This window comes from Numida meleagris, chromosome 7, assembly GCF_002078875.1.
Source record: "Numida meleagris isolate 19003 breed g44 Domestic line chromosome 7, NumMel1.0, whole genome shotgun sequence".
Classification (NCBI taxonomy): Eukaryota; Metazoa; Chordata; class Aves; order Galliformes; family Numididae; genus Numida; species Numida meleagris.
The window spans coordinates 8776638-8993458 of NC_034415.1; the positions used below are offsets into that span (position 1 = coordinate 8776638).

At 37.7% G+C, this 216821-nt stretch overlaps 1 protein-coding gene and 2 long non-coding RNA genes across 3 annotated transcripts; 1 reads left to right on the forward strand and 2 right to left on the reverse strand.

Moving 5' to 3' along the window:
- On the forward strand, positions 16016-204499 carry BRINP3 (BMP/retinoic acid inducible neural specific 3). Its single transcript, XM_021405499.1, has 7 exons — positions 16016-16296; positions 116480-116670; positions 126408-126598; positions 146298-146403; positions 150720-150956; positions 167776-167998; positions 203088-204499. Exons 1-7 carry the CDS (start codon positions 16061-16063, stop codon positions 204202-204204), a joined length of 2301 nt encoding a protein of 766 aa, XP_021261174.1. The 5' UTR covers positions 16016-16060; the 3' UTR covers positions 204205-204499.
- Positions 21887-37118, reverse strand: LOC110402899. Its single transcript, XR_002441385.1, has 3 exons — positions 36623-37118; positions 34695-34880; positions 21887-22059 (listed from the first exon to the last, which is right to left on the reverse strand). It is a non-coding gene; the product is annotated as an uncharacterized LOC110402899 (long non-coding RNA).
- On the reverse strand, positions 116235-118335 carry LOC110402900. The gene is made up of 3 exons (XR_002441386.1): positions 118285-118335; positions 116928-117021; positions 116235-116621 (listed from the first exon to the last, which is right to left on the reverse strand). It is a non-coding gene; the product is annotated as an uncharacterized LOC110402900 (long non-coding RNA).

The following is a 216821-nucleotide window of genomic DNA, read 5'->3' on the forward strand; positions in this document are numbered from 1 at the left end:
GGCGGGCGGAAGGGCTCGGAGGAAAAGTTCGTTGCCCTCACTGATCCCCGAAGGCGCTCGGGTTGGATTGGGGGTGGGGAAGCGTGCTCCTGAAGGGATCGGAAGGGCACGGAAGGAATCCCCAGACCCCAGGACCCGCAGGCTCCGTCCTGTCGCTTGCGCTGGAGGGTGCCAGCGGCCGGGCGGGCTGCGGCTGCCGGCACCACCGGGTTCGGTACCGCCGGGCTGGGGGATGCTGTGCACCGCAGCACCGCCAGGTTCGGTACAGCCGGGTTGGGGATGCTGTGTTTGGGCTTGCTTGGGGGTAGGGAAGAGGAGTCGTCTGCACCAAACGTAAATATATACATATATATATATATATATATATATATATACACATCTACCTGCCGCTTTCCGAAGTGAAGGCTGTCTTTTGGATCAAGTAGGGACTTTACTTCGAAATAAAAATACAGAATAGGACCAAGGGGAATAAATAGTTGTTGTTAAAAAAAGGATGAGTGCCGTTATAGTGCTATTTGCGGCTGATGCTTCCAACGTTTCTGTGTCTCTAATTAAAGGCAGAGATCCACCCACATTCAATAACAGAAGGTAGGGAGGGAACATGTTAGTTCTCACGAGGAGGTATTGACCGAGCTCCATTTAACTCTGTCATTTAGCGTGCGCGATGAGCGTGTGTGTGTGTGTGTGTGTGTGTGTGTGTGTGTGTGTGTGTGTGTGAGTGTGTGTGTGTGCAGTCATGTCTCTACAGCAGTACGTGCACAGATCGCAAGGACGGTGCTCAGGGCTTGCAAGCAGGTGGAGGTGCCAGTGAGAAAGACACGAGATCTGAATTTATTGCCTGGTGGCAAGCAGAGAACCGAAAAGATCAATGCCCTCTTCAATACCGTGCTCCCGAGACTGCTTCCCTCCCCTCCTCCCCCCGCCTCCAAATTGCTGGCTGATGTCGGGAAAGGGGAAAGGGGAGTAGAAGAAAGCCCTTCAGGCGTGGGATCCAAAATCCATCCTTCTTCCAGTTCCTCTCTTCTCCCGGCAGCTGGACGGCCCCCCCGCCCCGGCTCCATCCCTCCCCGTAGCCCGTTCCCCCGCCGGGTTTCCCATTGCCGTCGGTGCCGCCCTTGCCCCCTCCCGCCCCCGCTGCCCCCCCGCCCCGGCCCCTCGCACCGGGCTGGGGCCATTAACCAAACCCTGGGCGCTTCTCCTGAATCTGCTGCTGCGGGGATCCTCCCGCACCATGCTCCTCAAGGAAAGTTTCTGTGCGTTCAGACCTCCTTCCCTCCCTAGGTATAAAGGATTACCTAGGTAAGTGCATTTCCAAAGCTCTGCCTAATTTGTCACCCCTCTTTTTGTTCTTTTTTTTTTTTTCCTCCCCGCATTAAGAACAAGCAGGAAGCCCTGGGGGTTAACTCGCTGTGGGAATAACCCGCCCGGCGAGCAGCACCTCGGCACGCCAGTTAAATGGTAGCGCGCTGCAGAAGAGATTGATGCGCCCATCAGCAGAACGCTGCCCGCGGTTCGGAGCACTCCGCACTCCCTCTGTGCCGGCAGCGGTGGGAGATGGCAGGGCAGAGAGTGCGGGCAGCGGAGTAGTTCAGATCGCGGTCACGGCGATGGATGGCAGCGGTGCCTGGGCAGTTCACGGGCAGGGTGGTGGTTCGGCAGACGGGGAGGGGGGCAACGAACCCTTGGCGTACAAACATCGAATAAATCAATGCAATTAATGTAGTCTTAATGGGCGATTGTACGCAGCGAGCGTGAGGCAGGCTTAATAGGGAAGATTCCCATTAGCCTCGGTGGTTCATTTCCAGCGTTCAGCGCTCCCAGACCAGTGGATCCCCATTGCTCACGCAGGGCTGGATGACTCGGAGAAAATGGGAATGCCAGGGAGCAGCCCGGCGGTTTTTGGCTTCGGCTCGGTTGATTCTTTTGCTTTTTGTGCAAAGGAGGGGCACCGGGTAAATACCTCCCGAGCCTCACACCCCACTCCTGTGGGAATGGTCAGAAATAGCCTTCTTCCCTTCTTTCTCTCTGCTTGTTTGTGACCGGCCTCACTGTCAGGGATTGTTGTCACCTCCTCTGTCACCTTCAGACTCTCTGAAGCTGTGTGGCTTCGGGACTCCTGCTCGGTCAGGAGCTAATTTTCCAATTCCAAATATTGGCAGTGGCAGGCGGACACCTGGGAGGGGGCTCGGAGGGAGGAAACTCCTTTAAAGAATCATGTAGGCAGCCAGCCTGCCCGCTCCTCTGCCTGGACGTAACCGTGTTCCGTTCCTCCGGATTGCTCTTGCCCCTCTCGGGGGAGGAGGCAACGAAGGGGGGGGGGGGGGGGGGAGTGCACGCCACCGCCCGCAGCTGCAGGAGGAGCTCCGGACAGAACGAGCTCCAGCAGCCGAGTGTCGGACTCAGGCTCCCGGGACCCCCCCTCGCCACATCCTCCGCGGGAGAAGGAAGTTCCCTGCGCCCACCGCCCGCCCCTTCGGGGGGGAAGAGAAAAGCGAACCCCCCGAGGACGAGGTGTGTGCCCCGCCCGGCTGGGCGGACTTGGCAAGGGAGCAGGAGAGCTCGGGCGGAAAGAGTTAATCGGGGCTGCAGGGCGCTCCAGGCGTGAGTCCTGAGCGCACCTCATAGGCGCACCAGCCAATCCCAGGCACCAGGAGCATGAACCGTATGTAGCACAGTGTAAAAAGCGAGGTAAAGAAAATAGGGTGTAAACTGTCACCATATATCGGAAAGCGGGAGACCTGATTTTTGGGGGCTACGATTCCTGTGCTACTTAGAGCTCGGCATGCATTTACAAAGGTAAGGGCTTTGTTACCAGCAATCTGTATTGTGGCTCACTCCTGGATTCAAGTGCATTTTCTGCATGGGTTTCATTAAGTGTTAAATCGTACAGTGCAGAGTGGGAAGAAGTGAAATATGCTGTGGTTTACTGTTTGAGATATTTTCTTTTTTTTTAAAGACTACATTCATTTCAAGTGGTAATAATTTCTGTTAGAGGTTAAGGAAGTGTGTGCATGTGAAGCAAAGTAAATTCGTGAGTGGCAAAGAAATGTAATGCATGTGATAAGTGAAGAATGTTCTGTGATAGCTGCATCAAAATCAGGGATGGATCCATATCAAATGAAGGCCAATGTGAGATAGACCTGATTTGGGAAAAAAAACCAGAAGGAATAATTTGGAGACATGTATCTGACAAACAAGTCTGACCAAAGAAACTAAAATAACTTATTTGCTCACATCTGACAATATTTAAATATGGCATCACAAAAGAATGCTATAAAAAGTGAAATCAAAACCTTACGGTGTGTGTTTTCAGAGACAGGTGGCTCTGACACGTTAAGTGTACGGGGATAAAGCTGGAGTGGCCCTACTTGCATTTACAAGGTGAAAGGAATAACTTCAGAGGAGCAATCCATTTAGATCTCAGTTTACAGACTGCTGTCAGTGCCCAACACGAGTAGAGCTTGCGGTTACTCGTTTTACATGTGCTCTATCAGCTTTACCATCAGACCTGGCTTTGAGAACAGAGATGTCTGATGTGTATGTCTTCTCTGCATCTAAGCATGGCAAAGAGCTGTAGTCTCAGACACTGTTGCTGTGCTAATTATCAGTTACGTAAAGAAACTACCTACAGTGTCTTGCCTTCAACCATTTTTTCTAAGTCATGTACATAATCTAAGTGAAGAAAAAAAGAAAACCAAAGAAAAAGATATGTTCTATTTTCAGTAAGCCGATCCACCTCCAGTGAGAGCTCACCTCCCCAGCAGATGCCGAGTTCACTGGAGTTGCTGTGTTTGGGGTGTTTGCTCATGAAATAATGAAACATTAACTAGGAAACGTGAAAACAAGCAGCTGAATGTTTTACAGATCTTACTGCAGAAGGCAGCATTTGTTCAACAAGCCAACAAAACAACTTGAGGATCTTCAAGTGATGTAATCGCCCTGTCTCATCTGTTCCCGTTTTTTCTACTACTGTCTGCACACTGTTGTGAAGAATTAATTACAGGAGCCTACTCATTGTTTACATCAGTGTGTGTCTGAAAAGTTCTCTAGTCGTACAGATTACTGCGATTTCGCTCCTCTCGGTCTCAGGCGGAGACTGATTTATGGGACTGAAAGAGTTGTATTTCATTTGGATTAATTTGGAATTGAGTTATCACATCTGAATGTGAGCAGTCTTGAAAATGTCCTCCTGGAGATTTTGACAAAAAAATGCAACACCTACTTAAAACTGAAGAACACTCTTTTTACCGGCAAGCTTGACTTGTGGGTGGTTTGTGAAAGTCTACATAGAAATCTGGGAGATCAGTTAATTTACCTAAGATTTCGCTTAGGAGAAAAAGGGAGTGGTGCAAGACATTAAATGATACTTTCTGGAAACATTAAGTCTTTTCTAGAGGTCATGTGCAGCTCCTTATTCCTCCCAAGGGTTTGCCTCTCTCAGAATCAGAAGTGAAGATTGATTTTTGTTGTCTTCCCTCCTGAAATATTAGCAGTCTCATTTGGGAGTGAAATCACTAGAAGTATTCTTCGACACATGGAACCAAAATACACTTTCAGATAGGCTGCATTAAAAACAAACTTGTCCTGATAGACTGCTGCAGGCTGTAACTTAGGATAGTCACTTCACGAGAATTGGCTTACTCTTCTTCTTAATCTCATCCTCTGTCCTCATAAGAGCGAGCAAGCATTTATTTATTTAATTTATTTTTAAATTGCAACCCCATTCTTGTTGTGGTATTGCTTTCCTACTGTTCAATATGTCTCCTGTTCATTGAGGGCCTGATCTCGCTCTATTAAAGGAGATCAGAGCATTGCTATTAACTTCACTGAAAGCAAGATCAATTTCCAAGATAATAATTTGGAACTAAAATGAACTTCACTTTTAGAGAAAAAAAAAAGGCAAGCTTCATGAAGCTACTTGCTGCACACAGAGTTGTACAAGGTATTGCATATCTTGACTCAGATATCATTGAAATAGTAAAGAATTGAAGCTTTTAAAATCTGATCTCATGTTTCTTTACATCTTAGTATTCTGCTGTCATTAGTAAATCAACATTTTTCTATGTAAAGCCAAAGAACATTAAGAGTTCCATTTTCTGAAGGGTTCCACTGAGCTGCAGGCATTCAGTGCATCACGACTTAAGTCATCCGACTGCTGAAACTGTAATGTGGTTACTTTGGCTTCCTAGCTCTGACACTATTAACTTACACGTAGTATAGTAACTGTGAATATTTACAGGTAGTTTTTATATACATATACACAAATGTATATAAATAAGTATAATACACCATACTTATCCATCCGTCCATCTCTCCACACATATGATATGTGTAATTGCTCTTTTGCCCTGGGTCATCCATGTGATTGATTATTAGCACAGTTGTTTTCCCATCTCCCATTGAAAGTCTCCATTTACTCTGTGTGCCACAAAATAACGAGCTGGCAAGAGGAAACAGGGACACTCTCTGTCATGTCAAAGCTTTACATATTTAGTGAGCCTTTCACAAAAGCCACAGATTTTGTTCCACCTTCAAAAGAAGATTGACCAGGCAACATCTACTGTTAGCTAAATTAATGCTATTAAACTGTAGTGGTTTCTCTAATAACGAAGTGAGATCTCAAGGCTCATCAGTCAGGTACCTTTGCTGTAGCACTCACATTAATGGCGATTAAAAAATTCTACTCATTTGCAGTAACACTTTCACTTCCACATTTACCAGCACATGATTAACGAGAAACGTGGCTTTTAGGATATTTATCATACATTACAAGTAAAGGACTTAAATCTGGGGAATCAGAGCACTAGTCTGTACCTTTAATCCCATATCGTTCATGACTGCTGAGAACTCGGCAGAGCTAATTTAGCTCTTTCAGTACTTATAAAACTATTGGAAATAACAAAAATATCTGGTTAACTGATCATGGATGACTCTAAAGTTAAATGGGATTATTAAAATCCATTATACATTCTTTCCTCTCTCTCTCCCTCCCTCTCTCCCTCTCTTCCTTCCTTCCTTCCTTCCTCACTTCCTTCCTCCCTTCCTCCCTCCCTCCCATCTTTCCTTCTTTCCACCATTACCTCTCTCTCTTTCATTTTTTTCCTATTTGAAACTCTAGTTCTAAGGAGTCTTACCTTCACAGGTGAAAAACATACTGTAAAATGGTACTGTGGGTTAAGGTGGCAGCCTAGGAATACACTTTTAATTAGCTGGCTTTCACCTAAAATGTTAATGATCCCTATTCATTAGAAGTTTGGAGGTCACGCAGAGCAAACATTTATTACAGCAAATTTTATATATATAATTTTTAGCTTAATATATAACCCTAAGGGCTAGAATTGTCATATTTTGAACATGACATTGTACATAAGAGTACTGTATAGATAGATATATGTGTACTTTGGCATCTTAACAGAGATCATGTCAGCACTATCTTACAGGAAATTCTTAGCACAGTGCAAGCAGAATGTTAGCTTTCCTCCTTTCATCCCTCCATCTTGAAATGTGTGCAGGTATACAGGACAGAGATGATACTCACCTCTGTTCTTTAAGAACATGTGGCTGCTCAGCATTTATTGGATTAATTACCTTATTCCTCAGTTTTGTAACAACATTTCTCATGAAGATGCTTCTTAATGTAAAGCAGTAATGTTTATGCAAGTTGAGACTCATCCTGCTGTCAGCCTCTGGAAATGAAGAATTTATTTCACGTAGAGCCATTAGCTGGTGATGGCCATTAGTTGATGATGTTCTCTTTGTTTAATTACTGCTCCTGTGGGAGATGAATCTGACTCATTGGCTTAAAAAAGTAAAAGCTTTAGTAACCTACTAAGAACCATTTAAGCTACATGTTAACATATGTTTATCAGGTTGATTTGCATTAGTTGGAGAAACAGTAGTGGCTTTCTTTGAAAGATATCCATAAAACAGATTAATATTTTCATGCAGGTCTATCTTGGCTAGGTAAAATCTAGAACATTTTCTCAGTCTTTCTGGAGGAAAAAAAAAGGTGAGGATGTAGTAAAGAAATCTTATATTCCTCATATCTAGAGAGATTGCACTGGTCTGTAATCTCTAATAAGAAATGTAGACAGTGTGCCCCTGTTCCGCACTGAAAAGATACTACAAGAAAGTTTAAAGCTTTTCAACATTTGCTTAACATCTTTCTATTAAATCAGAATGTGCTTTTCTATCAACTGCAACAAGAAATGGTGATAATTTCGCACCACCATGGTTTCAGACTATCACTTAGCTAAATTAAAACAGTTGGGAGATTGTAATTGGTGATGAGACTCTATAGCTCAGACTTTCTCTCCTTGTAACATAATGTTCACAAGAAAGGTATCTTTTAACAGACAGATTTTTCTTTTTTTTTTCTTTCTAATTTTGTAATTTCTTCTAAATTTGCCCCAAAAGTAACAAACAATTTTATTTTCATAATCATAATCATATTTAGGAAGAAGATTTATGAGGAAGCTTCAGTGCTGTATTTATATGAGATTGCAGGCTGCCCACTACACATGACATAATTATTACTTTTACAACCAAGCCTTGTATATTATCCATCCTGAGATGCAATTAGGTCCAGACTGACTTGCTGAAGCTCGAATCTTTGTTCAGTCAGCCATAAAGTCCCTCTCTTACTATAAAAAATTAATAGCTTTAACATGAACATTTAAGAGGATCTGGCTATTGCCCATATACTAGTTATAGGCTTAAAACATTCAGGCAAAGGGACTTAACAAAGTCATGCAACAGTTTACAGAGGGATCAGACACAGAGCTCTGGGCTCTTGAATCCTCTGAGTTCCATCTAGGTGGCACGCACAACAGGTTACACCTTTTTTTTCCAGCAAGGCTGTGGTGGCATAAATCTATTTTTTTTCCTGCTAGCGTAATGAGCTGAAGCCTGGGAATCTGAAAGGAATTTTAACCGTCCATTTACAACGGCTGAAAATCAGCTCCACCATCTGTGAAATCAGCTGTAAAATACATTACGAGCTCTGGAGCACCTTTGTCTGAAAGATCTAATAGAAAAGCAAAACAAAAACATTACTATATTATTAGATATCAACACTAAGAAACAAAATACATAAAATCATCCATTCTTATTGAAATGAATCCAGAAATGTTGTGCAAGACAAATGACATTCTATTAGATTTTTTAATGGAGATTATTTCTAACTACTGGTCTAAACTAATTTTCACATGGAAAATAAAATCAGGAAGAGTGCAAATTCTCAATCAGATGTTACTTAGCTAACATTACAGAGCAGTCTCCCATACTTGAACTAAGGCACCTACACTTACAAATTGATTTTTAGAAACCCCAAACCCATGATTTTTGTTGCAAAATCTGAAACAAGAGCAGGATTATGGATTTGGTTGGATATCTGAAGGGCTGCAAGTACATGAAACCAGGCTGTCAGCTGGATTTTTTCTGTATGTCTTCACTTCATTCAGTTGCTTCTTTGTCCCTCTTTGTCCCATATTAAGAACAGAGGGTAGCTGCAGCTCATTATTTTTTGTCTTTATCATTTTACAAACAATATTAGAGCTTCAGTAACTTCAGGGAAACTTCTGTTTTGTCCAAGACTGCCATTTTCTTTCTGGAACATTTGTTACAGAATCTTCAGAAACTTACATTTTAAGTGGGTACAAAAATAGTTGGTGACTCCATTAGTAGACTGAATGTTTTCTTTTTTACCTTATACCATTTTTGTCATCGAATTATTTGAAAGCACTCTATAGATACTAATTTGCCAGACTTCACAATACCCTCATTTCCTGATCTTACCAGGAAAAGAGATACCAGTATGGAAACTGTAATAGTAGAATGTTAAGGGACTTGTTGATGTTTTTACAGTAAAATCCGAATTACAGTTCAATACAACTTTGCTCCAAGAAGTCTCCCTTCTCTCTAAAATGCACTTTCTTCAGCTCAACAAATTGTTGGTGAGCAAAATTTCCATCTCCTTTTAGCCTTATATGAGTCCTTTTGCAGTCATCAGTGATTATTTACATTGAACCTGGTCCTCAGACTTCAAAATCTGTAATTAAAGCCCTAGTGCAGCCTGCATATAGCTGCCTCCTCCCATTTTAGAAGGCATTTAAAGATGTACTTAAGCACCAGCAGTACACATCCAACAACATCATTGCACTAGAGGACATTGAACATTTTAGGTTAAGCATCGAGTTTTAAAAATTTCTGTTAGCTGGAATACAAGTTTCTAAATATCTGTTTCCCATTAGGATTTTCTGTGAAATTCCATTAGAACAAATTCCATTTTTTTTTTTTCTGAGACCTTGTACTATTTCCATTCTTTTCATTCTATCAGGTGTTTTCATTTAAAATTTGTGGGCATTTAGGAGAATACTTAGAGGAACATGTGATGGAAGAGTGGCAAGACTGAAATGTCATGTACTATACTACACGCAAATATTTTTTGTACATGGAATAGCCTGTATACACTCGTGGAAACATAAAGGCCTAAGAAATTTTATGAATACAGTCATTCAGCCTGGAGCAGCTTTACAGCTCTGAAAGCAGCAGATTTTACTGTGGCTTCATGGCATCCTGGGTGTCTGATACTCAGGGATCAGGCGGAGTCCTGCTGAGATATTCCAGAATTTAGTATCGTTTTAGCTCCTTGTGACTGATGAATTTTATCTCCCAAGGACATCGAGAGGAACCTTCACCTAAAGATGAGGAGCTGAGATGCCATGAAGAGTGGGTGAATTTCTCTCTCTTTTTTGTGTACCTACACAATTCATTTGTTCAAGGCGCTCTCACATTCTTTCATAAGTCACGCACTGTGCAGTGCCTTTATGTGGTAGAGAAGAGCTGCCACGCTTGGTTTTTGAGAGCAGAAAGGGGGCTAAAAAGCGAGAGTATGCAGCCAGGAGCCAAGCCGTAGTCCAGGTGGGTGCAGGCCTCAGTGGAGCGTGGCCCCAAGATGTTGATGCGGGTGCACAGTGTGGGGCTGGTAGCCACACAGGGGCCCGCCAGTGGCCCAGTCAGGCATGGACAGGTGCAGCCAGGCCCAAGGTCCAGCCAGCAAGCCCAAGTGATGACACAGTGGCTGGGAACGAGGCAGGCAAACCGGCAGCCTTAGCTTGGTGGAGGGAAATCAGTAGGGGCCACTGAGGCCCACTTGTGGCCCCAGCAGCTCACTTCTTTCCCACAGAGTGCTCTCCAGTGGAGCAGCCTAACCCTTTAAGGTAGAAAACCTGAAATTGTAATTTGGGGATGCTGCCCTATTTTGTCAGCTGAAGCAGAAGGATTGGTTTGTGAAGGAGGATGAACTTAAGATTAACAGATTGAAGATGTACCTAAGGGCTTTTTACAACATTATCTGAGCAGCAAAGGAAAAAAAAAAAGGTATTTTACAAGTATCAGGCATGAAAACAATTACCTCAGCGTACCTGACAGCTGCGGTGTACTTCAAGGACTAAGGAAACTGGCACTATCTGTACAGAGATACAATAAAAATCATGTGGGTACATCCGGTTACATGCTCACACACGTTGCAAGGGTGAATTGCTGCTCATACAGAGCAAACACCAAGTCACTTTCCATTGGTAACCTTGCAACCCATGACAATCAAAACTCACATTCCAAACAGAGCTAAAATCAGATATCCCATTTGTTCTTTGTTTTGGCTTTTGGGGACATAATTACTGCAGTCTTATCCTTGTCTCAGATAGAGAGTAGAGAAGAAAGCTGAAATTCAGCAGTGGGTGAAGCTCTGTTTGAACAAAGAAAATGTGTTTTTAATAGGGTGCATGTAGTCAAAGCAAACATCAGGACCTGATATGAAGGTCCCATGTATTTTTAAGTCCAGAATTCATTTAAGGATGTTAAGTGTAGAATTATTTTCTCCTTTCAGATTTGCCAACATATCTGCTTTTGAGTCTACATTTGATGACAGTTCCTAGGCCTGGACTGAGCAACAGAAAACAAGCTGATTCAAACCCCCTCACAGAAAATCATCTGTTGACATATACGTTCTACCTAGGTGCTTTCTACTTTTGTGTCCTGGCAGCAGCTGTATCTTGAACCTCATGTGTATCAGATCTCGTGGCAGACAGAGCTATTCATCCTTTAATTCCCCAAACCCTATTCTGTTTTTTGTTCTCCAAATGTACATCCTGCCTTTCTTGTCACTGCACTGTCCTTTTGGTGGTTGAAAGCTAACATGTGAAAGCTAACCACTGTCAAATGGCTGCTTACAAGAGCAAGACAAAACTTCATTTCACGTGTCTTTTCACTATCCTTCAGAAAATTTAGCCTGGGAGAGTTTTATTCTATGGATTTGGATATATCTGTTTGAAGAAGAAGATCCATGTGATGGCTGAGAGCAGGGCGTAGCACATCCCCTGCTTTTTCCTCCTCCTGTATAGCCCATACACATTCCAGCACTTTGCTCTTTTCTTCCATGGCACATCATCAGCTTCTTGGCTGTTTTATTTACACTGGACTGTGTGAAAATTTCAAGAACAAGCACATCCCCAGATCTCATTCATTAACACTGTTAGTGTGCCAAAAGTTGAGGACAAGATCATCTCCACAATTCAGATGAAGAAGTGAAAATGCAGGGTCATCAACTGATCAGCTTGTGGTCTTCTAATAATAAGAGACTCAGAGAGTTGTTGTTTTTGCTATTGTTTTTAAAGGGAAATGTATTTGTCAATTATTATGTTGCTTAATTCAAAGAAAACTAGGTTTCTGATTTGCATTTGAAAACACTGTCTTGGAGACATTAAGCTTTCTAATGCTTGTGGAGAGATGACCATCTTTTTCATGATAAGCTATTGGTTTACTTTAAAAGGACATATCTGAGAATAACAAACCTGAACATTTTACCATTAAGTAATTTTTTATCCAGGAGAGTCCTTCCAGCATAGAGGGACATCATCCTTCCATGGGAGAACTGGGTTGTTTCACTGTTTTCATGGAATTCTAAATTCTAATTCTAAACCAAAGGGTTTTAGAGATACCCTGGTCTTTGGCCTTTCCACTGTCAGAGGGACGCTTCAGTAAGAAGCAAAGAGAATGATGGAGACAACACTGCATTCATTTTTCTGATGCTGACAGAGGTTGGCCAAGCATTGTTCCATGTGCAACAGGGGAAAGGATATCTCAGGCTATGTCCATAGCACTTGGTCCATATTACTGTGTGTAGTTTAGTGTACATGATTTATCAGTTCAGGGCCTTTATACAAGAGAGCTCAACTCAGAAATAAAGCAAACACTTAAATTTTGAACTGTTTTAGGTGCAGTAGTTTAGTGGGTTTATACACCACTCCTATGCACTTATATACCATTTCTAATGTTAGAAGAATTTTCCTGAAAGAAAAAGAAGATAAATTTGCTGCATTTTACCATAGAATAGAGAACAAAAAGATTACAGATTTCCTGTGGTCTTGCTGCCAGGTGAAGCCTGGTGACGTTAGGCCCAGTGGTCACATTTGCTTTGCACTTGCCAGGACGACATTCTTAGCTGGAATTAATGCATAGATTCTGCCAGTCCTCAGCACCCTTTACATGAAACCTAAGGTGTAGCTTTCCCAGAAGTGTTTCCAGAAGTGACCCAGTCAAATTCATTTTGCATTAATGCCAGTGAGGATAATAGATTTCTAATAGATTTCTAAAAAATTATTCTTCTTGAGTTTAATATAACTGCAGAATTTAGAAGAGGAAAGGATGAAGACTTATAAGCATTTACAAGTAGTAGTTGGGTGAAACCCTGGGGATAGCAGAAAGTAATTTGGCTGTGTACCTATGCTTGATAATTGTCCTCTAAGCTAGCGCTTTAAAGTGGCAGCATGTTGATATGCCAGTTTTATTTGAAGCGTCTTCTTTACAGAGTGTCTCTTCCACTCTGAAATCCACCACCTCAGTTACTTAACAGGCGCTCGTTTAGTTTTCAGTTCTCACAGCCCACCCTGAAAACAGCAGGTGCTCTCCTGCAAATTTAATTCAGATCGTTCCTCCCTGGAGCTCTGCGGTGGCTGTTCTAACTACAACCTTTGTATGTTCCACATGCCTATATTTGAAAATTGTTTTCGAGGCATTTGAATTTGTTGGCGAATTCGAGTATTTAAAATCTTGAGAGATCTTGCACAATGTAACCTAAGGAAAATACCTTACGCTGAGATTTTCAAAGTTGGCTTTTAATACAGAGTACATATTTAAATCCCTTTGGCAGCTTACAAAATCTTAGCCTCGGTATTTTCATGCTTCAGTTTCCTGTTAGTTAAACTGAGGTAAAAATTTATCTCTCAAGGGTGTTCTGAGAATTCATGATATGCAGACAGTTTCTACAATGACTGGGCAATATGCACAAGTGGATAAGTATCAGTTAGAAACACACGCATTGTTTTACTCTCCCCAGTGACTAGCTGTATATTTAAGCTCTTTTGGAAAAGGTCCACATATATTTTTTTATACAAGGAGATAATTTTTTTCTGTCACTACGCAGGTTCTCTAAAGGTGTTTTGCTGGTGGTAAATTTATGACACAGCATGAAGTGTAGCGTTCAGGCTAATATAGAGCAGAGCTCTTCACTATTCCTTTGGATGTAGGAAGATGCTACATATACAAAGCAATTCATTTTTCAGTCTCAGTATTATCATTTTAAATTCAAAAGGAGCTCAATTAGTCATCATAACAATTTAATGCCCTGTAACACTTCAGCGTTAATAAGGACCCAAAAGAGTAAACTCTTATCTCTTGTACATTAAACATTATAGGATTGTTTTTTTTTCAATTGAAAAGTTAATTTAGAAAACATGGAACATTGTCTTAGCTCTCAATCTGATTACAACGTTAGGTGTAAAAAATTACAATTCTCATTATGCCCTTTAGAACTGCAGATAATGTACAGAAATTATGCCCAGAGTCTTTCTAGTCTGTTAAGAGGTTGAAAGAGGGGGATGGGTTTGCTGTGCAATATATTTTTTCCTGTTTATAGGAATATGTTGGCAGGAGGGAGAAGGTGCATGTTAACTCTTTTGTGATGCTAAAGCGTGTCTGGCCTGTCTGGAACTGACTAGCTTGGCTTCTTCATTCATTATGAGCTAATTCTTATCAGGAAATGGCAATCAAATAATCACAATGGCTTTTATGTCCCTGGAGAGCCAACTATTGCTTTTCTGTTTTGCTTCAGATTTGTGCACGCTTGTTCATACAATGTCATGAAGTTTGCACAGCAGTGTAACCTCACATAAATAAACACCAGTCTGTGAGAGAAAAAAACACCAGTCTAGAGAGAAGACGTTGGAACTTCGCAAAGCATTCACAGATCTGCGGGGTTTTTTGCATGTAAATGATTGCTTGAGAGTACAAATAAAAGTTAAGAGAGTTCTTCGCTGCAGAAGCTCATTTCAAAAGGATTTATAAAATTAATGCAGTCTGTGTTTTATGATCATAAACTACCACGATTACAACTCGGTGCTCTGACATATGTTCAGTGTGAAATATGTGAATAGTCTTTTCTCAGTGAGATTACTTACGCATTTAATGTTTTCAGGATTAGGTCAAAATCACATTTTACAAACATTTACATTTGTGCTAAGAAAACAATAAACTTTCTCTGGTTGAATAGATAATTATGACATTCTAAGACTGTAAATTCCTGTTGGTCCAAATGAACTTCTCTTTTGGAAGCAGTTTGCATCCTGCAGCAGATATGTTTATAATCTATACTAAAGACTCTTTAGAATATTAATGTTTAGAAAATATGGAAAGAGCGTGTTTATTCAGCTACCACATTTTCATTATAGTGGATGGGTGTTAAAGAGTGTGTATTTGCAGTACGGTTCTTCAGAACCAGCCTTTATTTGGGATACACTTGAAAATTAAATTACTGATGGAGACAAAAAAGTTCCTTCTGAATAAAAAAAACTCATAGCAGGGGGCACAGTAAAAACGTCATAATGAATGCTGTTTTATTTGACTGTGAATTAAAAATTGTTTTTCATGAGCACATATTCACATTATTTCATCAGCTAGAAAAATGAAAGCCTTCACATTAGCATATTCTGCTTAATTCTGTGTTGCTTTATCTTACACTGAAAATCAAAATGGATTGTTTCTATATATTTCAGTATTTCTGTGAGTTCATGCTCTTGAATAGATATTTTCACAAAATCTGAGCAAGATGAAGAATCATTATTCCATTTCATAGCTATGGGGCTGAGGTATAGGAAGAAACTGTGGCTTGTCTTCACTGAATTCTTAAATGACGCTATGATTGATTATTGATTTTTAATTGGACACCCAAACAATTCTTTAGGCTCAACCTTAATAGCATTTCTAGATTGATCCATTCAATTGGAGTGAATTGGACTGCAGGTCAAGTGCTGCTGTTAGGGATACTTAAAATTGCAACATCTGAAGTCTGTATAGCTCATTGAACTCATCCCTCTGGGTTGCTCCAGTACAGTTGAATACTGTTACTCTTTGTCCGGCTATGTTGGTTGGAACAGGACAACTTGGTTCTGTTAACTAAGTATGTAGTGAAGGCAAGCCATTAAGTGACTTTTCCAAGGACAAAAAAAGAAAGCAGGCTGGCTCTTCTGAATCTCACCTGTTTTCTCTCCAGTAGGTGAACTGATATCTTAATGCACAGACATTGCTGAACGCTTTTGAACTGATGCTAAAAGGCAATAATTCTTCTGTTGTGTATTTTTCATTAATGACCAGCGTTACGGGGGAGGGAAAAAAAAAGAAAAAAAGAAAAAACAACAATCCCTCCCATGACAATTTGTGAAGGTTTCCCTTCAACAGTAAATATTATCGCTGATGATGTTAATGAAGACATTAGTTTCACAGCATTTGAAGTACTGAAACACTCCAATGTTAACTAGCCTAGTGGGGTTTATGCTAATGTAAAATGTAATAAAGTAGAGGCCACTATCTCTTTAAGCTGAAAGAAAGGAAACTTGTTTCTGCTTCCAAGGGATGCCTAGTGTGTGCTTATCTAATTGACTGTGTATTTTGTCTAGGTGTTGAGGGAAAGCTAAGAGAATGAAGGCTCTAAGTCCCCAGTGGAAGCATGATATGGCGATGCAGTGCTGGTGCTGAATTGTTCTCTCTGATGGCTCTATGGGAGTGGATAGCACTGAGTCTTCATTGCTGGGTTTTAGCAGTTGCTGCTGTTTCGGATCAGCATGCCACAAGCCCCTTCGACTGGCTCCTCTCTGATAAGGGACCCTTCCATCGTTCACAGGAATACACAGATTTTGTGGACAGAAGTCGACAGGGATTTAGCACAAGATACAAGATTTACAGGTATGAAGCAAAGGGAAAGCAATTGCAGAGAAACCATCCTTAGAAGTTGTAAATTACCAACAGCTCTTTCCTTAAGGGAAAGTTTCACATGTGGGAACAAATCCATAGACAAAACTCATTGCTGAAATATATGCAAGGCCATATATGCACTGTGCACTATGGAAATGCCTGCTTGTGTTGTTTCTGTTTTGTATAAAGAAATGTTGGTAACTGATTGTGTTGCTTTGGAGAATGCTGGTGTTTACTATCTACCTCTAGTCTGCCCTGGTGGCATACTGAAAAATGTCCTTAGGTATTCTGAGGTATTCAGACACTTTCTCTGGGGTTACTGTGGGACACTCTTGTTTCTGCAGAAAGATCCAGTTCAATTGCTTTTCAGTGCTGCTCATCAAGATGGAAGCTGAGACTTTAAGAATGAAATTGTGGCTTCACAGATACTACTGGCAAAGCATTGGCTTCACTGTGCAAATAAGGGCATTTCAAATGTTACTCAAATGTTTTTTATGGTAGTTTATACCAGTGTTTTGAGAAGTAGCTTTCTCATCCATGATGGACTGAGCTCTACCAGCCTGTTTATTTTAATGGCAGCCGAAGGTATTTGTTCCATCAGGAACCTCATCATTAGCCTGGCCCAAGTCAGACAGAGTGAGGAAAGAGGAAACAACAGGGGAAGACTTCAAAAGTATAGGCCTACTTTACAATTTATACCTGGGTATAGAATTGCTTTCATGGTACATTTGGAAGCTGTTGGTTTCCAGTCTTTTGAGACAGCACTGATGAAATATCTTGTTAATCATTTGAGAGGCATTGAAGAGGCATAACTCGGGAAAACCTCATAGGTTTACCAAGGACACCAGAATGAAAAAGGGAATTCAGTTTAATGGTAGTGAGCGAATGGCAAATAGACAGGAGGAGAAAATAAGATCTGAGAGAATGAGTCTACAAGCAGAGATCTTTTTTGCCTCTTGTTGTCATAGATCCTTCCTGGAAGCAAAGAGAAAAAGGCCATAGTGATGCAATACAGGACAGATGGTTACCATCTCTAATAACTCTCCAGCCTATCAACACAGACCATTTTGGGTGGAACAATACCTGCTGATTTCATTTGAAACAATGAAACAGTGTGCAGTTTTTATGCCTACTTTAAACTGTTATTCCATAGAGGTATGCAGTTCTTTAGAAGAAGGAAAGAGTGATATATGCTTTCATGTTCATGCTGTTTTTTAGTTCAGTGGCCAGTGCCCTGTGACAAATCTGCTGGTCTCAATACATTAAGCTTTTATTGTTAAGGAACTTGCTTTGTGTTTCTTTGCTGAATGCATGCAGTAGAGGGCACTCTGTTGCAGGTCAATTTTGCAATGGGCTCCTTTGCCACATGCAGAGAAATTAAACACATTTTGAAAAGAACATGTGATTTGGAAATATGCTTGATGAAGTGGCTTGTCTTAACAGAACAGCATTGCCCAATATTTACTGCATTTTAAAAGCCAGCTGTCAGGACCGATAATGTAAAGCCAATAATGCAGAGACTGAGATAGCATATTTTATTCCTATAATTCTGTATTAGTCAACACCGAACCCAAATTATCTCGCTAAAAACAAGAAAGATGGAATAGTATTTCATTTCAGTTCTTTCAATCACATATTTGAGATTTTTTTCTCTTCTGAGTCATCATTACAGAAACATTGTTAGGTTTCACAGATCTGCAGTCATATCTCTGATATTCGTTTGGGTTTGTGCATGGGTTTTAATTGACTGTAATTTACACAAATCCACAAAAAGAGTGTTGCTTGTGTTTATTTCTATCCTCTGCCCATTCCCTTCAAGAAATGAGACGGAAAGAGGCCATAAGCTACCTGAATCAACAGAAAAACTGCATTTTTGTTTTATTTAGTCCTCCAAATATGAACCTTACTGATAAGTTGCCCTATAAAATACAGTCCCGTTAGCAAGGAATGCAGAACATGGTGACCTTGTTATGAACCACACGCTGTAAATTTAATCCCTGTTGCTTGTCTGTGAGCTTTCTCGGGCCAAAGAATCTGGAGTCTAATTGGTTTGTTCATTTCCTCACCTATCTTTTACCTAATGAAAACGATCCCTCAGGGACACAATCCTGATTAAAATGGAGAAGTAAGGAAGGAGAAGAAAGAGGGGAAAACACAGGCCTGCATTGACTCAGCTGAATTATATGGCCAAGAAAAAAAGATGTCCCCCCAACCAGTGCTGACAGGACAGCCTCCTTTCCCTTTGTTCTTCTCTCCATCCCTGCAAGCCTGCTTCTGCTTTACCAGTGCTGTCATTTGTATGGCAGGAGACCGACTATGCATGTATGCTTCTTTCTTTCCAAAATGTTCAGCAGCCTTAATTATTTTCACTTCCTACATTGTATAATAAGCTTGCCTTTTAAACTGATAAAACCCAACTTTAAGACCAAAAAACTTATGAATACATATCATTATATATACTCCATGCCTAGCATTTCTGTTCTCGTTGAAGTCCAAAAGCCATTGCTTTGTAACCACACTATAAGCAGCTGCACATGTGCAGGTTGGTACTGAGAGAATGTACTTATTAATTGAGCACAATTTCTTTTGTGAGGCCTTAATTTAAGCATTTGCAGTTCTCTCAAGATAAAATTACACTTCACCTTATCTTCCTATAGGGCTTTCGGACCATAAAACAAGAATTTGAGAAAAACAACTGATGTATAAGTTTTGGGAGAGAAGCAGTAAAAAAAATCTACTCTCACTGCATTAAAAGTCAGTTACGACCATGGGTAAACAAGCTGGTCTTGTAGAGTTCTGTGCTCCTCAAGGAGAGGAAGTTTCAGTGCTACAGGATACAGGTGAAAGAGACAAAAATATATGTAATAACATTTCAACCAGGTTTTGCAGAACACTAAATAATTGCAGCTGATGTCTCCAACATTGGTACAAGTTGGGAGAGGTAAGTTGATTATGTTGATTCGGTGGCAGAGTAATATTCCTATAATTTTTCATAGGAAATATCCTTCTGCAGGCAATTTAATAATTGTCACAGTTTATGGTGACATTCATTGCCAGTGTTATATGAAATGTCAGAGAAACACCTGGATAGTTGTTCAAAACCTCTAAATTAGTGGAAGTGCTGCTGTGTCTGTGGAAGGTGTTTATTTCATAGAAGCTGGTTTGTGTAGTTAATAACAGCAAATATGAGGCCTGCTCCAAAAGTAATGCCTTCTATTTTTATGATGCTGGCCCATGTCATCAGAGGGGGATGTTGGTGGTGCGGCAGTAGAAGTTGAACCTTCCCACCAGTATCCCGTTACATTTTGTTGCCATATGACAGAAAGCAGCAGAGGGGCAGTCTGATAGAATGGTGTCTGATGTGACTGTGTGTATGAAGGAAAGGTATGGTATGGAATTGAATCCCCTCTTCCAAAAAAAGGGCACCCATTGATGTTCATTGATGCATGCTGAACGTGGATGGAGACCAAATGGTGGATGTGAGCACAGTGAGGCAATGGGTGGTGCGTTTCAGCACTGGTGACAGTGGGTCACCTCTGCTGGTGCAGATTTTGATGGGCGCAGCATGCAGGCTCTTGTTCATTGCTGGCAAAAATGCATAACTAACAGTGGTGGCTGTGTCGAAAAACTATGTTTTGTAGCTGAGAATTTGCTCTACTGAACAGTGTTATTGTGCTCTTTGTCCCTGTTGTAATTTCCACAGAAATAAATAGGAGGCATTACTTTCAGAGCAACCTGTGTATTTTGGCAAGGAAACTTGAGTTGGTAATTTGTTATTTAATACACAATAGGAATACCGTGCTGCTTATGTAAATCAGCTACATGGACAAAGGAGTTTAAATCCAGACAGAACAAGACAAGAGGTTACCAGGATGGAAAGAGTGATTGTGAAATTATGCAAAGAATCTACATTGTGTCAGAAGAAGTAATTTCTACAGGGATATGGAAGTATTTATGCTATCAGATAGGGTCCTGAGGAAATTTTCTCAGTAATATTGTGTGGTTTTGTTAAAGAAAAATGATTTAAAATCTGAAATAGATGTGAAAAGTCAGGGAAAAGAATCTGAAAAAATTTTGTGTATATGGGGGCTGGGGAAGAGGAGAGATACAGAGAGAGGGAGAGACGGGGAGAGATGAAAGAGATTACAATTCCTATTAGTGTACATATCATAGAGTGATAAGAACTATTTCAACCGAAAGCTGTTAGAAAACCAGATAGGTATAAACTTGCTACAGATAAATGTAGGCTGACAACTTAGAATATGTTTCTAATCATCAGAATAAAACAGTTTTGGGAAAAATTGCATTACAAAGCCTAATGGAAAAGGGGAAAATATAAGACATGGGGCTTTTGATGGTGGACTAGATTTTTGTAACCACTGAAATCCATTTCAGTTAAGTATTCCTAAGAAGTGTAGAGTATCAGCATGCAGAGGGAGAAAAATTGTGCCTTAAAGAATGGAGTAACTCAATATATATGTAAATACATAAAGAATTGTGGAGCACAGTGTTTGTGTGGCTCCAGATGAGTTTATTCAGAGGTTGTTTTAAAAGACATTATGTTTGTTCATGAGCAACTCAAAATAAAGGACTAGAAAGTAATGCTATCAAATTAAAGTTTATTTTTTATTAAGACATATTGGTTTTCTCTCATGTGCTCCAAGTAGTACTTCAGTAATTGAACCTTTATGGTAAAGTGAGCAAGACTGAAGCCTAACTGAATACTCATTAATATGTTTTAACACTTGTATGAGAGGTTAAGTAGGATCAACATTAAAATCAGTTTTATTTTACTTCCCTATCAGCATATTTTAGCCCACATTTATCACTGGATTCCTTCACATCCACCCTTCTGACAGAAGATGTTAATAAAAATTGCCCAGTTCAGTTGTGTATGTGCACATTGTATGGCCTGATACGCACTTTTCTCCCTCGTCGACATTCTGGAATGAAATTTCCTTGTACTCTGCCCAAGATAGCTTCAAGCTGAAAATTTAGGAATTGTATGTTGTTGAGAGAATTAGCATTTGTCTTCAATAATATCTCCCAAGACAAATGTTCAGTAAAATGGAGGACTGAAAAGAAATGGCTGCTGTCATCCATTTAAAAAGCCGAAGAAAGCAATGGTTTGGCACTTCTTGGTGCTGTTACTTCCTGTACACTTGATCACACTCTGGAAACCATTATCACTGACAATTTTTTGAAAGGGCCCATTTGGTACCAGCAGCGTCAGAGGTGTTATCTTCTTTAGATAAGTCAGTTTCTTTGGAACCCATATGAGAGCTCAGCCATGCATCTCAGTTTCCTTAACACAAACCATAACATACAAAACAGACAAAAGATGAGGGGGGTAGTAACAGATGAATAGAACAGGATGTATCAAAAAAAGAAATGGGGCAAATGTGTACAGCAGAAATTGAGGAAAGAACTGGCTGCAGTCAGTGACCTGTGACTCTAGCAAATGACAGTGTGAGGTAGCTTAGCAAACTGGGCAGCTGTTGCCTTCAACTCTTCAGAGCCTTTGCTTCCCTGGGCATAGAAATGTATGCACAGTGTCACTGCTGGGCAACTGAGAGCCAGGATTATAAATGTACCAAAGAGAAAACAAGTTTATCTTTCACAATTGCCTTATCGGTTGGAAATAAATAGAAGGAACCGTTCTTTTTGCCTTTTCCTGAAGTTCACTGTATCAGTAAATTGCTTCTGGCCTTCATCGTAATTGGTCAGCTTGCTTTGGGGGATTTTCCATTCAACCTGGTGGATGAAAGGTACAGTAATGAGATGTATCATCGTTCTCAGAAGGTTTGAAAGCCCTAGTCTGTGGAATGTACAAAGTCCTCTTTTTATATACCGTGGTTCATAGACTGGGAATAGAGAAGAGCAGCTCAAAGAGAGTTTCTGTGATTGTGAGGATTTCTACTGTAATAATAGTGCTTGTAGTCCAATACTGAGGCCTCATTACTGAAGCACCGTAGCCAGAACAAAAAGACATAAATTCCATTTCTGAGGAATCAAACATTTGTAGTCTCTTACAGTGAAAAAATAATTACAAAAAAAATGAAATAAAATGATAGGTGATAAAGTGTAGGATATTTCTTAAGAATATCTATATCTGAAAAATATCAATTTCATTTCTGATTGCAATGATCTTGAATAGCCTCTATTAGTCTAGGTAGCTGGGGACAATAAAGACATGACAGGGACAGTAAAGACATGACAAAATTGACTTTGGTGAAGCTACTTTCATAAGTACATACTTGAGCAAAATAAAAGCTTTAAATGACTGCATTTCAAGGTCTAGAGATACCTAGACAGTGTTCTGCAAAAACATTTAATTTGCCGGGCTTTGTTTCAAATGCAACTCTCCCTTTCATAGGAAGGCATTTCTGTTTTACCTCTAGATCCTAAACATCTGTTAGCTAGTGCTGCTTTACAACTAGCAATTGCTATTATCAAAATTATCTTAGTTCCTTGAACCATATATCCAAAGGATTCTCTGGAAGGTACATACTTGTAATGAGGTGAGAAAAACAAACCAACAGCAACAAAAAAAAACGACAGATAACTTAAACCGAGAAGCTACATATACCTGACAGGAAACCCTTAAAAATCTTCCAGAGTAATTAAATCTTAAGGCCGATTGAGTTCACCAGTAGTTTCAAGGGGTTGCTGATTACATCAAATAGATACTCACAAACTCAGTCTTTCACTGATGCTTCTATGGCTACAATATATAGACTACCTCCAATAGCTCTTTGAGCCTAAGGAAACCCTTGGAGGTGCAGGAGATAAGGAATGGACACATTTAGCTATGGCCCCAGCTACAAAAGAGGCCTTCTTCAGCTATGGATGACTTCAAGAGCAACAGTAAATGAATCTGAGTTCCTGTGGAGTCTTGTGGAGAGGGTGAGGGAGACGAGGATTAGGGAGTTGGAGGCAGGGAGGAAGAACCAAGAGGAGGTAATGAGTTCTGATTTCCAGAATGTCCCTCCCTTTCCAGTTCTTTTGTACATGTGAGGCAGTACAGTGGAGAAGTCATCTGTTCTAGGCAAGAGCAAGCAAGCACCTCAAGAACACAGGAGACATCAGTCAAATTCACTTCTCACACCAATCCCCAACGTTTGCCCTAAGTCAGTCTTTGAAGGTCTGTAGAAGAGCATGACCAAATCTTGATGAAAAAACATATTTTTAAGAGATACTGTTCTCCTATGGAATCTTACAGAAATCTCAGAAAATAACAAGACATTTTACAGTAAGCCTAATCCTGCAGCATTCAAAGGCATTTTCATTGTTTTGCCAATGACCAGAGCAAGGGATGCTCCCTAAACCTTCACTCCATTTTCTTAGCTAAGTATTGAACAACTGAGTTTCAGAACAAGGGTAGAGTTTCTCTCAGTGAGGTAAACAAGTGCCAGCACTGGATAGGATGCTGGGGAATAGTGCTGGCTGAGCCAGCAGGATTAGGAGGGTTCTCAGGAGTCAGTTTGTTTGACAAGAATACAAGAGTGTTTTAGCTTGGCAACAAAAGAGAATATTGATGCCAAGATTGCCTTCTGTACTTTTTTTAATAATACACTGCAGGAGTCTGTGTTTTGACAATCTCTGTGCATTTCTTCTTATTTGTTTGGTGCATTTAATCAAAGATCCTAAGGAAACTCAAATGGCAAGGAGGGGAGTGAATCTTTTTTTTTTTGTGAACATTATCATAATCAATTTCCAGAATATACCTACTTTCAAAATCTAATGTTTTAAAAATGATTACTATACTAAGCCCCCACTGACATTTTTCCCTAGAACAATGAACATTTATTTAGACAATATGGTTTATCATTATTTCATTTAGTAAGTTCATAAATCATTTAAGTCACCCTGAAAAAAACTAAGATAATAGCGTCTGTAACTTAATGGTTTCAAGCAATCATTGAGGTAGTATAAAAGCTGTTTAACACTAATAATAGATTAATTCTCCAGTCAGCAGGATGATCTGCCAAGATCTTGGTCATGAAATCAGGTCATTATCATTAATTCTTTGAAGATTTTTAGTTAGTTGAGACTTTGTTCTTCCATTTGCCTTTCATTTTCATTTTTGTTTGCATATCCTTGCCAGTCCTTCCACCTATATTCAAGGTACAGAAGATGACTTTTATAAAAAAGAAAAAACAATTACTAATATTTCTTTTACTTAATCAAATAAAAGGCTTACATGAATCAATTTCGCTATACTTTCATTTCAAACTCTTTACTAGTATTTTTTATTATTGCTGCTAGGTCAGCAGTCCTTTCCAAATAGAATGACTGAAGTTTTCAGGGAGGTTTGTTTGCTTGTTTTTTATTAGCATTTATCCACATTCTAAACGTGTATGGGTGGCATGTGTCTCACACAGAGAAAAGAACAGAATAACACAGAAGCCTTTTTTGTATTGACAGTAGTATAGATTGGAAAGTATGGCTCTTTGTTTAGGAGAGAGGTTGCATGTTTTCCACACAGACCAGAACAAATGGCAACAAATACACTCACTTCGGAATTTTTGTCATTTTCTTCTTATATCATTGACTTAAGGTCATGGTCAATAACTCAGAATTTAAATCTTAGTTGTCTTCTTGCTCTGAGTGATTCGATGGGTTTTACTAGTCATTCTGTTGGTTGTGAATTTTTATTGTGGAGCTCCAGATTCATTCCAATAGAGACACTTGTGAAGAAAAGCAGTACTTCAAAATAATGTCTTGTTGTTTGATTCTCACCAGAATCCCAATATGATTGTTAGGGAAAACAGTGTTAAGGTTGTTAATGGCTCCATATCTCAATTCATCTTCTGACACACTCACTTTCTACTTTAATTATACAGTTTGAGAAAAGAAGGTGTTTTTACTGACCAGACTATTTAATGTAGATAGAGAGAGCTCTGCAAAGTGCACATACAAAGCCCACTAGCAATTTAGAAGTTGTGTATGCAGGTCTCACATGCATTGAAGAGATACCATCTGGCTTTAAGCAATGAATATTAATTTCTCAAGGGAAAAACACATTTGCCGGTTTTGACTTATATGAGCAATGTAATGCAAAATCAAAAGCATATGCAATATTTTACCAAATATTCTGAAAGATCAGCAGAATCTGAAGCATTACTGATGCATTTAAAATAAATATTGGTATTTGAACTAAGTCTAAACTATACTCTTACAGTTCTTGAAGTTTAACAAATAGGGTTTTTTAACCTAAACCTTGACTGATAGCAGTAGAATTGGCTCTTCTACTAGAAACTTAAATGCAGTGTCATCTTTGCCTACTGATATATATGATATATTTAAGTTTTAAAAAGAGGCCACACGATTTTGTCCAGTTACATCTGCATTTTATTTTAACCATGTCTTTATCTATGTGTGTAAAACACTGGCTATAGGTTATAAAAGTAAAAGCAAATTCTAAACATTACACGGCACTACCAATCTGATAAACTGCATTAACAAACAACATTAAGTCTTCTGTTTACATTTCACATATTTAAAAATGCAAAATAATAAAAAGAACACATTAATTTAAAATGATTAAAATTGAGTACCTGTAGTGAGGTCTCTCATTGTAAAGAATTGTTTGTTGCCATTTTTCTTTTATGAAATATCGGTGATGTCTTTGGTAGCATACTATGAAGCTCAAATTATATAAGTAGAAAACATGCAGTCTGTGGTGCTTTTTTATTTAATAATTTCTAGAACCCCAATATTTTATGATGAATAAATTGTTATAAGAGTGACTGCATGTATATATGCATGTATATACGTATACATACACATGCATACATATGTATGTGCATGTATATACAGTTAGTGAAAATGCGTGAGTTTTTTCTTTCTCTTATTTCTCTTGCATGAGTTCTTTCTTTCTCTTATTTCCATCAAATAGTGAGAAGAATCCAGTTTATTATAAAGAAAAACATATGTCTCCTACAGCCAAGTGTTTGAATAAGAGCTTTTGAATGTATGTTATCTTACCATGGACACTTTCTGATGAATCAGAAGCCAAGGCATTTTCCTTAATACTGGCCTATCCTCATTAGATCCTTGGATGAAAATGCCTTTGTCAGAAGCATTCTATCAAATCTTACTGCATTTTCCCAGTGGTCAAGTCTATATTATGACACACAATAAACTTTAGCTATGGCTACAATAAAAGACATCTGAGAATCTCTAAGAGAAATAGATCAACGTGAGCCTTGCATTTAGTACAGGGGCTATTATGACTACTCTTTTTTTTTTGTTTTTTTTTTCAGTGTAATTCTGGGTATGGTTAATGAAATTAGACTTGAGAGGATATAGCTTCTTTTTGTGTGTGCAGAAAAATATGTATGTATGTATGTACATATGTGGTGATAAAGGCTCCTAATTTATCTCCCCATTTTCCATAGATTCCTTCTGTAATGCTGTTTATGTGAAATCCACATGCCACAGATTTTCCACCTGTACCTTCACTTGTAGCTCCAAATATGTGCTGATGATTGGAGAGTGAATTCCCCAGTATGATGTATCAGTATTTCAGTGCTTGAGAAACATTTCAAGTTATGTATAACTCTGAATTTTAAAGGAATCTGGAACTTTGGGCTGAGCTCAGTGCCTAAGCTATATGCCCAAGTTATGACTAATAGCATGTGAGTAACAAGCAGAAGCTGGATCCTGATCATTTCTTTCATATGTCTCCTAAAAGGTTCAGTAACCTCTCTTTCATTGCTGATTTCCTCAAGAGCTGCTTTCTTTCTTAGACTCACTGAATAGTAACTGAAAGATATTTTACTCTGATTATGAAATTATATACCATTATATTACATTATTCTACTATGCTGTATCATTCTGAAATTTGCTTTTACGTTCAGTAAAAATATTTCTCATGTGGTTGACTGCAAAGATCCATCTGTTTATTTAGAATTTTCCTGGAAGAAGCAATGGTTATGTCTATTTTTACTGTCATCTCCTTAGCCTGGATGAGTACAAGCAAATGCGTACTTGTTTCCCGGAGCTGGCATGAAGGTTCTGTGTGACTTGAGTATGAGTGACCTTGGTACCAAAAACATCAAGTTTTGTAGCAGTGCAGTTTATTAAGTCCCTTGATATTCATACTTTCTGTTACAACAGAACAGAACAGCTCTCTTCTGGTCTTCTCCCCTTTTCCAAGACAATGAGATCATCAGTTGAAAAAGGAATTATAACTGTAGGGATTTATTGGGATTTAAAGACAATATTAACAATTAAGCTTAAAACATTTGTTAACTATTATGCTTCTACTTTTAAAACTTGCTTCTGTTTATGCATCCTGTTTTTACTGGGAGACAACATTTTGTATATGACAGTCACATAGATTTTACTCTGTTCCCTTCTCAGTTAAAACATAAGATGAGATTTCAAAACCAAGTGTGACTATGCAAGACTATATATCATTGTTGACATCAGTAAAACAGTTTTAATTTATGGTTTATGCTAGTATGAAGTGAGATTTTACAAGCTGCTATACAGAAAAAAAATGAGGTCACTACGCAGAAAAAAATTGAATCATAGAATCAAAGAATCACCAAGGTTGGAAAAGACCTCCAAGATCATCCAGTGCACCAGTCCACCTAGCACCAGTATCTCCCACTAAACCATGTCCCTCAGTACAACATCTAAATGTTCCTTGAACACCCGCAGGGACGGTGACTCCACCTCCTCCCCAGGCAGCCCATTCCAGTGCCTGACCACTCCTTCAGCAAAAATTCTATTCAAAATTTCAAAAAATTTCTAAAAAAAATTTTAAAATTCAAAATTTCTATTTTTCCTAGTATCCAACCTTGAAGTCACATGAGTTCTGTTTACATTTCCGTTTGAGTCTTTGGGAAGTCCCATATGCAGTAGTCAATATTAACATTTCTTGGCAAAGTACTGGTTCTGTCATGATGACTGGAATAAAAAGCAAATCAGCTGTGTCTATGAATTTAATCAGGGACGAGAACTTTTCAGAGAGCACAGGGAAATAGGGAGAGGTGGGAGGTGGAATAGCGCAGTCAATTTACACATCATCAAATGAATTTATGGTCAGTATCTGTGTCTGAAAGCAGCATGTACTGGACCCGAGGTGGTTTTATCCTTGAGAGATCTGTGTTTCTGATCTGTGGTGAAAAAAAGGCTTGTGCTTTTGTTCTCTGCTTTGATGTGACATCATCCTGAAATGCGCTAACAAAAACTGTAATTTCAGAAGTTGCTAATTTGGTGAGTAACATCTCTTACAGACAGAAAACAAAGGAAAATGATGTTAACAACACAAGGTGTGGAAAGGCCACTCCAGTGACTGCCTTCTAAAACTACTGATAAGTGCTGAGCAAGAGGAATGTAGTCTGCTTTGAGCTTTACACCCACAGGGTAATTAGAGGAAATCGGCTGTTTTCTGAGTGCCATGCTGAGTATAGGTTGTTTTCCTTTGGCTTTTTATCTTCTGATGGCTGGCTGGTTCTCACTGGATCTTGTCTTGTCATCAGGGCATTTATAAGAGAGTCACTCCTTTGTACTCACTTTCAGCTCCGTGGGGTCATCCATAGTCATGTTATTTTACGTGCTTATGTTCATAAAATGTGAAAATAGTCTTGAAGTGATTTGTAGTTGAACATTGCTAGAAATCAGTGAAATTTCATTAAGTTGGATTTGGGTGAGATACAGCTATGTGTGCAAATGACTAAGATCAACCTACATCTACTGTTACTGTGGACCCCATTTCTTAAGATACCAGGCTAAATCAAATGTAGAATCAGACTAAATGAAAAAGGCTGCATTCTCATGCTTCTGCATTGAAAGTACTCCAGCTCATGCAGGTGGGTTTTGATCTAGTAGGACAGGAGCTTAGGCTTCAACTGACACCTTGGAGGTGACACAGGGTGGCTCTCCATGGCCAGATTCATAACAGGAAACTCAGGACCATGTCCTATCTCCATAGTCCCATTGTACTCTCTTTTCTTGTGAAGGGAACTTGAACAACTAGAGGTAAGCAGGGCAGGGCACATTTCAAATTGTATTTGATCCACAAGTTATGAGTGGACATGTTTTGGAGTAAGGAAGAATGATCTCAATGACTGCTACTTAGTGCTTTGCCTTTCATGAGCTGGGACATTTATATTCTTGGCAAGTAATGTCTTATCAACATAGTCTGAACTGAAATTGTTTGAATATACACTTCTCACTTTTCTTTTTCTTCCCCCCCTCCAACCCCCGTTTATATTTGTTTCTAATTAGAGTAATTGTACATGGATTTAATGCTTGCTCATGATTTTTGCTCAGAGGATTATCTAATGACCTACGGTACACTGAGATTTCTAACAGCATTAGAAACGCTTCAGAAAATCAGACCACATAATACATAGGACAGTGGTAACTGAGACAATGACTGAGTGAGAATGGAGTTATGTACATTTTTGGTTTTATTTTTTTAAGTAAGTCTTTTTTGGGGGTATTGGACAGCACATCTGAAATCCATATTATATTTTACAGATTTCTTATGGAAGGATGTCACTAGAAGACCAGGTGTTGCTACTGGGACATATTGCATTCACTGAATGTAATCAGTCAGTGGAGGAATGAATGTGAGAATCTGTGTGGTTTTCACCATCCAGGCAATCAGGCAACACAAACGATTTTCCTTCTGTACAATGCTATGAATCATAGAATCATAGCATGGTTTGGGTTGGAAGGGACTTTTAAGATCACCTGGTTCCAACCTCCCTGCTTTAGGCAGGGACACCTCCCCCCAGACCAGGTTGCTCACAGCCCTATCCAGTCTTGCCCTGAATACCTCCAGGGAAGGGGCATAAACATACCCCCTCATAATCAACATACTTCTTGCTGGTTTATAATTTCATGTGATATGTCACTGAGCATCTCACCTAACTTGATTCTGATTCCTAGCAAAGTGTTCAGTGGAAGGTGGCTCGCATCATAAAACCCAGAATTAAACCCAGTTGCTAGTATTTTTTTTTCTATTTTGCTGGAAAATAAATAAGTAAGAAAATAAATTACTTTTTTTCCTGTCACTGCGGTAGATAATACCTTTTAATCAGTACTGACATACAATACCGGAGCAACATGAAAGACTTTACATTCCAGATCCCCTAGGCAAATCCCTTCTAGTTATTTACCCTTTGGAAGTAACTAGGTCCTGAAAATCAGGGACCACATTAGCTCTGTAACAATGTTATGCAAAAATTGCAGTGAGCTGCCTGTCAGTTAACCTTCTGGGACAGGAATCTCTCTATCTCAGATGAAGAAAATTGATTTGTAGCTAAAGGATCTGAACTGACTGACTACAGAAATTTCTGGATTTAGACTACCATGAAATGCTGTGCTGATCCTAATTGTAAGCAGACAGCTATACACAGAAGAAAATACGTAAAAGTATAAGCATGTCCACTGTGGACTTGATGCTGAGACTAATCCAGCAAAGGGATTAGGATTTTAGGTTCCTTTAACTCCTTTCTCACATAAAGAAATGTGGTTTCATCGCTGATAACAAATGCTGGAATTTGTAACAGAGGTATTCAGATTTAATTCTCATGCTCTGAAATGAGCACTGGTCACAGTCCTCACAGGCAGAAGCAAGAGGTTGTCTTCACAGCTAAGGTGTTCAAGGATTACATGTTACTTTTCATGTACTAATGAATGCAGTACGTGAATTTGAGACCCATCCCTCTAGTTTCAGAGCGGTCGATACTTTTCCACCAAAATACTGTCTTAAAGACAAGCAGTGCCCAATTAAATGAAATTTAATATTTTAAAAGGCTTTCTGAAAGCTTAAATGCAGACTTTACAGCAAGAATTTGTTTCTTCAGCCAAGAAAACAGAGACTTTCAAGAACTGGTTTCTCACCTTCCTTTGTAACCTCTACAAATGTCTCCGATATCCAGTTTTATTACACGTTTTTTTTCTTTTTCCAAGTTTAGACAATAAATAAAATTCCTAATGCCACTCCTAAAGTAAACCTGAATATAGAGGAAAAATGCCCAGTGATTTTTGATTTTGGTTACAGGATCTTCTGATTCTGCTGGTCAGAGTATTAGCCACAGAGCGGTGTGTTGCAGAATGGGAAGCTAAAATACTGGAAGGTGATTTGGTTATCAGAGGGGAAGTTTAATCTCAACTACATTGGGCCAAAAATAGTATGAAATGAAATAAAGGCTCTCTGGGTAGTTTGACCAACTTTTTCATACCAAATAATATTCCAAATAATCAGTTTCACTGAAATCAATGATATAATTTACACTTTAATCAAAAGAAATATGTGTGTGCATGCAGATTTTGGAAGCCATTTTGATGCAAATAGATTGTTAGACACATACACTGTGTCTCTTCCTGAACAGTTTGTATTAATTTCTGTTTCTAACCGGTTCTGTTATGCTGATAAGTTAAAATTGCCATTGTTGAGAAAGAACATTACTGCCTATCATAAACATTCCTGATTTCCTGGTCTCCTGTAATGTGCTTATGTCAATTCTGCTGTGCAAATCTTGTCAAGTAGCTGGTATTTGTTAAAGGATTATATTAATTCTGTATGTCTCTCCACTCTATTGCCAGAGATATTTGATGGTACAAAATGATTTTTTTGTTATTGAAAATCTGACCAAGGATGGAATAACACAGTTCTTGCTATCCAGCAATACCCTGAAAAGCAAATAGAGCTCACCTTCACCATTTTACTTCAACACTTTGTTCTGCATATATTTTAGTTTAGTTTAGTTTAGTTTAGTTTAGTTTAGTTTAGTTTAGTTTTTCCAGAGCTATAGACATCATATAGCAGTAGCATGCAGTGAGCTTCAGAATTAGTGTCCTGGTTTTATCAGCATTCCATGTCATGACATCTTGCAGTTCATGATATGGAATACTGATAAAACCAGGACAATTAGGTTCCCTCCACCAGCTATATTGGTATTGCTTTTTCTGTTTAAAGATACGTGGTCTGGAGGCCATGATGCTGCCAGAGCTGCAGTGTTTTTTGGTTGGTGAGAGAGCTTGTATTCATGCATTGATTCACTGGGAAAAGTGATTCATTACCATTTAACTGTAACTATCCTTTTCTGGTTTTACCAAACAGAAAAAGTTAACCAGATATGCCAAATGTATGGAGAGAAATTTGTAAGCATACATTCTAATTCTCCAGTTATACATTTAACTGATTTTGTAGAGTAGCTGTTACTGGACTGTGAAAACTTCTTGTGTCTCCCTTAAATGGTAAGGTATTTCACATTTTCACACCTTTTGCTCTGGTTTGTTTTCGTGACGAAACACCGATGAAGGCAGGAGAACAAAGCTGACTCTGAATTTCATATTTCTGCTATTAAGAAGTGGTCAATTTTTCCAAATACTAAACGATCTCTTGCTGTCAATATAGATGCAACTCACTGATCAGCAGCTGTAAAGCTCTTTAATTGCATCCTTTTGAAACACATATGTCTAAGTAAGCATCTTCAAAGTATAAAAAGCACAATTAAAATATATAATTCAACTATCTAGGCTCATTGATAAAAATATAGCCACATTTTAAATGAGCTTTAACAGCTCTGTGCTTCAAAGAAAAGTAGATTAATACACATAGCCTGCAGGGAAAGATAAAGGTTCAGATCTCGGGAATCTGAAAAACTTTGCATTTCTATGGAATCTAATTTCAGGCTGCACAAATAAAGTTAAGAGGATGAGTAAACTTGCTGCACAGAATATTTTGTTATCTTAACCATTGTTGCACACTGAATTAAATTTGGTCATTCTGCTGAAGTTCCAATTTTATTTCATTCCTCACGGTACAGTTATGTTGTCTTTGATGTTCTCTAAATATCATCGAAACTAATGCCATATCAATTAAATATGCTGTTAAAGTACCATTTTTTTCTCACCAGTCTATCTTCGTTTAGATTTTCTATAAAGCTGAACATTAACATTCAGAACCAGTTTCTCAAGAGCCTCATATTTTCTAAAGGCTTTAGTCTTTAGTGCATTATTTGTTTATTTAGGTACCTAGCAAGGGTAAGAGCTATACTGAGGAAGATGGTCCATCAGTATTTGAGTTAATTGGTAGGATGTTTCCACTGCCATTAGTGATCTAATGCTCACATTAAACTGCTGTTAACAATTGATATGTTCAACAAGATTATGCCTGGTAGTTAGAAGCAGTGGGTTCAGGTCCTTGTTGCAAAGGTTTGGGATACAGAATGATGGAGATATAAAATAAACACCCTCTCTGCTCTGATCTTCCCCCTCCACTTTGCTGTTGTGAGACCTCACCTGCAGTACTGTGTTCAGCTCTGGGATGCTCAGTGTAAGAAGGATGTGGAGCTGTAGGAGCGGGTCCAGAGGATGGCTATGAAAACACTCAGAGGGCTGAAGCATCCCTCCTATGAAGAGAGGCTGAGGGAGCTGGGCTTGTTCAGCCTGGAGGAATCTCTGGGAAGACCTTACAACAGCTTTCCAGTACCTAAAGGGGGCCTACAGGAATGGTGAGAAGGGACACTTTATCAGGGAGTATAGTAATAGAACAAGGGGGAACAGCTTTAAAGTTAAAAAGGGTAGATTTAGGTTAGATGTTAGGAAGACATTTTTTACTCAGAGGGTGACGAGGCCCTGGCACAGGCTGCCCAGAGAAGCTGTGGATGCCCCATCCCTGGAGGTGCTCAAGGCCACGGATGGGACTTTGGGTAACCTGGTCTGGTGAGAGGTGTCTTTGCCCACGGCAGGGATGGGAACTAGGTGATCTTTAAGGTCCCTTCCAACCCAGCCTCGCAGTATGTGCTGGTCTACCTGCTAATTTCAAAACAAAAATAAACAAAAAATTAGACAACAACTGGGAAAAAAAACCAAAACAACTGAAAATTGCATTTACCAAGTCAGTGTTATGTAACTGTGTGAATTTTCTGTTCATTGCCTGTCTGCTTTTCCTCTTGGCCTTTTGTGAAGAAGTTAATACTACTGCAAGGCCGCAGGTGAGCAGGACTCTGTCAGTAGGACACAGAGTGATCTGCTAAAAATTTACCTTGGGTGCTGAGTGGTTGCCAGTACTTAACTTATGGATTGCCTCATACAGGGGCATAAATAGATGTAAGGAAACTTGCACTCCTCTACACAGTCTATATCGGTGAAGTACAAAGTAGGCAATAGGAAAAGTTCTCTACCAACTTGCTAAGTTTCATTAACAGACAAATCAGTGGAGAAACCTTAGCTCACTGGGAGTGAGCGACACTTTGACCTTCTGCTCTTTGCACATCCTAACCCTCTCTTCCTCTGCTCTACCCACGAACATAACACTGGGAATCCTCAGCTGGTGTAGAACAGGGCAATAGCCTGTGCCAAGAGATGAGTGGTTGCATAAGAAGGAAAATCACAAAAAATATGCTACTTACTCATCAGTGTGGAATTTCTTTTTGTTTCCAGCTTTGCTGTTTTATAGGTGTGAGGTGGGTGCTGTGTCAGGGAGTAATCAAATCAAATAAAAATGCTGGTTGGTTCCATCAAACTTCAGAAATGTAATCTAGTTTTTTTGAGATACTGTTACTTCACTGTGCATTGACAGCTTTCTGTGATTTTCCCTGCAAGAAGAATATGGACAGTGTGCCAGTTAGAATATCTTATCTATGTTTTGAAATTCATTTGCTGTTTGAATTTGAGTGTGTGTGTGTACGTAGCTACATCACGCAATTTTTCATTATTCTGCCATGTTAGGATGCTTTATGTGGGCTTTCAGAGCATCCTGACAGTAGGGAAGCAACGTTATTATGTAGATGTTACAGTTCTTTTTACAGACTTTTCTGAAATTAGCTATAAGTGTGTAAACAAATGCTCACATCACGTATTTGTGTGTGCAGATGAGTATGCAGGATACCTTGCATGAACTTAGACTAGTACGTTCATGGAAATCATTAGGATCACATGGAGAATTCTTAGGCACAGTAAGGATAAACAGCAGAAATGGGAACTTCCCGAGGGAAGCTACTGCTCTGGAAGTATTGTGGAAAATAGTGTTGACTCACACATTTTTTTTTTTGAACAGACTTGTAGAAGGACATGTCAGTAGACAGGAGTCTAGATGTCTCTCTTATTTAAAGAGTAAACTCAAACTGCAGATTTTCTTGTTCTGGGCTAGCGTCAAACTCCAAAGCTGTTTTGCAAGGCAGAGTCAGTCATTGGCCAGGCTAAGGAGCTCTTCAATTTTAATTCATAAATATCTTTGGCTACCACAAAGCATTTCCTCCAACAGCTGAAGACATGTATTCTGTGCCCATGTTGCAGCTTTGTTCGGCTGCTTTAGGTGCTGTCAAGACTGACATTTGCTTTGGAAGTCTGAAGAGTGTAATCAGCTGCCTGCCATCTCTTTCTTTATGGAACAGACTCTGATGTTGGAAATGATCTAATTCAGAATGTTGAATGCTCAGTGCTGATAATTCCAGCAGTTAAAGATCTTTCTTCCAGCATCCTTCTCTGATTTAAAAATAAAGATTTATTGACAAAAATCTTACATAAATAGATTAACATTTCTTTTTGGTTAATGAGGGTAACTTCAAATAAGATACTCAGACAGATAATGTGCAGGCAGAAATAATTTCAGAAAACACCAAAGAAACCAAGATTATAAAAAATTGATTTGTACCAAACTCCTCAAGATGATCTAGGCCGAACTCTGCATTATGCAATATTTTTGGTTCTACCTTGAAGGAAAGGGAGTGTCTACCAGGTATCTCCAAATTCAGAAGGGGTACTGCTATAGCCCCTTATTTTCCTCCAAATCCCTAGATATGGATTCCTTCTGTAACCGTCTGCATACAGCTTCCTGGAGATTTATAAAACACACTTTCACATAACAGTTGAATTTAAATATAGCATCTCCATGTCAGACTTGTGGGATAAGTGTCATTTCATGATAGCCCTCAGCATATGGTGCTTGGCTGCGGGAGGAGGAAAACTGAAGTTGAAGCCAAATTGTCAGGAAGATACCAGCATATCTGTAACACACACTGTGCAGGAGTTCTCCAGTACTTTGGAGCTCCTTTCTCACCTGCTAATATTCTGGTATTTGTATCTATATTTGACATTTTTGGAGCGGTCACACGGTATCCTTGAAGAAAAAAACAATCCTTCAACAACTCTAGTGTACTGGCACATGTGATTTAAAAGCTGTTCAGAATATGACTCCATTTAGTGAGTCCTTCTTTCAGACTGCAAAGATTGGATGCAAGTAGAGACCACAGAGCAGAGGGACCCATTGGAACAGAGCTCGTAGTTTTCCTTGCACAGCTGGTCTTTCCCAGTCGCAGCTGCTGCAGATCTCACAAACCTTTTAGCAGCAACAGGCGAAAGGTCAGGTTAGGCTCCAGACAGCCTTTGTTTTTTCATCTGTCTCCTCTGGTAAAACAGTCTTGTTTTCTGACTGCTTCTCTATCGCTTCAGTTTCCTTATGAAAACTTTTAGCAGAGAAAGCTAATGCAACAGTCTTCCTCAGAGCGTGGCTACTCTAGTGAGGAGCTCACCGGGAATTACTGTGCTAAATCATTATATTTATCAGCATTTGTTAAGCAGTGACATTTGAATGTAGCCTCTCACACCTCATGCAGAAAGCTGCACTAATGAATGAGATTGAAGCTTCTCCTACATTTGGTCTGAGGGTGCATGCCACTTCCTCACACCATGAGCTGTCCTATCCACAGCTGCATAGTCATTACCCATCTTTTTATTCCATTATGTTCACCTCTCCTGAAGATTAGGTTAGTACATGTGAGATGAACGGCCTGTAGAAATACTGGGTTTTGAATATACCTCAGAAGAGGTTACAGTTCTGGCAGTGTGAGATTGGCTGGTCTCATGCTATGTCACAAAGCAGCAGTTCTGATTCAGCAGTAACCATGAACAAAGATGACATACTGCAGTTTTTAGTCACTCTTCTTAATGATTCAGATTAGACAGCTAAATAACAGTTCATCCTCTGCAATGCAGAAGCTCAGTTCCCTTTTGTGAGTTTCAATACTGAAGACACTTATTCTTAAATTTGTTTGGCATTTAGGTACACATTTAAATCAATAGGTTGTAGAGGACTAAATACTTTTGCATGATTTAAACATAAAACTGTCCTAAATATTCTTCCGTAGCTCTTCTTTGTAGTTTTTGGAATTATCTACTTCATTAGGAAAACTTCTAAATATAAGGGTTGCTCTGAATGTAATGCCTCCTGTGTTATTTTGTTGGCCGACAATGTCAGAGGCGGAAGTTGGTGGTACACGGCAGTAGAGACTGAACTTTCCTGCCAGTGTCCCATTATGTCCCATTACATGTTGCTGCAGTGTGACAGATGGCAGCAGAGGGGCAATCTGACAGAATGGTGTCTGACATGGAAGTGTGGATGGAGCAAAGTGTGCCACTGAATTCCTCCGTGTGGAAAAAATGGCACCCACTGACGTTCATCAATACTTACAAGACCAAACAGTGGGTGTGAGCACAGTGAGGGGTGGGTGGTGCATTTCTGCAGTGTGACAGTGACAGTGGGTCACCTCTGCAGGTGTGGATTTTGACAGTGGGGGCATGCAAGCTCTTGTTTGTTGGTGCTGAAATTGCATGGCAAATGGTGGTGGCTATGTTGAAAAAGAGTGTTTTATAGCTGAGAATTTGCTCTATCAATTAGTGTTATTGTGCTCTTTGTTGTAGTTTCCATGGAAATAAATAGGAGGCATTACTTTCAGAGATACCAACGTACATGAGGTTTATATGGTGCGATGACTTCTGGAAGTGAATAGATATCTAAAGCATATTTTGTGACTCTGTAGAGATTGAGACTGAGGGATGTAGCCACAATTACGATCAAAAAGTAATTAAAATCATAATGCTCCAGAGAGAACAATCATCACCCTGTTTGTTTTAGTACAGATTTTCATTTTGTAAAACTCCTACAGCTTGATTTATGGTAGAACTAATTATCACACGCCACTCAAATTTTAATATCTAGACAGAAAAGGGGAAAATAACATCAAAGCCCCTCCCGTTTCTTTCTAAAATTTGATGTCAACACAATCTGAAAGTGATCTTGAATCTTAAATGCTGAAAGTTTTCTTTATTTTAAGAAAGCATTTTGCAATTTATTCTTTGTAACGTTAAAATATTAATACGTTTTCACTGGCTGTCATTGCATGAGTCAATATTAACACTATTCAATGCTATAATCTTGCCTGCTGTTTCTGGAAATGAGCTAATTATAATGATATATGGGAAGAAACAGAAAAAACAAATACTGAGAAAATGATGATTTTATATGAGCTGCACACTCATTTTTCTCTTATTTTGTATTCAATAGAACACTAATATGATATGTTGGAATTAGTGTTTTGTGACTGCCTGTCAACTGGGTGTCTGATCAAATCTTTGGTTTTAGCCAGTTTTTGAGGTACAGGCATTCTCTGCAAAACAATTCGGTGCAAATTCTTAGTTCCTGGGAAAAGAAGTAAGTGTAATGATGCTGAACATCTCATTTTCATATCAGTGCAGTTGTGCCGAAGTAAAGTAAATCATTGTATGTATTTGGCAAATAGTTTCAGACCATAAAATTGGAAAAATTTCTGGAGCCCACCTCTTTCAAAATGAAAAAAATGTATTACAGTGTATTTGTGATGTTTATACGTATTTCAAAATAATCTCTTTTCTTTTTTCTTTGTACAAAAAGAAAAAGTCTAAGAAAGGATAATACGTCCTAGAACCGTGCAAAGCTTTTTATACGGTGAACAGATCCATGATACCACTTTTTAAAGCTACTGTTTCATAATGCCTTTCTCCTCTCGTGTTCTTTCTTTTCCAGTCTGGGCATAAACAAAGAAAGAAGATGGACAGGTGAAAGAAGGGAGACAGTAGTTAATAGTAGAACCAAGGTCATTTGTCACTTTAATATTAACAATAAAACAAGTAAAAAACAGAAAATGAAGCACTGGTATATGTATTTCAAACCAAAAGAAAAGCTCTTTCAGATGGCAAACCATTGTTCATTGTAGAGTCAGACTAGATGGCTTTCAGAGGTTTCTTCCAACACTAGGGATTCTATGATTCTATGAAATCTTGCTGTTTTAGGGTTTTCCATCTCTACGAGAATGCAAAATAAGGAAGATTTTTGCCTTTCAGTAAAGTCACAAATCAATGAAATTTGTGCCCAGAACTCACAGTCTGGGAAATGATTCTTAACTAGTGCAGTTCCTTAAGGTCATAGGAAGGTTTCTGTTCATAAATAGTGTCAAATGACTGTCCACATTTTTGAGCATGTTCTTAGGCCAGCAGTCTTACATGTTCTTCTGTTTCTTTATCCTGTGCAATAGCTACTAGGACACACACTTTATTATAACACTAAATTTTAGATATTCTTGGAACCAACTGAGTCTTAAAGAAATTTAAAGAAATGTGGTCTTACCTAAAATAAGCTTCCATGCTATCACTTTGGCTAACATATGCAATCAAAGGCTTGGCAAAAGCATATATATTTCTGATTATTTTGTCTCCTGCTGGAGTCTGAGTAGTATGCTGAACAATCTGGAAAAGGGAAATGTTAATCTCAGTGTTAAGAAGGTCTTTGGCATTTTTTGCTCATTAGAAGAAACGAAGCATGCAGAGATACTGCGTAGGTTCCAAATTGTTGCTAAGGAATACGTTGGACCAAAACATCTTTGCTTATATTCTCATCAATTAACAAATTGTGCAAATAGTGTATGTCAATGTGGCTTCCCCTATGGCATTACCTCCGCTATTTGTTTTGTGCTACTTTTCCATAATATGCTGCTGTAACTTCCATAATTTATTTGTCTTTAACCCTAATGTTTATAGTATTTTGTATTTCCATTTCCATTTTCCTAGCATTTGTCTTCTTGGGGATTGTTGATCTGACTTTCTCTCTAGGGAGTTTTTCTGCTTGTCAGGGTCTCAAATGTGGATTTTGTGGAGAGAGGCTACTGCTTCTGTGGCCCTCAGGCTTACTGCTCATCCACATAGACATCAATGTTACTGCCAGAGGACATTTTAGGTGTATCAACAGTAACAAGAGCTCTGCAAATGAGCCTTTAGAGTCCTTCAGATGATGGACAATTGCCCCATTGAAAGGGAAAGGCTGGGGAATTAGTTGAGGGGTTCTATAGGTCAACACCTGATCAACAGCAGGTGTTTATTAATGACTGTGGGACATTCCTCTTGACAAAATAGGCTGAGACCTCCACTGCCAACAGACTGGTCAAAGTATTGATGACAGCTTGAAATTATGAGTAGCGAAGGAGGTGTATAACGAAAGTCAAATGTGGAGGTGGAGCATCTGGTTGGTACAAGCAGGTTGCAATGTGATGGGCACAAGAGACAGCAGCAATAACAAAAAAAAAAAAAAAAGAAAAAAAGGCAAACACCTGAAGTATGTGTACAGAAAAATATATCTTGGGAAAAAAACAAACAAACATGGAGTGAACTGGAGCTCTAAGACCAGCCACAGAGCTACAACATTGTTGGAGTAACAGAGACAGGGTGGGGAGTTCATACAGCTGCAGTGTTGCAATGGATGGAGAAAAGCTGTGGTACATTAACCTTGGCCAGGAGCCATACACCCACCCATCTGCTCTATCAGTCTCCCTCCTCTACATGACAAGGGGAGACAACAGAATGATAAATGTTTGCGGGTCACAATAAAGACAGGGAGACTGCTTACCAATTACCATCACAGGCCAAACAGACGTGACTTGGGGAAAATTAATTCAGTTTTTTTACCTCTCTGTGAAGAAGCAGTTTGGATGCATGGAGCTCTACTGTGGGATGGACAACAGGAGTGAGAGCCGCTGGGTCAGAGTGTGGGGCAAGGCCGGAGATGCCGACATTGTAGTGGGAGTGTTATGGGCATCCTGGTCAGAGCAAGGAAGTGGGTAAATCCCTCCTTAAGCAACACAGGGATATCTCTAGATCACAGACCCTGGTTCTTATGGGGGACTTACTTTAACCCTCCCAGGGTGGGCCCCATTGTTCACAATCTTTCCAGCTGCAAGTTTCATTCTTCCTGGGAGCGGTGCCTGTTGCTGTTAGCTCACTAATTAGTGTGAATGGGAGGTTTGATGCTCGTCACTGTCTCCCAGCTTATAAATCCTCCATCAGATAACCCTGCTGGGATAAGCATCACCACAGTCTCACTTGCTCTCTTAAGTCAGTGGCTGACCAACTTGGTTCCTATCATTCATCACTGATGGAAATAACATATAATGCATAATACTTTTTGAGGTGAATGGATTGAAACCTTCTTGAAATTTGCACAGTCCTGTTTTTTGTGTAAAAGCACTTAATGTTCTGGCTAAACATGATGGGAAAAGTGTACTCTACGTCCAAAAATAAAACAAAAGGATAATCCACTAAAAGAAAACAAAAGAACGGCAACAAAAATAATAACAGCAAAACTCCCAGTCCTCAGTTTTTGCAGACAGCTTTTCAAGAAAAAAAGGAAAAATGTGAAAAAGACAGATTCTCTTTCTGTCCTTCTAACTGATCAAAAGTATTTTCCCATTGAAAAGTGTTTATATGCAGAAAAAATCCAAAACTTGACAAGCTTCATTGTTCATTTCTTGCGGAGAAAGGAAATTCAGTTGTATTTTCCTTCCTGATGGCTCAAAGGGGTCTGCTTTATGAGCTGAAAAAAATGGACAATGATATGTGCATGTATCCTGGCAGATTTAGCCCCGTGGGTTTAATAGAGTATGCTCTGGGCTTTCCTTCTTACGTTCTAGAAGAGTTCTGATTTATATATCTTATTAAGGGAATCAGGACTGACTGCTACCTGAGAAAGTATGGGTGACTAATATTGCATGCTTCTAAGTGAAACAAAATAAGGGTTTAGGGTGCTTTATGCAACTTGGAAAACTTATTCCCACATCCCTTCTTCCTTAAAGGCTCTCTGTGTGACCATGCCAAATCTTTTTCTTTGCTCTTGCAATGTATAAGAGCATTTTCCTGCCTCACAGGAATCTGTCAGGATGAATTCATGTAAATGTGTCTAGGTATGATGGCAAGGGTAGGGGACAAAGGGATTAACTGAATGCTGCCTTTGCTGAATCTAAATTGGCTTTACCTTTCCCATTTAGACCATGCGTCTTTCTAAGATGAGCTCTCTGAGTAATAAAACATCATCAAAACCAAAATAATTTTCTTGCTATTAATTATCTGTGTAATGATAATGTTTTCTAAAATCGTGAGCATGTGATCATTAGCTAACTATGAACTCTAATCTTTATAGGAGCATGGGGATTGTTTCGTGTATGTATTTATGTGCATCTCCTCAACTGAGTCCTCAAGAAATGAAAAACTTGGTAGGAAGCAATGATAGTGATTATAAATTCAATTTATTATTAATAGGCTTCACTTCTGTTAGCAGAGAGGGAGGAACTATTACTTTTTCAATCATAACAAATTGCATGATTTCATATTTTAGGATCAATTCCTACTTCAAGCATAGAAGGGGAAAAAAAAGATATGGGTGGAAGATATCAGGGCAAATTTTGCAATCCTTTCAGCCATGCTGAAGTAGGTTCTGGTTTCTATTTCATGGTGCTGTGAAGCAGTGATGGTGAGAGGTGAGCAGTTGGTTGGTAGTTCAGACTTACTGCAGCTGCAGATGGTAAAGCATCCGGTACAGAAGAAATGCAAATATCGGAGGTCTGATCACAGAGTTTTCCCTGGACTAATCTGGGGAAGGAGGAACATTTACTGCAGAAGATGGAATCTGAAATAAACTAACAATTACTACAGATTGTTCAATAAGCATTAGTTTCTAGTGTAACCTGGTAAAATAATACCTTTACAGATTAGTAGATACTTAAAGGACTCTGTCACTGTCTTCCATAGTTGCTAGAACTATGAGTAAAAATTAGATCCAAAGTGCTTAATTCGTGATTGGATGTACTTTAGAGAGAGACTGCTGTTCAGCCACAGCTCCTGGGGCAGTATCGTTCAGTTATGGGGGAAGGAGGAATCATTCTCTCTGACGGACAAATTACGAGGCAGAATTCACTGCCCTGCACTGCAGTAAGTCAGATCAGATAAACTCAGCGTTCCCTTCTGGCCTTAAAGTGCAGGAATATATGTCTTCAAGACAAGGCTGCATCTTGCCCACAGCTCACTGCCATGCAGAAGTGGTCTGCATAATGAGAGCATCTGCTACACTGTCCATGCTTTGTTTTACAGCACTTTGTGCTCACATTCTCTGTACTACCTGCATGCATCACTAGAAGAACTAGAGCACCGTGCAGGGATTATCTGATGTCTATTACTTTTTTTGCTCTGTGAATGGGAGCTGTCCTCATAGAATTTTATTTTAGTGTGTTAAAATATGGGAAGCAACAAATATGTATAAAGTATTTCAGGTGTTAGCCAATATAAGTTTTAACATTTCACATCTAGTGCTTTGACTCTGTTCACCCTTTGAATTCCTGTTTGTTACTCCCAGCCAACGTGATGACCACCATAACAAAGCCGTTCTAGGATTCAGATACCTTTATTTGCAAATAAGGGAGTTATAAGATGAACTTAGCATGTTCCAGAAGTTAGAAAGAGTTCTTGGATATCACAGAAGAACAAGCACAGACACAAAAAAAATAGCAATTTCATTCGTTATTCACTGAATAGGGATGCAACAGGCACAGCTTTGGGGTACTACCAATATTTGTCTCTTTGATGTACCTGTAAAACAAAGGTCAGTATTCTGCAACACAGGAACTTAACTTTGGAGACAGGCAGTGAAAGGGAAAGAAAATCCTTCATGTGTCTTTTTCCTTGTATTTACTAATATCTAGTTACTTGCAATATGTACTGCAGTAAATGTGCTGTATTTAGAAGAAGAGTTAAAAAATTGTTGCAAGGCCAAAGAGTTACCATGTCTCTGACTTAGAATGTGGGTGACATGTAAGATGGCAAAGTAGCATCTCCAGAGTGTAAAGAGCAGGCAAGTGAGTTTTGTAAATGTCATCCCAATTCAACAATTTATTCTGCAAAGCTAGAAGATGTGCAGAAATAGAGATGCGTAGGAATATATTCTTCAATATTAAAATTCAGATAGTTTTTAGATACTGGACTGGAAAATTAAAATATTAAAAAAATAAAAATAAAAATGTGAACAAACAATCCAAGGAGGAATTACTATCAGTTCCGCTGAAGATGTTGATTCCATTTTAAAAATGTTAAATTTTGACTTTTTCACTTGATTACTCACCCCATTTTCCAGATGGTTTAGGAATATTCTGAGCCACAGAAATCCACTTGGGATGAAATGATAATCTTCTCTCCTGTGCAAACTAGTTATTTTTTTCTGTCTTTATTTCCTGTCTTTTTGCAAGTTGTTAATCCACTCGAGGACCTTCTCTCTTGTCCAATTGTGCCATAGTTTCTTTATGAGGGGTTGGCTAGGAAAATTGTGTAAAGGCTTTTGGAAAGCTGAATGGTGTAAGATTAAAGTGAAGCTGCTTCCGCTTCGACAGGGGAAAGAACACTTTCGCTCTGGTAATCCCCTACAGAAGAGCTGTAATGGGACCATGCACAGATAGTATAAAATCATCAAAGCCTGACTGTTTTTCTTTTCACACAGTAGTGGTACCCTGGGACTAATCCTGCCATAGGCATAACAAATACTTACGCCTCACCAGAGACATTATACCTTGTATCCACATAATGCTCCCTCTTGCTGTTGATCAAATCCTGTTCCTATTTCCCAGTAGCTTTCACAGTGGCTCACGTCATAAGCAGTATTTAATCTCATTCGTTAGTCACACCAGCACAACTGGAATTCCTGGTTTTATATCCTGAATCAAATGTTAAACACGCGTCTTTATGACCTCCTGTGATCACAGCTTTCTCACGCTGCTGGTATCTATATAAGCTTCAAGTTATAATTAAAGATAAAAAGTAGAATTTCTAGTTTTACTTCATAGGTAAGCCAGAGTTATTGTAGGCTTACTAGCGTATTGTAAAATAAGTCTCCTAGTGCCATTTTGGTCTCATTTACTGTGCATAAAAATCCTCCTGACCCTTGAAATACCACAAGACAACAGCGGTATCAACAGTAAACAGAAAAGTAACAACAACAAAAGAACTTACTTAGAAGGTGTATGGTCCTCTGGTATATTCCCAGTCCTGTATAATGCGATGAAACTTAACCACTACAATAAGGTATACTTTGAAACTCTAGTGTATATTCGTGGGGCCTTCGCTTCTGGTTAAGAGGTGGTATGTGTGCTGTACACAACATTGTGAAAAAACATTGTGGTGTTATATACAGACAGTTCATAAAGATTGAATTATTCCTATATACCATAGTTTTAGAAAGCCTCCTTTAAAAATGAGTCAAGTAAAGCTCAGGTTTTGTGCCACGTTACTCTTTTGGAAATCATGCTTTTCCTCCAAAGCAAAGGGCTTGCTTAAATTGTTACCAAAATGTCAATTGTTACTATTTTTCGTGTGGTTATCAATGGTGTACAGTGATATCAATGCATAGAAACATTTTTAATCTCCTCAGTTTGCAAACGAAAGCTGCAGACGTGCACAAAACATGTGCTTTGCTGTCTCCAAGGAGATACTTCATAGCATTAAGTTAATCACGCATGTAAGATCTCATAGCATCACAGGAAAAGGTAAAGAAGGCACAAGAGAAAGGTAAAGAAAATATGACCAGAGAATTTCCCTGTAACCCATCTGTGAACTGTCCACTCTACTACAGATGAAAGAGAAAACAATGGAACAATGGTCTGCCAACCCACTGTCTTTGCTGTATGCTCTGAAACATGACAGAAGACAAAGAGGATATGAGAAGGAAAGCGTAAGTGATGTGGTGGTAGTATTATAAAGTCACCACAGAGATAGTCTCAAAATCTGGCTGTGCTGAGATCCTATTTATCCAACCAAAGCATATGGACAGGAACACATATGTGATTTCCAAAACCTTTATTTTTTGTTTGTTTGTTTTTACTTCTAAAAGTTTCGCTTGTTTATTTGGAGTTATTTGGAGCTCTTGAAAGTGACAGATTTTATTTACAAAATCTCTCTATTTATAAAATGTAAACTCAGGAACACGCGAGGAGTTTCTCTTGTGAGTGTTGCTGCTGTGCTTCAATGGTACTGATGAGAGAAGCGTTTTGGGGAACAGGAGAGAATACAAGAGTGGCAAGTGATTTGTGATTCAGAAAAGGCTTTTTGTGCTTGTAAGAAGCCAGAGGTAATTAAGGACTCTAGCTGAAAAACTGGAATTTGGAGGAGGGGCAAATGAGGAGTCAGAAAACAGAAATGAATTTCTTTCTCAGTGCACCTTCCTTTAAAATAGTGCTCTGTGTGAGGTGAAGGTCACACTGCAGTTTTAGACCCACCAGAAGAGAAGCAAATAAAGTGCCTATCAGTCCTGAACTTTCAGGAGACCATTTGGCAGATAAAATATTTTCAGACTGAATCATCGTCAAGTGCCAACCTTATAAAAGCATTGACTTTCACTCACACTGCTTTATGATGCAATTGCATCGTATGTTAAAAGAGTTGTCTGATCTTGAAGAAATTAATATTTGAGTACATTATGTGACTTTCACTATTTGACTGGTAACTTTTTAATATTTTCTGGACCTACTAGCTTCACCATTTTATTTTCCGTGTCAATCTCTCACTCTCTTTTCCTCTGATGCTTTAGAATTTAATGTCTGTCTTATTCTATTGGGAGGGAAAAAGAAAATATACAGCTTTTAAATGAGGGGAAGAGCTGTTTACAGACTTTGGATTTCCTTTGGTTTCCATGTTGCACTGCGTAAATTAATGAAGCTTACTGGAAGTATAAGACACCACTTACCTTGGACATCTCACCTCCACTTAAAATAGTTTTTGTACCTGGCAAAGAGGCCATGATTAATATATATTCAAATTAGCTTTCACAGAATTCTGTCACAGCTAAGTAATAATTCTTTTCAGTCAAGCAAAGAAATTCATGTTTCTTTTTTTTCAGTAGAAATTGAGTAATGGTACAGTAGGTTATTTTATTTAGTCTCTCTAAGACTTGCAGCTCTTCACTGCTCTAAATAATTTGTTTTTCCATTATTTCTTCATGCTGTTTATTGCACCCTGTGAGAATTATGCAATAAATTTGCACACCTGAGATTTTTTGGATGTTTGTAAGATATCAAATAGAGTTGCTGGTCTACCTTTCTTTCTGGGAGGTCTGAAAGAGGGTTTTCAGAAAGCAGGTAGGGGAAAACACACTTTTTTCGCAGGATGTGGCAGAGGGAGCAAAAAGAGAACAGCTTCTGAACATTCTGATAAGGTTCTCTGAGCATATCTATAACTAAACAGTCGCACTGGTTTGGTGTGCTTAACAGTATCACTGGGATAGAGCACAGATTTCTCATCTTGCAGAAATGACCCCACAGTGTGAAAGGAAATAGAAGGATGTCACATCTCCTTCCACAAAAATGGGTCCCATAAGCAAAAGCGAGCACCTCATCAAACCTTTTTGAATGGCTGGACAATAACCAGTATTCTCCCATTAAAAAATGGACAAATATAAACTAATAAGTAAGGTCATATGTAGTAGAGGAATTTGAACAAGTTTTCTATTTCTTAGATCTTAGTGCTGTAATTCTTTGTCTTCCCAGCACATTTTCCTTTGACTAGACTCCAGTAAACATAACTGTAAGCCTGCAAAATCTTCCTCCTTTTATCTTTTATGGGTGTGCAGCCATAGTCTGCAGCAGCTCCACACATTTTCAAGTTAGTAAAAACAACACTTACTCTAATGTAATAATCTTAGAAATTGCATTTATTTAAGGAGTTAATGACTCTTGCTACAGTAAGGTTTTATTAGCTTGTTTTTTTTTTATTTTCACGTTATTTTCAAGTCCCCTCTAGTGTGCAAGGAATAATGAAGCTCAATATCATTACAGAATTTTTTGCTTCATTTGCAAGCAGCATCAGTTCTCTGAATCTCCAGTTCTGTGATGACTCTTCACCATACCGACTTCTCCATGACACTGTGAAAACTCTTTGGGTTAGCAAGCTAGACATGTCCAACACACATACACAAACACACACAAAAGATAAGTTCATGCAAAAGCACCCAATTTGCAGAGAAATGATTACAGCCTGCACCATTCAACAACTTTGCACAACCTTTGTCCCATACTTTTATCCCAATATTATTACACTGCAAATAGAATTTGCTCTTTTTAATCTTTGTTATTCAGAATCACTTTAGCTGAAATATGTCACAGATTTCAAGTGTCTCATGCAAAGGTTGTATTTTGTGACCCTCCTTTTGAGAATTCATCTTACGTTTGATACTGGCAGGCTGTGAATTACTCATGTGCCAGTTAACATTTTTGTTATGGTTTCAGATGACCGTAGTGCAATTGGTTTGAAAGCATGTTTGTCACCATTAGGCAAAGCATGGAAGTGAATTACAGCAAATTCATACCTAGATGGATGTTTAACCATGACTAAGTTTGTGAAGGAGAAGTACAAGTCAAATGGCCATGGCTCTTCTGCACAGTCCCACCGAGCTATATGAAGAAGGATAGAGAGGGATGGAGATTAAGCAGTCAGCTTTTATGCAGTCAGGAAAATGCTTTGCAGCTAGCTGCTTATGGGGAACCCCAGCACGGCTACTGTAGTAACTGTGAATGGAGTAAAGAACTGGGAAATTTTTCTGGCTCTGCAAAATATTATATTTAAAGAGAAGTGATTGACCTTTGTGTTTTACCATCAAATTGAGACCCAATCAATTTTCAGATCAACAGCCAGTTCTTCCTTCCTTCCTTCTTTCCTGCCTTCCTGCCTTCCTTTTCTTCCTGCCTTCTTGCCTCCCTCCCTTCCTCCCTTCCTTCCTTGTCTGTCTGTCTGTCTATTTTAATGCAGATCAGCTTCCCACTTCCCATCCCCTGGAAATGGAATACAAACAGCTTTTTTTCTACATGAGTAATAAAAATCTCAGCAATAACATCACATAACTTTATACCTTCTAAGTGGGTATAGCTTTAGTTGCATCTTTTCTGTATAAAATCTGACATACTTTAGGATGTTCTGACAGTCCAGAGTGGGTATTCTTCATGAAATCCTCCAAGCCATTTGGATTACGTGTCTTTCACGAATGTTTTTGCATTCCTCTGTGTCTTTGTGAGTCTAGGAAGGCTAGCTGGGGTGGATTGCAAGAGATAAATATGAAAAATTAGGCTTTCAGAAAGGTTTCTTTAGTTTCCCCATACAGAAGTAGGCATTCCTTTATGAAATGGGTAAGGAACAGTAGGCATAATAAGAAATCAAAGCGATTCTTCAGTGACTATAGCTAGGAACTTTATAAATATATCTATTGTTGAAAAATATAATGTGGGATGCAGTGCAAGGTCACCCGCTTTAAGCTATGTTGTATTTTCTTGTGATACAAAGAGCAGGAAGGTTGTGAATCAGAGACAAAGTGTTTCCTGAATTGACCTCACCACTGGTGCCAGTAATAGAACTGTCTTTATTAAACCACTGAGTGTCATGACTCTTAACATGCTCATCTGGGCCATGTCTTTTTAAAAAAGACACGCTATTTGCATTGCAGTGGCAGGACATATGAAAAAATTCCTTTGACAGTTCAGCCACCATTTCTTTAAAACACTGCTACCTGAGTCCACCTAAGAAGTTAAACAAAGTGTGTTTTAACAACCTCCCTCTGTGTTCAGATCAAACACTATAAACTAATATATTGGGCTCAAATGCAAATGGCCCTTGAGTACCTGCTGTGATAGAAGCATCTGAAATGGAAGAAGAAAAGGAAGCATCTGACTGCCTGGGAAAAAGACAGTTTTCACTGCTCCAAGGACCAGGGTACCACCTGTATGGCCTGCTCCTTCCATGTGCTGACAAGGAGGATCATCTCCTTGAAATGCAGAGGAAAGAGCTGTTTCTCTTGATGAGAAAAATGTGGCTTTTTGGTGGATTAGATGCCCTGAGGAGAGCTGGTATTTGAAGTATGAGTTGTTCATAACAAAGCAGTACAGTCCAATACCTCACTCAGTGTGGACTGGTGAATAAAGCTACTGATAAGCCAAATTTCAACAGCTTGTTCAATACAAATCATTAGTATTTAATTATTGATCTAATAGTTGTGAACATTTCCATTATTTCTTCTTGAAGACAGAGAGCAAATGTGTTTATACAGTCATGCAGTTAAAAAAAACAAATCTATCTACAGATAATCACAAGTAACTGGGAGAAATATTGCCCATCCTGGTGCCATTAAAGTGTAGCCATTAACCAAAATAATAACACATGAGAGAGTTATATGTTTAAATTTCCCCTGGCATAGAAGAGGAAATTAGAATCTCCTGATATTTCAGATTAACAAAGCAGAGAAATATGTTTTTGGTTTTTTTTTTTGTCTTTTAAAATTATTTTAAAGGCACTAGGTTGGAGGCTTTCTCTCCCTTCATCTTCTGCTCTTATTCTTTTTCCCTCTCCCTCTCCCCTTCTCTTTTAATGTCCACGTATGAGAAAATGTTGTTGTCCTGCACAGTCTGAGCAATGTCACAGTCATCCTGACTAGGCAGGAGCAGACAAGGCATCCTTTCCTCCTTTCCTGGTAGCATCCAAAACTTAATCAACCTAACACACGGTGAAGCTTTGCTCTGCTTTAGTGTGGGTTTCCATATAATCCTGCAGTGAAAACAAATACAGTGCTTTCATTTCTGTTTGTGGGTGAACATTTGGACTGGCTTCCTAGGTAATACAATCATGGAAGCTCATTCAGTAATTTATGAACAGAAGCTATAGCTACTTCAGATATTTTCAGTGGCACCACGTAATAGTTTGTGTTTGACCAGCTATGAAGATGCGTTTCAGTGCCTGGGATTAGGGAATTCACAAGGATGTTTTGAAATACCTGATTTTCAGGCAGCTATCTAACGATATTCTCAGGAGTATTTTGTGTGATCCTGCAGTCTTTCAGATAACTTCAGGTTTATTTATGGGAGAACAAGGTAATCTTGGCTTATTGGTTATACTTTCAAACTGCTTGTTATTTTTCTAAAAGAAAATTCAACTTGGTGCTTATGAAATTCTTTTCTAGTACATTCTGTGTTGATATTGAGACAGCAGAGTTTCCATCGCTTGTTAACATTGATAGGTTTGTTCCTCCCTGCATCATCTTTCTGTAACAATCAGAGTTCAACTGTAGGTAAAATTTTGCAGTATTTAGTTAAAATAAAACAATAGTGGAAGACTGAACTTAAAAAAAATGTAAGATTTTATTAAAATAAAGGACATACATCAGATTATAGAATCATAGGATCACCACGGTTGGAAACGACCTCCAAGATCATCCTGTCCAACCAATACCAATATTTCATCACTAAACCATGTCCCTTAGTACCACATCTGAATGTTTCTTAAACATCTCCATGGACGGTGACTCAACCACCTCCCTGAGCAGCCCATTTCAATGCCTGACCACTCTTTCAGAGAAGAAGATTTTCCTGATACTCAACCTGAACCTCCGCTGACACAACTTGGTTGATTAGATGTTGGTCAGTATTTAGATTCATCAAATCTCATTAAAAAAAAGACCTCTATTTTGATGTCAGACTAGTAAATACAATACACACATAATTATAAAGTCAACCTTGTTATTTTATCTTTCTCATTTATTCAATTCAGAAAAAAGAATGCAGTTACAAAGCATTAAACTTTATCACATAGATCAGCTGATATATTTTCTTTCCTAGTTTTGTTTCAGATACTGATTTGATTAAACTACGTTAAAACAACAGAAAATGCATCTTTTTCCTCTCTATGATTACAGTAAAATCACCACACTGTCTGTGACAGGCCCCATCTGGAGTACTGCATCCAGGCCTGGGGACCTCAGTGCAAGAAGGATTCAGAGCTGTTGGAGCAGGTCCAGAGGAGGGCCACGAAGACGCTCAGAGGGCTGGAGCACCTCTCCCATAATGAAAGGTTGAGGGAGTTGAGTTTTTCAGCCTGGAGAAGAGAGGGCTCCAGGGATACCTCTCTGATTCTTTCCTGTACTTAAAAGGAAGTTTATAAATGGGAGGGAGACCGAGTTCTTACACGGGCAGATAGTGATGGGATGAGGGGAAAACAGACCTAAAAGAACGGAGATTTAGATTTGATGTTAGACAGGAATTCTTTACTCAGAGAGCAGTGAGGCCCTGGGACAGGCTGCCCAGAGCTTTGGGTGCCCCATCCCTGGAGGTGCTCAAGGCCAGGTTGGATGAGGCCCTGGGCAGCCTGATCTGGTGGGGGGCAGCCAGCCCATGGCAGGGGGGTTGGGACTACATGGTCTTTAAGGTCTCTTCCAGCCAAGCCATTCTATGATTCTATGATTCTGCAACACCATATTCTGCTTTGGGAAAAGTTATAACTGTGACAAAACCACATGACTGCAAAGATAACTCTTTATAAGAATAGATTTCCATTTATTTATTTAGAAAAAAGGAGTTGAAGGGGAAGATACTATGTACAGCTACAATACGTTATACAAAATGTATTCCTGGCATTATAAAGGAAGGAGTAGGCATTAGGGAACACTGGACAATAGGGAGGTAAGATATAAAAACACCATTTCTTTTTTAATTAATTGCATTATATCTTTAATTTCTGCATCATCTGTCAGACCGGTTATTTTTATGGTTTAATCTCTCTCCCTATAGTAAATAATAGATGATAATATAGAATAAGGGTATTTGAAAAAAACCTCTTAGGGTTATTATTTAGAATGTGCTGATAAGAGAAAACAACTTGTTTTGTGACAACACAAATTGAAAGGCTTCTGGTTTTGGTGCGTATCAGTATATAGATATTCTCACAGGGAAAGAGAATTAACAGTTAAAAAACTGTTCAAATAAGCCATCATCAGCTTATCATTAAAGGCACTCTCTCAACAAGGTCATTTTTATTTTCAGAAAGTAAATTATGTCCTTTGAAGAATACTTGTTAATATCCAATATTGGTAAAAGTGTTAAGCAGGTTTTGATGTGTTTGGGGCTACATGTTTAGATACAAACATCTTTCTACAGTTTATATGGCCTTAATAAACTGATAAAGTTTAAAGAAATTCCAAAATCACTGTGGATGACTTTCATACATCACATAGTTCGTCCTGTCATTTTCAGAGGATGAAAGATAACTCTTTGTTTTAGAATTGGGACCTTTGTAAATTACACCTTTTAAACTGAAGAACCTGTGCTGGCCTTTTCAGCCTTTTTAGACTAATTACGGCACTTTTCTTTCCCCCTTAGGAGCTGAGGTATAACAGAATAAGGTAAAAATGGAGATAGATTTGGAAATGCATTGGGGCTTCATGGGAGATAACGGCTGGAAGAGCTGACACATCAAATCCTCTGATCACAGAAATCTGAATCCTAGCGTGTCCTTACTGATCAATGGCTGAGTCTTGTTTGGTGTTCTGTCATAGGAAATTGTGAAAAAGCATATGGTGGTTCTCTGTAGCAGCAAACCTCTCTTGTCACATGTAGCGTTGTAGCACTATGCATTAAAGTGGTATTAGATGAGCTCATTAGGACTGCATTCAACTTCCAGAACCTGCAATGCAGAAACAGCTGAATGCGTCAGAATATGAGCATTGTGGCTGAGTGAATTACACATGATTTTGCTGGGGATAAAATAAAGTCAGAAATGCTTCCATCAGTAAAACCTTCATTAACAAAAATTCTCTCCTTCTGAAATACTATACTTAGGTTAGGGAGACCTAATTCATTAGTTTTGAACGATTTTCTTTCTTTCTGCTCATGGGCTGCTGTTTGAACTCAAAAGCATGGTAACCAGAAAGCAGCACTCAGAAATTTTCCTGCATATGCTCATCACCATTGGTTCAAGTTTTGTTCACTCATGTGATATTAGCTTTAGTAATGTTCTCATTAATACAGAAGCCTTTCTCGAATGCACTTTAGAGATTCCATGAGACAGAGATAGCATTTTTCATCCTATCTAAATTGAAAAGACTTTATTCTGTACTTCATGGCTAGACCTAATCAGTTTCTTGATTAATACATTTATATTTGGAAACAGAGGACTTTTTAATGTATGTTTCAGCTTTAAAAGTTGATTACTCATTTGCTTGCACTGCCTTTCGATTCCCAATGATATATTAAACATATTTTGGATGTTTTATTGCAAAGATTAATTCTAAAGGTTTTTATTTTTGAGATCACTTTTCAGTGTTTGTTTTTACTAGAGTCTACTATGTTTTATTTTTAAAATCCAGAGTCCATAAAGTTGCATTGGTCATTCTCATCAAGAAACTACATCTGTTGCTACTTCTAGAAAGAATATTATTAGGTTAACTCCCTATTTCTTATTAGGATTTCTTTTTAATATATATCAACACTGTGTTGCATCTTAATTAGAATGACTTTTAGTCTCTTGATAAAAAACAACATGAGACCAAGCTCTGCTTAATAGATCATGATAATGGTGAATAATTTTCATTAATTTTTTACATTATTTGTAGTATGCTTTTATAAAGGGAGAATATAAATTGAGCCATTAGGGGTCAGGAATAGACAAGAATGTCAGAGAGGAGGAGCAAATGAGAGTTAGAATGGGAAAGCAGAAGCATGAAGGAGGTAGTTGGCCTGTAGAGGTGAAGGAAATCCCTTGAAGGCCCTAGGAAATTTCTGAAGGGATGGGACCAAATGATTCAGTGCAGCCCTTTTGAAATGGTAGAATTTAAGGCAGGAGTGGACAGATAGAAAGCAATGCAGATACTAATTTTGAACTTCTATCTTATGTTTTCCAGTTGTTGACTTTTGCTTATTTTAAATACTGGGGTTTAAAATGCATTTTAAAATACTTCTTTATGTATTGATTTTTCCATTTATTAAATTTTTATCTGGCAATTAGGAGGAGGACTTCTGCTTTTTTTTTTTTTTTTTTTTTTTTTTTTTTTTTTTTTTTTTCCAGTTCATATGAAAGAGAGGTAAAAGCAGATCCACTGTAAAGCCCTGTTCAGCTTGGGGTCTCATCACATTCAGCTAATGCCTTCTCGAGGGCTGCCCTGCCTCCATCTAGCTAGGGTGCATGGCAGCTCTTTTATTTCCTCCTGAAAATATGGTATCTTTATGTTTCAGAATGAATTTTAAACACTGCAGGAATTCAGTTTTATTGACAAGTGTATCTATCATTCCTTTTTGAATTTAAGCAATATCATAGTGTATATTGTGATATCTGGACTGATACAGTCTTCTTAATGTTGAAATAAGTAGCACAAATATGTTTTGTAGGAAAAGTAATTAAAATAGAGATAAGAGTTAAGATAGATAAACACAGTTAAACTGCCTCCAAGATTTTTGCTTTTAAAGTAGCACTCAAGCTGTTTTTCATAATGCAACAAAAAGGGGAATTTTCAAAGACCTGACAGTAGTCTTGTTATTTAAATTCATTGCATTTTATGCATATACGTCTCCTGGGCTACAGAAAACAAAGAGATTTTCACCAAAAATATTGGTGGCAGGAAGATTTTATTTCAGTTTTTACATTCTATGCTAGCTCCTTATCACTTTCTAAGCTCAATTTCTCTAATCGGTTAATAAATATTGGCTCTTTAGTAGCTAATTTTCATCCATTTGAGGAAGGTATTCAAAATACCTGCAGCTCAGAAAGCACGTACTAGAAATCTTTCCCCTTTTCTATGCTCCTGTTACTTTCCAGTGCTTATTATGGGAAGCTTTATTGCTGGCCAGCAAGCTCTGTGAACACTTACTACCATTAAATAATTTTTAGAGAGCATTCCTATCCTTTTCCTCTCTGCCTGCATGAACTGTAAATATCCTTAGCAGAGCTGAAGCTCTCTGCATCCCCTGTTTTACCTAAGCGTTTATATTTTTACAGCAACTTGTCTGCTTTTACAACATACTTTTCATTTTTATAACTTCAGCTTCAAGCTATCTAGTTTCACAGACAATTCCCAGGGTTTTGCTGACCAGTCTTCATTGCAAATAATCATTCTTTTTCATGAACTCATTTGGAAAGAATTTCTTGCTGTCTACACATTTTTCCTTGGACATAATTTCAATTAATAAAGTAATGTCTCAGAATTTTTTGCAGACAGCCGGATTAGATTCTCTGAAACAGAGCGAGTGGGACTTTGCTTTAGGTGCAGCCCACTGGGTTCTTCTGATTTATCCCATAACATTACATTCCTAAGGAACCTGCTTTAGCAGGGGGTTGGACTAGATGATCTCCAGAGGTCTCTTCCATCCCCTATATTTCTGCGATTACAGTCTGTCTGGAAAAAGGTTTATTTTTATTTTTATTTTTTTTATTTGCCTTTTTTTTTAATATGTGGGGTTTTTTTTTCTGTTATTTTTTATGTTTGTTTTCTTTCTTTTTCATAGCTCCATAACAATTCAAGAGAGAAAAGAAGATAAACTTTTATCCTACCATGCATAGGAAGCAAGGTAAAAGTTCTGCCCTGGAGGTTCACTTATTTAATATCAAAAGTGTCTAAAGAGCCTGGATTGAGAATTTGTACAGATTCTTCCCTTCTACTTTTCAAGAGACAAGGGAAAGCAAACTTAAGAGTTGTCCAGTTCATACTGGATCAGATTGACCAGACTGTTCCATCTCCATCTTGGGTGGATTTTGTAACTCAGACAAACAAATGCATGAGCATCCTGGTCTGACTTCAGAGCTGCCCATGCTTCCAGCAAGGAGGGTGGACTAGAGACTCTGTCCCTTCTAGCCTGTGATATTATAAGCCTAACAAAATCAGCATCTATTTGCTTAAAAAAGGTTTTCTTGTTGTTTAATGCAGTATCTTAGAAAAAAAAGTAATCAATGCTCTGCAAAATTGTAGAGTTTGGAAGGGGCCTCTGGAGATAATCTAGACCAAGTCCCAGCGAAAGCAGGTTCATCAGAGTAGGTCACATGGGAAATAACCCAGGTAGGTTTTGAATATCTTTGGAGAAGGAGACTCCACAACCTCTCTGGGCAGCCTGTTCCAGTGCTTTGTCACTCTCACAGTAAAGAAGTTTTTCCTCATGTTCAAATGGAACTTTCTGTGTTCCAATTTGTTCCCATTGCCCCTTGTCCTTTTGCTGGGTACCACTGAAAAGAGCCTGGAAACATCCACTTTACTCCTACCCATTAGATATTTATAAACATTTATCGGATCCCCTCTCGGTCTTCCTTTCCCCAGACTGAAGAGTCCCAGGTCTCTCAGCCTTTCCTTACACAGGAGATGCTCCAGGCCCTTCATCATCTTTGTGGCCCTCCACTGGACTCCTAGGACATCCCTGTCTTTTTCGAACTGGGGAGCCCAGAACTGGACACAGTATTCTAAATGTGGCCTCACCAGGGCAGAGTAGAGGGGAGGGATCACTGCCCTTGACCTGTTGGCCTCGCTCCTTTTAATGCACCCCAGGATGCCATTGGCTTTCTTGGCCACTAGGGCACACTGCTGGCTCATGGCCAACCTGTCATCCACCAGGACTCCCAGGTCCTTTTCTGCAGAGCTCTTCTCCAGCAGGTCAGGCCCCAACCTGTACTGATGCATGCGGTTATTCCTCCCCAGGTTCAAGGCTCTACACTTCCACTTGTTGAAACTCATCAGGTTCTTCTCCGTCCAGCTCTTCAACTGTCCAGGTCTTGCTGAAAGGCAGCACAGGCTTCTGGTGCATCAGCCACTCCTTGCAGCTTTGTATCATCTGCAAACTTGCTGAGGGTGCACTCCATCTTTTCATCCAGGTCATTGATGAAGATGTTGAACAAGACCAGTGCCAGTACTGACCCCTGTGGAACACCACTGGTTACAGACCTTTAACTGGACTCTGCACCACTGATCACAGCCCTCTGAGCTCTGCCAGTCAGCCAGTTCCCAGTCCACCTCACTGTCCACTCATCTATCCTACACTTTCTAAGCTTCCCTATGAACATTTTCACATTTATTTATTATTATTATTTTTTAATATTTATTGTAGCAATATGCTATTTTTTCCCAGTTTTTGTAGGTTGCACATTAGAGGTTTAATTTTTCCAAAAAAATTCTTCTTTCATCATGAATGTGTGCTAGTTTTGCCTGTGCAGAAGGAAGTTTCTCTGTTTCACTTATGTGTAATGAATTTAGAATTATGATTTCATGACAAAAATATTAGCTGGTATGTAGTCTGTTGCTAACTTCACTTTGGGTCCTCATACTCAAACCTGTGCCCAAGTCTCACAAAATCCTCCCATCAGAAAATTTTACATTAGAAAAATAAAACTGACCTGACTGCAGACACCGACCCTGCGCCAGTGTAGCAGTTTCCTTTACCTAGAGTACAGTGACTTTGCATTAGTGATAAAGTAATAAAGAAAAAAAAAAACCCAAACACTGGAAAGGCAGCATTCCTGTGTACCAAACTTTTGTTTAGAAGCTTTGTCATCGACAGATGCTTTGAAGTGCCCCTGTTTCTTGGTAGGCAATCTCTGAAGCTCAGATAAATTGGTTAGGCTTTCTTCCTTCGTAGTTAGTCCGCCTATGTGACTATGTGATTCAAGTATAAATTAGCTTTTGCTTCACTGAATTAAGAAGTCTTGTACTGTGGTTATTGAAGACATACATATATATATTTTAATAATGGTACTGCTTTTTTAAAATACACTTGCTGAGTTTTGTGCTATCCTTTCACGTCTGCATTTCTGAGTACCTAGTCTCAAGGCTCTCTTGTTTCCGAGTTCATGAATGGGTGTTAAGGATTGGAGCACCTGGCAGCCATGTGGTGTTGTGGAGCCCTGCTGTTAGAATTGCTTTTGCCTCCTGCTTTGAAATGTGTATCTTTTAGCATCACTAAGCGTATACACCGTTCATCTTCATGACACTTGGAAGAAATTTACCATCTGAGAAACATACACACCTCTATTTCCAATCATGAGGCTCCTATTTCAGGATTATCATCAGAAGGAAACATACCTCTGGGGAAAAAAAAAAAAAAAAAGAAAAAAAGCTTTTTCTAAATGCCCTGTACCATCTTAGATGCTCAAAGCATGGCCAATGTGCAATTTACAGTCATAAAGCAAATTCTTCCCAAAGATAATTTGCTTTCCAGCACCTAGCCATGCTTACCATAGTTCCATGTTTGAACATGCCTATTTTTCACAACTGAAATACAGAGCAAAATTGCAACTTTTGAAAAATCTAGATAAAGAAAATGGAAAATGAGTTAAAATTTGAAAGGGCCCGAAATTGAGAAAAGTGACGTGTTCAGTTCAGCATCTTGGGATGTGACTGAGACTATGCTTACGGTCTCAAGCTTTTGCTGTTTGGTTTTTGTTATGGTGGCAAGGTCTCAGCAAGCAAGGCTTACAGTACAGTCAAGCTTACATGGTGAGAAGGTGCATTACGATTACATACTATTTAAAGCATTTTGATTAAGTGCAATAGCATCAACATTACAAATAACCACTCAGCAAGGGTTAAGTCTTATATGTCCTAAAAAGATAATATGGCATAAAGGCTAGTTGTACACTTTTCAAACATACCTTGCCATTTCACATCCAAAGGGACATGTATACTGTCCAAAACTTTGTTCAAAAGTCCAAAGCCATTTTTCAGAATTTTTTAAAATCACCGATGCACTGTTTTAATGCAAAACACATTTCATTAAGGTACTCAAGTCTAATACAATCTTGGCATTTGAATGGATCCAGAGTTTAATAATTGCTATTTTTTTTTAAGAATACGTAAATCGTTTTAAAAAAATACAAATGCTTTTATTTTTAAGCCCTAATGGGATCAGTTAGCCAATTTTATAATAACTAGTTTACAAAAAAATGCAAATTTTATAAAGTCATCGCTAAGATGTCAAGCTATGAAGTAGAATAATAGGAGACAATAAAGAACGAATAAAAGACAGATAAATCCAAAGCAATACTTCAGCGGAGCTTGAATCACTGCCTTCAGTGGAGCAGTCTGACGAAGCTCATCTCCCCATCAGAGACCAAACAGCAGTCAGTTCAATTTCACCAAAAAGCTGATGGTGCTGTTAACGAGAAATTCTATTTTCCCTGTTTACCACATGTCAAAAATAAAAACAACACTATCGATTAACAATCCTTTAGACTCAAATGCCCACACGAGTGTTGTTACTATCTTTTTACCTTTGATGATGAGCGAGGAAATCAATCTTGTCAGTGCTCCTCTGGTGGTATTGGTCACAGAAGTGACTATGATTTAAGTAATCAGGGCTAGCTACACTTGCAAAAGCAACCTTTTCAAAACATGAAACACTACCATGCCTATAATATCGGTAGGCTGCTGTTAGAAAATGAAGTGGACTAGGTTTTCGTATAACAAAAAGGTGCCAAATAAAGTTAACACATTTAACTTATCAGTGCTGAAGCAGCAACCGTGGAGTGGTTGGCTTGCAACTACAGAACCCAGGAGATTAGCATTGCAAGTTTTAGCTGATCTCTGCATCTTATTCTGCTGCAAGTTGTCACAACAGATGCTTTCACCATCATCCCTGATGTGGTAGGTAAGTAGTGTGAACTTCAGAAATTAAAAGAAAACAACTTTGTATCCATATTTTACCAAAGCTGCAATGGCATGTGCAGAATTTATTTCCTTCAATCTCATGTACTTACTAGTAGCTGAATATTTAATTTTAATGAGTTTGAGAATCTGTTATTATAAACATAACAAATTACCCGCAGGATAATGGACAGAAAGAAATGAATTACTGGGACATAAATCTATAACATTCACACATGGTTAGTGATAACAGAAGAGTGGCAAGACTGATTTATTACTTGCAAGAATATCTATTCCTGTACATGAGGGTTTTTTTTTTTAATTATAGTACATAGAAAAATTTAATTCAATTTATGAAAATGAGAAAACTATTTTCTGTTTTCTATTTTGCTACTACAAAAGTTTTTCATTTTCTCATAAATTTAGGAATGAGCATAACATTCATCAAAGTCTAAAGAACAATGTCAGACATATAGCTTATTTTAAATCTCATATTTCACCAACAGAAAGTATATTATGTGTTAGAGAGTGCAAGGAGCCTGAGCTTTATTTAAAGAAATAATCTTATGTAAATATCCAAAATCTTCATACCGACAAAAAGTATTAAATCCATTTAGACGTTAAAATGGTAGATACAGTACTTGCAGAATGGGTTTATTTCCTGTTTAAGACATTCCTCTTCAGTATTTCAGAGTAGTCTCCTTGAAGTGATTTTCTGAACTTCTATTTTAGTTGTCTTCTAACTCTCCTGAAAAACAAGAAATACATTAATGGGGTTGGAATGCCATATTTTAGTAAACATACTTAAGGGGGAAGAAGAAATCTTTAAGAAAGTCAGATTTTTATTCTAATTATCATGCTGTTGACATCATTTTGTAGCTATGGAAACGTACTGTTTGTCAGCTAGGAGCTGGAAATTAAAAAAATTGCTAAGACTTGGGATTGTCCCTCTTGAATGGCTGGAAATGGAATGGGCTGCAGAGGGAACTGGTTGCATCACCTGGAGGTGTTCAAGAAACATTTAGATGTTGTACTGAGGGACGTGGTTTATAGAAGTATTGCTTGTAGGTGAACAGTTGGACTGGGTGACCTTGGAGGTCTTTTCCAACGTTGGTGATTCCATGATTTTGTGAAATCACTGTTGGAGCATCACCTCTGTTTTCCAGGGTAGAGTTAGGTCCCGATTTACTGTTCTGCTACTGGCTTTCACAGGGTGTATGTGCATGTGCCGTAGCTATTGTATGTATAGCACACTTTCAAGTGGAAGTGGAAAAGCCACAAACTGAGATGACACAGATCTCTGAAGTTACCTTGTCTCTGATACATGATACTCTGATACAGTTGCAGCATGTGGAAAAATAAATACAAAAAATATAACGTGGAACTTTGCCATCCTTTGTCATCAGTCAGTCAATCAATCAAGCAATCAAACAGAAACTCTCCAACACGCAGAGTATTATTAAGATTCTTTCTTTCAGGCTCAAGCCTGATTCAGATGTGGAGAAGGAAAAGACATGCAATGAAATATTTCTAACCTTCCTACAATCACTTTTCTATCAGACTATCCAAAAATATTTCAGAAAAAGGTTTCAGAAATGGATTTCTCCTTCCGTAATGGGCTTTCATTCACTGACACTTTACTTTATTGATTTCAAGCCTTCCACTAATTTGAATGATTTTTGCGATGGAGCAATTCGAAATCTCACTCCAAACAGCAATTTTATTTTACTCAGGAAAGAGAAGTCTAATTGGCAGTTAGATCAGCTTTCAAAGTCTAAAGTAAAGACCAGTTAAGGTTTAGGTTCTCAGAGAGCGCTCAGCTGTGATTTATTGTTCCAAGCTAAACCATAACCCAGAGTTTGGCAATTTTGCTACTTCCAGAATTTGCAGCTCTACTTAGGTGTCGGTGCTCTTGTTCTCACAGAAGGGATCTTTCTGCTGAGCCAAGGACATAAATCAGACTTTAAATTCAGAGCATTCTCAGGGCTACCTGTGCTCCTAAAAAGATTTATTAGCTCTTAGCACCACTAGATAGTTAGCCAAACTGCTTTGGCAGAGTTACCTGAGGAAATGGAGCTCTGATGGACAGCTTGCATGGAAGAAAAATAATGAAATGTTTGATAAGTCTAGGTAGGCTAATTAAATTTAACAGATGAAGCAACACCTTTGCAAGTGATGAGAAGGGTGTGTTAGCTCATACCTAGAGGGAATGCAATTTAAAAATCTGCTGAATTTCTGGGAAATGAGAGTTCCTGCAGTATCTATCCTGTTGTGGCCAATAGGAGATAAGAGTGATTTCCTGAAAGAGCAGGGGATGGGAATTTGAATCCAGCAGGTAGTTTCCCTCGAATCCTTTTTATATATATATCCTTATTTACTGTTGCCTGTTTCCTTTAATTTAATCTCTTACAAGGTCATTTATCCTACATCAAAAAGTGCTAGTGAGTAAGGCTTTTAAAGGATCTTCTACGCTTAGGGAAAGATATTTTTCAGAGAGAGGTTTGGATAAAAGTTTGTACAGAGAGATATGATGAACGAGGGAAGAAAACCACGTGAGCTGCTAACTGCAGAATAAATGTGGAAACAGGGAGAATGGTTTAATTGATCTATATCATTTCTTACCTGAACAAGTTAAGTTTTTGACCAAAGTACAGAGGGTACAACTCTGAGACCTGCATAAAAACACCCACATATTTTGAGAAGGAGCATTTATCCTTAATGTATATGAATATAAATGTGGTATCTGTGTGCTAAAAATGATATTTTAGCCTGAGACAAATGGGTTAGCTAGCATGTTAGTCTAGTTTTCAGTGCAAGCAAACAGCTCGTCGATTTTTACCATTCATATCCATTTTTACCAGTCATATCCACTATCATTTCTAGATTTTAATATCTTTCCATTAAGGCAAAGCTCCTGTCTCTTAGTGAGAAGCTGGGCCATTTATTTGCAAACCTTTTCTCCTGAAGCAAGACAACAAAAATAAAAGTGGATTCACATCCAGATTTTTGTAGCTGCGCTGCTTTAGTTATGCTGCATCTTGCACGTGACATTGCTATCAGCATTTGCATCGCTATAGAACCAATGCTTCCTCCAGCAGAACAAACACAGTCTTCAGTGTGCTTCGTACCTGAAAAAGGCAAAGGGGAAAGGGAGCTGGGAAAAGACATATTTATCACTGCCACTGCCTCTTAGATGGCTGCAGTGGAGCAAAGAGGTATTTATCAAAGGTCGTATCAAGGCCCCCCATGTGGGCTAAAAAGCTTAGCTTGTGTAGGCCATGTGCTCAGTGTAACACCTTAGCAACAGGTCTTTTCTTCAGTCCAACAAAGAAAATGAAAACCTGTAAACTCATGGTAGAAACTGCTGAACAGGGGATCACATGAACATCTCTAAGCATCATGCATATTTTCACTGTAGTGTTCATTACAGCTTGCATGCAATCCTCTGTGTTAAACAAGTTCATTTGAGAAATGTGTAAACAGACTATTTCTGTTTCTGAAATGCTCCATAGCTTTGCAAACCATAAAAGCAGTTTCATTTCAAGGACAAGTATGCATCGTTGCTTGCTAGGACTATTTCTTATCTGAATATTTGGACACTGTTTTGTCTCATTGGATGTTTGAGAAAAAAGGGATAGGGCAACAGTCAATGGAAATAAATTTTTATATGTAGAAGTGCTGGCTAAGCTTGCGTTCAGTGAGAATAGCTGAATAAAATTCAGGTACTACAAGCTCCATGCAACCGGTTCATTACCAACACGGAGATTAAACAATATCTTTTCATCACAATATGAATTCAAAAGCAAACAGAAATCTGAGCTAAAGTAGCACTAAAATAAGCAGCTCAAGCCTTCAGGTAAGCTGCAGGAAAGAGGCATAACTTGATCAGCAAATAAAGTCAAGACAGAAGAGGGAAATCACTATTTTTCTGTCATTTCTGCTTCATCAGATATGTCAGTTTCCAAGGATAATGAGGGATAGACATGCTTTCCTAATAGTCCTGGATGATACACCTGAAAAGTCCAGCAGAAAATGAGTAATGAAGCTTTGTCACATAGTTGAAGTTTGAATCCACAAGGTCGTAAAATAATTTGGGAAAACTGTTTATAGGCAACCTTTTGGGATGCAATTTATCTTTAAAACAAAAACATTGATGCAACTGATTCCCAAAACACTAGTGACAACCTCAAAACTGACAGGGAAAGGTGTTAATTTTCGTAGAAAGCTTCTGAGAAGTAATAGATATCATTATTTCCATTTCAGCACCAATTTTAGTCTAATGTCGGACCATTAAAAAACTGCAAGATATAAAACAGTTTAAAAAAGCCTGGGTCTGTTTTAGCTTTCTGGTAGAGATGGAGATCTGGGACAAAATCATTCAGGTACAAATCATGAGGCTAGGCTAGGATGGCTTTGAAGTTACCTGTGCCATAGTATAAATCTATATTCATCTGCTATAAAAAAATATTTGTAGATCCAAAATTATAGATGGGTTTTCTTGTGCAAATCCTTATAATACAACGCGCACAAAATCTGTTTTTGTGGGTTTTGTTACATTTGTTTGTTTGTTTTCTGTGTACAATCCAATAAATGTTTGCTGTTTAGAGTTGGATTCTGGTATCTTAATGTAACAAATAATTACATGGGCATTTCTCCTAACAGTAGGTGCTATCTACAAATGCGAATGGTATTTAAATCTAGACTCTACAGAAACACTCCCACTGCCTGCTCAATCCTGTCCACCTCAGATGAGAGAATGGAACTAAATAACCCCATGAGCAGCTAGGCCATGGTGCATGAAATGAATATGGTCAACTGCAGCAGCTCTTGTCATTCCCTTTCTGCCTTTTTCCTCCATCACTGCAGTACAGAACCTGCGTGCTGAATATGCATCCCTTCTGCACCAGCAGCATCTGCAGCCCAAGTAAACACATTTTTCTATTGGTAAAGACAGGCTGGTAGACCAAAGCATCTTCATTTGCAAGATTCTCTGAAAGCAATAAATGCACATCTTCTTCCTAGGAGAGCAGTGCCACGTGAATGGGACTGCCAAGAATACAGCTTCTGTTATGAACAGGAGAAAAATGAAGTCTACATCAAAATGAGCTAAGACTTGAAATGGAAGTAAATTTGCCTTACTGTGGCTTGGAACAGAAGCAGAAGCAAATCAACAGAATTGATTCTTTTTAGAACTTCATACTACGAACTGTAGACAAAAAGATTTTTCATTTGTACCCAGGTTCTGTGCCAGTTTTTCCACTTGTACGCAGCCTGTCCACATGACAAAGAAGTCGGTATTACTCATGGCAAAACTTCCTTTTTCTTTCTTTCCTATCTCTCTTTCCTATCTCTTTCTCTTCCTTCCTTCCTTCCTTCCTTCCTTCCTTCCTTCCTTCCTTCCTTCCTTCCTTCCTTCCTTCCTTCCTTTGCTAAATCTAAAATAATGCTGCAATCAAAAAATCTCTACATAAATAATAATAATGTAAATAATAAAAAATGGCAAATAATAATATTGGTTAAAGTGACTGAAGTTTCTCATAATCTGAAACACATCATGTTTTCATGTTGAGTGGAAAAAAATATTAAGAAACAATAATACTTTACAATGGTCAGATAACAATGAAAAACTTGCCCCTTCCTGAAGCGCATCTCCTCAATTAGATGCTTGATGAAGCCCTCCTAACTGGGACTCAGCTGTGAAATATATATACTAGCATTTGTTTCTGCAGTAGACATGGACACATGTTGAATGGGATGGTGATTACATGAAACTTCAGCAGAAGTGAGGAAGGTCAATGCATGACTTCGTGAGGGAAGATGATCCTGGTTTACACTGCAAGCAAATTGAAATTATTGATATCATATAAAAAGCAAATAGATCACTGATTGGAAACCTCTGCTTTTTTTTTTTTTTCTTTTTTTTTCCCAAGAGTATGTTCACTAATATCTGGAATCATTTTAAACCTGCTATTATTGACACTTAACTGGAATTCTTTCTATGTGGAAATAATTCATTGGCTTTAGAATATATCCCTTAGTATTTTGGGATTGGCTTGAATGTGCTGGGCCCTTTAGGTTGCCCAGCTGTAGTTATGATGTTACACTACTGTAGATAGTGGAGTCAGCTGCAGAAGTATTTTCAATATTGATGGCCATTGTTATCCTCTTGTCTGGGAAGGAAACAATGATGAAATGCTCCACAGAAATACTTGGAATTTGCTTGGTTCTCAGACATGATTAGTACTGATCTGCTTATAATCCACTCACAAATTCTGCATTTGGGAGGAAAGTGGCTGAGAGTGACTGTTCCATCTGAGGATGCTTGTGAGTGGACTTCTAGATATGTTTCTTCCACTCTCCATCTATGCTTTCTAAACATGCACCTGACTACAGCAGAATTAAGCTCTAGCTATGTTCTAAGACTGAGTAGTAAAACTTATGTTATACCTTTCTGGTACAGTCAAGCATATTCTTTGCTTCAAAGACTAATGGATATTGCTGATAAATTGGAAGCACTTAGTCCTGCTTTGGAAAATCAGTGCTATGTCAACTGGATCCCGATTACTGACTGACCAAAGCGTTCCTTGGACAATGAGAATTCTATGGACAAAATCTGATATATCTTCAAAGCTGCTGAGGATATCATGAGTATGGAGGCCATCAGCATATGGATAATCAGTTAGATATATTTTATGCCAGGTGGACCTTTCAGATCTGAGAAACATCCGAACAATAATGAATTGGAGGCAGAAAATTATCATTTCGTTCACTGAAAATAGAGAAAAGCATTGCTGGTATGATGGACAAGGATTATTTTTTATGCAACAGTTCTACCTTGCTTTCTCTGCTATTGGAGACTTTCTGAAAGCTTGGGAAGCAGATGAAGTGAAAGTTAAAGGACTTTTTTTATTATGCTTACATTACTGAATGCCCATTTTGTAGATTTGGAAACACTGGTCTGACGTACATTTATCTGCTGACAATCCAGTAAAAACTCACCGTGCTGCAATTTCAGAACTCCATTACTGTAACCATTTTATGCTTGATTATTGATGAGGCCAATCCATAGAGTTAGTTCGGAGAGTCAACAATAAAATTACTTCAGGTTTGTGTTATTACAGCTAAATGCAGTCTGCTTCATGTACTTCACATTTTGTACTCATCCTTCAGGAACTGCTCCAGCACAGGTGCCCATGGGCGGCAGCTCCCCAGGCCTCCTGCTGCGCTGTGGGCTCCTCCATGGCTGCAATGGAGATCTGCTCTGCATGGTGCCCACGGGCTGCTCCTCTGTGGGCCTCTCGTGGGCTGCAGGGAGCTTCTGCTCCGCACATGGAGCACCTCCTGCACTGACCTCTCCTTCTGCCATTTCTTTCCCATTTCTCACTCCTCTCTCCCAGCTGCTGTAGCACAGCAGTGGATTTTTCTTTCTTCAAATAATCTGTGGTGCAACCAACATCATTCATTGCATCACTCACTGGCTCAGCTATGGCCAGTGATGAGCCCTTTTCTGAGCCGTCTGTAACTGGCTCTTGTCTAACATGGAACAACATCTGACGTCTTCACAGAGGCTATCTTCGTGGACTCCCTGCTACAAAAACCTTGCCTAAAACAAAGTATGTCTATTTCACATTACTTTTCAGTCTCTAAAGGTGAGAATTTAACTACAAGTTCTTTTGAAAAGAAAAAAAAAATCCTCTAAAACCAACAGTATTTTCAAGAGTAGCAAATCTTTCTCCATTAAGCCATGTCAACTCTTATCTCAAATATATTTCTGAGTTTGCCGCTTTCCATTTTTGTCCTAGTGTCACTGAATTAACCTTCTATGCACATTATGATCTCAAAATCAAACAGCTCTTAAGACCTTGAAGGTGAAACTGAAAAATGGCATATGTCTTTAGAGAATGAAGGTATTGATTGAAGTGATTGCTTTTTTTTGTTTCGTTGGTTAGGAAGGGAAATGGACGGTGTAAAATAGTGAAGTTGGGCATCGCTGGCAACTGTGTCATTTTTATTGTGGAAACCGAGTGCTCATCTATAGTGGAAAATAATTTGTTCCTTCATTGTTAAACTCTCATGTTTAGGACATTCACCAATACTTAGAATTAGCCTAGCAGCTGTTAGTATTGTTTTTTTTTTGCCTGTGTCTTGTGCTTACATTTTTGACTGAGTATAAAAATGGAAAACTAGTCCCTGAAGTTCTGCCATATCTTCCAGCATACCCTCTGCAGCTACTATCTGCTACAGCTGCCTTAAGGAATGACCATCTGAATCTCTTACTGATTTGAAAGCAAATGTTCTGTTTATGGTAGGCATTCAAAACGTGCCCATTACTACAGTATCTCTGAGTCTTTAATGAAGTCATCCTCATGTTTCTTTGTCAAGTAAGGTACTATTCGGAAGGCCTTATAAGGGAGTTGGCAATGGTTGACTACCTGTAATATGCCTGATATAAATGAATACTGCTAAAATTAAAACAAACAAACAAACAAACAAAAAAAGAACTTCATCTCTCAGAGTAATAAATTAATATAATATAAGGGACTTAATTCTAAAGACAGAGATCGGTTGCTTTGTTTTTGTTTTTATTTCTATTTGAAGTTTGGATAGCCATGAACTCCTGGAACTGCCAGTGTTGGACCTGTATTGGTTTGTTTTCCATCATTTGTTTTTCATTCCTCTTTTTCTTCCACTCTGTAATTGGAGCTTCAACACAAACCTTTATTGGGGAATTTAGCTTAGAACCATGAGAACAAAACCACATAATTTGGTGTTATAAGAAGTAAAATTTCTCTGCTAAGTGGAAAAGCAAATGAACAGTGAATTTTGTTCTCAGATTTTCATCTTTTTACATGCATATATTTCACACACATGCCTTCTACGGATTAGCTCATCCAGTCCATCCAGATGGTCATCTTGGACCCAAGGAAATAGTCCAGCTACTCCAAACACCAAATACATCTGGGTGCTGGCTGGTCTGGCCCCTAGCTGCTGTGATGCCACCGTGGGCTGCACCTTCGACACAATGTTGGATCTTCCTGTAAGGAGTTCCCCACAGGTAGACTATTGTTTTCACTATTTACTGCTTTCTAAATTAGACTGTCATCATAAGCTGTCAATGGCCTTGCTAAGTACATAGCCCTGGGCCAGTCTCTGATTTTCACCGTATTTAAAGCCTGAAAGTGACCTTCTTAGTTCAGTATCGGAATACTTTTTTTATCAGAACACTGCAATAACAAAATCAGGACTTAAGATAACATAAGCTAAGGATTGCTAAATGGAAGCGTTCTTTGTAAGATTTGCCATGCATTTTGTCATCACAGTATGCTGTAAATATAGAATTTGCTGCATGTGACTGCAATTCTTCTTGAACTTGGCATATGCTATTAATCTTGTGCTATTAATGCTTTTAATGCTATTAAACTTAGTCTTATGCAGTATTTTAATGTCACGACACACATACTTACGGAATCAAGTAGCTATTTCACTATATGGTTACGTGTACTTTGATGTTATGTTAGTATTTGGGAGCACTTACTATCAGTCTGCATGAATAGGTAATACTGGCGACATGCCTCTTTGAGATCAGTCCGCAATGGCTTAGCAGCTCATTCATGGAACTGTCATTCTTTTCTTCCTCAAGGATTTTGATTTCATGGATGGAGGTAAGAGATCCCATGATTTTATCAGTTAGTACATTTTCTAGTGCCCCCTGTGTTTGTAAGCATTTGTTCTTCCTGAATACAGATATTGTGTTTTATATGTCATGAATCATGAAAAATATCTACAATCATCCGAAATAGTGGATGCATTTTCTATGAGATATTTAGTACAAGACTAAATTTTCAGTTGTCTAAGAACCAGAAATGGAGTAAATTCTAAGCATTTTTGCTCTTGTCATTTCAAGCTAAATGCAATTGTCGTTTTGGGTCACAAAACCCAGAAAAGCAAGCTGAGCAAATATTATTCTAAAGCTATGCTGGAAATATCATTTTAAATTTATATCTGGTATTTAGTTGTATGCTATCATGTGCTTACTCAGAGGAGAAGAAAAGCCAGACAGAAAGTCTGGCGGGATCGTGGAAGGAGAGACAAGATTCACAGTAAACATTTGTGTTGTTAACAACCGAGTAACAATCTAGTAACTCCCAGGCTATGCATAGGTTGCATAGGTTAATAATTTTAGTGAGTACAGATTAATAATTTAAGAATTCTTCTAATGCCTCCTATTTAATTCCATGGAAATTACAACACATACAAAGAGCACAATAACACTATTTGATAGAGCAACATAGCCACTGCCATTAGCTATACACCTTCACCAGCAATGAAGCAGAGCTTGCATGCCACGCTTGTCAAAATCTGCACCAGTGGAGGTGACCCACTGTCACCTTTGCCACTGCTGAAAATGCACCACCCACCACCACACTGTGCTCACATCCACTGTTTGGTCTCCGTAAACGTTCATCAAATGCTGATGCATGTCAGTGGGTGCCATTTTTTCCACATGGAGGAATTCAGTGACACACGTTTACTTCATACACACTTCCATGTCAGATGCTGTTTTGTCAGGCTGCCCCTCTGCTGCCATCTGTCACATGGCAACAAAATGTAATGGAATACTGGCAGGAATAACATACAGAATATGGCAGAATACTGCCATACCACCATCGTCTGCTTCTGATGGTGTGGGCCAACATCATTAAATAAGAAGCTTTACTTTTGGAGCAGCCCTTGTATTTCTTTCATAGCTTTCTTAAACAACACAGATTTTGAAAGCTCATGCATAGCCAGTGAAATAAAGAACAGATTAGGAAGTGCATTTGTGCAAACTGCTAGCTAAATTAAAATTTCTGCCTACATATGCGAACATAAAATTAATGACTTAAGTATTACCATTCACAGAAGACATCGCAAGGTAGATACAGTAGTATTAATTCTGTTCAAACTATCTGTGTAGGCTCAGATTTCTCTAGGTTGGCGCTGCATCTATTCTGTGGTCAACCTGAGATTTGTGTCTTTATTTTTCTCCTCAAGGGAGACAATAGCAGCTAATTCATGAGACAGGTAAAATGCATGGACTCATCAAGCCCAGTAGATAAGACTAGCCCTTCTTTATAGCAGCTGAGGAATCTCTCCTCAGGGGTAGCACAGAAACAGTGCTATCTTTAAAAGGGCATTTAAATGCACAGTCTTGCTGTTGATGTTACAGTATGATTTAATATTTTTTGGCATGGCATTAGAAGAGTATCAGAAGATCTCAGGAGTTCGGTTCTGTCTTCTGGTAAATACATGTCTTTGAAGTGTGGGCTTTTTCAAAGATCTGTGGATCAAATTGGTCACAATATTTGCCACTATACCTAAGGTGAATATTGGTAGGACTTTGAATCAGAAAGCAGGGGTTATGGGTTTTCATGTCCTGTGGTGACAAGAGATGGCACACACAGCAACAGTGGCCTTTCTTTCCCTGCACTTTGCCATCCCCGTGTTCCTGCAATGAATCATCAGTGCTTATCACATCTTTTTCTTGACCTGGACATCTCCATTCCAGTACTTGGTCAGTCTCCAAATATAGGAAACTCATCTCATGAAGCTGAAGGTTACTTTTGTAAAAAAAAAAACCAATTTGTATTATGGAGATTCTAGACTCCATGGTAAAGACTGGGCACAGGAGAGGGAAGAATCCAGTTGTAATACTCAAATTGGCTAAAGTACGACCCACACTCCTGAGCAGTTGTATCACTGAGTATAGGCTTGCAGTGCAAATAAAAATCTGTAACACTGTAATAGGAAAGTTCAGTACTCACCTTTGTGCATAACACAGAAATTTGGCATGACAGCCCAAGCTTCAGCTCATCTTGAAGTGTGGGTTTAGACCAGGGTCAGGACACAGTGTCTTCTACAGTTCATTTCCCCACAGCTTCAGGAACTGAAGTCATCTGAGGGGCTGTGTGAAGTGGCTTATTTCTGGATTATGCTGCCTAAAGAAACACTATTTGCAGATGGCTTTCTTCTGCCTCCTGCTGAAAGGGTGTAAAGGATCCCAAATATTGTGCTTTACTTAATATTCTGGTTAACAGAAAGAGGCAAACAACTTTATTCTAAACCCTCCTACTACCCATTTCCATTAATATACCTCCACCACCACCCCATCAGCATCCAAATTCTCTATCTTATTTGTAAGTTTAATTGAAAGCTGATTGTGCTTATCAATGTATTTGTTAGAGAGTTTATGTGATGCAGTTGAAAAGCTGCACTCACTTGCACAGGAACCAAACTAGCCTGTAATTTTTACAGAAAAATCTACCATATAGAAACACCACCATTGTAAAAAAAAATGGTGAAAGACACAAATAAAAACTGCACAGTACCAAAAGATTACAGTTTCAAGGTAAAAGTCACAAATCTATTTGGTCACGTTTTGGTTTAGGACTAAAGAAGACAGTGAAAGGAAATACAGCAATGAAGCATTATTTCCTTAGAATTTAAAAGTGAAAGCATGTTTTTACTAATACGATAAAATATTTATTTCCCTGCACAATGCAGCATTATCGGGCATGGACTTTCAAAATCTGAATGTCATGAATGCAGACTGGGTTGATGCTTTTGCCAGGATAAAAATGCTTCAGCCCATTTAAAATTTGTTACGGTGAGTATATGAGTGAGGAGACACAAATCTGTAGCTTGGAATACAAGAAGAAAGTGTTTCTCTAAAGGAGTAATCAGAGACTTATCCAGCTGGCTTAGCCAAGAATATCTTTCCTCTCCTGATCACTGTGTACCATGTTTTATTCAGGTCACACTCGCGCAGAACTTTCACAGTGTTCCCCTATTTTCTGAGATAATTTACTTTCAGCTCCATCTCAAGTAACTGCCCAGAGCTGGTTTTGTTCATCTGTAAAACAGAAGATATTACATCAGTGCTAAAAGTGCTTATGCAATACAAACCCAGTGGAAATACCATCAAAAAGTATACATGCATGGGAGTATTAACACATTAATTTTGAGCTGCTGAAGCAACCTATCTGAGATTTGAGGTTTTTATAGCAAGGGTAAGTTCTGCTTACTTGCTAGAAAATTCTCATATGCATACAAATAAGACAGGGCTAAGCTATACTGCTGAAGATATATCATTATTTTACAGTTACATTAAATTAAAGTGATAAGAGATGAGTGGAAAGGCATATTTTTATGATGTCAAGTTTCTGCTATGGATTTTTTCTCTTTTGCCTCTACTGGACTTCTTCATTCCTGCTTCCATCACCTTTCTTCCTCACTGCCCACATTCAAGCTTATTTTATTTCTCAGCAGAAAAAGTTGCTACTTCTCCTGTCTTTCTAATTTACATCTATTTTGAGCCTTATCAGTGGAGTCTTTATCTTCAGTGATTCTTCATAGATTGTGACTTTCTTTGGACTTTGATTTTCCCTTTAGTTCTAAGAATGGAAGACTTGGGTTTATAATCATGAACGTGGTCCTCAGGGGAGCTACCAAGGTTCCTGGCATTCATTAGGAGGAGAAAATGGAATCTCAGGTTTTTAGCACACAAAGATATAAGTTTGATACAGTTCTGCATAATTCTTGCTCCTGAAATTCAAAAGGGAAAAAGACCATCTGCAACTAATGAGAGAGAGTTTAATGTTTAAAAGAACTTTCAGTGATGTAATTTTAATAAATTATATTTTGTCACTTAAAAAAGGAATATCTGTTCATCTCCCCATTATTTTAGAATTTTGAACAAGATACTTCATTGCAAAATTCTTGGAACAGGATTATTCCTAAGCAATATTTCCTTGGACATGTTTAAAAGATATTCAGTTATAGGATAGATAATTGCCCGTTAATATGGTATAGTGAATTCATTTCCAGGAGCGCAAATAAATGCGCATTCATACAAGCCTTGTATGACGCTATTGTAGCGTATTAGGAACAAGTATTTCCCTAAGAACCCTTTCAGAAAAGCAGATCTTCTCACACATTGTTTTGTCTCAAGGGCAGTAAGAGATGACAACTTGGAAGTGAAAACAGAATCTTACAATAGCTGAATAGATTCTGAGCAATAGATGGGCTGCTGTTCTACTGAATTACATATGCAAATAGGTCCCAAATAAAAGAAAGTAATAACTATCAGTTAGCCTTTGAGTATTATATTTTTTGGTATCCCTTGGAAAGATGTTGAGGGGGAGAGGGATGGACAAGAGATGGGATATGTATGTATATGGAAATATATGTATATATCAATATATATATCAATATATATTTCCATCTAATACATTTAACATTTGTCTTGGAGCTAGTTGTGTTCCGTGTGCTATTCTCACAGATTAAAGGGTTCTGTTTTTGTAGAACATTTAGATTGATTCTATGATTCTATGATGAAATGTTATCCTACAACTGAAGCATGCAGACATTGTTCTGATAATGGCACTACTGAGTTTAGTAGCACTATTCTAATAGCAAACTTTCATTCACACATAAACAAAGGAGCAGCAGCTGTCTCCAATCCTTTCTTTGTACCTTAGGAAAGCAGTGACTGCAAGCTTGCAAGGAGAGAACTTGACTCTGCTTTTCAATCACTCTAGAGTTTTCCTCTGATCATTTCAGAAGAAAAACCTTCCACCTTTCTACACTAATTACACAAATCTCAGCCTCAGCCTAGCCTTACTTAGTATTAGAATTTTTAATGGTTGATTTTGTGGCCTTCCACTGAGTTCATTACTATATTCTAGAAGACACTACTCAAAGGAAACGGTCACAGCCTGAATCTAATTCTGAAATAATTTTTAATATGTCTGAATTCAACATGTATCTTATTCATGTTATGCCTTATGTTTTGATGTGGATTTGTCAAACCAGCATGCATGCAGGCAAATTTATACACGTACTCTAATCAGGCTTCCTACCCCTTCAGGAGCTTTGAAAAGATGTAGGCTTCTTATCCCATTTTTATTCATTGATCCATTCATCCTTGAAGCAAAAGACATATTATATTTCATATCTTCAGCCACAAGGACCTCCAGCCTCACTGAGGAATTTTCTAAACCACTGACTCTAATTTCCATATTCTGAGGAGAACAGTAGAATGCATTAGATTAATATCTGAACTTAGTAAAGCATTTGATACCATAGCTCACAAGAATTATTCATGGAAATAATCTATCTTGGCTTGGCTATGACCCTTTAGAGGAGTTTATACTTAAGCATGCTTAAATGTAAATGTCTATGAGGAAGCAGTTGATCGAGGGAGCAATCATGTCAACCCCAGACCTCGAAAATAAAGTTAATGTCACTTATCCTACTCAAGGGATCAAGCACATAAGTTTAGAGGCAGTATAGTGTTTGAAAAGTGCTTTGTTATAAATGCCTAGAAGATTCTGGCTGACATTCTGATTTTTAATAGTAAGAGTTTTAGGCTTACTTGCATATAAATACAAGCTTGCTTAATTTCCCCCGGAGGACTCTAGGTGCATTTAATCAATTAAAAGAATAATTTATAAACCATTAACAACGCTCTGCCAACAATTGGCAGCACTCAGTCAATTCCCGGAATAAAATTAATACTGCCACGGTGCCACTAGCAAAAAGCAAATGCCATCCACACCTTTTTATAAAACTTGTCTCCTCCATTATAATTTCAGAGAAAGACCAGCAGACATCGTAGTGATGGGCAGAGTTGTAGTGCATAGATGAAATACAAATGCCATGGAACTGCAAAGGGGAGGAAGATTTGTGATAAGTGACAATTTTTATGCAAACATTAGGAAAGTAAGGCAATAAGGCACGACTGGGAGTGTTTAAGAACTTAACATTACTAAAAATAAGCAATTTACCATGTCTTGGCAGAAAATGTGGCTTAGTTCATTTAGACCTCAAGTATTCTGTAGGTAGTATGTGGCATCACTTTTATTGAGAGCGAATCGCCATGACTGTATGTATCATTTTGGCTACAGGTGAAGATACTCTCCCCTACACTCTAATGAGTCCTTGCAGAGGTCATTTGTGGCTACTGTTTGTAACTTCTGTGTTCCAAGACAGTTCAGGGGAGGAGGCTCCTGTCATCTCCTGAGCCGATGTGAAAGAAGAATGGCAAGTTGTTTCACTCACGGAGGTCATCTGGGAAATATTATTATATGCCACACTGGAATAGCAACCTTGGAGGCTGCCTGGTTGTTGTGCTGTGGCATTTTGGTCATGGCTGGACACAGTAATGCTTTCAGAACAAGTCACCTACTGAACAAAGCAATTACTGCAAATCAGGAAATCAGAAATGGCAGAAATTAGTGGGTCTTGCTGTTGTCGTTGTTATTGTTGTAGAGAGAGGTGAGGGTAAACTTAGATTAATTCCAACTCTCAATTAAAAAGATGAAATGATGAGCACTCAGAATAGATGCATTTATCTAATTTATATCCACTTGCTTCTACTTAATTTACTTGCAGAAATAAGGATGGATAAACAGGCATTCATACCCATTAGTTTGGACACTTCAAGGAATTTCACATTTCCAAAAATCTACTCTGAATATCCCCTGTAATGCAACAACTGACAACATAATCTGGGGAACTTGAGGTTACTTTAAGTGAAGCCTGAACATGAATTTGCTTTACTTCGAGAAAATCTGGTGCTTTCTAGCTAACATATATGTTTTAGTGTTTGACATAAATTTTGTGCCTTGAGAATGACTGCACCTATCAATTTAATGGGAAGTTCAATTTGCTGTAGCCAAAGTGCTTTCCTCATTTTTTTTGGTGTCCTGATCAAGTACAATATCAGGGTCACTAAGCTATATTTTTATAGTTTAATTACATATCCCCATATGCAATTGACTAAAGCATTAATAATTTTGACCTTGTGGAAAAAAAAAAAAGCTTTAAGGAAATGATATATATCAAGTTTTGTTATTTGCCTTATTCCCCTTGAAGGAAAACTGTGTGTGACCCTGACAGAGGAGATACAAGGTTAATGGAGATGTTGACATTTAATGTTAGTAGTAAAGATTTCAGCATATGGAAAACTAACTATTTACAGCTTAAGCAATGAGGAATTGCAAAGCCTGGCTTTACACCTAGTGGCTTCTTGGATGATATTTTTATGGGGGACATACACACACTAGGCATTACTTACTGGTTACTGCAAACTCTATATAGATATTATTGTGCTGGACCTTTGAAAGAGTAATATCTCACAGAACACAATAAAAAGTAATTATTTTAAAACACATTCATAGCTATAATGCATATATATTTTGTTACCCGACTATGCTTTTAAAATAACTTTCAGCTGAAAATATGGCTTTTATTTTCTAAGGGTTCCTTTTGTTTACAGAATCACCTGTAGGTATCGCCCTTTTTACCAACCTCCCCATAAAACCAGCTTACAAATTTATACATGAAAGACTGCTATTGCAAGTAGCAGCTCATTGGAACAGAGGAGCCCCTTGCACTTATCTAAAGGAGCACTGTAGTATAATGCAAGCTTCTTAATCTTTTAAATAGAAGGTCTTTTTAGAAGCTTCAGTAGTTCTTTCTGTGAACGGTGTGTGCTGTGATAATACTTTGTAAGGCCTGCTGTGTTACGCCATTTCGCAATTAGAAAATCACACTCTTCGATATTACAGGTTATACTTCAGTCATGCATTCTTTGAATTTGAATTTAAATAAATTTTTCTATACCATATGTTAGTAATTTGTTTTAATCCAAGACATGGTTACTGCCAGATATGAATAAACTAAGTGCATAGGGTGTTTCCTTAGAAATTATGAGAAGCTCATCAGATGTATCGGGAATCAAAATTATATTTTTGTTATTGCTAGAATTAAAGGAAGCATGTAATCTCCCACTGTGCTTACATCTACCAGACCCATGTCACTAAGGTCATGGATTAGAAAAAGAAATAAATTATGATGTCATAGAATCATAGAATCCTTAGAGTTGGAAGAGACCCTTAAAAGTCATCCAGTCCAACTCCCCTGCAATGCACAGGGACATGCACAGCTAGATCAGGTTGCCCAGGGCCTGATCCAGCCTTGCCTTAAAAGTCTCCAGGGACAGGGCGTCAACCACATCTCTGGGCAACTTGTCCTTCTTGTGCCTCTTTTGCTTGGCTTTGAGGGTCTTTTTCATCTGGCCCTGCATTTTGGAGAGGAGACATCTAATATGAATTTTTGCACAGCAATACACGCTGGAAGAAAAAAGAGGGGCTGAAAACAAAATGATTGTCAGGTTGAAGATAAAAAAAATCACCTATCCTATCTTCAAATCCTTTTATTCTCTGTTGGAGATTTTGGCAGCAAAAGCATCATTTGTCATCTTAGTGTGGAACCCTTGCTTTGATGCTGAGCTTTCTCCGCTCTGTATTACACTGATGGAAGCTGCCAAACTCAGAAATTTGTGAGCTTGCCTTTTCCCCTCCACTGCTATAACTGTCTATACAACAGAAAGGACACAAAGGTTAAATGACAACAGAAAGTGCCAATAAAAAAAAATTGGATGAGTGATGTTGCATGCTAGCAATATCTGAGAACTAGGCAACTCAGTAAAGGTCACTGAAATACACTGCAAGAAATCATGAATTAGGAGTACTACAGACTAAATAGGAATGGAATGTCTGTGAGAGCAGAAAGTATTAGAAAGGCTAGGAAATTTGTGGTGATCTTAGACGTGATGTTAAACTCTCACTATAGAATTTTGGGGATTTTTTTGTATTGCAGCTGAGGTTGCTTGACCTCAGCCAGCTGCCAGCTGCCCACCCAGCTGTTCTCTCACTCCCCCTCATCAGCAGGACAGGCAGAATAAGTAAGAGGAAATAAAGCTCAGAGGCTGAGATAAGGATGGGGAATTCACACCCCAAAATGTGCAAAACAGACTCAACTAGTGGAAAATCCATTTCATTTATTAGGAATTAATGAAGGAGTAGGATGGTGAAAGGCAAATGCAAAACCTGAAACACCTTCCTCCCCACTGACAACTTCCCAGGCTCAGCTTCACTCCTGGCTCTTCTACCTCTTACTCTGCCCTGAGTAGTGAAAGGATGGGGAACAGGGCGCTGTGTTGAGTTCCTAATAGCTCCTCTCTGCTGTTCCTTCCTTCTCACACTTCTCCCTGCTCCAGTGTCAGTCTCTCCATGAGCTGACCAGGAATCTCTGCTCTGGCACTGGGAGCATCTCCTACCCATCCTTCTTCCCTAACCCTGGTGCAGAGTTGCCTTCAGGTAGAGTTTTGGATGCATGAGGTAGACAATTTAGGTGATGATATAATACAAACAGGACTGAGGCTTGAGCCCGCATAAAGATACTGTGAAAAAACCTGGTCCAGGTGCCTGGCTTGATAATAATCTTGGAATTGGTTCTGTTACTCCTCAAAGAGTCACATTCTTATTCCTCTTTATTTGAATCATAGAATCACCAAGGTTGGAAAAGACCTCCAAGATTGCCTAGTCCAACTGTCCACTGACCACCAATATTTTCCCACTAAACCACATCCCTTAATACAAAATCTAAACATTTCTTGAACACCTCCAGGGATGGTGACTAAACCACCTCCCTGGGCAGCCTGTTCCAGTGCCTGACCACTCTTTCAGAGAAGAAATTTTTCCTAATATCCAACCTTTTCATGTGAACTTACACATTTATGATCTTTCTTGTTTCTGGGATACATTTTCGTTCTCTCAATTTTTATTCATACAAGCTCCCATTTGATCCAGCTAAAAGATTCTCTCCTTCTTTTCCACAGACTCAAAAATTGTAGCTAAAGCCACTTCCATAGGCATATAATTATGCATCTCCTTCATACTCCTGTCTTTTGTTGTGCTTATTCTTCTTCCTAATGTAACCTCGGTGACAGGAGTTATGATACTTGAACTTCTTTAATCAGCAGTCTTAATGTAGACCACAAAGTCTTAATTCACATCCAAACTTTAGTCTCAATTCACACTATTTGCAGACTGAGCTATATGTAAAATATGCTGTCCCAGAGCTGTGTACAGTTCTCTTTGTCTTCTCTTTGGGCTATTCTGTTTGTAGTGTGTCTGCAGTTAAGTATCTGATGGACAGCAAACATACCATCCTATGTTTTGAACACCCATGTGACCATAGTTAATTTTTCAGGCGGCTGTTGAAAATGCTAAAAAATTAAGAAAGACATTGGCACTGCCTTTGAGGTATGCCACATACATCCTATGAAAGTAATCTTAAAAAAAATCCAATCTGACCTACAGATTGCTTTTAATTTTCCTGTTGTCATGGGCACTTCATCCTAGCGTCTTCTATTCAGTTGGCTGAAAAAATAGAAGTACACTTTCAGATAAATGAAGCTGCAATATCACACTCCATCCCCTTCCTCTTCTCCTTGTTTTCTTACAAGAAGTTGATGTCTGATCTGTCAAGGTCACACACTAGAAAGTATATAATGCAGATGCTGGAAGTTGTCTAGCAGCCTGAAAACATTTGTTTTTATCACAAATAAATGGTTCAGTTAGTCCTCAGACTGTTTAGATCTCCGGGTCCTGACATTTTCAAATGACAGTAGTAAGAAAAAAAAAAAAGTGAAGTAGAGCTGTGGCTGCTGTTTTATGTACTGCATGAACAAAATTAATGAATCTGTTTCCTAGGGTATAAGGTTTTGAAGTAAAACAGAGATAAAAGGAGGGGAGGAGTAGAAAAACAGTTAGCAACATGAAAATCATACACTGAAATATAGTGAGGACAGGAACAGGTTGCCCACAGAGGTCATGGAGTCTCCTCCTGTGGAGATATACAAGACTCGTCTGGACACCTACCTGTGTGACCTATGGTAGGGGAGCCTGCTTTAGCAGGGGGCTTGGACTTGATGATCTCTTGAGGTCCCTTCCGACCCCTGCAATTCTGTGATTCTGTGATCTCTCCAACGCAGAGATAAGGATGTGATGTGGGACCATGTCAAAGGCCTTACACGAGTCCAGGTAGATAACATCAGTTGCCCTCCCTTCTTTCTGCCAGTCCCTTCTCTCCATCACAGAAGGCCACCAGATTGGTCAGGCACAATCTACCCTTGGTGAAGCTGTTGTGGCTGTCTTGGATCACCTCATCATCTTGCATGTGCCTTAACATATCTTTCCAGGAGGATTTGTTCCATGATCTTCCCAAGCACGCATGTAAAATAATATATTTGCAGTAAAATTTGTTATAGTTTTTTCAGTAAACATACAGATTAGTCAAGGCTTGAATAGTCTGACATTTTGTGTATAGAAGAAAAAGAAATGCCTCTACTGCTCAGATGGCAAAAATGCTCAAAAAAGCTTTTTCTAGCTACTTCTGATTGATGTTTTCCTTTATCTCTCTAGATTTTTTTTTTTTGCCTGTAAAACTTGTAGCACTTTTCACACAAGTGAATGAATAATTATTTGTACAGCTAAGCTCCTATAAAACCTTTAAAAAGATTGAAGAATAACTATTTGCGCACTCAGGGAAACAGAGTTGTAATCAGAGAAAAATTGACCTTATATTCCATCTGTTCAGGTCATAAGGGGATTTCAGTATTTTATTTAAAAATCAGAGAGAGCTTAATGATCTTTTCTAAATATGCTAAGACATATGTTTTAGATTTAGTTTCTGTAGGATGAATCACCAGAAAAATATCAGAAGACATCACTTTCCTAATGTTATTAATGTAAATGGTGCAAGGGGTTTCTTAAGGAGATTTTTGAAACTTTTTTGATGAAGTCTCTTTTGATGAAATTCTGCTTAGCCAAACCCACTGGGCTTCAGGATGCAGAGGTCTCCCTCTCCTTCCCTAGCATAGCAGTTCTGGTGTGGGTTCACACCTGGACCTGGGGGATAGCTCCCACTCTACCCCACCCCGGGCCTGGGGGATGAGTGGCGACTACACATCCTTGTATCAACACCCATCTGGCAGCAAGGCCAAACATGTGGTCCAGGATGAAGATCCTCTTCACACTGTATTTTTTTGTTACCTTCAGCATTGTTTCATGTAATGACTGGCAATTTCCCAAGACTTGTTCAGTTACCTAAAGCAGAGGCCAGGGCGTAGTCATTTGTGTAACTTAGCACAACATGGCTGATTCTCCAGACTCTTCTAATGTCTCAATTTAAAAGACCCATAGAAATAGAAGAAAAATGGAGAATTAAAATGGCTATTAAATTTAAATATATTCTTCCCTTCATCATGCACTTCTATACTTATCAGAAAATATTTTGACAAGTCTAATTTTTATTAATCTTTGTTACAGTATGGTTAAATCTTCCTGACTCTGTGCCAGAAATTTTAATGCCACTTTTCCCCTGTGTTTATTAACAAGAAGACAGTATTATCAGTGAATTTACCAGTACAACATACTGAAAGCAAAGGATAGCTTTTATTCAGACTCTAAATATAATTCTTTTTATTTTCCTGATCAAAAATGTTTTCAAAGTCTCTCTGCTTTACATGTTCTTTATCTGTTGGGGTTTTTTTTCTGTAATGCACTGTGAAGTTAGCTCTTCGTACCTCTGACTGTCTACAACAGTCCCTGTGATCCATTTCCCCATATCTTGCATTCGACTTTCTCAGCCTTGCACTATACCAAACCTTTATACAGATTGTTATCAGAAGGGTGACAACTATGTGTCTCCCAATGATATAAACTGAAAATTACTTTCTGTTGCTTAAGAATAATCCATGAAGCCATTACATTATTATTTATGATATAGCTAATTTTCATCAACAGCCATGTACAAGAAATGTATGACAAATTGACTTAAAACTGGAAGAAGAGGACACTGGACCTGTACACTAGATTTCATGACAACACTACTACATACACTGTTAGACAGTGAAGTCGAACATGTTACAATAAAGTCAGACATGTTACTGAAGTGATTCTACATCAAGAAGTCACAAGAGAAAAAGCTGGACAGACTACCTCCCTGAACCTTGTTCTGTCATATCATTGTGGGAGATCTAATGACCTCCAAGTACCCAAACCTCTGATTTAAAAGGCTCATGTGTACAATTAGTAAAATCAGAAAGTGTATGAAATACAGAAACCTAACCTTCAAGAACATCCTACCAGAGTACAGGCTTTGAGATTTGGAATACTGAATTTCCACAAGCATATTCTTGGATTAGAATTTACTAGGGCTTGTGATTCGCTACCTTTCAGTTGCAGTTGTTGAGGCATTCGCTTTTAAAAAGGTCTCCTATTGTCTCAGCAATCTATAGATGATGTTCCTTTGACATTATAGAAATGTGTGTACTTATCATCTGATCAAGAATAGGTGCAAAGACATGAGCTTTATGCATTCCTGTGCTGTTGCTCCAATCCAACATGTGGACAGCCTGAGTTGGAGACCTTCCAGAGGCCTTTACCTTGACATTGGTGCAGGCTGCCAAGGATACAGATTAACAGTGATATTCATATATACCTGACACGCTATGGATACCAGGTACAGGAAGTTTTGTGGTGAGCTGGAGCTTATAAATAGTAATTTTGCAAATGCCTAGTGCTTGCATATGTGAACATTAGTGACATTCAATTACCAGAATTAAAGCAGCTTTTGCACTGAATTTTGTCCAGCAACCTGATGAAACTGGAAAAGTGGTCTCCTGGCAGCATGTTTCCTTAGGCTAGTGGATCAACAAGCGTGAACTCGTGTGCAACTGAACTGGCAAGTCCTTAGCTTTGGCTAAAATATGAAAGCAATGCTGATCCCTTTGTGGTGCCCAGTAACTTGATGTGGAAATAGTGAGCCAAAATCTCACAAAGGCTGGTTTTGGCATTATTCCAGCAAGCAAAAGGTGTTGAACTAGAGACCATATAAAAGAGCTCTGGACCACTGAAAAGCTCCCAGTGTGACTTCTGCTCAGGTGTCTTGTGCTTGGCTCTAAAATCAACAAAAATGAAATGCTGAGCCCTAAACCAGAGGGACATGTAGTTAACACATGAAAACTATCCAGATGGTTACCATCTTTCTACCTGTGCTTTGGCCAATTTGTATCTTTGTATACAGCTTTGACAGCTATTAAATCCTCTTATTTTTAACAATGTTTTTGGAATTCATTTCATTTTCGTACTAGGAGAACAAAATTGCTGATGTGGGACGGAATCCAAAACTCACTGAACTCAGCAGAAAAAAAAAAATCACAGCCTGACTGTATCTTGGAACAACTAATTGGTGCCTGAAGCTATTCTATAACTGACATCATACTGTTTCACAAATGGAATTTAGTGCTGTGAGGAAAGGCATGTATAGAACTGCATGAAGTTTAACAAGAGAACATGTGCTGGATTCTGCACCTGGGATGAGGCAGCCCTGGCTATACAGACTGGGAGATGAAACACTGGAGAGCATCCCTTCGGAAAGGGATCTGGGGGTTCTGATTGATGGCAGGTTGAATCTGAGACAGCAGTGTGACCTGGAGCTAAAGGTCTGACTGTACCACTGCCAGCCGGGCAAGGGAAGGGCTTGTCCCACTCTGCTCTGCACTGGGTGCACTCCCACTACTCCAGCACTGGGTGCAAGTTTGAGTGCTACAGTATAAGGAAGACATAAAAGTATTAGAGAGCATCCTTTCAAGATGGGGAAAGGTCTAGAGGATAAGAAATATGAAGAGTGGCTGAGGTCCCTTGGTTTGTTTGGCCCAGAGAAATGGAGGCTGAGGGGAGGCCTCATGGCAGCCTCACAGGGAGCGGAAGGGCACAACACTCTCAGATACAGGACTTGGATTTTGGGAGATCCTGTGGGGAGCCATGAGTTGGACTTGATGATCCTCGTGGATCCTTTTCCACAAGGATATTCTCTGATTCTGTGGTTGTGTAATTCTGACTTCGTTTCCGCACACAATATTTTTTCTCCATTGGCTTGACTTACTGGGACTAAACGGGGTTGAATGTGGGGTGGAAGGCATTCTAGAATAGCCTGGTTCAGTCACGTCATTACACCGTACATCTTCATATAGTGTAAATAAATACCTTTGTAAATGAAATGCAATCATGTCTAGTTTTTCAGTTACTCCAGAGCCTCAGTTGGCATATAGTCAAGGAGTACACTGACTTACTCAATGGGGAGGAATTCATTCTGTGCAGCTATGCTGCTTCTCATACCTAAGTTAATGTTTTTTAAAGGTGCCCACTACTGCAAAATCTTTGTTTTCATAGATCCAAGAGCTGACAGAAGCTGCGAACAGTCATTTACTGCTTTTTCTTTACCTATTAAAGTACTTTAATTTAATGTTCTTGTATAACATTCATTTGTTCGAAATATTTCCAAATCGCATTGAAGGCTAACAAGCAGGACTCCCATGCTGCCTTGGCCAAGTGGTGTAAAACAGTTCTCCATATCACAAGGTTAGGTAGAACGTGGAGAATTCTGGGTATCTGACAGACCAGGCTTGGTTTAGTTTTCTTTGTAAAATCCATTTCAATCAAAGGCCCTGCTGGCAATAACATCATTATTCAAGCTGAGAAGAACCATTCAGTGTTGATAGGATTTGATTTCTTTGAGACTGTATCCCCACAATGTGTTGCAATTTTGCACAAAAAAAAGGTGATTTAATCCACTGTGGTTATAGCAATTACAAATAGTGTTCACAAAACTGAACGGAATTCATAATTGGGCAGACATATTCTCCAGAGTGTCACACTGTCATTCAGTCACAGCACAGCTGGGAGAAAGAGAACTAAAGAAGCTAAGTAAAATAACTGATTTGGATGATTAAAATGAAAATGGTTTATTATTGCCAAGAAGAGATTGCCAGCTTTGTCTCCCTTGGTTTTTGCTGTGAAATGAAATCACAAAACCACAAAACATTTAATTCTTACTAAAGAGGTTTACTAGCTCAAAGTTGAGAAAATCTGTAACGTGGTATGCTGGTACACCCTATTCAGCATGGAAGTCTGAATATGACAGGGAACCTTGTGCTAAAGCTTGAAGGAATAGGGATGAAAGACTGATGGATTTGGCCCCTTGAATAAATCTTAGAGATGTCTGTGACCATATTTGGTCAGAGTTAATCTCATTGCTGCAATTAAATGTTTTGGAGAATCATTTCACAATCATTGCTACCCTTGCTAGTCAACTTATTCTTAAACATGCACATGAGATATCCTCCCCATTTTTTAAGCAAAACAGAATCAAAATATGGTTTGAAGTAAAAAGTGAGAGCTCATTTTGTTGTGTCTTATCTAGCTGATGCTTATGACAGTAAAGAGGGACTAAACAAGCTCTACAGCTACTTCATCCAGCACATGGACCCTGCCATGCTAGCTGGCTTAAATTACAAGAGGCTTCTGTCATAGTCTTCATTCAGTTACTATCTTTGTGTCTCTTTCAAACTTCCTTCCTCTGTTTCTTCACCTGAGAAGTACTAATCATATTCTGCTTTCTAGTACAAGTCATTGAAGTACCATGAAAAGTAGTCAAATAATTTAGAAGATGCTGAAGAGAAACAAAACTGTTTAGTAGTTAATAACATCTCTAGGAAAGCATTTACATGTACATCACCAAGCAATTTAATATGATTTTTGTTTCTCACATAACCTTACGTGGAAGCACAAACTGCCAGTAGAGAAAATGGAAAGGCCAATCAGATGGGGGAAAGTATTCATTATAGTCTAAGCATTGACTTTCTGTCATCCTTTAGTCTTCGTTAATGAATTTTCCCTTCTGTTTTTGTCCTCTCTCTTCCCCCTCTCACCAGTTCAGAGCTGAAGCTTTTTCAGAATAGCAGAATCTATTCCACCTCTCATTGATCAACAACAAACATAAGAATAGGTCATAAGCTAGAACACCTCTGAAACATATGCTTTACAAGCAACAACAATGATATTAAAACTACTGATGTTAAGAATCATAGAACTAAAAACTGTCTCTGGAGAGTAACAGAGGTTCCAGCTGTTATTCTAAATGTTTCAATATTTTCAAGGACTCAGAAAATAGATGTTCTTTTTACTCAGACACAGTTTCGTTGAGGTTGGAAGGGGCCACTGGACATCATCTAGTCCAACTTCCCTGCTGAAGCAGAATCATCCAGATCTCACGGTCTCTGCTGTCAAGGCTGCCCCCAAACTTCACAATTCCCTCACTGTTTGTTAGTACAAGGTCCAGCAGCACACCTCTTGTTGTCTCCTCCATTAACTGTGCCAAAAAGTAAGAACTGCTCTGAAGGAATCTCCTGGAGTGCATGTGCCTGGTTGTGTTGTCCTTACAGCAGACATAAAGGTTGTTGAAGTACCCGTGAGAACCAAGGTCCTTGAGGTTACTTCCAGCTGTCTGCAGAAGGCCTCATTGACATCCCTATGAATTGGCTTGTAGAAAATACACTAGTGTCACTTGTGTTAGACTACCTTTTAATCCTTACCCATAAGCTCTTGACTTGCTCTTTATCAACCTCTAGGCAGAGTTTGATACAGTCCAGTTGGTCTCGCACATAAAGAGCAACTCCATCACCTTGCTTTCCTGGCCTATCTTTCCTAAAAAGCACATAGCCATCTGTAACAGTGTTCCAGTCATACAAGCTATTTGACCACGTTTCTGATCTTGTAAAGAGATCATGGCCCTGTGACCACATACCGATCTCTAATTCTTCCTGTTTATTCCCCACCCTGCGTGCATTGGTGTGCAGGCATTTCAGAAAGGTAATCCAGCAGGCAGGTTTCCTGGAAGAGGTGAGAGAGGATCCTTCATGGCCATGTCCTGTAGGTACTTCCCCAGCAGTATGGACCCACTGCAGGCATCCCAGCGTGATTTGTGTTTTGCTGACTACCCTGTCTCTATAATTCTCCTCCCATCTTTCGTAGTTTAAAGCTCACTTTACCAGGCTAGTCAATCCGTTAGCAAAGAGACCTACTTTTCTTAGTAAGGCATATCTCACCACTCCCCATTAGTCATAGATCTTCAGACTGGGTCTCAAGGTCATTGAAAACAAAACTCTGTTGCCTAGACCAGTGACACATCAAATTGTTAAGTTGTAAAATCCTTCTCTCATCCTTGTCCCCCACTGGCAGGATTGAGGAAGTATAGCCTGGTCTCTTAGACCCTTGACCACCATCCCGAGAGCTCTGAAAACCTTTATGATGGTTTCCAGTCTGCCCCTGGTAACATCAGTGCTCACATGGAAGAGCAACAGAGGTTAATAGTCTGATGTATGGACAAGGCTTAGTATTCTTCCCATGACATCTCATCTTTGATCTCTGGAAGGCAACAAACCTTTCTAAACAACAGGTCAGGTTAGCACATAGGTACCTCTGTCTCCTGCAGCAAGGAATCACCCTTGGACAATCACTTTTATAGACTAAAAAATTCTGGGATTTTCTTTTCACTTTCTCAGAGCACTGTAGTTGTTATGACTGAACAACCTGCACACACACACAAACCTAAATTACAGACTCTCCAGTGCCAGCAGACAGCAGCCTACATTGCCCTACAGAAACAGCTCAAGGAGGCAGAATATCATGCTAATAAATAAATAAATATTAATCACATATCACATTTTACCATTTACCTATGCATCATCAGATATTGCATAAGCATTCTGGTAATGAAGGAAAATGCTAAAAGCAACAGCTACAGCTCTTGCTCATTTTAAGTTTTCTTATTCCTGGTTTTGCTTCCCCACCATTCACTGTAGATAGATCAAGGACTAAGCTAGTTTATAATATATGTTTTTTGAATTAAGTGAATATGGAGCCAGTCAGGATGTCTTACCAGCCAACTGGATGATATTGAAAATTCTTACTGTGGGTGTCACCTTTAAAATGAGGATCATGCTTCTCCGCTGCTTTGTAAACTGCTCTGAGATAAACTGACAACAGCGTGTCAGAAGACAGATTATTTACTTTGTCTATGAATGTAATATCTTTAACATGTTTTTGTACACTATTTTTTTTTACTTTGAGTGTATTTAAACTAGCTTCAGATCTTGTTAGAATTACTGTTGAATTTGATGAGGCCAGAAACCAACTCCCGTGTCTAGTGAATACATACAGGACTGGGATCTGAGAGATTTTGCTGTCTAGTTTGATCATGGTTTCCACAGTAAAGCCATGCTACTTATGTTCAATGACACAAACATCAGTACAGTTTTTCCCCAGTGTGGAAATCTGAAAGTTAAAAGCGAAATAACACCACAACAACTCTCCTAACATGCAGAGCTTATTTGCGTATCTTAAAGCTGGAACACTCTTACATACACTCTGTTGCTATTTTCAGTTGTTGAATCAATATCAGCAGTGGTGATATTGATGCTCTTTCCAGATTTAGTGCTTTTAAGAAGAAAAAAAGAAAGAAAAAAAAGATAAAAATCTCTTTTAGTAAAGCATTACCTAGTTGACTCTGTCCTCCATGAATATGTATGCATATATATAACATGCCAAGAATATACATACATATATGTATATATAACAGCACCAAAAACCAAATTAAAGTCCGTTGATATTTCTGCTTTCACAATTTCAGCATTTTTGAGGCAAAAGTAAAAGTAAGGCTTAGTTAGGAGAGCATTACAAACAGGTACTGGAGACCCGGTGCCATTTCCATGTCTGCCAGTTGTTTCCTGAACAGCCAGATAATCTTTAATTGGAATAACTTTCAGACTATTCCTAAAAAGCATGTAAAACTGCTGATATAAATAATAAATTAAATCACAATTAAAAAAAAATTAGGATGTGAAAGAAAGTTCAGGATTGAAACTCCCAGTCATGTTGAACAACAGTATGGTTGTCTAATTTGAAATAATTTCTGATTTGCCAAGTAACTGAACTTGGAAATACATTTCTCAGCATGTGGTGTAACATTTCCAAAAAAACATAAGTTAAACACGTTAGCGTCTCATTGCTGCAAAAGGAGAGCATCATAGCTGTAAGAAGAAAATATGTATGAGAGACTATATTGCACCTGATTATCTTGAGTTTTTCAACTCTTGCTTATTTTCTGGTTATTTAATCCTACTCCATTTCAGTGGCGCTAGCTTTTCTGCTTTGCACTATGTCAGCATTTTCATTGTAAACCTCATTTTAATGGTAATACTGTTCATTTGCAAAAAAGTGTGCTCTAAGCAGAAAATGGGCACATCCAGTATCAAATTCAAGCACAACTAAATTCAAAGGAGTATTAGTAATTTTAAAAAGAGACACACGCTTCTTTTTAAAAACACAAGAATCGGGAATTTCAGTTTTAATCTTTTTTTTCCTAGCTACAAAAGCAAATAGTCAATAAATTACTTCTTAGTGAAATATCTGCTGCTGGGGGAAGGGAGGGGTCCAGGGAAAGGATCTGTTTGACCTATTCGATGTTCTTCACAAAAATCAGGAAACAAATGACAGTCTCAAACATAAGGATCTCAGAAAAAAAATAATCTAGTAAAATGAATGTATAGAATTTGCTCTGATCCCCAGATACCACTCACTAGGAGTTTCCAAATGAGACCTGGGAGAAGTATGAGAAGAGGTCTTCGAAGATAATGCACACAAGACATTTAAAATTGGTATCAAATCTGATGAGGAAATTGTCTGGAAATCATACCATCCTTCAATATCAAATATTCCAAACAATGCAGTAGTAAAATGCACAGGCAGTGTTTTTTGGTCTATCTCTATCTAGTCCTGAGCAGGATGAGTGGAGGAGAGTACTTAGTTCTACGTCTGGTACACAGTACTCTCAGACACACTGTGACTTGATTAATCATAGGATCATCTAATGATTTCCAGAGCTGAGATCACCTTAGAAAGAACGGACACAATGAGCTTAACTCTATTTTTGATTGCTGGGGACATCATGTTGGTTGGCAAGGACAAGATAGAGCTGAGGCAGCATCATCAGCTGCACCTCGGTGTCGCTGGATCTGTGTGGTGCTGACCTGTGTGGGCTTCATCTCTGATCATCATGAAAGCCAAGAAACACCAGAATGTAAATGCATCAGATCACACCACGGCTCGTTTCTCAAAACAAGCTTGTTCATACATCAGTTGCAACATCTCCAAAATATTTTTTCCCTTAGCTGCAGTTGTAAGAGCGCAGCGGCCCAAAGAACAAGTGCTATGATTGCAAATCTAGTGGTTTCTTCAGCATGAACTTTTCTTGGAAATGTCCTTGTTAAGCAGCTTTCCCGTGATTTGTAGCAGCTGTTGTGTCACCATGCCAACTGATTGACAAAATGGGGGAAGGGCACACTCAAAGTCATTTCTGAGCTGTGCAATATCTTATGAAGAAAAGCTAGTGATTATAATGAGTAATTCCTTACCATGAAAGCTGACTGAGAGCAAATGGAGAAAACCAAGACTTTCAGTGAAAGAAAAACTGAGAAAGATTATCACCATACATGAAAAGGCTGAATTGCTCAGGAGATAGGACCTTCCTCCTGCCCGCTGAGAGCAGTTCCTTGGAAGCACTGAAAACTGGTTGTTGTGAGCACTCTTTGTGCCTGTGCTTGTGTGATGATAGAAAGGTGTGAGGATTTATCAAGCTAAGAAAGACACTTTAAATTGAAGCCTTTTACCTGTGGAGAGCAGTTGATTTTGTCAGAGGTGCGTATGCAATTGCTTAAATGCAGATGGCAAGTGAGGACTGAGGAAATAACAAGTAAGTCCTAATGGGGAAAGAATCTCCTTGATACCCTAACCAAGGTACAAATACTTCAGAAGTGCAGTAATTGAAATAGAAGTTATTTCCCAAACTAAAGCTATGGTGACAAGATACATCAAGAGAGGAAAACAAATCCAGAGGAGGACAAGCTAATATTGAAGCAATTATACAGTTGCTGCATATGCATCAATCTCAGCATATTCTCAAATGTGTAGTGCTTGTTATCCCAGACAACTCCTTTAAGTATTTACTGCAGTGCTATTAGGAGATAATAATGAAATAGCAAGAAAATACACTTGCAAGAAAACAGAAATATCTTGTGCTTCCTCATAGGGAAGCTATCAAGCTTAGAATTAGGGAAATGATAAACAGAGCGCTCAGGGGAAGGTGACTGCTATGAGCTACTTCTCCGCTGTAAATTGGACACCTGGGAAAAGAGGACAGAAGTTCCACTGAAGTGTAACAGAAGGCAATATTTGCCACCATGTGTCAACTGTGCATATACAAGGGGATAAAGAAGAATGAGCTGTAAGGCGCTAGTGTTAGAAATTCTGCTTTCTAATGAAGAGAAAACTCTTGTGCATTGAAAATACTGATGAAAGTAAAGGACAACGCCCCTCTTATTTCAGCTTCAGGCAACCCCAGCTGCATGTACACTTGGCATCTTTGCCCTTCTATACTGTCACTGTGATAGGACTAAAAACTTGTCTTAATTTATTATTTAAAACTTTTAAGGGACAGATCTACTGATACACCACATCTCATTTACAGTCCCGATGTGAGTACTTTTTCAGCTTTAGCTTTTGGAGTACAGTGTAATCTACTAGCATACACATAGTATGCAGTTTGAATTTCTAACTTAAAGAACAGACACAGGAGTGATCAGCCATACCAGACTGTAGTATTTGTAGAAAGAAGTGATCTCACAAATGAATTTTTACTATATTAAGCTCATTCTAAATTTTGTGTTCACTTTCTAAGCTGAATTTATGCAATAATAAAACAAATACACACACAGAGCCTGGAGTTAACTAAGGTATGAGGTGACCATCGAGTGGACTGCACTGTTCTCTAGAATTTGAATTATACACCTGATCCTGATGTATACGGTTGTGACTGTTCAATAGAAGTATGGATGTGGATGTACTAAGGGATGTGGTTTAGTGGGGAAATATTGGTGGTAGGTGAATGGTTGGACTAGATGATCTTGGAGGTCCTTTCCAACCTTGGTGATTCTATGATTCTATTATTCTATGCCTTATGTACTTGGTAAGTATTTATTTTAATGAAAATTTGAGTGTCCCCCCTCCACACTTCTACTGTTAAAATAGAACTGGTAGCATTTTGTCCATTTACAAAAGTTTCGAACTGCCTCTCCTTTACCATTCAGAAGTTGTTGGCCAACTTTAACTCAAAATTCCAAGAGAACAATGGTGTACGTCCTTTCCTCATGATGAAAGTCTGTTGTGAATACTCTGTGTTAGAGTATATAATAATTCATCGTTCCGTACAAAATGAAATTAGGTGAAGACTAATCTGTTTGTCTTTGCTAGCAAGCTTGCTCTCTGTCAGGGAGCTTCCAGAAGGGCACTGTGACAAAACTCCTGTCACTTTTAACTACTTACGATATTGCTTCAGAAGATGTGTGTCTGGTATCAAGAAATACTTCTAACAAATTACAGTTCAGATTGCAATGGAGAAACAAAGAGATTAACTGACAAGGACCTTTCTGAGACAATACACACGCACTTTGAACTTCAAGCATTTTCAGTTCTGTCTTTTTCCCTTTGATTCTGACCTAGTAAAGCTGAAAATAAATATAGATCTGTCAGTTAAAAACCTGTGATCACTGTGCTTTAGAAATATCTTTCAACTGCATTGTACACTAATAATCACTAAATATTAACAGTCTCAGTGCCTTAGATTATGATATGGGCATTTTCATTTGGGCATTTTTATTGTTAGTAAGCTTATTTTTTTCTTGAGACAATCTCCTTTCATTCACAAATATTGTAGATACACACTGTATCATCCCTTATCAGTAGCCCATTATTTGTAGAATAAGCCAGTCAGATCGTTTATTTTTAGTCTACTAATAGGAGACTGCATGAATTTTAGTTGCAGTATGCTGTGACATACATTATTTAATAACCTTATTGATACTGTACTTAAGGTACTGCAGCACAACTAAAATAGTGATAACAAATAACTAACAAAGGAGAACTGATTGTATCTGAAGCCTTCAAGGCTGATAGATTCAGGCTGGAATTTAAAGATCATTAGTCATTCTGTTAAAGTCATCTTAGATTTTGATTGATTAAGTAAAAATTGAATATTTCTATTTTGAAATTTGTCAAGCAGATAGATTATTTTTGCCACAGAAAACCTATTGGCTAAAATTTAATCTCTTCTATACTTTCAATAAAAAAGAACTTCTACTGTAATATCCTTTCACGGGAAAAGATGGAGTCACCTCTGTAATGAACGGGGTACAATTTTGGCTGTTCTCCAGCTCTCCAGAAAATCGCATTAAAGTACAGGAATAGATAAGTGAGCCAAAACCGACGCAGCTAATTTTAGTTGGCTGGAATCAACACCACCTGGATGCCTGGCCTTGCTAACTTTATATTGATCCAATTCTTTTAGAACAATTTGATATCAAATACGCAATCTAGTTTTTCATGTGCATAGTTTGTAATGGGATGGCCCGGTCGGAAGTGTTTCAGATAAATTTTTTTTTTTTTAATCGAATATTTCTGTACATACCAGGTCTATAAAAACATTAATAGCCATTGTATAGTACAAGCTTGGAAAAGAAATACTGAAATTTAAGTGATTCTCTCCCCAAAGCCACGAAAATTTGAATTTTACAGAGAAACAAATTCTCCTGTGATTTCAGCTCAGCTATACATCCACTTGCTTATCAATTATGTTAATCCAGTCAAAGAAGATTCATGTTCTGATCAAAGCTTATTGGCACTCTGGTTAAGGTGTCAAATACACATAATGAGTTATTTCCAGTACAAAATAGAAGGAAAATAGTCTCAGTACATTCAAATATTGAATAAACTACAAAAAGTAATGTGCTAAAGGAAATGTTGTGAACCAAGAGAATTCAAAGTGATCAAACATACATTCCTGTGAACATTTTACTAAAATGCAATTTTATTTCTGTTTTAAGATAATAAGATAATAATAAGATAAGATAATTTAAAAGCCTTCATGGCCTTTATGACTTTTGAGACTTTCTTATGACTGTCTCTTCATTTACTTTAGTGGGATTTGCATTGAGCTATAATGGAGTGAACTTACAGAGGACATCATTAAGCAGAAGGACCATTTTATCATTTCCTTCTTTAATCTTAGCATATGGTATGAAAAATCATTTCTGCTAATGCTCTCTTTCCTCTGTTAAGTTCTATAAATTCAATCGGATGATCTAAACTCATGGTACTGTCAGCTTTTCTGACACATTTTAGTTTTTAAGTTTGCTTAGAGTAAGATTTTCCTCAGAGATCGCTAATGACATTATAATTTAAAATTAAGTATTTTAACGTATGATTAGTTTATGCCTCTTGCACATACTATTTAAAATTATGTATAGATATACACTACATATCTTCTTTTTAAAAATATCTATACGCATATTCATACCTACTGCAAATTAAGCAAAAGGAAATTACAATACTTGTAATTCACTTTTCTTTAGTGAATGATGTCCTTTCAGTAACAAAACATTTCAGATGCTGACATTTTTTCAACATCGGACAACATTGCCTTTGCGTGGCATGATGCAGAATCACAAACACACATAAGAATCTCAGAGGGTCTTGAATCCTATGGCTCAAAACAAGATCAAACAATAAGAATGTGCTGAAGTATGTTTATTAGACAATGGATAAGACTATAAAGATGTCTGTCTTTGATGTAGAGAAAAAAAAGCAACTTCTCTCTCATTATTGAGGACACCTCCCAGTGCTGGGAGGCCTCCAGTGGCTCATGGCAAATTTGCATACCTACAGCAGGTGCAGTACAAACGTTATTCATTTTTAATTCCCTTGCCATATCTGACCTTCTTCACACTAATCTTTATTTACTTCATTAGTGGTGTTTCCAAATTTGTATTTAGAGGATTGCTGTCTTATTGGAGCTATTGAAAGTATTTTAATGCCTTCTCTTAGTAAAGATACCTCAGGGAGAAGTTAAATATTAAAAATTCTAGGTATAGATAAAAATGAAGATGAGTAGTTGCAATGTTTATACATTTTTTTTTCCATCTTCTTTAATCTATCTTTGCCAGGTGGGAGAAAGAAAGTAGAAAGAGAATCGTGCTTTGCGTGCCCGCTGTTTACTGAAGCAGATACCAAGCTTAGAGTACCAGATTCCACCTTAAATTAAAATTACTCTAAATTTAATCATTAAGTTTATCCCCTTTCACACTTGCAATATACATTATTTCCATCTTTGATTCTTGTATATTTTGGAATATTTTTAATATCTGGGATTTCTGGAGGGTATTATTTCTAGAGAATAGTTCTATTCTTTTATATATCTTGATTAAAGTAGATGATTGGCAGATTAGCATCCCCCTACACCATCCCCATAAAAATGAGTTTGTTGACTTACAAATTTTAACACTGCCATGCCATATTCTAATTGTTTTTACCACTACTAGTGATTGTGTATGCATTTTAGAGAAAGATGAGCTTGAATTATCACAGAAGCCTCTAAAACTGATCTCTAACAATTTTCTTCTTGTCAATAAATGTGTCTTGTCTCAAAGGTATACGAGGTCAGGCTGTGAGTGTTTGACTAACAAGCACAAAGCACGACGCAGCTATGCTTACTTAGACATGTATTGAGGTAAAAGACCTGGTTCATTAAAGTCTAAGCAGAAATCAAGAGAACCTCAGCACGCCAAAGGTAAAGCAGCCACAGCCTTATTGTGTCTGTTTCATATCGAGCCTGTGTGAAGGCTTTCTTTGTCCTAGTGAGGATTTAACTATGACAGATATGGCTTCAGTTCAACATGATGGCATACAATTGTGAAAATATAGAAAAAAAGTCAAGCACACCCTCTAATCTCAGCTTTGTTGCTACGAATGATACACATTTGCTGTTGTCAGTAATATGACTGACAGCTTCATGGCAAAGATGTTAAAACCAACTGATCCATCCACCCATAAATATTTCCACATTCCTGGTAATATTTGTGGCTTGCATAAGTGATGTGGCCTGTTTGACTATCAAAGTAATTGTATTCTAATCTTGTCAGTTTTGACTATTGTCATGTTTCTGAATAGTTATAAATATAGTACTTAGGTCATCTTATGATACCATGGTAATTTTCTGGCTCACAGATCTAGATTCCTTTCTCATTAATAGATGAACATAGCTTATAGGCCTGCATACATCCGTACAGAAATACAGATAATTACAACCTGAGCGTCTCAAGGAGAACAAACAAACAATAGCTGTTAAAAGAAACAATGATTGCCTAGAGCTAGTGAAGCTTCACTGCCAAATGGAAATGCAACAAAACCCCTTAAAAATACAAAAGCAAGCACAGAACCTACCTACAAACTATTTAGTAAAGTTCAAAGATATCCCCAACCTCATTTAAAATTACTTTTGTAGAAAGACTGTGACATTAAGGGAAATATGGTTAATCCCTAGCTAAGCATCTTTTTCATTTTTTTGTTTTTTCTCTTTACCACCTTTTTGCTATATCATTCCCTGAAACACATGTTCATTTAAATACAGCTCTTCTTTAAACATAACCTTACTGCCTGGGGAATTTCCTAATTCCTCCCACCTGGTTCCAGCCATACTTCCATCAACAGAATAGCTCTCCATGCAGCTGTGGTTTTCCTGAGAGTAAAAGTGTTAGCCCTATTCTTGTTTGTCCCTGGACATTGTGTTGGGCTCACTCAGTGCTTTTTTTCTCTTTTAAAAGAGAATAACACTGGAAATCCCATTTTTGCTATTTAGATATTGAGGTATTTGCTATTTTGAGTAAAGAACAAAGGGAGGAAAGCCCCCTTCTAGTGGGCAAGAAGGTCCTCTGGAACTGTTTCAGTTTTCATTTACCAGGTTATGTTGTTCCTGAGAAGCTTCTTATAAAATCCTACTCTTGTGTTGAAGTAAAGCTATTACATATATGCCAGTGTAGACTTTCTTTTTCTATAGAGTGGCACAGGCTTATGCTTTGAATAACATTTTACAAATGGATTTACTATGTCTTTCATCTACGGCATAATAAGGTAAGGAATAAATGTCTTGATCCCTACCAATTTCCAGATGGTAAAACTGTGGCTCCAAGGTATTATTCTCTATATTTTAAAAAGTGCTATTTACCGTGATTATTTGACTAAGTTAAAACACATTTTGCTACCAAAGTCCCTAAAGCCCCATCCCAAATATCATTAGGTTAAGGACAGATTGGTTAATGATGTATTTTGTATCTCAGAATTCTTCCTAGAAAAAGAATAATAAATATTACTCTACTTTGCAAAGCTATAAGGATACAGTAAACTGTAAAACATATGCTTAGTCATCAGTGAAAATAAGACAAGATCTCGTTTTCAATGCCAGGACCTGACCATTATATGAGACTGTTTGCATCCCGGCTGCTGGCCAAACAAATATTGTAGAAGAGTGTTCTGATAAATAATCCTAGGATTACTTAGGATAAAGAGAATCTTAAAATACATTTTCAGTTACACTTCAGCAACATATTATCATGTCATGAAAGTTCTAAAGTAGAATGTTCCTGTAAACTTTAGCACATCGATGGCATTTTCACATTTAATCTTCTTCAACTAGTGTGTAAGCTCTGTAAACGTTTAATGAAAGATCAATCCACTCTCTTTCCAATGCGATGGCAACCCCATTAGGGGATCACAATTATCACAGCTGACCTGAGCAATCTGATACTGCTGTGCTAGTGAAAGCAAGGCAGCAGAAGGACTGTACCTTTCACTTGGTTTTTGCTGCTGTTTATCCACGCTTTCTTTTCTGTTCTCCTCTGGCAGCACATTTCAATTATGTCAATGTCTCAACTGGAAGAGCTATTTGTCACCTTATCTCCAGCTGTCAGTAGCTATCGTCTCTGAGTTATAGGCACATTTGAATTACTGACTGTGAGACTGAAAGGGCAGGATATCACCGCAACTGTAGTTTATTAAAGACCCACAGCTGTTCCGTAGAAAGTCTAGAAATTCAGTTTGCTAATAAATAATTGCTAGAGACATCTTTCTTTCTGTTTTCCTTCCCAGTAAGGACAACAGCCTTTAAAGAATCTCACGTTTCCAGAGTGTTGACCTGAAATAATCTATATAACTCTTAGAAAATTTTAGCTTTTTTAAGGAATTTCTGTGATTTGTATAACTGTGATTATCAGTCAGGGCAACACTGAAGCTTGTAACATTGATGTACACAATATTAGTACTTGTAATGGGGACGATTCTGACAGTTACTGAAGAGTGTATTAGAAGAATGCAAAAAAGCATCAATCAAAAAGTATCAATAATCAAAAGATCAAAAAGTATCAATGAATATCAAGGGTTGTAATTTTTTCCACATGGAGGGATTCGATTCCACACCTTTGCTTTATACGTACTTCCATGTCAGATGCCATTCTGTCAGACTGCCCCTCTGCTGCCATCTCTCACACAGCAAAAAAATGTAACAGGATGTTGGTGGGAAGGTTCAAACTCTACTGCCATACCACCACCATCTGCCTCTGATGCCACGGGCCAACGTAATAAAATAGGAGGCATTACTTTTGGAGCAGCCTTTGTAGTTCTTTCATAGCTTGCTTAACAAAGATTTTGAAAGCTCATGCAGAGCCAGTGAAATAAAGAACAGATTATGAAGTACATTGAGCAAATCCTTACTCTACATAAAAGGTAATTAAATCCTGTTATTTTGCTAACAGTTCTTTATTTTCCATCAATGATGATGTTTCTACACTCTTTACAGGAACTTCTACAGACATAGCAGAATGATCGATGCTATTATTACTTTGTGTACCAGGAGACTGTGTAGTGTGCCAGTAGACCAAGAGTCACTTATGCCGGAATGTATACAGACATCAAGTAAGAAAGTGCCCACAAAATACTCGCAGTCTAAGTAGGAAATAGGACACTGTGGGTGGATATTGCTAAAAGGGGAATACAGCAGGGAACAGGGCTCTTGTTCTCCAGAAACTTGCATTCTCTTAGAAAAAAAAAAAGTCAATTTTTTTCTAATAAGAAGTTTCTTTTATTTTCTATTCTCCCTGTTGCTTTCAAAATTATTTAAACACAGGGTTTTTTTATTATTATCTTTCTCTAGGGGCACTATTATCACAAAGATTTTATCAGAACTCTGAAAAGTGACATAAATATTTTGTTGTCATACATAAAATGCTCTTGTTTGTAAGAATTTGCCATCTTTGCAGTGAAATTCCAAGGAGATTAAGTCTTTATTTTTACCTACTCTTTTATTGCCGTATTTCTACTAGCTTAATTATTTTGTGTTTGTTTTCTCTTTCTTAAGCATTAAAAGCACCTTGCCTTTTATTACATTGCATCTTTTGGATCTCCAGCCATCTCTATAGTGTCTCAACATCATTTTGAGTGCTTCTCTTCAGAAGCACTTGTCATACCCTATGCCAAGCATATTTTATTAATATATCATCCTACTCAGTATTTAAAAAAAACAACAACCCTGCGTTCAGGACAATTTCTGTAGGATCCCTCATATGAAAGCTTTTCCACAAAGAAATATGACACTAACAGCATATGCTTCAAAATGGATTTAGGTCCTATTCCTGCATTCAGACAAACAAGTGTAATCACTCTTCTTTTGGAAAGACACAAAATGTTCATAATGTATATGAACTGTGTCTGCTAAACTAGAGAGAGAACAAATAGATGAAATATTTCTAGATGTGTGAAAACTCTGCTTTCACTTTTACACGTCTAACTTTTCATTGGTTCAGTAAGTTAGCTTATGTAATGTAGTCATATTAAATATGACACAGATGTAAAAACATGCAGGATATTTTTTACTGTACTTTCATTTTCAGTAATTGTACTGATTTTTATGTAGTGATGCGGCATTGCACTGGAACAACAGTTTGCAACAGAATAGTTCAAATATTTTATTAAAAATTTTTTTGGATTGTGTCACCTTTGGTTTTCCTCAAAACAGAAAAAATGAGATCAACTGCTGTCCTAATTAGCATTCAAACAGTCTCCATTTGGCAGTGAATTTTGCAATCTCATTTAGGTTAAAGAGGTAATGAAAGTACTTTTTCCTGCATATTTAGCTGCTAGCTGGTCAAGTTTGTCCTGAAAGGATGCAAAGATTTATGTATATGTCAGAGCTATTAGATACAAGAGTTCCTAATTCTTCATATTAAGGATATTCTTTGATCTTATTCATGTTCAGGCCAGAGTGTCCTCACATTTTCTCTGTGTCATAATTTTCTTGATTGAAAAAAAAAAGAAAAAAAAAAGTGAATGCATGTTAGAAATTACTTTTGGCCAGGTTCTGTGTCAGGGTGTATTTCTCTGCATCTGTGTTGTAGCAGGAGAGATGGCATCTCAGGGAGGATGCTTCATGAAGGCAGGCTTAGACTGTCAGAGAGGGAACAGTATGTGAACTCCACATAACACATCTCTTCTGACTTCCAGGAGTAAGGAGTATGTTTGAGGAAACCCAGTACGCTTGTGTTAAGTTTGCACTGTTTTTGGAATCCTGCTTTTCTCCTTTTTCTACCTCAAGTCCAGTGGGGTGAAGCTAGAGAGGTTTACTAGAGACCATCCCTGCATGTGGGCGTCAAGATGAGCAAAAAGGAGTAACCAAGAAGATAATTCCATGTGTCTGTGCATTTGTGTTGCTTCATTGACACAATGCTTATGCTTTTGCCGGAAAGAGAAAATGGAAATGTCAGCCTCTCTCCCTTCTACCTTCATAGAGAAGTAACTGATCTGCAGGGGAGCCAGGAAGGTTGTGTTTTTGTAGCTTTCTGTGTGAACAACTTCTACCAGTAGGAGTAAAGCAAATAGTCTTGTGGAACATAAATTTCTGTTTCTGATCTGTTCAGCTATTTACTGTAGAATACCTCGTTGTTTACCCTTAATTTATTGTCATCTTTGACACACTTTTAGCTAGTTCCAGGTTCAGGGGTTAAACAAATTGTTCCACAAGTGTGGCATAATAACTCCCTCCAGCCTTTTCCAAGGCATATCAAGAATTAATTCTCTTTGCACCACAGCAAGTCTACTCAGAGAAAATGGATGTATTTATGGATATGATCCAAGGGATGAAACACCTCTCCTATGAGGACAGGATGAAAGAGTTGGGGCTATTCAGCATGACGTAAAGAAGGGTCTGAGGTGACCTGACAGCAGCCTTTCAGTATCTAAAGGGGAGCTACAGGAAAGGAGGGGACAGGCTCTTTAGCAGGGTCTGTGGTGATAGGACAAGGAGAATTGGTTTCAAACTTAAAGAGGGTCGATTTAGGTTGGATATAAGGAAAAAGTCTTTTACAGTGAGGGTGGTGAGGCACTGGCACAGGTTGCCCAGAGATGTAGTGCATGCCCCGTCCCTGGAGACTTTCAAGGCAAGGCTGGATCAGGCCCTGGGCAACCTGATCTAGCTGTGGTGTCTCTGTTCATTGCAGGGGAGTTGGACCAGATGACCTTCAGAGGTCCTTTCCAACTCGAAGGATTCTAGGATTCTATGATTCTACATTGATAGCACTGTGAGCTTCATGCTAAAGCAGCAATACGTGTTACAGAGCTGCCATGTATCAAGCCAGCTCAATGCACAGGCAGCATAAAGATGGCTTGTGGGAAAGAAGGTCTTTGACTGTCCTGTCTTTTTCCACTTCCTACCTTTACTGAGGCAGTGAGACTAAACTCTAGTATTTTTCAGTTTGTTGCATTGTTTCCACTGAAAGTATGAATTAGCTGATTAACCTCCTTCTTTGATATGTTTGGGAACTGTATACACTTACCATAGGAACCAGAATTGGAGTTGTCTTCACATTGGCCACTAGATACCCATCAGATGGTAAAATTTCTTGCTTTGTTGCCACATTGAATTGCATTCAAATCTGAAGGGGTGGGATGTTATAATCAAGTAGCACTTGAACAGATTTGCAGTAATGCACTTTATTTTTTCATAACTATAATACAGATTACTTCATTTATCCCTATGACTCTTTCATTTTATGTAATGTATTTTTGTTATGTATAAAATACTGGACTTACATTTAACACATTGTAATCTCTCAGTTCATGAGAAACAGCACACGCAATGGAAGCTTACTGATATTTTTCCATGGCAGCATTTCAAAGCTGGCATGTCCTACAATAGGATGAAAATCATTCTGTTTAAGGCATTAATAGCTAAGGTTAAGTTTACTGTGGCCAAAACAGAATCCCCAGTAATTGTCCAGCATTGCTCCTTACACAAAGAAGCTGGACAAAAATGCTGTCACGTCTGTTGGGCATATGGCTTAACAAACAGTTAAGCTTGGCTCTGTGTCCAGATCTGCATAACCATGTTGCATTCTGTTCCCTCCTAATGAATATTTCTAGGAAAATGCTGCAACTTTAATGTAGATCCTCATCATTTCAAGCTTCGAGCAACCAGAAGAATGAGGTCCAAAACACAATTGCTATGATAAGGTTAATCATCACCTGAAGTTGACGTACATCTAGAGAAAAGCAATAACCTTGTTTCTAAGTTTAATTCGACATTTATTTCTCTTCTTTATTGCAATTGGCTTGCATATATTACGGTACTTCCTGTGTTTTATTAAACTTGTGTTTCATGAATAAAATCAAAGAGAAAAGAAATGAAGGCTTTTGACCCCAGGGAAGCTGACCAGATGTGAGTAAGTGGTACTGCTGAACTACATGGCACTTTGCTCGCACTTTCTGATGATGATGCTCAAGCACAGTGTTGACACTTCTGATGCAGATACGAGTGATTCAGAACAGTCTTTTACTCAGCCACATGAGTGTAAATACAGGGTAGTCCTTAGCATAGCTAAATGTTTCTGTGTATACGCCATGTATTGCTTCTCTTGTTTGTTTGTAAAATATGTCCCTCTTCCACAGCAAGAACTTCCAGCCTTCACTGAGTACACATAACCTCACTTCTTTCAAATTTGTGCTGGTATTCATGGTATTATAAATACAACATGGCAGATATAATTATATGACATTCTAGGTAATATTTCATGTCCTGTTGTTGCTATGAGGAATAAAGAAATGGATACAGACATACAGTTCACTATGAGGCATGCTCAATAAATATCTTTTACAGTATCTAAATCAAAGCAGAGCATTTTATCTCAAGCTTCTTAGAAATGCTTATAAGTGGACTCTGCAGAGGGATAATAGATTTACTTAAAAATTTTTAATGTAAAGAGAACATCAGAATAGTTCTATTTGCATACAAAGTCTCCAACATATGTATTATAAAGTGTATTATAAGCTGACACTTCACAATACCGAAACAGCACCTAGGCTTATGTCTACAAGATTTACACTTGTGTAAAATCATACTGAGTACAGAGTCTTGGTAGAAACACTTGCCTTCATAGAATCAAGTGCAGATTAAATAACTCTGTCGTCTACCAGTGCCAGTGCTTCTGGTATGCGGTCTGCAAGAGTGGCGTAGAAATAAATGGGAGACAAGAAGTCCTTATTTGGATGGATAAATTTGTCAATTTCATGCAAAATGAGCCAAACGAGCTACATTATAGAGGATTATTTCAGTTTATATAACATTCTTATTGGAAAGGAAACAATTTTCGACATTACGTATCACCGGATAGATATGGTTTTGAATCAGTATTTGTTTGAGAATGCGATGCCTCTGCTATTCAATTTCTGCTTGCCTTCAAGCGAGTCACTTAAGGTAAATTTTACCAATTCTGGGCAGGCAGACACTTCAGCCTTTGCTATGAGCAGACGGGAATTTGGTCTCTCCATGGCACGGAGCTAAGCCAGTACTAAGCAGCAGCAAGGTTCCAGAAACAGACAAACAAATACACAAAAGCTTTTTAAAGGATTTAAAAGCTCACACTCAGTGCTACACTGACTGGGTCGTAAAGCTTCTTGGCCTGCTCTGACTATGGGGCAGAATAAGGTTATTTCTGTTCACAGCACTCTGTACAGGAGAACCCTTACTGAGCTGCAGTCTTCCAAATGTAAAATAGGGCGATCAATAACTATTTTCTTAACATTTTCTTTCTTGTTTTTAAAATCACAGTTTGGTTTTAGCTATATGCCCCTCTATTGCCCAGTAAAACAGATCAGTTTTGTAGCTCCGGTACGAAACTAACAAAAGTAGTAATAGAAGATGTTTAAAAGACTGTGGATAGGAATTGCAGCACATGCTAACAATGAATTTTAGCACTTTGATTTTCCCTTTGCATTCGTCTGTGAGAACCCACCAACACCAAATCAAAGAATGCTCTATTCATTTCTCTTATTTTCTCCTCTGTGATTTTCTCCTGCAGATCTTTATGCTGATTTCATCTTCAGAAACTTTATTTTCTGTGCTGATTCACATAGTAAAACACTTCAACAGGCTTGACTTTCTTCTTTACCTCTACAAGAGATCTAGTTCCATTATTTTTAGTTTTATTTTAGTCAAAAGACAAACAGAAGGGAGAAATCTATGATCTTGTTGATTTTGAAGTAGCAATATGTACAGGCAACTCTTTAAAGCCCCTTCTCAACTGGGAAGTCCAAAGATGGCTTCTGACTTCCATCTTATGAAATTCCAGAATAAGTTTGCTCATGCACAACTACAAGAACAGGACCATGAAATCTATTGGCTCTTAATGTCAGACAAAAAGCCATATAATAAATGTAACTTTCTTCTCATGCCTCTTTTCAGCAGTGCATCATAAAGCATTTTCTCAAGGTCTAAGCAAATGTGCCATTTTGGAAAACTTGTTGCATAGGTAATAAAGGTTGTCTATGGGCAGGTGTGAACAAGGAAAACAATTATTTGAGTCTGCCAAGACTTTACAGGAGGGTTGAATTAGTCCGAGCAATGTGGATAAAATATATTAGAAACTGTCCTGGTAGTATCACAGGGAGAACAAACAGTCTTGTTATCCTTCTTGGATGTGTACCAAACCATGAAATCAATACTGAACTTCTTGCAAGGAAGAATAAACATATAAACCACTTATAATGAAAAGTGACCTGGACTTTTTGTAATTAATTGGATGGACAATTACTTGTGACTCCAAGAATGCCATAATCTTCCATAATAGATTGTAAATCCATATGTTTTTTTGTCATTAATATAGGAAAGAATATCTGCTGGTCTAAATAATCAATCCCCAGAACATAAAAAAGTTGAAAAATCTACTGTCTGCCTACTCAGATTGTATAAAACCCAACACGTCTACAGGAAAGCAGCTCCCCGGTAACTCAGTCATTCTCCATTTCTGGTGTAGTACAGACAAGGATAGTGTTTCTAGGAATTCTCCCTGTCCTCTCTGCCCATAATGACTAACCATTATTATACGTAAAGCTGATAAATAATCTGCCTGGCATTTAATCCTTGTCTTAAAAGAATGTGCAAGCCAGCCCAGTTTTACAGGACATTATACCAGTTCCTCACATTTTGTCAATCAGTTTAGACAAATATTTTTCAATTTAGAAGAGTCTGCAAACCACCTGTACCTGCTGTTTATTTTTTTTCTAATTTGCAATGTATCACTAGTAAATGCATTTCTTCATACTATTTACTGTATACTGCTTGCTTGATAGACTTCTTTCTGAGGCAGAATTTAAATAAGTCACAAAGAGCTCTTATGTTTGTGCAAATAGCAATGGAGGTACTGCTAACTGTGTGAACAGGGGGACATTGACACAAGTTACATCACTAAGCTATATCACTAACTATAGATGAAAGACAAACACAAAGCTACAAGACAAGATAAAGAGATAATTCATGCTCAAATTCCATTAAAGGAGGAATTTTTGGCTACATATGTTACAGAGGCTGAATTTCCATTGGACAGGAACAAAAGAAAATCTACCTCTCTTCCTCTGATGGTTCCACAGTGTTCATAACATGTTTCAAATCATTTATGTCATAGTAGTTGGGAAAGTCATTTGAATAACTATGCATATAGAAACAAATACATTGTATTTCATTATAGGATTATAAATATATATATTCATTAAAATTTGTTCATGGATTTCTACACGTTTCATATGATAAATTTCTACGTTATACAGATAATGAAAGACGATAGGGAAGCTGATTCAAATGAATTCTAGTTCTGGGAGGAGAATTTCAAGTGCTATTAAAATGATAAGATGAAAAAGATCCAAAGGGAAAAAATATTACTAGGATGTTTCAGAGTAGTGGTGTATTAAGATAAGAAGGAATATTAATTGTTGTTCTTATTCATTATAGTGTAACAATAAAAATGTAATGGAAAAAACATGTATCTAACAAATATTTCTGCTTTGACTTTGGGAAAATGCCAGACAATAATGAAGATATAGTTAATGAAGAAATAGCATATTTTTCTCATTTCTCATTTCAGCAAAGAGAACTTCAATTGAAAGGAGTTTAAAATATCTTGATTTTTTTTCTTTTTAGTCACCAGATATGGATAATTGACAGTTTAAAGAGACACAGATGAGGTGCATTCTACACTAACAGATTCAACTTTTTCTCCCAGACAAGGGAAGCTGCTGTATTTCTGTTGCACACCTATTGTCATGCTCCTAGAGATAGGTAGATATTTTCAGAAAGCTCAGTCAACATACAATTCCTAACTCCTAAAATAGGAGAAAACAACAGTAAGAAAAATTCAGTGAAATTTGGGGAAGATTCTCCACTGCTTAACTGATTTAAATTAGCATGGAAAGTTCTGTGGCCTGTTCTGGCCAGATGCGGATGAAGCTTCTGCTTAAAATCTAATTTTTTAGTGTTTTCTGATAGAGAATATTTTACAAATTTACATGTGCCTGTTGTGGAATGGATGCTAGCTAGTAGCTGCAAGGTAATGGGATATTGCTGCTATGGGATCCTCTTTTATAAAATCTGTAGGAATGTGGTGTAGCTGTGTCCAGATGGGTTAACTACAACCCATCCTGAGTCTGTCTCCTGTACTGGAATTAGATTGTCTAGAAGGCTCTACAACAGTTCCAAGCCTACATAGCTTTTGCCTCGAATTGGACACAGGGAATGTAGTTTACAGTGTTACAAGCCCTATCAGAATGAGGCAGTTGTTTCATGTCCCTGCAGTTTGCAGCTTACATGAGCCCTAGCCACAGATCAGTGTGTGATACAAGTTCCAATCATTATAATGTTTGGTTGACCATTGTTTCACTGAGGTTTAATGTAGTGATTTCATTTTGTGTCATCATGGCTTTTTTTCAAGTTATGGCCTCAAGCATTATGAAATCTTTAGGCTTTTAAAGAAAGTAGGTGGAGAAAAATGCCATATATTCTCCCAGTGATCTTTTCTGCCAACAGATTAACTTGCAGCTGCTTGGGAAACATTGGCTTCAGAATTCTGGTGTCATTCCAGCCCATTTAAAGCAGTCATCTTCTCACCAGCCAAAAGGGGATCTGTGTCATTTAGAAGACATTAAGAAAAGGGAATGCAGAGCAGTGTTCTGTAATATTAGGAATGGTGCGATGTTCATTCTCCAAGCAGGCTTTCCAAACTATGCAACACTGTTACTTATTGACATTTATACTTCCTGGCACTAATGCTGTTTTATGAAACACCAAAGTAAATTATAATGAAACCTAACATTGCTAGTTTTATCTGGGCCCCACTTGGGCATCTCTGACTTTAGAAGAGACAGTTGTGTTTAGGAAGAATCCACCAGACTCACTAGAAATCTCTTAGTTAATCATCTAGAATAGCAGATATTGTATTTCCATTTCAAATTCACACACACTGCAAATTTAGTATACAATGGTATTTTTTTTGCTTCCTTCAACTAGATATTTTATGGAGAGCTTTCCCTATATTTCCCCATACCATATAATTTAGAATGTATTGAAATGAATGCAGTAGCAGAAGGAAATGTAGAATTTATATATGCATTCTTTTTAAAAAGGAATCAATAATTTGAAATGAGACATAGACAACCCTCCGTTGACAGCTGCCCTAGTTCTTTTCAGATCCATGTGTAATTTTATGTTTTTTTAAGATGGAAATATCTCCATATTCAGTTTACAAAGATGTACATCATGTCAGAACATTATTCTCAGATAGAGCATCTCTCTGAATGCAACCCAAATAAGAAACAGTAGGAAATAATGAGAGAAATAAAAAATATATATTTTAAGCTGCATTTATTTATTTACTTCACCCCACCCTGACTGCATAATTTCAACCTAACCTCTAAATGGAACAAATGGCAGAAGAACCCATTCAGCAAACAGGCTGTGACTTGCCTGCAGTACAACCTGTCAATATTGGCACTACTTGCCTTCAGAGCTCTTGCATTATGTTAACCAGCTTGCCAAGAAACAGATTTGGGGTAGGACATACAAATCAGTGGGTCAGGAAGATGGAGAGAATGCTGTTCACGGCCTTTGGCACTGCTTATGACAATACTGCACTTCTATCACAGATTTCATCCTGGGAGCCAGATTGACTTATTTCCTCTTTCCTTTATAAGCCCAGAAACTCAAAGCCACCGTCCTTCTCAACAACAGGCTTTGCCCCAAGCAATAAAGAGCTCTATCCAATGCATATTGTTCAGGCTGAAAATAGACGGGAAGCGTAGCGGGTCCCAGCTGCCATTAAATCTTAGCTTCTTGATAAACACCATGACAGCAGCTACTCTTGGCTCTCACAAATTAGAAGTAATGGAAGAGAAGGAAAGAATAAGCTTCTTATAGCTCCACTGTTTGTATTTGAGCTATAATTAGTTTTCTTGACCAGCAGTCAGCACTTCTGTGGGAGACGTTCTTCCTGCATCCCAGGGTTCTGAAGGAATGGGCTGATATGATTGTCAAGCCACTCTCCATTGTATTTGAAAAGTCATGTCTGTCAGGCAAAGGGACTGGAAAAAGGGAAACATCAGTCCCATTATTAAGAAAGGTAGAAAGGAAGACCCAAGGTGGGTGAGCCTCACGTGTGTGCCTGAGAAGGTCATGGAACAGATCCACCTAGAAGCAATGTTAACGTACGTATAAGACAAGGAGTTGATCCAAGACAGTCAGTACTACTTCATCAAGGGCAAATCATGCCTGACCAACCTGGTGGCCTTCTATATTGGAGTGACAACATCGGCAGACAAAGGATGAACAATTGGTGTCATCTACCTGGACTTGTGCAAGGCCTTTGACATGGTACCCCACCACATCCTTGTCCCTTAATTGAAGAGATATGGATTTGAAGCCTGGACTAATCTGTGGATAAGGAATTGGCTGGATGGACACAGCCAGAGGAATGTGGTCAATGGCTCTATGTCCAAGTGGAGGCCAATGGCATGTGGAGTCCCCCAGGAGTCCACCTTAGGACCAGTACTCTTCAGCATCTTCATCAATGACATAGATTATGTGATCAAGAACGCCTTCAGCAGCTTTGCAGATGACACCAACCTGAGTGGTGCAGTTGATAGAATAGAAGGAAGGGATGCCATCCAGAGGGACTTGGACAGGCTTTTTAAAAGGTGATTATACAAAGGAGGGGAATCAAGTTTTTACTTGGGTAGATATTGATAAGACAAGGGAGAATGATTTTAAGCTCAAGGAGGGAAGGTTGAGATTGGATGTCAGGGAGAAGTTCTTTACAGAGAGAGTGGTGAGGTGCTGGAACAGGCTGCCCAGAGAGGTTGTGGATGCTCCGTCCCTGGAGGTCTTCAAGACCAGATTGGATGGGGCCCTGGGCAGCCTGGTCTGGTACCAGACGTGGAGGTTGGTGGCCCTGCCTGTGGCAGGAGGGTTAAGCTTGATGATCCTTGGGGTCCCTTCCAACCCAAGCCATTCTGTGATTCTATGACTTCAGGACGTGGAATTTTTTTTCTGCTAAGGTCATTAATTCTGTTGGTCCTGCTAGTCTGCAGTGGACAGGATTCTGATTTCCAAAGGAGAATTATATACATTTAGTACAAAGATCATTTGAGGGCTGGAGAACTTGTATTTGAGAGAATAGTAAAAAAATGTTGTGCTAAAGCATGATATGTGCATGTGTGATAATGAGGAGGGAAGGAAATAGGAGAGAATATGCTGCTGCTTGCAAGGTAAAATCAAGAAAAGAAAAGGAACTTCTACATCTAACGTGTATAGATACAAATGCTTTTGTATATATGAAGGCTGCTCTGAAAGTAATGCCTCCTATTTTATTTTGTTAGTCCACTCCATCAGAGGTTGATTTTCGTGGTATAGCAGTAGAAGTCGAACCTTCCCACCAATATTCTGTTACGTTTTGTTGCTGTGTGACAAATGGCAGCAGAAGGGCAGACTGACAGAAAGGGTGTCTGACGTGGAAATGCACAGGAAGCAAAGGTGTGGAATTGAATTCCTTGTTCAGAAAAAAATGGTACCCATTGACATTCATCGACACTTGCTGAATGTTTATGGAGATCAAACAGTGGATGTGAGCACAGTGAGGCAGAGGGTAATGTGTTTCAGCGGTGGAGACAGTGACAGTTGGTCACCTCCACTGGTGCAGATTTTTACAAGCACAGCATGCAGGCTCCTGTTCATTGCTGGCAAAAATGCACAGCTAATGGTGGTGGCTATACTGAAAATTTGGTCTAGTGTGCTCTTTGTGCCTGCTGTAGTTTCCATCGAAATAAATTGGAAGCATTCATTTTGGACCAACCTGCATATTAAAAGAAATAGAAGAATATTAAAATTATTAAGCCATGCAACTTCTGCATAGCCTGGGAGTTACCAGATTTCCTCCATGTGAAACAAATTGCATCCACTGACATTTGTCGGTGCTTGCTGAATGCTGATGGAGACCAAACAGTGAATGTTAGCACAGGGAGGCAGTGTGGGTGATGCTTCTCTGCAGTGGAAGTTCAATGTGAAAGACAAGCCATGTTCCAGATGGCCATGCACAGCTGTCACACCAGAAAATGAAGAGCATCTCGATCAGCTCATCTGCAAAAATCGGCAGATTACTACCAAGGAACTGTGTATAGAGCTGAATATTGGTCTCAGTGCAATGGAAACAATGGTGGCAACACTGGAAAATAGCAAAGTTTGTGCCAGGTGGGTCCCACAAGTGCTGACACAGGAACAGAAAAAACACCTTATGCAAGTTTGTCAGGACCTATTGAACGAATATGAGGCAGAAGGTGAAATTTTCCTGGACTGTATCATTACCAGTGATGAGATTAAGTGTCATCACCATGAGCTGAAGTTAAAACGGCAGTTCATGGAGTGGTGAAATGTGAATTCCACATCGAAGAAAAAGCTCAAGACGCAGCCTGGATTTGTTGCCTTTTGACTTCTGTCTGTTCAGGCTGATGAAAGATGGACTGCATGGGTAATATTTTCTTAGTGATGACATCATAGCATCTGTGAAACAGTGGATCACCTCCACTGGTGAGAATTTTTATGAGCACAACATGCATACTCTTGTTCATCACTGGTGAAAATGCACAGCTAATGGTGGTGACTGTGTTGAAAAACAGTGTTCTGTAGCTGAGAATTTGGTCTATCAAATAGTGTTATTGTGTTCTTTGTAGCTGTTGTTGTTTCTCAGAGAAATCCGTGTATATATTTATATATATGTATTTATGTAAAATGTAAATGGAACATTGCAATGCAATTTAACTTGTAGTGAACATTTTGTAAATGAAAATGTAATTCTAATTTCAAAACAGCAGTTACTAGTGACTCTCACATATCCAGAAATGGCTTGTGAAAGCTTCCTCAATGAACATTCTTGAAAACAATATAGAGCAAATCTCTATGCTGAACTCCATCCCTAGTTTCCCTCCTCTCACTTTTTGCTCCCACCAACTCACTTATTTCTGAAGTCTCTAATCTTTCCTCATGTTTCCCATTGGAGAAGCTACTTGTGACTTCTTGCTTGTCCTCATCTATGTAACAACTGTCAAGAAGTCAGGCAGCTCACTTTTGTTGTCCCGTGTGCCTCATATTTTCAGACAGGAAACTTCCTCTCGTCTCTCCCAGAACATTTTGGACTTCATCTGTCAAGGTTTGAAAATACATGATTTAAGAAAGACTTCAGGAAAAGGTGTAAGCTGCTTTGTAAGTTCTTCAAAAGCTTCACCGCAATTGAGTAAAAAAAAAAAGTCTGTTTTTTAAAAGTGTCAGCTCCTCAGTTTCCACAGCAGTGAATTTGAAAGGATGTCTACTTGCTGTACTAATAATTATTTCCATTGATATGCTCAAAATAAAAACCAAAACATTAACCCAGTTCCTCTCTCTGGAATAACATTAAGTTATGGCAAAGCAATCTTTCTGCTGCAAAAACTGTGGAAGGGAGGATCTATAACTTAAGTCTGACTAATTAAGCCAAACATAGTTCTCACAGTACTGGAATAAATGAGACCCTCAATTCAGTAAACAAAAGACTTTTAGTCGAGTGGGAGGACTTGAACTTAATACTTCTGAATCTAATATGGGTGAGATCACTGTTTTTCTAGTTTTTCTGTCTTTTGGAAAAGCGCTGTAAGACTATGTATCAACTGAAACCACAGTTTGGAAAGAAACACAAAAGGTATCAGTTGACATAGTTGGTCCAAGGTTAAGAAATGATTCAGACAAGAGCTGTAATTAGTTGCGCAGAACATGCTTAGCATTTAGAAGACCCTTTAATCTGCCAGACGTGCATTGAAATCTCCAAGAATTGGAAACTCAAGTTGGCAATGTTTAATCTGAAAATAAAATGTTCTCTCTGAATACAGAAAGTAGTCAAATCCTAGAGCAGATTGTTAAGAAATTCTGAGAAATATTCAGCATCAGCTTTTAACTCAGGATGAGGTATTTTTCTCGGAGATGGCTTCTTCAGTCACAAACATGCTGACGTAGATAGCCAAGAACCATTTAGTGACATTGTTCTGGCTGTATTAAAAAGAGGACATAACACACGGTCACCTTCTCTCCTAAAAAGCTCTGATTACCAAAATAGAGAAGTAGCAGTGAACTAACTTTTACATGAATTGTAAATTTTCCTTCACCCTTCCTGAGATTAAACCTCAGCTTTGTTATGGAGAGTTAGTCAGGTAGCAAGTTAAGACAATAAAATTCAGAAAGGCATAAAATGTATTTTTTATGCATATTCTATATTATAAAACTTAAATTTTTATCCAACTGTCAAAGCAATTCTGTCTTGGTGATCTGTTCACCAATTGTAATTGTGCTATATTTTCTGATGTACTGAAGTAAAGAAGAAAGAGAGAGAGAGAAAGACAGAAAAGAAAGAAAGAAAAAGAAAGAAGGGAGGAAAGGAAGAAAGAAAGGAAGGAGGGAAGGGAGAAGGGAAAGCAGAAGGAAGAAGGGAAGGAAGAAGAAAAGGAAGAAATAAATAAAACCTCAAAAAGATATCCAAAAATACACTTTTAAATCAAATTAAAAGGAAAATGTTTTCCTTATTTCTTTTTACTTTCACTTGAAAAGTACATTTACAATTCAGTGTAATACATTCTATTTACTGCATTACTATAGTCACTATGACCAACTAGTAGCCTTTCATTTTAGAGGTAAAAATATTTGTGCTTCAGTTTTTTGAGCTCTTTCTACTATTATGCTGTAGTTCCATAAAGGTAGAAAAAAAGAGATGATTCGTTTTCTAGATTCTTAAAATGAAAATAAATTTATGAGAACAAAATATTAAAAACTGGTAACTGAAGTAAATAAACAACAACAACACACCACCACCAACAGACCAACAAAAAAGACCTATGACATAGCTGCACCAAATTATCACCGATCATGTGTGCATGGCCTGCTGAAAAGGCATTTTGGATCTACAAGGGTAGGAGGTTACTGTACAGCAGAACTACACAAAACTGTGTTAATTTGGGTTCTTAGTCGTACATGTGAATTTAAGAGTATTGAATACAGAAAAAAAAAAAAAAAGTGTTTAAATATTCCATAACTCATTCTATTCATTCAGTCCCATACAACTGCTTTCTTTCAAATGTCTCTCAAATGTTATTGGCTAACTGCAAACTTGATTTTTGTCTTTTGTGTTAATTGTGTGAATGAATATTGTACTATATTTAGCCGGGACCTTCAGTAGGATCTTTAAGCTCTCTAATCCATTTGCTTTTCTACACTCTTATCTGAGGGCAAATCTTAATTGACATGCTTTACATAGGACTCGACAAAGCAGTAGCTAAACTGCAGTCCAAAGGTTGCCTCGGACTTCATTCTCGCAGTATTCCAGTCAGTAGCCAAAGCAGCCTACAGAGTACCTTGCAAAAGCAAAGGTAACACTGACACTATGTGTCTTAGCTAAGTTGAAAGCAATGAGCTCTTCTGCTAATCAGTATCTGGTAGCCTAATAGGAAAGTAAATTAGTAAAATATGTGTTTGTTACTGTGTAATTAACTTGTTTATTCCACCCCCACCCCGACTCTTACTGAAGTATCTTGCAGAGGGGAAGGGGACCAGCTTTTTGATTCATTTGTATCCCTCCTAAACTGAAGTTATCTGTTTTCAGGAATCAGACATACAATCTGCATATTGACTCTAAACAGAGTACAGAAAACTTTTGAAATATCATAGTAAATCAAAACGTATTGTAATAGTGTATCTCTCTATTGTTTGAATTAGCTAACTAGGTACCTCAGTGCAAATCTGGTTGTTCTGGGATTGGATTCACACCAGGAAATAAACATGAACAACAGGAACAGTAATACCCTCCATGGCTTAATTTTTATTTATTTATTTTTCCAAACGATGATTTTGTAATGGAGCACTGCCGCCAATTCTAATAAATAAGACTTGTTGCTTGTCCTACGCTTATAACACATGACGGAGTGTCACTGTCAAGCCTTGTTGTAATACCCAGCCAGTTGCCTCCAGCTAGTCGACAGAGCAGAGTAGTTTGCAAATGAAGGCATTTGTCTGAATGACATATTTCTGAATGAGAATTACTTTCCTTTGCAGAGAGTTTGGCCGCTGGAAAGTAAACAACCTTGCTGTTGAAAGACGCAATTTTCTTGGCTCCCCGCTGCCGCTTGCCCCTGAGTTCTTCCGTAACATCAGGCTACTAGGCCGCCGCCCAACGCTTCAGCAGATCACAGAGAACCTGATCAAGAAATATGGGACACACTTCCTACTATCAGCTACCTTGGGAGGTAGGCTTCATGCTTGACAATATGGTGCATGCATTTGACTTAAATGAACTAGAAGTGTTGGCCAACCGATTTCCTTGTAAAACTGTGGTGCTCTCTATTCTAAAATCTACAGATTTTACAGCACATGAGTAAGTTTTGTCTTCAAGCCTTATGGGTCCTTTTTCTGCTGACGATAAACTTTGTTTTATTGATTCTGTGTAAGCAGTTTCAGGAACAATAAGATAAGAACGCCCATTGCTAAGACTGAGGTACTTTACCTGAGTTCCTGGTGTGCATGATCCTGATCTTCTGGGGGCACTGCTCTGCTCTGAGAAGTCACAAACGAGGGCACATTTTTCTCATAACAGCTCCCTACAATAATTTGATAAATAACAAATAACAGTGGTGCCTGGCTCTGTCACAGTACTCCAGAAATGAAGCAACAAACCCAACAAACAGACTAATTTGGAAAGTGAAGCCTGACGTGCAATTGGGATCCAGTAACAAAATGGATTGAAGAAATCCAGTGAAGAGGCATAACGTTCAAAATAGAATGTAAATTGTTCTGAATGAAAGATAATTAGTGCCTGAGATTACCCATCTAGGCATCACAAAATGAACTGACATTTTATAAATGCAGCTTTATCCCTTGGTGGCTGATTATATTAAAGATAATTCTAGTGATTGAGTATCCTTCCAGCAGGACAGTCTTGTCAAAATCCTTTATCCACCTGAGGAATGGTTCTCTTTAGCACATTTCATAACGTATTTCTAACCGTATATTAAGGAAATGACAGCCTTCCCTTTCTCTTTTGGCTGATACCTGTAACAATTGAAATGGCTCACAGCAGCTCTTTTTGTGGAGAAGACCATTCTAGAAACAAGGTAAATTTCTGTCTTACTGTAGATATTAAAATTATAGTAAATAATGAATTCCTATCATATTTTCAGAACTGAGGTTTCTACAGTAAATCCATCACCATTAGGATTGTAAGAACAAATTGCATGTGCTGACCAGCAATTTGGAATAATTTTTTCAGCCTTTCTTTTAAATACTCAGTGTGTTTATTTTCATCCAAAAAGCACACTTTTAAAAAATAGGCATATATTTTCTTGTGCATATGGCACATCTGAACAGCAGAACTAACTGCAGAACAGAAAGAAAATGTTTCTTGAAGTATTTAAGCACAGTAAATAAAGATTTGGCTGCAGCAGCTATCCTAATGAAAAGATTGTCCAATGGTAAAAGTTAGTTATTATTACTAGCTATTTGCCAATTATTAGCATAAATTTTGGTATTAACAGCCATATCATCAAATTCACTTAGAAGTTGGAATTGGACCTAACAATTCAAGAAAAACAATCTAACCCAAGTATAGCTGCGTTTTCACAAGTACAAAGCAGCAGTATCACACTGATCACAAAAGGGCTGCAGACTAAATGCCTTTTGTAAAGTATAGCCCTATGTAAAAACTAAAACCTAAGGACAGTTCTTCTATAAGACACTTGGTAATTCCAGCTTAAAGATTAGATATGGTCCCCAAAGCTTTAGGATCTCCTGCCGGGAAATTGGAGTAGAGTATCCTTTTCTTGTCCCTCTTAATACCACCTCACAAAGGCCCTAAAATGCAGTACCTGCCACATACTTAACAAAATATTCACCACTTAGAGGGAGACAGTGTTGACTTCTGGGCTCTGTCAAAGCTTAATGAAGTCAAAGGGATTTTTTATATTAACTTTGATGGGCTTTGATTTAGGTCTCTAGCCTCAATTTTAAGACATAATTTCAGGCACACCTGCTACCCTCCATTATGATCGGATGGGTGGTGAATAATTTGAAAAATTGGCTGATTAAAATAATTATAGGAAATTAGTAATTTCTAAAAAATGCTTTCATATGTTAGCTAATAACCCTATACTTTCCTGTAAGTGCTAGTTCTCATTTGGGAGTTAAATTGAATGGGGAATCCAGAGATGCTTTTCTATATTTTAACACTTAATTTGATTCTTTTCTTTCAATAATGTATTCATACTTTTTTTTTAATTATGAGTAGTTTTCTTCTGAAAGTTTTGTTGCTTATGCAGCTTCTTGAAATCCGAAGACCAAACTGAGTGTACATAGTTTTTAATTTAATTAATCCCCAGTTGTTTGCATTCATGACCACAAAGGAAAGCTTGGCAAATCACTGATTTTGTTGTAAGATTTGTGTGCCTCTGTGACCGTTTGGCTTTCATGAATATCCCTTTCTGACCATAAAGGGAACTCTTCCACGTGGTTGTTTGTGATGCATTCCCAAGTCTTTATTCACAAACACAGATATATAATCCTCAAGGGCATTCTAAAACGTGAATTTAGAGGCGTTCTATTTTTCATGGTTCCACTAGATAATGTGGAAAATGACATTTCTCACTGCTTCTATTTCTTATGGAAATTTTATCTGTTTGTGACATAAGGAAAGTTAAATGTCTGTAATGAGCAACTTCAAGTTGCATGATACAAGGACACTATGTAATCCAGTGACTGCAGAGCAAAAGTCAAGATTCAGCAGTAGATTCATGAATAAATTCTCATGCTTGTGCATAGGAGTAACCTCTTCTGCTTTTGCATTGGCTGTCTGCGGAATCAAATCTGTAGAAAAAGGAGGGATGTAGCTGCTCATTAATTTCAATTTTATATATAAATGGGAATATTGTATTGGGGTTGGGCATACCTAGTAGGTGAGGTAATTTTCCCCACTCTTCCAGGACAGCACACGTCCTGCAAGCTTTAGCAAGACTGCAAATTCACACAAGCCAGCTAAAAATTCTGGCTGGCCAGAACAGCTTTAGGGGAAAGGTGAGAGAAGACTCTTTTGGACAAGTCCCTGAGCATCTCATCTAATTAGACCTGCTGTGAGAAAGGGATTGGACTCCATGACCACTGCCTTCCCACCTAAATTAGTTTTTGATTCTATGAAATGTATTTCTGAATTCTCCGTCAGCTTTCAGCTAGCAATTCCAGTAATCAAAGACTCTTTTTGGAGTGAGAAACAGGTCTAGTATTAGATATGGAGGTTGGCAGCCCTGCCTGCGGCAGGGGGGTTGGAGCTTGATGATCCTTGAGGTCCCTTCCATCCCAAGCCATTCTATGATTCTGTGATTCTATGACAGAACACAATCTTTTTTCTGCTTTTTCTTTTTCTTGTACATTTGTTCTTTTCTCTTTTGCTTGCCTACACCATGATGCAACAACACTCCATAATAATAAAGTCCATAATATACAAAAGCATTAGCTGCTATAAACCTGAACAATTTACAACAAATAAGATAGAACAGTGAGCTGAAGAACTGGAAGTTATTGTAAAGGCTAGGGCACCACTGAGGAATAAGCATAGGGTAAAAATGTCAATGTATCCCACTTTAAAGACATTCATTTTAACACTGCCTTACATGTAGATATCAAGGTTGCTTACCAAACCAATCGATTCGGTGATGAGGAAATAAAAGATAACTGACTCACTACAGTGAAATGATATGTCCTTGTTCCTGGCAATTGGGGGATGTAAGTCTGATTCTGGTGCTTTGCAAGATGAGGACTGGGTTACCTTGGCATCTGTAAAAACTGTAACTGTTCCCAATAAACAAATTTGCAGTAGGTTGCCAAGGCTTGTTTTGAAATTAGAGCATCAGAAGACAAATGGCTAAATGGTAAATGGTAATTTCAAATGTTGGAGATTGAGATTTTTTTCTCCTATTGTCAGTCATAATTGCTCAAAGTTCTCATTACCAGATCATCAATACATTCACCTGTCTGGGTCAGTCAGAAAAAAAAAAGTAATTGTTTTCTTTACCACAGACTATCTTAGCGGACATCAGCAAATCAGTTTAACCCCAACCTCTTGTCATTCTCCTCTGCACTGATTAGAGTTCTGCAAACATGTTTGATATTCACACCTTTACTATCCTGAGTAATAAGGATCTTGAGTAATACAGTGCAGAGAGACGGGAGAAATTTTCTGGTGGTTTCAATTGGTGAATTCTGTGAATTCTGAAGGATTTATGATCATTTACACTAACTGCTGATATGAACTTTGCTTTCTGTGATGCGTCATTCAGGGTAAGGAATAAATAATTGGCAAATAAAGGAGGGAGGGTCCAGTCCTAAATGACTAATGTGAGAAAGAAACTTGAAAATTTAGCATTCAAAGCCTCCATGGGTCAGTAAATTTTTCTGTGTTTAATATTATGAAAATTAAGAGGAAGTTAAAGAAAAAAAACAAAAAAAAAAAACAAGCAATCTGTTCTCTTTCTTTTCTCTCCCCGTGTGCTCACGGAAGGAAATACTCACATCCTTTCACAGAGGATACGTATGTGGAATTAGCGTGCACTGTATTCAGTTGAACCAAGAAATTATGTCACATCTGGCCTAGCAGTGATTTGATACTATTCGAAGCAGTGCACCTCCATCAGCATCTGTCTGAGTTTGGTAAAATGACCTGATTAAATCCTAATGGTACATTATTTTTGTTGTTGATTTTTTTTTAATAAAATGACATTATATGTATTTATTTCTATATTGCGTTACAGATATTGTAACTGACATATAATATTTAATCAGAAACTTTTGAGAAGTTTATAGGCCAAAGACCTTTATGTGTTTTTATGATACGTATACATCCATGAACACAGAGCTCTAGGTAACTGTGGTTGATGCTCAGACATATCTACCTTTGAGTGTTATCTTTTCTCTATAATTTCCTCACTTTCTGACAAGCAGTGATGTGAGTTGCTTGGATCACATTTTCCTATTGATACTCAGTCTGCATATGAAAATTTGAAACATCAAGGCATGTGATCCCTTCCTTTCATCATCACAAAGCTGTGGGTACAAGGAAACAATCTCAATAACTGAGGCAGAAAATAGCACCAAGTATTAAAATCATGTGAATATGTTTTATTCTGTGTAACAAAATATATTTACTCCAGTAGACATTTCTATTTAGTTACAGTTGTTACTGCATAATTCTAATTCTAATGTGCCAACTATGGTTATTTGCATTTTTTATTTAAATAATTCCTGAAGATTAATTGCTAATTTCTGAATGCCATTTACAAATTGTTGTTTAGAAGTCTTATATCTAAATGGCCACAGATAGGTGATTTGTCTAGGTAAATTTCTATGCTCTTATTTTATTTTATTTTCTGTAAAATCAGCATGTAGAAATTTTTCTCAGCTCAGAAATTTAACTTATGAATACAAATCCTACAAAATGTGCTCATATAAACCTAGAAATAAATGAATAGAATACATAAGCTAAGGTATAGGCTTGTGAATTCTGAGGCTTACGCAGACATTTGTATATATTTTGCCAAGGTCAGTCTATAGTGTGAATGTCAGTTCCCAGCCCACAGATAAATATCTTTGTCAGGGACAGGAGCTACATGGAAGCAAAACATCAGCTGATTTCTTAAACCAGTCATTAGATTATATAGGATTGTTTTATTAGAATGACCAAATATCATTACACTATTTCTTTTAACCCTGAGAAAGTGAACTAAATTGACTTTTAAATTTTGTGAATTAGAGAGAATATCGCTTCTAGAGATTACAGAAAGCACAGCTGTGTGGATCCAGTGCTGAATAATCATGTTTTCTTAGTATTCACTATCATTAATCCTTTTCAATTCTTAAAATATGAAACCTTGAATAATTTTCTAAATCGTGTTTATTTTTTAGCTAATGTCTGGATGTCTTCTTAGCCTTTCCCATGGTTGCAGCCTATAACCAGGAAAAAATACAAGATTCATTCTCATTTTGAATGCGACAGGAGAATTTCTTTTATCAAGGGTTTAATTTTTCCTAAATTAATGGAAAACTCAAATTGAAAACTGCTAGTTGAATATGAACCAGTGATGTTCCTTCATAATTTTGCTGCATGCAAACAGAACCCTGTTACTACTCTGCAGCAACATGGTAGAGCCCAAGTAACAACATATGGTGGAGTTCTCTGCTTTTTTAACCCACTTTAATCCTTTCCCTAGCAAGTGCACAATCAGCTCCACAAGATGAAATACTTCTTGAATCAGCCAGGTGCCTTTTGGACATCCAATATTTTTGAAAGATATCTAATTGCACCCATTATCACTGTAGTGCTTGAGAATATGAATTAGTTTGAGATGCCATCCAAGAACAACATAAGAGAGTTTGGAAGAGAAAGCTTCCTTCATGTTTACACCAAAGGCCCCATCACTTGAGCTGCGTGCCTTCACTCAACCTTAGGAAATGTAATTGGATGTGATCTCTATCTGGTTACAGAGCACGGGGAATAGCACGTAACTGTTGGGGAGCGGGGACAGAACTACAGGGCTGGGGGCGAACAGAGTGCTGCTGGGGGATCTGCCTGCCAAAACATGCCCACTGCCGGCTGGTGCGGCAGACGTGGGTCAGTCAGGCAGGACATGAGGACAGTATGACGTGACAGCTGTGAGGGGATTCAAAGGTTATTTTTCTTGACGTTTTCTAATCAAAACAAAGCAACACAGACCACTTATTTTTCAAGATACTTTTTGGAAGTGGGAGTTTCTTCGCTGCTCTGATCTTTGCGCCCTGGAGAACAAGCGTGTTTGATGGGAGAAAAATAAACAAACTCTGTTTTAATAATAATAAAGCCTATCAGGACTCTGTTGAAATACAATCTGGATGGAAACAGTCCCACTATCTCTACTAATAACTAGCACAGATCAATCAAAACAGAACTGTGAGTTTACACCAGGGGAGGCAGAGTGGCATGCTGGCTCACGAAACACAAAGAACCTCTTTTTTTTCTTTACTTTCCAGAGATTTCCCACGTTTACCTCACAATTCGTTATAAGCTATTTTTTGGTGGAAATCTGATTGAGCTTGCAAAAGTCACTTTAATCTAAGTGCATTAGCTGAGACACCTGGAAAAGGGTGAAAAGTAAATTAGATCCCTTAATGAAATTCTGCGACTTTTCCACACTGCCGGAACTGATCACTGATTCAGTGTTCACCCCCTGTGAGCTGTGACATTGTCTGCTCGGATACGGCTGTGTCTTCGCAGTACCACACTGAGCAATCAGAAAGATCAACACGATAGAAAACGGCATTAAAGAAGAGATGTAATGATGGAAGGACCAGCAAGATAGAAAGGTGCTATAAAGGAAGGGAAGAAGATTGCACACCTGTCTCCAAAGAGCTAGATTCATAGAGAAAAGCTCCCCCAAGGACGGATCTTCTGAAAGAGATCCTTCCTCAGTGGCAGTCAGCCCTTCAATGAGGCCTAGAGGGTTCAGGCTCCAGCCCTTCTGGTTGCACAGTGAATTGCCTTCACCTGTGCTCCCAGGGCTGACTGGGTCTTTCCTCCAGGTGCTCAATCAGTGGTTCTGGCCATGACTCAACCGTTCCCATGCACACACACAGCTGCACAAAGCCCACAGCCCCTGGCTCTACTCTTAGCACACTCCATTACTCTTCGTTTCAGAAATACTGACTAGCGTTGCAGGACAGGTTTTGAAAAGGCAGGCTTTTTCACAGATGTAACTGAACACCAGCAATGCTGGAACTTTGACCAGATTTTGTGGCATGAGCCTTGGGATGCTACTGCCTTCCAGCTCTCTGCTCAATGCTGTCGGTGTGGAAGCATCCTGGTGTGCATAATGCCCCACCTGTCCACGCAACCCGCACCACCATCCTGTCAGGATGGCTTAGCAAAATGTAGCGCGTGAGCCTGGGCTAATACAACACGCGTAAGCCTCTCCTGCCAGGTGAACCCAGTCTGCTTTGCTGGAGATTTTGGTATAAAATGTGAATGCATGCCTATTTATTACAGCAGAAAGATTAGGTAGGTGGATGGGGAAACACTGTTACTTGTGGAGGCTGCTTTAATTCCCGTTTCTTGGCAGTTTAAACAATTAATTCCCTCTTTGATGGCTGCGTGTGCAGAGAAAAAAAATCGCCCATTAGGAAACTACAGGGGGGGTGGGAAGCATGAGCAGAGAGGCAAAAAACTGAGGCAGACTCCAGATGGAATGGCCTGGGCAGCAGTTGTCCCTTCCAGGAGAAAGTGAACACAGGGGACAAGCCCGGCGGGCCTAGTTAGGTAAGTGAATTCTGGGTGACCACAGCTTTGCCTCTATAAGCACTGGTGGGCCTGTCTGTCCCCAGAACTTGTGAGAGATTGGGAAATGGTATAAGACCCATTGATTAATGTTGAACACACTCCTCTTTCTCTAAACACAAATGAATTTTGCAAGCAGAGGTAACTGTGTATAATCAAAACGTGTCAGCAGATGTTGTCCTGCATGGAGGCATGCATTCTTCATTTAGCATTGCTCACCACCAAGATTATCTCTTTTTAAAGAAGATGTCATGTTTTCATCCTACGTATTATCCCTCTACAGCTATATTTGTTGGCACATAAGCCTGCCTGAAATTGGCATCCCATCCTTTGAATGGGCAAAATGCCACTACAGCAGATGGGTGAGCAATGAAACTAGAGTGAGTGGCAAGTCAGAGCATATCAGGGCAATTTCCTTTCCAGGATCAAGGAAACAGCATTCTGTGGAGTTGCTCAGCACATAAAACACAGGTGGAGTGACATTATTCATTGATTCTTGAGCAGATTAACACTGAAGAATGCTTGCTACCAAACAAAGGTTTGCAAACTGAGAAAAGTGTTTCTGTAGTATGTAAGTTGCACGGAAGAAAATACTCAGTCAGTAATTTATTTTTCTAATTCATTTTTCAAAGTAAAGAGTTTTGTTTAGACACATCACTAATTAATGAGTTTTTTGCTTAGCCTGAAATGCAGGAAAAAAAAATGATCTATGAAGCAAACAATTAGTTTGGAATATTCCTTAAAAATTCATCACCAGTAGGTCTGTACTTAAACTGTTCTTAAGAACCTACTTAGTTAATCAGATGAGATTTTGTTTTGCTTTTTTCTTAATTATCCTACGGGAACTAAATTTTCTAAACTGTAGAGTATTTTTTCATGATATAAATTTGTCCTCAACATAACATAACTGAATGGATTACAAAATGGAAATATATTGAGAGTTTATAAAGGCTATGGCAAGACATTATTATTATTAATTAGATACATGTTTCAAAAGAATGAAACAACAAAAAGGTACAATGATTGTGCTGGTTTCATTTTCTTCTAAATTTACATTAAATACTAAAAAATGAAGGTATTAACAACCATAGATATAGACTTGTTTTATACACTGTTAAAACTGAAAGTCTACATAATAGTATTTATATATCATTGATAAATAGGAGTTGCTGTAACAGATTTATCCCCAGTGTGACTGCCTTTTAGGCATTTAATGTCCTGTTTTATTGTTGTTATTCATAGAGGGCACACAATTCATAAAAAATATATCGGAACAGTATTTCTCGTTTGATTTCTCATAGAAGCCTATATATGGGCAAAATAGGAAGTATTATTTTTTACTTTCAGAAAGGTGGCCAGATTCTCAGAAAAACTTAAGAGAAAGGTTAGATGCTCACAGTGGGCAGTGTATATTTTTAAAAACCATCCTTATAGCTGAAAATGGACGTCTAAAATCCTCTTAAGCACTGAATCCATGGAAGTTCTTGTGTATGTGCTTAAACACTGAAGTATCTGAATTTACCACCAGGGAAGTTTATCTAACAATTATGGCAAACTTCAGCTTGACATCTTATTTCTGGCAAAACAAGACCTGGAGAAGATGTCACTGATGGAGACTGTGGTTTCTGTTTCATTATGCAGGAGAGGAGTCGCTCACAATTTTTGTGGACAAAAGGAAGCTGAGCAAGAGGTCAGATGGAAGTGATCCCAGCACCAACAACTCTGTGGTGACACTGGAGACCTTGCACCAGCTCGCAGCCTCCTACTTCATTGACAGGGACAGCACACTGCGCAGACTCCATCACATCCAGATAGCTTCCACTGCCATAAAGGTATGGGGATTCCACTGAGACAAACCCACGGACGTGTTTCTAGATTTGCTAGCTGCTCTTCAGGAGGGATGTATTTCAAACAGTAAGCAAAGACTTATCAGGAAAATAACCATGTTTCTCCTCATTCTTTTTTACTTGAATCAAAGCATTAAATTTGTAATGAAGAGGATGGTTTGGAAAAGGGTCTAACATGCTGAAAATATTACTTTTCATGAGTGATACTTGTTTTGAATGGCCCTTAGAGAAGTGTTAGATCACCGAGAAAATCTTCATGCATGGTGTGTTCAACAACTGTGTTTATAGACAGACCTATATCTGTCTAGAGACACGTACTGTTTACATACTCTTTATGTTTTCCTTCAAACTTTTGTTCTTAAGTGTAGTCTAGTGTACTCTTCTGATTGAAGCATGAATTACTTTTTACCAATCTTTCAAAAAATATGGAGAGCTCTTGGTTCTACATTGCTGTGGAAGTATGTCCTATTTTCTATCCAGTCTACTGACTGCAGTAGGTCATCCATAGCATTGGAAGATGCTTGGCTAAGATCAGAATCTCTGCAGATATTATATAAAGCAACAACTGTTCTCTTGCTCAAATTTCTAGTATAACGTTGCTTATTGGAAATAGCCTTTCTCAGTCAATTTCCAGCATTGAAGATAAAATCAAAATGTAATTTACAGTTGAATACACATTAATTATGGTTTTTTTTAATATAATATGTGATTTCAAATCCGTTGCATTTGTTCAGTCTTCCCACTCTTAACTAAGGTCCTCATTAAAGACCATCTGAGGCCAGTTTGCACTTGCTGGCCACCTCAGCTATTGCTCAAGTAAATATAAATTCACCTCCCCAGCAGTGCTAGGTCCTGTACAAATAAGGATACATGAAGAATTTGTGGCATGGCAGCACGTGCTTTGTTTGTCTGCTGATATGTGAAGGATATTCCTCCTGCCCCATTGATCTTGTTAGCAAATCCCAGCTCAGTGCTGGTCAGCTGCAGGGCAGCGCTAGGCTCTTCAGGCAGCACAGATGAAAATACAGATGAACAAACACAAAGTCCTGTCAATCTCATCTTGGAACTGCCTTTTACATCGTGCAGCCTTGCTGCAGATTGTGGTGCTACCTATTCCCCTGTTCTGATTTATATCCCAAATCTCACCATTTGTTATGCAGATCTGCAGCAATCTTTAAAACTAGTCTGCTTCCTTCAAAGCATGGACAATTTTTTCCTTCTGTGTAAAGATAATTCATGGGAAGAAATAAGTGGTAACTAAAGTGCTAGAATACAGAAATACAAAGACAAAGCTGTCTCTGAAAGAGATTTCTCCTATTTGCTGTAGTTTTAAAGCAAATCTGTGCCATACTACAAAACTCAACTGTGCTTGTGAATAATTTAGTTAATGAATGTTCTGCATGCCCAAAGTTTTTTACAAACACCACAGTGTTCTCTCCACACCCTCCCTGTTCACGAAGTGGATACAAATGCAAGCTGTAGTCCATAAGCAAATCTGATTTGGGTAATTGAGTGCAGCAGATCTCTAGAAAATGGTTTTCCTGTCAGATGCAACACTGCTGATACACGAAACCTTCATTTTGTAGCTTCCTTTATTGAGACTGGGAATATTTGCATTACAGATTTCTATTGTCAGAACTCTTAGCAAAAAAACCTGTTTCTGTTGAACACTAGGAACACAAAAGCAGCCAGGGAAGGCATTTTTTTTGTCTTCTTCCCACGCAGATTTTTGAAACAGTGCAGTTTTTACATTGGAAAACCATCCAATAACGTTCCAGACCCGTGCTGTAAATAGAGTATTTCCAGACTATTTCTTAAAACGTGTACTGATAACTGATAACAACAGGCTTCCTGCAGATCTCCCTGGGGTCACATTCAGCAGCGGTAACACCTTGAGGACAGCAGTGACCATCAGCCCTCTCTGTGCCTTACCCTCCTGAGCTGCTCAGGGAGGAGAGGGGACCTGGCACCTTTTACACAGTTTCCATGTCTGCCTTGCTCACCACAGCCCTGCTCAAAGTCTTCCTCTGCACAAGATGTCGAATTAGGGATTTGCAAAAGCAAGCCAAGAAGTGCTTCCTCAGTTTGCCCTACGCCCTTCTGACAATTCCAGTATGAAGGTACTGGAACAAGTGAGGGTGTTTTCTGCACAGTTTAGAAAGCCCTGAAATTCTGAATCATAAGTTTTCCAAGCAACACACAATCATTTTTTGATTGCTGACTAGTTAATAACAACAACAAAAAGACATATTCTGAATCTGTTTAGTGTTTGATATTATCATTTATGATTCACACGCAGACAGCAATTCTATGTCTTAAGCATCATCTGCATGCACATAAAGTTTCAATTAATTGAAAAGAAAAAGACTGAAAGGATGCGGGTTTTTTTGAATTGTTTGTTTTCCCTTCCTTTTTTGTCAGTAAATTTTAGTTACATTCTGAATGGCTTTTAAATATGCAGTATTCTAGGCTCTGCCATGATAGCAAAGTTGTTTTCAGGAACAGAGAACTGAGAATATGAATACTACTTCTATTACTCATACCCTCACTCAACTATCTTTCTGAGAATGCACATCCAAATGAAAAAAAAAACAAAGAAACATTCTGAACGGACAAGACTTAAAACACAAATCAAAATACATGGTTTGGGAGAGAATCATAGAATGGTTTGTGTTCAGAGGGGCCTTAAAGATCATTCAGTTCCAACCCCCTACCATGGGCTGGTTGCCACCCACCAGATCTAGTTGCCCAGGGCCCCATCCAACCTGGTCCTGAATGCCTCCAGGGATGGATCATCTGCAGCTTCTCTGGGCAGCCAGTTCTAGTGCCTCACCACCCTCTGAGTAAGTACTTTCTTCTTAACATCTAATCTAAATCTCCTCTCTTCTATGTTAAAAGCATTCCCACTTCTCCTGTCACTATCTGCCCATGTAAAAAGTCAGTATCCCTCATACTTATAAATTCCCTTAGTGAGGTCATAGAATCATAGAATGGCTTGAGTTGAAAAGGACCATAATGATAATCTAGCCTTCTGGGCTGCAAGTGTGCACTGCTGGCTCATGTCCAGCTTCTCATCCACCAGGACCCCCAAGTCCTTCTCTGCAGGGCTACTCTCAAGGAGATCTTCCCCCAGTTTATATAGATAGCTGGGTCTTCCCAAAGCCTTGCTTCTCCCTGCTGCCATTCCTTTGTTGATGCAGCCCAGGATACCATTGGCCATCCAGGCTGCAAGCGCACACTGCTGGCTCATGCCCACCTTTTTGTTCACCAGGAGCCCCAAGTCCTTCTGCACAGGGCTGCTCTCTAGGAGTTCTTCTCCCAGTCTGTACACGCTTCTGGGATTGCCCCAACACAAGTACAGCACCTTGCACTTGACCTTGTCAAACCTCATGAGGTTCACATGGGCCCACTTTTCAAGAGTAATGTTTTGATTTTGGTTGCATTGTAAATTAGTAATATATTTAAAACAACTGAATTTGCAGGTGTAGAGAGAGACTTTCAGTTACTTATAAAACACCACCAGAGATGAATTTGGCTTGGACAGGAGAAGGTGAGCATTTAGCAAAGCCGTAGCAGTGCTCAGTTAACAATTAGGATAACAGTGAGTAACACCTTCATTCCCAAACTCTGTCTATTTTCATGTTTGGACATTTAGTTCCTATTTTTTTCTAGCTTCTTTCTCTAGTACTTCTTGAACAGATTAAGGACGAAGTTCTTTGCAGATGGGATACGGACAGTGTTCCATTAAGTCTCTTGATTTACAGAGCAAAATCAACAATGGATCAAATATTAGATGAGGATGATTAAGCTCAATCAGTCTTCTGTGGGGAAAAAAAAAAACACCACCTCGTATTTGTCTGTTTTCTTAAATACTGAGAACAAAAATGGCAGATACTCTTTGGAAAGCACATATAATGAAACATTTTTCTCCCTTATGTACTTAAGACAATTAATACTCAAGAAATTATTGTAGCCTTATATCAAATTAATTGAGATGTATGCTCCCTGAATTTCTTTTCTTATAGGTCTTGATACATTAGTGTGTGGGATTGATCAGAAAAATAAGATTTTGATATATTTTATATTTAAGGTTTTCTATTAAAAAGCTGATCTACATCACACAAAAAGGAAAGTATTAGGGAGAGGGAAGTGAGAATTAACATTCAAGTTTTCATGTTTAATTCTTATTTATCTAGTGTAAAACAATACTACTCAGACCAAAATCTGTTAGTGTGAAGCATGAGGAAAGGAGTGAAAGAGATGTATTTAATGAATCAAGTTTGTTAATCAATTTTTTTTTGTAATCAAGATTCTTGGTTGTTGCATAATTATCCTCAAAAATAACATGAGCACAACTAATTGAAGCTTCACAATTTTCCATTGTTTCATTGTTTATTCCACATAAAATGAGGAAAAATCACAAAATCACTGTATTTTCCAACTGGAAATCAAACATTCATGGGAACTATCCAGATCCTCTATCAATATTTACCTTATTTAAAAGTCCCTGATACATACATTCTCTCAATATTATTTTAATGCATGCATTTTACTGATAGTAGTTAGGCTCATATGCTAAATCAACAGTTTGCAGCCTCGAGGGCATCACTGGAAACTCTCCAAGAGCCTTGGGGCTGCATGTAATTTGCATATACATTTACATGACTGCATATCCTGTTGTATTTGAAATATTACAGATCCAACATTACTTCTCTTGTATGCTCATTTTAGAAGCTTTTTCCTAAGAACATTTCTCTTCAGATGCACTGACAGATGCTAAGTCTCCCTATTAACATGCATATTAGGATGATGGAGTGTTCGTTCCTCGTATTTGATAAAATCCCCTAAACTTATGGAAGCGTAATACAAATAAAGCCAGCAAATGTTTTTCTTTCTATTTGTGCTATCTTTAACAAGCAATATTCTCAGCTCTTCCTGATCAATGTTGTTCTTGCCTCTGTACAGCCATACTAATTTGCATCTATTGAAGATCTAACCGTAACCAGAGGTCCAGGGGGAGGTCAAATGACCAAAGACCCAGAACTATGCAATGACTCTAATCAATATGACCGACCTCTTTCCTTCACCTGATTGATGGATGGTGTAAACAAGACTTGAAGTTCACAAGTTTGCTTAGTATGTTCTGTGATTCTAACAATGAGTTCTGTCGCTGCCCAGTGGCAGAATGACCTCTGCACTACTCTGAGGTCAAGCACTCATCCTCCTAACACTTGGTTAGGAGACTTTTTCAACATTGGATAGATAGGATAGGGCTATGCATAGTGTCCCAATTTTTTCTGCTCTCTGACACAATTGGGAGACACAGTAGTGTGAGCTCCGACACAAGTGACCCGGAGTCCTGTCTGTTAGATGCTGCTGTCAAACTACCACTGTCATCAGTGAAAGTTAGCTCACACCACTGCCTGCCATTAACTGGGATTTGCAGTAAAGAAGTGCTATGTCGAGAAGAGCACAGAGCTTTATAGGACCATAATTGTGAGGATGTGCTAATGGCTTGCTGAGTGAAGTTATGCAGAAAACATAAGAAACTCATTGACAGCATGGTAGATAAAATATTATTGAATAATGTTGCTACATGTTGCAAAGGGATAAACATATTTATGTCAGGCAGTTATAACACTGATGCTTAATAAAGTGAAGTGCCATACTAGCTGTGTTTTGGAGGATATCTTCTTACATCCCAGAATAGATCATCTTTCAAGGGAAAACGTTTCAGGGAGGTGGGGAACGTAAATAGTGTAGGTGTTAGCTTAGGGTCCAAGCAGCTGAAGGACAGCTACAGTGCGTCAAAAGAACAGGAGGCAACAGAACAGATGCATAAATTGAATTTTCCAGCAGCTATTTACAGCCAGATTACAGCCCATTTATTCCATCTGAGTGAGAATGAATAACCATCCGTGAGAATCTGCCCTCTCATTTCAATTAAATTTTATTGTGCAATTTGCTTTTTCTTTCCCCAAAACACTTTTTTTTTTTTAACTATTAGAAATTTAAGCACTTTTTTTCTTGGAAGACTAGATTACAAATAGTGTATAACAGGGATCTGTTGTAATGGTAAGTATATCTGATTATCTATAATTAACCCATGAACAACTCATGGTGGGCTGCAAGAGAGGAAACTTAAATGTAATGAAATTAGCTTTTCACTCAAAACACATTCTGAAATCCAGACCTTTTGTTTGTCTGCTTGCTTCTTTGCTTGGTCTGAAAGAGCTTGCCTCCTTTTTGTTTCCTTTCATGCCTCCTCTTTGAATGTGTTTTTCGGTGGGCTCAAGTAATTGCTGTAATCAAGAGTGGAAATGCTGAATTGCTAGAAAGACTCATTCTCCTGTCAAATTCCTGAAGAATCCTAAATGTTTTCACAATTTTCCTCAGTTACTAAATTTTGAAGCTTTTGAAGTTTAGGTCTTGAACTCTGCTTGCCCAATTTTTCTGTTTTTATTTTGTGGAAAGAATTTGAGACCCCAGCCTTGTAAATGACTGGACAGAATTCAGGAAGCTCAAAGATTCGTACCCAGGAGGATCTTTAACTTGTAAAATTACAGTTAGAAACATTGAGCTGGAAATGCTTACTGTACCAGTTTTCTGTTGACTCCATTGAGGAAGTTAAATAGTAAATGTGAGTTTAATTAAACACACTAGGGAACTAAAAGCCAGAAGACAATGTCCATCTTCAGAAGTTTGTATCTTCTGCGTTGGGTATTTATGGTGATATTAATTAATCATTTCAAGGAAAAGCTGTGAATCTTTCATCTTGAGGTGGCAAACTCCCATGAAATTTTGCTGAGAATTCAATACTTTTGCAAGCTACTTTGAAAATCTCACAGTTTGTTAGAAGCTTCACAACTCACCTATGTATATGCATTGATATAAATGTTTAAATTTAAATTTGGGTTATTATAAAATCTTACCAGCCCAACTGGGACCTGAATTTAGGCTTCCATTACGTTTTGAGCATCATCTTCTTCCTAAGGGCCTTTTGATAATGTTAGCTTAGTGATGAATTTGGGTAGGCAAGTGTATACATACAGCTGACGTACAGCTGACATTCTGTTCTTTGAGCTTGGTGTCTCTGGCATCTTGGTACCACATGCTGATGCACAGCACTGAATTTGTATTTGTTTTACTGTAAAATTAAACTACAGGAGGTTTTATACATTTATGTCTGGGAGGTGTTAGAGATCTTTGGATCAAATTTTCCGTAGATGTTACAAAATGTCACAGCTGCTATGTGTGGGCCATTAAATAATTCTAAGAATACACAAAATGTAAAGGTCAGGGAATTATTGCCATATCTTATTCAAGAGTTTAAAGCGATGAAATTAAAAATAACTTTAATTCACTTGGACAGTAGAGTTCTAATTAAATAGAAACTCCACAACAGCTTTACCCAAAGATAGTGTAGAGGTCAGTTCTTCATTTGGTGCAAAAGAACACAATTACTTTGAGAATCTGACCCTCACTATTCAAGACGGTAAGAGAAATGGAGGTAGGGGGAGGAAGAACTAGCAAGTTAATGCAATCGCATTTTACTAAACACCCACAGAATGCATACTCAGCAACATAATTGGCACAATGCATCACAGCAGCTGCAACACGACAATTGTAAAAGGATGTACTTTAGCAGCCTCTAATACAGACTACATTGTCTCATTATATTTTCAATAAAGTGCATAGAAGAATGTGTGCAAGGAGCTATAACACTGCCACCAAGTTGGTCACACAGCATGAAATATTTTCAAAGCAACAAAAGAGCACATATTGCAAATGCTAGAACAGACCTTTCAGAAAGACTTCAGATAATTATTCTAAGGAGAAGAGAGAGGAGGAGAGGGGAGGAGACAAGGAAGAGGAAAAGAGAGGAGAGGAAAACTCCAATCTGAAACTGGCTACAAATAGACAAATGTAAGCAAGAGTCTTTAACAGCTTTCACACAGCTCTAGCCATCATTTGAAAAGTTCTTCAAATTCTTCCCTGCTGTCCCCATCCCTTCGCCTTCCCCTTCCCTACTGAAACTAAAGGAAAACAGTCAGAAAAAATAAAGGAAGATTTTAACATTGCAAGATCCACAGTGAAGATATTGATATATACATTAAGGGTGGAGCATTCCAGAATTAATTTTGAGGCAGACAGATTTCATGGATTTCAATTTGGTCTTTGGTTGTGCGGTGCTTTGTGTGTTGGCTGAGAAATGTAGTTCAGAACTCTCAGTGTCCTCCACTCTAATTGACAGCTGCTGCCTGAAAGCAGGTCAGAAAACATCAAGAAAGGACTATAAAATTCAGAGAATCTTCCCCTACCTCTCAACCCAAGGAAATAATGGATACCACATACCAACAACATGTATGTATACGAGGTCAGATTAAGAAGAATATATCAGGGTAACAGAGACCCAGAAGAGTCAGAAGCAATCAGCTTTCAGAAAAATAAGATAGTGAATTACAAAGGATTTCAATATATGTATTGTTTTTCAAATAGAATTTTAAAAATATTTTCATGTATTTTGCTGCTATGAGTTACAATTAAAAGTGCAGTCTCCCTCTTGAAACTGTATATTTAATGATACAAAACACCTCTGAAAATATCCATCATGTTTATATCTTTTAGAGGCAGCTGATTATGAGAACTGCATCATTGCTTTCTTCTGCAACTCAGAATTATTTCTACCTTCAGGGCTTCACACAGTATATTAGCAGGGTTTAAATTTCTACAGCGTAACTATAATGAAAGCTCTAGAAACATAATGCTTATAATGTCAATATAAACAATGACAGAAGCCGGCTTTAAGAAAAAAATTCTTTATTCATTCAGAACACTTTCTGTGACTACTATATTGTGTTTTCAGCTCTTTTACGTTTGAAATGATGGCATTTTCATCATTGTTCTATAGATTTTATTACTGAATTAAGAGTTCAAAATAAAAGTATTTTTAATTTTGAGTTGTGCAATTATGACCTTATACAATAAACAAGTTCTACTGAAGTCAATGAAGTTTCTTAGTGTACAATTTGATATGATTGAGATCAAGGTTTTCTCCATTCACCCTCAACTATCATCTTCTTATCAAAGTATTTTTCATTTTCTTTCTATAGATTACCCAAATTAACACTCTTTCCCAGGAAATAGTTACTGCATTTCAAGTTCTTGGAGGGAACTGCAGTACTCCTCTGTTGATATTTTCTTCCTGAAAAAAGCAAATGAGAATATCATAGTAGAGCTATTGTGTCTTTGCTATACTAGTTCACTTTTTTTTCTAACAATCATAATAAACCTACTAAATAGAGGTCACATTCTCCTGTCTCGTAGATTGTTGAGGAAATATATCTTCTCCATAAAAAAAAACAACAGAGCTTTGAAAATGAAAATAATTCCTTGTTCTTCCTTTGACTTTTCACGAAATCCTTAATGTGTAAAAAATAATTGGAGACAAAATATTACCGAGACCAGATTGAATATATACAGTAATAATTTTTCTGCCACCTAATTCTAGTCTGTTTTAGTAGACTTTATTCTTAATCTTGTTAAGTATTTGAAATATGACATTCACGGCAATACTGAGCCACGTGTATCATTGTAGGAAATAAATACGCTACGTTATATACTGCAAAGCAATTTATATCTTTGGTTACAGTACAATGATAAAATGTGTGGGACTGCTTTTCTTTTTTTTAGAATAAACATGAGGAACTTTGTTTTTTTAATTTTTAATCTTTGTTGGAAAGTGTTCATTTTGCCATTTAGACTATTAAAAATAAGTATTGCAAAAAGAATTTATATTACACAAATAAAAGTGTAAAACATCATGCTGTTCTTTCTTGAAATAAATGACTCAAGCATTACACCTGTTAAACTTCACAGCATCAGCTGCTTATAACATTAAGACAGCTAGGAAAGTTAATTACCATAATTTAATCCAGTTTATAAATGACTTTACACTGAGGAGGCCTTTTTTGATGAAAATATAGGAAGTTGGCAAATGCCTATAACATCTAATAAAAGCATTTATATGCTATTATGATATCTTTTTTTAAATCCCCCCCCCTTTTTCTTCTGAAATTTCCTCTTTGTTTAGATTTACATGCTTGCAGGAGGTTAAGATCTCTTTTTTCTTTCCTATATTTTGGTTGAAGTTATGCACTTCCCTTTAAGATATGTCATTCTTTGCCCTTGGTATTTTCACTTACATCAAGTCTGGAAAAATTAATGAAACAAGTTATTGGACAAGATATTATATTCTGAACATTTTTTTTTTTTTTTGCAACAAAGATCATTAATGCAAGTTCCATTCACACTCATGTATGACCTAATGAACAGGGCTTGATACTTTGTAGACCTTTCTGTCTAGATAACATTGCCCCATGAGACTAATTCTAAGAGCGGTGTTCTCCATATTAAAAATTCTCTTTGTTTAGTTAATGAAATATCAAGAATATCAAGAATAACTCAATTATTATCTGAAACTTTCTAAAAAATTCATTCATTCATGAAGCTATGTGGATGGTGAATGTGTTCGGGTTTAGCAGAAGAGCTTGTTGAAACATCCTTAATGCCATGGGGCAAAGGTGTTTTCACTGTCAGAAACATGGAAGTTTCATAGTGCAACTCCACAGTATGCAATCAAATTTAACTTTGATTTATACTGGGGAGGATCTAGTCTTTCTTGATGAAAATGTAGGATGTTGGTATTTCTACAGGCTGTAATTCCTAGGTCTCAATATGTGTTGTTTTTTTAAATTTCATTTTATTATTTGCATTTTCATGTTCTACCATGTAATAATGGTCTACCATTACTATTTTAGAAATACTTTAATACTATTTTATATGCTTCTAGTTACTAGTATTTTGGTTATTTAATCAAACTCAGCAATCATGAATTCAGTTGTACTTGTGTTTTTCTGAGTAAAACATGGAATTTTCCATTTTACTTCCTGAGCTACTGTGTAGTTTTGGACAGACAAAACTCTTCCATTTAATCTGTAACATTTTTTGTGTGTATTCATTAAAACTTCAGGGGATATCAAGAAAATCTACCCTATATCCTTCCCATTTTTTATAAGCTAAAGGTAGTTTCTACAATATTCAAATTTTTGAGGGACATAAAAAATTCTGTAGCTAAAGTTTGATTCTTTCCTTTTGCCTTATCTTTTTCAATCTTTTTTTTTTTTTTTAATCTAGAACAGTGTTCATTATCACAGCAGCAAGCTTTCTGTTTGCATTAAAAATATTATCTGGATTTTTTATTATATACAGTCAGTTAATGATTACAATAATTGTTTGGTTTATTATAGAAACTTCTATCGAGAACAGTGTGAATATTTTTATCTTGATCAAATTTAACCTCAAAGAAGAGAAAAGTTCAGTGTATTTACAATTACCTATTTAAACTCACCTTAAGCTTGCAGAAAGGTAACGTAACATAGCAAGTTAATATCCCAAATAAAAAGCATTATTTCCAGTCTTTCTTCCCTGATGCTTCCTCAACTACTCCATCTGTCTGAATCAATCCTATCAACACTGGCACTGCTGCCTGAGCAATGGCATCTGGAACAGAAACAAGAAGTCTGGGGGAGATGTTCCTATGAGTAGCTTCCCTATGAAGATCAATCACAGTAAAATATAAGTTTCAGTTTTCTGACCACGAGGGTGTACACTGTTTTATGTACTCCCCCCCCCCATCCCCATAAAGATTTTCTTAACACCCAAGCCTGTAGAAGTAGCTTGGATAACAAAGAGCCAAAATATTATTGAGATTTCCTATGTCTTGTGAGAATCTCACAATTCAAGCCATCACAACAACTTGGGTGATATAAAAGCCATGGCTCAGTTATGAAATAAAGCAGCAGCGCTCTCAGTCTTGCGATGAGAATATAGTTCATGGCTACTTACATTTGCTTTGATTACGAGCATTGCTCCCTTACCTCACTTAAACCACCTAGAAAATATCAGGAAATGTCTACACTTCAAAGCAGATTCAACACTTAGTCCTATGTGCTTTATTATACTTTTGCTAATTTGATATTGATTGTAGTTTCTAGTGCAACTATGACAAATATTTGCATGTGCTTTTCCTTAACAAGTAGTATTTAACAAGGAACATGTGCATTTAATTAAAAAAAAAAAAAAAGTTGAAGAGATTTGATTTCTGAATCCTGAGTCTCCTGAAAATTAAGTAGCAAAGAAGTTGGCAAGTCTTACTGCCCTATTTCGAGTAAGAATCATATTATCTGTATCCGTGTACTATGCATGTTATATGCATTTACTGCACCAAAATTTGGAAACAGATTCCAATCTCAAACATTCTTTCTATTGTTTTTCATAAATTTGTGAGATTTAAAGACAAAAAATCGCTTTTGCCGCAGATTAAATTACATAATAGTCATGGAACAGTGTAACTAATCAGACTTATAGAGCAATTTAGCTAAACTATTCAGCTAACACTGGAGGAATTCATATTTTCATATTTCCATATTTCTACAACCAATTTAGCTTTTAGCTGAGAGTTCCCCTTTAATTTGAAAAGCTGAGAGGTATTTAATGACTAAATTATACATTAGTTGTTATTGATAACTTGGTAGTTAGGCAGGAGAATGTATAATAATATGTATCATAAAACTGGTAATTTTGCAAAAACTGTATATTGAGAATTGGCAGTACCAATGAGACAGAAAGGGCAAAAGTGTTACAGTCATTTACCAGAGGAAGCAAGAAGGATGGAACCTAAAAATAAATCCCTGGAAACATACGTCTGACCCAGACGGAGAGCAAACCAGCAGACATGCATATTATGGACAGTAATGTGATTTCTTTTGAGAGGTTGGAATGACAGCCCCATAAGGGGTGGTTTGACTGGAGCATGGTAAAATAAAGTGGACATGTAAAATGTCCTGCTTCAGATGTCAAACTATGCGAGAGGCAGTGTTAGGAACTGTAGTGCTATGGACATCAAAAATAAATCAGCAGCTTAGTTGGATTGCATTCCAGGAGAGGAAATAAAAAGCCTGGAGATAACTCAATTTAGTAAATTTTCAATGACTATACCAAAGAAATTGCAACTAAGTTTTAAACTTGCTCGTAAATATTTAAACATGGGTAAGATATCTGTGGAAAGTCTGGATCTCATTTAACCTGCCCTTATCACTCTGATTCTTGGGCTTCAAGACTTTAATTCTTTTTATTCTTGTTATATTTCAAGTCCTAATGTTAAACTTTAACACATATATATATATTAATTTAATACAAGCTATTTTTTTCTTTAAATTTAACATCTATACTTTCAAAGCTGACCACATTAAGGTGGTCCAAAAATTATCTAAAGATGATTTTTACGATGATCCTGACCTTTTTTTTCTTGTGATTTCAAAACAGAAGATTTTGACTTTGTATTCTGATTCAGGAAGGACTTGAATTTTTTTGTACATTTTTCCCAACTTAAGAAAATGATTTTCGATCCAACTGCAGTACAGTTATTACTCATAATATCTGAGGGGGATGCAGTAAAAAATCCCAGTATGCTCAACATTGTACATAGGAACTGAGCCAATAATGGAAAGTCCTTGAGTGGGTTTTGCAATAGGGCAAAACAAACAGTCTCCCTTTACACTATGTGCCCCAGGATTCCTTTGGAGATTTTGTCTACTGCATAGTAATTGTGTTGTGTTCGAAAAAGGAGTGAGGAATCTGAAGTAGGCTGTACTTCAGTACAGCTTCTTTGCTTTTGTGTTTTGCAGATACTTTCTGATTTTTGTATGCATGAAATGTTATTTTAATTTGTGTGTGCTCTTTGTTTCTAATTTTATCATATAAGCAGAATATACAGATTTCATTTATTCTGTATTGCTCAGCTGTCTCCTTAACCAATAAAAGTTGTGAAAAAATAATAGTAGCATTCATATAAGTAAGATGTAGGCAAGGAGCACTAAGTATAAGCTAAAACAAAATGTTCAGCTTTTACTGCATCTTTACTAAGAAGTACTTTTCCAAAAGAGAACTGCACTCTCGCACATTTCCAAAAACTAGTTAGAAGGAAAAATGAATGCCTGTCCTCTCTGTATAAGGCTGAAAGTGCAGGTAATAAAGGCTATTGCACTGGTCCCAAACAGCCTCAGTTCCTGGGGACTTCCCTGTTGCTTCAGGTACAGATGCATGGGAATGTGGCATCTGACACACAGTGTAAATTAAAATATCCTTGAAAAGGGAAAATCGTGGCTCCAGTGTCAGACCTGTCAATGTTGCCAGTGATCTCAGCTGGGGGAGTTCCTCAGTTTCAAGCTCCAGAGCCACAGAATTGTTGCATGGCTTGCAGAGTGAGAGTTACAGAACAGTATAATCATCTTTTGCTCCCTCCCCATCTCTATCTTAATTATCGTTAGAAGGCTGTTTAACCTATGTACGTGTTCTGCTAGCTCAGAGCTGACACAGTCCTGACAGTCTCGGTTTCATCTCTGATTTTTTCTGTGGCACAGCATAAATTCAGAGTCTTGTTTGGATGTTGTTATAGGTCCTTCTAGAACTAACAGATAATAAATTGTTGAAGTTATGGAGAAGAGATTTGATAGATGATTGTTCCCCATGAGATGAAACTAAACAGATAGCCTTAAAAAAATCTCCATCTTGCATAAAAACCTGAAAGTCCTTATTCCACTTTGCCTGGTTAATGAAATTTGTGCAATTTATTTCATTTGCTGGCAGATGAAGTTTACTGTCTCTGACAGAAAAATAAGATGAGAGTGATTGCAGGTCATCTGAATTAGTGGGCTCTTCGAATGAAAAAGTCAGAGCTATACTAACAGTATGAACAATGCTAACAGAAAATGTATTGAAAATTTTATATGCCTATCGGGTACTGCTTTAGAATGTTCATAATTCTGCAATAAATAAATAAATACTTCCCAAAACATTAATCCAAGTCCTGACATTGTGTTTGCTGTTGGTTTATCTAAACCCCCTTCATAAATGTTCATGTGGCTGGTAGCATGACAAGCGTCAGTACTCGGAACATTCAGATGATTTGTGTTATTTCAATTATGCATTAATTAGCGGAAGCCCTAGTATGCTCAATGACACACGAAGGGCAGCAGAACAGTAACTACAGCAATTATTCTCTGCTAAAAGAAGGTGCTGAAAGAAAGGTGCTTTTGTGAAAAATTGCAGAATCTAGGGAGGAAAAAAAAAAGAAAAAGTTTATTGGGCTTACATGGCAGAGGTTTTTATTGTGGAGGAGATGGCAGAAGGTTCTCCATGCACAGAGCAGAAGCTCCCTGCAGCCTGTGGGCACCACGCGGAGCAGATCTCCATCGCAGCCACGGAGGAGCCCGCGGTGCAGCAGTGGGTGCGGCCTGGAGAAGGCCGCAGCCATGGAGCCCCCTCAGGAGCAGCCCCGGGCCAGAGCCGCAGCTGGAGAGGGGCCCGCCGTGGGGCAGAAGGGCTGGGGGAGATAGACAGCACCTTGAGACCCTTCTATTCAATATCAAGACCACATATAGACTAGGTTTTGTAGCCCAGAGGTGCACCTCACCCTTTATAGACATCTGCCTACCATCATGACATGATCCATGCCCCTTGCAGCACTGCTGGAAGACGTTGTGTCCCGGTTGACTCTTACATCTGATTACTGATAATGTGTAATTACTCTGGGAGTTCTATTATTTGTGGAACTGCCAAATACTGTTACTATGCTATTAATCCCACTGAATGATTTATGGAGGAAAGGACTTAGTGTGAACGATAATGGCAGGATCTGGTTTTACCTAATGGTTCATTAGCTATATTGAATGAGAAGTACAGTTTTTCCTCTTCCTCAGACAATCGTCCAAAAATATTAAACCAGTCCAGCTCTGTTTTTTGCTTTGGATTTCTTCTCCCTGCACCACTTTGTTCATCCTTCTATTGTACCAGTCTTCTTCTTCACTACTTCTTCCATCAGTAGTGTCATATACATACAAGGCATTTCTTCTAAATCACTATTTTAATGTCTTAAGAGGGTGATATGAATATGAATGCAGCTTTCTGTTCTGAATTTCCTAGCACTGTCTTATTCTCCTTTATGCTGGCTTAGTTGTCTTCCTTAGAAGCCAGATACATTTTAAGAGAGTCTTCATGAAGAGGACAGTTCTTTATGCAAGACAGTGCACTGCCTCTGCATGGGCATGTAGTTAGGAGTATTAGCTATGTGCAATAGAAAGGACACACCAGGACCGAAATCTCTGCAGAAATGTGTTTCCTTTTTATTAGGAAAGCCTTCTAAAGGCTTAATTATCGTGGACAAAAAAAAAAGTACAGTTTCCCAGGGAAATACTACCCACTGATATCACAAGAATTCAGCTTTGCTTAAGTGCTGGGAGGTATGTTCTCTGTGCACTTATAATCGGGTCATTATCACCATGGTTATGAGTTTTTAACTGACTGAAAACTGTAGGCATTTGCCTCATTAATGCCAAATGTTACGGTTTATTTCTAGGAACTGAAAACCCTGCTGCCCAGGGAAACCTGTGCTGTGATAATCTTTGAAAACAATGCACTTGAGAATAGCCTGCTTAGTTTATGTCAAATGGCTTTACACATATTTTGTTTACTGGTTTTTATGGGCTGTTGGTTGTTAAATAACTTTGGTCTGTTGTATTTTGCTGTGTGAGTTAGTGTTCTTCACAGACTGTGGGTCTAGCTCTCATGAAACAAGTGATTACAGTGCTCTTCGTTCATCTTCAATCACTTCTGGACTGTGCTTGTATCTTAACATATTCTTTGCATTTACATTTTACCATTCCCTCTCCTGTTTTTGCCTTATTTTTTATTGTACGCCTTCAGACAAAACACTTCAGTTGTGATCTTGAGACTGAATATAGCCGTACTTCTGTGTTTGGAAGATAATTAAAGAAGAGCCATTTCCTTTCCAGTATTGCTTCTATCACTGCAGTTTTCTTTCTGTCACAGACACAACATACAAAATTGTCAGTGATTTTAGTAACAGCTGGATCAAGATAGAAGTAACTCATTTGGGAGTAACTCTCTCGAGTGGTTTTATATGACTGGTCCTTAGAAAAAAAATTATAAATAAAACCAGTTTAATGATAAACTCTTTCCCATTCTGCTTCTATGCACACCTACATACGCCACATGTTGTCACTCCCATAATCAAAACAACAGTGATCACTACCTCTGTCTTGCATCCAAGTGAAGAATAAATCTTCAGGAACAAAATGGCACACCGTAATTACATAGACATTTACTAACCTTCTTTATTTTGTGATGTCAAGAGACATAAGAATAAAAGAATGAATAAGAATTGTGTCTGTAGGTCTTACATTTCATAAGGATTCAAGAAGCTGGATTGCGTTATAGACAAATGGTTGAAAATTATAATAATAATAAAAAAATGGATCTTGTGGCCCTGCCTGTGGCAGAAGGGTTGGAACTTGTGTATCCTTAGGGTCCCTTCCAACCCAAGCCATTCTATGATTCTATGAGCTTTGTAAACAGAATTGCGTAGATAAATGCTGAGTATAATCTTTCAGATCTAGGACGAAACTCGTTAGAGCCTTCAGCCCTCTTCTTCTGTCTTCTGGCTATTTATCTTGTTTAATGTACATACCTGTCTTTGTTATTATATAAACAAGTTAGGATTTCCTATATGAGGTGGGTATGCAACAAAGAAAATAAGATTTTATAAAGGAAATTTAGACCACTTTTGAGAGAAGGAGGGGTCTTGAGGATCATGGGTAAAACAGAGTTGTCATTCTGGCCATTTCCCAGGCAAATCTGATAGCCATGCAAGAATCTTTACACTGATTCTGGATGATTAAGCAAAAAACAAGGTAAATCTGGCCCTGGTATAAATATTAAAGACTGCCAAATGTGTGCAGGGAAGAGAGATCCTGACTTTACCTCATTTCCTTGCGCTGTTGGCACTCTGCTAAGAGATTTGGCTGAAGCTGGTTCTGTGTGTTCTCTCCACAGGCTGCTGGCATTGCAAAGGATCTCATTTTCCATTGCCAGGAACACTTGTTCAAAGTGACAGAATGGAGCCAACGAATAGCCCAAGATTTCACTTTTACTTTGTGAAAATGTTAGGACTTGGAAAATACAAAACAAGGTGGAGATAGCATAATCCAGTTGCAGTCATTCACACATGTTGGTGGTAGCACAGACACCATAAGAGCACCAGGTGATCCTAAGCAACACGAACTGTCATGGATTATTTTAGCAAATCTCCATATTGCTTTCAAAAGAGATTGTTGAAATAGAAGGCTTCCTTCTGTTCATAAGAGTTATTGTCAGGTGTCTACTGCTCAGTGGAGGCTCAAATTTTGGAAATGAGCTCTTTGACCTTATAACATAGGCTTATTCTCCAGGAGATTTGAAGTAGAACATAGTACTTGAAGTAACAGATGATAGAATCACCTTTATTCAGAAACAAGTCAGAAAATAGAGGTAAATGTCAAAAACATCTAGGATGATAAAGCAAAGAGAGCAAGGAAGTTCCAAGACAGTAGGTGGGAGCAGCTTGTTCAGGTGGATGATAGAGGAACTGGTTGTATTTTGGCGGTAAAGGAAAGTGGGAAGATATCCCATGACCAACATTTTCTTCCACAGCTCTGTTTATATTTCTTTTCTTTCATTTTTACTGTCCTCTTTCTGCCTGGGCTTGGTATGAAGGAGAAAGAATCAAAAGCCATGAATTTTCAAAAGCATCCAATCCACTTAAAAAAAAATAAAAGAAGTGAGATCTTGGTACACCCACCTGTCTTCAGGATTTGGGATTTTATCTTGCTACCTATCCAGGCTAAAATAATGGTTAAGACACTGCCTTGCTGTCAGCCAGCCCTCTGGGCATCAGAGCAGTGCTACAAAAGTGGCAGCATTTCATTGCTGAGGAACTGCATTAGGCCCCATTTTTTTCACTTAGGGTAGCATTTAAAAAGAAACTCGCTTTTGTAATTGTTTTGTAGACAATTAAGAACCATCTACATAATCCAAAAATTATATAAACTACTTGTCTTTATTATTGTTGATGTTATTATTCTTAATAATGTATTTATTTGTTTAACAAACTACATGTTGCCAAGCACAGTCCTCAGCTGTTAAAACAAAGCTCTATTTGTGGTGGCTTTGTTGTGATACATATCGTTGTATTTTGATCCTGTGGTTAGATCCTGTGATTACAACAGGCAGGATGTGACCTAATCTTACTTTAGATCTTTCCTAGATGGAAAATGTTGCTCCACCATAAGTACACCTCATAAAAAGTTTTCACTTCTGAATCCTGCTTTGCTGCACAGAAAGAGTCCATTTTTTACTGTGATTTCAACAAGGAGTTGCCACGTGCACAATTGTCATCAGTGAAAATCTTACTCTGCATTTTTTATGAACTGTATTTGGTAAATTCATTCGATTCCCATAGGTATGAAGAAATAAATCATCATTAGACATTGATTAGCTAAAATACTGGTAGTGGTGCCCTGCTATAGAAATAGCACTCTCCAAAGTTTGTTGTACTGGTGGAACATTTGCAGTCCTATTTTCATATATAAAATGAGCTATTTCATCTTAATTGAGTGTGAAATATACAGACAGCTGAATTAAAGGGAAACTTTACGAAACAAGCTTCTGAACTCTTCGGTCTGTTTTGAATAATGCAGCAAATGCTTTTCCATTCCCTTGCCATCAGGTAACAGAAACGCGGACTGGTCCTCTTGGCTGCAGTAACTATGACAACCTAGATTCTGTCAGTTCTGTTCTGGTTCAGAGTCCTGAAAATAAGATTCAGTTGCAAGGTATGTAGGTGTAATTTCATTAATTTGTTTTGGAACAGGATGACATTTATCACACTATTTGTTTTTCTTTTTTTTCCACCTCATAAAAGGTCATTTTTTTTCTTGTGTGTGTGTGTGTGCAATAAGTACATTCTAGGCAAAGCGAAGGAAATGTCAATAACTCATGTTGCCTTTCAAATCGAAAAAATTTCTTTACCCATCAGAAAATAATCTGAATAATGCTGTTAACATTTTGCATCCCTACTTAGCAATGACTTGCTCACCTTTAACAAAGCCCGAATTCCAATAGATTCTACCAAGCAGGGAATGACATTTCCTGTGCTCAGCCTGCTTTGCACATTTTGAGTAGTAACCTGTCATCCCACTGGAATGAATGGAGTCACCAGAGGAACGGGGCACAGATTTGCAAAGTCCTTGAGTAATGCAGAGTGCAAAGGCTCCTCCGGGACTTATAAGAAAACCCGTAAGGTTAGACATCTCACTCATTAGATAAATATGTGTAAAATGGTATCATTTCTGATTTGTTTTTAAAAATTCCAGTAGGTGCATATCCCAGACTGGACATTAGGCACCTAAGCATTGTTGAAAGTGAGCCTCTAGTAATTGTCTTTTGTTTTGTTCATTTTCAGTTACACAAATGCAACATGAACAACTTTGTACTCTTGATCTGAAAGCAGACTAAATTCTCTATGATTTATATATTTATGCATAGCTGTACATTCAAGGACAGAAGAATATGGGTCTTAATCAAACAGTTATTTCAAATTGTAAAAGTTATTGGTATTGGTTCATACATGAGTTGGACATATTGTGTGAAGCTGTTGCTGATTATTAAGACTGGCTGCTAAGGAAAGATTACCTTGTTTAAAACATCCATGGGTTGGTTGTTTTTTTTTGCCTTTTCTTTCTCTTTCCATTAGGTGAGAAGATTTTAAAAGGCATGATTTCACAGAAAATATATGTATTTTTAAAAAGAACTTGTCATTTTCACTGGAATGGAATGAATGAAATGCATGCATAAATCATTTCCCATTTTAAAGGTCTCCAGAATTTGCATGTTTGTCAGTTAAAATCTGGAAATTAATCTTTGCTTCAGTCTGAGAGCTGTTTGACACATGCCATTACATTGTCATGAGAAATGTAGTGACACAACTGCTAAAACTATTTCATACTTATCATATGGGAACTGAACAAGACAGGATTGCTTATTTGGGCTTTCTTTTTCGATCACAATTCTAAGTTTTTTTTCATAAATACATGTGTATACTTGGGTAGCAAGAGTTTTAGAATTTTTGATATCAGGCAAAGAAAGGTACAAACAAACCAGCTTTTAGCAATATTGTTATGCATTTATAATATGGCTTTCTACCTGGAAAGATTATAAAATTACTGTTACAAATATAATTTTTATTTACCTAATATTTAGGAATAAATCTCTATGAAATTGTAAGATAAACATATATCACAAATAACCAATATACTGAGAAAGAAGCTCCACTTTTTCCAGAGAGATTATTTTTGCTCCAGAATATAATCACAACTAACAAATCAAAATTTACAATGTACTTTACTCTCTGGTCGGTTTTGTTCATGGTTTTTTTTCCTATTGCTTGACTATTGTAGCCAAAGAACTAATAGTTGCAGCTAATTTACAGAGTTTCTATATAAAATACACATTCCCATCATTGAAATCATATTAACAATGATCAATTTTCTTCAGATGAATAAAATTCTGGTCAAAAATATTGTAATTTTTTTTTATTCTGATACCTCAGTACGACATATGTTTTTGCAAGACCTCTGCATGTCATGACACGGTAAACTGTGAAAATGCTTTGCAAGGGGATATGAGACATAGCAGAAGGATTTTAAATAACAGACTTCCTTCCTTTCTCCACTCTAAACCTTTAGTAGAATTAAGAATGAATTCTTTTTCTCAGGATTTTATAGACTTACCAGGAATATCCAGCAGACTGTCCCTTAGCAATTTGAAATCCCATAGGAGAGGAGGCATCTATTTGAAAACAGCTGTTTTTAGCTGGTTCCAGTGCATGCTGCAGTCAGAGGACTTTCTGTGGTAATGGATCAGGTCCCATCCTGCAAGGTCTGCTTGAGGTACTGGCAGATGAAATAGGAGTAAACCACTTCATAAGTCCATACACTCAAAAAATCAATAAGAAAACTGTTCTTTATTTGATTTTTTCTCAAAATGACATAGTTACACTTCATATGGAATCACTGTACACATATTTTTCCAAATCACTTGGTTAAAAGGCTGTTATATGTCAATGTTTAGAAATGAAATATAAGGCTAATTTTATTTTCATAAAATTCCTTCCAGCTCTGTTTTCCAATTCTTCTTATCCTGGATATACAGAAGCATGGAAAAATAACTAGAATAATTTAAATGTGTCTGTATTTCAGGCATACCTAATTGTGTCAAAACCAACACTGAAAATAAGTCTGGTGTTTACCTTCAGATCTGTCTTTCTGCTTGTACAGCTTCCTTACTTTCATTGTTACTCTCTTCAAAGTTGACTTCCCTTCAACACTCTCAAAATTTGCATTAGCTTCTAGTATAAGGACTGTAAATTATCTGCAAGTTTCCAGACTGAAAACTTACAGCTGAGGCTCTTCATTCAGTCTCCTAACAAGGAGAACTTGATGTAATCCATTATTTCTGTTTTTGACAATCCCTCCAGAAAGAAATACACTAGTATATGATCTGAGGAATACATGTTGGTAGCTATTGCAATGAGTGTTCCATACTGAGGCAAAAGTGTAAGATATATGAGGGGTGCTCCAAAAGTAATGCCTCCTATTTTATTATGTTGGCCCACAATGTCAGAGGCTGATGTTGGTGGTATAACAGTAGAGGCTGAACCTTCGAACCAATATTCCTTTACTTTATTCCTGTGGCCGTGCAACAGATGGCAGTAGAGGAGTCTGAAAGGGGTCAGACGTGGAAGTGCATAGGATGCAAAAGTATGGGATTGAATTCCTCGTGCAGAAAAAATGGCACCTGCTGACAATCATTGATGTTTGCTGAATGTTGATGAGCACAGCGAGGGGTGGGTGGTGGTGATTCAGCAGTGGTGATAGCAACATGAAAGATCAGCCATGTTCTGAACAGCAAAGCACAGCTGTTACACCACAAAATGGAGAGTATCTGAACCAACTCATCTGCATAGCTTGGTGGATTATGTCCAGAAAACTTTGTACAGGTGAATATGGCTTTCAATACATTGGAAACAATACTGGCAACATTGGAATATTGCAAATTTTGCACCAGTTGTGTCCAACAAATGCACAAACAAGAGCAGAAAGAACATCGTATGCAAGTTTGTCAGAACCTGTTGAACCAATATGAGGCAGAAGGTGACATTTCCCTGGATTGCATCATTAGTAGTGATGAGACCTGGTGTCACCACTATGAGCTGAAGTTAAAATGACAGTCCAGGGAGTGGTGACATGTGAATTCCCTATTGAATAAAAAAGTTCAAGACAGCCCTCAGTGGGAAGGTGATATGCACTGCCTTTTGAGATAGAAAAGAAATGATCATTCTGGGTTTATCAGAACTCAGAGAAATCATTAACTCTGACTGCTACATCATGACACTGACTAAGCTGAAAGCTGGAACTTCCAAGGTGAGGCCAGAGAAGAAGACAACCATTCTCTTGCAACAAGATAAATCCAGGCCTTGTTTGAAGACTGTGGAGCACATTGCCAGTCTTGTTTGGATTGTCTAACCGCACCCAGTTTATAGTCTGGATGTGGTGCCTGCTGACTTGGTCTGTTCAGGCTGATGAAAGGTGGACTATGTGGGCAACATTTTACTAGCCACTACGCTGTTGTAGCTGATGTGAAACAATGGGTCACCTCCGCTAGTACAGATTTTTTACAAAGGTAGCATGCAGGCTCTTGTTCATCACTGGTGAAAATGAATCACTAATGGTGGTGCACTAATGGTGGTGACTGTTTAAAAAGTGTTTTGTAGCTGAGAATTTGCTTTATCAAATAGTGTTATTATGCTTTTAGTAGCTGTTGTAGTTTCCATGGAAATAAAGGAGGCATTACTTTCAGAGCAACCTATGTATATATTAAATTAATTCTTAGGCAAGAAAATTCATGACATAGTGCAAATGTTAGAAGGATATGTAAATTGTCCTGCACTGTTTCTTTTTGTAGCTTATTTAACTGAGTTTTATTTATTTTATTTTTTATTTTTTTAATCATCTCATGTTGGTAGGGAAATCTGCTTGGCTTGGGTATTCTTTTGAGTTTAATAACATAATACTTACTATATTTCCTTAAGGTCTTCAGGTCATCCTGCCTGAGTATCTGCAAGAACATTTTGTCCAGGCAGCTCTGAGCTATATTGCCTGCAATTCAGAGGGAGAGTTCATCTGCAAGGACAATGACTGCTGGTGTCAGTGCGGTCCCAAATTCCCTGAGTGCAACTGTCCCTACATGGACATTCAAGCCATGGAAGAAAACCTGCTCCGCATAAGTGAAACTTGGAATGCATATAACAGTGAATTTGAAGAATCCGGTGAGATGTTTTATAAGATTTTTGTCTGTTTGACTGTATCTTATAAAACGTATTTATACAACAGACTACATCTGAAGTCTCCAGGATGGTTAATAGATCTAAAGCTAAACATATTCTTGAATGCATCCTGGATCTCAGTCTTAATTATTAAAACATTCTGATAAGAATTGTTGTCCTCACCTCCTGATGACCAGTCTGGGTAAGTACATTAGAGTCTAAGCAGGCTGTGCTGAAAATGCATGTGGTATACTTTGTGGAGTCCAGGGCTATGAGGACTTGATCCCTTTTGGAGAGAGAATTCTGCTAGAGGAGTCGGAAAGCAGAACAAGCCAGGAACAAAGTCAGGCTGTATATACATTGAAAAGGTATTCTGAATTTTTATTCTGCAGTGTGGCTGAAACAGCTGCTTCATTTCACATCCGTTTTTCTGTGCTGGATTGGTGTTTCTGTTGTACTTCCTTTTCATCCCATCGCTCCAGAGATGCTATGAACCTGACATGTTGGGCACAGCCTGCCCTCTATTTACCAACAAGTTAGTAGTTCAACCCATTGTAGTTGGTAACTTGTTTCTTTATATGATTTCTGCTTCACCTGGGCCTATCCATGTTGCCTCTAGAACACTTCTGTGCCACATCAGTTTTCTCTAAAGCATTGAGATTTGTTTCATACATCATTTCACCTGTCCTGATCATCAGAACTTTCTGTTCCATAGGGATCCTCAGGTAAAATCAGCTTCTGAACAACTGTTTTCATTCAGTAATATCAGTAACAGCTGTCTAACCAGATGGTGGGAAAAGTAGGGAGAGCTCAGCAGACCTGGGAAAAATAGTGAAGAAAAAAGAGAAAAGAGTGAGATAGGGAGGAAGTACAGAAAAAGCAGAAATTGTCATTTGAATTAAGTTGTGTAGGAGAAAGACAATGAGTAAGTGGCAGAGAAGGGGAAAATGATCTCTCTGATCATGGGAAGAATACGGGCAAGAAGAAATATCTGTGCAATACTTAACTGTATTACTACTTAACTGTAGTACATTATCAGTGTACATTCATTTATTTACATTTGTGGTACTGTTAAAGACTAATTTAGTAATTCAAGAATTTCAAAAGACCCTGTATCTGTTACATTTTTCAGTTACTATAACTTCTAGTGAAAGTGCTTTTGAAGATCTCACGTCCTTTTCCAACTCTCAGTCTTACTCTTAATATGAAAATACCAGAATTTTCTCCTTGGAGAATATTTCTGCTTGGAGGATCACACACTTCACTGATTATAAAAGAATTAAATTATACTTCATTTCTGTGAATGTTAACCCAACATTTATTCATTGACTATTTTAACACCTTTATGCATTTCTGGAATAATGCTATCATTTACTGCTTTGCAAACTGAAAGAAGTGTTGTCTAGGAATTAAGAGTCAGAGTAAGAAAGTACAGTATAATCCAGTGCACTAACTACTGGCCCACATAACCTACCACAAATTGCAGTGGAATGAATGAATGAACTCCATACACTGAATCTTATGATCGCCACATTCACAAAAAGTTAATCACAAGTGTATTCATTTTCTAAATGTCTGGCCATCCTAATCCTTCCTTACTTTAAATACAGCAAAATAGTTATCTGAATATAGAGAAATTTTTTTCTCCATATAAAAAGCTATAAAACTTACTGAGTTCAGTTGAGATCTTGCACATTATCTGTCCACAGAATTTAGCCTGAAGAGGAAGTAAATATTCTATTTGAAATTGCTTGTTTATAGTTAGTGTTATCTTTCCTTCTGTCTGTTCAAGATAAAACAACAGAGGTACAGATTTTTACAAGTGAGAAATGGTAGTTTTTTAATATCTAAATCCCATTTAAAATCAAGAGGTGGCTACATTTAGTTTGTGTGTTTGGAACTCTCTACTTGAATTGAAAGAAAGAAAGAAAGAAGAAAAGAAAGAAAAAAGGAAAGAAAAGAAAGAAAGATGGAAGGAAGGAGAGAAAAAAAGAGAAAGAAGAAAAAAGGAAAAAAGAAAAAGGAAAAAGAAAAAGAAAAGGAAAAAGAAAAAAAGGAAGAAAGGAAGGAAGGAAGAGAGAAAGAAAGGAAGTAAAACACAAGATCCTTTTTTCTAGGGTTTACTGCTCTCTTCCAAATTACCCAGTTTCAATAGTACATTGCCTTTTAAATCAGGAGACATAAAAGAAAATTGTGTCTAGGTAGTTAAAAGGTCAAAGATCTTGTACACTACAATTACAACTGAAAAAAGGTAACAATTTAGCATGACTTGTCTATGCATGCACGCACATGTTAGATTAATTCAAAATTGGGTGCAATGAAAGCATGCATTTTATGAAAGATTTCTGCCTGTTTTTCTTACTTAATGACTCTGGTCTACAGTATGGTTTTGCTGGTAGTGATTATGAACAATAGAGGTTAGACAACCAAACACAGTTCCTGTTCAGGATTGGTCATTGTTACATGCAGATTTGCAGATTTTATTTCACTCAGGTTCTTCTGGCATCTTTTAACAACTCAAACCTCATTTTTGAGAACATAGAGCATTACGTTAGTTATCTTACAATAAATTTTGCTGGCTTTTTCATGTCTCCAGCTACCCTCCAGAAATACATACTTGATCACTACTACCTCAGTGAGTTTCATATAATTTTGTAATATTGAGGTCTGCTCTAAGTTTTCTCAAGGAAATGACAAGAGCTACTTTAAAATTGTTTACTCTGAACCATCTGCTTATTCCTTATCATATCTTGTGGCCTTCAGACTTAGCTACTACCCTTGCAAGATAAGCAGCTGTTTCCTTATTGAAAATCTATCCTAAAGCTGTTCAACATTTATTAACAGATTTCATTAGCTTCTGAAGGCCTTTGGCTGAATTAATGTGTTAACAAAGTTCTTTGAAAACATTATTCCAGGAATCTGTGTTCTTACATCGTATCATCTAACACTTGACCTTAAAAATATCACCTCTAATGGAATCAGAGTTTCTTTTATCCTCTATCTGCATGAAAGCAGCTTTTCACAAGAATTGGTAGACTAAAAGGACATCTAGATAATCTCTGCTTGACCTCTTACCAGGTTTCAGTTTCAGTGAGATCCCAGAATATCAAGCCCAGTTACATTAGTTAGGTTGAAGTGCTGCAATCCTCATTCATATGCCTGTAGTCCCCTTGCCCGCCTCCCAACCCCCTTTCAATGTGTTGCTCTTTTTAATTTGCCACTTCTCCTGTATCCCTATCCATTTTACTCTTTGTATTAGGAGCATGTACATGTACGACTTCCTCTTCTACTCCACTTTCTCAGTAAAGATAGACTTTCCCATTCAGGAAAAAGGTTTGATCCAAGCACTCAAATGCTAATAAGTTTCACATGATAAAGAGTGTCAAAAGATTCCTTAGGAAAATTCTCAATTTCATAAAGTATATAGGATAGGATAAGACTTTAAACACTTGTGATGTGACTCACTGATGTTGGTGATACTATCAGTGAACATGTTCTCTTGTACATTGCTGGTTTTGGAAGTTTTGGGGACCCTTTTGGCAAGGCTTAGCAATGTAAAAAAAGAAGATCTAACACACAATCCTGTCAGCCTCTAACTAGCAACAAAGTATTTTATAGAAATTATGACCCACTGCTCTAAATTGCATGGAAGCATGAATACTCATGCACAGGCTCTGGATTCTTACAGCAAAGACACAATCATGCATTGTCAATACCAAAATCCTGGTGTGGTTGGATGCTGGGTACCTTTGGAAATCTAGCCACTTCACTCAAACAATTTAAATTAAAGCAATTTTATTTTAAGGTGATCTGCCAAAAGAATCTGTAGTAGTCCTTGTTCCAACTTCCTCTCATTCTATTTAAAGTAAACAAAATACATTAAAATAGGGACATGGACAATGGGAGTTGTCAAGCCATAGAAGATGGCAAAATTTTATTTTGATAATTTCTTTTTTTTTTTAATCAGTAATATTTAGGAGACTTCCTGAGAAAAAATTGAAGTAAAATCTTCATTCCAACCATTTATTTTCACATATCTCACACAAAATGACAGCTTTCTTCTTACTCGTTGTATATTTCCCAAGTGCTGAGCAGTTGGTATATTTTTTCCCTCAAAGGCAAGAAAATCTCTTTCAGAATAATTCCTTGAAAGGCATTGGATAAAATGCGCAACAAATATTATGAAGCGCGTTTTCAAAGTAATATGCTTTGAAGTTGAAAATTTATTCTTTCAAGCATTCAATACAAACACAAAGTACTGTGGAAAGAAATAGCATGCCTACAACATGTTGGACAGAAATCTTACTGTCGTAGTTGGACTTAAGCTGATTCAGTGAAGTACTGAAATATGTGCTTAATTTAATCAGTTGTAATCCACTAACTTCATAGATTTGAGTTGTGTGCTTAAATGTTAGGCGTCAGTTTAAATGGATCAGAAACAGGGCCATCTAGGGCCTCGAAAAACTTGGCCCAGCGAACATGAAAATTCTTTATGCTACCTGCAATGTTTCTTCACAGACATAATTAAGCATCAAAAATTCTTTTATAAATAGTTTTTGAATGTATCCTTCTACAACTTTAAAAAAACAGATTTCTCAAAACAGGTTCTCAAAATATAGATTTTTCTCAATCACTCTTCTGACTAATACCTCTGCCTTATAGATAATTTAAAAGGTATATTTCATTATCACAGAAGTAAAAGTGGTGTAAATACAGTCAAGGGTAATAGATATTAGCTTTCAAACTAATATATGCTGAAGCTATTTTTTCATTGTTTGTACTTTCTCCATTATTGCTTTGATTTCAGAGTACTCGCTGAACTGAATTTCTTTTGCATCCTGTTTCTGGATGTGGACTTCATGCCCAGTTTATTTCATAATTCTAGAGTAACTTATGAATGTCGTGCTGTTGAGCATTGGTTAACCTTTACACATACTGATTTAAAATAATCTGAAAAACAAATCCACATTTTTCACCTAAAAATTAAATCAAAATCCTTAGTTAATGTATAGCACTACCCTCAAAGTTATCACAGTGTTTTTTTTTTGTTTTTTTTTTTTTTGCATCAGCATAGATTACTTTTGAGACTTTACATTCCTGTTTTCTCAGTTTTATTACTTTTTTCCATTTATTTGAATTAATAACATTCCTCACATCCCTTGTATAAATGAATTGGATTTAAAGAACTGAAAAAAGTACATTCTAATAGAGAAGGTGATAAGCTCATTACTGAATTATAAGTCAGTAACACTGCAGAAGTTCACACATCTCATTCTTTTTGGGGGTAGCATTTTCATCCTATGTAATTACTTTTATGTAAAATCTAAACAAAATAATAGGATACATCATCTCCACCACGTTTAGCCATAATCTTCAGTGAGATGTAGGGAATTATCCATTTAAAAGTGTCATTAATTTTTTTATCTCCACTTTCAAAATTGCCAAAAATCAGAGTAATGCTAAATATCATAGCAACCACCATAGTTTGATGCAATACTTTCAGAACTGTCTTTCTTCAAATCATTTTTTTTCCATATGAAGTATAAACATACTGTAAATGTTAACTCTGAAAAAGGAAAAGTTCTTCCCTTTTTTCCCCACAGATCTGGAAATCTAATTTTATAAAACTCATCACCACAGTGCCAACAGATAGTCTCTGAGAAAGTGAAGAGTTGGTCTTCTCACTCTCATCTTAATCTAGACTTCAGTTAACTGAAACCCTATGCAAACTTGATCGATATTTTTACTGTATACTACTAAAAGAGAGAATTTCAGTGCATTCATTCAGTACTTTTCAATTCATATATTGCATTTTGAGATTGATGGTAGCCTTGCTCTGTAGGCATCTGAGTCAGTAGAGTTAACACTTTTTAAGAGTTTGGCCATTTGTGGCACACTACACCTCTTTACAAAATAGCACTGTGTTCTGACTCCAGGCTTTGAAATTGTTCTACGGCTTCTTGGGAAAGACAGAAGATAGAGTGAAGGTGATTTTCAACACCGAGCCTGTGAGGAATTGTGAAATACTGTCATATGGTAAAATCAAGACCGAGTTTAGAGTTGGCATTGGTATGGAAGTGCAGATGCTCAGAGGAGATGTCTGTTCACCATCAGTTATCATTAAGAATTATCCACAGATTGGTAGCATTATTTTTATGATCCTTCAGGCCTTTCTGAGGCCTAAAGAAGCAATTCTATGATTGCTAACAAAGTCCAGGACTATGTATGAGAATCACACAATCAATACATCCATAGCAAATGATCATAACTGATGTCAAAATGCACGCAGATATCTTACTGTTTCTCAAGGAAGAGAATTTCAGAATCATTATTCTTGGACAGAGATACTCTTAGATGTCATACACCTGCTGAGGTTTTTACTTTCAGTCAGTTTGAATAACAATGTAAAAAACAGCTGAAGTAGCCAGGTCATCAAAGTTAGTTAATTTGCTAAAAAGATGTATATATATATATACTGGAATCAAACAGACACATTAACAGCCAGTTAAACAAAATGTAAAGTTAAATCTGAGCATGTAGCGTTAAAGATGGAAATCTTAGACATTTGTTTGACAGAATACATTATGATGAGACCCAACGACAAATCCAAATCTTCAAGAAAGAAATGTAAATCCCATGTGAAACAAGGTAAATCTTGAGAAAATAAGTTTGCATTTTATTTTATTTCTTTTTTTCATAAAATGTTGTCAGCTGAAATTCTGAAATCATCTTAATTTTGAATTATATTAACATTTCCCAGTAGTGCATTAAGGAATGCAACCAGTTTCAGAAATGGTCACTCTTTTATTTTCTTTCCATAGAAAAGTGCTTTAAAACATTGCTTTGATTATAGTGTGTCAGATTCTTTCTGATGGATGATTCTATAAGGTCTGAATTTAGATTGATGTTTAGCAATCTCCTTATTTAATCAGAAAATTCTAATATAATTTTGCTTGCCATCCCAATAAGCCACTGATTTTTGCTATTCTTGTGGCACAAGTTCATACCAAAACTGCTTTAGAAAAATGGGCATTCTGGGATTCCTTTTTATTGCTTTTTGCTATCTTCAAATCAAAGTAATCTAGCTGACAAGTAAAAAAAAGTAATTTTTCTCAGCTGCCAAGCCTGCAGTTTTTACTACATTGTGTATACTTCAGCCTTGTTTCTGGCTATCTCTCTTATTACCAGTAGTAATGGCAGCCCTAAGATCCAAACAAAGCCCTCAGTAATTCATGTGGAAACTACTGTGATGATGCTTTAGGTTTTTTAGAGACTACATATTAATCACTGTGTAAATTCACCATGGTGGTAAATTCATCATGGTTTCCCATAATTGTTCTTTCAATTAAAAAAAATAATTATAAAAGAGAGAGAGAATCTGTGTTCTAAGATAAACATTTTAAAACATAATTGAGGTACTAAATGTCTCTTTTACACCTGTTCCAAATTACTAAAATTGAGCACAAGGGAAGAAGATAAATTCGAGTTTAATTTATGTATGTCATATCAACCATAGAGGTTGCTATATATACATTCTGATCAGAAGAAACTTCTTGCAGTTATAATAGAAGAAAACTTCCCAGACTAGCTTTCAGACTCTGTTGAGATTCCAGTTCATAAAGAATATTTTGAGCTGTGTAGGTTTGATTTTGCATTACAGACAGACAGTAAATTTAGAATATTTCTCTGCTGTTTGAAGACAATTTACAGTTGAAGCTCCCTCTTACTGTGGTGCAGTGATAGATTACTGCTTTTCCAGTTTCTGTAGTTTAGCTAATATGCATGTAGCATAAGCTACAAAAATTAAACCTGAAAATAAAACTGAATGCTGAATGGTTTCTTCTGTTTATAAAAACGACAGATTTAATCTTACTCACTAAGAAACCTCATTTTTATTGATTCGGAAAAGAGGGTGTATCAGTCTAGTGGACCTTGTAATTTCATTTTACAAGGCACATATAAGGTGTAATTGCACAGACTATGCAAGTAGCATAGTCTGCCTCTCTGTTGACAAGAATAGACCGGCAGTGATACAAATTGAGTCTCATGTGAAATCTTAATTGAAAGATTCCTTGTGAAATGTCTGAAAAATCTCACTGGCAGGTGAAGGTGTTTTTTAATCACTGAGAATAAAGACTTCAATCAATATGGTTCAAACTATTTGCCCCAGAGCAGTAGAGCAGTGGTTTTCTTTAAAATGGTGTTCATAGCTTCGGGCTTGAGGCCAAGAAAATTTAGCCTCCTGAGGTCTTAACATAATTATTGTTTTCTCTATTATCTTGCAAAGGTGTTAATTTGCTTCCCAGTAATTAACTTCCCTATGTGATTGTCAGGAAGTTTAATCGATAGTATGAACAGATACACCAAGCTGTCGTTCCTTCTGTGACCAATACTCGTCACCTCACCCCTGTGGAGGTGTCACTGTTTCAATAAAATGAACAGATGTGATGTGCAGAATTTCTTCAGAGAGCTAGTATCCATATTGTTCCTCTTTGGTTCCAAAAATGAAGGTGCAGCCAATCAAATCCTGGCAATATAATAGCCTCAGGATCAAACCTAAGAGCATTATATGCCTCCTGCTAAAGCAGCACCTGACAAATCAATTTATTAAAGATTCACACTGCATTGAATTCTCAGACACTTTAAACATTGTGATGATATTATAATAAAAGGAGGAGCAGAAGGCTTGATCTAATATAATTCTACTTATGTCCATTATGTACCGGACATAATGTAGTTCTCTTCAGAGCTGGTGACAGACTCATTCCTGGTGGAATTCCAGTCTGCTTTGGCAGCTTTGGACTTTCTTTATTAAGAAGGATGTAACTCCATGGTCTCACTTTTCTTCTACAGCAATGTTGTCTATTCTGACTCACAGAATCTTAAATCTTCTCTTGAAAAAGCTTAACACTGGTTGTTTACTTCAGTGTGTTTTCCAAGAATATTTTCTGTTTCATTTATTCCCTTTCTTGAACTATCCTTCTGTGACGTATTTAGTGTTTATTTGCTTTATCCAGTTTTTAAACTGTAGGAGTTACCAATATGACCAAGAACAATATAATTAGCTTTTGAGATGGCAAATTATGCCTAAATCTACACATGAGAATTACATCCTCTGCATTAGGTGCATTTACAGTGCTATAGAACGATAACAATGGTAGCACTAGATAGAAAGTGGAATGTCCATGCTTCGGAAATGTTTGTACAACAAAATAAATATTGAAATAATCAGAATGTTCATAAAAATTCCAAAATAATCCATGATTCAAAATGGATACATTCCTTGAGAACATTTTCTTGAGTGTTTGCAATTAATTCCAAAGAATGCTGAGCTGAAGGATAGTGATATGAACATTTTGAAAGGAATAATGATTCAGCATCACCCCTGAAAGAATAACTAACAGAGCGAAGGAAATGACCTTGTTGGGATTTACAGAGACAGCTATTGGAGTCTTGTTTGTTCATTTCTGAAAAGTGAACTCACTGTTAAGGTTTTATTTAGATTGAGAATAAGAAACAAGTCACTTCTTGATTATAAGAAATCTGCATCGTTTCTGTTAATTCGGTTTATACTGCCATGTTTAACTCTGCACTATTTTCCTCTTTATTTATGCACCAAGAGAATACTGTGAAGGGAGTATCTGGGCTTTCCTGTCCCTGTAAAATTAGATACATTTTAACACTTCCATACTGTTCCTAAGAAATTATATACTAACAAATGATCAGAGGATTTTTGTTCAACAGTCTCCCCTTCAGTTGCATTGATATTTCGCCCAGTTCTTTTCTCCTTGAAAAGACTACAGTTTAGGCAAAATATCCTTGCAGCAATCTTCACTTCAAAAAAATAAAGCCAACTGGGAGAAAATGGAAAAAGAAAGGGAAAGAGGAAGGGGAAGGGAAAGGGAAAGGAAGAAGGAGGAAGGAGGAAGGAAGAAGGAAAAGGAAAAACTTAGCCCACTATGAGAATCATATAAATTTACTTTCCTTGGAGACTGCAGAGCAGTTAGATTGTACCCATTCAAGCAGCCTCTCCAATATTAAATGCTGAGCTCCTCTCCTCCTTCAAATACAGTCTATATTTACAGAGAACATACATATCTTTCCTTCTCGTTGTCCTTCAGAAAGTTCAAAAGAGAGTTAATTTACTTCGGAGAAGAGCTTTAATTATGGGGAGAACTGAATGATTTATCCTAGATGGAAAAAATATATATATAAAAGAAAGAAAAAAAATAAAGTTCACTTTTATTATATTTTCTATGAAGAAATAAGGTGATTTTCAGCTGCAATCTTAGGTTTCCTTCAGTTCTATTATTTTCAAAGATACATTTCTTGTAACACAGCTGTTTGTTTTAGTGCTTTGTTTTCTCCAGTCTTATGAATCATGGTCGTCTGTTTTAAAAAGCATGTATCTTTTATAAATCTCTTTAATAATACCCACACAATATTGAGGTAGCATTTCATTGAACAGCAACCACATCCAGAAGTTTGAACTCTAGACCCTATTGCTTTTTATTTCCTCAAACTACCAGCTTTGTGGTTTGAGGTTTCAATTTACAGCTGACACTGGTATTTGACTTGCTGTAATATTTTATGCCCTGGTTACAATTAAAAGCATTATTATGGGAAAGTAATGATATTACCATGGTCATATTGTTAGAGTAGATTTTTTTTTCCCATATATTTCCGTTGTATAAAAAAGTGTGATAAGCTGCTGGGGTTTATGATACTGTTCCTGTCTGAGAAGTCTTGCTTCTCACGCTAATTGCAGTTATAACTATGGACTCCAAGCAGGATGCAGTTGCCTGAAATACAAGAATATTTAAGATTATTGTTTGTATTACATGGCAACAATAAAATTTGCAGCCTATTGGGCAAAGTATTGCCATATAAAGATATATTAAGAGACAGGCTCTTCTCTAAAGAACTGGCAATCTAAACAGAAAAGACAGTTGAGATGTAGCAGAGATAAAGAGTTATTTACAAAATGTTATGGAATATAGAGGAGAAATTGCTAAAGCTCATTTGGCTCAGCTTAGATTATTATCTCTTGTTACTCCCTCACATGAACAACAACAATACTGCCACAGGAGACATGGAGCCTATCAGGAAGGCCTAGGTGACTGTGGGGGGTAAGGAAAGGCCCAAGCCATGTCTTCCTAGTCCTTCTGAGTTTGCATAGAAATGTATAGTGCAGGGTTACTGTAACAAGAATAGTAATAAAAAAAGGAGAAACAAAATCCACCTCCAGTATGCCTACTCAAGTGCACTCAACATATGAAGTGAATAAAATAAATCGGAACTATGCATGAGGTCACAGAGATAAAACGTTAGAATAGCAGAGCTAGATAGGGACAGCTTCCTCCACTGCAGTGCTGTGAAACCTCTGATCCTAGTGTTATGGTTTAGGAAGATAAATGGCTTCCCAAAGTCGTAGTGGTTTGTGAACATTCGTGGTCTTTTACAGCTGTCATCATAATCAAAGCTACACAGAGCATGAATTCACTTGAGCAAATTTGTATGAATCACTCTCATTTGAACTAGTGTGCAAGACTAGATGTACTATCACAAGCATTTGTAAAGGACTAGTAAATTTTTGGCAATTTGCCATAGAGCTATTATCATGTATTGTTAGTTGAAAAGCATAACAGTTTTTAGTTATGAAGTATTATACAATTCAAGACTGTGATGGCAGACTATTAATACCTTCAGAACAAGTTAAGCTCTAAAGAAAAAGAAGATATACATAAATGACAACTGCATAGGTTTTACAGACAAGGCTTAAGTGTTGGAAATGCTGTCAATCAAACAAATGGTCACACAACATTTTATTCATTATAAAGATTATCAAAGACTTTTTTATTATTTTTCTTGGATAAAAAAGGAAGAAAATGTATCATTAAAGCGTCATTTAGAGAAATGATAAAATAGCCCATTTCAATTGCTATCTAGTGGTAAATTTTGACATAATAATATGACATACAAAGTGGTTTTCTCCTACAGACATACTTTTCCTGGGCTTTGATGAATGGAAAAAAGCTACAGTCGAAATTCTTACCCGTAAGTTTGTTGCAAATAGTATGTCAGTGAATAAAGAGCTATTAAACTGGCCAAGCAAAACAGTTTTTCAGGTATATTCAGACTGTTTTTGTTCAATAATATATTTGGTTTTTGCACATTTGAATGCTTATTTAGAAAAAAAAGGAAATTCAATATTGGATTAGACTATACAGTCCACAATTAAACAGGAATATGTATTTCCTGAAACTTTATGTTGTAATTTGACTGGAAAGCTGCCTGGCAGCAATGGACGTGGGGGTATATGTTGAATATGAGCCATCAGTGTGCTCAAGTGGTCAAGAAAGCTGACAGCATCCCATCCTATATCAGAAATGGAGTTAAATCCAGCTGGCGACCGGTCACGAGTGGTGTTCCCCAGGGGTCGGTGCTGGGGCCTGTCCTCTTCAATATCTTTATTGATGACCTGGATGAGGGCATTGAGAGCACCCTCAGCAAGTTTGCAGATGACACCAAGCTGGCAGGAAGTGTCGATCTGCCTGGGGGTAGCCCAGAGTAAAAGAGGCTCAGGGGAGGCCTCATTGCTCTCTGTAACAACCTGAAATGTAGCGGGGCAAGGGTCATTCTCTTCTCCCAACTAACAAGCAATAGGACAACAGGAAATGGCATCAAGTTGCACCAGAGGAGAAGCACAGCAAGGTATGCTGTTCTGAAGCCAGTCAGTTTGGCAGATGAGAGGTGGGTTGCTTCCCACAAGTTTCTGAACTAGAAGGATACCATAGTGTGAGGAGGCCCACCAGGAGCTCACCAGGAGAAGCTGGAATGAGCTACAGTTTTGTACCCTCCTACTCAAGCTATTCTCATAACAGAAGCCAGGATTGTTCCCAGACTTTACAGGAGTGTGCCTTGGGCTGTGAGGGTAAAATTACTGTGTTACTAATCCCATATAGACTAGAGAGAATCATTTTTATATTGATAGGGTAAACAGTAGGTCTTATTTAAAAGAAAAAATTGGGAACAATAATTGGATTTGTTCCATTTATGCAAAAGTCAGTGGGAGAAGAAAGTGCATTGATATTATGTGACATGTTATGCAAGCATTACATTGCACAGTCAGATGTTTACTTGTGCTACCATTATTAACCCAGTATTGTGGATTCCCCAGTTGGGATAATTGCATTGACTTCCAAGATGCTTCCAAAGATATTCCAAAAAGGATCTTAAGAAACATGCTATCACAGAACGTTCTGATATTCTGGAAAAGTTCCAAAAAAACACTTGGCCTCAGCTGAAGTAAAAACTGAAGTGTTCTATCGTCTTGCATGCATGAATGGTCTTGTATAGGTCTTGTAATTCAAAATATCAGGGATATGTAAAATATTTAGAGCAAAGGACTCAAGGGTCCTGCTCTCGTCCAACACAGAGAGCAGGCACCTTTTTCTTCCTTGTAACAGGGAATTGTCAGATCTTTTGATGAGACTCGTTGCATTTTTCTGGTCTTTGCTGGCTCTGTCTGCAGAATACTAATCAATGTATTCAGCATTAACATTGAGAATCCAAGTTATAAGCAAAGTAGTTCTAGGTATTTACTACAGCCTAAATGTGTCTGATATGCATCTGACTTCAGCAATAATATTTACTTCCATTGTCATATTTTACATTTATTCTTTGCTGTTGAAATATGGTATGCCATTTCAGTCTATTCACTACTAACACATGGAAGATAAAGCTTGCAAAAGGGGAAGGTGAAAAATAAACTTGGCCATGTATAAATGGAAAGTTAAGTAAACTTGTTTGATCAATCACTGCATATTATATTTTATATTTTTGTCGTTATTTGAAGTGAGTAGTATGAAAAATCGTATTACATGTGCACTTCATATCTACCAATGAAAAAATAAATTAGAAAGTACTGAAATCTTATCATATGTTGTATCAAGTACCATGTTTTAATACCATCAATTTCTATGTCTCCCAGCACTATAGTACTAGCTGTTAATCTTCACGAATGGCTGGTATAATGTGTTGATTAGAGTGTAATAGTTTAATCATCTCTCAGTGGTAGGAGTTCGTGTTGTAGTTTCACAGATCATGAAATGTGTCTGTTTAAGATATGAGCGCATTATCTTTCCTTTCCTTTTTTTTTGCAGAAGGCAGTATGTAACCATGCTCATTTTATCTCTGTCTCTCTTTTACCTGCATTGTGGTGCTCATTAGCATGATCATTCAGGGCTCAGGGATAGTCAAGGATGATGTTTATTACAGGGAAAAAAGGAGCACTTTCTTATTGGAAATGCATTTGCATTGCAAGTTAAAGACTGTAAACCCTCCTTATCATGTCTAAACACTGCATCTGATTAGTTGTTAGCTGTAAAGCTTGCAAAGGACAACAAATTGACAGTGGTTCTTAAGTTATTACACAAATATGAAAATTGAAAAGGCATATTCTGAGTATGTTCTCTCCTCTGGGATATATTTTTTTTTTTTTGGCGTCATGAAACTGAGTTTGTGTAAATATACCAGGGTCTCTGAAGAACAGAAGAGAACGGGGATGTTAGCAATTAAAACAGGTATTCAGGAATGCAGCTTTTGGATCTGATCCTCCCTGAGTGCATTAGTACACTCCTCTGAAGTCAGCAGAGCTTGGATGATTTATACAAACTGCAGATCTGAGTTTTGCCAAAGGATGTACTTTGAAACAGTTCACTTACCCCTATTTATCTTTTTTTTTTTTTTTTAAACACCGGTAAATAGATTTGAAAATGCACTCTTCAGGCTTGGAAGGCTTTCCCAAACCAGTGGGCCACCTTCAGACAAGCCAAACTTAATCCTTTCTCACAGTAGCTGTGCAAGCCTTGAAGAGAAAGGAAGTTTGGGATGTGTTTTGCGGGGAGATTGAGGTGTAATTTTTTCTTTGTCACTTGGGAATTGTTTTCCTACAATTACACCAAGAGACAAAGCACAGCTCATCTGGTCAAGTAAAATTTACCAAATACTTCTATTTAAATTTAAAAAAAACAACCAAACCAAAAAAAACCCAAAACCTAGGGTTAGATGATTAGTCTTTTTGGACATTGGATAAGAACTAATATCTTAGATAAAATTAGGGAGAAGAAAAAAACCAAACATTAAGAGTTAGGCTCCAAATACTTCATAAAAGAAGCAAAAAGTTCATTTCCCTTAATTTTCACCCAGAGATAGCAGAAGGGCAGTGGTACTGATCTCAAGAGGAGAGTAGATAAGGCTAGTACCCAAAGAGGAAGGCATGGCAAGAAAATGAATAACATGTTGCTGAAGAGATTCCAGATGAATCATTAAAACCATTTTTTATTAAATATTAAATCATCCTCTTTGCCCCTTCCCTTTCATTTTGTACCTTCCAGAAGATCTTTCAATACTATTTATCTTCCGATGAATTGTAATCCATCACAGAATATTCTATGCCAAAAAATACCTGTTTTGTTTCATCCTGACCCCATGCCCTACTGAATATGGAGGATGGCTGGTCCAGCTCATTTAGGAAAAAAATTTCTTATTAACCCACTAAAATATATATGTATACATTTTTTCTATTAAAATATTCTATTAAAGAAAAAAAGAGATTAAACTAAACCAAGCAGGCATACCTCTTGATTTGATTGTAGTAGAATATTCTTTCATGTTAGCAGACATTTTCCCTAATCAGCCCTCTCCCACAAGAAACCTAAACTTATAGCAATGTTAAATATTATGAACAGCTCTAGTTCTAAGCAGGAGGCTGCTGCAGTCCATTGGATCATTACATTCACAATATACTACCCAAAAGGCGCAACTGGCAGGGTGAAAGCAGTAGGATAAGTGACTTTGCTGCAGTAAAAAGCTGCAGGAAGGTAGATGGAAAAAAGTACTGAAATATGGAACCAAGAAAGAATAGGATATATATATTCAAGAGTGCTATTTATTTTCTCTTCCACTCCCCTTCACCCCCATTCCCCAATGCTCCCAATTAGAGCCCTTTTAAAATAAAGTTTATTAAGATTCAAAACTTATAATTCAACTTGTAAATTATACTGCTCATGAAAATAGACTCACTGATTAATAAGATTCTGTTAATGAGATTCAATCTATATATCTTACATGGACTAAGCTAGCAGAACAAATCAAAAAGCAAAGGATATTCACAATGTGAATTCACAGTGAACGTGTGGCTTAAGAACTCTTTATTTTACCACTTTAGAGATGGGGACAAGAGTTAAAAAGAAATTATGGGGTCAGTTTCTGAAGAGTCAAAGTACCATGGAACGCTTTGAAGGACTCGTTTTCTATTCTAAATACTTTTGAAAGTCTAACCTTTAATGGCTTATCTTAGTCTAAGAAAGAGCAGGACTGTCAAACCATATTTATTTGAATTTCCTAAGTATTGGAATATACACCTTTTAAAATCATTTTCCATCTTCTCCATATAGGTCAATGTATACTGATCTTTAAATGTGCTTTTACTTTCAGGCCCTAGATTTAAAGGTGAGTAGCTCTGATTCTTATTTAATCTTTATGTTATCCAGGTTGAGAAATAGTGACAGTGCTTGAGTTGCCTTTTAAGATCAATTTAATATTTAAGGATATAATTATTTTTTTTCTGTTTTTATACTAATATTATCACAAAAATATGGTTAACTTTCTACTTTGAAAGCGTCAGTTCTAAAATTGCAAAAGATCATTTGAATATGTTAGACATTCAAGAACAACCAAAGAATAAGTTCATTTTTACTCTAAAAATAGCTACAAATACATAATTAAAACCTAATAAATGTTGTCTTTTTTTTTTTAGATGAATTCAAATTATTTATGAAAAGGCTGCCCATGAATTATTTTCTGAACACATCTACTGTAATGCATTTGTGGACAATGGATTCTAATTTTCAGCGTCGCTATGAGCAACTAGAAAACAGCATGAAGCAACTATTTCTCAAGGCACAGAAAACTGTTCACAAGCTCTTTGGCCTTAGCAAGAGATGTCATAAACAGCCACTCATCCGCATGCCAAGGCAGAGGTAAGAAAATCTGCCTATGAAAATCTGAAAAACTCATAGTGTTGTTTCCTGCTAGTATCTCCTTAATGGCACGGTTGTAACAGTGCATGACATACAGTATATGTACAGAATATAGTCTTTATATTTCTAGAAGTTAAACAATGCTGACCTTCAATATTTTTCTGTTTCTGTTTTCCTAAATGCCATGGGAAAAATCAAAATAAAACCTTATTTGTATACAACCGTGTTATGAGAAGCAACGTCAAAATAGCATTAGCATCCAAATTCATCCCGTTTGGTTTGCCCCTTTTTAACAGAACTGTATTTTCAGTGGAATTTGGCCAATTTTAACAGTGCCAAATAATTGTATATGGAATACTGAATACCTATTCTGCAGCAAGCTTCACTATTTTAAGAACTTTCCAGGTCATTATACAGTATATACTACGTACTATTGATTTCTTGTCTCATTTGTCAGATATAAATTAGATTTGAAAGGATGCCTAAGGAAAGAAAACGTGTTTTAGTTCTGCCTAGAAACTGAGAGACCCCGAAAGCTAGCTAGTCAAATCTGTATTAACATAAGTGGTTATTGTGAATTGCTGATCGAAAATGGCTTTATTGAAAGTAATGGAATGACAGTAGAGTAAATCCGAAATGAATGAGCTTTTAGGGAAATTATTCTTCTGAGCAAAAGCATCATATGATTAGTCCAGTGACTCCTGAATTTAGCACATTTCTCCATCAGTTTTGAAGAAATCTAGTTTAGGTTCAATGTTCCAGAACTGCCAGGGGTACTTTACTCTCCCTCGCTTTCAGCTCTGCTGAGGCTCCAATAATTTCTTCGACTTTTGGTAGTGCATAGCTACTCCATCCTCTTTTTCTTTCAGAAGGTGGTAACCATTATGGCTCTTGTGCCCTCTCTCTCTATGCATTTTGCTCTGCTTTATGATTTGCTAGCTGAAACAAAATACATAATTTTCTCTTTTGGAGTCATTCCGTATTTATAAAATGTCCCACTAAGAAAGGTTATACAGTCACTACAGTGATTCAGCATCATCTGCTGTGTTTCTTAGCCATGTCCTGAATGAGCAAGTGATGATTCAACATAAATACTTCTGCAGGAGCCCAGTTTCCACCAATGGCCTGCAGAGCTTCTTAAAATGCAAGAAACAGAACCCACCCTCACATTATTATTTCTTTTCCCTATCAAAATTGAAAATAACCCAGTTCTTCAGCTTAATTTTTGGGGCAATCTTTGGCAGACATTGACTGCAGAGAATAGGTGAAATGCAGAGCAAAACGCTAACATCAGTTGAAATTGATCAAAGCACATCTGTCTTGTGTTTGTTATATGAAGTTCAGTTTTTGTGTTCTTGTTGTTGCTGTTGTTTTTGTGTTTTGTTTACAAAAGGCAGAATGTGTGAGTTCACACTTTATTTGTTGATAACAAATTTAACCAGCAATGAATACTCTTGTTCTACAGGGAGTTGCACTAAACTTCCAGGGCAGTTTCATTTTGCAATGCATTTCTAACATAGAAATATCAGAACTTACTACTAGGAAAATTAGATCCTGTTTTGGTGACCACCCAGATTTTTTTTTTGCAGTCCATACAGAATATGATGTCAGTGATGATCAAGAGATGGCTGAAGGTCAGTGCTAAGGGCAGTTTTGGGAATACTTATCTACTGGAATACATTTAGTAAAAATGAGAATTTTCCAAGGATGGGCTCCATCTGACTATCTAGGAAAATTGCCTTCTGACACCAGGGTTTTTATGGCTGAAAAGAAGAGCTTTAAACTGGGAAATGGGAGGGAAAGGTCAAATGAAACCAATGTAATTTCCAAACCTGGTTAAGAAAACAACAACAATAAAACATCAGGCAAATAGTTGGAGATACAGGAATGGATAAAGAATTTAGTGATGGAAAGAGGGATAATAAGAATGTAAACATACATCTTGACACAATAATATTCAGGTACTTCTAGTGGTAACAGTATACTTAATCCAAACACAGTTCTGAATTTGTCCATACTTAACTGCTAAAAGGTGAGCAGCGAATGCATAGGAAAACTGAGTAATGCAATGGAGAAACATTAAATACTGATCAGGCTGTAAACCTGATGAGATCTCTCAACAGAAAAGGAGTAGAATGAAAAAGGAAAGCAAAGCGAAGCATTAGCATTTCTTGTGTTTTAGGGAAGACAGAAGAAAAAGGAAGAAACATAGCTTCATGTGCCAACGATATAGACTCCAAGGAAAGAGAAAGTGAGAATTTGAACAAAATATAATACTTTCTGAAGGATTTGTTAACAACTAATTTGGATTAGTGTTTGAGTCCTGCTAAGGGCGATTTTTATTATGGAGAGAGAGATTAGAAAGAGTTAATGGAGGTATAAATACGATTTAAAATTCTATTTTATGGGCGCTTGTCTTTTCAGATACAGATTAAAGAGCCTTCTGTTTGTAGTAAAGATCACGAGGCTGGCAGTGAGTAAAAACAAAGGAACTGTGTTAACGTTTAATTTTACCTTGTATTTTAAAAATTAATAGATGATACATAGATTCTTAAAGTTGGGAGCTGGCTTTCTCTTTTAGGAAGCTGGGAGTCATGTCCTAAAAGTTTGATTTGATTAATGAAAACTTCCTGTAAGACTGGCTTTTATGGGGATTTATCTATGTTGTCTGCCAGAAATCATTTTGTCACACTTGCAGGAGCTTCTACATATGGTCAAGGTTATAATTCATTACTGAAAATACTGATCCTTCTAGCCGCAGAATGTTGATACTGAACATGAAGCAAATTGTTGCTTGGTTTTGATTTGTTTATTTTTAATAGGATTCAATTTAATTAATTAGTCAGAATTGCTTGTAACTTTATATTTCCTAGTCATAAGACTAAATTATGTTTATATGTTATCTTTCTAATCTTTGAATGAAAATATCATTGAAACCTTTCGTAGCATCATTGTTAAGGGTAGAAGAGAGTCGATTAACCTGCAAGTTAAAGAAACTACATTTGTATGTGACACAATTTGCATTTTTCATTTTACACGTATGTATAAATACTTTTCTTTAAGGCTGCACTAACTATAGAACAACATCTTATTTACTGCAGCAGTTTGGTATGCACTGGGGATGGGAATGTGATTACTATTTTTATTTTATTCTGTTCATTGCAAATATTTTCCAACCCCAGATGTTCTCAGGTTTTAAGCTTCCTTTCATTAATGTGAAATGGATCATTTTTCCTTTTCCTGAGAATCAAATCTTGCTAAGATACACTAAAACTCTGTACATTTTCATTATAAACTATTATGGAGCTGTTCAATGTAACTTTTAAAATTCACCTGAATTACTCAATACACTTTCTGTAATCAGGACTCAACACTGTGCTGATTCCAAAGGTTCAAGTGATTATTTCTAACATACTCTCATTTCATTGACACATCAGCCTTAAAAACCTGAAATATCATATGCTCATTCATTATGTTTGCTTGACCAGAGTCCACTGCATGCAGCAATTGTTATTCCACTAGATGGCCAGCTCTTGCTGCAGTTTTTATGCAGGAATGTTGTTGAAACACCACTAGTGGCACAATACATTCTACTTTGCAGGAATCAGTAGGTGGTGTAACGTGTATATAAGAGGGTTGTTGAAACAGTGCTAGCAACTCAATACATTTTGCTCTGTAGGAATCAAAGTGTGGTGTAAAACCACATTTCTGTGCTGACACCATCATGCATATTTCTGTACTAGGACCATGAGGTGTAATGAATAATTGTAAATCTTTGGAAGCTGTTTGCATATGGTAGTTGTACTCTAGTATATCTAGCCCGAGAAAAGGACTGACATAGCCATTAAGTTGGGCCAAGCTTCTAGCTTTAGCCGTGTTTTTCTCCAGTGAGGTAAGAAATTGCTATCCTGCTACAGACAGTGAAGGGCAGGCTTTGGATCCAATCTTATTTTTCTAAGACAAAATATATGTAAAAAATAAATAAATACCAGTTTTACATAATTGGTATCATACATGTCGCTGTTGTTCACATATGGCAAAGTCAATTGTGATTATAGGCTTGTGTGTACTTTGGGAAGCAAAAATTGTTCTTGTTTCTGTTTTGGTTAAGGCAGCAGTAAGGTTTCTTTTTAAATGCAATGACCATATGCTGAGAAGTTAAAAATCATATTAAGGAAAGGTATGATTCTATCCACAAACTGTTATCAAGTGACAATTCTGACATGAACCAGAAGGTAAGCAGGGACTTAACATGTCTAAATTTTGAAACTAAAATGGGAAAATGAATAGATTTATTCTAGAGTGTAAAACAATAATAAACTGTGTTGAGGGAGAAAAAGGATCTTAACTTCCCAAAATACATTTCAAGAAGAATGACAATGATTTTCCATGACTGGACTTAGTAACTAAACACTTCTTTCTGAAAGACACTGAAGAGAGGGAGCACCTTTCATTTCTTCCCCGACAAGTGCCAGTTCAGAGCTCATTTTCCTTCTTTTTCTGTGTTACTCAAATGGCTTCCTTGGCTAATGTCATCCATTTGAGTGAATGCACTTTCTACGCTATTTTACTATAAGTACAAACCTTACTTGTATGCAGTTTAAATCACTTAATAAGGAAAAAGCACCATTTGAGGACAAATTTCACCAGCACCATTTGTGGTTTAATAATGACATAAACAAAAATATTAAAAAAAAGAAATGTAAGGTAAATACAGCAATAAACGAGTGGAATAAATTACATCTTCCTTGGCATATAAACAAAATAGAAATCTGCTGCAACACACTGCAACTGATGATTATGAGCAACTCAAGTAAATAAGAATTTTCATTTCAAAAGACTTATGTAAAATATTTGCACAAAAAGCATGTAATCTTGAATAAAATGTCAGTATTTAATTTTTTAAAAAATACTGGATGTTTGATATTATCATATAATGTACAGTGAGGATCTTTGTTATACCAACATTTTAGCCAAGTCATTATCAGAATGTGACTTAATTTTTTTAAAGGATCTGTTTCTAGTACAGCAAGGTGAAAGCAAATTTAGACAAACTATTTAACTTGTAAAAAGATTTTAATTAACATATCAGAATTCTTATGTCTAAAAGGGAAAGCTATTCTCAGTAGCCTTACATTTGAAGTATGTCCTCATCTTCATAAAAGACTTTCTTTTTTTTTTAAAGAATCAATCTTTGAGAGCTAATGTAGACATCATTCATGTAGAAGTCATTCATCACTGGAGGCAGTAGATGAATGCATCAAACAGAAGAGCTGCAGAAAGAATTCTGGTTTTTAAAAAGATAGTTAATTCTGGAATTTTCAAAAGAAGGCACCACAGACATCTACAGAAAAGGATGAGCCATGAATTTCCATTTTTCGATTTCTTTACGATTTCTGCAGAGCAAAAATTTCACATGCCCTGAGAGCCCAACAGGGTCTGAATATTATAAGAACACTTAAGAGGAGGGTCTTGTATCTTACACTTTTCTTCCGTCCATAAGCGCGCACACACACACACACACACAAAGATTTATGAAATCTGACTTTTTTTATAACAGAATCTAATTCCAATCCTTAGGATACAGAGGCCTTTTAACCTGTTTTCTTCAGAATACTTCATAATGAAACACACAAAGAAAACATACTGTAAGCCATTCCACACCCTCAAGATGCTGCACATTATTACTCTCTTCTCTCCCAAAGCTGGTGATGAGCAACTTTAGATCATTTTACTTCTAAAAGTATAATTGATTAATGTGCACAAAACTATTAAGGAATAAAATCTTCCACCAAGGAAGCCACAGAGTTCAATGCATGGACATTTTGGAAAACATTAGAAAGATTTTTTTCTTTCCAAAGCATATTTTTGGCACTGGATGTGAGGAAAAAAATCTTACTACACATCAGTTTGTGGACTGTTAGAATAAAGGTAAATAGTGAACCTAGATGTAAATTGCATTACAGAAAGACAGTTTAAGACAGCAGAAACTTGGATGGATGGACTGGGCCTAAAATACAAGGCCTTCCGCAAAAGTAATGCCTTCTATTTATTACTGTAGAAACTACAACAGATACAAAGAGTGCAATAACACTGTTGGATAGAGTAAATTCTCAGCTACAAAACATTCTTTTGCAATACAGTCACCACATTTTTGCCAGCTATGAGCAAGAAACCTGCATGCTGTACTTATACAAATCTGCTCCAGTGGAGGTGACCCACTGTATCTGTTGCCACTGCTGAAATGCACCGCCCACCACCTCACTGTGCTCACATCCACTGTTTGGTCTCCATAAATGTTCACAGTGTCAATAGGTGCCATTTTTTCTGCGTGAAGGAATTCAGTGACACACCTTTGCTTCGTATGTACTTCCATGTCAGACACCATTCTGTCACACAGCCCCTCTGCTGCCGTCTATCACACAGCAACTCAATGTAATGGGATATTGATGGGTAGGTTCAGCCTCCACTGTCATGTAACCAACATCCCCCTCTGGCATTGTAGGCCAACCTCGTAAAATAGGAGGCATTAATTTTGGAGCATCCCATTTGTGCAGGCACAGTCTGTTCTTAGAAGCTCTCTGCAGGAGTCTTGGTTTTCTAATGTTGCATTTTATTATCTACTCACAGGGCTTGTTCTTCTTATCTTGCTATACGTGAATTTTTTTCAATTCTCCTTCAACTTAAAGAGAACAGGCAAACTGTCCACACTTTCTGACAACAAACTGTTGGCAAGAGGAATGTGACTTCATTCTATCTATTGTTTGTATACTAAATAATAATGTTGAATATTCAGACAGCAGTATCTTAGACAATAGCTCAAAGGTGACAGTATTCAGAAGTCTGATGGCAGAAAATGGCTCAAGGAAAATCATAGAATCACAGAATGGTTTGGGTTGGAAGGGACCTTTAAGACCATCTCGTTCCAACCCCCTGCTATAGGCAGGGACACCTCCCACCAGACCGGTTGCCCCATCCAGCCTGGCCTTGAATGTTTTCAGAATCCACAACCTCACTGAGCAGCCTGGTCCAGTGTCTCACCACCTTCACAGTGAAGAATTTCCTCCTGATATCTAGTCTAAATCTACCACCTTCCAGTTTAAAACCATTTCCCCCTGTCCTGTCACTAATATTTCATTCAAGAAGTCTGATGACTACTTTGGTGTCCATCTTTCGTAGGTCGCCTTCTAAGAATAACTGGATAACAAGAACAGAAATGCCAAATTCCTTTCAAAGACAAACTTCCACTATATGGTCCTGTTCTTAAATGTGAAGTGTTGGGCTCCGATTTCCTTTTTCCATTACTAACTTATTTCTATTTCAGATCCACTAACAGCCATTCCACTGCAGATTGCCTCTGTCCATTCCAACTCTGTCCATTTTGTGTCTCTTTTCTTCATTTCTCTTTCAGGCAAATTTTGTATTGCAACTGGTGCTGTCAGCACCGGAGTTTGAAAATTTTAAGACAATAAAGTGCAATCAACTTAAAGTTACAGATTATTTTATAGAAATGTGGTATTGAAAAAGAAAAGGATGTGTTAAAATAAAAGCTGGTACAGAATTTCCATTTCAAAGATACAGTGTTCAGCACGTTTGCTTCCCAGTGTAGATCCAGGATGCTGAGGGGCTTGTCTTTGGCCTTTTGGTTTTGACTGTGACCTGACTGCTGTAAAAGACCTTCCCTCGAGCCAAATGTGAAGATTTCTTGATCACCTATCCACACAAATCGCTTATAGAAATGGCATCAGAGCTAACACTGTGATGATGCAAGCCTGCAGTTTCAAATAATTATTTGAAATGTTAATAGATCCTGGCACACTTCTCTTGGCTTGGCAGCTTCTGTTTGCTCTTGAGCTGATGTTTATCCATCTTTCCAAGACATGTTACCTGATGGCCAGAATCTCTTTTAGATAGCACTCTCTGACATAAAAGAGCTTAATAATACACACCACAAATTCAGGCAGGGACACAAGCAAGACATACTGGATTTCAAAGCATCATGGGCTTCAGGTTGTTCACAAGTCCATAAAGTTCCACTATTTCTCAGATCTCAGTTGTTGAATAAAATCATATTTGAGCAATGCTTTATCAAATCCAGAAGATAAAATGATCTTTTATCATTTATCAGTGCATTATTAAGTAAGATGGGCAGCCTGATGTAGTGGTTGGAAAACTGCACATGGCAGAGGGGCTGGAACTTGATGATCTGTAAGGTCCTTTCCAACCCAAGCCATTCTCTGATTATGTGATTCTATGATTCTATGATATGAGAGAAAAACAAGAAAGAACAATCTTTGATATTCAGTCTCCAGCATCAGGCTTCCTCTGTGCAGTCACCAAAGTCCCTCTGCCTGTTTCCCTGATAATATAACAGGGCTGCCAATTAGCTGCCAATATCATCTTTCCTCTGCTCTCTTTGGTCTACTCTTTTTCTTTAGAGTAATATACAGGCTGCTCCCACTGTATCTTTGTACAGAACATGTCACAGTTGGGCCCCAATCTCATCTAGGGCTGAAATGGACTGTCGTAATATAAATGCCTCCTCTGTGAGAAGTTAGCATCAGTACAAAGCACACAAAAACTGATGTAACTGCAGAACAAAAGGGAAGATGAAGGTGGGACATGAGGACAGGGGATGGGGGTATCTTTCCATGCATGTCCATGTGTCAGGCAAAACCTTTCACTGCTCTGATGCCTCACTTCAACAAAGAGGCCTCTTGTTGTCAGATCAAGTCTGTGAGTGCTCTGCAAACAAGCTTTTCCAGTCTCTGAATCATAAAGTATTTACAATTAAACAAAAAAACTGGAATATAAAAGCACTGACATAGATAGACATACACAAGTGTCTTGTATTTCTCACCTGTGCTAATTCTTACACAATTTATGCATTTACGTCACCCAAAAGGAGAGAGATTAACTCTTTAAGGAGATGTCAGATGCTGGATTTTAACCTTCTGATTTGAGCTTCAGGTCACCTTAGCTGAAGACTTATTATATCTTTATCTTTAGATAAATGTGAAAATTAGAAAGTCTCAGCCCTGCAGATGTTGAGCTTTAAGATTCCCTCTGAATTGCTCATATCATCTCATGTCTAGCCTTATTCAGAGTTTGGTATGGCTATTGCATACTAACTTCTCCCTTATGCAACACTAAGCAAGAAATAACTAATGTTTCAGATTTTGGGTCATTTTCTATTTAATGTAGACTATATATGTGTGTGTATATATATTTATACATAAATGCAAAAAACGACGACCACCAAAAAACATAATTTATGTGTGCTCTTGATGAGAACAAAGAAGAGAGGATAAAGTGTATGCTAAAGTAGTGGTAGAGGGTACAGAAATTGAACTGCTAGATAAGAATTCAGTTTGTGCATAGATACTATGTATGCTGTCAAGGGAAATTTATGGATGGAAACTTCAGGAAAAAATATATTCGTGATAGTGGTCAATTGGAAACATAAACCAAAGAGAAATGTAAAACTTTCAAATTATAAATTCAATACTGGCATCTTACGCATGTAGCTCAGTGCAGACTGTTAGAGCAATGTGCAGATCATTTACCCCAAAGAATACCAAGTAGCAAACTGAACACCTCCATGGACAGTAGTAATGAGACATGAGCTAGAAACTGTCTTTTTTGCCTCCCCTTGTCTTCCTTCCTTCCTGCCCTCCTCAGTTTCTAAATGAACTTAACAACAGAGGGGTGTCAGGCAGACAGCTCAGAATCGTCTAGCTCTATGAAATGCTTCTGTCAAGATAAGATCAGCAGCAGACCTTGGCTTGCACTGCTTTGCCAACATGCCTCAACTCTGACCGAGAGGCATCACTGCTGGAGGGTGTGAAAGAGAGTCTTAAGTAAATAAATTATCCATTATATTTTATGCCTTGGATTCTTGGCTGAGAGCATCAGCAGTTTTGGTGATGATGTGTGTTGTGTGGACAGATGTCACCTAGGGAAAAGCTTTATCACTGAGGTATTCACTTAATATTGTTTTTGTTGTCAGAATATTTAAACTCCTGAAAGATTTCATACAAACTTAATGTTGCTAAAGGGCTGCACATGGAGACCACAGCTAACTCAAACTAAGCACAGAGTTTTCAATTCAGCTTATACCTAGCACATGAAAGTATCTGGAGAAATACAATATTGTTTCCAATGTAATTATGTATAACTTGGATCTTTATAAACCTCAAAAGTAATATTAGAATTAGAATTAGAATTAGAAGTATATATTTACTGTTCACTATAATATAGTTGTGGTTTCTGCCATCCTTGTTCAGGTTTACTGTGTTGTTGGTGTCTGGAATAGGAACACCTGCTTCTGAGAAAAGGAGGAGTTAAAAAAAGGAATAGAAAATACAGTAAGAGTGACACAAGTTGCACATTAGACATGTTAATTTACTATGTAATCATTAACTGTCCTGCATGTTTATGGTCTGGGAAGAACTCATTATCTTATAGACATATGTGCTTGTATCACAGGTGTATATATATATATATATATCTTGGGAATTAAAATTGCATTCTCAGATCCTGTATGTTTTGTTCAGTTCTGGGGGGAAAATAAACTAAATTATCTTTACTACTGAAAATTTCAGCTTACTTTAAAAAAGAATGTTAGTGTACAAAAGGCACAACCCTTATATTGTGCATACTTTCCAGATATTTCCAGGTATTTATATTATTTTGGAAAAATGCAATGAAGGTTCAGAGAGAGTGAATACAAAACACTGTGCTATCAGTAGTATTCTTTAAAAATACCAGTTTTGAAACTTTATTTTAGGCAGAAAATAGAAAAGCTTTAGACTGAGAGAAGGCAAGTGAAGATTTGCCTGAAGATCAATCAGTGAATCGGGGCCTTGAAAATACATCTGAAAGGAAAACAAGATTTGCTATCTATCAGATTCTTTTCTTCACATTCATAACTTGAGCAGTATTTTGAACTTAAATAATTTTCTTGATATCCTTAAAATGAATATCAATGAAATATCAACTGATGAAACAGAGAATGTCAAGTGTCTAAGACATCTGACTCCTTGGTCTTCAACCCACATCTCACTGAAGGAGATGTCAGGGTTTATTTTTTATTTTTTTCCACAGGAAGGTCTCAGTACTCATTAAACAAAATAACACAGAAATCACATCCTGGGATCCCATTTTATGTGTGTGGCTCATTCATAAAATATAAATTGCTCGCAGGATACTAAAGCATATTAAAAAGATATAATCGCTAGCATAGTTTAAAATTGATGACCACAGAAAATTAAAAAAAAAAAAATCCCTCAAACAGCAGACTTTATGGAACAGCTTCAGAAGTCATTAATTGCAATTAATATCTCAGGAAATTATCCCGGTCATCATGTTATCAGTTTTCTGGAAGTCCTTATATGGAATTACAGATGTTAAGAATAAAAAAAAAGCTCAAGGAATTGAAGTAATAATGATTGTTGGCACCACAGACAGTAGGTGACACTTGTTAATTTTCTAGTATAGTTTTAATTAATTCTCTTTAATGACTGACATTTCTAAATTGTCAAGATATTAAAGTAAAAAGATGACCCAAACTAAAATCAAACTGAACTAAAATCCTTTTCTACTTGAAACCTATTCAGAATCTGTAAGCAGTCCAAACATTTTTCCCATTGTTAAGCTTTCATATCTATCATAATATTGATTTTCCATGCTTTAACAAAAATAATTAAAATAAATTAATATTTAAGTCTTTATTTTCTTCTGACTATCTGTCTGCTTGGTCATTCAAATTCTTTGATGAATAGTTCCTTCCACAAGACAGGAATAACTTCAGCGTGCACTCAGATAAGTCTCTCTTCATTACTTAAAAATGCATTGTATGTCAGGATTAATTCCATCAATTAAAATTCATTTATACATCCCTATATTTATTAAGATATTTTGAAATAAATTAACTCTTCAGAATGCATGCTCTTATAGAAAACAGCAATTAAAAATCTCTCTTGACATCAATCATCATAGAAACATAGAATCACAGAATATGCTGAGTTGGAAGGGACCCAAGAAACATCAAATCCTACTCCTGGCTCTTTGCAGGACCATCCAAAATCCCAAATGCCCCTTGAGCTCTGGCAGCTCAGGGCTGTGCCCACTGCCCTCTGGGACAGACTCTTTCCCTACCCCCCGACCCTCCCCTGACAGAGCTCCGTGCCTTTCCCTAGGGCTCTGTTGCTGTTCCCAGAGAGCAGAGCTCAGCGCTGTCCCCCCGCTCCCTGTGAGGAGCTGCAGCCATCAGCCTCCCCTCAGCTTCCTCTGCTCTGGGCTGAGCAAACCAAGTGAACGCACCACACCTCGCAGTGCTCTCTGACCCTTCCCCATCTCCATAGGCCTTCATTGGACGGTTGCTCATAGTTTTCTGTCTTCTGTTCTGGCATCCAAAACTGCACACGGTGCTCAAGGTTAATATGCACAAGCATAGAGTGGGACAGTCCCTTCCTTTGACCATTTCCCTTGACAACCAGCATTGTGCCTTGACAATGCTGTGGTAGCCTTGCTTAGACCTTGTTCACCATAGTTCCTAAGCTCTCTTCCCCTGTGTAAAGCAGAGACATTTCCCATAGATCCTGAAATCTGGGTCATTATCTTAAACTTTTATACCTTATATTGCCTTGCCTTTCTTTCTTCTTTTTTTCCCCCCAAATTTAGATATCTTCTCTTTGATGGTTAAGCAGGAATCCTAAAAGATTATTTAACTGACCTTAGAAGAAGCCACAGGCATCATGCCCTTGAAACAGTGTATATATTATTTCATGCATTTTTGGACAAACTGGCCTTAATTTCGGAAAAAATGTGGGGACAATAACTGATGATTTTTTTAATGTAAGTTGAAAGCTTACCATCTGTGTGGATTGCTTCATCAGTGCATTATCTGTAGAAAGCGCTACTGGTTTCGATATTTCCTGGAGTGATGGCTAAGATACAGTATAAATATAAATGAGATGGTTGGCAAATATGTCCAAGATATGACAAAGGTACTGTGAAATGGATCGTTAAGCTGCTGAATGTGTTGTCCCTAATGTTTCTCTACAAAACTTCAGTTAAATTATCTCTGAGTAGAGACCAATGTAGCAAATACCAAGACAGCAGGCAGACTTTCAGTTTCATCAGTTTACCCCTCCGTCCACTGCAAAACACTTGAGTAGCGTTTTCTGTCTTGCTGAGTCCAGTCCACAGTTTAATGAATCTTGCCACTGGCATGAGGTTGTTCAACATTAAGTGATTTTTTAAAAAATTTCTTTATCTAACCATCTGCTGCATACGCAGTCTACTTATCTATGTATATCCACATTTGGATGTATGTCAACTGAACTGGAGAGGAAATAGTTTTCTTGTGGATTATGACATGAGCAAAAGTTCGTAAAAGGCAGAATCCTCAGTTAAAAATGTTAGAAGCAGGGAAACAGGTTTCCACCATGAATATTTAAAAGGAAGTCTATACAAAATATCTACATCTGTGCTTCTAAGTGTTGCAATGATGCTGGATTAACTTCAAAGGCAAACATAGACCCTCTGTCTATGAAAGGCAAAATTTTTCTGTACTGAATAGAGATTAGTGTCCTGATAGAGAAAAGCATTATAAAGAAATTTCCTACAGGAGACACCTGTGAATCTTGGCAAATAATGATTCCAGAGCCCGTTTCTTCTTTTTGCTGAATAGCAGACAGTCATCTGGTTATAGAACTCTACAGACAAATCCAGATGAATAGAGCTAATGCAGTTCTGAAATTGATGACATTGCAAGTCTAACAGTCTGTGGGATCACACATCTCACTCAATCTTATAAATATATTTTAGTGATTGAGTTTCAGCTGTTTAATTTTGCAAAGTTATGTCTGTAAGCTCCCACAGACATTAATGACGTTTTTATTTCCTTATTGATAGTATCAGTCTAGTCTGGCATGAATTCATTCCTTTGAACCCTAAATAATTGAACCTCTTCTCTGTGAAATGATGTAAGTTAACTACTTACTGTCGTTTGTGCCTAGTATCCTGATGGAAAAAAAAAAAGGTGCTGAATCATTTCAGATAATCTGCAAATAAACAGAATCATTGAATTTATTTTTAATTTGATTAACACTTCCTGTTCAAGTGTGGAATCTGGCATACCTGTGAGGTTTCATTTGCATGCCTAGACTTCTAGGCTGTTCTAACTATGTTGTTGACATCAGAAAGCGCTGAATTAACATTTCCACTGGAGGAAAGGAAAAGATTGAGTGCTTAATTTCTTGAGAAGATAGCTTTTAAAAAGCAGTTAAGGTGTGCAACTTCTAGTATTAAGGCACTAGAATGGCAGAAACACTTTGCATACCGTTAAGATGTAAAGGAAAACTGAGTGTGATTAATGGGATAGCTTTGCACGTAACAGCACAGCTGGCGATTATGTTATTGTATATTCATCTTCCAAACTCCCATAAAAGTAGATTATTGTAGTACAGCACTTCTGAATAGCTAAAATATCATTGGAGTCTTAACAGCTCCCATGTTCTGACAAGAACTATTCGACTCAGCCCTCCTCAGTCACATTCACCTTCAAGGAAGATGAGGAGTATAAAACTCTGTAAGAGTGTTTAGCAGACATTGATGTCATTATACAAATGCTGGAAGAAATGTAACTATTTGGGATGGGAGCACAGGAAAGAATATTTTCTTGATTTGTGTGGCCCAAGTAGACCGAGATGTTAGACACATGCCTAAGCCTGGGGGCAGCTGGCTGCTGAAACTGCTGTTCCGAGTCCCAGTGTCTACACTTCATGGGGAAGGGATCAACTGCAAAGCCATGGCTAGACTGTGAAGAAAGTGACGGTGTACTTTCAGGGATCAAGTGACAACGTGACACAGACTGCCCAAAGTATCAGTAGCAACATGCTGGCATTTAGGGCATCTGTTATAGGACCTATGCACAAGCACCCAGATACCCTGAACAGCAGCAACAGAGAGTGAACTCTGTATAAACAGGGCATTTGACTTTCCATTTTTATCCACTTCTAATTGCAAGAAAAATGTTTACAGCCATCTAAATTCTGCTAAAACTCAACTGGTATTAGAACTACTGCCATGTCTCATTTGAAATCTTAACTCAGAAAGGAAATTAATTTAATGGACTGCTGGCATCAGCTGGAAGGTACCCACTGATTTAAATAAATATTTTGTCTTGGTCTGTGCCTACTCCCTTGGTTTATGGTTTCTATCTCTCAGCCACTCTAGGTATTCTTCCTTTGAATATTTTCTACTAATCAGAACTTTTGAAGAATCAATCACTATGAAGTCACGATGTACTCAAAATTGAAGGCATATTTACGATATTAACCATAGGATGTGAAATGCTTTGGGAATAACAAAGTGACTGACAATAACAACAAATAAAATATACCCAATTTGTATCAACTTGCTGACAGCAGGAGACAGACACTCACTTGTATAACAAGTGAATTTTTCCTTGATTAACAGTCTTTTTTTTTCTTCCCCAAATATCTTATTTTTTACGACCAGTTGAGTGACAAGAAGATAAATGTGTTATTGCCCCAGGTTTTCACTCGTTCCTTTTTTCACTTATTTGTAAGGCAGTATAAGCTTACCTTTAACAACATATAACACGTTCTTTTCAATTATTTCAAGAACAACTTTCTGGCAGCCTGCCAAGTATCGAAAAGATACAGGTCCAGTGAAAGTGAATGACAGAATGAGTGACAATTTTCTAAAGTTCCTATACACAAATAATTTTTTTTTAGCAGAATTTGAGCCTTTTTTTTTCTTTTCTATAAGAGAAAAATAACGTTAACTATATGCACATTCCTGAACTGTATGCTTTTCTGTATGCTTGGCTCAGATACCCTCAATCCTTTTTAATTTGTCATTGATATGTTGTCAGTGAACAAATAAGAAAAAAATATTATGTACTGTAAAAACTGTAGTTTTCTGTTAAATTAACTTTGTTCAGTTATCCATATGCAAGTATAATATGATATCTGTATGTTTTTAGCTACAAGCAATGACTGTGTGCTTGAACTAAAGTCACATACTGAAAATTGTTGTTAACAGTTCCAATATATTACTGCAGTGTCACTATTGTGCTCCCCAGCTACTTACAAAGATGGATCCTGCTAGGAGAAAATTAAGTCTTATAAGAAATATTTTGACAGGTCGGGAAAAAAAACAGAATAACAGGTGATTAATCCCTAACATCTAAGAGTAATGCAAATGCACTAAGCTAGTCAAAAACATCTTCGCAATAAAAAATGGTAAACAGATATTAATAAAGTCTATCTAGGGCTAAAAAACACTCTTGTTCCTTACCCTTTAGACATTACATTTAAATTATAGTTTTCATTCCACTTGCTTAAACCCTGAAATACTGCTTTAAAGAACAGCCTTTAACTGAACATATCTTTACCTGGTTCAGATTAGTATATCAACTGTTGCTATGAGCTTGACTGTCACTCTTCCTTGGCATCCAGTGATGAGCACTTAGGTTGCTCCAAAAATAATGCCAACATCCACCTCTGAGGTTATGGGCCAACATACTAAAATAGGAGGCATTACTTTTGGAGCAGCACTTGTAGATGAGCATAGGGTTTACAAATATCTGAACTTTTTGAATGCTGATTATTCTGTACTGAAGAAGAAGCAAGTGATGAACAAGGAGTAGCATTTTCATATGGTCATTTTGTATCTGTAATAAATGCATTAAACTAGGAGGATAATATACCTTAATGACTTCAGAGAGACTGTTTTGGCTTTTGTCTGACTTCAGTGCTGATAGATCTGTTAAAGAAACTTAAACAAACAAAAACAAGCAAACAGAAAAAGACAGCATCCATATATAATATTTTTCCTTATGTTTCTTTTTTATTTTTTTTCCCAGAAATCTTGCATTTTTTTAAGTAGTTACTTTTTAAGTAGCCTAAAAGAAAAGATAGTAGAAAAACAATCTAAAATAATTCCATAAGAGGTTAAACTCGTGAGTCTCATTTCCCTAAAAATTACACTCTCGTGGTTGAATTCCCTTGTGAATTCATTTAATATTTGGGCTCACTCTGCAACTTAATAGAAACTCCGATGGGCTATTACTTCTTTTCGTAAAACACAAAGGAACTCAACCTTTTTTTTTTTTTTTTTTTTTTTTAATATTTCTGTTCTTTTGTCAAATGTTGATATTAGCAGTTCTAAAAGTTGTTGGCAGTGAAGGAACAGAAGATAGAACTGATAGGCAATACTGCTATGTAACCCTTGCTTTCTTCAGAAGCTGAGTGGGAAAACAAAACCAGGCAAGATCATTTCCTTCTGAGGCCCACAGTGAGAAATGGTAACCGCTGGAAGTTCCAGAAGCAGAAAATAATTGTGAAGATTTATCATTACCATCTCATCTACTAACTAGTTTTGGACAAACATATTTGAAAACTTCCCTGTGCCTATATATGACTATGGTTTTTTTCCTAGGGTCATTTTGGCTATTATTATAAATTTGTTCACTGTTATTCACTGTTTCCGCCTTCTTTAAACTTTCTGTTAATATTTTCCTCCTAGAGAGACTTTTATATTACTTCTTTCAGCATTCAAAAAGCAACAAGCAATTTCAAATTTAACAAATATTCATGTGGAGATTTAGGAATAAAAGAAAACAGAAACAGCAAACATAACTCTACAAGGGAACATAGTAACTATGACAATGCTTCAGCAAATTGGTGACTAGTATTACAGTTTTTTTTGGTTATTTAAAGGGATGGTCAATTGAAAATAGACATAACAGGGGTGGGAACTAGATGATCTTGAAGGTCTCTTCAAACCCAATGGCTATGGTTCTACAGCCAGTTAATAGTGAATGCAATTGAGCATTTTCAAGTTGAATAAAACAACAAGCTTTAGAAATGATAACATCTTAAAGGAAATTGATTGCTCTTTTCAGGAGACGAATGAAATTGGAATTTCTTTTCCTTACCAGCAAATCTCCTTAAAATGTAGGAGCAGAACTTCAGCTTTTTTTTTTTTTTTTAATCAAGCCATCAAATAGAGTTTACTAAGTAAAAAATGGAACAATCATTTTGCTTATCTATAGGAAGTTCTCTTAAAAAAAAAAAAAAAAAAGAAAAAAACCCCTACACATACATACTGATCTTGTAGAAAATTGCAAATTTAGCAACAGATGGCAGGAAATGGAATTTGCTATCTTATCAGGACAATAAAGGAGAAACAGTTGGGGTAAATTTGTTGCAAAGGAGAAAAAAATCTTGCAAAAGAAAATAGCACAGATTCTCTAGTTCACATTTATAGATTCTATTAAGAACAATCTGTTTTTAATTGGGAAGGACTTCCTAGGCCTGTAAATGTAGTATGCATACTCCTCTAAAAAATTATTTGTAAGTTATTGTCACGCTGAACACAACAGGTGCTGCTCATGCCCTAAATTAGATTCACTGCTCAGAGACTGCTCAGCTCCGGTTGTAAAACAGGAGAATCATGAGAAGTGTCTGAAACAACCATTTCACAAATCATTTCTGTTATAGTGGAACCTGATTAGAGGAGCTGCTTATTTCTAAAGATGAGCTCAAAGGCTATTGTGTAAAAGATTGTGAAAACTTACTCTATGGGTGACTAATATACAACATTACTCAACGCAGACTGAAACACTCTGAAATTTGAGCCGTTCATGAGCCAGTCAGTGCAAATGAAAGAACTGGCTGCTGGAAAAGACAGATAAAAGGTGACTCCCAGTGCATTTATGCTATACAGGGAAATCCTTGGTCTAGGGGCGCTGCCAAATTTTTGCACTTCTGAATGTCAGTTGCTTTCTTTTCTTTTGTTGCTTTTGTAATGTTGGTAGTTGATAAGGAAAGGCAAAGGGATGAAAGTTATAATGAAGTGGTAGGTGTGAGTTCATTCTGATGCAGCCTCATGCGACACTTAGAGATGTCTTTGGATCCTTGGTAGAGTATATTTTGGAGGCAGAAAGCCTTATCCATCAACCATTTCTCATTGATAAAAATTTCCAATAGAATAAAATCCACTCCCTTCTATCTGACCCAAGGACAGCATGCTGTTTCCACCCTCCCTCCAGAAAAGGAAACTATTTCATGTTTGCACTGGATGTAGAACTAGAATAAGGTAATTCTTAGTGTACTGGAAGTGAAACATGTTCCTCAATATTTGCAATCTTTCCTTAGAAAAAAGGCTTACGGACAATCTTTTGTTGATTAGCAGTCAATGTTCAACTGATATTCAAAGAAAGACCTCATCATGGTTATGCTTAAGCTGGTCATAATTAACACTGTATTGAGGTAAAATATGGTAACTATGTTCGAAAGGAATAGAATGTGAACAGAAAACAAACAGAAAAGAAAAGATCAAGAAGAAGAGGGAAAAAAATGCTTGCCAATGTTGTAAAGACAGTAATTTTCCACAGAACATTATGAATGCTCATAAAAGATAATACTGCTTTTTGATAGAACACTGCCAAATCTAAGCTTGGGGAGAGGGCATTTTCCTTTTTTGTTTACCTGTCCTTCACCTTGATTCCATTTTGTCAGAAATTTGGTAGTTCTGTTCCTAAATTGTAGCTCCCTGTCTTTAATAATGATTCATGCTTTAGCAAAGGGCATGGGGATCAGCTACCTAAGCAGCCTGTCAGGAATCAATCAGCCTTACCGTTTTTTGCCTTCTATTCATGCACTTGACAATTATACTTGGCTTTAGGATTACCTGAAGGATACGTACCTTGATTTGGGGTGGGGAATGCATACTGGAGATTGCTTACTGGCATTACAGGCATTGCTTGTGAACTCGTTCAAGTGAGATTATGTCTTAAGTGCTGAATGGCATTATCTGAATACAAGCCGACTAACAAAGCGTAGTCATTTGTTCATGGTGCACATTTTGAATTGAAAAAAAAACCCACACCTATAAACCATATAAAAATGTTCAGCATTGAAAGTGTCTATAAGGCAGCCTTCTTGACAGGCCATCTTTAAGCTCAGTGGGACATTTTAAGTAGTATCAGTAGGAAAAAAGATCAGTCTGCACAAAAAAGAATAACTGTAGGGCAAGCAAGGCTTCTTCCCAGGGCAACTGAGATACTGAGATGAGTAGCCATTCCCTCCTCTCTTTTATAATGGTTACTTTTGCCCTAATGTTGCCTTCAGATGGAAGTTAGGAAATTGTTGCAATCCTAAAAACTGCAGTTTGTATTAAGATATGCTGGAGATTACACATAGCTCTTCGAAGTTTCAAATTTTCTCACTCAGCCACCTGATCCTGGGAATTGAAATAGTCCTACAACACCCAGTTCCTTTGTTTCTGGAGCGAAGAGTGCAGATATCATATTTAAAAGTTCAGGTACCCATATGTGGACAGGTAGTTCACATAGCAAAAATCAGTCCTATGTGATGAACAGTTGAAATGGTTTCCATAGAAACTAAAAACAGTCAGTGGAAGCTGCAAGGTGGCATTAAAATAATTCTGATGAGTTACATTTGAAGAAATACCGATCATCTGCAAGTACAGATAATACTTTTAAGATTGTATCACTGAGTTCCAGCCTCTAGTCAGGTATGCAGTTTCTCATAGGGCTTTAAGCTGGTATTAAAAATTTGTAACTCATTGATCATGAGTGCTCTGAAGACAAAGGGAGCCTTTTCCCCAAAGCCATCATCTTCTGAGTGTGTCCACAGTGAGGTAAATAGATCGAGAAAGAAATATGCATTTAATAAGATAATGGTAATGCTTGACAATGATATTGCAGTAAGCAGCACTGATCATAAAACTCCTGCCAGACATAAATCTAACATTAATTTTCATTACTTATACCATCTGCAGTTTGTCTTTCTATTACTGAGTGTTTGACTGAATAGAGTTAACTTCAAAAAACAGCCAAATAGATAAAATTTGAGCAGGGCCAATTTTTCTTAAATTTCTAGCTAATACTAACTCTAGCCGTAAGTAGCCTTGTGAAAATCACTGGATTATGTGTGGATTTGGGCTTCTCAATCCTTTGGCGAGCAGAGGCCAATTGTGTTGCAGAGGCAATGTAATTACTCATCAAGTTGAGAGTGTTTGTGTTAGTGCCCTGCTTACTTTCCCAGTGACAAGTCTGCTTGCCTTTGCTGTCAATCAAAAGCACCACAGAATGGTAGCAGCTAGGAACATGGGAAAAGGCATTAATGCATTGAATGGAAGTGCCATAGTAAGCAGTCTGAAAGAGATCCAAGCAAAGCCTCTCTGCACCTGTAAATGGTCCTTCAGTATAAATGCGGTTGCCTTATCTACCAAAATGGAAATAAGGGAGACCTGGAAGCAAATGTAGACAGACTGTGTATTGGATAAACAGTAGAAATAATGGGTGATATGTGTGCCTGAGGACATTAGGGCTATTTTTGTGTCTATTCCTTGTTATTCAGTGGTATTCACTGTGCAAAGTAAGAAATCCTTGGGAAGACAGAAGAATATTAAGGCTCCAGACTTGCACTTCATCTAGTTGTTCTGCAGTTAGCCACCTCCAGTCCTCCTCATTCCCTCACTATATCTCTAAGACATTTGTAAGCACATCCTACACCCCATTTCTTTTCCTTTTAGTCTACTGAGGTTGAAAACTCATCAACACAAAGCCTCTTGAGGAAGATAGTCTTCTTCTCTACTGACCATGTCCTCATGTTTTTTCTGTTGTCACTTTTATTATAAACACAATAGAAAGTACAGTAACATTTATAGTCTATTGAGAAAAATGGATGGAAGCCTTTTTGAGATATCTTGGTAGTGCTAGCATTCTACTAATCAAACATTTTAAAACTATCACGGTGAAATTATTTGTTACATAACCTGATTTGCAAACTTAAAATTTAACAGTTTTTCCTGAGCTTAACTAGTTAAAAGTGCAAAGACCCTGAACTATAGGACTTGTACAATTTTTTACAAGGTAAAAATCAGCTATTTACTCTGCATGTAAGTTCCAAGATGTCATATGAATGCATCAAGCAAAGGACAGCAAGTTGCCATAACTAGCATTTCCTTCTGTAATAACTAAGGACAGCAATGCACTTTTCTGCAGCTTGTGCATGAGTCTTTGTGCAGGTAGCTCTCTAAAATAAGAAAGCTGCTTGTATTCCAGTACAATTCTATATCCCAAACCCCATTTAATGGAAGAACCATTTCACAGCTGTATGTAGTACATGTGGTTTCTCTGGAGTTCTGTATCCCCTTAGGTAGAAACATGTTAGTTTTATCAAGCCGGAAATTAAGACACCCTAAAATGAATTGGACCATATTCCCTTGGATAAAAATTGCAGGGTATTAAGAAAGCTCTTCTGAACGGGGAGATTTTCTTTCTCCCCTTTGATATTATGGTAAATACAGACACATAATAATGTGTAGAGTTCATCTCAACAGAATGAGATTGAGTACCTAGAAACATTATACACAGTTTAGTAGAAGTAATACATTCTTTTTGCATCAAAAGTTGTCCCATCAGATTATGATTCATGGTTGATTACTCTTCCTCTCAGGAGGAGGTTATTAGCACAGTCCCACATCCGTGATTTTCTTTGACAGCTATCATGGTGGTGTAGCAAATACAATGAGCAAAAAAGATTGACCCATCCATGTTTCGTAAAACAAATAAAACCACAGAATCATAGAAAACAATGAGTTGGAAAGGACCTATATGGAATATTAAGTTAAACTCCTGGTTCCGTAACGGTGTTTCTTGAACACTAACAGGCTTAGGGCTCTGACCACTACCCTAACAATTTTTGGCAGAGTAACAAATTATTGCACAGGAGTTAATGTAGCATGTACAACAAGTATGTATCATGACTTTGTTCTGCCAGAATAAATTCTGAGGGGATGACAATTCATTCGGCTTTTCTATCAACTTACACACTGGATTTCAGTGTCCTTTTTAGTAGTTAAGACAGGCAAAGAAGGTTAAGTTATAATTACTTGGAATTTTCTAATAATCATTATCATTTATTGTCTTCTATTTCATATTATGTAATATTTTATTGCATAATATACATTATATATGTAATATATAATTTTTATATTATATCCATACTATGTACATGCAACATCTGGCCATTTACATTGATACTTTCCCTGCTTATGGTCCTCACATCAGTGACATCTATCTATAAGAATTATACATTATGTATTTCATGTGATAATTTGTTTAAAACCAGTGTGATACTATTTTTGCAGAGCATATAGTGACAGAAAAAACAACATCTCTTCTTCTGTAAAGTATTTTGTGCCTACATAAAAACCAAGGGTTTGTTTAAATATATATATCTTGTTTTCAATTATTATTAAAATGTGAGGGGAAAGAAAGCGCATTAAGCTCAGTTGTTTTTTTAATATATAATATATGAAGTATGGATACAGAATTGAGCTTTGTATTCTTTAATTAAAATCATTACTCTTCAGCAGGAAATTCTTGGTTTGTTGTAATAACTCTGGTTCTACATAATGGAAAAAAGGGACAGATTATTGCTCTTTATATTACAGTAGCATCTATAGGCACGCAAATTTATAATCCAACTAGGCGAAGAGTGACAAAAAAATTAAGATCACCATCAAAGAAGCAGAGCAATATGTGTAGTGTATAGTCATGTTCACAGAGAAAGGTGGTAAGCCAGTAACAGGACTCAGATTTTCTCTAAGCCTACCTCTGTAATTATAGCTATAACTAGTTTTGCAGGAATGGAAGGAGAATTTCTATTTATTGATTGATTTTATTTTACTTTCAAGTATTTGTATCTGAGAATAAGAACACTGAAACTAGGAATAGAGTATGTAGTCAGTATGAAAGCAGGATACTGTAATGATCTTGTATCAGTTCTACAGGCGTTATAATGGTCTTGTTTTCTGCTACTGTCTGTTATGAGGTCAGTTTTGCTTGTATTAAAGAGACCCAATTCCAGAAAGCCACTCAATTGAAGCATGCTGTTTCTGCTACTAGACCTCTTCTCCTACACAAATCTACCCCTCACTACTACTATAACTTTGGATGCTTTTGTCAATACATGGTTTTTGTTTTAGTTTAGTTTGTTTTTAGCGTGGTTTAGAGACACTTCATCAATTACCCTTTCACATTACATTTATTTACCTCAGCAACTACCTGAAAGCTTCCAGTTCAGAAATGATGTTCTGTCTCTGAACTTTCTGTTGTATTCAAGTTTTGAAAGACTGCAAGAACATGGCTGCTGCTTCCTCCTAAATACATTAAAACATACAGCAAAGCACTGTGATCGTATACATTTCTTCGATAGTTTCTGATCCGCTGCACTACATCTCAAGTATTTTCATTCAGGGCTACTTTTTATTCTAGAATTCCAGAATTTCCAATTCAAACTGGATATTCAATATTCAAGCTGCTGGTACATTTCTCTCTACCATCTTTGAAAGGTCTTAGCAAACAGGAGAGGTGCCTGAAGACTGAAGGATAGCCAGTGTCTCTTCAGTCTTCAGAAAGGTCAAGAAGGAGGATTTGGGAAACTACAAGCCAGTCAGCCTCACCAAGGGGAAATCATGCTTGATCAACCTGATAGCCTTCTACGATGTCATCACTGGCTGGGTAGATGAGGGGAGAGCATTGGATGCTGCATACCTTGACTTAAGCAAGGCATTTGACACCATCTCCCACAACATCCTTGTTATGAAACTTAGAAAGCGTGGGATAGATGAGTGGACAGTGAGGTGCGTTGAGAACTGGCTGACTGGCAGAGCTCAGAGGGTGGTCATCAGTGGCGCAGAATCTGGTTGGAGGCCTGTCTTGTTCAACATCTTCATCAACAACCTGGATGAAGGGATAGAGTCCACCCTTCAGCAAGTTTGTTGGTTATACAAAACCGGTGGGAGTGGCTGACACACCGGAAGGCTGTGCTGCCGCTCAACATGACTGGAACAGACTGGAGAACTGGGCAGAGAAGAACCAGATGAGGTTTAACAAGAGCAAGTTTAGAGTCTTGCAGGGGGAGGAATAACCAGATGCATCAGTACAGGTTAGAGGATGACCTGCTGGAGAGGAACTCTGCAGAGAAGGACCTGGGAGTCCTGGTGGACAACAGGTTGACCGTGAGCCAACAGTGTGCCCTTGTGGCCAAGAAGGCCAGTGGTATCCTGAGGTATATTAAAAAGAGTGTGGTCCCTCTACTCTGCCCTGATGAGGCAGTTCAGTTCTGTGCTCCTCAGTTCAAAAGAGACAGGGATCTCCTAGAAGGAGTCCAGCAGAGGGCCACAGAGATGATAAAGGGCCTGGAGTGTCTGCCATATGAGGAATGGCTGAAAAAATCGTGTCTGTTCTGCCTAGGGAAAATAAGACTGAGAGGGGATCTGATAAATGTTGATAAATATCTGAAGGGAGGTGGGAGGCAAAGGGATGAGACCAGGCTCTTTTTGGTGGTTTGTAGCGATAGGACAAAGAGTAGTGGCCTAAAACTTGTACAGAGGAAGTTCCATACTAACAAGCAGAAGAACTTCTTTACAATAAGGGTGACAGATTTCTGGAACAGGTTGCCCAGAGAAGTTGTTGCATCTTTTTCTGTGGAGATATTCAAGACGCATCTGAACACCTACTTGTGTGACTTATTGTAGGGTACCTGCTTTTGCCGGGGGGTTGGACTCGATGATCTCTTGAGGTCCCTTCCAACCCCCATCATTCGGTGCGATTCTGTAATTCTGTGGTTTTGTCATTGTAACACATAGAATTTGTAGCTCCATCTTACACTATCTTCCAGTTGAGCATTGGGCCTTGGGGCATATGTTGATAAGGGAATCCAGTTGGTTTTAGCAGCCCCTACTTCCTTACTTCTTCCTATAAATTAAGTATTCAAATTAGGTTTATGTCAGCATATTCAAATAATCTGAGGAATCCCTGTTCTCATAATTATATTACAATTGCTTCATTGCTCTGTATAACTTCAGATCCAAAGATACCCCTACTTTTAACTACTTTTCCTCTTCCAACTTACAATATTAAGTGGTATATCTTTAATTTCAAAATCTAATGTTTCCCTCCATTTTGCAAATCAATGGTTCTTCCATTTAGTTTATTCATTCCTCTATCTATTTTACAGACAGCTCAATACAAAGTAAAGACCTGCCATTGCTTGAGCTATAATAATGTGAAGCTGTAAGTAATGGTGCAGAGCAACACCATCCATACTGATTTCAGTGTCTAAGCATTGGTATATGCACAGGGATATTCTTTTTTTTCTGTCAACTCTTTAGGTCAATCTCATGCTAGTGCATGAGCCTCTGCATTGTGTACAGATCTGGATGTGGAAGTATCAGGTTCTTACATTCTTATTTCACTTTTCTCTGTAAAAGTAGTGGGGGGCCTACTTGCAGTTGTCCAATTTTATACTTCCTTGGTTGTTCTTGACATGAGAAGATTGATTGTGTTACAATAAACTTGATATTTATTCTACTACTGTTTTAAATATGCCTATCAATCAGAAAAAATCATTAAAACTTTCAGGTTAGCTTTTTTTTTTTTAGTTTATTTTAATATATTAATCTGGAAAAGCCTGTTAAAGCCTAAGGAATTAATGGATAATCTCTGGCCTAAGATGAATTTTATAATGATCTAACACTACAAAAACAAGTATGCATATATGTAGAGATGAGTGACCTTAAGAAACAGGCGTGATTTTGTATCGTCTGTATTATTATAATTTTTGTAACATCTTTCTTTCTCCTGTACATTACAACTGTTATTTTTCTTAGCACCTTTAATTCCTTTTTTCATTCTGTTTTTTGACACAATTGATTCATTTGACTGGTATTTCCTTTGTCCCGGCTGTGCTATCAATCATTATTTATGAGCTATGGATCATCATTTAGTAAAAGCTTTTAAAGCCTGTCTCTGATTTGAAGCTCTTTTAATAAGTAGCTGGAACTACAAAGCAATTTGATTCTGATTCCACCTTATCTCTGGTCATTATGATTGTAGCCATGACAAAAAACTGGATATGTTATCTTAAAATTATTTGTATGTCACTAATTTTTCTTGGAGGTGCTTCAGCTTAGAAATTTTTTGCTAAGAGAGTAAAGGAGGTGCAACATTATTGTAGTTAAACCTGCACATTTTTGTGAATAAGTACAAAACATGCTAACTGGAAAGATCCTTTAAAAAATTAAGCACAATGCAGCCTCTATATCCAGGAAAATCAATAAGCTCTACATGTTTTTAAAAGTTAAATAACTAAATGTATGCATTAACTCAGAGATCCAGCTCCAACTTGTTCTAGTTGTGTTGTCACAACCATCCTTCTACTTAAAACAAAAAGCATTCAAAAGCCATTGTTAAGAGCTTTGCTTTGCAGGGGGAGAATTTCAGGATTTTTAAGACGATTGTCAGATTGGATGTGGCTTTGTTTAATAAATAAAATGATGGCAGGAGTTTAATAAGATATTCTTAAGATGTTATGAGAGTTTAGCTAGCAGCTGTCTCTCCTCAGATGAAGGTCAATCAACTTAATCTAGATAATTAAAAATATTTTTTCAATGTCAAAGTATTTTATTGCATGGAATATCATGTAACTCATGGCAGTTTTGTTCTACAAGATGCGAGAAGTCCTTGAATTTTACTATGGGAGCTCATTTCCTCTACTTCTTATAAAACAGGCTATCTGGAATTTTGAAATGACTTGCGTTATTGCTTTTAAAATATACTCTACCAGTCATTGCTTCAGCAAAAGCTGCAGAATGGTGGCACAAGAGCTGTGCAATCTGCAAAGATTACTCTTAGATGTGATTAACAGTATTAATCTAATACTAATTATATTAATAGTCTACCTAATCTTAAGGTATTTTACATTAAGAAATCAGTGTAGATTCAGTTGTTATTAATGCTAAATACAGAATTTTCCTCCTGGTGCCTCAAATCCTTCCCCATAGTATAGTTAGTATACATGGGTCTCAAACAAAATTACATTTTTTTTTAAGATCCTACATCCTCTTGTTGGAAACAGTCCTAGTATATGGTAAGAATATTTCTGTAGAATTTTCACATGCAATTAATGCTCTTTTTCTGCATAGTATCACGGAATTTTAGCAAAGGTAACTTTCTAATTAGAAGCTCTTATTTCCATTATGTACATTCAGAAAAGTATCATACTCCTTCTCCACCTCTCAAGATGCTCTGTGAGAAATATGCTGTATGTAAAAACCTTGTTTTCACCATTGGCTATGTGGCTAGTGTGGACCTTTAGAAGAGCTTTAAAACATCTGGCTCAGGTGGAGCCAGCTATGAAAATGTAAGGTGTGAACTCAGAATAGCTGCATTGCTCACATTTATGATCTTTTTGAGTCGGACTTGCAGCTGTCATTGAAAGTCTCACTGACACATCTGTAACGAGCTATAATCAGATAACTGCAGACATGTTTATTGGAGCAGTGGTTATAGTACTGCTTTTGTGAGGCTGAATAAGCTAAAAACATTCAGTCTTCTCATCAGTCATTTGCTGGCCTTCTGACAGCTGTCAAGTCTGTAGTTTTATCCTGACTCCCAGAAGAAAAGTACATTCACATAAAGACCATGATCAAATTTGGCAACAATTAATGTTCCTGTTATGAACCTCAGCAAAGAAACTCAGTACTTCGATTCTCATTTGTCCTTCCTAAGAGGTGATCCCACAAGATCAAGAATAGGACATTTTAAAGAGGCTTGTAAGTGCTTTTGGTTTTGATGTTCCTGTCTTACAGATTTATACTGGACTCAGTCTCCAGAGAAGGGAAAAATAGGTAATGGGTATTTTAATGCCTATACACTTCCTGTTAAATTGTCTTCATTTTTTTTTACATAACATCTGCCTCACTGAGTACTCATCATCTGCTACTGAACCATCTGATGTACAACAGATGTTAAGCACTTAGTGAGGCAGAGAGGGAGGTAAAAGTGTCATATCATGATTAAGTACTTGCTATAGCTATTATATAAGATGACCATACTGCTTTGTTCTTATGTTAAATGTTACTGTGTATTGAATAAGAGTTATTGTAAGTTTTTTATTTTTACTTCCAACTGCTAATGCTCCAAAAAACTACTTTTTTTGAAAGGTAAAGCTATTGCATCGAAAAAAAAAAAAGAAAAAAATTACAAAATATTTTAAAGACACATTAGAATTAAGAATTAGAGAGTACTTCATAAAGAAGCAATACAGTGCTACTTCAGATAGAAGTCCTTCATGTACAAAAGCAATTAAGATTTCTATTTCTCATCAGATAAGAATTCCCTAATCATCTGATTTAACATCTATAGAATTATATCACTTTTTAAAGTGGGTATCTTAATGTGAGATTATATGGCTGGCTTTGCCCTGTAAATATTTTAGCTCAAAGTATGGTAGCCCGCTGTTTGCTGCATTCTATGCAACAGAAAGTTCGCCCACAAAAGAACCTGATCATCCAGCAACAGCCTGATTTTCTTCTTTATTCAAAAGGGCTATATTTAAGAAAATGCAATTTACTCCTTCAGTTAACTGTGCCTGTTATTAAAATCATAATTAAATAGAAATCTCTTTCCCAGTAAATCTTAAAAATTGTGAAGGACTTGCGAAATATTGTCACACAAGATGACATCTTTTCATATTGATGTACATGGTCAAAGTAATTAAATAGTATTAGATAGATATGTTGGTTTAGGTGATTAGAAACTCTTTGTTGTCAAGGATGAAACTGAAACCCTAGAATAGTGAAAGGCCAGTTGAGGAGTTCTAACTGAAAGGTAGGAATATGTGTTTTACAGTTGTATGTGATTTGCATGGGTTATCTGGCTCAGTTCTATATTCTGCATAAGCAGGGGGTTGGTGGTCTATTTCCTGTAAAGACAAACATTCCGCTAGGAAGAAATCAGTAGCATTTATCTTTACTTAGAAATTTCAGCCTCAGCTGAGCAGCTCTTTTGTAACTTTGTATTGTATTTTGAAAGGTTTATTTCCACAACTCTATATTGATCAAGAAAAAAGTTACAGAGAAATTCTAAGAAACTTTGAGGGAGCTCTAATTAATAATATAATTTGATATTTGGTATCCTATAATATGACCAATTGTATTTCTTTACATTAAATATTTCTTTAATTCAACGATAAAATTATAGTTTCAAGTCTACTATTCAATAAAATAGCTTTTGATAATAGCTTATCACATACTGTTGTATGATTGTGAAAGCATGGATACTTTGGGCATCAGATTTTGATTTGAAGCTGATTGAAACAGGAATATTTTCATTGTTTGAAACTCCAAAGATCTACATCTCAGTGTTTGAAAAACAAGCACATCAGGCCAATAAATTTAATTTCTCAAATCAAATAATATTGTTTACAGTCTCATTAAAAGGATAATTGGTGAGCCCTTTCAATGCTCCCCCAGATACTCATTGTATTCATTTATTTATTAGTCTATATACGCAAGTAGCAACTGCTAAGATAAGTAGCCTCTTAGCTTTCTAATTAGTCCTTCATTAACACAATGAGAATATAACTGATTAAATAGAACAAATTAAAGGTAAAAGGACACTGGGAATGTATACAGATAGTTTAGTGAGGATTGGTGAAATGTACTAAGAACATATTAAACCTGAAGAGAAAAATAAAAGTCTACTAAATTTTGATCAAGGCTTATTATTGTCATTAATATAGATCTGAGGAGGATAAAGTCAGAGATTCAGATCCTACCTTATGAAACTGAACAGGATCTTTTCCTAGTGACTGCTGTAGGCCATAGATGTCAATCCAACTTTGAAAAAGTAGAAGAGTGGAAAGGTACACTGAAGCTTTATGACAGAGTTAATAAGCATTTTCCTTACTTTCTGGTGACAGACTAAGCAGTGGATTTTGAATATGGCAAAAAAATGAAAGGCATGAATTAGGAGCAATAAACTCAAATTTGCATAGAGTAGCTAGACAATCAAGCATTAGTTGAGTCATCTAATTTAGAAGATTAAAGAATAATTAGACCTGATGCAGTAGAAAAGGGAAGTCTCATGAAATAATGATACAGAAGATAGAGGGATTTTGTTTGTCTCACACTAGGTACACCAAGGTTCAAAAAATATTCCCACATGATACTGTTGTCTGGAGGCCATGGTAAGTTCAAAGAGAAAAAAGAAAACAGAATTCCATTAAATTCCAAAAATATATCTGATATGTTTTAATATATATCCCTTGAGGATTTTCTTATTTTAACTATATTTTTAAAACCATGTGGTGTATTATAGATGCGATTATTGACTTGTAGTCAATTATCTGCTTGAAGTTTTCAGTAAAACTTGTGGAAGATATTAAACAGCTCGGTGTTCCTTAAATTCTGGTGTTACTATGGATTGGACTAGAAAAAGCCAAATTTTCTAATGGGACAGGAAAAGCCAATGGCTCACACATAGCTCAGGAGGAGGAGTTTGTCTTCTTTCTAGGTATTAGAGACTCAATTTGTTTCTATTGCCTATAGGCATTGAGGATGGACAGAACAATAAATCATGAAGCTGTAGAAGGCATGATACTTAAAAATCTCTCTTCCTAGAGTCACGCAATGATTTGGGTTGGAAAGAACTTTTTGAACTTCATCTATTCCAGCCATCTACCATGACACCTCCCACTAGATCAGGTTGCTCAAAGGCCATGAATATTTCCAAGGATGGAACGTCTACAACTTCTCTGGGCAACATCTTCCAGTGCCTCACCAACTTTTGAGGAGATACTTGCTTCCTTATATCTAATCTAAATCTACCCTCTTTCAGTTTAGAACTGTTATCTGTTTTCTTCTTATTATTCTAGTAATCAAGGATGAGTTGCTCAAATAAAGTAGGCATCCCTGACATTTTGTTTATTTTCACTTAATTTTATTAATTTATTTGAGAAAATGCAATACCTTTAGAAAGTGCAGTAGTATTCCTTAATGGCAAATTAAAATAAAAACAGTAGCAAACAAATAACGATCAAATAAAGCAATTACAATTTTTTAAAAAGAATTTCTGCTTGTAAGCTGATCAGAGAAAAAAGCAATTAGAACTTCTTGAAATTTGTCTGTTAAAACAAGGTAAACAAAATCAAAATAAGGTAAAAGTGATAGAAGGTTGTTGTTTTGAATTTTAGTTGGGGAAAAAAAGTCTCTCCCTCTTAAAATTCTTGTTTCTCTTGAGCAAAGATATAGTTGTTTTAAAAACTACATTGTAAGTTATAAATTCGCAGCCCTGTAATTTCATGAAGATTTTTAGACTGCTTATTCTATCCCTTAGGAGGAAAAGAAGGAAGGTAGGCAATTTAAATATTAAAAGAACAAAAATGTCATTTTTTTTTGCTTGTGTCATTTTTTTTTTGCTTGTCATAATAACAGAACAACATAATAACAATAATAACATTTTGCTTGTCATAATAACAGAAGCAGTAGATTAGATTTTTAATAAGGAAAAACGATCTAAAAACTATGTGGCTAGAGATAGGACTTACACAAGACCAATTAACCTTTGGCTGTAAATTAATTTTGTTGATTTCAATAAACTTATTCCAGAAACGGAAAATCCTTCTCTTCCAACAATATCATCTTCTTCACTAGGTTTCCCTCCTTTCTTCTCCTCTGTGGACCAAGAGAATTTATTCACTGCTCTCCCAGCTCCCTTCTCTTCATCAGCCTGCATTCATTCTGCAGACTCTCTTCTCTTTCTGCCTGGCTCACCCTGTGTGTTCAGGGTAGTCTTGTCCAATCTAACCATTCTCAGGCTTATCCGTTTGGATGTGGTGCTCAGGGACATGATTTAGTGGTGGGTTGTTAGAGTTAGAGCAGTATGGTTAGGTTGCCGTTGGACTTGATGGTCTTGAAGGTCCTTTCCAACCTAAGCAATTCAATGATTCTATGATTCTATGTCCACAGGAGGAGACATCCTCCTTTATTCCCCCACAAAATGAGGGCTGAACAGCCAGGATAAAGCAAACTGGATACCTTCCAACACACATTTTTCCTGACCTAATTTCACTCCTTCCCTCCCAACTTCTCTACTTCCCCCTGCTCCAGGCAGTGCAGAAGGATGGCTAGCACGTGGCTGCAATCAGTCCTTACCTCTGTGTTGCTCCTTTCTTCTCACATAGGGCAGCCCCTGATCACCAAGACCCCCTCTCCACTGCTAAAACCTTTCCAATGTCATATATATATATATCTCAACAAAGTACTATTCACAAATCTATCAAAAAATATCTAAAATCATGCTCCAAGAATCATAGCTGGTGTGTAGTTGAAAGATATCTCTGCCTGGGCTCCAAGCCAGTAAGAGTACAGAAATTTCTTGTCCATACTAGCACAATGCAAAATCCAAGCTGCTAATCTCTGCTGAGAAACTGATGTAATCGCATGGCTTTGTTCAGCTTTGGATCTCAGGCACAGTGAGCCTTCATCTGACTAGAATGTAAATGTAACGCAGAATGCAGGAATTTCCTTAGGTTCTACAAACCACATAACATGGTTGATGTTTTTTCTAAGTGATCCAAGCAGATTTAGTCTCTACGGTCAACGCTCTGTCATAAACAAAAAATCTTCAGAGTGTTTTCAGATGTTTATCCTCGACTGGTCTGAATTCAAATTTATAACTGTAAGCTCAGAGAGCTGGTCTATGTTAAATATTTTTTTTATATTTCTGGAAATGTACTACTAATATATAACATAACTTTTCAAAGACATATCACTTTTGCTTGCAAGAGAAGTGAGAGAGGATACTAAAATTCACTCTTACAAATCTGAGCAATATCAGCTGTTAGACATATGAGCACATCACCTTGATACAAGTAGTCACGTGGTACAAACTAGTCTTAAACCATGGTCAACGTTAATGCCCAATTAGCAAGCAGAAAACTTGGAGATGAAACAGCAAGTGACAGATCCTTGAAATCTGTCCAGTTATCTCTCCAAGGTAACAAATCAAAATAAGGCAAAATCTTAAAGAAGGCTACTCTGAAGTAAACAGCATAACCTGAAGATCTAAAGGAAAGGGTTTGCTTGCTTGTTTGTTTGTTTTTAAAATATTCTTTATATTCATCTAGTATCTTTTGGAATCTGAGTAAGTATCAGTTATTACATAGGCACTTGGACCTATAAAGTGTTGGGTGTCCATATTTGAGCAGGAGGACTGAAAAATGCAGACAAGGAAGGAGATAACGTTTATCTTGACTATATCCATGTAACTATGTTTTTTACATTGCCTTTCTGCTAGCGATTGTGCCTCATCAGACTAAATTATTGGTTTCAGTATGTTCTCACAGTGTGATTTAGTACATTGTCTGTTGTTTCTAATGAAAAAACATTAAAACAATCATTTAATTGCATCTCAGAAGATGAAAAGTAAACACAGCATGGTCATCCAATGCTTCCCATAGGGATATGGGAACCGTGCCCACAGCAGTGGTTGGAACTATGTGATCTTCAAGGTTCCTTCTAACCCAAGCCATTCTGTGATTCTGTGATGATATTGTGTTGGAATTCATTCAAAGTATTAAGACTGAATTTGTTTTAGTGGGGTCCTATTTGCTGTTCCAGGTGAGCATTTTGGTCACTCCGTTCCTCATGATCTATAAATCAAAGCTGTTACTCCTAGAAACAAGAAGGCTTGCAGGCCTACAAAAATCTTCATTAAAAGAAGACAAAAACAAAAAACAAAAAACCCAGCACGACAGTACAAAGTCTGCAGATACATACAAAGCACCTCCCTGAGCAAATAGTATGAGGAAAAGAAATTTCAACTGTATAACATTTCAAGATGTTAATCTGAAGACAATTACAGAAAAAAATGACTCTTTGACAGGCTTTCTTGGCAGAGATGCAGAGAAAATACATGATCCAAATGTTCCTGTTGTGTGAGTTCGTATGAAAAGTTCTTTTTTCTGGTTTTGCATTGTTAAAAGGCAATTTATATATGTATTTCTTTGACAGCAGATGCTGTCATCTGACTTTAGTTATGTTCGTAGTGCCTTAATCTGTTACTAAAAACACTTTCATCTTTTTCTTTCTGGTAAAAAATTGCAAGGTTGTATTTATTGCTTTCAGGTCTCTCTTTGTGCTAAAATATAGTATTTTAAAATTGCAGATCCTCCAACTATTGGCTCAACCGCATCCAATCCTTTCTCTACTGCAATGAAAATGGCCTCCTGGGAAGCTTTTCAGAAGAGACCCACACATGCACCTGCCCTAATGACCAGGTTGCCTGCCATGGGTTCCTTCCCTGCACAGTGGGAGATGGTTCTGCTTGTTTGAGTTGTGCTCCTGACAATCGTACCCGCTGTGGGAGCTGTAATGCTGGATACATGCTAAGCCAAGGGATTTGCAAGCCTGAAGTGGCAGAATCAACAGAGCACTACATTGGGTTTGAGACTGACCTTCAGGACCTGGAAATGAAATATTTACTGCAGAAGACAGATCGGAGAATTGAGGTCCATGCAATTTTCATCAGCAATGACATGCGCCTCAACAACTGGTTTGATCCTTCTTGGCGCAAGCGGATGCTCCTTACTCTTAAAAGTAACAAGTACAAGTCTAGCCTGGTCCATATGATACTAGGCCTCTCTCTTCAAATCTGCCTAACTAAAAACAGCACCTTAGAGCCTGTTCTTGCTGTTTACGTCAACCCTTTTGGCGGCAGCCACTCTGAGAGCTGGTTTATGCCTGTGAATGAAAATAATTTCCCAGACTGGGAGCGGACTAAGCTGGACTTACCCCTTCAGTGTTATAATTGGACACTGACTCTGGGCAACAAGTGGAAGACATTTTTTGAAACAGTACACATCTATTTGAGGAGTCGAATAAAGTCAAATGGTCCAAATGGCAATGAGAGCATCTACTATGAACCCCTGGAATTTATTGATCCCTCAAGAAATCTGGGCTACATGAAAATCAATAACATCCAAGTGTTTGGCTACAGCATGCACTTTGACCCAGAAGCAATTCGAGACTTGATTTTGCAGCTGGACTACCCCTACACTCAGGGATCACAGGACTCCGCACTTTTGCAGCTGTTAGAGATACGTGATCGTGTAAATAAACTCTCTCCACCTGGTCAACGTCGTCTAGACCTCTTCTCTTGCTTGCTCCGTCATAGACTCAAACTGTCTACCAGTGAAGTGGTGAGAATTCAATCTGCTTTGCAGGCATTTAATGCCAAATTGCCAAACACAGTGGATTATGACACAACCAAATTATGTAGTTAACCATAAATGTGAAGCACAACACAAAACCTTGAAGGAGTTTTTACAGTGCTTTTGTGGAACAGTTTATGTTTGGAAGAGTAAATTTAAATTGTCTTTTCAATATCTGTCTTATATCAGTCAATACTGTTGGATGGCAATTTACACACATGAACTTGCTGACAATTAATATATTATACCTGCAGTTTTGGTTTATGAATGAAATAAATACTGACACCAGTCTAGAAGACATTCTACTTTTTACAATAAATTTCATTTGTAATTTTATATGTTCCGTGGCAATGCTTTTGTGCATTACATCCTCTAGAGGGAACATAGAAGGATACCAATAAAATTTTGTAGCTGAACAGTTATTAAAAAGAAATGCTGTGGGATTCTTTCTTCTTACACAAAAGCAGTAATCTTGATATACTTTTGTGTGTGTTGAACACACGTTGTAGGTAAATAAAATTTAGTGGCTCATGGTTTTAACAGAAAACACAGAAAAGTCTAAACTGTGGAATATTTTATTCTTAGGATTTAGATCCGAATGTTTATTCTGAGCAGAAGTGACAACAGTAGAGATGCTTTACTTGCTACACCTCTGAGACTTGAAAAGGCATGCCCTTTTCAAGTTGCTTAACATGACATACAGACTCCCTGAGTTGCAATATTGAGTGTTTTAAGATGGACAGTGTGAAATGCACAGTAATGAAAGGTTGCATTCTCTCAACAGCAGACAGGTGAGAGGCTGTCTATGTAACTGATCTAACTCACCTTACAAAAGAGAAAACCATCTCCAAATAAATTTTCAGAAGTCTCCATAATCCTTTGCTTTGCCTGGATATTTTGTGTATTTATAGAAAGAATAAATACTAAAGCACATGTATGCATTGTCCACTCCTCCCAAGTACAGACTCTGAAATATTCACCAAGAAATACCTATTTTCGACTACTTACCTAAGCATCATCCATGCTGTCAGGATTCAAATTCAGTATAAAATATTCTCTAACAATACAACTGTTTAATCTAGTAATGAGATGAATTAAATGTGCCCACCTGTGTGGGTCGGAATTAGGTTTTTTGATAGTTTATAAGTTCTGGCATAAAAATTATGTCTGGAATGTTAGACTGTGCCACTTCCAAGAAAGTTCTGCTACATCATGCCAGATCAGAATAATACAAATATCTTTGCTGTCTGTAGTAAGTAAGTTAGTAAGTACAGAATGAAGTGAGGGAAATTTATACAAATTCTTTTGGTAGCACCTCCTTACATGAAGTTTGAATTTGAGCCACTGATGTTCAGGTCAGCTTGTTTTTGTTTGTTTGTTCTTGTTTTGATTTTGTTTTCAATGGGAGAGAATTTACATATAAAACTGTTATTTTATGTGCAAGCGCAGAAAGATAAAAATTAATCCACTCATAACTGCAGTTTTAGAATTTAATCATAGAATTGAACTTCATTTAATTTCAATAAAATAGATTTGGTACATTTTGATTTAGTTTTTTTACAGTTTAATTCTGAGTCACAGCCTAATCTGGTCAGGCTGCACTCCCTCTTTGTTTCTATATATCCCACAGTAGCACAAGAAACGCTATGTTTCATAATTATTTGGAAGCAAAATAAAACAGAAGCTCAGAAACACACAAAAATTCTACAGCCAAGAAGGATATTCTTTTCTTTAGTGGCTCCTCTCCTGCCTGATTTCACCATATATTTGTAAGGATTACTCTTTTACCAACACACATTCAGATAATTTCTCTTACTTCCTATTCTTGGAAGCTCAGCAGGACTAAAGTTAGCATATTTTTCCCTAAATCAGCTTCTAGATGAATTCCTATTTGGTTTCCAATCACAGCTTTCTTTTACTGATAAATATCAGTCATTATCTCAGACTCTCTGTCTGTGTCAAAAATTCTGGCTTGCTCTTGCACTGATATGTTGAACCAGGCCAAACCCTGACATATGTCCTTCTCAGTTATGATTCTTACTTCTGTTCTTATCATCAGATCTTTCCTTGGGTATATATTTGGCAACTATAATAAAATGTAGAAATAGACTATTTGATTTTACTAATTCATACATCTTGTAGTCTTTATAAATAATAGAAAGACTATGGTGTAACAAACTGAACAAAAAGCAAGAAGGCCTATTATGTTCGTGGAAAGTAAGAGTTACAATGGAAATATGAGATGGTGATAAATAAAGCACTCACAGATATTATTCCCTCACTAAGAAAAAATATCACTATGTTGTATTAAATCACCTGAAATATTTTCCCCTTCTTAAAAATTCCTTTCTAAAATTGTTCATCAGTGACTATTTATTCATTCTGTTTTTATATACCTTTCTTTGCTTGAGATGGAAGGTTCTTCTCAAGACCTAAATATGTACATACAAAGAAGAAGAAGACAAAGAAGACAAACTGTAAAAGTACTCAGAAATAACTTCAGTGGCTGTAGGTATAATACTCAGATATTAATATATATTAATTATTAGATTATATAAAATAGATGTCATTATGTAAATTATTAAATTTATGAAATTATTAGATTATATAAAATAATATTATTAGTGACTGGGTTTATTAGCTTTAAACTAGATTTGATAGGGGAAGGGGATGTACTGCTGAGTGACACCATCACTATAGGAAGCAGCAGGGATAAACCTCAGGTTTGTCCCACAGGAATTTGGGAAAGCTCCTCCAAGAAGGTAATGCAATTGGCAGCCCAGATGAAGTGCTTCTGCACCAGTGCACACAGTGTGGGAAATAAGCAGGAGGAGATGGAAAGCATGGTCCAATTAGAAAACTATGATCTGATTGCTATCCCAAAAACATGGTGGGACAAATAATACAACTAGATTACTGTGATGGAGGGCTACAAGCTTTTGAGAAGGAATGAGGAAGGCAGGAGAGTCAGGGAAGTTGCCCTCTGTGTTAAGAGGTGGATAGGCTGTGAAGAACTGCCTCTGAGAAACAGCCATTACCAGGCTGAGAGCTTGTGGATTAAAATTAGAGAACAAACCAATAGAGACCATCTGGTGGTTGGGGTCTACTACAGGCTGCCTGATCAAGGGGAGCTTGTGGATGAGGCCTTCTTGCTTCTGCTACAAGAGTGTTGCACTCACATGCTCTCATCCTGTTGGGGGATTTCAGCTGCTCAGATGTCTGTTGAGAAAGAAACATGGCAGGGTGCAAGCAATCCTAGAGACTCCTAGAGTGTGCTGAAGATAAATAGCTTCCTGGTCCAGGTATTGGACAGATCAACAAGAGGGAAAGTGTTACTGGATCTGGTGCTCTCTAATGCAGTGGGGCTAATTAAAGAGGTTAAGATTGGAGGTAGTCTGGGCCGTAGAGACCATGTCCTGGTTGAGTTCATGATCTCGAGGAATCTGGGCCTGGCAAAGAGTGTGGTCAGGACCCTGAACTTGAGGAGAGTGAACTTCAGGCTGTTTAAGGAATTATTGGGTGAGGTCCCATGGGAAAATGTCCTTAGGGACATAGGAATGGAACAAACATGGCAGCTCTTTAAGGACACCTTCCTGAGAGCAGAAGAGCTCTCCACCCCCACCATAAGAAATCAAGAAGGGGAGGTAGGAAACCAGCATGGCTGAGGAAGGATCTGCCAGTCAAACTAAGGGAAGGGAGGGCCTGGGAAGAACACAAGGATGCCATCTGGACATGCAGAAATGGGATCAGGAAAGCCAAGGCACGGATGGAACTGCACTTAGTGAGGGATGGGAAAAATAAGAAGAAGGGATTCTACAGGTATATTGGTCTAAAAGAGAGAAGCCAAGAAGAGCGTACCTCCTTTGATATATGAGGAAGGAGAACTGGCTACAACAAATGTGGAGAAGACTGAAGTACTCAATGAGTTCTTTGCCTCAGTATTCACTGGCAGTCAGACTTCTGATGCCTCTCATGTCTCTGAACCTCTAGGTGGGAGTTAGGGGTGATAAATCTCTCCCACCGTAAGTGCAGAGCAAGTCTGAGACTGCCTTATGAGACTGAACATGCACAAGTCTATGGGACTGGATGAAATGCACCCCCAGATCCTGAAGGAACTGGCTGATGTGGCTGTGAAGACACTCTCCATCATATCTGAAAAGTTGTGGCTGTCAGGTGAAATACGTGGTAACTGGAAAAAGGGAACCATAAGTTCCATTTTTAAGGAAGAAAGGAAGACCCATTTTTAAGGAAGAAACTACAGACCAGTGAGTCTCATCTCTGTGCCTGGAAAGATATGTGTCATTTATTAATGACATAGATGGTGGGATTGAGTATACCCTCAGCAAGTTTGCTGATGACTCCAAGCTGAGTGATGCAGTTGACACAATAGAAGGAAAGGATGCCATTCAGAGGGACTTGGACAAGCTCAAAAAGAGGGCACGTGTGAATCTAATGAGTTTTAACAAGGCCAAGTGCAAGGTGTTGCGCTTGGGTTGGGGAAATCCCAGATATGAGTACAAACTGGGAGATGAACTCCTTGAGAATGGCCCTGTGGAGAAGGACTTGGGGGTTCTGGTGGATGAAAAGCTAAACATGAGCCAGTAGTGTGTGCGCAGCCCGGAGGGCCTACTATATCCTATCCTACTATCCTAAGCGGTGGAGAAAGGAAAGGCAATTGATGTTGTCTGACTGCACTTATGCAAGGTTATTGACGTGGTCCTGCACCACACCGTTAAATTGGAGAAATATGGATTTGAATGCTGGAGTATTTGGTGAGTAAAGAATTGGCTGGATGGTCACAGCCAGAGGGTTGTTGTCAACAGCTCTATATCCAGCTGGAGGCTGGTCATGAATGGTGTTCCTCAGGGGTCAGTCTTGGGACCAGTGCTCTTGAACATCTTTATCGGTTACCCAGGCAATGAAATTGAGTGTACCCTCAGCAAGTTTGAAAACGACACAAAGCTGAGTGGTGCAGTTGACACAATAGAAGGGGATGCTATCCAGAGAGACCTGGATAGGTTTGAAAAGTGGGCCCACATGAACCTAATGACATTCAACAAGACCAAATGCAAGGTGCTGCACTTGGGGCAGGGAAATCACAGATATGTGTACAGCCTGGGTGAAGAACTCATAGAGGGGAGCCCTGCTGAGAAGGACTTTTAGGGGTCCTGGTAGATGAAAAGCTTGACATGAGCCAACAGCATGCATCTGCAGTCTGGAAGGCTAACAGTATCCTGAGCTGCATCAAAAGAGAGGTGGCAAGCAGGGAAAGGGAGATGATTGTCCCTCTCTACTCTGCTCTTGTGAGGCCCCATCTGGAATACTGTGTCCAGACCTGGGGCCCCCGGTTCAAGAATGATGTGGAGCTGTTGGAACAGGTCTAAATGAGGACCATGAAGATGATCAGAGGGCTGGAGCACCTCTCTTTTGAAGAAATGCTGAGGGAACTGGGATTTTTTAGCTCAGAGAAGGCTCAAGGAGACCTCATTATGTCATTCCAATATTTGAAGGAAGCGTATAAGAAGGAGTCGAATCAACTTTCTTCATGAGTGATAACACAAGAGGGAATGGTTTTAAACTGGAAGAGGGGAGATTTATGTTAAATGCTATGTGGAAATTATTTACTCAGAGGGTGGTGAAGCACTGGAATAGGTTATCCAAAGAATTTGCAGACACCCCATCCCCAAAGGTTCTCAAGGCCAGGTTGTATGAGGCCCTGGGCAGCCTGATCTAGTGGGTGGCAACCAGCCCATGGCCAGGGGGAATTGGAAATGGATGATCTTTAGGGTGTCTTCCAACCTAAGTCATTCTATGATTCTTTAACATAGTAACTTTCCTACTTAAGTGAAGGCAAGTACTATCCAACACAAGACTCATCATAATCCTTTCCAAGAAAATGCAATTCAAATCACGTCAAAACACAAAGAAGCCAAACTAATATCTAGAAGTTCTATTGCAGGAACAGAGTAAAATAACAACTGGCTACATTATCACTGTCTAAAACCAAAATTAAGGTGTTATTTCCTTTGCCATGAGACAATTCTGTCTTTACAAATATTTGGAGAAAGAGCCTTTATTTCCTAAAGTATTCCTTAAATGACTGCATTTATTGTGAAATTGTTTATTCAGCAGATGCTTCATCTAAGAAGAGGCAAAAGCTAGGTTTTTCCCAAGCTGAGTAGGCAGCTTGTGCAGGAGAGAGTACGGAGACATGAAGGAAGATACTCTGAGCATCAAAAGGTTATTTCCTTGAAAACTCAGTGCATAGTTGAAGTACAAAACAAAACACTGTAGAATACAAAGTAAGAAAAGTGATTAACATCTATCTCACTACACTACAGAGTTGCATCTAAACTTTGAGTCCTGCATGACAACAGAGGTATGATAGAAGCAATTAATGTGATATAATAATGGATCAATATTTTACAATCCAGCAGCTATTGTTTCATTGACAGATAAATGACAGAATCTTCAGTATTGTTTGTTTTGGCATGGTCACCTTTATGAATGGGAGCATGCTCTAGGTGGTGCATCACAGATTTTTTTTTTATATTTGAATCTATAAAGCTAAGAAGTGGATCAAGCTGCTAAGTGCTTTAAAATGTTGAGTAGCCAACATGAAACAAGGAATGGAAATCCAGGGACTAGAGGCCTTAAAACTCTAGCCAATCAGACTGTACTCTACTCAATCAGACTTCAGTTATGAAGTCAGAAAATTATCAAGTGTTTATTTTCATGTTCAGTTGCTCAGCTTTTACAGTTTGAGAAGGCAAAATAAACAAACACTATTAAACTAGAGTGAAAGTACCAGTGCTATTTCTAATAAGTCCTCGTGTGAATGGAATCTATCAAACAGAAATATTTTTCCTTCATCAGAAAAATGTAACAGAAATAAAATTCCTGTCATATTCTCTTATTAGATTGAATCAGAGTGATTCTATCACTTCAGTTTCATCCCAGATTTATTTGAAAATCATTATGTGATTACTTATTAAAATAGCTAGATTTTACACACACTTACATATGTGCACACACAAACACACAGACATCCATTGAACTTGCCTAGTTACTTTTTTCTTCAAGAGGCAGCCTGTAATCTCTGACAAAATTGAAAGCTATTACATAAGGAGCTGAGATACACTATTTAGTAAGCCCACTATGAGCAAGGATATTTGACTTTAAGGCTGACTATCTGCTGATAGTTGTCATTTCCACCTAACTACTCTTGGAACAAGCAATTCATGAGAGGCAGAAGTTGCTTTGTAAGCAAGCTTTTTGTCTTACTGATACAAGATAATGCATGTTTCAGATCACTGAAACCATCCATACCTATATGGAGGCATTCATCTGGTAAAACTTTAAGCATATAGTTTTTTATTTTTTTTAATAGAAACGTGGGCTTCTATTTGCAACAAAGTTCTGAACAGAACTTCAGGCATCTCAACAGCCTACACCTACCTATCATTTACCCAAAGATTCTATACTTCTAGCCTAGATTACAAGTATAATGTTAGACAATGTGGCTAATCAAGTCATACATGAAAATGAGAGGAAGTTCTAAGGCTGATATTTATGTCAACTTTGTTGTGCCCTGGAAAAAAAATGCAATGTAAGTAAGAAACTAAACTAGGCAAACAAACCAATGAAAACAAACACAAAAGAACTAGCTCACCCTTATGAGACATTGCCTGTGTAAGAGATCATTAAGGACTATGTTTAGCCACTGTATAATCATGCAGAAATTTCCCAGTCACTGCACTAAAAACCAGCAAAGCATAATGCAGCTTAATGTGAAGACTACTGTAGAATCAGGCCTTAAGGAAATATTTTTAAAACTTTAGGCAAAAATGAAATATGATGTTTTGATTTATAATTGATTTTTGCCTGGTAAGTTCTGGGAAATTTCCCTAAATCAAATTAAACTCAAGGAGCCCAGCCCACATCATAAATCCTGTATCAGAACAAGGCATGGTTCAGATGATGTATGCCCTAGTCACAACGCATAAGGGTGAATTTGATGACATGAAATGTTACACTGGGATAAAACTGTAAATATGAACATTTTATACCTTGCCTAGATGACTGCAAATGAGGCACATTTTTGTAAAATACGGAATGAAGTTTCCATATGTTCAAACTATATTATCACATCCCACTTGATCTTATTCACGAGCTAATTATATGTTAACAATAATGGAAAACTTTTCTGATGAAGCAGATTTTCAGGCTAGTCTAAAATTTGAATCTGAAAATGCCCCCTAAAGTACCAAGTCCTGGATATCTGCTCATCTGTTGCTTGTACAAGCAGGCGGGAAACAGCTAGAGAAGAGTCAAAATGCTGTGAATGAAGACTATTCAGCATAAGGAGTGTATCACTGCAGTAAGAGTGAGATCTTTCTTTTTCTTGAAAAATTATTACAGTTTCACAAGGTGAAGTTACGCAATATGACTATGCCAGAATTCGTATACAATGAATGAAAGGCTGTTGACATAGTCTACATAGACTCCAGCAAAGCCTTTGACACTGTCTCCCACAGTATTCTCCTGGAGAAGCTGGCAGTCCATGGCTTGGACAGGTACACTCTTTGCTGGGTAAAGGACTGGCTGGAGGGCTGGCCCAGAGAGTGATGGTAAATGGAGTTAAATCCAGCTGGCAACCGGTCACAAGTGCTGTTCCCCAGGGGTCAGTGTGGGGGCCTGTCCTGTTCAATATGTTTACTGATAACCTGGATGAGATGTTTGAGTGCACATTCAGCAAGTTTGAAGATGACACCAAGTTGTCAGGAAGTGTTGATCTACCTAGGGGTAGGAAGGCCCTGCAGGGGGATCTGGACAGGTTGATCAATGGCCTGAGACCAATGGGATGAAGTTCAACAAGACCAAGTGCCGAGTCCTGCACTTTGACCACAACAACCCCAGGCAACACTACAGGCGTGGGGCAGAGTGGCTGGAAGACTGTGTAGAAAAAATGGGCCTGAGGGTATTGTCTGACACTTGGCTGAGCATGAGCCAGCAGTGTGCCCAGGTGGCCAAGAATACCAATGGCATCCTGGCTTATATCAGAAATAGCTTTGCCAGCAGGAACAGGGTGGTGATTGTCTCTCTGTGCTCAGCACTGGTGGGGCTGCACCTTGAATACTGTGTTCAGTTTTGGGCCCCTCACTACAATAAAGACACTGAGGCCCTGGAGCATGTTCAGAGAAGGGCAACGATGCCTGTGAGGTGTCTGGAGCACAGGCCTTATGGGGAGATGCTGTAGTTTAGTCTGGAGAAGAGGAAGCTCAGGGGAGGCCTTATTGCTCTCTACAAATCCCTGAAAGGAAATTGTGGTGAAGTGGAGGTCAGCCTCTCCTCCTGTGTAACCAGCGATAGGACCAGAGGAAATGGCCTCAAGTTGGTCCGGGGGAGATTCAAGTTGGACCTTAGGAAAAACTTCTCCAAAAGAGTGGTCAGGCACTGGAACGAGCTGCTCAGGGAGGTGGTGGAGTCATCGTCCCTGGTTGTGTTCAAAAAACATTTAGACATTTTGCTAAGGGACATGGTTTAGAGGGGAAATATGGTGGTAAGTGTACGGTTGGGCTGGATGATCTTGGAGGTCTCTTCCAACCTTGGTGATTCTATGATTCTATGAATTAGATACAGCATAATACATCTGTTGCCAGCTTCCACTTTCTATGAAAGGAGCAATGGCATTCACAAGCTAATTGAACCTCATTTGAGTGCTGTTCAAGGCACTCATAGTCTTGCAAAAAAAGGGAGAGTGCCTGTATATGGCTCCTAATCAGTGTTTAACTGGCTCTTAGGGAGCAAATATGGTACTAGCTGTGGTGCTGAAGTGACAGGAACTGAGGCTCTCCACTGCACCAGTTTGAACTTGCCTTATGAAGAACAAACACACAATGTTTGTGCATGTATCTAGTGTGTGTGCATAAATCAAGTGTGCCTGCGTGTGAACATACAGAAACAAGCATACAAAGACAGAAATTTTTCTTTGTCCTCACATAAAAGATCTTGCTTAAAAGCATGGCTTCTCCCATGAAAGAATTAATTCACTGCCCAAACAGCAAAGAGCAAGAACGTCTCGTAACAGTTATTAGTTGCTTCTGTTGACATTAAAGCACACATTGTATTTAAAGCCAAGAATTTATTAATGTATTTAAAACCTTAACAGAATAATCAAAGAATTGATGATATTTGATATCAAATTGTTATAAGAAAAAATAGAAGAAGAAAGAATTGAAATTTATGACACAAAATAAATCTCAGTAACAAGAATAATAATACAATGGCTCAAGGCAAGTGTGAGTGAAGGAAGGTACAAGATGTCAGCATCCCAGGTCCTTTGCTCGGAGGAGCAGAACATGGTATTTTTTCTCCCTTCCTCTAGGGATCTTCTTGGAATTATTTCCACACATTTTCTAATAAACTTGTACACCTTATTCCTTCTTTGCCTGTGTGAAAGATGATATTATATCTGAGTTCACTATATACAGTGCAGTTTAAATAGCTTAGTTATCTGTGTTTTGTTTTCTTTGCTTCTAAACTAATTTTGTGCAACTTCAGGTCTTCATTTATTTGTTTTTCAGTTGACCATTGGTGAGTTGTTTGCAGCCAAGGTCGTGCCCCATCTATTGTTATTCTGTGCATTCTGTGCTGTGCTCCTCTACACCACAGCCTTTGTCCCCACCTCCCATGTCTTCTGCTGTCATACTGAGTCTGTAAGCTTCCACGCTCCATCATTGTGTTCAAGCAATGTTTTGCTTTCCAAAATAACTGCTTCTTGCTATTAAAAAAAAAAAAACAGAAAGATAAGAAAAAGAAAAATGAATTAGCCCCAGCCATCTAATTGTTCAAAACAATTATTGCTACGGCTAAACTGTGTAAAAAAAAATCTGCTTTAGGCAAGTCAAGAAAAGTTTAGAGAAAAACTGATAGAGCTCAGTGCTGAAGTCTTCCAAATGCAGTACAAAGTTTGTGACCTTTTACAGGTAATTGCAATACCTTATTGCAGAGTTACACTTTCTACTTGTATAGGAAGTCTCTAGGAATACACAACTGGGACCTTTATCAGTCTGTAGCTTTCAGAGATGCTAATGTCTATATAAAGATATATTAAGAAAAAAAAAAGACAAAAGGACAAGCTAGCTGTAAAAAATCAGGATCTCCATTTTATAGCAACAGGCTATCCTTTATTTCTCTAATACTCACTTTTTGCATCATCTTCAAAACCATCTGACACTGGACACTGTTCCACTGTAAGGAAATGAGCTAAGCAGACAACGGGTCTGAATCAGTTTGGCACTATTATGTCTGTGATATTTTTATTTACTGTAACTGGATTTTCTATGATACTCAGATCTACCCCTTGAAAACTCACTGATTAACCCCAGAAGCCATAATAAAATATTAGCATTATTTCAAATGTTTTGGTGGTACCAGTATGATGGTCTGGTTTCCACTTAGGGGGAGAAGATTGGCTTGTCTTTGTTTTCATTTCCCGAATGCTTCATTAAGTTTATAAATGTTTCATTAAGTTTTATTAAATGCATTTAACTGAGAATTGGGAGCTGCACTTCACACACTGGGTGAAATGCACTTCATGGGAAAACTTATCGTCAGGAGTGATTAAGAGTGTTCTATGAATGCTTTGGTTATTTTGTGGTTTGTGGAGGGCACTTACGCTTGCTGGTTATTTAAAGGAATGAATTAATATGTCTTGCCAAGCAGATAATACAAATAAAATGATTCACCACTTTGATTAGCTATTTTCTCTTGATTTTCTTTGAACGTTCCTGTAGCAAATGTATTCTCCCCTTAGCAGGCAGGCTGAACTGTCTTGTTTGGGAAGTGCTTTATTGTTAAGTCTGATGATATCTCATTTATGTTCTAAAGCTTAGGTCTTGGAGCTGTCATTAAGTGAGTTTTCACTACATGCACTAAGATGTCAAGTTTCTAGTCCTCACGTCTGGGCAGAAATAATTGCTGAGGTACTGGGAAATAGCTTTCCAGATGGCATGTTCCATGCTAGCCTTAAGCTAAAAGAAAAATGTGATATTTCCCAAGCTGCCAGAACCACCCAAGTTTCTTTTATGCAACATCTCCCATTTCTGTGGCACAGGACATCTTCTCTCTGTCCTTATCTATCTCAGAGCCACTTATATGTGCAGCTAAAATTGTCTGGTGTGAAAGATCAAAAACAAAACACTAAAAAGAAGTTTGAGTCCTCAAATTAACAATGAACTCTCATATTTTTTAAGTCTGATTCAGAGTATCATCTGGTTGGTGTTTTTGTTATTATGCTAATCATAGTAATTTATGCAATCACATCTCTCTGATTACTGGCTTTGTTGTTGCTTTTCTGTCACTAGGAAAATCACATGTAATCAATTAATCATTATTTCTGTGCTCCGTGGTGCTTTAAATTTTATATTCAACACTTTTTACACTCTGTAATGTTCCTGGTTCCTTGAGATGAGGATACTGTTTGGGGCAAAAAGTAAAATCATAATTCAACATTTTTATCTTGGTTCATATATACATCATGATAACTGGGACCAAACCTTAAGGAGAACTGGAGCGGAACGGAACGGAACGGAACAGAATAGAATAGAATAGAATAGAATAGAATAGAATAGAATAGAATAGAATAGAATAGAATAGAATAGAATAGAATAGAATAGAATAGAATA

Bases quoted from the DNA above. Each gene is read 5' to 3' on its own strand.
- BRINP3 (XM_021405499.1), top strand. From the start codon at position 16,061: ATGATATGGCGATGCAGTGCTGGTGCTGAATTGTTCTCTCTGATGGCT. The intron at 16,297-116,479 runs GTATGAAGCAAA...TTTCCTTTGCAG, and splicing joins ACAAGATACAAGATTTACAG to AGAGTTTGGCCGCTGGAAAG. The intron at 116,671-126,407 runs GTAGGCTTCATG...TTCATTATGCAG, and splicing joins ACTATCAGCTACCTTGGGAG to GAGAGGAGTCGCTCACAATT.